Here is a 288,358-nt window from a genome sequence, read left to right as displayed (position 1 = left end):
CTAGAAGTAGCCGAATGTTAATCTGTATTTGTTATAATTCATATACAAAATTAGGAAGTGGATACGCAAACTGATGAGGTAGTTTTCGATCACTTACATAGTACTGCTTATCAGGGAACAAACTTGGCTCGTACCATACTTGGCCCAAGTAAGAATATTAGGTAAGCTATATTGTACTTCGTATGACATTCTTATACGGAGTTTCACTAAAGGGCAGTAAAATCATGCCAGTTCATAGGATGTATTAGTTAACTATGTGTGTAATATTTTCTTCTTGTACTTCTAAGGTCTATAACGCGGGATGACTTGCTCGATTATATTTCTACACATTATACAGCTCCTAGAATTGTTTTGGCTGGTGCCGGAGGTAATTTATAGTTATTGATTATGTATTTGGGTATTTCTTGATACTTCTCGGTAACCTAACTATTTTATTGTTATTGATTCTTGAGGTGTGAAACACGACGATCTACTTAGGTTAGCGGAACAGAATTTTAAGAATATACCGACAGCATCTGATAAATTTTCTGGGCTAACTCATTGTCGGTATACAGGAAGCGAGGTGCTATAGACTTACATTTACCTATAATGTGTGCTTTATTACATAATAGAACGCTACTTTATGTTATCAGCTATCGATTAATAATTGGTGGTTAATATAGATTCTGGTTCGTGACGATAATATGCCTTTGGCTCATATCGCTATTGCAGTGGAGGTATGAAAGAAATGGGATACTACGTATTGTAGGTGGTGCTGTATATAATGGATCTAATTATACCTTCCATTTTATTTCTTTACAGGGCTGTGGATGGACTCATCCTGATTACTTTCCTTTATTAGTAGCTAATGCTGTAAGTTAATTATTTGATCTATGCTTGACAGTTCATCGTTTGATTTGAAAGTTTTGTTGTCTGTTACTATAGATCATCGGAAATTGGGACAGATCTTTTGCGTCGGGGCAGGTAGTATTTCCTTATTGGATATTTAGATGATGGATAAAAATTAATTCTGCTATTTTACTTTGCTGTATTAGAACAGTGGAAGTCGTTTGGCTAGGGTAAGCTGTAATATTCAAGATTGCGGCATTATAAAGTTTATTAGCGTAATTTAGCTTATCATTTTGTTTCTGTACTATAGATCGTACGAGAGAATGATCTAGCCCATAGCTACATGTCATTTAATACTTGCTACACGGACACTGGTTTATGGTAATGAAATAGATGAGTTCAACAGTGTACAATAAATTTATTACTTTTACGAGCGAAAAATACTATTACAATTCTTTACATCTAGATGAAGATTTCATTTTCTTTTCAGGGGGGCTTATTTTGTCACAGATCGCATGAAAATTGACGATATGGTCTTTAGCTTGCAAAAGGAATGGTAATTTACTCTTTTTCCAGCTTCCGGTTTGAGTGTTTATGATATGAAATGTTATTTCCTCACTGTTAGGATGAGAGTTTGTACCGGTATTACTGAAAATGAAGTGAAGAGAGCCAAGAACATGCTCAAGACTACTCTATTTCAGCAGCTAGATGGTATCTTTAATACAATGAAATTGCGTTTAACTCGACTTCTTAGTTAGCTTGTGTTGCATATTAAAGGGTCTACTCAAATCTGTGAAGACATTGGACGACAAATCCTAACTTATGGAAGACGCATTCCACTAGCAGAAGTAGATGCTCGTATTGAGGTATGTTTTCACTAAAATTGAAACTTTTACTGATGATATAGATACCTTTGCAGACAACATATATTTCTATGATATTTTTTTAGCAAGTGACAGCCGGAGTAATCAAGTCAGTTGCTTCAAAGTATATTTATGATCAGTGTCCAGCAGTAGCTGCCGTAGGTAGGTGATAACAATCCAGTGATTTACTCGTATTTCTTTTAGCGCCATGCATAATTAAGGTAGCACTCTAACAATCTAACAAATTATTACATGATAGGTCCTATTGAACAACTTCCTGATTACAATAGAATACGTAGTGGGATGTACTGGCTGCGAATGTAGTTACAGCTAAATAGTGACTTTTACTTTGAGAACGCCGTTAAAATTTGTTTACTTTTTTCAAACTCATTGCATTGCTATTTACGTAAGAGAAAATCGTTGCTATGTTTATGTAAACGTTTTAATCTATAACGCTAAATAAACAAACCGTGGATCAATCTAGTATAATATAAATGCTTACTACCGTCTGAGTTTTATCTCCGAATATCTTAACATCGACAGAATTAGGAATTAAGTGTTGTCATCTAACTGTCTTATTCACTCTAGTAAGTGCAGTAGTTTGCTTGGAATAGTATATTTTTTGTAGTCTGCGCAATGATGAGGTTGATTGGTGTGTTATTATTACTGATAATGCTAATATTAATAGTGTTAACTTAAAGAGATCAATATAAAAGTATTAGTAGTGATTTTAAACGTTAAAGCAATTATTTCGGACTGAATTACTGGTGAGGTTGCTTTAGATTTGAATTTAGCTCCAGTGATCTTCCGTAAATTTTTGGGTAGTGATAGTTGAATGACTTCATAAATTTTCGATGCTTCTAAGTATGGCTTTCTCGTCATCTAGGCTTTTTAATTACTAAACAATAGAAAGTAAACACTACGGATAGAATGGGGGAGATTTGCTGGCGGACGGAGAGGCTTGAATTAGTTTAAATACTTTTTAGAAAGGACCGGACCTGCCAGCATGGCAAATTCATGCATAATTCATCAATTAACATTTCATATCATATAATGCAATTTTAACGAGCTGGCCCATTCACCAGTTTAATGGCTATCGCTACAATAATCCCTTACTATTTCAATTAGTGTAAGTTATAAATATAAATGCTATCTCCAATAATAGTTAAGTAGTTCTCTTTTACTATTACCATAGACCATTAGAAACAAAAGAGATCTACGCGACTTCAATATATTCTCTACGGCTATTTAATGTTATGACAATCATTGGTATACAGTAGACTAAAGTACTGAATGTAAACTTTTCCACAGTATTTTGGCATTATCCATTCTAAACAAAGCAATAATTTACTGTTTCGGGAGATCCGCGTATGTCTATATGTATAGCATCATAGATTATAATTGTAATAGACTAAATATTGCCAAGAATTTAAAGCTTACTATAGCTCTTTACGCTAATCTAAGAAAAGCCGTATATAGGTTGACTGATTTTAATTATATGCTTACTGCTGTTTACAACAAATCTGGTACTAATATCTATAAGCAGTTTCAGATTTTAATCTCAAAAGATTTTTTAGCTGGATTTATTATTACCACTGTTACGTAATTAAGTATGCATTGACAATGTTCGGGCAAAAGTTATGGGAGCATCATTATATTTTACGCACATTAACTATGAATAATCTTTGATTCGGTATTTCGCAGAGTATAGAATGATGCATTCTTACCTAAGTTTAAAACTTAATATGCATCTGGCTCGAGATGTTAATAATACCAGTATTCTACAACACTGGTCAAGACATTGAACCACACTAAGAAATAAGGAATGTGATTTGCGTCAAATTTTAAAGGGAGGCAGATACTCCGGTACAATCTCTATCTTCCCTTTTACAGTTTCACTAAAGAGGATGCCGCATTTTTATACATAGTCTAGGATGGCTTTACGAATAACAGCTAGAGTGCGCTAAGAAGTAGTGTGAAGCTCATCATAAATATTTATTGAATATTTTTGATCGAATAACCATACAGAAAGTTAGATTTACGTTCGATCTGATAAAATCGTTACAAATTCATTCACCCGCGAACTCATCTATATACAGTAGTACAGTCAATCAGCTAGCATTATTAAAAAGGAATCAGATCCGTAAGGTCACTTTTAGGAGGCGTCATTTTCTCCGGAAAAAAGGATACGATTGTATTGAAAAGCTAATGAAGAAACAATGCACTTAAACTAAATTTCATTTTTAAGTTGACCCGTATATTAAATGTACTTACTTTTAGACGGTCATTGAAATAGTGCTTAGTAGGTTCTGCTAATAACGTATTAAAATTAGCTATCTTTCTTACTCGCAATGCGTATCGTCGTCAAATCAAGTTACGCAAAATCAATGTTAAAGATCTTGACATACCTGCGGATTTGGAAGATATACCATCGAAAAGTAAAGACGCTAGGTGTTGGAACTGTAAATCAGGACATTTATTACATAAATTGCAACTAGTTCATGCGGTAAAGGTAATTAACAAAGTAAGCATAGAGTCTACCTCTTCACTTTCGTCTTGGCTATTATGGTCAATAACGTCTCCCAAGTTTGCCTAAAGTAACAAACAATTAAATATCCGAGCAAGTATTGATTACTAAACTAAGACAAACCTGCAAGTATTGAAGTGCTTTTACGGAATCTTGAGTTGTAAGTTCCATGTATCTGATAATTAATTAGTTGTGTGTAAAACTACCAATGTAATCACCAATATGGTACTATAAAATGGATCACTACTTCACAAAAGTTAACCCCTACCTCTGCTTTCTTAGTAGCCAAAAGCACCGTCTTGCTACGGTTTTTCCAGTTGTCCGTATCAACTAGAGAATATATTGATAATAACAACGATTAATGTAATCATTATTCACGTATATTCGCTCGAAGTTGGCAAGAACTACAATAGTTATAATCAGTAAATTACATGTATAAGCTGTATATGAAAGTATACATTTCAGTAACCTGTAACCGCCAAAAGTCATCTAATCGAGGTTGACTGGAGAGCGATTTACCAGGATTTCCTCCAAACATGTAATGAGTCTAATACCAAGAGCGATAGTGTCAATATGAAAAACTTCTCTTTCAGACGAAAAGTAATACACATAATTCCCGTCAGACCTTTTTTATAGGATTATAGACAAGCTGATGTGCGTATCGAGGACGTGGTTCCAAGTACTGCATTTGATTCCAATAATTCTCAGTGTTATTATCATTTTGATAAACGCATGACCTAGATAAGGTCAACAACAAATAGCAGGATCATTTTAATTTTATATACATATTTTAGTATTAAATTCGGATATGAAGCAATAAGCTCAGCCTATGGTATAGCATTACCAATGACATGAGCTCAGATCAAACACCCATACTGAGTTACAAACATTTTCACCTTTCCGGTTATTGTCCTTTTTACATCCCTGTCATGGAATAGCGGAAATACGTCAGCGCATATCTATCGATATAATTACGGTATACTATTACCGAGAAAACATAGATTTCTCCAAGAACCGAGTCAATAGTGGCACGTTGCGTAAATCCCGAAGCGGGAACTAATACAAGTTGACATTAATATTTGCACAATGGCCAATTTATTATGTATACCATCCAATAAAGGCGTATACAAATCAAATTCTCATACCTGCTGCTCTACCAAATTTATCATAAACCATAGAAAACTCTTGCAATTCCGTATCGTAAACATAGAAGTCACTACAAGTTTTAAAAACATATTAGTTCTTGTTGAAATGAAAATACTATTTAGCAAGATTATCATGGTTCGACCTGAATACGTATGCCCCTTTTTGGCCACCAAATATATATAGTTTTCTCTTTAACTAGCTCATTAAAATAGCAATGTGGATTTTGTTATCGAATATATAAAAGAAGCCGGATGCTAATCATCAAATTCTAACTGGCTTACATCATCAAATACCATCACGTGACCTGTCCTGGACGGTATTCCAGACTTACTCGACTTAAAGCCATCGCAATCGTTGCTATTCATGACATTTTAAATAAATTAAAAATTAGATATCCTAGTAAAATCAAGTAAATTTTATCGTTAGAGCGCACCAAATTTTTGTCCAGTGGTTTTTCCGAAGATCGTATAAATAAAAGCCACTAAATCCTCTTTCAAGTGGTGTCTCATCATCGATATTTCGGACCGAAGTTGACCGACTGTAACATTATTGGAAGTTACCTTAGGGAAACCTGAACGTACTAGTGTTTAAGTACAGTACTGAAAGTGATTTACAAACCAGTTTCCTAAGACTTTTAGGAATTGGCCTCCAAAGATATATATGCGCTCGTTTTCATGATCAAGGCACATCTGCACAGAAAGGAAACTGTTAACTAACGTCTAATATCGGAGTTATTCTGTGAATATCCGTAGATTAATAAACATAGAAGCAAATAAACCTGATGGTCATAAATCAATGAAGGTCCTCCATCAGCTTCAGTATCCGCACTTATCAATATCCATTTGTTACTTGCAATGTCAAAATAATAGAAATCGTTCTACGAGTGGTAATGAAACAGTTAGAATTGGCAGTAAATAAAGCAATACAAATATCAATGTTTAAATTGTCACCTTCAAATCAATCTGCATATTAGTTTTTGATTTAACTTCTACGTAACGACCTAATACGTATAAACGTTGCTTGTTACGATCTATGATCATTTTATGGCAGGAACGGTTACATGGGCCTCCCTATCAATTTTTCAAATGAGTAAGTACAATAAATAACAAATGCTTTGTAATCTAATTAGTATTAAAAAATATTACATCTTTATGAACATTAGCTGAGAGCAATTTCCATTTGTTATCATGAATGTTATAGGCCCAAAGATCACCGATATCATGAGTACCGTCCCAACCGCCAAATACATAAATTGTTCCTTGAAACGACAAATACTATATAGTTACTTTAATTGCACTTTCCTCTTTATGATATAAAAGGATTGATTAGATACCCCTCGTAAAATCAAGACACATTTGATGTCCACCTCTCATGCCAGGTCTTTGGTGATGATAGCTGTAACCTTTATATTAAGATACCAACTTTAGTACAATATTACTTTATGGTGTCATACTATAACATTACAATGGTAGCACTACAATTAAATTTCTCGATTCATTGCACATTAATACTGCAATGCTGTCCTCATCACTAATAATAAAGAGGTCATTAAGAGTCAAAATGTCTATTAAAACCTTCACTTGGTGGTGTTAACAATGTCCAGTAGGGTTTCAAGTCTTGATTTTTAACATAACCTTCAAATAAATCTTCTGCGATGGTAGATATGCATTTAGAATTATAACAGCTTGTAAAGCTGGATCGTAAACAAAATGGCAAGCTATACATAACTTGATATTAAAAAGAATGAACGGTATTTCCATACCATGCAAAGCTTCCATTATGATGTTTTCACAGCTTTCGAAGTTGCCCTGTTTCACTAACTCCAGGTATAATTTCGTCAAAAGAGGATCTTCGAGAACAACATTTGTATTCTTTTGTAACGATGAAAATGCTTCCATGAAGTCGTGCTGACGAAAATACTTTAGGCATAGCCTAATCGCTTCAGTCTCCTTAAACTATGAAATAGTTAGCAAAATATATTATTTCCCAGGATACTGTAAAAAAGATAAGATCATTTGGTTTCTTCATTGAGAAATAAGATTGTACCCTTGCAACTTTCTGGATACAGTCGGTCACTTTTTCAGCATCCTTTATCCCTCGTAACTGTATATACCAAATACTGAAGCCAAAGTTTGGACTCCTTGTTTGTATAGGAACTAGAATTGAAATATATTATTGACGTAACTGAAGTCTTAAATAAGAACTGACTATAAAATAGCTACAAAAGAATTACGCATCCTACCTATTTTTATAAATTGACACGGAAACATCACATCATTAATTTTATGCTTAATATTGAAGATTTCAAGATTTCGATCATCATCTCTCAAGCCACTGCGAGATAGAATGTAAAATCTATAAGCATCTGATAGTACTGTGGGTGATACAATACATAATTATTTAACAATCGTAACTACCTATCTAGCAGTTCCATTAAGTTATCTTCATCTATACCACCTAGAACTTTAAATCGTTTTAGGTCAGATACATGAGGCTTTTCGAATTTTCCAACAATTAATTCTTGAACAATAGCGGGTGATGTCAATTTCAATAAAAGAAACTAAAGAAGCCGTTCAAACATAGATTATATGCGTTAATGCCATTATACTTAATATTTGCAGTTACTTGCTGAGTACACATGGAGAATAACGTCAGATATAACCTGGGGTGGATTACATGAGCGCGATAGCCACCGCGAGGATTGGTCATGTGGTCTGTCCTCCAGAATGTTACTATAAAATCGGTGCAGGCGTTAAATATTATTGTAACCGCATAACAAAAAAAATGTTTCGTTAATCAATTACGCAGCAGTGAATGCTTTCTAAACTGTACTCTATTAGTAATGTCTAAGCTTATTCTGTAATATGCAGTAGCATTTATACCAGTCTTCGGGGAGGGCAGTCGAAGTACTGAACTGTATAATCGGCTACAAGTCTAAGACCGCAAATAGGTAACAGTAGTTGAATACTATCATGCAGAAGCAGTAATTAATTATATATTATTCAACCTTTGTTGATATTTTTCTCAGAGATTTATATTCCTTTCTAATTACTAGCCGAACACCCATCGCTAACGATGGTTCATTAAAATATAGTACTGGTTAGAGATACACATATTTAGGTTCATGTCCATTTCATCTGATCGTAATTAATCTCACTAACAGACTCGCATTGTACTCCTGGATCTGTACTCTTAGATCTCTAGGAGTACATTACAGTACAGTTATCTCAGAGAATCGGTGAGTCCAGCAAAGATTCTGGAATCTTTCGCATCCACCTTCTTAAAACGGGATTTAGCGGTAGTATACTGTAAACTGTGTTGTATAGTACAGTACAGTACGGTAAATTTATACAGAGAACATGATCAACAAAATAATGGCCCGTTCCTGTGATCAGTGATACTTACCGCACTACTGTACAGCGATGGACTACTAGACTGACATAATAGTCCATGGACCATCGTACAGCAGGCCCAGTCGTATATTCGATATGATCCAGCCCAGTAATAAATAAATACAATTGATAAAAGGCTTTACTATAATTTACGAAACTCTACAGTACCTAGCTATCGTGATCAAGGCATAAATACCACACTGGTTGATCCTATCACGCTGTAACTTAAAATGGTACAATAACCACAAAAGGAGATCCACAACACTACTTATTAGATCAGCAAGTCACCGATGCTGATGTAGAGTAACTATTGCACTATACTGGACTGTGCAATGAGTGTGCATTCAGCAAAAAATAATGCATTGCCCGCCCGGACACTAACGTTTGCAAACGCACATAAACATAGGAGTTGATAAAAACTTGTGTAAGTATGCATACAAGTTTAGATCAGACATTATTCGTCGTACTTCGGATCCAGTCAATTTCAAGCCAATCGAGAATATAAAAATGTAACTTACTTAGGGTGAAAATCGGATTCATAACTTGACCAGTTATTAATACGATACGCTATAACTTGCTTCTTATTCTTATTGCTCGATGTATTCAGCATATTAAACCTATATATTTGGTGTCTTTTAGAACCTTTACAAGAAGGCGTGCTATTAAAATAGAATTAAATTATCAATTAAAAGTTGTAGTTGTAACTATGTAACTGTTATATGAAATCATACGTTCTACAGTACAGTACAGTACAGTAAATGTAAAATTAAAATGTGTACAGTACTAAGTCCTGTTTACTGTACTGTACTGTACTGTACTGTACTAGGAACTTCAATACAACTTTCTCTTGAATTCCCTTCATTAATTAACACACGTAACAAAACAAAAAGTTAAAAGGTTCTTCTACTGTACAGTACAGTACAGTACTGTACTGTACAGTACAATACAGTACTGTAAATCTGATAAGAGTACAGTACTGTACTGTACTGTACAGTACTGTATAAAACTAAACGCAAATTTCGTACAGTACAGACTGTACTATCTTTATTTACTGTACTGTAGAACCCACGCTTGTCAATCGCCGACTATTCTGTTCAGTACCGTAGTCTCAGTCCATACTCTTTCCTCTATAGTCTCCGTTCGGAGCAAAATAAATTTTTCGGATCAGATGGGTAAGCTACAAACCAGTGTTGAACAGAGATCCAACACTTGTTCGAAAGGACGCCTTGATTCCTATCGAAAATCCCTGATTTTACAGTCGGCAACCAAATCCCTTGAAGAGTGATAGCTGACTTAGTTACTACTACTGATATGAAATATAAACCCGAAGATGTCAGATCAAGAATTATACTGTATATGTAACGGACCCTATCATGATAATGAATTTATGATTCAATGTGACGTCTGTAACGACTGGTTTCATGGACGGTTTGTATTAACGTACTACTATACTTGATCATAGAACTTATCGTATGAATGCATTGTTCATTAATTAATGACACTGGAATGAAATACTGTGATAATTATGACTTTGAATTTTATAAACTTTATGCTTAATTTAAGCGTCACAAATGCGTTTCTATTACCCTATTAGCATTGACTTTGTTAGCTTTCAGAAATGGATACTACATATTGTACTATATATATACTGTAGTGCCGATATCTTTAACTGTGTAACAACCTTAGTAATAATATTGTCCATTATTAAGCGTATGCTGTACTTTTATATCTGAAACTACCGTATTTCCTGGACTAAATGATTTCTAAGAGAACCACAAGAGTGACTACTACTTGGTACTGTATAAACTCTCTGCAGCTTGTAAAGTCATAGGGCAACGAGAAGTTGGCGTTTATGCACACAGACAGATTGATCTCTGTATTGTACTAACAAAAACGGTTAAGTACAAGGCAGTATAGCTTGTTAACTGTTAGGGTTGAATAATAATAAATAGAATCCAATATTTAATTCACGAATAGCTATCCCTTCTATAGCAATGACGATATCTAGAGTTAAGATGCATCTACAGTATGTAACTGTATTATACTGTCTATGATAACAGGTTCACTAACAGCGTATAGCTAGTTAGACGCCTCGGACCTGATTGTGTAATGTATATATATAAATTATATCTATAATGCACAGTTGGGTGTGTGGGCTTGACTACTATTATAATGTGCGTAGGAATAACTAAGCTTACTGTTATATGTATGCCAAATGTACATGTAATATTATACATACCACTGTATTAAAAATTTACAGTATAATAATAATAATACTTATACGCGAAGTATCACTAGCGGGATATTTTACTTTTGCGGTTTTATTAATTATAGTTATTAGTAGTTAATCTTCAGTATGCTTGCTTCGTGATACTAAAAAAGTTGCATAAACCGTTCCACAAACTGGTATTTACCTTAGGTTAAGGTAAACAATTTGTAGTTTTCCCTAGATCCAGAATAGTTACTAGTCTATCATAATATTTGAAAAAAATGAGTAAGGGACGTATGGTGAGATAAGGATCGAGCAAAAAATTACGTGGTATTTCTTTATGTAGATACAAATATGTGTTCGTAGAGTTCGGCTGATTAGTATTTCACATTATATTCGTATATGCTTAAAAATTAAGTGGTATCCTTGTGTTTGTATCTTTCTTTGTAACAGGTTTTGTTCTAAAGGATAGTAATCTCATTAAATTCTATACATACTCAGAAACTGTAAACACTTGTAACAATTGGTTATATTTTCTTACATATTCTTAGATGTATTGGAATTGAAGAGTACGAAGCGTCTCGTATTGACACATACCACTGTCCTAAATGTTCCGATTTGTTCGGACCATTAACGTGTAAGAAGGACTTTAGTTACGAAAATTCGCATAACTTGCTAGTCAACTTTTATTAGTTTCACATTTTTGCAATATATCTCTAATTAAGAAGTATTCCCTTTGCAGCTTTACTGATTAATTAGTTAATAAATCGTCTGCTTTCAGTGTGTAGTACGTGTTTCGAAACATTATCTAAGTTAGAGTGACTTAACTCAACCGTAGAGTATTTAATTATATACATTATATCGATAGTATCATTTAAAATATCTCTAAATGAGTAACATACAGTATAAAAGAAAATTTACTATCGGTACATGTAATTGTACCATCGTAAAACTTGTACTAGATGAAATACTGAATTGTACAGCAAATCTTTTCGTAGTATGTGCTACTAGGCTGGTAATTATGAAATTTATTGCGCCTTATATAAGAAAAATCTTTTTAAAACCTAAACTAAAGATTGTTATATTACCACATTCAACCTAGTACACAACTAAACGTATTGTAGGACTAACAAATGAAGCTAATTTCCTTTTAGTAAAGTCTCGAAGGGTTTGGCATAGGCAGGACTACGCAGAAGTAAACGACGGCAGAAAGGTCTCGTCAATTAGCTGCAATAATTAAATATTCGGGTAATTAATCAGCATTAATTCGAATAGGCCATTCAAAATGGAAACGTGTCCTTCGTAAAACAACTAGACGATCGCAACTTTTCTTGGTAAGATAACTTACTGTAAATACTGTACTTTAGACTTATTGTATTTGGTAAAGTACCGTATTTTAGCTGGGAGTAATGCTACTATTAGAGTATCCGAGCGTAGCAAAATTGTAGAAATTTTCCATTGCAATTTCATAGTCGTTAATGAGGCAAATTCTTGTGTTCAAAGCTTCGTATGTGAAAACTTCGAATGTATGGTACTTTGAAATCATTTATATCAAAATAACTTACATGCAGCCTGAAATTTATAGCGACAGTCGTTAGTTGTGAATTCGACATCTCTAAATAATTCTAACCGTTCCCAATGATAGCTCTTCTTTTCTAGAATACTTTCATTTAATTGCGATAGTGATTTAAAAATGAATCACTATTAAACTACTGTAATAATAATAAAATGATATTTTCATGCTGCAGTGCTTTATGGTTATACTGCATGTTTCTTATTTTATTATAAGTGGGGAAGAAATTATACTGAATTTAACTGGCGCAGACCTGAGTCCTAATTTTCTTGAAAGTGAAGGATTTCGACGACCGATTTTGGTTAAGAACAAATCTGACCTGGACATCACCGTACCCCCAGCGACGTTTACGGTAGCTGACGTCGAAAGATATGTCGGTACTGATCCCTAATTGTCATCTGTATTTATCAGCATAGCATTTATGGCTGTGAGAATGTTAATTAAAACATTTTATCAGACTTCACTAAATATTGAGAAACAGCGTAACTGTTTTGTCGAAAGAACGTTTACATGAAGTATTTTCATTATAGGATCAATGCGAAATCTAGATGTAATCGATGTGGCAAGGCAGGCACGTAATTTTACTTAAGCGAATGCATGATGCACGTTGTCTTTAGTTGATTATTATTTCTTTAACTTTGCGTAAAATAGTTTTTGGTTTGTTTAACTGGTTAACATTAATTGTTATGCAATTAAACAGGAAGATATTAATATGAAGATGCGTGAATGGACGGAATATTATAATAGCAGCGACAGAAAGAGAGTATTAAATGTGATCAGCTTAGAGTTTTCTGATACGAGGTAGATCTGAATTCTCAGTTTTGCGTTGCTTAAAGCTTATCTGCATTCGTTTTACTACATTGTGTATTGTGCGTACAGTTTAATAGCCTTGATTTTGAGTATCAACGTATGCAGTAGTTAAAAAATGTTGATATTCAACCATAAACTATTGAGCTAACTGTTAAAAGATGGTTAATGAATTTCAATATGCCTTAGATTGTCTGACTTAATCGAAGCTCCAGCTATTGTGAGACATATAGATCTACTAAAGCACGTCTGGCCAAAATTTTCATCGGAAACAGGGTAATTTACGCAGTTTTATATTCGTATACAATAGTATGAACGAAAGTAGATGTTAGATTGTAACAAATTTCTTTGTTCATGGTGACGAATTTACATTGCGGTAATTTACTAGGTCAATCTGCGGCATTATCATTGATTTTTGAAAGATTGGATGTTTTCGTAATTTGAGGATAATTAACAATATAATTGTTATTAAATTTTAAATCAAAGTAGCCCTTTTCGTAGGCCTCAAGTTAAGAAATACTGTCTCATGAGTGTAAAAGCTAGCTATACTGATTTCCACATTGATTTTGGTGGTTCCTCGGTTTGGTATCATGTCCTAAAAGTAAGGCTGATCATCACTATTTATCATTTACTGTATCAATTACATTCGAAATAACCTACTAGCCGCAAATATATTTACATTAGAGCAAATGGTTAATTCATTATTTCGTTGTAGTATCTTATTTTATACTTACCATACAATATAATACCTTACGATATCAAATAGGGCGAAAAAGTATTTTATTTAATCGAACCAACGCCTGAAAATTTAATCACATACGAGCAATGGGTTTCCTCAAAGCTACAAAATGAAGTTTTCTTAGGGGATGAAATGCAATGCTATAAATGTCGTATAAGACAAGGCGAAACTCTATTCATACCAACCGGTCTGATCCCTTCAGTGCCATATCTTTTGCATTTTTTTTTCACGGTCGTACGTGCCGATGTCTGCCTATTATTATATCAATTAGATGAGCTCAGGAATTACTGTAAAGAATTGTATAATCATGTTGCCAAAATTTGCTGCAGGGTGGATTCATGCAGTTTATACACCGACGGATTCTTTGGTTTTTGGAGGAAACTTTTTACATTTCTTAAATATGGAATTGCAATTAAAGTACATACAATGTTTGGGTTATGTAAGTATTGGATGATTAATTATCGCTATTTACTTTAATGTAGGGTGTATGACTTGGAAATCAGGTTGAATACTCCAGAGAAATTTCTGTTTCCTTTCTTTGAGACTTGTATCTGGTATTCCGGACGCTATCTAGTGGATCTTAGGGGAGGTGATTCAGAAAGTAATCTAAAATATCATTAGAGTTAATATCGATTTTAGATATTATTAATATCCTTTATAGAGAAAATATTAGTATCTCCTCACTTAAAAGAAGCAGCGGCGGCTGTGTTGGCATACTTGCGAAAATGGTGCCTAAAAGAGAATGTAATGATTGTGCAACACTAGATCAGTTGCTTTCTAACTTTATTCTAAAATTACGTAATTATGATTCGTTCTAAGATTAAGAGACATAAGCGCTATATCCCAACTTGCATCAACTTTAAACAATTAATTATACATCTGGAAGAAGTAGTTTCAGAACAATTGTCGGTGAGTACTACCTATAAAGTAAAAAAGACGCGGAATATTTAAAGTTAAGGGAATTTGTTTGGGTGGGATACCTTTTATGTTTAAATTGCTAAATTACCTTTTGCAGTATAATCTGTCCTAATCAAGGCTACAGTTTGAATCTTAGTTCTTTTACATTAATCGAAATCTTGTGTGCCCTTACTTAAAGACTAAGATTGGAAGTAATTCAACGGAGATGAAAATTTCCGACTGTGTAACAAAGACTTGCGATACCCCTGGGTCTGAATATTCTATGCAGTATGTTCACGTTTTTGCGCATAATCTAGTATTGTACTTGTACTTAGCTTATTGGCGTGTGCTCACGTATGGAACTGCTGTACGCGTATGTTTAAATTTAAAGGTCAAAAAGCTATACTTGCAAGAAGGCAGATTTGAAAGGAATAGGATTGAAACTTTCACGTTCGTTACGTAATTATCTATTGCCATTCTGATTTATTAGCAGTTTGGTTTATAGTTAGTAAAATATAGTTGTATAATATGTAAAAGGAAAGCTATTGATTGCAGGTAATAATCAACAAAGTATTGTTACTGGAAGTAGTGTCCCTCCTTTGACATTAAGCCTAAAAGCTACGCCAAGAATAAAAGAGTATGTTACTAACAGTAAATAAGTCAGAGTAGTTATTGAGTTAGTTCCTGTCTTTAAAAACTATCAATGAATTTCTTTCCGGTAGAAAGAAAGCCTCACTCGAAAATGACTTTACGGGAACTTGTCAAGAGCTATCACATTCAATTGCCGATGCCAAAGATTGCGCAGGTCATCCCGCTTGTGCCCTGCTCTACCTAGATTAAATTTTTTAAATAAATCCACGGTAAGAAAATTCATTCATGACGCAGATTCTACTTCACTTGCAGGTCGAAACAGCCGAAACTCATCAATTAACAACCATAAAAGACAAAATGATGATTCTGACGCTCATGAACAAGGTTGTACAGTATACTCAAAGGATGAAGAATTATTTATGCTTCGATAGATAACGTTACTTGCTTATGCTATTTTTTTAGAAAGTAAGCGAAGAGTTTCCGATTTTAAATCTAATCCCGAATACAAAGATAAAAATGTTAGGAACTTACTGCAACGATTAAATTTTGTTCGAAGTTTATAATACGTTTTGTTCATTTTAGGACGAAAGCTGTAACATGCTTGATGATACGCCGTCAGCTCACTTTCGTGACAATGATTCTAACGTCAAGTCGCCTGATTTGCTTCTCTTGGGTGTTGCTACGTCTGGTAGTGATAGCAATGTAGAGAGATCTTGCTATTTCAATTATTTTATTTTATAAATTTGAATATATTTCATTTAAACTATAGCCATAGAAAATGAAAAATCGAAAACAAAAAGGGTCAATAGTAAAACAACGAAACAGAGACTTGGTAAAATACTAAAGATCGATAAAACTGGTAGATACCTCTGGTAAAACTTACTGAAACTGTGGAACTCTTGGCCAAGTCATACTATACTACTATTTATTACCTTATTCAGCAATTTTTTGTGGTTTGGATTGTACTGTAGTTCTGAAAGCGTTGAATTTTCGGTATTCTTGATTCTCACCGGTTACTGGTATGTGCGTAACTGCATGAAATATACAGTATGTATTACTTACAGTGATCCAAAATTATGATAGTGTGAGAGTACTTGGAACTTGTTAAGTTATAGTACGGGATAAACTGGTCGTAAAATCGCATGTAAATGCGTACTTTTACACTACTGTACAATATAATTATTTTCTACTACGTAATTTATTTTACATTGCCCAAAAATATGAGAATGTTACTTTTATTAATCTACAGCATTAACATTTTTTGACGTCATTCCGAAGAATCATGTCATTATTAGTATATATATAATATACCTTTGGTATTGCAATAACTTCGGTCTTCCTAAAAGCTATATTCATAAGGAATGTATATATGACGTACATACCAGTATATTTTATAGTACTGCTATATATTATTTATTTATGTATGGCATTGATTGTAATCTTTCTTGTATCTAGCTTTTTAAAAAAATATTTTTTGTGATATCTTCCGCAATGATGATGCCAAAGAGGACCAGCTACAATACCACTTCACTCAATAAATATCCTCAACATTAGATAGCTTATCGGCGTTTAATGTTTATACTTAGGAATTCGTTTTCATCGAATTTATTAAGTCATAATTTAATCCATAAGTGAAGAAAGGCAGTAATTGTTGAATGAAATGTGCTTATACCCTTTAGCCACAAGGAAAAGGTTATTATACTGTAGATGCATTCATTGCTTGTCTATGTGTACTGCAGTACTGTACAAGCAATGCGTATTGGATACATTGCTGCATAGATACTGTAGCTGTACAGTACAAGCAATGCATATTGGACGCATTTCTTGCCTATGTGTACGCGTACAGATATAGTCGTATAAGCAATACATCTAATATGCATTGTTTGTCTGCATAGTATTATAAGCACAGAAATTAAAAAAAACGACAGAACTGAAACTGTCATCAACCAAACAACCTAAGAAAAAGAAGAACGCTTTGACTTAAAATAGTTCGACCCCGAAGGCCTTTAAATTTCAACAAGTTCTTCAATAGAATCTTCTTTTGCTCTCTACTCTAAATTTTCTGATTGCACTATCATTTATAGGCTTCGCAGGCCCTCAGTGGTACTTTAAATTAAATATTTATTAATCAATCACTCTTAACCATACAAAGTGTATCGTTACAAACATTGGCCTAGCATGATCATGATGACATGTAATTTAACTATAATAATATCAACATTTTATGTACGTATTTATACAAATTCGTGGCCAGCCGTTAACGGTAATGAGACTACATTATCGTCTTTGGCTGTAACATACCTAACAAGGCGATCTTTCACACATTCCAATGTTAATGTAGTTACATTTCAAAAAGAATTCAGAACTTAAGTTGCCATTTTGCGCAGAAAATCAAAATTTTTTATATGCAGAAATTCTGACAGATGAATACCACTAAATCATCAAATACAACGAAACTAAATTAAAGTTAAGCTATGATTGCATTTACTTCAATATGTTAAATTCACATTTGCTCTTATAACTTGTCATTGCCTCTGCCCTTGGGAACACATGAAAACCCGCTATCCGTAATGTACAGCCATTTTAATCAATTAACTTGGGTACGTACATATTACACGATAAAACCTACCGACCAAAAGGCGTTTATACTAAAGTAAAATCACAACATTGGATTTCTCAGGCTTTCGGTAATTTCGTATCGTAATTATGTACTAGCTACTCACTGTCTATATCGTATGCAGTGCACGGTACGCGATGTACCCGTTGAAAGACAATTCATTAAGGATAGAATCAGCAATAAATTTGCTTATTCAATCTTTTCATATTTAGGAAACTGTTCTGACCTTAATAATTGTATCTCATTCAGAAATCAATTTTACCCAAGGATAGAATCAGCAATAAATTTGCTTATTCAATCTTTGCAAAGTTGTGGAAACTGCTCTGACCTTAATAATAATAATTGAATCTCATTCAGAAATCAATTTTACCACTAGACAATCCTCCGAATTCAATCTGCCTCATACAAATAAATAAGCTAAAACTGGTGAACTAAAATTTTTTTAATGACGAAATTTGTGAACTTAGGGAAACAAGATTAGCAGGGCTTAATCATATTTTTAGATTTGCTGTATTGAAACCGCTATATTTACTCCACCGAAATTAAAATGAATATACTGTATTTATATAATTACCGTTGCATTGGCGAAAAAGATTACAATATCTATGCAGTTACATTAGTTAATACATTACCGATACACAGTACTAAAATATACTGATAAAAATAAAGTCAGTATTGCGAGTGTTTCTGTAAAACTACATAATGGCCGATGGTAGTAGCTAGTCCTCGCCTGAAGTCGTAATTAATTGATCAGTACTTTACGACGATCAGTCTCGCAATGAATCGAGATTCATCGCGAATGGTAATCGTCAACTTGTACTCGTAATTAAAAAATAAATAACGTACGAGTTGTGAGTCATATGAATTTCATATGTATAAAGGACTTACAGTGCAGAGTACAATAAGAGAGAACATTTTCGAATAGAGAAATTACTTCGTTAATTTTTTTATCTTACCAGAAATCGCAGAGTTACATCTTTTATATTTTACATATAAAATTCATATGACTTCCCAAGGATTCGGGCATTCTATAGAATGCCCGACACTCCAGGCAATGTACGAGAAAACTTCTACAGTACATTTCTTCGTAATAAAAAATAAGACAATTGGACCGTGACAAACTGTATACTGTTGATGCGAACTGGTTCACACTGTACTGTACAGTATTTTTACGTTAGTGTAAGGCATATTTTTCTGAGTTTTCCATGTCTGAAAACAAAATGAACAAGTTATGTACTGTAGTGCGCATAAAATTTAGATCTGCAGTATAAGAAATGTTGAAGCCATTTATGGATTGCAAAGCGACAAAGAATTTAAAACTTCGCATAAATTTGAAATAAAGTAGCTAATGGACTATTACCGAACATCAAGTTATTACAGTATCATTATATACCGTACGAAAATCGTAAAATTATATTATTTATCTGAGAATTTATAGTGTCTGTCAACTTAAGACTACTACACGTGTGAAAGCAAGATTGAAAATTTGAATTTAATTTGATTTCATGTATTTATGAAGTTATAATTACAGGCGATCCGTTATGTGTATATACTGTAAAATGCCCAGTCATAGAAATTCTACTTGCACAGTACTGTATACTACGCGGACACTTAACAAGCAAGTTTTGGAAAACTCTGCTTGAGCTGTGTGTTACAATGGTAAAGCAGCGACACGCCGATCATGTAAAGGTAACTTTATCTACACTGTTCTGCAATACCCATACAATCCTATTATTGATTGTTTCATGTTTTCCATCTCAATTACTGCATACAATACAGTATATATATATTTTCACATGGCGGGCAATTTCGTACACTGCCGGTATCATATACACACAATGGATCAATTGTAATTTATAACTTCGTCAATTAATGGAATCGAATTAAAATTTCAATCTTTACGGGACAAGCGCAGAACGCCAAATTGTAAGGCAGTGTAATGAATGATACTACTGTAAAGTAACTTGACGTGCAGTGAGGAGTGCGTACTTTTTATCTCTCTTTTACTGTACTGTAGTAGGCAGAGATGGGCAAATAACACGTTCTTGAAAATACTATGTCAATTATTTTGTTAAGTGTTAAGAACTATATTATTTTTGTGTTACTTCATGTTATTATATATCATTAAAACTCAAAAATGAAGCAATTATATTGTTTTCATTGCTATGCTACATCGAAGATACGTCTAAGGTGCGTTATGTATTGCGCTATTAATTATATAAAAACGAAACGATTTATTTAGTCATATGAACTTCTATTTGTAAAGGTTTTCATTTAATTAATTCTGATTGATACATGAATTATTCTTTTTACGAGTTGTTTCTGACTAATTAGTAATAACTAATTAGTGCATCTATTATCTATTTAATTATCAGATAAAACTAATCTGAACAGGTGCCTATTTAGTGAATTTTAGTGATTCATCAAATTGTCTATATCAATTAACTATTCTTATTCAATTGATATCCAGAGTGGTGAAGACATTGGATACAAATAAATTGCAGAATTTAATTTTCTTCGCACGAATGCCACTTATGGCGTCCTGCTGGAATGCAGCATTTTTATTTTTCGGGAATGGTTCTGTATCTCGTACTTCTTTTCCATCGGAATACTCGTAACGATAGTTAAGCCCCCACTATCAAACTCTATCTAGCCGAAGAACATAGCTATTCTTAATCTGGATCAACATGGACAAACGACTCCTACAGTATTTCTGTACAAAATACCTAGAAAGTGATAGTATCTTAGTTTTACCCTGCCAAATCAAGATGTCGCCATCTTTTCTTCATTAATTTACAAAGTATGAAAAAGATTACTATAGGAATAACATAAGAGCAATCGCCTAATCTAAAGAAAGGGCGTTTGACAGTATACTAAAATTATAGATAAATTTGACTTAGTAATAAAACCCTATCCATAGAGAAAGGGGATTTATAACATGGCAGTAAAGTACTGTAATGTTGGCTATAATCGTACAGTTACCGTTCAACTTTACGCTTAAACATCAACTGTCAAAAAGTAGCCATAGTTGTCATACAAAATTTTATGATCAGCAATTTCTGTGAACTTTATAAAATTCGAATTTTGGGGATTCGGATTTCGGACCCGGTCGGATTTATAATTTTAATTTTTTTATATTTTTTATTTTCGGATTTTAATTTTTGAAAAATTTTGTATGGGTTGACTTTAGAAATTTGAAGTTTTTATTGTGAATTTGAAACTTGTGAATTTTATGAAGTGACATGAAAGTTACATTAGGAAAGTTTAGTTGAGAAAATAGAAAATAACATGGCAAACGGTAGAGGTTGTGTATGATTGTTATGTAGTTAACTAGACTGTTATTTTTACGACTAAATCTTGATGCTTAAAGGTTCTCTTTTAGACTTCTGTAACATATAATGAGTGAATATTAAGTTTGAAGTAAAGTTTGAGGTATTTTACAGTTAGTTTGATGGTTTTATAGTGTCTTGTAAGGGAATCATAAGGTAACTTTTGTCTGAACTTATAATGATTTTCGTTTTCTTAAGTAGTGCAAAGTAGTTTTCTAAAATGAATCTTAAATATTTATATTTTCTCTCTGCAAAAGATTTGTAAGTAGCATTGTAAAGAATAATGATCAGATGCCCAAAATATGTCCGGTCTAATTTGATAAAACTTTTCGTTCTAAGATTCAGATTATCTAGCTACTTACTGTGATTAATTTCTTACATTCGAAAGTTGGTATCATAGGAGTTACGGTTTATATCGAATATATATTACAATATCTGTGACAAGGTAAACTAATAAAATCGAAGATACCAAACTATAAGGCCAACCCTGCAGACTTCTATCGATTGTGAATACCATAATATTGTAGAAAATAACCTCTATCATAACTTTCTACATGTCAGTATGTGTGGCAACTGTTAATATATAAGCAAAAAATTCAACCAAAAAAAGATGTCATAGTTATGAATATTCATTGTAAAAATCTGCATCGAGTTTCTGGAAATATTGTGTTACGAAAGCACTAAAGAAATAAACTTTAATTAGCAACAAATGCGCATTTGCACAAATTGTAATAGTTTTGCTAACGACTGTCTACGATTAAGATCAGTCTTTACCATGAGATTCCTTTTTTAATAGTTTAATGTTTAGTAACGACTGAATAAAGACAGAAGCGAGCTACCTGGCCTGTGCGTGCCCTAAAATTTCTTTACGCATAATTTCAATTCGTTTCAGTTTGGAATGTTATGCGATCACGTAATAACTGACTAAAAATTCTTATTTACACTTAAGAATCGTATTTGGTATTACCGAATAAATAGATAACGATTCAGCCATTAACGTTATCGTATGAATTTTTTTATCAATTGGTAAACTTCTATATTTCTTATATTAGTTGCATCGATGAAACTTGGCAATTCAAAATACTAATAAACTTGTAACGTAAGTAATTTAAATGATGTGCGATCATCACAAGCTTAACTAACCACTGTAGGTGTAAAACTCAAATGCTTGAGTAAAAAAACCCCGCATTTTAAAAATGAGTGACAATTTTGTAGTGTATAATGTGTATCCTCTCACTAAAGATCATTTAAAATATTATGCATCTGCAGTAATACGTTTTTTTATTTTCTTATTAATAGTTAAGCTCCTTTAAAAATTTTCTTAGGGTACCCGAAATCTGTATGACGTTTATTTCTTATCGTTAGACGAAATTTTTGACGATGATGTAGATTTAGCATCAAGACCATAGTCGTTTCTTTACTTAAGGTGATAATATTATTGTAATAATTATAGTTGAAATATTCTGTACTTACGGTACAATATATTAGATCAAAGAGTTAATAATTCCTCAATACTGGTAAAGTAGAAACGTGTTGAGATTGATTAAAAAGGTTTTAACCTATTGTAAGAATTTAACGGGTAGCATTTAAGAAATTTTTATATTGATAATAAATATATAAATTATTAGTAATATTTCTTTTTTTGGAATGTTACAATTTCGAAATTTGGTTTAAAAATGTTTTTGTGTTCTGTTTTATGCACCTCTAATTCCTTTAATTTAGTTAAATCTGATAGTTAATAATGTAGCTTTCAGTAATTTTGGGCACTGTTAAATTAAATGAGTGATTTTACCTGCAATTAATCAGTAACGATGCATGAAGTCAAGATAATAATGTATTTACCTCAATCATTAGATTGGCTAGCCACTCAACTAATCTTTGTATCTTGAAATTTATTAATGTTATAGTTAGCTCGAATAATACGAATATATTTAACAAAAAACTCTAGGCTTAGCATAAAAAATATACAATTCCGTTTACGCTTTCAAAATTAAGCGAACTAGGCGAAAAGTGATCCATATATATTTACAGTACATTTTAATACGATGATTCTATCAAAAACTATTATAAACAATTCTCCTTTTCTGTACTTGAAATCTGTTCTTACTGAAAATAGACATTAATTTCGAATATATATATAAACTTTAAGTAGATAAAACTATTTCTCTAGATATATGGTTTATTTATATACATGATCTAGCGTACTGTTTATCTGATACAAGGCTAAGTTTTCACTTCTTATACTTCAGTTGATGGTATTCCGTCAACGACTTCGGTTATTAGGTTCTGAATAATCTTTAATTTTCCTACGCTGTTGCTTCCGTTTTCGGAACATCTTGCTAGAGCGGATTCAGTCAAAGAGCCAGCGTGCAGTCTACTTTCGGTTAATGATTTCTGACTGAGATCGGTTAGAGACGATTGCATTGAATTTTCTTGACACTCGTCATCACTTTCTTTCAAAGATTCTTTACTCTTTGTAAAGACATGCATATTATCCTTGCTGTTGCCCTGATCTATATCATTCTTGTTATCTGTAGAATGTTCGCTTAACGAAATTTTATCATAAATTGTTACCACCTGCAAAGGTTTAGCTCGTACAATATCCCTAAATTGTGAGTTAGCAGGCATTTGACTATATACGCGATCTTCTACTGACTTTCTAGGCCTACTGGCTATCCATGGCTCTGGTCCGGGCATACTTTGCTCCGGAATAATTATATCTGAACCTGTGGAATTTCTAGTGATATCGTGTAGATTAGATCCTGGAACTCCTTGACTAGCATAGTCGATAATTTCGATGGTGTCATCACTATTTTCGGAAGCGATATGATAACCTGCCGCTGTTATGCAATGTCTTTCGGAGTAATTTGTTTTTCCGGCCGCTGTTTCAAAGTTGTGTTTAGAAATGCTACCGTTACCTATTGTATAGCTGTGTAAGGGCAGAAACGTTGACGATTTACTTGTTTCAATTTCTTTACGGAGCAATCTTACGCGGTAGGATAAAATGAATACCCATAAGAGAGAGGTTCCGAAAACACAGGTGCATGCAGTAATAATGATTGTCAGATATGGGTTTCTCTCACTACCAGGCAAGGAAAAACCTAATGAAATTATTCAGTAAAACGTATTAAATAAATTATATTTTTAATCATTCTGTTATATTATAATATACCATTCGGAAGGAATATTGTCACTCTTGTCGTCCTTTTCACGCTACCGATGGCATTTGTAGCACGACACAAGTATTCGCCATTGTCATCAGGTGTAGCTGATCTTATTATCAGTGTCTGACCCCTGTCGTAATAAGCTGCTCTATCTCTTGTAATAACAGTACCGTTTCTTAACCAAGATATTTTTGGGAATGGACTGCCGGCTACGAAACACTCTAAAATTATAGCTTCATTTACCAGGACATTCGCCATGTATTTTGGTGCTGGTTTAGTGAATATTGGGTTCACTGCAAGTAAAGTGGCAGCTTCACTTTAGATCAAAATTTTCGTAAACGAAATGGTTTCAAATTTCAATGTTTTACTTACTTAGAACTGAGAGACGCAATGATTGAGAAATGGAACCTACAATATTTTCTGCAGTGCAAGTATATTCTCCCATATCAGCTACTGATACATTAACAATTCTTATTCCTTGCACGGTAAACTTCAATCTGTGAGAGAGCGATACTGAAATATTACCATTTTTCGTAAATGTTATGTTAGGATTTGGAAACCCAGATGCTCTACAATTTAAGACTGCATCTTCTCCAATTCGATAAGTGAGATCGGTAAATGTAGATTCGAATTTTGGATATTCTAAGAAATAAAATAATTGAAAGATTTATGATTGGCTCTTTACAAAAACCAAAGCTAACGGGGGTTTACCTGCAAAAATTACCCTTGTTTTTGCAGATGAAATTGATTTTCCAAACTTATTAGTAATAACAAAAAAGTAAAGACCAGTGATATCGTGATTCAATGGCTTTAGTGTTAACTGAGCGGTAAAGTCCTTTAAACTATCTGTATCGGTATCATTTCTACAATGGTTATTGGGCATTTTTGAAAGTATTATCTGGTTGTCGGATGATAAGCGGCTCGAATTTTTCACCCAAAACCATTGGTAAGCGGACAATTGGCCTACTATACGAAAACCAACCATGATTGGAATTTGCTCACCCTTGACAGCTATCGCTTGTGCTGGAGGTTCCGTTAATATTATCGGAATACGTTGTGATTTATCTGGAATGTATATGAAATGTATTGCATTAGATAGGTAGGATAAACACTGAACATTTTTTTTATGTATATTTTTACAAATTTTGGAAAGTAAAAAAATTCGGTCTTAAAGATACGCATTAATTGTAGGAAGTTCCACTAAAGGCTGTAGATTAAGATATTTTTAATTATATTTATCACTGCTATTTTTCCCTAAAGTAGCCTCACCGCATGTAAAGTCTTTGTTACTTAATTTTCCAATATTCCTTCCGCGTAAATTATTTGGATTACGACATACAAGTTGCGAATTTTGTAGGATAATGCGGTCATATGGTCTCAACAGTAGCCATACAATTCTACAATCGCATATTAGCGATGTTGTTGCTATATTACTTGATTTCAATAAGTTTATATTAGTAATTTATGTTAATTTGCGTTCGAGGCACCAGGATAAAGTATGTCATACACTTACATCATCTGCAAACCTAGAGACTCTCCAAAAGAGCCTTTTTCTATAGTTTGGATCGGGTTTCCGTTCAAGTTCCTTTACAAGGAAGTTCAACATGTTAGTATTTTTGTGCAGAATTATTACCATTTTAGAAGCCTGCTTACAGATTGACGAGGGATGAGAGTCCTGAAAATGCTTCATTTCCAATGAATTTAATTTTGTTATCGTTTAATTTTCTGTAGACATTTATATGGAATTGAGTGTCTTTTAGTATCGAAACATTGACTTAAAAAAAATCTTACAAAGTTTCCAATAAGGGCACATGCTCAAATATTCCACCAAGATTATCAGAGTCGAACACTAGATTGTTTTTGCTGATATCCCTTTAATTAAGGTTAGATAATAAAAATTTTGGATTAGTCAGAAACAGTCATCGAATAACAATTAAAATAAAGAATTTATGATTTACGAGCAAACGCGTGACTTACAAATATTTCAGCTTTGACAACTTATTGAAAGCATGTTTATGGATAGTACCAATTGTATTATTTCTTAAATTTCTTTTTCCAAGAAACATTTACAATTAAAAACTTGATAACACATATTCTAAATTAGTCTTATTATTGATGTAACTAAGAAAACTTACAAAATTTTCAGGGATATAAAGCCACTTTTAGCATTTAACATATTTTCATTTATCGCACTTAGATAATTCCCGCTTAAATCACTAAATTTACGAATAAAATTTTTAAGGTCCTTCATTGATTTGATATTAGTCGTTTTTCTAGACCTACATTTGGCTTATCGATTTACAATTTTGAAAGCAGTAGTCATCAATGGAAGCGATTTTGTTTAATTTTAAATCCCTATGTAATAAATAAAATTAGTTCTAGTCCAGCTCAGGGTAAAATATATACGGGTAAATTCGTTTACGTACAGGTTTAATATTGAATTCAAATTAAATAGGTAATTCTTAGAAAACGTTTCCAACCGATTATTACTCAAGGTACTGCAGAAAGTTAAGTAATAGTTAGTTTTACAATTTTAGACAATTTCTTGCAGATAATTTCTAGAACAATAATCGTAGTCTAACAGATTAATCAGCTTTCTTAGTTTGTAAAAGTTTCCGGTCATAAGCTTCTGAATTCGATTATTCCCTATGTTTCTATTAAATGTGTGAATATTTTAACGAAGTAAGTTTTAATTATGGAATCGATCAATAACAAATTAAACTTTTGTTAAGAAGACTCACAAATCTTCTAAAGATGTTACATCATCGAAGACTTGAAAAGGTAAGCTTGTTAATTTGTTCCCTTGCAATTCCCTGTAAGTAAATTATTGATTGTAATGGAAGAGTCTGTCATAAACGAATAGTTAAAAACTTTAACGTACAGTTTCCGTAAGTTTTTTAAGCCTTCGAACGCCAAATTGTCGATATGTGCGATCTTGTTGTTTGCTAAGAGTCTAGCATTAAATATTTTTATCGATTATTTCGCCCTCTTCATTAAGTTACAAATAAGCCAATTATTTTTGAAATATACTGTAACTGATCTAATTAATCTAAACTTACAAAGTTCTTAATGACTTTAAACCGAAGAATGCACTACTTGGCAGGGTGTCTATTTCATTTCCTGATAACATTCTTCAAGAGAAAGTGCAAAATTACTTCGAACATTTTTTTAACAAGAACATTTTAATTTCCGTTTAAACTGCCTGAATTTGGATAGAGAATCTAAGTCTAGCGCCTGGTTTGGGTTTTTTGGTTCAATAGGTAATACATTTGCGTAGAAAAACGAAATTATATGCGAAAATAAATATTCGATTTGGTTTATAAACATATTTGAACTGACATAACTCTTCTATACTATCCGAAATTTCAAAGTTCTGTATTCACAAGGTTCTTGGAAGCGATTTGAATAATATCAGAAGCTCGCATCATCTTACTGTATAGATTAATTCAGACACTTTTTTCTTTAGCTAGTCATCAGTAGTTTTCTTCTCATTTTTGAAAATAGAATTACTATCTCGAATCAAGATTACATCTCTACTTTTTAAAAACATGGTTACTTACAACACAACAGTAGTATTTGGAATGCCATCCGGTATTTTCAATAGTTTAAGATTTCTGCAATCTATTACAGAGATCGTACAAGTGCAGTTACTCACAGGACAAGCCTTAGTTAAGAATACCAAAGTGAAGAGGGCGATGAAGCAAGTAAATGCCAAATTAGTAGATGAAAATGTTTTTAAAGACATTGTTTTTCCTCAGTTGCTGACATACTTTATTAGGAGAAAGCTGTATTTTACATTTATTTTTTGCTTTTTTATTTTAATTTATCACTTTCAGACCTAGAGATCAATATCGTTGATGCTAAACGAACTGTAAAAAAAACAACTGAACAAGTTCTATTAACCAAATTTCACGGTGTAGATAGTTATTTTCAACTTTTTAGTAATTCAAGTATGGATTAGGACTTTGAAATATAATGGAAAGTTTCGGTACGATTTATGATAAAAAAATACATGATCGGTAACTACCGTAAGGATCTTTTAGAATCGCGTCGGAGATTTCTAAAGGATAACGTTAACGCCCACCTCCATTATGGCGTAGAGGACAACGACCAACCAGAATTTACTTATGGCATCATTTATTTTTTCAAATGTGATGATTGGATAATTTAACAAGTAATTACAAATTACAAAGCGATAATGTCAGTGATTGATAGTTTCATTGTTTACGCATAAGGCACTACAAAGTTCTATTATGTTGTACAACATGGACGTAAATGACCGCTATCTTCCGAGGAGTATTATTTAATTAATCCATTAAACTCTCCATATATTTGAGATTATTTGTAAATAAGCTGGATAAATTACATAGATAGGGTAGGGATAATTACAATAAGCGACTTACTCTGTCGCAAAACCAGTTGATCCATGGATATTTAAGTAAATAATAAACTACATCATACATAAAATTATAAGGACTTCCTTATAAGAAAATGAACGATTTTTGTTCAGATTTATTCGTAAACTCATTTTCATAGTTTTAATTTAACAAACGATATATATTAAGAATTTGATTTGCCATTTCCATTTTAATTTTTAGATCGTAATCACTACTATGTCCTCTGATATCACAGGCAGTACTCTAGAGGTACGGTATATATTACAATTATCCTCATTTGTAAATTTGTACAATACGTTCCTGATTGACTTGATCTTACACCTGAAACGGGGTAAAGAATAAATTCTTAACAGCATCAGTTTAACTACTTTCAAATGCTGTACACTTTATTTAAATGGCTTTGTTTTTACGTAACAAAGATGTGCATTTTCTCTTTAAAAATACTTCTCTAAAATACTTGAATAAAAGTTAACGATAGGATAAGAATCCTAAGCCTTAATGTTAGTATGAGACTTTCAAAATATGACTTGATTATAATTATTCAAGGGACCTTTATTCTATGCAACGGGCATTAAACTTTCGAAAAGAGTTAACTTAACGTCTTAATGCGCTGGAGAAGAATTGACTTATTATTCAGATTTGGTTAAAAGCGCGTATTATGTTATTTTGTGTAAATCGAATTTTTAACTAGTCCGTGCCTTAACTGGCCAATCCCATAAGTGAGGGAAAGGAACATTGGTGCATATTTAGTATTGCTCTCAAACGCTTTCCATGACTGTAGACATTACAAAAACATGATTTGTTAAGCTTACGAATTAACTGTTCGCTTGTACAGTATCACAGGTATCACAGCACATCTCTAATGTAATGCGCGAAAATTATGTGGCATAGTAATAATTATAATTATTTAGATTCTGAATTTTCATTAGATTTTGTCAATTCGGAATAGATTGAATTACTATTTTAAAAGGGAGCCATGTGGTCTAAGCCGGATAAAAACCAGAGTAAAGGATTGCCGTAATATTATCAGTGATCTTAGACTAAACTTTGTATACATCGTCGTATGACTATGAATATGAAATCACAACTTACTAGTTTTAATCTTTTATACTTGTAACGTGCGCATCTACTGATAAAAATTATATAAAATTAGATCGACTGGAGATCGATAATTAATCATTATCCCATTCTGATAATATTTAAGTACATTGCCTGAATGAATTAGCAACGCCTTGATAACAAGCGTAATAAAAAGAATTTTAATTATTATACTATACTGTATATATATAAATTTCAACACAGCATTGATATTTAATGTTCAATATTTATCAGCCACTTTTGAAACCTATATCGATTAAAAATTACAATGCTTGTTAAGCGTCGATCTTCATTACTATAAATGGAACTAAGGATTGCTGTAACATGTAATATCTTTATGTAGGTTTATTTATATTAATCTAGGTGATTTATTCGATTGCAAAGGCTATTAAATTTCAACTGTTGATCATTTACTTTCAACGCCAGATAGTAAAATCTATAAATTTTTCAGACCTTATTTACGATTAGTTAACGTCACAAAGTTTTTTTTGGCATTTAAGACTTGAAAAAGCTTCCAATAATAAAGGATTGCGGATATAAAATTTTATCTATATCAGCTGTATTTTATGTGCTATGGATAGAATTTCACTTGTTTTACTGTAGATAGTCTAATATAGTATGGCATATTTTTTTATCCTACTTTTTAATCGCAAATTTATTCGTCGCCTACTAGGAAGCAGACAGGAAGGCAGCGAAAAGATAAAAAGTAAAATTTTGTAGATTAACTTTATTATTGTTTATACATAGTGTATATCTATAATTAGTTGACCTCTTTTGCGTATGTTACTGAAAAAGGGTCAGGTTGTATTGTTTATAAATAACGAGGTTGCAATTACTTTTTATTCTTAATCATTTTAAGTCCGATCCGCGGTGAGAACCCAAATTATAGTACAGTACTGTAAAGCTATGAGCCATAAATGTGCACTAGTGGTTTCTTATGTATGTTATTGACGTACTGTAACTGTACATTACCACTCAGTGTACAGCACTGTACTGTACAGTTTACGTACGTACTACCACTCTATTAGTACCAGGGATGTACAAAGTCAACCCAAAACCCGACTCGAAGGCTGGATTCGGGTTAAAAATTTCTGTGGTGATACAGTGTTTGTGTAGCGATTGCACTTATTTCGGGTTAGAAAATCAACAATTTGCTCGGGTTGTATCGTGTTCGGGTTCATTTTTTACTCCACTGCACAACACTGTACTGTACTGTACTGTACTGTACAGTACTCACTCTGCTCGAAGCGACAAGTCGTTACAGTACTGAACAATGCAGTAGTACATACAGTACAGTACTGTGGTAAGGTAGAGTACACTGTACTGTACAGTACAGTACAATGTAAAGTACACTACTGTACAGTACTGTACACGTTTATGAGATCAGCGCATCTACAGTACTGTATGGTAGACTATACCAGAGACTACTACTCGCTCGAGTAGCCTCTGACTATACAGTACAGTACAGTATACTGTATGTACACTTGTACAGTACTGTACCTTTAACTGCTTTAAGTCATCGTCACAGACTGCCGCACACGGTACAGTACAGCTTCCCGACACTAGTACTGTAGAGTACATACTGTACGTACAATTGCACATACTGTACTGTACAGTACAGTAGTATTAAATTTTATTTTTGGAGTGTTTTATTTATTTATTTTTTTAGATTTTAGGTTTAGACTAATTTCGACGACACGGCAGCAGTAGGCAGAGTTTATGCATGGTTATACTGTATACTGTACATATAAATAAGTGAAGCATTTTCTTCTTCAGTACCGAGCATTCTATAAGCTCCGAATGCTCGTATTGAATCGAGAATCCAATGTAAATCGTCGTACTGGCTCAAGCTCATTACGTTGTCTAGTTATGTGCTTTAAATCCAGGAGCGTGCTAAGCATTTAGTATGGCATCGAACGAAAATACGCACTATTGCACAGTAAACACGATCCGCCGGCAATGTGCACGGTACTGTACTGTACTGTACAGTGTACAGTAGAGACCCTTATTAGAGAGTATTGTCCTGTACTGTACAGTACGGTACAGTACCTCAATGTCAAGAGTGTGACAATCGAGTACAGTACCGTACTGTACATTACAGTACAGTTCGGTATACAGTACTGTACTGTAGTAAACTTTATGAAGTTTTTTCGAAGTCTCTGCCACTGACCGTGCACTCCTTTCTTTTTGGATAGTTGATACAGAGGTGCAGTTGTTGAATTTAGTTATTTTATATTGTATTAAAGAACAAGCTACCGCTCGTATGAAACCAAGATGTCTGAAAGTTTGCGCTCTAGGTCTCTTAAAATAGCCACTGTTGTATCCGCCTACTGGTAAACCTCTACTAACATAGTATAATTAATAAGAATAATAAAATAAGTAATATTGAGAATTTATTCTTGATACTTTTCTAGCGGATTTTTACTGAGCTTCCGATAGCGTACCTTTGAAGTGTTAGTCTGTTGTAGTCTCCAAAATTAACAGATTGATTGCACTAACTTAAGATGAAATTGAAGTTATACAAATGTGTGCAGACTAGATACTACGCATTAAAACCGATTTGGGGGGTATTTTAAGAACGAAAAAGCGTGTACTGTACTGCACTATACGTATATACGCGTATGCTGGTATAATCATTAGTTACATTTCATTAGTATTGCAATAGTATTTATTTATTACTCCTGAGATTTGAAGATTTCTTATTTGAGCTGAGGGCGACGCCGTTCACTGTGTTTGTTGGTACTATATATACATGCGCTGGATACAGTAATAATTTAATTAATTAATGGATATTTGTATTGTGCCATTAGCATTTGCCATTAACTAGATGAATTAAAATTTCAACCTAAATTTTCGTTATGAATTTACAGCCCTGATCCCAAGCATGTCTAATGATTTTAATATTGCTACTTTTTACTGATTTGCAGGTTTATTTCAATTTCTATGGTATTTGTCAACAAATATTTATTAAGCAGCAACGATCTCAAGGTATCTCGTATAATCATATATCTTAAAATTCTACTGACCGTACTTTTCTTGAAGGCGCATTGGCTGATCTTTTTGGTTTTACTCTAGCACCTGATATAATTTATCATGTACAATATGTAGCTAATCGGATTATTGACAGCGGTTGCTGCCATAGAGGTAAAAGAGTACTTTTTCTTGTATTACCTCTGTGGTCGCTGCTTACTCTCAACTGTCGTAGTACATTATTTATTATAACCTCTTGCCAAGATTGCATATATGTTAGCACAGTATATTGCAATATAGTATGTCACGATGTACAGTACTGTACTTAGAAATCTTAACTTAATATACAAGTTGTACAGAAATATTCGTAAGACTTCGCTTATTTGTTTACTGACTTCAGTAAAAAATTTAGAATGTTGTATCAGTTTAGTCGAATATCTCTACCCTGCTCGTGATACTTTGCTTACTTGTTTAGTATGCAGCGATTAAATACTTAACACTAGTTCACGAAACTAAAAGAATATTTACGGTCTAGTCAGTTGATTAGGACTAATTTAGGAGTACAGTTCAGTACAGTATAGCCTCACATCTTATCTAGTGTTGTAAGGATATATGACTTGCTCTATACAGTATGGCCATAGTAGCAGTAAAGTCGAAATTTTGCCCTCTAGTCTTTTATCATAATCGTTTTATTCCTATATTTTCTTATAAAATGCTGCACTTGTTATGAACTCAACCTGTTTGCAACTTACTGCATTCAGGTTGCTCACGTCCCGATGTTGCCGCAACTCTAACAGAGAACACGGCTGTAACTTAAATTGAGTGTATGATGTCCTTGTACAATACCTATGGCTTTCTGATAAATATTGGCCAATCATTTATTCTTTCAATGTTAATTTAACAGTAATACACTGGAAAAGCACTGCATGATAGTAGTAATACTGTGAAGTTCGTATTGCAGCAAATGAGTGCATCAATCTGCATCTGTAGATATATATAGTTGGATGCACATCGTGAATTGCAGTACCGATAACAGTTGTTAGTGAGTATACCGATGACGAAATTATAGATTCATGTAAATGAACTCACAGAATTTAGTATCCGTGATTGGTTAGTGTATTGCACTGTAAATGTAATCATAAAAATAAAGAGTCACGATTTTTTAAAGGCTGTTTTCCTCATATTTCTAATTTGCTGTACTGTACTTCAGAGCTAAATTGTACAGCTTTTGATGCTGACCGGACTTAGCCTTGCTTGATGCAGTCTTTTAATATACGTTGCGTGAAGATTGTTGGTTAATTGATTTAATCCAATTTAACTATCGTACGTTCAATTATGTGAAAGACCTTGGAGTAATAAATAATTAGGCTGTTAGGTTGTATTAGGCCTATCTTTTACTTTCATTCTCTCAAATATTTACTGGCTACTCATATACTGTTAAATTCATAGCATTTAATGAAAATGTGGGTGGTGTATTTTAGAGGATTTCTATACTGCGATGTGATAGTTGTAATCGATAACAAAGGCTGTCAATATTATTCTATTTATACTTTTTTTTTCAAAATCGATGTATTGTTAACTTTGGATTAATCCTACGGTTTCAGTTAAACGCTCCTATTTTTGTAACATGGTTCCAATGTATTGTCGCTGTAATGATTTGCTTTGGTCTTGGCTTGATTGGAAATAAATTTCGCGGAATTGAAGAGTTTCCTGCCTTTGAGATCGATGTCAAAATTGCGAGAGAAGTAAGCGACATAAAAAATAACTGTAGCGTAGTATACAACACGCTATGTGAAGGTTATAATGAAATTAGATGCAATTACGCAATCGGAGAAAAAATCATTTACATATGCATCGTTTCGTTAAGCGTTGGAGATTAGTTAATTGAGATTATACTTGTCTAGTCGGACATGAAGTGTAACTTGTAATAGTTAACTAATTAGTATAACCTTATGGGTACTATTTAGGTTCTTCCCTTATCAACCGTTTTTGTCGGAATGATAATGTTCAATAATTTGTGCCTGAAGTACGTTGGCGTAGCGTTTTATAATGTTGGAAGATCCCTAACAACCGTGTTCAATGTTGTAAGATGTCTAAATCCCTTTATCAGCAGTCATAAAATGGTTTATCGTAGCTCATCACTTTTTCAGACCATACGAAACTTTTAGTATTGCAGTTCATTTTTTAAGATCTAGTCGCCTAAGAATTCCTTTTATACTTATTTCTAGGTATTAACTTACATTATCCTAAAGCAAAAGACGTCTTTATATGCCATTTTGGCTTGCTTGATGATCGTTATTGGCTTTATTGTGGGTGTCGAGCAAGAGGAAGGGTCAAAAACTACTAGTAACCTTTTCTTGGGGGTATTTTTTGGCGTGCTGGCTAGTTTATGTGTATCTCTTAATGCAATATATACCAAGAAAGTCCTTCCACATGTTGACGGAAACTTATGGCGTTTAACTTTGTATAATAATTTAAATGCTTCAGTAATATTTATTCCTCTGCTATTACTTAATAATGAATTGGCCACGCTGTTTAGATTCTCAAAAATAGGATCGGTATACTTCTGGTTTATTCTAATTATCAGTGGTCTTTTTGGAGTCGCTATAGGTTTCATTTCCGGTTTACAAATCAAGATTACGAGCCCTCTAACTCATAATATAAGTGGCACCGCAAAGGCCTGTGTTCAGACAGTTATTGCTGTTTCTGTAACTGGCGATATAAAAACTACGTTGTGGTGGTTTAGTAACATGTTAGTATTAGGTGGTTCAGCTGCATATACTTACGTTAAGCATTCCGAAATGAAATTGGAGATGACAGACGCAGATAGTGCAAGACGAATTGTGAAAAGTGACGTGACCGATGAACATTCTATCAACGCGTAGTAAGATCATGTAAAGAAAACTTGGAATACCACATTGTTCTACTGCATTCCAATAACCATTTACTCGTATATGTTGCGGTATTCTGAAAGTGGTATTACAACCTACAGTATTACTGCGTACTGTAGTATTAATTTAAGTTATTACAGGATAACTTAAGTAGTAACAGGAAACTTTGATGACGTACTATTTTTATGCGGCTAATAATTATTGGATTTTCTCCAACACGATTTTAAGCATAGTTTTCTTATTATGGAAATAAGGTTAACCGTTATAATGTACATGTTTAAATGGACCTCTTCTATTTACCGATATCGTTTGTAGAAAATTATATACATACTAAAAAAGATGATATTAGTTGTCCTTGCTAATATTACGAAAGTTTAGCCAAAAATCTTTTTACAAGTGACTAAATCCTGAAATTTGAGAGGACAGTTTCATATAATAAACAATACATCATAACTGTATAATTCGTTTAATAAGGCAAATTAACATCAAGGCATGAAGCACGTAAACGTTGGATTAATTTCAGATATGCTCTGTTACACAAATATATTCATTGTATAATGTTTATCTCGTAGATTCATTTTCTGATTGTCTTTTAATTGACTGAAGTTGTTCTACGTGCGTATTTACTGTGCTTCTCTGGAGCGCAACTGGCTAGGATGCACTTCAACACTTGCACAAGGTCAAGGCATCCGTAGTACTGTATACTTTGATACCTCAAATGACAAAGACACATTTACGATATGTAAAATACATACTTTTAGCATCTCGGATATCTGCCTTTTTCTAGAAGGGAAATTGATAACATGATGTACACCGTATTACAGCATTATTCGGTTTATCTATATTCTGTGGTATAAAAATTATGATTATCAAGATTGCTTTAGTAGCTTATACTTTCACTTGAGGCAATAGCAGTTTTAAAATATAAAAATTACGATTTAGCATATATGTTAAGGAACTACAGTATCTAATTAAGAAGGTACCGGAGCTCTGTATGTTATGCATTCTTAGTGCTAAAGAATTACTTTATCATATATCCTATCCCTAAATCTGTTACCCAGCTGATCAATTACAGTCAGTAATACTGTATAGTTTGCGATCGCAGTAGTGCGCCGGTTACAACGTACTGATAGACGCAATATACTGTAGAGTACTATGGAGACAATATGCCTATTGCAAACGTGCAGTATTATAACACAACAGTTATGAAAATGCTTCTATTGCAAGCACAGCGGTTAATTTAAGATTAAATACCGTATTGAGCGCAGTTAATAAATTCATTTAGAAGTTAACAATTTGAAAAGATTTATAGCTTTCTTAAACAGAATTTTGTTAATACATATGTACTTATATTCAGGAAAAGTGCCGATTACCGTATCCGCTGTGATGGGAATATTGTACAATAGTAGCTGTATGGTAGTAATAGTAGGCTATTAGACTTTTGGGTTGTGAAAATTTAATATGCATACAATGAATACATGGCTAGCTAAGAAGAGGCTCTTTCATGATGCAACTGACACAGAGAAACTACTAATCATAATTTGAATGCTCAATACCGTGCACAGAATCGTATAGTATATCAAATACTACAATAAATTTTATTATTAATTCTCAGGTTCTACAATTCTATGAGGATATCGGTGGATCATACAGTATAAAACTGATAAGACCATAAATTTTAGCTCTGAGTGTGAGGCGTTATCTAAATGCTTGCTTCTTAGATTTTAACTTCAAAGCTGGACCTTTTTAAATCAAATTAATAAACTGTCATTTATTACTACATTATACTGTAATTTCTCATATAACGTACATGAAGTAAGTTGAAAAAATGTATTATGGTACAGTAATTACGATTTCTGCCTACTGCAATCTAGTTTTGATGTAAATGCTGTGCAGAACCTTATTCGGAGGCATATTCTGATTTGATTATACCATCACTTTAGTATTAACAGCAGTGAGATTTCCGCCGACTTTACTGTAATAGCTATACGATATCTAGTTTCTCTACATTCAAGATCGTAACGAGAAAATTTACAGTAAATAAAAAGCTGTTACATACAGATGTAACAAAGCGATTATTTAACTCAATCATAAAATAAATTATTCATAGTTCTCAACACACTAAAGGCTATTGTAAGAAAGTTTAGTAACACACAAGTGACAGCAAATGCTAAATAATATTCTTTGTGCTGAAATTACTGCAATCTATATAAATCGGCGAGTAACTTTAGTTTAGTAACATTCTCGAATAAGTTCAGCAATTTATATATAGTACTGTACATACTCTAATATCTCGGAAAGATAATCGCCGGCTAGGCTATCATTCTTATTTTGTAAATGCCGCGCTAAGTGAGATATTATTGTATGTTGTAGGGAGGAGCAGTACAATAAATTGATTATATTTAAAAGTGTACAAGCGAATTTAGCAAAGTTTCAGCATGTAAAATATTCAAACAACAGTACACTATACCACTATTAAAAATAGAATCTGTGCATAGACGAAATGTTTCTAGAATATGCTCCTCTGGTGAAGTTGCTCCCAATTTTCTGCAATTAAATGACGTACATGATCCGATGGCTTACGTATTAATTTCTACCTTTGGAATTCAGCCGCTTAACAAATAAGATTATACCAAGATTATATAAAGAGTAACATTTTATGCTACCTTTAGCTCTCTATTTTACGCATACTGGACTATCGATACTATGAGAGCTGTAATTCGTATAATTATTTTACATTATATTATGCGGTATCTTTATTAGCCAGCAAGACATTTCACAACTGTTGTGGCATTACTTAACATCATCATTAGCTTTATTGTGTTCCAAGTTGCTTGAATCTGAAGATTCTATGGTGCATTGGCTAAACAATTTGAACTGTTCAATACAATCTGATCCCTTTGGATCTGCTTCACTGTAGAAGAAACATGTAAAAGCACTCTTGAATGTTTCAGCACATGGACCATCAGCCATTCCATTTAGGCATGGACAATCCCAATTGATGTCACCTTCTGGCGTAATAATTCCATCAATATCTTCAGTATCAGGAGAAACTTTCTCTATTTGGCTGGGTGACGTTAGCTCCTCAGTAGTAGTAAATATTATATAGTCTTTCTCTTAAAGCAAAGTATGTAAATAGAATAAACGATACTTCAATACCGAGGACTTAGTCACAGAACTAAAGTCATATTAATAAATAATACGTTGTTACCATTAAGACAAGCATGCTCCAATACGCGTGTATTTGCTACAATGTACATAATTTCATTCGCTTTTGATTTTTATGACTATCAAATTGGCATAAGCCTTTAGTAAATTCTAAGTAATGCTATTATTAATTAATCATAATTATATATTTATAAGAGGGACACTGTAAGAATTATATCCAATAAGTTGCAAACCGTACTTTTATGCGTACATAAATATAATGTTTAGAATATTATTACTTTTATACTGGTATACACACTGTAAAATACGAGTACCGTATCATTAATATGCGTACTGTACTGCGCCGCATTGATGTGGTCAGCCAAAAATGCATAATTAAGTTATTATACAGGTAAGAAAGGTAATGGTATAATTCTAAGAGTTGAATTATAATTTAATTTAATTTAAAGTAAGAGAACTTAATCACGTAGATGCTATCTAAAGCAAATTGATTCAATGTAACTGCCCTAAATATTGCAGCAGTGGTCTGCACAGACGCTGGACTGAACAGCAGCAGGTGTGCACGCGCTTGCTAACTGCAAATGGTGATTCAGATTACTACTCGTAAAACCGTAAAAGTTTACATTAAAACGCAGTATAAACATAGCCATGATTTAGATTTCATTCATAAAAGCTACTTGTCAAGATAATTTCTAAGAAGAAAAGAAATCAGTGTGAAATACCTTCTTTTCTGCAGTACGACATCGTCCAAAATGAACAAAATAAAGGAACGACTTACATTCAGAATTACTGTAAAATGAATAAAAACTAAACTAAAAACTAAATATGAGTACAGTACTATCAACTGTACAGTACAGTACAGCACAGTACAGTACAGTACCGTACACCGTTAAAATCATTATCGATGCGACAGGACATGGTACAGTACAGTACAGTACATCATTTTTAAAGCGCGGAACACAGTAACTGTACTGTACTGTAGAGTGGTAGTGGACCACTACTGTATCGTGCTGTACTGTACAGTGTACAGTATGCTTCTACGCTGTAGCGTCTACGGTGATGTACAGTACAGTACAGTACATTATAGTAGGGTAGACTGTACAGTACTGTACAGTACAGTACAGTAGAATATTTACCGTAGTACAGTACAGTACTGTACAGTACAGTACAGTACTACAATTTCTGAATCTCCTGACTGATCAAAGATTCACACTGCAGTAATAATAATTTAATAATTTTCCAGTTAATTTTAATTTTACGGTTAATCCATTCTTGATTTTGACACCCATACTGTACAGTATATCCAGGGTAGTTTGATAAACTACAACCTTCTTCAGCTTTACTGTTATTTGAATTCGTTTGGCTTCTGGTACTGCGGATGCGATTAACTTAAAAAGAGTTTCATCTAATGTAATACGTACAAATCGTAATTTATATTTTCAGGGTACCCATCATGCCATTTAATTTCGCCACTCTGGAATAGCCAGTAGGCATCAAGTGCCTTCCTTGTCTGGTTGATACTGTACTATAGCGGATATAGCGGATACCTCGCCTGCTCTTATCGTAACTACTATACGTTAATGATATCAAGAAGATGAATAACGATCTCAACCGAATTATCTATAGAATTTCTATTTCTCTAATCATTTGTACGACATTGGTATTTGAAGCTTACGCCTCTAGTGGTAAGTACTGTACCGTGAATGCACTACATTAGACGGTATACTCGTACACTAGTGCTATACGAGATAGTATTACAAATAAAGAATATAAAAATTATCAAATAAAGTAAAATTAATTAATATCCCCTATCTTATTTGTAACATACAAATCATCGATACAAATTATGACATAGTTTAGTTCTTTTAAAGCAACTCATTTAATAATTGTACTGGATTGTAATTACGGTTACTGTAATAAAAGTGAACACCAGTGAAATGGAATTGGTATTAAAGTACGTATGTTTATTAACAATGTTTATACAAATTGTTTGAAAAATTTCGCAAGTTTGATGCTTGGATCGACGACTGTTCTGTACCATTCTGTGTATCTGCGTGAAATAGTGGGATTGATTAGAGTTATGATCATGGAATATATAACATATACTGTATACTACAAATCTACCATCATGCAGTTAGTACTGCTATCACTTCCAGCAATCTTAATCTTATGAATCTTATGAAAATCCCGAATTTGAAGAGTTACTTTACTGTCATACCACGGTAACAATACGATTGCACACTGTACAGTACTGTATTAAATGGGGCACGACATTTAGCTGGTTCTACCGAGCGCTTCACACGCAAAAATTATATTTGTTGAATTGTTGTATGCGTTTCAACGATTCGTAACAAGCACCAAGAACTACCGTACTAAAGGTAAAGCTCTAATAATACCCTCACTGTTACCCTATCGTAAGGGCAGTATACCGACTCTGACGGTACAGGATTCTGAATATTATTCGATTCTATGCTATGATACCGTAATTACTCTCAGACTAAACAATGGACCTACAGACCTCGAGTATGTAATATAGTGGAGTATAAACTTCGAAAATATTGATACTGAATGATGTAATTCTTGATATAGTACCCTAATCACTCTCAGAGTAATAATACGATTCACAATTGGACTTACAGTACTACCAATATCATGGAGTATGTAATAAAATACAACATAAGCTTTGAAAGTATTGATGCTAAGTGCTGCACTTATTATATGCGTACATCGTAGCTACTGTACAAATGTGCGGGATTTTAACTGTAATTGCAACTTCGGTTATTACTAATATCAATAATTTTAATGTTTATAACATTGTAAAATTGCTAATTTACTAGTTATGAGGCCCTTCATTAGGGGTCCAAGAGAGGTTATCGTGGCTATGTCACCTACTTTCATATGCGAATTCGAAGCCTTCACGAATGTAACTAGGGTTGACTGGTACCAAGGACTCACTAACATAGCATCGGCGTATATTCACGAAGGGAAAACTATATCTGGCGATCGTTATGCTGTTAGACTAGTGCAAAATGGAGTTCATCTAACAATCGAAAGAATTACAGCTAGTGACGAAAATCGCCTAGAATGTTATGTCTCATATGAAGTATATGAAAAAGACGCCTCAAACAGCAATAGAACTATCATTAATGTAAAGCAGTCTCTGCCAGCCAGCTGGACATATCGCTTACAAGGTCTGCTCGGCAAATGCTTAATGCTTAATGCTTAATTTATGATAGTACTATTCAAGCCACACCCTTATACAGTATGCATTAATAGATAAATTTGAGTAAGATTGATGGTCTTGTCAATTGCTTTGTTTTTTAGATAAATCTGATGCACCCGTACGCATTCAAGTGAGGGACATTCAAGAACGTCAAGTCTCGCTTTATTGGGAACTACCTGAAAATAAGGGCAATTCTAGGATTGAAAAATATGAAGTTGCAATATTCAACTCTTCATTATATGAAATTGGCAATGTTATAAATCACTGTGCTTCTGAGCAATATTGCGTCAGAGCTGTGGTCACTGGTCTTTCTCCAAATTTTGCTTACATTTTTAAAGTCAGGATTTTTAACAATATTCTATGGAGTGCCTACAGCAATTCCACCCGGATAGTAACTACAAAATATGACGGTAATAACAAATATATACGTTATGGAGGGTACTAATATACTATCAACGTTAACGTTACTATAATCGTCGATTTAAAATTTCTTTAAGGTCCAAGCAAACCTACACAGCTTCGTGTACTAGTCGTCAACGTGTCAAAGTTAGCTTCTGACAGTATTCCTTACATGCTGAACTTAACGTGGAAGCAACCAAGGGAAACTTATGGTGCATCAATCGGCGGTTATGAAGTCAGTTAAATTTTAAAATTATGTCTAATTTACATAGAAGAAAAACATAGACCTTTCAAATATCTTGTAGGAAATAGCTTATATGCGCTCACAAATTTGTCTCCTTCATCTGATTCAGGTTTTTTATAAGAGCAACTTGGGTGAAAGCAGTAATTGGACTCAACAAAATTATTTCAATTTAAATCAGTACATTGATCCAGGTGAACTTTACATAATTCGAGTAAGGGCCAGATCTTATGCAGACAATAATATGTATAATGGTTTGAATGCTTCGCTGGATTATTATCCCCCTGAGATAGGTTCATTGCTAAATACACGAATGTATACATACAGTATTTTAAGTTCTTGCAATTTTGAATTTCTTTCCTTAATTGTGTATTGTTGCTAAACTCTTAATCTCGCACAGCGCCGTACCCACCGATATCTGTGAAAAGTATAACATTATCGCCCTCGTCGATTCAAGTACTTTGGACGCCTGCCAAGTGGATTGCTAAGCCAAAATTATCTTACTATATTATAAGATATGAAAGCTTTAACAACCATAGTACCGATCAACATAACCACGATGGTTCGAGCGATGAACTAGATGATCATTTTCTTAGTGGCGACGTTAGGGAAGTAAAAACTGAAAATGGTGCACAATCCTCATTTATTATTTCTGGACTACTACCATTTCGAAACTATGGAATTAGTGTCTCTGCGGTAAATAAACTGGATAATAAAACGGAAATGAAGGGACAATTTTCCCGTTATATCGAAAACAGAACATCTAAATTAGGTGAAAAGCTTATATTTGAGGAATTATAACTTGAAGAAGTTGTAAAAATGTAACTATCTTGATTACGTATAATTTAGCACCCGCTTACGTATGTAGGCCTGTTCTCGACCCATATAATTACGAGGCGTTGGTTAAATTTTCTCCTGCTCCGGAAGTTAATGGAACGATTGAGTAAGTTAAATTTATTATGCGGCCCTAATGTAAATACTTGTGTGAGTAAGGCAAATTTTGCAATATTTTTTAGCCGTTATGAGGTAGTACTGATTCAGTTAAAGGATGAGAAGGATGAATATATACAGCAGAATACTCCGGAAGAAGTATACTCGAGCATTAATCATAGAGATAATAGATCATCAATTCGTCAGCAATTACATGTTGCATTTATAGGGCTTAGTATTGGCGAAAAACAAATTAATATGGTTAGAGCAACTCACTCGTCAGAAAACGATTTTGGATGTCAGACAGATAGTCAAAAGTCCTTTCGTGAATTTTTATCTTCTGGAGAAATCGAACAAGGGAAATATTATGCGGCTCTCGTAGTAGCTTATGTAGTTACTGTTATTGATGGTGTAAAGCAGGTAATTCCACAGTAACAAAATCTTATCTAGTAAAAGTTTGTCTTTTTATAGCAATTCGTTCTCTGTTATCGATTGAAAAATTCTCTTTTATTTGCTTTATTTATTCTTCAGAATCGGTATACTATCAGCAATTTTTCTACAGTTTTGCGAATTGCAGATCGAAATGATATTGCTGTTCTGATGTACACCGCAGTTTCAGTTTCAGCTCTCATTGCGATATCGTTGTTGATTTTCAGCTTACACTTATACAGGTTTGTTAGTTATCATGTGATAATTCCATGTTTTGACATAACGTTTGACTCTATGATATTCAGGAAGAAAACATCGAAGGAATTGCTAATAACAAATTCGCGAGAATCTCTCGACATAGGGATCGGAAATGATCTACAATCAATTAGAGCAAAAGGTACGCATTTCACAGTTATTTTTTGCATAGTACTGTATATTATGTTTAACGCAAACTTTTATATAGCTGAATATGAAAAACCCATACCCATTGACCAATTTATACGTCATGTATCGAATTTACATGAGAATACAGATTTGGGTTTCTATAACGAATTTGAGGTTAGGCGTCAACTGTAGTTGATTTCGAAAATTAAGAATAAATATGAGATTCAGTCGTGTTCTATATTCAGTCAATTAGTTACAGTGCGATGTCAAAGAACATTACTTGGACCCATTCGCTAAATCTCCTCAACAAGGCAAAAAATCGCTATGATAATGTAATAGCCTGTAAGTAGGGCATTTCCTAGTAAACTACATACCTACCACAGTTCCAATTAAAAATCTTTTATACGTGTATAGATGATCATACGAGGGTTAAATTAAATCCTATCCCGGATGATTTGGGTTCTACATACATTAATGCAAACTTTATCAAAGTACGTATAATAACCCTACTGACGAAAATATTTGGTAAATCGAGTCATATTCGATATTCATGTCTTGGTTTTTATGTATTCGTTTACTATCTTACATGTAATAGACGAATGGCAAAGTAAAGACTATCATTGCAACACAAGGACCACTGTCAAATACAGTGGGTGATTTTTGGAGAATGATCTGGGAACAACGAGTTAATGTTATCGTAATGATTACTAACATTGTAGAGAAGGGGAGGGTATGATTCAATATTGCTAGTTAGTGTTCAGTTTCAACTTGTGGAGTAAGTAAGTGTTGTTTTCCTTTAATAGCGCAAATGTGAGAGGTATTGGCCCGAAAATGGTAAAAATCAGACGTTTGGTGCCATTTCTGTAACCCTTACGAAAGAAACGACGTATCCTGAGTATACAATTCGACATATGAATGTCAAGAAAGTACATAATTAGAATCTCTCTATATATAATACCTAAGTGAAACCATAGTTTAGTTATTGTCGGGACTACTTAAGTCCTGGTTATCGCGTAGATTACCTGTATTTGTTCGTTAGTTAGAATAGCTGATCCACGACTGTGAAATGCAATTTACAGGTAGAAAGAACAGCAAAGATGTTTAATGCCGTAAAGCAATTTCATTATACGTGCTGGCCTGACCACGGTGTTCCAAACAACACTAATGGCATTATGAAATTTATTAAAAAGTCGGTAGCTGCTAACGTATTAGCCTCCGCCCCAATAGTTGTTCATTGCAGGTACTTTGCTATGCTATCTCATCAAATGAAGTGTAGATATTTTGATTTTTAAACGTTTCTTTATACCTCACACTTACATTCCATTAGTGCTGGTGTCGGTAGAACTGGGACTTACATTGTGCTTGAAACTATGATGAAGCATATTGACGATGGCTGTGATATAAATATATACAAATTCATTTCTGATATTAGAAGCCAACGAAATATGATGGTACAAACTGAGGTACTCTTACGTATATGAGTATACGATTACGCTAAATAATTGAAGCTACAGTTGCTGTTGTGGTAAATAGGTTGTAGATCAAATATCCATGAAACTTTTCTTTTACTGTAGTCCCAGTATATATTTATTCATGATGCCTTGGTGGAGTATATCTTATTTGGTCACACGGACATTTATTATAGAAATTTTAAGGAGAAACTATCTCATAAAGAGATATTCTCTAGCAATCTAAGCAAGGAATTTAAGGTGAGATCTATTAGTATCTTCCAGCTGCCTTTATTGCATTAAAAATCTTTCATTTTCTAGACTTTGATAGACATTGAATTAGATCCTGCTGACTACTATGAGTCAAGAAGGAAATATAATCGCCACAAGAATGTGTCTGAAGAACTAGCCCACTTGCCAAGTATTATCCACTATTTCCATTATTTTCTATTTCACCTATAATTACCAAGAACTATTTACTACGTGTTTCTAGTATTATAAAACCATGTTGTCAATCGAAATACTCATATACAATTAAGCTAGTACAGCATAATTACAGAGAGACCACCTGATTATGTACTACATATTTCCTTAAGTAATTAAAATGCTGCTGATCTAGAATAGTAGGCCTCGTGCTGTAATACAGGCACCTAAGAAAGGACTGTTTATGCTCAATCGTTCAGATTAGGCATTCGTAGTTGAATGAAGATGAATCTACTGATCGCAATTTACTCCAGTCCCACAGTATAATCTCTCTATTGCTAAATACTCTTCAATTATGTGTAGGCGACACAACACGAGTGATACTGCAAAAGAAACCTGGAGTAGATGGTTCTGACTATGTTAATGCTAGCTACCTCGATGTTAGTTAAGTATTTGCTCCTGAGGTCACTACGAATTTTATAATTTGTAAATATAATGACACTGTTTTATAGGGTTATTATAGGCCTAGAACATATATAGTAACAACATGCCCAATGCAAGACACTGTCAACGATTTTTGGAGAATGGTATGGGAAAATGACGTTTCGTTACTGATATCTTTTATAGGAAGTAGCGTCAATTTCGTGAGCAGCGACCAGGTATTGATTCTTGGAGTATTATAAAATAAATAAATCGTTTAAACTTCACTTTAAATCGTCCATTGCATATTTTGGAACATTCTTTGATTTGATGTCACATGAAGGCTGGAACATTTGTTGAATTTATTCCGTCGGTTTGCGGAGATGCAGCTATCTTTGATAATATAGAAGTTGAATTTAGTTCCCTTGAGATTATTTCTGGACTTCATACAGAAATATTGAAGATATCTCTTGTTAATGTATGTGCATCCATTAATTTTCAATCAGAAAAGGGGCCACTCTTTAATTTTGTATATTTTTACCAATAAAAGAATCCGAGAACTGGAAAAACGATACGACACTTAAGATTTTATAGCTTTGCTTCTGGATCCATGACCAACGTAAATGTAAACGAAATTTTACATTTGGTACGATATGTGCGAGAGATGCGGAAGAAGCTCGAAACCAATACTGATAGAGTTACTTTAATTTATGGGTTAGCATTCTAAATTTAGTTCCTTCTAGCGACCATTTTACTATCATGTCGTATTTCTTGCAACTATATGAGTACATTTCACATTTCGATTTTGATTAGTGACGTGTCTGGAAGTATTGGCATATTTTGTGTCTTAATGAACGCCATGGATCAATTGGACGATGACGGTTACCTAGATATATATCACGCCAGTGTTTTAATTCAGCGCCAACGTCCGCTGATCACCACCGTTGTAAGTAAGAATTCATTTTTTAAATTTTGTGCCTGGACATTAAATGAAATTTTTACTCCTTACACCAGGAACAGTACAGATTTTGCTATGATACCATGCTAAGATTAGTTGAGGATAATATCTCTGGTGAAACTGAGGTCTAATCTTGCAAGCAAAATTTTTTATTGATTTGATAACCGATAATTTTATTAAGATCTTTTTAAAGCCATATATTTGATGCACGTTAATAGTTTGATTCGTAGAAGAAGTTTGTGGAAACTTCATTACAGACAATGGGTCTCTAATTTACTAATGATTTTACTAGTGCTTGATTTATAATATTTTTGTATAGGCCGATTCTTTTAAAGTTTATTTTATGCTCTAATTTTAATGCCTTGCATTGTTAAGCCAGCTCCACTGTACCGTTTTAAAGAGTCTTAATCTGAATCTGTTTAAGGTATTAAGATAATAAATTATTGTATTGGTCCAATTTATTAAAGGTAAAGTATATGCATTCAGTGATCTTGATTACAGTTAATGCAAACATAGTCATTATTACCTTTGTTTATGCCACATAAATGCAATACACAAAGAGAAGTTAAGCAGAGTAGCTATAATTATTATAGCGAATCAACTGTTAATGTTGTAATTATCAGCTAGCTCAGCAATTGCTAAAGTCAGTCTGTGGCTTTTAATTTTTAATCATTAACTGCGTAATAATTATAACGCAAATCCGCGAATTTACAAAACTTTTGAGTCAATCCAAAGAGAAAATACTACCATTAAACGTTGTATTCCGAACGATCCTAATAAGTTGTTTCGTTTCTTATATATTAAAGCTGTTAAACATCTTAATTACTAGGCTATATGGTATTAGAATTACGAAATTCTATGTTGTTGGATATTGTTATCACTTAATTACGGTTACTTTAAAGTTTCTGCAAATTAACTAATCAACAGTTGAATCATTCAACAAAAAATTTATAGTATTAAGTACAATGAGAGCTAAGAAAGTGCTCTATAGTAGTGAATAGAACATTTAATTATTAACATACTGACAATTGGTGATCGTCGTTATTTTACATTCAATAAGGCCATCCAACGATCGGGATATCGATCTAGGTTGTATCTAGCAAGCGCTAACTTTAATGAGACAAATTGTATTAGCCTGTATCCATATCCTAAGATAAATAGGCCATGTTAATTAGGTTTTAAATGTTTCTGCCAAGCTGCTTTTATGCGAAATCTTAAACAGAATAGATTATAGTAGATCAACGGGCGCCTTGAGCAGATTCGTGAAGGATTATACTTCATTAATTATAAATTATTAGTGATTAGATATATTGTAAAATATTCATTAGACGGTATGATTGCTTGATTGAGAAATAGCAGCGCATTTAGTGCTTCATAAATTTAATGATATGATTCAAAGCAAAGTACGGTAGTGCGGGTATAGCTAGTACTAAAATGAAATTTTTTAATAAAAACTGCATTGTCATTCTATCATATTCATAAAATAAAAGAGTACCATTTCATTCCTTTGCACTAGATGCATGCTTAACGGTAAGTTATTTATAAATATAGTACTTACAGTCTTCGCCATTTCTCTCAACCATTTACCATTTGCAATTACATAGACTGTTATGATGTGTGTCTTATTTAATTCGACAATCTTATTCTCTGCATGTGTTTGTACATCTTCAAAGCTATAATTATTGCTGATTTCTCCCTTAAATTCGTTAGTTGTAAATTACTTTTAATAGTTCTCATGTTACTGCACCAGTCATGTACCGTTCATCGAAGCACTGCACGTTTATCAGAAGAGATACAATATACAGTACAAAATGTTAATGCTGCTGGTCATTCTAAATTACTATTAGATCCACCGCACTCGTTATACTTCGTGTACTGTACAGTATACAGTCTCAGTACTTGCACTTTTTTACTTTACATTATCGCTGTCACTTCGTACTGAGTATACTTAATATGCATATGACTCAATCTGATTATTACAATTCCGATCACTATAACATAATAGGTTGATTAAATTTTAAATGTTGCTTTTGGGTAGTCTTAACAGACACACAGTAAATTCTCATTCTCGTTATAATATTTTAGTTAATTTAACTATACGATTTTCGCACTGTATATAAATTATGATACTCTTGTGATATATACCAATTACGAAATTCCAAATTTTTAGAAAAATAAGGGCTTTATTGAATCTTATACAAAGATTAACTACACACAGCTCTACTCTAGCCGAATACTACTACTAAAGACTTCTAGAACGAACTAACAGAATAATCTAAGGTTGCATGTTTTTATACTTTTCTTAGCATTCGCAGCTACAATCCGCATGGCAACCTTTTGCCTTATTTTACACATAGTTAAATTATTCTTAGTAACACTATTCTATTGCGGACCAACATTAATCCGATATGGATACGACTATAGTATTTATGTAGACATTATTCACACCAGCCAAAGTACACTGAAATAACCATATACTAATATATGATTTACAGTTCTATTTTTACCTATAACCTTATTAGTAAAGCAACACCTTACTGCATATAGTCATCTATACTCTGGCATAGAATCTATACCACTACAGTCTATAGTTATGGCTACCAAATATCTCTTAGGACAAATATAGAAGTTACGTTACCGTACATTATACTAAACATGGCTAACAGTCTACAATCACAATACTAAGTTACATTACAACTCTATATAGTACTGCACTACAGTATAACATGTACGGCAGTAAAAAACGTGTATGAGTACTGCTGTCACTCTTTTAGTACACAACAGCTTTCAGAGCCCCAACTTGAGAAACTCTGAGAAAGTACATAAAACTTACCGGATTTTATTGAGTGTGTGTATCTGGGGTGAGGTGGGATATTGCGAATGAATAAAATACTTGTATTGTAGACGTACATTTACACTTATCTATAGGTTACGAGGCTGGATCATATCTCTGTGTCGGCTTAAAACTTAACTGTTAACTAATAAACGTTTATCTACTCTCAATCATTTAGCCAATTTAATTTTAGCAGCAAAACGTGAACCTGAAGTTTTGAGCATCTCCCTCCCTTATATAAATTAAGTTAAAGTAACCTAGTCGAATTATCAATCATTCACAACGTCTATGTATTAAAGTATTATAGAATGAAAATAAAGAATACTTCTACTGAATTGATTTAATTTCTGAAATTTAACAGAATTCTTTCCTCAAAATAACGCCTAAGACGGTAAGTGAATATATATTTACATTAAAGTAGATACTAATTCGTGTATACCTTTTTATCAAATAATTTAGAACTGCAAGCATTGAAATTGTGCCATATCAGTTACTACATACGGTAAATCTGCATTCGAACAGCAACGACACAACAATGTTATTTGAATGCATAAAGCTTAATACTGTACTGTGATTACCGTACATACAAGCAAAGTGCGTCAACTTTACCCGCGTTATCACACTCATAAGCAGAAATAATTTTCAAGAATCTTAGATTCAGAACTATTACGTTTACACGGTAAACTGGAGTAACATACTGGAACTCTATCAAATAATTCCCAGGTCTAATACGTGTGTACTGTAATAGACATAATCTTTCTAACGGCCAGTAAATGTAATTTTACATTTCAAATCAACAAAGATTTTGATTTCACTTCTATAAACAAGAAAGCTTTTCGCTTTGAATGTAAAGAAATAGTTGATTTTAAATTAATTATAATGATATAGTAACTTTATTTGGAATAATAACTGTCCAATTTTAAATTCATAAATATATATAAAAACTACAGTATTTAAGGGAATAAGGTAGGTACAAGTCATAGCTTATATTGGAAATTATGAATCGTTAGCTCGGGTTTACGACCAGCAATACCGTTAGTAGTAAGGTAAAATTTTGCTCCGTTAATGTTATCGAGCAATTAACTAATAAACAGTGCTGCCTATTAATTATATCATACAGCAAGATACATAAATTTCGTCATTTGTGCCCACTTCTAGCACTACGTCGTTTCATACTAACTGTACACTGTGGACAATACCATTTTCCTTTAGGAGGCTCAGATATACCAACACATGCATAATGAAACCATTCAATAGGACAGTCGTCGTTATCACATCCAACCATTTCACCGTACGAAATTTGATTGCATATACAATAACGAGGTTCATCCGGGTCAACAACATACTCTGAGATCTCTAATGTTGTAGGCCTTTCTGATACTTCATCATTTACTTCTGTGTTATGCGTTGAATCAACAGCCAGCGGAGTTGATGTTATTGCTGAATTATACCCATTATCGACTGAACTTACGTATTTCTGCTGTACTTTTCTTTTCGCCAATTGCTTCGTGGACTCTTTGTTCAACACTTGAAAACATTCGTGACTTTTCGAGGCAACTGAGCCATCCTCAGCTAATTCTTGACTGCCTTTATGTAGAGTAGATTTTGCCTTTTGATCTAAACTATTGCAACTTTGAATTAACAGGCTGGCTTTAATTCCCAATTTCATACCTTGTTGCATCTGCTTAGTAGTTGAAAGAGCTTGGAATGCTGCTGCTTCTACAGCAGCATTATTGCATCCAGATACGCTATTCAATTTGTATGGTACCGATCCTCTGGGTGAACTCGCTTTAGTATAAACTTTAGATTGCAGAGTAGAAAAATTTGAAATATCGTTTGCTGGCTTCGCTATATTAGATATACTAGGAGAGTTTTTACTACTAATACCTAAAATACCATTATATTTTGAAATCGTTGACTCAGTGTCACGCTTTCTTTTTTGGCCTGCTGTAGATACCTGATGGAAGCGCATATCAGCGATGGTAGAATTAGTATGTGGTGAACAACAATGATCGAATTCGAAAGAGTGTTTCTCTAGTTGATCGGTGATGCCAGGATTATCAGCTTCTAGCTCTATTTTAAATTTTTCCAGTTCATGAACAAGACGTTTTGTATATCGTTGTAGGAGCTCCTGCAATTCTCGTACGATTACGATTTTTTCATCGGCAACCTCAATAGTATTTAGATAGGTCTAAAGAAAAAGGAAAATTTAGATAAAATTGCTCAGTCGAATACAGTACCACAGTGCTAAGGATTTCGCACGAATTCTCGTCCTGACAGAATCATAGGGTAGTGTACGGTATAAGCAATGTCACTTTTTGTGCCCGTATCTACATCTGTTTTCTGTGCAATACCAAATTCTTAATCACTGCAGCATGTTGTAAAAGTACAGCTTAGAGCAGTATAGTGCTATATTGCAGAAAAGCTACAAAAATAGTTAAAAAATATGAACTACCACATATGTGCTAACAGTTCACTGCACTGCATCACGAGCGAACGTACCCCATTGATATCCAGATAATCAGATTGTTTCCGCTCTGATTTGGCTTTACGACCATTTTGAAAGAAGTCTTTCACTTTCGTATCTAGGCTATCTATATCGTTTTGGACCTGCAAATCCATCTCCCTGATTTTAGCAAAGCGACTTTTAAATTCATTTGGAAGCTGTTCTATCAGTTCTAAATAGTCTTCTAAGTATAGCATGCCAAATTAGCCTATGATATACTGCTCTGTGCGCATATACTCGTATGTGATTATCCTGTGCTTTAAAATGTGGTTTCAAATGCCGCACTGTACTGTAGCGGTTTTAATTCCAATTATAATTATAAAACATTCTACAGTAGGTAATAACCGTAAAAGAAATCGAATAAATAAAGTACAGTAGAATGAAATACTGTACGGCAACAGTACAGTAAATAAAATACAGTACAGTATAAATAAAAAAAAAAAATAAAATAAAATGGACGGTGAAGTTGGCACGGTGCTGCACATGAACTAGCGCAATGTACTGTACTGTACACTGTACAGTACAGTACAGTAGGTACAGACTACTAGAAGAAGACCTGGAATGATCACCTCCTGTCTGTCTGATCAGACAGACGGACTTTGCTCACCAAATGAGGTCTTTAGGTCTTAAGGTTAAATATCGAAAAGTGCCTAATTATTATAGATCTTCCGTGTCTGTTTTCTAAATCACTGGTACTAACTTTAATAACATAGATCTTATATAACTGTCTCCAAGCGGAACTTAGCAACAGATAATAAGATTTAGCGTAATACAGTATTACTTAATTTAGAAAATCAGTCAATTTAAGATCGACCATCTGAATATTAAAGTACGTACTGTCATAAGTCATAACAAAGCGTTTGACACAATATTTTAACGAGATGTGGTCTATTGTAAGTGTACTGTACAGTACACTGACAGTACACTGCTGCAAAAAAATCCTATGAAATCCCCATACTGTACATGTATCATACTGCTGTGCTCTACAGTACAAGTTATTACTAAACGAATGGATGTTAGTTTTACGTGCAGAATGGGCCACTAGAAGAAAACCTGTACAGTACTGTATATTATAATCGTACAGTACACTGGTTTGCTATAAGCCTACCACATCATCATACTGTACTGTATTCAGTGTTCTGACTTCTGTTCCTTCCGGTATGATTTTCGAATCATTCTACGCTCTCTGTGTGAAAAAAGTTTCTTCATAGTCAATTGTGTGTATTGACGCATATATTCGGCACAAAACATTAAATAGTGTACTGTACGTACAGTCATTGGACTACAGTACTGTACTGTACTTTTCATCTACTGTACAGTACACGGTATAAAGTTACTGAACCTCTGACAGGTCTACGACAAATGGTAATACTATCTGTTAAATAAGCACATTATCGTAAACCGTCAGCAAAGCGACGGGAGTTTGCACTAGTATTTAGTCAAATGCATGACATTGGTACTGTAGTACTGTACTGACTGTACCGTACTGTACAGTACAGTACGTTACTGTTTATACAGTACGAGTATTTACAGTACAGTACAGTACTTCGTGCTTCGGAGGAATGCAAAGTGCCTATAAGTGCATTACTCTAGTACTGTACAGTAGTTGCTATTCTTCCTTTAATAATTCACTATGAATTTTATGCCTGGTAGTCAGTAAGTATGAAGAGCACGAACAATAATGGTAGAAAAAGGTTTCTTTACGATTCCGATGATATGCTTGCTGAGGAAAAGCCTTACGAAACATTCATTGGGTCTGACAAATATCGTCTAAGAAAAAAAGTCGCCCTAGCAAGTAAGCCTTGCGAAAGTAATTCCCCTTTAGAGGCCCTGTTTGAATTGCCGGATGAACTTTGTTCGCAGGCACTTACTGATGTTGAAAAGCTAAATTACCCGGTACCTTCTGATTGTACGTCAAATGAGGTAAAAGAAGAAGAGAATAGAAATTTCAAAACTTTGTCTACTGGAAATTGTAAGAATGCGATACCTGAGTTGCATAAGAAAACGGACGATTTACAAAACCATATTATCAAACAGTGCGGCGAGATTACGATGCTAAGAAATCGTCTATTGCAATATCAGAGCAAAGAAATTAATTTAAGAGAGCAGTTAGCACAACTGGAAAGTAGCAAACGGAGCGCCGATGCGCAAAGCGAAAAAGTGTTGCAAATAGAAATTACTAACTTAAAAACACAGCTTTCGTTCAGAGATAGAGAGTTGTTACAGCTGCATGAGTATATTGACAAACTACAACTTTTTAAGTTTACTTCCGCTCATCAACACAACCGTTGTAATTTGTGGCATTTACCGAACATTCCAATAGTCAAAGATGATTTACGCAATAATAAGTGTGAATCAAAACTTGTTGGAAGTGTCGTTAAATCTGATACTGTCCAAGATAGAAATTCTAGTGTCGAATTGTTACATTATAAAGTATTAATGATGCATATACGAAAGACACTCGGCAAGAATATAACGATTAATAGCTTATACACAATTCTAGATTCATTTACCGAAATTTTTACCATCAAGAAAAATTTTCATTGGATAGCAATACAAAAAGAGTTTACTAAGCAATTAAAAGCTTTCAATGGAAATAGCATCGACCAAGTGAGAATTTCATCATTTTTGAGAGCAGTTGAAGTAATAATCCAAGAAATTGTCAATGAAGATACTAGTTTCAACTACACGTCACTAGGTGCTAAGAAAGTTATGATTAGGATACCCTATCTTCGTTGCATCTTAGGTATCTTGACCATCCTAGCCCAATGTAAGTCCTCAATGGTGAAATTTATTTTAACAAAATCTGAGGCGGAATCGACTTTGGTTCTCGAGCAACAAAAGGTATATTGGACTTAATTAAAGACATTATGTTTAAAATTTGCTTAAAAGGTGTAAAGAGCATACTTGCCATTATTTTTTATTTTGTGTACTTTTATTAGTCTCTAATCAAACGAAAACTTTGCATTGCCGACTACGATAAGTTTGATGATAAAGAGTGAGTTTATGCGTATAGCTACAAGTGAGCTTTAATCCCTTACTAAAAATAGTACCTTAACGTTCTGAACGTTAAAATCCTTTTATTTCGGTTTATTTTCTATCCCTTTCGTATATTCGTATCTTGCGAATAGACTAATTAAGAAAGATCTTGTCACTGCAAATTCAATAGAAGATGGATTTACTTTCAAAATCTTTCCTAAAGCAGTGTTTCTGGTTGGCTGTAAGGTAAGTAGATCTACAGCGAATACTGTACTTTCGTTATGAGAAATAACCCGAATAATCCCAAGAAATCGCATTATCTGTTTTGTACATTCGTGACGATATCAGTTAATAGTGATAGTCTGATAGGTATCAATTCTCTGGCTCAGGAGACCATAGTGTACATATTCACTACAGTAATAAACGGAAAGATAAGATAAATATAGCTTTTATGTCAAGTTTACTTCGTTATATTTAAACGTTATTCAAAGAGATCTTTACATCGTAGTCATAACATCGAAAGTATTGTAACCGTTACTAGACCGGATACTACTGTATACTTACTATCCTGTTCTTCGTAGGACTCTGAAATAGCAGAATATGCTCTGCAATTTCTGATCGCTTTAGCTCAAAACTGTGAATCCTCTAATTTGGAAAAGTAAGAACTGTTAAATTTTTATAAGAGGTCTAAGATTAATGGCTTTGTCTTGATCTTATACGTTACGAAGTAGTTGAACTACTTAGTGTTTACTAATAATAATGATAATTATGCTACTGAATTCTCTTTCACATACCTCGAATTTTATAGAATGAATTTAGTATTCGCGACTGGAGTCTTAAATCGTTACTTAAACTGTGAAAAATCAAACGTTTACGAACGGGTGATTGGAATAGTGCGTCTGCTGAATTGCTTCTTTCGTCGGTCGGAATTGTTGTTAAAACTTTACGAACCGTCAAGTATGAGTATTATTAGGAAAGATACACAAATAGTCCATAATACTAAAATCATTTTTCATGTGATTTCAGACTGTACTATCCTATATAGATTATGCTCATGCCTTTCCGAAGAGAGATCGATGCTATCTGGCAACGTTGAAAGATGCAAAAAAGCTGTATTATCATTTATTTCTTCTCTAGCAACACATAAGGCTTTTGTGCAAGAGTTACGAACCGAACGCGAAGGATATTTCATTTGTGACGAAGTAATGTTGATATTCTAATTGATTAAAAATATATACCACTAAAGACTTTTTCTGAAATTTGCAATGATAATTGATGTCCATGATATCTAATAGTTTTATAGATATATAATTGATTTTCTTAATTCCGAACTGGGACCCGATGGGAAAAATTTTACCAATCCCTACAAGTAAAGTATTTTATATTCGTGCATGTAATTTAGAAGATCGACAGTTTTATACGATTACTCTTATATTACCAGGGAGATATAAAACAAATATACTGAGACCGTATTTGCACTTTGTTGTCAGGATCAATATTCCTTTAATTAGTAAAGGGCTATGGCTTCTACACTTTCTTAGTTTACAGATTCCTGGCCTTATTAATTGTTTTAGAACCGATAACAACTTTCTGCGCTTAGCATCAACGATACTCAACCTTCAAAAGAATGATCCGAATTGGAAGCAAGCCGACGGTAATAGCTACTGTTGCTACTATAAATTCATTTTAGTATTATAATAGTTCTATGACTTGCACTTATCTAATATTGGATCATCAATTAAAAAATTTCATTTTGCATAACTATATCTAGGTTTGTTACAGGAGTTGTGGGAGTTTGACCTCGAAGATTCTTAGGAGTTAATCCTATTGCTCATAACTCTGAAGTTTAGAGATATTATCGAATTTACTTATTACAGCTTGCATGCATATTTGTAAATTGAAATATAACTTACAACATTATGTGTTAAAATTGTCAAGTAATGTCTTAGTTTTTCGCTCTGAATAATTTGTTGTGGGAGCTTCTCGACCTACTTACAATCTTATGTTGCCATTTGTTAGCAACGTCCAGCTATGTAAGAGAACTGCAGGTGCTAATTAAATAATACCGTGGTTGAATATTCACATTGAACACCAGGAGCTATATACTTACTTTATACCAGGTTAATATAACGATATTGTTCTCCATCAGAGAGATACTAGTTTTAATGATATTTCCTACTCATAAATTATCGCATACATGTAAATGTAGAATGTACCATTATTGCTGTTGTAGGAAGGTTCACAAGATTCAAATATTAAATTTATAGTTAAATAGGATAGTAAATCTATATACATTACAACCATTCGCTGGCAGTAGACAGTTTACAGCTGAATTGCAAATACTCCACACTTGCACGAGCACGCTAAAAACTTGAATTTCAGCAGAGACGTGCTCAGCTCTTTTAGCTTGGCTTCTGTAAAGTATAATTTTATCAATAGTCTGGTTCTCTAGCACGATAGGTATTAAGGTAAAACGAGTGATGGATATGTTCAACTGTCTACAATATAAAGTACAAAAAAAGAAAGTTATTTAAAAATGTTTAATCCTATTTAATGATGCTGACAACATTATAACATAGCTGAGTTGTGCGATTTTAAAATTGAATAACTTCCGGTTTTCGAATCAGTTACGTATGCGTACATGTTAGTACATCAATGGCTAATTCCAAAAATTCAAATACAATATGCGCACAAACAAACTGTATTTTATACACGTCAAATTTAGAACATAAACTTGATCAGATCAAATAAAGAGAATATTTAAATTTCAGTAAGCCTAATCATATTACACTTCGCTACACATGCCACAGGTAACCATTACGCAAACTCAAGTAAAATACAGTACAAAAATTCACATTGTAACTAGTAATACACTTGCTTATGGATGGAGATCATTACAGGAATTCTCAAAAAAAATTTCACGAAAAGCAAAGAGCTGATTTCTAATAGTTTAGCGCAAATATACCTTAAAAGAACTTACGACATGATATATGTCGAGATTAATTTGCAAAAGATTACCGTAACTTTTATTTCTTTTTATGAAAATGACTTGGAGCATCAGCAAATGCGTACTTTAAACTGAATGCCTCAGCTAGAAGAACAGCGATTTCTCTTTCGGTCCAATTATCAGTCGGTGTATTTTGTAACAAAATCATTAAATTCTGGAAAGAGTTAAATTTCACTTGCAGTTATCAATCAAATATGCGTATATTACTAGCTGTAAATATCTCTCAAAAACTATACCAACTTGAAAATCATGTCTTTCCAGTAATTCTTTGGACCAATGATTTAGAAATGCGGCACAAACGTATAAGTGAAAATCTGCGAAACCATTTGGCTCTGCCTGATACGTATCATAAGTAAAACAGTAATAGTTCAATATACTGTACTATTCGCCAGATAGTAGCTTAAGTAACTAACAAAAACTAATTACTTGGTAAGTGTCCCACAGGCGTATAATACATCGTAAAGGAAGTTCACGCATTAAAATATTATTCATCCATCTAAACGCGAACTGTAAGTATTCTATATTGTGCTTTTCTAAATGCAAGTGCAATTTACCTGAAATTAACGATACAAATATTAATAATTATAATATGTGATAAGATTAATAATATAAATTCTTATGAATTATAACTTAGAATCATTATAGCCATAACGATACAATACCATTAACCCGACTAACCAACGTCTTTAATGTTTGCACCTTTTTCTGGATCCCTGGCTGAGCAAACGTGTAATTATCCTTCAAAGGTGAAAGTACGATTAATTATTATAATATACTATACAACCACAGTTCTGTAACAATATCTTTACCTGTATTCCATCTAATATGTTAGTTAAGCACCAGTAACTGTCTGCTTCAATCAGCTCTAGCTGCTTTAATGAAAGCTTAACTATGTCATACGTTTCGACATCCACTTCTGCAAAAAATATTTCCTTCAGTACAGAAATACTTAAGTTTAAGCAGAACGAAGAAAGGATAGACCAAAACAGTTACGAACTAACAGCGCAGAACTACTTTACCTTCATTGATATATTCCGTAAGGAATACAATGAAGAACGGCGTCACTAGATCATTAATTCCCTGTACATAACCACTTGCTGGATGCCGCATTGCCCATATAAATAGTACTCGTTCGAAAACCTAAATATTATACTTACGATTTTAGCGTCATTAATACTTCAAATTTTTTTAATGATGTACCTGTTGTACCAATGGTTGTTGAAATAGCGGTACTAAAGGATTCGTTCTCGGTATATCAATTTGAATCTACAAAAGGTAAATTAATTAAGAACTGATATTTATGTACTGTACAAAGGGAAATTTTCTCACTTGTCTAAATGTCTCTTGAAAGGAAGGATCATTTCTAAGCGGATAGTATTTTACTACATAGCTGCAATATTCATCACGCTTTCTCTCGAGAGTCAATTTTTGTCTTTCGGCATTCACAGGCAAATAACCCTAAGTTTAATAAAATAAGTATACTTCTAACCATAAAACCTGATTTTATGGTGTACTAACAGTAGAACCTCAACTTACAGACAGTAAACGCCAAGCCTTCGGTCTGAAGGATTTCGGTACACCATTCCAACTAAGTTCGCGTAATGTTTCTAATTGATATTTGTGGATAGTATTAGAAATGATCGTGATCATATCGACCCGATTTGTAAGACTTACCAAATTCAACATTCGGTGCGGAAAGGCATCTCAAAAACCTTTCTTTTCTACTGCTTTCTCTATCACCAAACTCTAACAGTGTAGCCTGCATTGTAAGCGAATCACTAGTTGTCTGCTGCTTCGGCTCACTATGTGACGTTGAACCTGTAATATTGAAGTACAGCGTAGCTAACTACATGTTCAATTAACAAAATGTATCGTAAATTAGAAGTAAATGTTCGTTATACCCTTCATACCTTTGTAAGCGGTAGTTGACTGCGTCGATAAATCCTTTAAATTCGCAGACTTTCTTTGAAATTGATTTGAAGCTTCGATCGTATCAGACGCATTGTCAATGTCTGCTATGTAGTAAAGTATGATATTACGGTAATACGTTAAGCTTATAGCCAAGAACAATTAATTATAATACCGTATAACTTACTCTCTGATTGGGAATCAGATCTAATGACATCTAAAATATCATCTTTATCGCTAGCATCCCATACATCTGCTATTTTATCGCTAAATTCTTCAAATGATAATTCAGACTTTATCGTCGGACTTGACGGCCCATTACCAATCGAGCTAAAATTTAATCAATAAATACACTACGTGATTAAAAAGTCAAATATTATCTATCTGCCAACAAGAGAAATAAACTTTTGATTAACCTTGCAAGGGGAGGATGCTGAGCACCATAGGCGGGCTTTCCAGGGTTACTTATAATACGAATTACATCATACACAAAGTTTTCATGATTACTACAATTTTATAAACAGTAATTTAAATATACATGCTTTTCATATAAATTATGCAGCAATATTAAAATTCTGTAAAGCTCAGGTGTGAAGACCGTTAGAGTATCAATACTTTTATATTCATAAGTGGGTATTTACTCTACAGTATGTTGCTAACGTAATATAAAATTTGTAACAAAGTAATACAGTAATATGTATGTACTGTTATTACACAAAGTGTAACGCAGGCTTCAATTCTAAGTAATGTAAAAAATATTGATATATTTCGCATTCGCTAACAATATTTAATTATAGCCGGAATTTACTGGACAGTGACGAATAAATGACGGGGAAGCAATGAAATGAGATTACTACCGTACATTGTGCTGTACAGTACGGTGTACAGCACTGTATCTGTTCTAATCTTATCTTTATAAAAGCTTCTATATCAAATAGCGCGTAAGTATCGAAATGAAGAACCACAGTTAACTTTTTAACAGACCGTAATACGGTAATAACAAAATATATCTTAGCCTAAACGGTGATTTCGCAATGAATTGAAATACAAGCACTAAGTAGAATTGCGACTTTCACAATATAAAAAGTCCTCCACAGTAAATACGCATAAATGTAGTAATTTCTTTTAAGATAAACATTCTCGTATTTGAACAGAGAGAAGAAAGTTGGATTTATTGTACAGTGTTATTCCCTCTGCTTCCCTAATAAGTATACTCTATAGAAAGTTCGATCACCCAATCAGGACTTGAAAGTAATAATATTACTAGTCAGCTAGTGCAACATACACCGTATGTGTACTATATATATTCCGCAATAACAGTCTATATCTAACAGTGAAGTGTACCTACTAGAACTATAAATAACTTCATTTATAAGTATCTATATACACATGGTAGTGCATATATTGAGAATAACGTTAGTTATTAGACTGATTAAAAAGGATAGCATAAGACCCATTTTCCAATAACACAATTGTAAACGGTTTACCTTTGCGTTTGTGGATAGTGACTGCTAGGCATTGGTTTGACACTATGTATAATAATGACAGAGAAATGATCGTTATGAATACTTATATGATATATATATATGACACTTACATAGCTTTAGTATCATTGTGTTAACGAAGGTTTATCAGTAGAAACTCTCAATCGAGCTAACGATAATATTGACATTGATAAACGTTTAATAACGCATACAGTAAGTGCATACAGTATAGAGCAAACTAAATCCACTCGTATCCGAGCGAATTACAGTAAAGCGGTTAAGAATATGCAGAATTACAACCTTTCAGTACTTGTAGATTTGACCGTTATGCTACACACTTCAATATTAGGTGTAGAGTAGGAAAACAATAATTTAATACATTTACTGTCAGTAACGACTCACCAGTTCTCAAATTAAGTCATTATTGATAGGTGATAAATACGATAATATGAGATAAACTCTATTTATAAGCATTGCATTACTGCACTAGTAGTTCCTCGCTTATTTGAGTCTATTAATAGGCAGCCTAGGGCTTTTGTTTGCTATGGTAAATCCTGAAGTTACACAATGGCTGAGTAAAGTCTTACAATCTTATAAATTCAGTAACTTTTTTTATATCATATGCAACGGAAGAACGCTAATTGAATATACTAATTTAAGTTTTATTATAAAAGTAGCTGCTCCAAAATAATATTAAAGATATTCACGATAACGTCTGTTACCTTATGTATATCCTACATTTACGAAAATGAAATCAATGCGTAATTTAAATCACAGAAATTTTTTTTCTGTTACAAGCGATCCTATGAATGTCATTGATTTCGTAATCGCGAAAATATAGAATTTTATTTAATCCTTAGTAACAGCCAAGCAGATTTTAATATTGAAGTTATATAATATGTAATTGAAATATCATTTTCTCTGAATGCGATGATGTAATTAAAGTTAGTAAATTAATAACATTTAAACAACAATTTCAAGCATTGACCTGCTTCGGGCTTGGAAAGTTTTATACTTTATTATTATTTTTATTACAGTATACAATTACAGTACATATGATTATACTGTATATTCGTATATATATAATCCATCAATCCACAATTTAATCTTCGCTGACATTACTAGATCACTGATATATACAGTATGATAATGGATTGCGATGTATAAATCATCACACTTTTAAAGTCTTACAAGAAATTGGTCAAGATTTAAGCTGAATTTGCCTGATGCATATCGAAAATCTTAGCCAATTTCTTTAAAGCTTGGCAAATATGTTGTTGCAGTACGTGTTGACCAGTTTAATGAACGCATTGAACTTTTTCAATTGCATTTCATATATGTTATACCATAGTTATACAGATTACGGGATGCTCGGTGTGGTATTCCGTAAAAGGTCAAGCAATGCTACTGTACAGTAAAATAATGTACAGACCTGGTACAGACTATCTACGTATGTACTACTGTATACTGTATATCCAGAACTACTGTACTCAAACCAAAAAATTGAGTATTACGCTGATAGCTGCAGTATTACTAAACTTACAATGTAGTGTTGCCGCAGTGTTTTCTTACACTTACGCGGGCAGGATTCGATGCTGATAGTTATGTTTACAATAAATAGTAATTGATTACACTGGTAAATAAATATACGGAATTTGAAAAGAGATGAGCTCTCTAGTAACTACTCATACGATATGGAGGCATTACAGTACTGTACTGCATAGGGTTTTTCACCCTCCGTAATTTTAATTGGTATTAGTATTATTATAATTAATTATCAGCAGTACAAACACGCGTATACGTCGTATGCTGATTTCACATATATTTATTTCAAGAAGGAACTTTGATTTAATTATATAGTAGTGCAATACGTAAGGCTAAAGGAAATAACTTACCCTCCTGGCACGCGAATGGCGTTACGCTTCCAGAAGCCAGCTTTTCGGCTTGGACTATAGTTTTCAGCCGACGGCAGCGGCTGCGCGTATCTAGTATGGACGCGTCCGGTAGTGTTTCGTCCACTCATTTGCTGTACAATATGTTATTAGCTGCAGTACAACCAAATGGCATACCATCGGAACTCCGATGGTGTGGAATATAACTGAATAATTAGTTATAATACTACTATACTCTACTGTATCTATAAGCCGTGCTACACATAGGCTTAGCACCTTCGCTGCTGTACGACGCAATTCACTGAGGTCGCAAATTTATATTCAACACAAGCTTTCATCAGAAAAGGGTATGTTAAGATTCAATCTACAGTAGTACAATCTTTAGATGCTTAATTTAGAAGTCGTAAATTCAGTGACCATCACTTTTCCTCGTATGCCGCCGCGTTGCTGCAAATAAAGCCTGTAATAGCACAGTAGTTGCAGTACAAACATATATAAACCCCCACATACAGTAGGCAACATGTACTGTACACTTGTACAGTACTGTACTGAACTGCCACGTACTGTCCAGTATAGTACTGTACACTGTACAGTACGTACACTGTCCAGTACTGTATGCAGGACGGTAATTTACGGTGCAGTGTGCCGCTGTACTGTACTGTACAATATACTGTACGTACGGTACAGTACAGTACAGTACAGTGCATACAGTACACTGTACTGTATCAGTCGTACAAGTACTGAATGTTCCTTCGATTACCGTGTACTGTACTGTACGTACAGTACGATATTACAAGAATCGTATGAGAAATATTTCGAATCAAATTGATGCGTTACTGAGTTTACTGTACAGTACAGTATAATCAAATCTAGGAACAACTTGATTGCTTGACTAAACTGAAAAGCTTCCCCGTTCTTTTACTTAAACTTTGTTTGGTATATCAGATAACTAGTTAGTGATAAGTAGGAAGTATTAACTATACGTAAACATATAGATAAAAATAATAATCTTGTCTTATTAATAATAATAATAATATAAATGTCTTTGCTGTTACATTTGAATTGTACAGAACTGTTACTGAACTGTACATGTACGTGTTCACAATTAATAATTATAGTAGTTTTGATCGATATATAAATTATATCCCAATTAAATTATACTATACTGTTCAAGTGTAGTGAGTAAATTATATATAATGTGTACCATCTTTCATTGCTTACGTCTTATGTCTTCCACTATTCAGTAATATCACTGTTAATTCATTTATTGCAATTTTTTTTATTGTACTGTAGTATTCGAAATCTTCACACGTTTATTTCAAATGCAGACGAAAGTATCGATATGGTGTATATTAATGCAGGTGCTACTATTGGCTCCTTTCTTTAATTACGATGCAGTACAAGGCAAGCTAGCAGAAGGTGACTGCGAAGGTAAATTTTAACTACTTAGAATAAAATATACTACCGTATAACATGTACTGTACTCTATACGCGTATTCATACTTTACAGTACATCCCTCGCTCGTTATACTGTACTGTACTGTACTTCGCGTGGTACCTACAAACCCGCTCGCTTGGATCGAGCATCGACGATTTCACACCTCACCGAAACTAACCCTAACGTAATATACAGTACTATAATTTTATTAGGAATATATACCAGTGTTATTAACACTGATATATACCACGTTTATCTGACAGTTTCTACACGCAGGCAACGATGTTTTAATGTAATGTAAGGATAGGTATAAGAATTACAATATTATTATTTTCTTTATTTATACTCACCGTACACTGTATGTACAGTGTACAGTACACTAGTACAGTATACAGTGTAGTAAGCCAAGGCAAAAACGGTGAACACAATATCATGCAGCGGAGAATGCGCCTACAGTACTGTATGTGCGTACCACTGTAGTTTGCTCAGTATGTTCGCTCATTAGTACCTGTCCTAAGCCCTATTTCGCCTATATTGATTGAGACTGGGTTGTTGTCTCTGGTCTGAGTGGTTGGTTCTTGGCCTTTTAGCCCACGAACTCACATCACATCAGTTCTGAATTGACTGAGTATCAACCATAGCTGATCGCTCATGCTGTAATACAGTACAAATACAGTACAGGTATTTCATATTACTAGCGATATAGATAGATTAAATCCATTACATCGATTCAAATTTAAATCTGAAATTGTGGAGTTTGGAATGTAGTTGAACGCCAACTTAAGGCAGTCACGGCTCTTAAAATTTGCGGTATATCTTGATTCGGTCTTAATTGATTTTAAAACCTAGTAGCTAATTTGGATGTCAATCGTGAACAGTTGCAGATATTTCTTTAATAGTAATTATTATTAGTAGTCCCTTATGCTCCTGCAGCGTTGCACCACTAGTTATTTTTTATCTATTCATAGATAGTGAAAAATTATTGTTTTAACTACACCTAATAGTCGAATAATACTAAATAACTAATTATTAATGTCATTGTGTCGTTCATTTACATAGAAATGTAATATCAGTTTTTGCCTTATATTAATACTGATAATAAAAATGTATCCATTAATTTATTTTATTTTATTTTATTACAGTTTGTATTCAATTTCTTAAAAAATTTACTGAAACTTTAACGCCGTCTGTCAAAGAAAATGTAAGTCTTATTGAGAAAGAGTTCATAAAGACTTGTGGAAAGGCATCTGGCAAAGATAATCGATTCGTAAGCGTTTACTATATTACTCTCTTTAGTTTGCTTACAGCTTATGAATGTTAATTACCGCATATAAAAATCGATAATCCGAATTTATAGTGTTATTATTTGGGCGGTACGAGTGACGCAGCTACAAAGATCTTGAATGAAATAACCAAACCTATTAGCTACAGCATACCTACGGAGAAAATATGTGAAAAGCTTAAGAAAAAAGATACGCAAATTTGTGAATTGAAATACGGTAATTACTTCAACACGCTAGTAATATGAATTACTGTAATATTTGCGTTTCTAATGATTGTAGGAATAGAATGACCTAATTTCATGATAAAATGCGTATAAGCCTATTCCTAAATGTACTATATGATTCGATCGTAAAATCTTTTTATAGCCTTGAACTGTAAATTATTTGCATTCGAAACTTGACTCAGTCACTAGTATATCAATCTATTAGCCTAAGTATACACTAACTGCTCTGTACCGCAGATTACTAAAGTATCAGTTAGTTGATCCATAACTGTACTATAGTTAGCTGGATGTGTTGACAACAAATATCCATTAACTATATAGCATAATTATTAATCAATCTACGTATTGCAGGTTAATTACAGTAATGTTGTGGTATTCATGTTGTTTGGAACCGTAGTATGTGTCTTTATATTCATTAGTATATTATACCTCAAGATAACTTCACTAGCTTCAACCATATTATATTGCTATTCTTTCGCATATCTGAATACAGTATACAGTACTATAGGAAATACACCTAATCATCGTTTAGTGCAGTTGCGCTGCTAACATATTTATTCCTGTATTTGTTTCTCCTGGTAGCAAGTTAATGATACCCAGACTCAAATAATTTCGTTATTATCTGACAGAATTTTTATTTTGATCGGAGTAGATAAAAAGATCGATTTGAAGAATGTTAATTTGAAGAAACTGAGAGTTAAAGATCTAAAGAAAATCTTGAATAACTGGGATGAAGATTGCAAAGGATGTGTAGAAAAGACGGACTTTATCAAGAAAATCGAAGATTTGAAGAGAAAGCATGTAGAATTATGATAGCATAAGAACAATATTATCTAATAAAGTCCCACGGAGACCATTTGATACTAGCAAATGTAGATCATTCGTACCCCTTATATAGCGACGCTATGCTGATCTAATCCCTAGAACCTATCGTTATGCTGTAATCTTTTCTTATATATTGTGTATTAGTAGAGCATAATACCGCAATCTTCAGACGTATTACGGTCTTCGATTAATTTAGGCAAAGTCGATATTCAGTAGCGTAATTGATTCAAGCTTGAAGTCGATGGTAAAATTGAACCATCTACGCTGAAAATGTATTAATCTGTCATAAGATGCATGCATTCTACAGTAGTCTACTGTGACATAAACTTGCGGTGCTATACTTTGCCATAAGCTGTAAAATAGTATTTCACTATCTGTCGCCCTACCCTGATTGTTAAGCACAATATCTTCATATTTTTCAATTCACCTTTAACGATCTTTAAGTTAAAGCACGCCATCGGCATTTGTACTGTGTAACTAAGCTCTTAATTCATGAATATTAAGTCATGCAATTACTACAAGATTTGATAATTGACCTTCTAGTAAAGTCATATTCAAAAGTATCATAAATACGATACGGTTTGCCTCACACGTTACACACTGGTGTACGAGAGTCGACAGAGAACTGTGTTTTCTCCGAATCTGAAGCCAAAGACATATCTACGGATAGATGAACAGGTGTTTACCAGCATCTATATCTTCATTTGGTCGCATTATATATTGGGTGTCGATTCATCATGCGATGTCTTCCTACGCTCAAATTGACCAAACTAGCTTACTCGATACTCGTTTATTTATTACTTCAGCTATATTACTAATGTTCGCTAAAAAGCTAAACTTCTTAGTGTTTGACCTCCAGCAAAGAGAAGCTAATGGATCATTGAGCATATTTTTAAAACGAATCATGCATATTTACACTTATAATTCAGAGCAATTAAGTATTCATCTAAATGATAACACAATTATTTGATTGTGCCCGTACATTTTGGCCGTTGCATATGTCAGTAGAATCAGTTGCGTAGCTACCTCATGTCAGTCGATGTATAGATCATGACTCAACCTTAGTTAAAGGAATACTGCATAAGCAATTACAGGGCAGCATCAATCTTTTCCAATAAATAAGAAATCTTTTCATCTTTGTTATTAAGCGTCATCCATTCGTGATATGCTATCTAAGAATTGAAGGAGACATTATGTATTAAATTATATTAATACTAGTAAACTATTAATTGCATAATTACTTTCATACACTTTTAGCATTGAACATAGTCGGAGTCTTAAATCGAGAGTAAGATAACAAATCGAATGTATACAAATTCTTTATTAGTTTTATAATTCTTTGTTACGTAAAATTTGTTTGATTTCCTTAATTCATTATGCACAATTTATATTAATCAGGGTTTAGGTTTTATTTACCATATTAAAGCAAGTTAGTTTAGTATTTCCTTCAAGATTTGCATGCTTCTATTCAAGACTTTTGAACTAACCTGAGCGAAAGCAAATCCCATTTGTTTAAGGTGCCTTTGCTTCAAGACAGTTTGCCCTAGGTTAACGTAAGGCTGGTTGCACGAAAAATGGCTTGGTCCATCAGCTTCTATTGCAACATATGTATGCCTCTTATCATGGTTATATAGCAGATTACCTGACGAAAAATCCAGTATTATAAATAATATTAATCAGTAAAATAAAAATAATAATATCAAGATATACAGCAATACTGTATAAGTAGTATCTTCTACTGTGCCATAGGTTAATTCCCTTTACGTACTTCAATTTTTAGGCAAATTAAGCTATATTACGAAAGTTATTTTTAAAATAAAATTGGGTAAAATTCTGTTCAATTACTTTTATTATTATGGTGGTCCGAGTCTCTAATTTTTATAATGTAGTCAACGCTGTACCCGAAGTGAAACTTGGTGTTTGTTAGAGCAAAATCTCTAATTTTACTTCCGGAAATCAAGCATGAGAGAATGTCGTTCTCAAATTCGGACGTTGATGTGGGCCTATTTGCAAACGTACCATAGAGGTGATATAAATGATTCGGAATCAAACCGCCTCCAACTTCAATGGCTTTCAACTTTGCAGCCATGTGGATTTGATATAACTGACACTGCTGTAGTTTGTTTGCTCCTATAAATTACATTTAATCAAAAGACATCAAGTTATCAAGACGTGTACAACAGTATGCTAAATATTATCCTTGGCTTTTAGTCGAAGGCCCTGAAACGAATATTCGTGAATATTTGTAGCTACCTTACCTTTCAGGTAATGTTCAACGAAAATAGGATGCAAAACTATTCTTATTAAAATTTGAGAAAAAACGTTCGCTACAATGAGTGACCAAACTAAAAGAAGTAAATGGCCAGGTTGAAATCTACTGAAGCTAGAATTCGTTGATTTTATTCTCTTAATTGTTTCGGCAGCAATAATATCGAATAAATGATAGTTGCTACATCGTAAGATTGCAAAGCCCCAAGTAATTGTAGAAAGGTTGCTCGAATTGATATGATGTATTAATCCTATTACTGTATCTGCAACTTTATTTTGTAGTTTTTCATTTCTGTAACCAGTTAATGCGAAAGCCCAAGTAATATTCGATATATCCTGTTCATTCATTTTATCGGCTTTTCGAAACAGCTTATTACTAATGTTATCATAACAAACTAGATCTAAAAAACCACCAGTAGCAAATGCCCATGCAGTATTAATAAGATGTCGGATTGGAATATCTCTATTATAATTCGAAAGAATTTGTCTAGAAATTAAAGCATATATCTTATGATCAGTAATGCCTAATTTTGCAAATGACCATGCCAATTTGGCGAAATACTTCGAGTTTACAGTTCCGCTACTTAAACCTTTAATAGCATAGCCTAGATAGGCTTCTACAACATCTTTGCGAGGATATTCCAGTTTTGCGAGTGACCACGTTAAGTCTGATAAATCGTGCAGATTGCATTTATCCAATATCGGTATGGAGTGATGGATAAATCTTTCTATGAGACGGTCAGTGTTGTCATTGCAAAAGTCAAGCTTGGCTATAGCCGATAAAATAAATGCAGTTTGATAAATTGTAAATTGAGGTATTAAATATATAAGCCTTTTCTTTAAGTTGTCATTTATGGAGTATGTTTCACTTCTACTACAATAAACTAAATATAGATGCATGATAGGCCATACTTTTGTACATTCCAACACTTGGTTTTGAAGGTGATCCGATACTTTGTTTAGAAAGGTAACGTTCAGGATACTGTTATTCATTCGGTGAAAGCAATAACAAATACACGCTAACTGTGCACACTTAAATTCCTTCATTCTTTCAGTAACAGTGTCGAAAACAATTGTGGATAGGCTTCCGTACACGAGTGGCAACTTTCCTCTGCAGCTAGTTACTAAATTTAAAATCGAATATGTGATCTCTTCGATACTTCTAGTGCTCATAACTTGGAGTCGTGTCTCTGTGAGTTTGCACATATCCTTAAAAATTGGATTATTTATCAGTAAAGCTTCATTAGGCAATTTAGCTAATTTTTTGAAAGATTTGGATAAATGCACATTATCAAAACAACACCGATTTCTCAAGAATACATTCATTACAGCAGCCTGGCTATCAGCTGTTTGTATCGCGTTAGTCAGTGCAATCTTTTTACGAGAAACTTGAACTATCATGCCAATTTTGAATTGCCGTGTGAAAATACGATTACGAATGGTAAGACTGAAGTTAGCGATAGTGTTAAAGAAATTACTTCCATCACGAAACATGCTATAATCAAATAATCATACTATAATTCGCTGCTGTTGCTTCTTTATGCTTAAATTCGCAATCTTTTAGCTGAGAAATTACGCCAAAATGTTTTGAGAGACAGCACAAGACGAAGTTATACAGTACTGTACGGTACATGAGTGTGCTGTACAGTCCATTCCATAGACCATGATGTACTGTACTGTACAGTACTGTACAGTTCAGATCTTAACTTCATATTTAGAATTACCGTACTGTACTGTATGTATGCTGACAGCCTGAAACGTCTCAAACCATGATCAAACGATGCATCGTTTGAGGCGTTTCAGCATATAAAATTCTGAACATCAATTTAAATCTGAAGGGTCTACTGTACAGTACAGTACTGTAGATCTCCATGATCTGATACTGTACTGTATACAGTACAGTACAGTACACTGTACTGTAGACACTGCAGTACTGAACTGTACCACAATCCGCAATGTACTGTACAATGTATTGTACTGTACAGTGTACAGTACAGTACAGTTTAAATACTGTACACTGTACTGTACTGTACAGTATTATTAATTTACGTACAGTACAGTAGGTTACTGTAATTTATTATTAATTTGTTAAGCAGGCCTTTCTGCAAATTGCAGAATAAGAATTAACTGGAAAGCGTGAGAGAACATAGCCTGCAAATATCTGGCAATATCTGATACAGAATGTCTCTGTACGATGGTGTTGGCGGTATTGATACAACGGTTTCTCCTTTTGCTGTAGTAAATTCGGTACCTGATGAAGGAAGTACTGAGAAGCGAAGTAATAATGGTTCCGGACCTGAAATTGGTACGTGCTATAACTGTATTGATAATTAATTATCGCCGCCATATTCACCGTGGACAACGAAAGGTCTTTTTTAGGAGTCCATGCATTCACTCATTGCGATTTCATACTCTTTTATTACGTTATATCAGCTGGTGAACCTAGAATTTCTAGGGTTTCTGGTAAACACTGGATGTTAGAATACTTTGATACAAAATAAACAAGCTCATAGTAATGCAAGTCTTGTCTATCGCAAAATAGAATGGGAATAAATATTACTGAATAATAAACTTGTAGATTTGAACTCTAAACCAGTAATTTTTTAACGTTAGCGAACTGGTCTTCAAATTACAAGCTCTTACAAACGCAAATTCAACGTCGAAAAATTGCGGAATCAAGTAAACAAATGGTATCGCGAACTATTATTTTACTATAATATACCGGTATAATGCCGGGTACATTGCTAGTACTTCATGGTATAGGTGAACAGTTTATAAGATTTTAAAGTGATACTTAATTCCGATGCTATTTATAATTATTATTCTTCAGTATGATTGTTAGCCTCGTTAACTAGGATAATCTTTTAAAAAAACTTTTAATATATTAATTCCTGTAGCAAAAGCCAAAATCAGGAACCACAATGCCGATTATACATTCGAATAAATATCCCCCACAGGTATTATTTATGGCTACAGTGATTTCATTAACCCTTAACGTACAGTGTAGGCAATGTAGAATTTATGGTACTGCAATGTATATTATAAATATTTCTGTTTAATGTCTGTTGGTAAATTAATTCTTATAATATTATCAGGTATTAAATTTGGTTTTAAAGCATTTCATTGTACTACTATCGCAAGAATGCGTAATGGTAAATTAAATTACTTTTCAATTTAACTGAAATAGGCGTTAGATGCAGTGCGTGAGAACGCAACTACTGCAGGATTTAATCCATTATCTCGTGCACCAGCTGAGCACGTAAGCTAGAAATATCAACATTGTTTCTATAAATTTAGCTCTTGATTCACCATCGTGTTTCGAAATATTATGTCATTCTCAATCATGTAATTGAGTGATTAATTCTAAATTGTAATTGATATGAATCACTAAATGTTAGACTATTGATTTCGCTGTAAATCACGGTGATGAACCATTTGAAGAAACTGAAGCATCACTAGCAGATATTCGGCACGAATACGAACCTTTAAGGCCTAATGATTATGATCAAGCCCTGGAGTTAAGAAGAAAACAAGAAAAATTAGAGTATCTAAAATTTTTAATTTACTGTTAATCTATTTCTGAAACAGATTAATTATCATACAAAAATTATAAATGTGTCATAGTTGTAATGACACCAGTCTTGACCTTTTGTTTTTACCGCAGTCAAAACGTTGTATGCTAATGTACACTTTAACTTAACAGAGACAAACATGTTCGAATTGCTGACTCTGTTGAAAAACAGGAAACCTCAAATTCTGGTAGCTTGAGCATATATTTGCTCTCTCATACTATTGACTATACGATATATTAAAGAGTAAGATTGTCAGTACATACAGGTAGCGTTAAAATTCTATGCGTGCATCTGTTTTCAGAAAGACGTGTGGGTGCTGCCATTGCTCCGCCATCTTCTCTTACAGCTTGCATTGAAAAACCTGGTAAGTGACAGCATCTAATAGAGTATAATCCTTAATTGTAGTAAGGTCAAATTTATTAATCTGTTTTCCCGGTAGTGAACCTGCAAGCATCTAGTGAATTTAACTTCGATACGAAAGAATTAAAGCAAAAGCGTGCGCAACTTAATCATAGTCTTCGAAGCAAGGCTCAACATCAAGCGTTGAGTGGAGGATCTTTGTGAGACTATATGAGTTTCTTAATTTAGAGATAAGAATTCAGTAAAAATATCAATTTACTGAATCTCAGTAAGAGATCATACAAAATTTAGCAGAAAAGTGTAATTAAAAATTTACTACCAACTCATTTAATCACTTTCTTTATCAGAATTGCATCTTCGATTATGGCAAAGTACGGTTGGAAAGAAGGCGAAGGTAACTTACTCGTATCATCACATTACGAATTTGTGACGAATACGGTAGCACATATAATCAACACTGTTGTAATATTTCTGTGTTACTGCTATAAATATTGTGGTGATCTAGCTACTAGTTTAGGTTGGCCCTTTTTGCATATACTATACGTGTATGGTGCTATATTTTAAAATTTTATTTGCCAGATTAAGATGCGTTATGTGGAAATTGATAATCTCAATTAATTACATATGATTACACATGATTTGGTCAGAAAAAGTGCAGGTATTATTTCAGCTTTACAGTATATAGCTACAGTCTCCGAGTTATATGATTCAATTTAAATCTGATTAGCTGTAATTATCAAGATGTGGATAAAGTAGATAAAATAAAATTTATGCATTATTTTTGAATAGTAGATAATTTCAGTAGACCAGTCGTATTTATCCAGAACTACACTGAACATTAGTTGCACGTTAAAACCAAAACTTGATCATTATACGTCTTGTCCTGATCCTATCGACGGAATACCGGTCTATTGAATAGCTTTAACTTTAATAGACGTAACGTAGCTTACAAACTACGAATAGTACGGACTAGGAAAGTTGATGACTTGGTGATAAAACAATCGTGAAATTTTTTCGAGCGTATGTAGCAAACATAAAATCTACATATTCATTTTATATATTTAATTAAGTAAATAAGATACATAAATAATAAATACTAAATTTTTTATTTGCAATTGCGCCGTATTTAATAATCTTATATATTACTTACGTCGGGTACTACATTATATCGGAAGGAACGATGGTAACGTACAGTACAGTGCACAGTTATTCAATATGTATACGTCATCGTTTGTGTGGTTTCGTTGCAGAAGGCTAATAGAAGCATAATAGTTTGGAATTTATTTCATAATGATCGAAAGTAACTTTTGAATAGCGTAAATATTTGAGCAATGTGCTAGCTTGTCCTGGCCAGTTGCAGTTCTGCAAGTCACATAAATCTCTTAACAAATTTTGAAATAGATTCATACCGCACTATATATATTACAATTTCTATGGCGGTTGATCGGCCAATTATATAGTTCAGTCACTAAGTAAAGCCTCAACACGCATTCAGCGATTTTTGCTAACAGTTCAAATTTCTATCAGCGTTGATAACGTCGTATTTTATTTGTTACTTATCACATTGCCTAGCTGTGATAACTTCAATCGAGTATAGACTGAATAGTTAGAAGAGATATTGTTACACTTCTAAGTCTTTCACAACATGAAATGGGCTAGAAATCATTGAAACTATGACTATGCATATGCTATGGAAATTAAAGATTTTGCCTAAATTCTGGTCATAAAATGCCTTGTACTGTGGTGATATATCGGAATTTACCATGGTTTTTGTGATGATAGTGTTTAGTTTTGAAATATGCATGTTTGTGGCAGCTAATAAGTGTACAGAACCTATATCTTAGCCTTGTCATATTGACACAGCTTTGATAACATTAATTAGATATGGCAATGGACTTATTGGTTGATGTGTTATTCCAAACAGGATTAGGTAAAGATGGACAAGGTATTAGTAGAGCACTACAAGTAGAAAAACTCGGAAAAAGCGATGGAAAAATATTAGATTGTATGTAAGGCTGTAGGCGTATATCAAATGCAAATTTTAATAGTTCTAAATACTGTTACCGCGCATGAAACCACAATATAACGCTATTATTATCGATACAGCATCAAAGCCGACAGATATCACCACGAGCGCATCGGCTACCGGTCTTGGTAATCCTTCTAAAGTTATCCTTTTAACCGTAAGAACTTGCTTGTAAATCCTTATTATGTCTTGTGCTATAGTAAAGTCGTGTCATTTCACCCCTTACTTGAAAGTAAACATACGTTATTGATTGATCATAGAATATCGTAGGCAAGGGTGAGGTAGATGACGATTTAGAGCCAGAAATCGCTGAAGAATGCAATAGTTACGGAGCCGTTGAACGTGTCTTAATACACGAGGTCAGTATCGAATTACTGAACTAAAGAATTTGTCCTCTGCGTCAGTCATTAAATTGTTCTTAACCATATAGTTGCCCGAAGCTACTGAAGAACTTGCAGTAAGAATATTTGTTGAATTTAAAAGACAAGAATCTGCCGTTAAAGGTACGTTGCTTGTGCTAAAAGTAACACATTATATAGGTTTGGATGTACGCCTTATTTTTTTTTATCTCTCAGCTGCAATTGCCCTTAATGGTCGTTACTTTGGAGGTCGTAATGTGAAGGTGAAATTTTGGGATTACAATAAATTTCGAAGATTCCAGCTGACTTGATTACCTTACCAACGCCATGACAATAATACAGAGATTCTTTACATGTTATCTACAAGACGCATTCTGCGCCTTACTATACATATTTAACTTTAGGACGTTGCGTTTTGTCGATAGTTCCAACTGCTTACCCACTAGAATATCTGATTCGGTTAAAATAGTTTTGAACATAATTGTCGCTTAACAACTTTAAATTAATTACAATATCTCAGACTGAGTTATACGGTAGTTTGAGAATTCTAACGTTGCTTTTGTAATGAAACTTAGAAAGCTGTATAGTAATCTGTAATCTTATCTCTAAGCACAAGCATCGCTCACGATCTTCGATTACTAAAGGAGCAATTATAATTCTAGCATCCTACATCATAATAGATGCCAAAAATATAATACCTTATATGCTTAATTGCATTGTAATGTCCTCCCTTCTGTAAATAACGATAACGGTGCAGAAATAAAATCGGAAAATGGACATTTAAACTAAGATAACTTAAAAATAAGCATTAATAGGCTAAAAACTTTTATTTTAGATTGAAAATCTGAATATCATAGATAACTTAAATTTCGAGTACAGTAAATCATTGACAAAGTGCATTATACAAAGCAACGGTATTAGCTCTGTGCTATGTAACACATTACTAAATAAATCAATCACTTAACGTAACGTAAAAAGTCTTATTTAGTATGGTAAGCCTTCACTCAATAATATGAATCAAGGTTATTGACAATTAATTGTATTATATAATTGCAGTTGGATTATTAAAATAGCTATTTTGTCATATTTTGCAGTCAGGCTATACAACTATTGCTAGTAAAATAGTAAATTTAGTCAATGAGTTCGTAATATTTGTACGTTTTAGGATCAAAGTAGCAATTTAGTTGCGAATCATACAGCAGGTCCAACACCTCGCCAGTTTGTCTTAAATTCTGGGCGGTAGAGCAATTACCATCGTCCCCGGAAGAAAGAATTTGCCATTTACTATTGGAGTCAATAGACACAGCTGATAAATTAACATCGGGACTGAATACAGGCGCGCACTCCCTAACATCACGATAAACATAGAGTTAGACCCAACATACCGCTCTTCACCTGAAGCCATTACTAGACTTGTAAGGCATACTAAATACTAGATATGACTATTAACCACATAGGGTGGTAGCTAACCTACCTTGTATTTGACTGGAAGCTAGCTAGAACATTATTATGCCTTATTTCGCTTACATATCGGCTTATGATTGATTGAGCCTTGAATGAAACAATCAACTTAGTAGCTAATTGGAAAATAACTTTATAATTGCATAAACACGTTAAATTCGCTCACCGGGTATCGTTTCCCAGGAGTACTGTCTTCGTTTTCACTTGATGATGCCGTATCTTCGTCAATAGTGATGCTCTCTCCAAAGTTCTTTGGTAAGCGATGGGAGCTGACAAAATCCGGGATATGATCAGTAGAACAGTCATAAAGAGTTCTGGAATCGCCATATAAATTTAAATCTTTCCAATCATCATCCTGTAGATATTTGATTAAAGAAATAAACAATATTTGCTAAGTTCTTTCTAAATACTATGCATACCAATGCATATTATACTAACTGCAGTTACAAAATTGATTGCTATATAGTACCTGGGAAATAGTTGTCTGCGAAATTTCCCTCAGTAAGCTAGATTTCAGACTAGCCTTAGATAGTATCCTATTGTCACGATTAGTGTTGACCCCGCAAACAGATCTTATTACACTTTCTATTTCCGATTCCTTACAACTATTAACTCCGAGTATCTCCTTTGTTGTTGTGGAACCCTAGTATGTTGTATAAAGCATACAACAAGCCAGATTTATTACGAATACAGTACTTAATCGAAACTTCTTAAATTCTTGCTTGCATTAAATTAGGCCTAATGCTAGCTAAAATATTCTTTTTGCAATACTATAAATACTAAACCCCTAAGATTGTAAGTTTTTCTGTACACCTTGTCACCTATACGATTATCAGTTGTTTCCTCAAATTGTAGGTTGATATTGTTAGCGGTATTTCTGTCATTGCCATCTCCCTTAACATCGATTTCGTCGTATTGGTTGCAGTTTAAGGTATAGTCTGAATGATTAATTCGACTATGACTTTCATGATCTACGAATTGTGGATAGTCTGTGAATGCATATATTGATTGTTAGGCTACATATTGTAGGAATCAAACAAAATAATAGAATTTATAATTTAATCCTGTTCTTGTTTGGCACTTACATTCACCTAAGTTTCCTAAGGCGATGGTATCATAATCGACACCAATGTTCGATTGCTCCGATCGAACAGAAATTGGAAAAGAAAAGAATGTAAATAATTTTTCTCCTGTTCTTATATCTACAGTGATCCATGCATGGTTATCGGTATTGCCGTTGCAATCGTATTCTGCAGAATATCCATTAGCCGGGATCTTTAAAGACCCATATCCAATTTTAGATTGGAGATTTGAACGATACTCAGCCACATAACTAATCGGTATGACATCTTTCCGGCCGACAATTTCAGATCCTACAGTAATAAAAATGCCTTATAATTAATTTAATCAAATAGAGCAGGATAATCACGATATTTGGAAGTACGCAGCACATTGCATTGTTCGATATAGAAAGATGTGGCACCTTCATTGTTTTGCATCTGTTCTGAATTTCGAAATTTGTAAATACTAACACCTCGCTCACTTTTGATTTTTTCACAGTCACTAACCTGGAAATAGTATATTTTAACATTGGATAAGGTGATAAGCTACGTAATTAAGTGTTATATTTCTTAAACTTGGCAAACTAAACATTTTTCGGGTATACCAATGTTTTAATAGTCTTCTCGCCTGAAGTAAACTTTATTTCGATATTACTAATTCTTTCGAAGCTTTTAGATGGTACATTGGTGGAAGAATCTATCATACAAGTGGAATGCTTGACAGTAAGACACTCATACATACATAACATACAAAATATTGCCAATACCCCTTCCTAGAACGGTAAAACTTTTGCTAGTAGGAGTGTTATCTTCCAAATGAGTAACGCTTTCCATGTTAAAGATCTGAATTAAAAAAACGTACGTTTGAGTTACTTTAAAAAAATCTTAAAGTACCATGACCATCCTGCTAACTTGTGTGTAACTGGAACTCTCGGTATTGAGCCGCATTGGCTTTGGTATTGCATTATCTTGAAATTAATTAGAAAAATCATGCAGTTCTAGTGGTTATAGATACTGTACTGGAGATAAAATTATAAAAATCTGAAAATATAACGAATCGCAATCATTTTTAATCTTAATGACTTTCACCATTCTCAGATGCTGAATCAATCGGCTGGTTTTTCATAGTAAAAATCCTCCTGATCTTGCAATTAGCGTGGATTGTTATGGATTCGATGGAACGCAAAATAGAGCCTTTAAATGATCGATTCACCAAGGATTGCATATCCAGACAGAGATTTAACCACTAGAATTTATAGTTGTAAATATCATAAGATACTTTATGATGGCTAAGTACCAAATGGCGCTTCCGTTACTTACCATCCCTCGTTGCGCAATCACAAGCGGAACTTTTGCATGCAATGGAGTAACCGATAATTCCTTATGCATTGTTGACAAGAAAATTCGCCTTCTGTTATTCCTTGTATCAAGTATACTATAGTTGTTAAATTATTAATTATATACGGTTAATTAACTGTAAGCTATTTAACAATTTTTTTTAACACCACACATAAATGGGAACTTATCACCTAAAATCTGCTGAAAATCCCCTTAGGCCAGGCGATATCTTAACTTGTAAGATGCAGAATGGTTGTAAAAGGCATACTAATTAATTACAGACAGAAAAAGGCCATGGCTATTTAGCTACATATTATAAGTGTACTGCATATTTACAACTTGAATAAAACGAATTCGATCACTAAAATAATAATGCCTTGGCGTCTGCATTAAATAGTGCAATATACGTCCGCGCTTATATTGCACTCTCATAATTTCAAAAATTTTATTTACAACATACAGAGTAGAGAAATTAATAGGTACGATTAATTAACCATGATAAAATTACTAGTATTAGCAATAAAAAATTCATACAATTCTCTTTATCATCTTTGGGTAATCGAATTTTAGTCACCACAGCGTCTCCTTCCAGTACCAAAACCCAACTTTTACACTCTCTACTGTACTCCTAATGATAACGGAGCATAATTAGTTTATTGAAAGCAAGTAGTTTATTAGAAACAGTATTTAACTTTTAACTAATTTAGCACAAGTCATTAACTATCCAACCTACTGTACTGTGTTCTCAACACCAATGATATCTACTGTACTATCGTAACTACTCGTAACTAGATTCAGTCATTTCTCATACAGTAATATCACGGGCTAACAATATTATTTTGAATAACACTGGTACGGTGCGCTGCAGCGCTATGGATTACTAAATTATAGTATAATTACAGTATCGGTAATTTACTGTAAGTAATTCATTGTACTAAGTACAGGGCGTACAGGATGTATCATATTGTATACATAATATAATCTATAAATTATTATTTTTGACTAGAGTGATAAATACCATGAAATATATGTTACACATAGGTATACGAACACCTTCAGATGACAAAAATTCTCGCCACGATATTGAAATTCTGCTAAGCATTACAACTACGCAGAGGGTACAAATAATTGGTAATATTTCTGTAGTATTGTCAGTAATGATGATTATACAGTACTGTCATACAGTAAGAACTATCGAAATCAACGATAAAACTAAAAATTCTCATGAATGTACAGTTCAGTACTATATTCTTGACACTTATCCGAGTACCTTTCGTATGGCCGATGAAGGTCCAAATATCTTCCATTTCTTTTGTAAGGAATCGCTCAATTGAGCATTAAATACTTCGAAATAAGGACCACCCTTAAGAAGGTTACACATACGCGTACATGTAGTTTTACTTTACAAGCAATCTTCCAGTGTGATTATTAAATAATAATTATATAACTACAAAAGTAAATCTCGGAGATAACCGTACAGTAATGTAAATAACTTTCGATGTACTGTAATTGAATACTGGGCTTGTACAACGTCATGGCGTCGGATTTATTTCTTCAGCTCTCACTTACTTGATAGGTGTTTTTAAACATTAATCTCGATGGATGGCAAATCCCTCTTTTAAGATGACTCTGCTAGGATCGAAATCTTCTAGCCACAAACCAATGGGATTCGGTTATTGATCTGCTCTAGGGATTTCTGATGTCGCAGAATTTACAATCACTAAGAATTTTAGGAATCTGCAGTACCGTATTTTTAATTTTTATCTTGCTGTACTGTACAGTATTGTAAACTTGTAGAATTTTTACCTACTGTACTGAACTGTACAGTACTGTACAGTTTTGTATTCACTCGACCAAACATTCGCAACCAAAGACAAAATACTAAAACTGCATGATACAGTACTTTACGATTACTTGAATCAAATCATCGACAGGTGTACAGTACAGTACAGTACAGTAAAGTACTGTACAATTACAGTATACAAAAAAGAAAAAAATTCCTTCGAGCCGGATTCGAACCAGCGACCTAAGGATATCTGTTACCATTTACACAGTACTTAGCACATACTGCGGACTGGTACAATTCATCTACAGTCCTCCGCTCTACCAACTGAGCTATCGAAGGATGTTACGTCAGGATATCACGCTTTTATATTATAACTAGTTGAAAAAAATCTGTGGTACAATTCAACGTGTGATTTGGACAATAGATATGTGTACAGTATAAATCCAGTGTACTGTACTGTATAATATGGAAGCTTGCACAAGTACTGTATAGAAAGTAACTACCTAGCCATAATATCAAATACTGTATTCCTGTAAAACTCAAACTACAGTATTAGTAATTATAATTTACTGTTGGAATGTAATAACTTCTGCTCCTAACTTTTTAATACTGAGCTTTCAACTAAAATCACTCAAGAATGATCTCATCTCAAAAGATGAAGAAGAAACGGGAACTTTCAACTCCGTAGAAACAATTTCTGTTGAACCTTCACTTTTTGTGGGAAATTATAGTACCATAGTCTGATGACAGTACTGTACGGTACCGTACCGTACAGTACATTCTACAGTATCATGGTACTGTACTGTACGGTACAGTACGGTACAGTACATGTACTGTACAGTGCTGTACAGTACTGTACTGTACTGTACAGTACCTCCTTGATTGAGCCCTCCTGCTATTTATTTAATTAATTGATAAAAAATGCGATTGGGGTTGTAGTATTGCCATCTACCCTATGCTAATTGTAAATCTACGCAGAAAACCAATGCTTTGCGCAGGAAGTAAAGCCCAACTTCGTTCTTTACGTTTAATTGAATAGAACCATTGGAGTACACTCGTATAGAGTTGATACATACCTTAAAAACAGCAAACAGAAGGAGATGCCGGCTTTAAAACGTGTTAAAGATTCAGCTCAGCGAAGCAGCCCTGTTAGCTCCACTCATGGGAAAGAGACCCGAACCAAAGACCAAAAAATATCTCGCCTTAGCCTAGTGGAGAGAATAAGGATAGTTTTAGGGGGCAGATATAACATTGGTTTAATGTACATCCTCAGTGGATTGTTCATCCTTTCTATTATGTTTGCATTTTATATTTATCAGAGGAGCCGTCTATATACTAAGTTAAATGTTCCTTCAGCTGCTTCTTATTACGATAACAAAATGAATCGTTTCTGGGGTTCTTACAGGCCACAAGTATACTTCGGGATGCGTCACAAAGGCCAGAAATCGTTAATTACAGGACTTATGTGGTTTGCAAATGACAATACCAATGGACAAATTCAAATACGCCACGAATGCAGCATGGCTGATAAATTACCAAAATATGGTTGGTATTCCCACGACGGTTCCTCATATGGTCGACAGCAGATCACTGATTTTGGCTACGAGATTAAAACTGATTTTGTTACGAGATCAATTGGCGATTATGGGGGCGATTGGAGTGTTAGAATTTCTAGCTCTATATTACCTGGTAGCCCGAAAAATAGAGAAATAACCCTGATATTCTACGTAGGCCAAGAAGGTACAGGTGAACTATTTCCAGAACTTGATGATGACTACAACTTTACTGGAATAACAGGAAATTCTAATAGGTTAAAGAATTTCAAAATTGCTTTTCGCACTGCTAGTAGTTCGCAAAATATCAAACTCCGCCGTTATCTATCAACAAATACACCCTACTTTTATTCGATGAAGGAATTCGTTTCGGCTAACATGCGACCTATTAAATCTGAAAGAAATGTCCGTTACTACGGACTATTTGACGGGAGACCCACAAATGATCCTACTAAATCACTTGCTGATAATCTTATACTGTACCAGGTAACTGGTAGAATTCCGATTGAGTTCGAAATTATCTACGAATCACAAGCGGCCGATAACGTCCGAGCTTACCCGGTCTTAGATAATGCATTAACGCATTTAATTAAAACTCGACAAGAAGAATTCAATAAAAAGTTTGAAGAAAAATTTAAACTTGGTGCATCGGGATTTAACAACGACTACATTCAATTTGGAAAGGCCGCGTTAAGCAGTACATTAGGTGGTATAGGATATTTTCATGGAGAATCTAAAGTCATATCTGAATTTTTCAAAGATGCCACAGACTATTTTGAAGCACCATTATTAACTGGTACGCCGTCGAGATCATTTTTTCCTCGTGGATTTCTGTGGGATGAAGGCTTTCATCAGTTGCTAATATGTAAATGGGATTTAGATCTTTCAATGGAAATCATTGCCTACTGGCTAGATTTAATTAATGCCGAAGGGTGGATTCCCCGAGAACAAATACTAGGAGACGAAGCTCGCTCTAGAGTCCCAGCGAAGTTTATCGTACAAAATAATCGAATTGCTAATCCTCCTACACTCATGCTAGCTTTACACTCTATTCAAAGTGAATTAGAAGCAAAGAATAAGAAACTCTCTAAAGAACACCGCCTCTATTTTCAGTTATTATTTCCGAAGTTACATGCATGGTTTAACTGGTTTAACTCAACACAAAGGGGCAATATTCCTGGAACATTCCGTTGGCAAGGTCGAAGTGAAGAAGCTGTTAATGAACTTAACGCTAAGACTTTGGCTTCCGGTTTGGATGATTATCCAAGAGCCTCGCATCCTTCTGTAGCTGAAGCTCATGTCGATCTAAGATGCTGGATGACTGCGTTTGTCGGTTACATGCACCATTTAGCAGTCACGGTAGATAAACGTAAAGAAGCAATCTACTATGCTCGCCAATTTGTGTCCTTGTCTGATGTTTTGGAATTAGATAGATTACATTGGTCGCCCCGGACTGAAACATATTGCGATTATGGAAATCACACAAAATATGTTAAATTAAAAAAGGTCTTGAATGCTCAAGGTCAGGTGCTATATACAAGAAGAGTAGTCTCTTCTAAGAAAGGCCCATCCTTACGATTTGTTCACCATTTCGGATATGTAAATCTATTTCCATTCTTAATGCATTTACTGCCGGCGTCATCTACTAATTTGAAAAAAATTTTGGAGGATTTAAGCAAACCTGAGTTGTTATGGACAGACTACGGGTTGCGATCTTTAGCTAAGACTGATACCTTTTATTTTAAGTGGAATACTGAAAGCGATCCTCCCTACTGGCGTGGACCGATTTGGATTAATATGAACTTTTTAGTTGTTCGCGCCCTTCATTTCTATAGAAGTGTGAAGGGTCCTTACAAAGAAGTGGCTAATGATTTATATATCAAATTGCGCAACAATGTGGTAAATACTGTATTCAAGGAATATCAACGAACTGGTTACTTTTGGGAAAATTATGATCCTCAGACAGGAAAAGGCCAAGGTGCCCACCCGTTTAATGGATGGACGTCACTGGTGCTGTTGATGATGGCTGAAAATTATTAATTGACTTGTTATAAAGTACGCGATACACGATGTATAGTACCTTGAATAGAAAGTGTAACATCTTGGGCTTACTGACAATGCATTTTTGTTTGTATAATATAAAGCGACGAAATTTAAATTTGAATGAGTGATCTAATTCGTGAATCTATACACGTACCACCGAACTCAAGCACTTGTAGTTTGAGTTATTGATTTTATGATTTCTTAATGCCTATGTTGCTCATGTTTCATGCTAATTTTATAAAAAATAAATTCGCTTGCAGCGATTTAACAACGCAACACTTTCAAAATCCTCTCTCGTAATGCTTAGAATTACTAGCAGTTGCAAATCATAATTAAAACATTATGCAACTTATTGTAAATTGCAACTATTTTTTTCGTTTTTAAAATTATCCTGATTCTCATAATTAATTTATAATTAATTATCATAGAGCTAACCAATTAATTAACTGTAAGTAGCTAAACAGTATCCCATATCGGCGTCACAATGCCACATGCCTGTGTTACAGTACTGTGGATTAGTGTACTAGGATCAAAGTTGCCAATTGGAGTTTGGAGTGACTTCTCAGTACGATACAAAATACCACTGTGGATTCGTCAACTTGACTATTGTCGTAGCTATTAGACGGTTACGTTCACATAGTGCACAAGGCAATAGGTACTGGCATTGCCACATTATAGTGCTGCGGATTCGTCAAATCGACAATTTTGTAACTATTAGACGGTTACGTGGCGCATAATGTATAAGATTAGTCAATAAGACTGCCTGAACTCTTAAGAAAACGTCTTAATTGATTAATTGATGCCGCGCGAATAGAGTCGCTGCAAGACATTCTACAGGCACTATTTAGATAGATTCAAAGTACAGTATGATTAATTATTGTACAATTCGGACAGGATTAGGACGCAAATGCCTGTAAAATATCTCCAGATTTTCCGGACATTCCTAAATTTATATTATTATTGTATTTGTTGTACAGTATAATTGCTTTATAATCAATAGTTTTTAACTCCAGGCACTCCGGTATCAATACAGCAGTGCACGATTATTTATGAAAACGATCAAAATTTTGAGAGTAGCTACCAGTGATTATAAATCACTTGACGATTGATCTATAAGGTCGTAAATCGCCTTGTAGAGTTGCAATCAGAAGACAGATAAAATTGAATGAAAATATAATATATTCAATAGTAAACAGCGAATTAACTATAACGTACAACCAAATTTAACATATAATTTAATCGGGTAAAGGTAATCTTATCCATGAACAAAGATATTTCGTATAATTGATATTTGTTAATCTACAGAAATTTACAACGAAATTAAAAACATTAAGATATTAATACTGTGAATACAAGGATTATTCTCTAAACAAACTAAACGATATAACAGTCTCTATGCAGTAACCATTGACTATACGAAACTTTAGTAGCAATTAAAACTGCGCCGTAATGGTAAAGTCTCAATGCAGTGATTGTTCTTATAAAAAGTGTAAGATTAACCTAGCATATCAACCTCACAACTTAGTTAATTGTTCTTTAAACGTAAGAATATAAGGATTCGGTAATACAGCAAAATGTGTTCAAATAGTATACTGTAAAACTTCCTTACCTTCATGTTCATAATTAGTAATTTAGTACTGTTTAACTTTTGATTTCATTGTTTAATTAAACTGTTTTCAAGATGTTACAGAATATCTTCCGTTAATCTGCTAAGTAGTCAAACAAAATTACGATGTTACGTGATGACTGTCATCTTCAGGACTTTGCGTGTCGAATTAGCCATTGCAGTGTAATGTCTGAAATAGAATATCACATATGAAATAATTTTGATGCACTGACATTGAATAAAGTATGAGATTGAAGATTAACTTACCCAAATTAATTCGTTCCTTGCACGAGATCGAATAGCAACAAACTTCTCTATCTTCAATAGCAGCCAGATTCCTATATATAATATATCCCAATATTGTTAGAGCGATAACTCGAACGAAAGTTTATTAATTCCGGTTAAAGCTTACAATCTGTTGATTAAATCTTTTTCATCTAGAGAATTTGGAAGATCTCTTTTATTTCCAAGAACAAGAATCTATCAGTGAAAGCGATATTTTATTAATCATGTCTGGTGTATAACATGTATCGGGTCAATAATCTGCCTTACAGGTGTTCCTGTTAGTTGTGGCTTATCTAGTAGATTGTGTAACTCATTTCTAGCTGCTTCAATCTTATCACTATCTGCCGCGTCAACCATAAAGCTAAGCAGGATACCGAAGTGAAAAAAGTTCGATTAGCTTCTACGTAACTATTCTTGCTTTAAATTAGAAATTAGCAAAGAAAAATCGGAAAACTGTACTATCACACTACTGCTTACACAATTACATGAGTAATTTGGAATGAAATAAACGAAAGTTCATAAGAATTTTAAGAATTATGATGCTAATAAACCATTACTCACACAATGCAATTAACGCCTCTGCAATATCTCTCCCACATACTCCTAAATCGTGGCTGCCCTCCAACGTCCCAAAGCTGTGTTGGGTATATGGATTTACAGTCATGGAAGATAAAAATTTTAGCAGATAACTTCAAGAAAAACGTAAGGAATGATATCAATTCAGACAGTATATAGTATGTAGCATCACTCGTACGCCAAGTACAATATCTAATCTGACGCTAATACTTTTACGTCAGTAATTGTAATTCATAGCGTAAATTACTGTGACTTCTAATTCCTGTAAGATTCTTAAAATTTAAAATCAAACAGGCCCCACTTATTCAGCGATAAAGTTGTCTGCGATTTACCAGAGGAAATTACAAATACGGCTATTCAATTCGTCACTTTACCTTAATGGTGACATTGCCTTTGGTAACTTTCCGCATATTAAAGCCAATGGTGGGTATCATATCTTCGTTAAACTCTCCTGACTATTCAGTTTTAAATAAAGATTAAATGAGATTCAATTATTATTATACGAGAATTTTAAAACGAGGGAATATTGGACAGAGATATGTAATACAATAATACACAAATATCGACGTAACGCACGCTGAAGTTCTTTTAGCAATAACTATAACTACGCATAATTGGTTGAATCTTCACTTGACATGATATTCACTAAGACAAACCCGTGCCTTCGAGCCTAAGCTTCAGTGCTTGTGTGACAATCTACGCTGTATGTCAAAGTTAGATATCCAAATTTATAAAAACTATATACTGCAATAACATAATGCCACCTACGAAGCAATAATGTCATAAAAGGTTGCTCAAGAAATGATGTTGGTACTTCACAGACTACTCCCGTTCTAGGAATTGTTAAAAAAACGATGATATGAATGTATTCCGATTTAAGCCGTAGTACGTCGTACTTCTCTGAAGAAAGTCATACTACATTGCGCCTTCGCCCCGTGGAAAGATCTTTTGGATCAAATTTGCTAATCGCTAAGACCTCTTCAGATCGATAAATTATGATATTTGAAGATCTAGATACAGTATTATTATTCAGTACTATATACTGTAGTGCTCGGTGATTTTTTGGAATTCGATGCAAGCATAATACCGTAATCACAAATAATTCATAATATAATTTAGAGGTGATAGAATAGTAGATGAAAATTTCTGTACATCTTTCAAAGCAATTGAGAATTAGAAAAACTTTAGCGAATACATAAACCGAAGACAACTGCAAATATTTAAAACAATATGACTATATGAGATATTGAAGCAATACAGTACAATATAAAATGTGCACGAGCGCTAAGAATAAAATATGATCTACACGATTACGAGATACTTACTGCAATAACATTAACAAATGTTGTCTTGCCAGAACAATGCAATCCGACTAAAGTGATTTCCATTTCTTCCTTCCAGAAAAGACTCCTGAACCAGTCAAGTAGTCGATTTATCCAATCAAACATCCTGATATATTATTGATATTAAAGAGTTTATCAATTTTTGTAGCTTAAATTTTGATTTGATTTTACAAGTATACAGTACAGTATTTTGCAGGTCTGCAATTCTGAATCTACGGTACAGCACTGTAATACTGTACTGTACTGTACAGTACATTGTACAGTACGATATTTATGTACAGTACTGTACTGTACACTACTGTACTGTACAGTATAAAAAAAGAAGACCTCTTACAGTTAGCACATCATACTGTACAGTGTACAGTACTGTACTGTCATGTCATGCACGGTACAGTATTACGAAACGCGGTTGACGTTTCGCATCGATGAACCAACCATTGGTCATGAGGTTGTCATACTGTACTTTAAATATAGTAACGTCATATCTTTGTGTATGTAGTACTGTACTTTAACTGGGAAAAATATAACTAAAACTAATGGGCGATTGCAGTAGTTTATACCGACATTTACAGTAGTACTACATCAATAATTGGATTGTATGGAGCTCTGATGCCAACTACAGGTTCTCCTGTACTGTACTGTACACTAAACTACCCAAAATCTCGTGACGGATGCTGTAAACACTGAAAAACAGTCTGAAAAATACAGCACAGTACGTAACAACGTAAAGTTAGGAACAGTATGGAAAATCAGTCTCAGCAATACGGGAGGCACGGTGGCGTAGAAGGGCCAGCATCAGAGGCTTTAATAAAGTCAGCCCGAAACCCGACTCGAACCCGGCTCTAGGGAGGGTTCTCAATGTTAGAAAAATACGGTTAGGTTCTTTTTCTTTAGTTTTTCCATTCCTCCTCTACCCGAGCACGTTGTCAGCAATCATAGTTAACTGTTACTAAATACGGTAATGTGTTAATCAAACGTAAATACAGTTATTAAGATGCGTCTTTACTTTATTGTTGATTGTTGCGAGAATAAGGATCCCAACACTCACAGCAGTACTGTAGGTCCTTTCTTCCAGCTTCAACAGTGAATAATGAGAACCCGTTACAATCACTGCTACGCACCGTACTGTACAATACAAGTGTTATAAAAAAACTTCGTTTAAATTGTTTGCACTGTAGCTCCCGTTTTGGGTTTACTTTTTCTGTCGGGAGAATGGCGAGCATTTTTCTAAAATTTGACAACATTTTTTTACTGAAGGTCTTTAACGTGGACGACTTTACCGAAATATCTGATAACAAAATATATTAATTTTATACTATGAATTAAATTACTGCTAAAAAATCTTACTTTAGTCTCCATAATTTTAATTTTGTCATGAAAGTATATCCGAGAAAGAAATCACATAAATTAATTGTCAGTAAAATGTACAATGTATATGTTAACAGCTAACAGTAATAACACGAATAGAAGTAATCAATATAACGTATTTAACAATAATTTTAAAGATTTAAGAGTACTATGCACCGTAAAGAAAATTTCCTACGACATCGGATGCATAAGTAAAAAGTATTAAAAAAGCATTTTTATCCAATATCAAGTCACAGCTTCGATATTATTCATTTAACATTAGCAATAAAAGTACAGTAAAGACTATAAATATGAAAAACACTGCAAACAAATATTGTGCAGTGAAATAATCTCAGTTGTAATCGCAAGATTACAGTCGCGTTTATCAAATGCTTCGATTGTACAGGCTTTAAGTACGTATATGCTGTGTTTTGCTGAACAAACATTTTTGCAGAAGCGGTATTCCTACACTAAGAAAGCTTATTTTTCGTGATACACGGGTATAACTGTAAATTAGATCTGTCAAAATTTAAATCCATATAGTGATAAATGTGCAATAAGTTCTATTTCGAGAATTCTAAAGCAATTTAATGAAAATATCTGTCAACAAACGCTATCGAAATCCTATCTAATAGATTTAGCTGTGTACAATATATCATTCTTTCACCAAGTTCAAGTATTAAATACAATATTAAAGTATATCATCATCGTAATTAAGTTATTATTATGAACAGCGTCCTTCAAATTAATGTTATGTAGTAGTACTACATCGCTGAGAAAATTATATTATTCAAATGTCATATCATAAATGTAGTTTATCAAATTAATTACACAATTTAGCTATCAGTTTCATTGTATATTACATAATGCACTACAGGTAACTTGACCTTTGCTATCTAGAGCAGTTTTGTTATCAATTGGTTTATTCTTCATTCGCGCTATACTTTTCCAGTTTACGTAAGGTGAAACAACTTGAACTAAATTCCTAGATGCGTCTTCCATAGCCCACTTTGCAGACCAAGGATTACTACTAGATAGGCATGCTATAGCGTCTGCAGCCGATCCCATACAAGCATCATTTAAAAAGCCTTGTGCAATGGACATAACTTTTGCGCTCGGGGATCCAGTATCCTCAGGATCAGCAAGATAAGAAATTGTTGCCCTTGCTAAAATTCTCGTGACCGCTTCGGCTGCAGTGAACTTAATTTTTTTCATGTCTATTTCGCTAACACTGACTGGGTCTTCTTCTTGTTCATTGCTAATTTCATTTTTATCTTCACTATCGTCGTCGTCTGAGTTTGGCAAGATGGTAAAGGAAGGTTTATGTTCTCGATTATATCTTCTTTTAGCATCTTAAAATCAAATAATATAATGCATATATTAACACTAAGAATTGTCTATGCTCTTTCAAAACATCTGTAATGAACCTGCCATGCTTCTTAACCATTGACCCAATTTATTCATCCCATCTTTCATAGTCCCTACAAAAATAAAAATTTCATAATTTATATTTTTCAGTCTATTAGTAACAGTGAAGTTTATTTTGATACTACCTTGAGGAGGAAATAGTAGATCAGCGTTGATTTCAGTTTCTGTTACTTTACAACAAACTACTTTGCCAAGGCTCTGGGCTTCATATAATTCGGATATTAGAAATTTGCACCCACATTCAACATTATTCCTTAAGCAAGTCTGACACCTCGCATAATACTAAAATGTAAGTGTAAAAAGATTTACAAAATATTCATTTGTTAAGAAAAAGATACTCGCACACTATGCCATTGAAAACCGTTTTTTTGTATTACCACTCTATAGAAAGTTTCATATTGCGAGAAGCACGTCTCTAATGTCGCGACTACTTCACTGTAGATACTCCACATTCGACGAATATTTTTTATTTCAGACCCATCGCCTCTTGCATAAATATATATTTTACTCTCCACTGAAAAATAAGACACCTGAACTTCTATATCATCGCGCCTTAACTGAATTCCATATAACCAGTGCTGTAGTACTATCACATTCAGCACACAGTTTCGACAACGCGCGATTGTTCTTGTAATCAAGTCTGGAGAAGTAGGAGAATAAAGTTCCAGTGTCCATCCAATCTGGACAGTATTAGAATCAATTTCAGGCAAGGCTTCCGGAGACCATATTTCCTCCTGCCAAAAATAAAAAGTAAAATAACTTTAGTAGTTATTTATGCACTATATCTTAAGCTATAAATAATATGCCAAATATTGGCAATTACGTATCACTTCGGCAAGAAGACAATTCTTAGAATTCGCATGATTTACCTGTGGAGTAGATGGCAGTAATCGAAGTAATGGAATATAATATCTTTTAGTCTTTGATAATCGAGGATAATTTGAAATCGAAAGCCCTAGACCATCACTAGCACCTTCCGCTAGCAATCCTTGATCCAGCATAACTCGCATAAATCGAGAGATTTGAATTTCACCGGCCTCAGTAAATTCCTAATTATAGTAACAAACTAAATGTTATGTAACTTATTCATTTCAGTACCACTATCATTAAAAATGATGAAATTAATCTAACATAGCCAGTATCGAGCTGTCTTACATTGAATAAGTACGGTATTAAAGATTCTAAAATTACTCCTTCTCGGGGTATTGTCATTACTTCGGAGGCAATTTTACTCTTAAGTGAGTTAACGACCTTCTGCTCATCATCTGCAAATAGTTTATCTGGCAGATCTTGTGACAGCAGCCTTTGAGCGCTAAGGTTATCACAATGAATGGATACGACCATTCGCGCGAAAATAGGAGGATTGATACAGATTTGCTGAATTTCGCCATCATCAATCAAACCTGGTAGAGAGACTTTAAGTATTGCCCCCTATTAAAATAAGTGGGATATTTGATAATTTTAGTATACGCGAATACTGTATATGCTATATAATTTAAACATTGTAACTAGCAAAAATTGCTGAAACCATGATACTAACAATAGCTTCAAGGAAGCGTAGGGATTCCTCTATATCTGGAATCTCTTTTCTTAACAACAGATCGCGGAAATGAGATTCTGTCACAAATATCGTTGAGGCTTTCCTAATCGCCAAAACTATGCCATAAACTTCATACAATCGATCCGGAATATTGATTAAAAATCGTGGAAAATATTCATAATCAGAAAACGTTCTTATTATTTCATCAGTCAGTTCATCAAAGCCCTAGTAATATAAATATAATAGATCAGAGCATTTTTAGCTATCAGCGTAATCATCAATGTAGCTCTATCGCTATCACAATGGGGAAGAAAATTTATTTTCACCTGTCCTGTTATACAGCTGACCCTAAAGATTTTATTAGGATTCTGAATGCGTTGAGTAAGTAATTGCCTCAACTCTCGCAGTCGATATCCCGTCATTCCAGCATCAGTTTTTAGTTTTCTATTAATTACATAATAATTTCTTAAGATGCAATTAAGCCATCATGCTTATACACATTTCAGCTGTAGAAATGTCAGACTTACGATAGCGTATCTATTTCAGCTCTAATGCGATCTATATACTCTTCATGACTTTGCTTAATTTGCTCCAAAATAACATTACAATCATTCTCCATGACAGCCTCATCATGGCAATGATCGATATGTGTGCCAATTAAGATTACATTAGCATCAGCACACTAAAAGGAAGGCAACTATTAGAGTTTTATAGTGATGTAGCTACATCATAATTAATATAACCTTAGCTTGAATCGTCTCGTACAATACTTTGACTTCTTTACAATCGTCCTCTTTGCTAACATTGAAAATCAGTAGAAATAGATTTCCTTTAGTCATGAAAACTTCGTGGCAACCTAATAACTCCTACGATAAAATATATGATATATCAAACCAGTGAATAACAATACAGCTTGCATATCGAAAATCTATATATCTCAGCAATATCCCACATTGATAAACTAATAGATAACGTAAATCTAGCAAATGCAGATACCTGGCCACCCGAACAATCCCAAACTTCAAAATCAGGAGACTTTCCGCCAAGATTAAAAATCTTTGCTGCGATATTCAATAAGAATTTATTAGGATCGTTCACAAATCTATTTTAATACGTAGTTGCTTCTACAATAGTCGGATATTCGCATACACTTACTATCAATTTCAGGTTTCCAGCGGGCAATACTTATTCCATATGAACGAGTATCAACTTTGACCGGCTTCATCCTTTTTAGAGAAGCTAACAAACTGCTTTTACCACATTTGCTTGGCCCCAGTAACATTATCTTTCGCCGATTTCCCAGATCGCACTCATCAAAGAATTCAAAAATTTCTTTAAGTCCATTTTCCACAAAGATTGCAGGAGGAAATTCCAAATTACATTGCAGTAAATTTAATTCTATAAGGCCTGTTAAATTTTTGAGGGTGAACGGTACTCTTTGTACACCAGTCTGCCTTAATTTTATCTTCTTTAGCTTCATACAATTTTGACACAAAGCCTCTAGTGAAGCACTGCCAACACTTGAACAAAAATTTAAGTTAATAATCTCCAGTAGTGGAAACGATTTAGATAATGTTATGACTGCCTCATCATTGATATTAATGCAACGGGACAGATCTATGCATCGGAGAGTACTGAATCTGCTTGAAAAGCTATTTACTTCATCAATCGAAATTTCTGTATTCGAAAGAGCAAGAGATTGAATGTTATTAATGAAGTTATATTCGGAAATCTTTTGAATGGAAGAATTTTTAAGCTTCGATCCACCAAAGTCAAAAGAAATTAAAGTTGATGAAAAATGATCGATCAGGCTCAAGTATCCATTCTCTCCTAGGTTTTCAAAACCTACAATAGCTAAATTTTCAATTTTGCTCCGGCCTGCATACATTAAAATTTGAAAAATATTATTTGTAAATGGCCAATGTGCTTGACACTTAGAACCATCGTAAACCAGGACGAACGTGCGTAGCTTACTACAATTCTCTACGATTGCTTGGATGCCTTTCTCACTAACATTAGTACAATTTATCAGCGATATGGCTTCAATATTAACGCACACTTCAACTATTAATTTAATACTTCCATCAGATAGCTTGTTACAATTCTTGAAATTTAAATAACGAATTCTGACAGGATTTATATGGTTCAATACTTTGACTACATTTTCTTCAGAAGCCCACTGAGAGTCGTTTAGTTCTAAACCCTCAACCATGGCGTCGCGTCTTAAGGATTTCTAAGAAAAGTAGGAGAATTTAGCGTAGTCACGAATAGGGGCAGTTCATTTTAATTTACGGCATAATGTACAGAAATACCTAGTAATCTACTGCTGTAGTGTAGAAATATATAGTATCTATTTTCTTACTGTTAAGAAACTAAGAAAAACGAGTTTATAATCTTCGATATTGAATATACAAACAGTTCGCAAAACTTTATAATTACATGATCACAGATAGTAAGAAAAATGTCTACGTATTTTACAGTTAATCTATTTATTCCTGGATACGTACTTCCACCTCAACCGTTTTAATATCATTTTCGAGCATAACTTTCAGTTTTTTCATAACTTAAGCAAGTTATCTGTCAGACGAACTAAAATATCTCATTCTTCTTGATCTGATTCTGAGTGCGAACGTACAGCGTATTTTCACTTTTATATTTTTATTTGTGTACAGTAAATACCGTCTGTAAAATATAGTACATAACTATAATGGTAGAACAGTACGTATTTTACAGTACAGTACTTTTTATACTGTACTGTAGTTTAGTAAATCTTCCACGATTTCTATAGATACACGTATAAAGCAATACCTAAATGCATAGTTTTGTATTCAGAGCGACCGACCGATCGCCGATCGTAATATCATTTTCACGGTATTATATTGATGATGATGGTATCGTACTGTACTGTATCGTGTACAGTATACAGTAGTACAGTAGTTATTGTTGTTTTAATAATAATATTATTATATTATTTTTATTTTATTTTTACCATCTGCGAAGTTTTATTTTTGCCGTTTCCATGGTAGTCCTTTTAACTTTACTGTACTGTACACTGTGTACTGTACAGTACAGTAGGACATGAACGATTTCGCACTGTAGATCGTACGTTCGTAAAGAAAAACCGATGTAACCAAGGTAACCACTTCGTTTTTGCTGCCATTAATAGTATTACATTGGAATTAAACGGAAAATTAACGATATACTGAACCCAAGATTAAAGTCAGTGCTAAGTTAGCCTGCGTGATATTGGTCGCAGTACTTGATATTTGTCGATAGTATCGAGTAGCACTACCTATACTAGAATCAGCCATGTCATATTCTGCTTTACTAATTGCTGTCTACAGATATCGCTTTTTGCTGTCAAAATACTATACACTGACAGTTAGACCAATTTACGTTCAGTACTAAATGTCTCAGTTTCCTTGCTAATTTTCCTCAAATGAAGTATCTACAGTATATCGCAATACTCTAATATCATTTGAGACGTTTCAGTAAGGAATCTGAGACATCCAGTATAAATTTAAGTGATTCGCTGTAGGTACAGTAAAATAAGATTACATACAGCGTGCATACTATTCACATCCTCCATCTCTATTTTCACATGCAAAATTCGTAATTTCAGTACACTGTACATCCTGCACAATTTATTACATATCCTTAGCTGCGCTATTTAATTTGAATAGTTGCAGTGATAAGTACCGCCTTGTAAAAATAAGTAATTATGACTGGAAGGCAATATTACATGATTATTATGTATATGCGTATGTATAATGAGCGAGGGTCTACTACTGTAGTTTTATATTAGGATGTAATCATTCTGTACCCCTTATTATGAATGTATACGGTTTATTTGTGTATAGTCATCTTGTAACTCCAGCTTTGGATATGTAAGATTTTATAGCGTGAAATAGTGTAGCCTAGATGATATCCTTAAGTACACTGCAACTAGTGAAATTCACGAATCTTGATGGTATGTTGTGAATTAAATAAATTGGAGGAAGCATGTAAGCATGAGTGTAGTAATAAAAAGCTTCATTTCACGAGCTACTCTCAGAGTAACTTTTGCGTAAAGAAAACAAAGCAGATACTTAAGATATAGGTGCATTATAGCTTTCCTGAATAGGCATAATAAATTATGATATTTCAGATATAATATGCTTAAGCAAACTTTACATCTAATGGCCATATAAAGCGATAGACTACTCATTAATGCGAACGTATTGTTAGATAACAGTAAAAAAGTACTGTGCTATACACTACTGTAAAAATTTCGTTTTGTAAGCACAGTACTTGAACTCGCATTTTACTCAAATCGCCAAATGCTATCAAGAATGAACATACCAGCTAGCCTGATTTTAACTCTGCAATTTCTAATGAGGCTCTAGATTACTAGAGAAGGGTCTGGGGTGAAATCAATAAAACACTTTCATCCAGGAATAAGGGCCGCCTTCAGAAATGAATAAAGGCAAACTACGCTATTCTTAGTAGTATTTAATAAAAAAGCCTTAAATCCAAAAATGCAGGTTCAGATTAAGACCCAATTTTCGGGACGGGTGTAGGCGGCCATGAAGTAGTAAATACGTACTTTATTAGGGTACGGCCTTTTACAAACTATCTTCAAAGTACTGAATCATTAACCTAATTCCCGTTACGCATTCTATTTCTTTGAAAGGATAAACAGAATACAACAAATTGAATAGAATGCTTAATCGCTAAATAAAGTAGAACAGAAATGTCTTCAGTAATAACTAATTCATTCCGCACAGCATATTGTGTAGATCCATGTGGGTCCAGAAGGGGTTAATCAAAAGATACTTTTCCTTGACTAGCTCATAGTTCATCTAATGTACATACTGTAATTGACACAAAACAAAGTACACCATACTAATATTACTTTTTATCATACAGAGTCACACTTGTTAATGCATAAATGTATTGCAATAATTAATGCGTCTAGAAACGTTATTTTTGCTAGATATCGGTAAGATGCAATGATTCTTATTAAATATTTTTAAGGTAGTATTAGCTGTCACTCCTGTAACATGTGATAAGACGAATTCATCCCATGATAAGTAAGGCAGCCTATCAATACCTGTAATTAATAATAAAGTGCCAGTTAACAATTATACTCTCGGAGTAATCTCTTATTGTGGAATACACAACAATTTTATACACTCGTACAGTGGCCAAATGCATGAAATAACTCTGTAATATTCAATGAAAAATTATTGTGTAAATCTTGCCCATTCTAAACAAGTAAATAACGATATAGTTACAATCGCTTATGCACTGATATTGGCTTAAAACACAAGTACGAGAATTATTAGGCATCGTTCTATAAATTTATAAGTAAACATTACATATTTACGGATACATTCATCCATGAAAAGCAATTAAAAATCAGATATCGAAAAGCCAGATCAAACCTCAGGCTAATGCAACTAAATACTTAAGTATAAACTCCTCAAATACTTTAGGATACGTAGATACGAATTACTAACTTATTATCATATATGCATTCTTTATAAACTAATAATATGCTAATTAAGGATTCACGTAAAGTTCTTTGCGTAAAATTCTTGTTATCTTAAACATCAGCCGAAAAATTATGGCATAAATCATAAGTAAGACTTCGGCGACTCTCCATTCCGAACAGTTAAAATTTATAAGTCATTGTCACCGGTAACCGTAAACCATCTATAACAATGTACTAACAATGGCATAATTATAATATTCGAATTGAAAAGTCAAGAAATCTTAAATCTTAGACGGATACAGCAGCAACGTAGTACGATACGTCTAATATAATATACGTAGTATACATTGAAAACGTCACGCTTAGTTTCCTCTTGTCGAATAAAACTTATAAATAGAGTTGCAGAGAAATTAAAAATTATCTAAGGTATTAGCGATATTATATATATAATATTTATTAGGTATGGATTTAAAATGCCACACTGGGTCTTCTCTTGCCAGTCATAGCTTTGTAAATAATATTTGGATGTAAGTAATAATTAGTAAATGTACCAAATAGATGCTTACATTTAAGCAATGTTTTAGTATAAATATAAGCAAGTACTGGAATTGCCACAATTTAAATATGATCGTAAATTATAATGCTAAGATACTGGTATGGATACAAATTAATTGTAGTTTCGCTATAAATACCTGGCGAATGTTGCATTTTCATACCAATATCCTTTCTTAAATATATGAATGGCAATTCAAAAACTGATTCAGCTAATAACACAATCACTTGAATATTAGTTGCAGGAATTAAAATAATTTCAGGACGAATTAAAGAGAATCTTACTATCTTTCAGTATCTGCACTTCTGGGCCAAAACAATCAAAATATTTATGTTTCATTGCGTCAGCGGAACTTATGCGACTTTTTGCTTTATACTGTGTTGTATAAATAAGTACTTCTATTAAATCAGGCACAATAAGAAACAAATACACAAGCCTCAACATCAACATAATTGCAAACCTGCAGAAACTTTGCTAAAAGATCCAGTCCATCAGCTTCCAACCGCGGGGCGCGATTGCGTAGAGGCTCTCCTTTACAATCGTGAAAGGATAGTGAATTAACTTTAAGATTTCTAGTTAGTCCTGACCACTCTTCTTCAGTTGGCGTGCCAAGAATCTCCCAAATCGTCTGTAGTTGATTCTCTGTCGACGATCCGGGGAACATTGGTAGCCCAGTCGCCATTTCGTAAAATATGCATCCGACACCCCACATATCAATTGATGTTGAATATTCAGTAGATCCCAATAAAACATCTGGTGGTCTATACCTAAATGCGGCAAATTATTTGCTTTATGGTTGTATATTCTTTGCTAATCAATCTTATAAAGCCGCAAACATTTAACATGATGTTATCATTACTGTACCAAAGAGTTACAACTTCGCTTGAATACGTTTTACTCGGAACAGATTTAGCCCTTGCAAGGCCAAAGTCTGCTAATTTTAGCTCTCCCCTCTCATTGATCAGTAAGTTTTGAGGTTTTAAATCCCTATAAATATAATCATGACAAAGGTTGGAATATGAGATCATAATAGTATACTGTACTTGATTTATATTGAGAATATGATATTACCTGTGTAAAACTCTTCTACTATGACAATAAGCTAATCCTCGCAGTAATTGAAATAAAAATATCTACAAGATTAACAAATTTCTCTAAGACGCGGTATTTGATGTACTATGCCAAAACTGCTACAATTATATCACTATATTATATAAAATAACATAGCGCTTAGTGCAGGTAATGCATCACATATAGCTGGTAATAAGTATAAACGTCCACAACCAACCAATAATGATAATGATGGTATAACATAAAAAGAAAGGGTATACAAATTCCAACCTTAACATTGCTCATATCTAGAATAGAACCGCAGGAATCCATATATTGTTTTAAGTCACGATCCAGGTATTCAAAAACTAAAACTAGCGACCGTTCGGTATGTATCGTATCATGTAATGTGACAATATTTGCATGCTTTAGATCTTTCAGTAGGGAAACTTCTCTTATAGCTGTGCAGGGCGCTCCTTCTTCGTGTTCTAGACGAATTTCTTTAAGGGCTACGAAATCATTTGTTAACCTAGCAAACAGTAAATAGTTTATTAATATACTGACCCAATATTTGGAACCAAGCTCGATATCAGTACGAATATTATCCATATTATTGTAAATATAATTCTAACGATTCTATTAACGAAATATTGCATATGTTTACTCAAATTGCTATATTGCTGTGCTATCATTAACTTTCAATTGAGGAAAGACCCACTATACGTACTTGCTTCTGCCTTTAAAAACCGTTGCGTAAGTTCCCTGTAGGGGGGTTATATTAGTAGAGTGCTAAGAGGTAGTACATATCGCTAGTGACAAACATTAACCGTAAGTCATAAAAACCTGTTCTTTACAAGAAGCTATAAATACCTCGCCAAGTTTGTGAAGTTTATCATAAGACTCTAGCTTTCCAAATCCTAGTTCACTCTACATTTCGGAAATCAATATAAAGTTCACAGCGCGCTTAACCCAAGATTTCGTAATAAGGAAAGGCCAACTGCACAAAAAATTGCATGGCAAATGTACGCTATCTTTAGTCTTACTTGGTATTTACTGAACTTACAAATGATTTTCTTCTTTCCTGTCTATTAGATTTTTCACGTAAATTGCTGATAGCTGTCTTTATTTCAACACATGCTTGTGAGGATGATCGCGAACGTCTTCGGAATTTATCCTAATATTAAAGACGTTGGCGGAAACGATTAGAAGTGTTATCAACTCAGTAATAATAGCTAATATTTGCAATGCTCTTAGATCTTGGAGGGAAAATTTTGTTCATAAAGCCATTCTTCTTTATTATACCTCTAGATTTAGCAGTTTATTGTCCAGCGCTTTGCTAGTGTTACTGAATGATCCTCGCCGCGCAGCTGGAGAAAATTGAGCGCTCTTTTTGTAGTGCTGTTTTTCCTTGCTTTCATGGTCCGATGATATTGCTAACGTTTAAGGTAATCAAAATGTCACACCAGTCGCGCTAATTTAATTAGTATTGTAATAAGCTTGTAATATTTTAATGTTGCTAAAATAATACTTGAATACACTCATATTCATTTACAGCGAGTGGATTATCCCATCAAACTTCGATATCTGATAGCATCCTTGAACTCTTTGTGCAGTATCATAAAATGACGTAGTTTGAAGGATACAGACTACAGTCGTATCATTAGCACCAATAAAACTATTCGAAATTGTAGTCAAAATTTGAAATAGGATGACGTCACTTCAAACAGAACGCAATGTGTCAATACTAAATCCCAATACATAACAACTCATATTTACATTTTGACATCAAATATTACTCGAAGATTTCGCGAACGTACAATAAAGATAATATAAGAGTGACGCCTTTAATATTATTCGCAGCATCTCTTGTATAAGCGGAGATCATTCGTAACTACAGTAGTACTACAGCAAAGTAAGAAATGCTGCTGAAGATTATTTTCACTGATTTTAAATATCTCATAAGCAATATAGTTTGTACATGAAAGTTGAAATGGTCAGCAACGGTGGCTGAAGATGTAATATAATTTATGTCATTGAATCTACTTCGTAAATGGCCGATATTATAGTGGCGGAAATGAATTATAGCTAATCGTAAAACTTCGTTGTCAAGTACGTATATCCAATTTGACGCTATATCTTACTCACGGTGTTTCATTTCAGTAGTATCATCACTCTTTTCTTGGTCACTTGTTAATTCCGAATTTTCTCGTATCGTTTTATCAATCACGCTTCTTTTGATTGATAACGAAAGTTTTCGAACCCTGTCCATATTCTATTGATTACACTGCAAATTTTTAAGTTCAGTGCCTAAAATTAAAAAAAGAGGCTACTTACTATTATAATAAGAGTTTGAGCATTAATAGCGAATGCATTTTCGGCAAGGAATTTTTAATTTGCTAATAAGGCTTATTGAGCCGTAGACAAGGGATTCTAGCAGCAGCTTATGAATGAGTGTGCTGAGAGTACGAAAACTTACAAGATTTTAAAGAATACGTGCAACAAAACACTATTCACTTATAATTATCTTACATAACTACCATAGACTCCACAGATGGCTTTACCTGTATAGATATCTTAAAAATTTCGCTGCTTTGCGATTTAATTCATATACCGATGAATCGGTATCTTAGAAGCTATTCAATTTGTAACTAGAGGTTGGATTCCAAAGTACTATACAATGCAAAGGCGCGATCAATCTAGTCCTTTAATAGAAATGAACAATGATTACCGCAGAATATGTGATAAATCACTAAATAGATTAATTAATAAATATCGAAATCTATCCAAAGCGTCGGCTGATCAATTATGCTATAAATCATCCTATCCAAAATTTACGGATTTAAGTAGTACAGTAGTGTAATATTAGTAAACTTAGGTGTTCTGCGCACACAACATACCCAGCACCGCCTAGCCTATTAACTAGGACAGTTATAACTACAAATATACACGAACAGCGTATCATCACAGATAATTTCAGCATAAATATTAAGCAGTAATACTAACGCTTACGTAGTAAATTAATGAGAACACACGAATACCTCAACCGGAATTCCTATTTTACTGTGCGGTAAGGTAACCAAAGAATTTCTTCAAGCTTCTTTACTGTATCAAACTTTGACCTACAGTAAATCAGTACGGTACAAGAGTACATTGTACCGTGCATGCACATGAAAACGATTATACAGTAATTAATTATTTGCATTAGCTTAGTTTTCTAGTAGAATAATTAGCTACTGCTACGTTCAGCAGCACTATTAAATTTTAAACACAGAGACAGGTCTTTCTGAATTCGAGGATCGAAAAATGATTTTAATTACAGTACACAATATCTATGTACTGTATACTCATATTTAAATAGCTTGTACTTTACGATATTTCTTTGAGGAATAGTATGAAAAATAACATACATTATATAAAAATTTTAGTAATATCTTATCAGCTCAGTCACACGCTACTCGACTAAGTCAGCCTACCTTCGCATCACTCAGCTATTGCCGAGGCAAGCGAGAATAATTAATTAAAAAGTAATGAATCATAAGAACTCTATAGACTGAGAATTAGGAAATTTGGAGAACAGAAGTAAAAATCAGATACTAATCAGGGATATAAATTTGTCATAGAGATTAAATCAATGAGGACGAGATTATGGAAGACCATTAGATAACATCGATTTCACACATTGAAGTCTAGTGTACTACTGCACCATACACAGGATACCAACTATCAAATCAGATTGCTCAATTTACATGAAAGAGAATAAGAGTATCTGGTCTCTCACACTGAGAGTATATAACAATCAGGGCGTAAATATCTACTACTGCACTACAAACCAAGATCAAAGCTGAGTAGCGTAAAAACCATAATTTTAATGATGAATGACTAATGTGCATTATACGGTAAATGCACATTTACTGAGTCAACGATCTATCTATCCAATACGATTTAGTTACTAGTTTCACCTCCAATAAATATGATATATTGTACTGTGCTTAAATAGGGTACTTGCCTTGCGTTTTTTTAGATCCAGTTGTGCTTAATACAGTATATTCTTACCCAAAATTAGCTAATTAACTAGAGATGGAATGTTTATCCTTCTCGTATAAAGTTGATTAACAACTCTACTGTAATATAGAGCAGTAGTGCCACAATTACTGTATTTAGCGCTGTGCTGACACGGACTTTCTTTCGAACCTAAAAATTTCGAGTTGCCACTTTAACTTAACTTAATCAGCCCCCCCTACAGGCCTAAACTTCTTACTACTGTACTTCTTAAAAAACTTCAACTATTCGCTGCTGTACTGTACTGTACATACTGTACGTACTGTACTGTACTGTACAATAAAACGTTAGTACTGTACAGCACCATACTGTACTGTACTGTTGACCAGACCAATTTACTGTACGGTATAATGTACTGTACTGTATTGTACTGTACAGTACTATACTGTACTGTACTGTACTGTACTGTACTGTATGATGGCTGATGTTACCGTACTGTACTGTACGGTACCAGTAAATACCTTGTACGTACTGTAGTGTCAGGGACTACTCAATCAAAATTTGCTGTAATAGTAGAAATAGAAGTAAATAATAATTACAATTATAATCCAATAATTGAAATGGAAGGTATCGATTGTATTTTCTTTAGTGAATTTCATCCAATTACTGGACCAAAAATCACCTATCAGGTTTGAAATATGAAGCTCATTGTTACTATATTTTCATTTAGCTAAAGAGCTAGGCCGTTCACAGCATCATGTATTAATTAATTTTAAATTTCAACTTTTAGGATCCAGCCGACTATATATCTAAGGAAACATTCGATGTTATAAGCGTTTACATCATAGCCAAGCCCCAACTTGATCAGCGCCTAATAAGGCTGTATGCTTCGTATAATATTGCATTTTATCTACTGTTATCATGAGATTATCAATTTCTAACGTGTAATTTACTCGTATACACCGTACACTATCCTCATCATACTGTAATTGTGATACTATTTGAGGACCGATATCGAGCGAAATACCCGTATTGTGCAGTGTTCAGAATCTTAAAAATTTTTTGTCTATGCATTACAGTATGAGGTATCGGTATGATGATTAACATTAAGTGAACAATGCAGCTACGTAAACACTAAGTAAATTATTATGGTACTTCTCTTTCGGCTACTATTCAAGAGATATGGAGTCCTTGCAGAAGTTTGTGACTCTCACGGAGGTTTTAGGAATAAAAAAGAGTTAATAAGCTTTGTACTATAAACTAAATTTCCTAGATCACGATTGTAGAACTAAAATTTATTCTAATAATACATGTACTAATCGAAATATCGATTGTGACCCTCGATACATCTGCGATTTATCATTGTCAGTAAATAGAAATATTATGACACTTGTAATTATACGTAAGTAATTACAGTATACCTGTATAATTATAAGTGTTAGAATAAGTGTATAACTGTACTCGTATGCTAAATGCGTTGCTATGACTATTTTCTTGGTAGAAATCTCGATGAAGTAGCTATTATGAGTTTACCGTGCTGCATTCAGAATAAGAAGTATTCTCGAAATGAGCTAAGATTCAATCTCGGGCTAATGCTACCAGCAAAACATCATGGAGGATTGGACAATTATGAGCCTGTAATTAAGAAATTGGCCAATTATATGGTCACATTGGAATTAGAAAGTCAATTTTTATCTGATGAAGTTAAGAAAGAGAAATTATCGGAACTACTACCACGTATACGCCAGGAGTTGAATATGAAAGGAAGTTGTATGATTCGTATTGGTAAATGAAATATACTATTTGTAACGATAATAAATATTTCAACGCACATACAGTAAATAGCTATAGCACTACGTATAACAATTTCTATACAGATAAGTCGTATGCACGCGATGGTGACATCTCTTTGTAAACTTTAAATTTAATGTTAGACAAAGAAATATTTTATTACTAGATTAATTTCCTGCTGCATTAAATTTGGGATTGTGTTGATACTGAAATTTATTATAAAGTGCGTAGTACGGTACAATAGATTCCTTATAGTTTTATTAGACTAGTAAAATTTTTTTGGTTACTCAGCAATTTAACAGTATGAAATATAAAAGGCTTATATATCTTATATTTAATATATTTTATATTTAGACATAGCAAATACTATATTTCTGAATATCAAACCGGCCCTGCAGTTAAAACGTCTAGTTGATGAAATATTACTTCATCATGCTCCTATCATGCTTGATCGAGTTAACTTCGTGAAGGAGAATATAAGCGAAGACTTGATTTTTGGAAAAATGATAGATAACGTTGGTTACTTGCTTTACTTTGTTTTATGTGATATGTGGATAAAAGTATTAAATTGTACCCTTTCCTGCCATCTTAGATACTAAAATAGATTATTGAAATGAAATATGTTCCCGATATTCGCACATTTTAGATTGTTAAACAAATTGATGGTCGAGGGCCTGTGAAATTTATAGCTGACAATATGCGTATGGAATACTGCGTCTTCCGTACCTGTTTAGAGCATCTTCAGTGAGTATACATACACTTTGTAAAATAGTCTTTACGCGGTATTTCTTACATTTTGATATTTATTCTTAGCTGACCTAGCCATCTCTGTTATATGTAGCCCGCTAATGTAGTTTTTTAGTGGCGTAAATGTAGACTTTGAATTTGGTCTAATCTATAAAAGTTAGTAAATGATGATCAATCATCATTTTTCCTGTGGTTACTGATGCCTAGTATTCACGCATTACGCCAATTTTTTTATAATAGCATCTATTGTAAACATATAATTGTGTAGTGTGAATGATATACGTAGAATACCATACGTATTAATATCAACGTGACCTAGCGAAAATTTTAAAGATGTTTGAAATGGAATATAGGAATTATGAAGTAACTACGACGGTTCCTACTGTAAAGGTATTTATTGCAATGTTGTGTTTGAACTCTACAATCTTCCGTATTTTCATTTAATTAATTGACTAAAATAAACGAACTTTTATTAACTTGAAACGTAGTTCGCATTGTTACTATATGAGTGTAAGTAAATTATACTTATAATTAAAATTAATATTATAGCCCCATAGTTGCTACAGAGTTGCTGACGGAATCTACAAGTTGTTAAGTGATAAGAAAATCTATGACGAGCCTATTTATTCTGCAAGTATGCTGACGTCCAGAATTCAAAGTGTAAAAAATTAAGTAGAATGTGTTTAATGCCGCATAATCCACTATGAAAGACCTAGTAAAAAGAGTAAATTACTGAAAAGACTGATACCTTCTGACATCATCTTTGTCTAACAGATGAAATAGACTTTTACGATCTTCTGATCATAATGTGCGAAATGACGGAAGAAGTTAATGTTAGAGATCTGTGTGTTAGACATAATAATGTAACCGTATGTAGGCACATGGGGTATGTAAAATTGCATTTAACTAACTTATAATTAATCTTTTAGGTCATTTAGTAACTAACAATCGATAAATTCTATTTCAACCGGACAGAAAATTTGTACAGTGCGCAGAAATGGGCAGTTACATACGTCATTTAGACGAATTCATTATATCGCCAGTTGATCCCATATCGGTCGGAAAAGAAGCCAAAGCCTCTGATCCTAATCAAAATATTGGATATCAGCTTCATCTTTTACGGTAAATACATGTTTACATAATTTTTAAGAGAAATTGTAGTCATATAGAAATTGCGTGTTGAAAAATGTTTGAAGTAATTTATTTTAATATATTACATCTTAAATTATTTCTGGAGCCTGGAGGCTAAACAACTGAAATGTAAAATTATGAAACTATCGGTCTCTATTACCGAAATAGATATTTCTTATTGATAAATGTTCATGTCGACTAGGCTTCAGTTTTACTGTCAGTGTTACCAAATTTCGACTTGGGTGGAATTGTTTGTCGTAAATAATTAATTAATTATAAGTGATAAGTACCATATACTGTTCGTATATTGCTATGGAAGATTTTCTAGGAGTTAAAATAGCAAAATTCCAAGATGTAGGTAACAAGAATAAATATTGGACTTGAATTGTGAACTTTATCAGTATCATCAGTATTCGAATTAAATTAAAACACTTCGCGTCTAACTTATAAATAAGTATGTAGTTAATCCTAGTTAATTGTATTACTCTAAAGAGTCATTGTGACTCATTGCAATAAACTTAATCTTGCTAGAATAGGTTTAATTTTCACTGTTCCCTAAGCTGCGTTGCTCCAAATAATTTAATGCTCTATTATATTGCTAAAAAGTATGTACTTAGTATCCGTAACTGTCATGGTGTCATACTAAGTATCATGACTGTATCACCCTTCGGTACAATTATTCGCATGTTTGTAATTTCTCAGAGTAAGTGAATAATTAATTGGCGTTGGAATGTAGATAACGTATAGATAAAATTATACTGTGTTGTTCCTATAGGATAGGCCTTACAAGTAAAGGTATATAAGTAAGCGTAACTACCTAGATACTCAGTTGTATTCGCACACACGTACTTGCAATAAGCGTTCAATATAGTAAGGCCTATGCTATAACTTACTACGAGCGCGGTCATACTATTACACATGGTGAGTAATAGTATAATTTAAAAGTACTTTTTACATGGATTGCCATGTCATTGCCATATGACCAACATTAAAACAGGAATCCCTATCATTTGCTTTTGAATTTTGTTACACGTTTCGCTGTAAAAATGTATATTGACTATTATAACCAATTCCTAAATGTTTGTACGCCAAGCAATACATCTTATACTATATCTTAATGATCATCATCAGAAGCATTTTCTGCGTTACAGAGTCTGAAGTAATTCGAACCGGAGGTAAATTATTCTAAGATTCTTTATTTAGCAGTAAATTTCAGTACCGTGAATATGCGTCATTGTCTCACAACAAGCCAGTAGTAAATTAAAGAACAAAATATCTAAATTAGAGACAGGCGAAATTAGGGTAAGCTAGCAAAATTGTCCTGAATTAGATACTTCTACACAAATCCTACGACACAGTGTCATAACTGTAACATTATGATACAAAATCAGCAATAATAAACCGGTATCGCTGATGTCATTTACGATATCCAATATTTTAGCATTCAATGATTTTTACTCTTCGGCAATGTGGTAGCTTTATCCTGGTCTGCAATGAAGGATGCAATTAACGCGAGCAAAAAGTATTACGTATAATGAATACTAATACGTTCGGATCTATTCCAAATTCTGGTTTAATGCAGTACTTTAATAGTTGTAGGTATGATGCATTCTACGTATTTGTTCTGTACCAGTGCTCCATACAATCCCATTGTTTGTGTCAAAGATATACTAGAGAGGCCATACCTACTGAGATTCCCAGTCAATAGTAGCAATTACTGCCTCAGACATCGTATGCCTAAGGTTTAAATGTTTAGATACTAGATAATGCTACTTGAAGGACGTCTTGGAATAAGTTGAGTCACTAAGTGTTCATGCTATTAAGTCTTTATCTGGAAGCACTCCTAACAAGTGATTCTTGACTATTCTCTTAATCTTTTAGACTTCTTAATAATTAATCTATACGCCTATCATTATAAGCAGAGAACATTACAGTGGGAAACTAATCATTTACCAATTTTAAGATCATATGTATTATGAGAGTAAAAATATAATTAAAGCTTCGCTAGAACAATATTTAGGATTAAATTCTATACTACTGCACTGTATTTGCAGAGTACTGATACATATTTTAATGTTACTGAATCTAGTAATCAGTAATAGCCTAATGTTAAGATATCTAGAATAGACTGATATACTGTGTAAATTCACTGCAGTATCATCCTCTGCCTTTTAAATAGCACTTAACCGCAAGCGTAAAAATGCCCCATTCGTATCCAGAAAATGTGATCTTTTTCTAAGCTAGAAAATATTCCGTGCATTGCAAAAATTTTTATTCATTAAAATTCTCCTTATACCAGTAATCAGCGTTCATAATAATAAAGCATCGACCGTAAAATGTACTTATTAATTATAATTATCATTCATTAATTATAATATCATCGGCATATCCATAGAATTCATCTACTCCTTTACCTTACGGCGTCGCCATAGTAACTAATGCTTACGTCAGTTTAAAAACTGATCTTAACCAAGTAAATACGTCAAACACTACTTAACTGTACTTAGTATGAAATGTTTACAATCGTATCTGTATAAAGCATTATCCTATCTTCGTTTATAGAACAGGATATAAGGGTTAATACTGTACCTGTTTATTAGGAGACCTCTCGTATGTGCGATTTAATATTAATAAGTGAGATTTTCCGCCTCAGAGAACGCTTACCGAATGATTGAAAAGTATGAACAAATTCATTTCAGTAATTACTACGATACACTAACAACATCAGTATCCCTTGCTCTGCAATCCTACTTAACTAATTATATACTGTAGTTTGTCACCATCATTTGATCAAGTAACGCGATATCTCGTACAGTACCTTACTTCTTTCCAAATATAGTATATGTTTACACGACACATTTACGTTGTAGGCTCAACAAGTTTTACTATAACCGTGCATATATGCGTACAGTTTGAAGCTACAATAATCACATTACTAGAAAATAGATTTAATATAAGCAGCTTTATAAGAACTACACTGGATTACCCTCAATTTTAGGCGTTTATAGGCAAATCCTTGAAATTTACTAACTAACGTTTTAACATGGTGAAAGGAGTAAATGTCGAAGCAGTTTTGGATGCGCTGGACTCTAATTTCACCGGTCTTATTGACAAAGAGCAGATACAAGTTTTTTACGAAAGTTACTATAACAGTCGAATTGATTTACGCATAATTGAGCTTGCAATTTTAAGTGTATGCAGTGACAATTCCTCTGGAAAATGTACAAGAGAGAAGTTTGTTGATGTCATCGCTGAAATTAATAAAAGGAAAACTTTGGAGGAGCAATTACATTGGGACTTTAAATCTTTAGATAGAGATGGAGACTGGCTGATAACTGTACAAGATGCCTACTTGCTATTACAAAGCTATTGTGGTAAGAAGTTTAGCATGACGCACTGGAAAAACTTTGTTCATGCAAGACGTTTTTCAGAAACTAAGGTCTGTTATGAGGAAATCCGAACATTTATGAATAGCATACCAACCGAAGACCTAAATACAGAGGAAGAAGTTGAAAAAGAGGGCACCTTGCTATCCCAAATGGCTTTGAATAATGAACTCACGTTCTATAGGGAAATAAAAACTTTTGAGGTTTGTTACTTTTATCTGGTTTGTGTACTGCACTGTACACTTAGTGAAAACTATAATTTAATGAAATTGATATTTACTAGGAAAATAAGATCGATAACAGGGCTGAAAAGGCAATCAGGAATCGCAATGAAAGATTAACAAAGACTGCTAAGAGGTACCTGAAAATTTTAAATACCCGCGGCATTGAAGCTATGCTATACGACAAGGGTTATAGTTCGTCTGAGGAAGATGAACTTGTTACAGTTACGGCTCGTAACCGTATCAGCACGAAGGACCTCTTTGATATCCTTAATCGCAAATATGAATGCATAAGAGAGTCTACAATATGCGATATGATTCGAAGACACGTAGGTGAAGGTATGTGGATGTCGCTAAATGTACCAGATAAGAAACGCAGAGTAAAGAATTTGGGGAAATTAGAGCAACAACTAAGAAAAAGTGGCTTTCTAGATGAAATCATTAATTTAGATGGTGCTCAGCAACGTTCTCCGCATGATCTCATTAGTTTAATTGGTGAACCAATCTTCGCTGTAGAAATTCATTTATCAGAGGAACTGCAGAAACGTAATAAGTTGAGAGAATCTGGACTTAGTACCGAAGAAATAGATAGACAATTATTAATAAAAGCCGTGAAAAAATACGACAATACATCTTGCTCTTACTCTCAAATACTGAATGATCTAGCCGCTAGACAGAATGCAGAAACAGATTTTTTATGGTCCGACCTCCGCAGCGTGGAACCACAGTTTCTTAAAACTGCTAATGATCGTCTAAAGCAGTATTTAAAATTTGTCCGCCAGCTCTGTCGTGCAAGGCTAGACCTTCGTTTCCATAGTGTTTCTCTTTCAGTTGGGTTAGCAGAACGCTACCAAAGTTATTCCTCGAAAAAGTAATTATGAACTTTAGATACGTCAATAAGATTTGTTATTTACATAATTATAACAATATAATCTACCACAGACGTGAGTTTCACCAAATCTTGAATAATACCGATAAATACCCGATAGCGTTCCTTTGCTCAACACTCCGTTGTGAGCTATTCTCGTTGAAATTCCTTATTGTAATGTAGACAATTTAAGTAAGATTATGGTATAGTAAGAAATGTCAAAAATTTTACCAATTCTTAAGTTTAATCAGTTACTTTAAGCTCTGAATGGATGTTGTCAGTGTACTATCATACCTCATATTTAATTACGAAACGAAATCATTACAGTTGTTTAGATGATAATATAGATGATATTAAAAGCACAATTTAAAATTTACCAAAAAATAAGATTAGATTTATTTCAGTGACGTAAAATTCTTGTTCGTTAACTACTATTATCTAAGTACTCTGCATATGCCTTCAAAATAAGCTTCATATTGGAAATAGTTGTTTTATCATTGTGTATGAATCCGCTGTACCATACGCCTTATGATAAAAATTGAATCTAAGAGACCTGTATCTTCTGTTTAATGAAATTCTAGGCTAGTTTTGGATCAAATTAGGCAAGAAAAATTAGCACATGAGCGATTATCCGAAAGAAGGAGAGGAGACACTCCTACAATGTCTCAAATTGATGAAGTAGATATGAATCTCTATGATGAATATGGAGTTGTTGACCTTCTAGAAGCAACTGTTCGAACTCTAGAACAAAAGCAAGCACATGAAAGAAACAAATTCATTGAAATGTTACAGGGCTCAGAGAGTCTTTCCGTGAGGTCGAACGTTCGAAAAATGAACATCGAAGAGAGACAAAACCAATACTCTTTACTCAAAATTAAAAGGCGCAAGTGGCGTGAAAGTAGCGAAGAAGAAAGAATTGCCAGGAAAACACAAGTATTTCCATGTTTTGTTACAATTGATAACGCCCTTCGATAATATATAATTATTATGAATATAGTCATACAAGAACTTTATTCACCGCTTGATAAGTATTAATGAAAATGTCCATCTAAGGATTTTTCGCTTTGAATTTGATAGAATCATCAGATCTTACAGGAAGCAACTGCGATTTATTACGAGAACGCTAGAGATATTAAAGCGAATGATAGAGAAGTAGATGTAGCAGTTGCAATGTTAGCCGAATTACAATGCATGCAAGACCAAGAGTGTGAGCGTTTTCTTACCGATGTTGCCGAAAAGGTTACACTCATTTCAAGAAAAGTACTGCATTATCAGAATAACAATGTCTGAATAAGTAACGAATCATCTACATTTATTATTTCGTATTTAGTCAAATCAAGAGCTAATAGACATCAGAAATGAATTTCTATCTGCACGCCAAGAAGATTTGTTAGACAATGTATCATCACTTGTTTTGAAAACTGACGTGGTCAGAACTAAAGAGGAAGTCGAATTGGTAAAGGCTCTAGAAGAAAAATACGATATGCTGAAAGAAAAGTTAATCCTAGATGCTCTTAAAACGGTAATTGCAATCTATGGATTTTTTGGTAATACTTAAGGGGCCCATACATCACTTCCAGTACATGTAACTTTATATTCTTACAACATAAAAGTGATGATTTCTTATTTATACTATATATTATAATAATAACAAAATCAAGTCGGTTGTACATAATTGATCGTATAAGTATTTGTATGCATAATTTTATAATTTTTGACAATAGCAAATGGGTGATGCTGAATGGGCTAAATTATCTGAACGAGAAAGGCAGGCCAGACTAATGAAGTTAAAGCTGGAAGAACGGAAACTTAGAAATGAAGGTAAATTCGACGAAGTAGCAAGACTTTTAGGTGAAAGCATCAAGAATCATGAACAGCTCAACCAACTAATGGGTCATAATCGTGCCATGTATGACCAACAGCTCAAGGATAGGTAGGAATGATTAAGTACTTTCAAGTAATTCACAGGTAAGCAAACGTCCTGTAACATAGAAAATCTTTGTAAATAGACTGGCACGTCGTAAACAACTGATTATAGAAGGAAATGATCTCGATAAGATCGAGATGGAAGAAGGCGAATTGCCGGAGGATAATCAAGTACATAGTAATGTAAACTTACTGGATGACCTGGAAGCCCGCTTTAACGCTGAAAAAGAGGCGCTATTGGCTATGCTGCACGGTGCGGAAGGTCAAGCCATGTCAGAACGAGAAAGGCAAGCTGAGCTCTTACGCTTACGGCTTGAGACACGCAAAGGGCAAATGGAAGATAGATTCGATACTGCCGCGATGATGCTAGGATTGGCTGAACGTAATCAGGCTGCTGCTAATGAAAGGTAGTTCATTAAAAATCATGATGTTAATCCTTCGTTACTAAACATTATTGTATATGCAGACTACAGGGAGATCGTAAGCGACAGGAAAAATTGGCATTGGAACGTCTGGCTGAGAGAAAAGCAAGAAATGGTAAAAAAATTATTATTGATGAAGAATTAGAACCAGAAGAGGGTGATATTGTTGGCTGGCGTGACTCTGTCTTGAAGGAAATGGAGAAAAAACACTGCATGGAGAGGGAATTATTATTGCAACTAATGCAAGATGAAGAAAGTGGAGAGTCTAGTTTAAATACTCTCAAAATTGCAGCCGTCAAGATGGAAGAGAGCAAAAGGCAAGAATGTCTCGTTGAGTTACGTGGGAACTATGATGCGATCGTACGAGCAAATGAGAGTAAGCTTCGAATACGTTTTAGCGAGCTCGTGTATTTCATTACACGTAGGAATAACGAAGATTCGTAAATTCTTTATAGTTGATCGAGAAGAGATTCTCAATATTTTACAAGAAGCTGCTTTAGTGAAGTATGCCAGTAGAAAGATGAAGATGGAATTTGAAAATGGAACCTTGGTTGACGATAATACCGTATATGCTTCAATTATGGCTGATCTACAGATCAACCATTCTAAGGAATCAGAAGAGATGTCTTCACGAATAATGCAATCTGTAAATACCTTTGTTGTATTACGATATTTGATAACCGTATTAATGTACATTTTATTAATGATTAAAATAATTAAGCTGTTAAAATATTAACGAACTAAATACAGAGTATGGAAGAACTAATACAGCAAAGAGCTAAGCAAATAGAAGCTAGACAAGATCGTACGGCTGAGAATGTAGCAAACATAATTACAAAGTATGAAGGGGCAGCTGATGATGATTATATTATCAGCGCATTGGAAAAAAAATATGAATCACTTAAAGATAAGTTATTGGAAGAAGTATTAATACAACAATTCGGAGATGATAGCTGGACCACTCTCTCTGAGAAAGATAGGCAACAACGTCTTGTACAACTGAAATTTGAGGAAAAGAAGCTAGTACGCGAGGGACGCTACGATGATGCCGCTGCGCTCTTAGGTAATGTATATTCTATAGTAGTATATGGTGTCCGTAGAAGAAAATATTATATTAGTTTTCTCATATACTATATGTTCATACACCGTAACTTCATATCAGGCCCACATGCAGCTTTTTTCTCAATGGAACTACATGATCACTGCATGATTTTAACTTGAAGTAATTGTTACTATTGATTTGGATATTCTGTTGCTATGCACTGAAACTTAATTGCTCCACTTTTCTTATAACTGATGCTATTTCATCACTGTACATCGACTAACCTGATGGAAAGTTAGTTACATGATATGCTTTCATGCAAACTAGTATGAAGTTGACAGAAATGTTACTCATTTATGATTGTAGGTGACGGATTTGCGATAGAATCCAACTTAAAAAAACTTATGGGTGAGAGCAGACCTTCTTATGAAAGTCAACTGAAAGAAAGGTTAGAAAAGCGCAGGTTAAGAATGCTGCAAGGACAAGATAAAGAAGACAACTCAGAATCAGAGTTGGAAGAGACTTTTAACGAAGAGAAATCTTGTACAAAAGAACTATTATTGGATCTAGATAACAGACTCAAGGAAGAAAAGGAAGCACTATCGGATAGGTACAGTATTGTTCACTGTACAGCACAGTATATTACGTAACTGCAAGCTACTAGTTATTATTTAAACCTTTAGTAATTTTATTTCATTGATTAATATTATTATAACGAAAACAGGGACAGTAAAAGTTCACTTATACGGTATCACTAGCACAAATGCAATTACTAAGAATGTGATTTTGTATGGAATTCTATTAATTGAAGGTTTAGGTATAGCAATTTTAAGTATTTATGTTCAGTAAGAAATTTCATGTGATCATTACTGTATTGTTAGGTTACGTGGAGCAGACAATTACGTTCTCACCGAAAGGGAACGACAAGTAGAACTAGTTAGACTTCGTCGAGAATCTCGTATGGCACAACAAGAACATGATTTTGACGCTGCAGCGATCCAATTAGGACTTCTTGAACGTAGTCAGGCAACAACCGTTGACAGGTATACTGATACCGTAAAATGACATTCATTGATCATTATTTAGCTATATAATTAGCTTTGCAGTTCGCATAATATCGCTAAAATTCCCTCTAGTTATTAAATTCTTAGTATTGCTCATGTTCATAACTCAGAATCATAACGTTTTTGAGAAATACTATGAAAGCTACGCCGTCAAATGCATGAAATTATGAACTTAAAGCTGTATTAAAGAATGTGAATGATCATGATTCACGATCTTACAAAACTGAATGATTACGAAGTCTATATAAATTTCTTGCATATATGTAGCACTAATTTTAATCCTCAATGCAGTACCTTATTTCGGTACGGTAAATCTTATAATAATATATTTATTGTAGTCAATTTGACTCCTTTAACCACTGAAGTACGAATAGAGACAAATACAAATTATAGTTTGTAAGTTATCCATCATTCTTTGATACATCGCATTTAGGTTTAGATTATAATTACTAAAATTGGTAAGTTGCCAAACTGACCAACTACTTCACCAAACCTGTATTGATGGATCCAAATTGTGTAGATAGAATCTATAGAGCATTTAGCACTCACTATTTACACAGATTTTGGCGTTTAGACATCAGATTGAGTATTATTTTACATCAAAAACTATACTTTCATGTAGCGGCATACGGTGTGCGGTTGACAAACTAAGACTGCATGGTATACGTGCATTAATGATTTATAGGGAACTGCACGTATAATGATAACCTCACGTCAGTGTGATAGCATTTTACTTACATTAATAAATTTGGATATGATGTAATTAGATCGCTACGGTTCCAGTTTGCTTAACTTTGTACTGTTTAAATAGAAATACAAACGCAGTTCATGACATCCGTGCATTGGTCAATGATCATACTACAGTATTTGCGCATACTGCAATTACATTCTCAACTTGATTTTTTATACTATGAATCTTGTTATGCAGACTTAAATATGACAGATATCGGCAAGAAAGACTCGCCGAAAAACGCTTAAAAGGAAAAGTATATACGCGATCAACCTTGCCCGCCCGAAAGATGCAAGAAGTTGAAATTTCTGATCCGAAATACACAGATCTTGTTCAGATGCAAAATACGCTTATTTCAGCGACTGAAATCAAGCATATCGAAGAGCGCAAGTTCTTCGTGGATCTTTTATCGAAAGAGCGTGAAAGCGTTATAATTGAGATGATTGAAATCATGTCTGAAGACGAAAGAGAGTGTAAACTACAAGATTTGCTAATAAGGCTTGATACTATTTCACCGGATGAAGAGGGTATGATAATACAACTTTCTATAGATGTTTGTACAGAAGTTCCATTATGAATTTTACTTACTTAGCGGTGGTTAGCGGACAACATGTTACAAAAGAAGTACAAAATTGGATTGTAACCAGTATCATAATGTATAGCCATGATACTAACGGATATTACAGACAGCAAGGATAAAATGCCTTGTTTTTTGGATAAATCTAATGTCATGGATATGCAGTACTTATTATACGGGTATATTATCATCCTGACACCCATAAGTTTAGTTTCGCTTTATAGTCACCTATGACTATCTTAGAATAATACCGCAATTTACCCTATTTATTGCTACTTTTGCACACACTGCCGCCCTCTACTGTAGGTTTAAATAGACTTGTACAGTAGAAGGCATATCGGTATGGTATCGCAAATTTAAATAGTAAGACAGCTGTATTGCATACGAATTTTTTACAGTTTCAATAACCAACAATACGCTAGACTTATCAAAGTCAGTTTTCAGCATGTAACGGTACAGGTAGTTCATTGTGTTCCTTATTGCCAGTAAACTATTACTTTAATTTATTACAACTAGCTATGCCGAAGATACCGTTAGATCCATTATCGTATAAACTAATCAATTAGTATCTATAATTTATTAAGCTATAATTCTAAATATTATAACGGAACAATAAACCAGCAGACCATATACTGTATTGTGCACTCACTGCTTAAATCGTTCAAGACTATCAATCTATTACATCAATAATAAATATACTTTAATTTTGTTACTCTATTTACCAACGCGCTTCAATCTCATGAGATACGCGTATATTTAATCTAAATATACTTTTATTTTTGATAGATCTTACGATAAATAGTTGCTATTAACTAATTGCTTTAGGAGAGCAAGGTATCTACTGGAATATTTTAGCGGAGGCCGCAGTAATCAAAATTGAATGTAGGAAAAGTACCTTAATTGGTGAAAGGAAGATCGCCAGTATAACCAATGATGACGTCATAGTATCTCTTCTTGCGGATCTGAATGAAATACAACAAACAGAAATCGATAAAATAATATCCCAGTTAGCACGAAAGGTGACACAATTCTTTTTCAGTAATAATAATAACATTTATTAACTAGTTATATTTCAATACCCTTAGAACGAAAGTGAAATTAAAAGCATTCATGAAAAACAGCTGCAGAGATTAAAAGAAATGACGTACCAGAATGTTAACTCAGTGTTATTTAATGCGGAACCTTCCAAGTTCGCCGGTGAATCTCAAATTACGGAAGCCTTAAACGGCAAATATGATGCATTAAGGGATAAGTTATTGGCAGAAGCCTTAGCTAAACAATTAGGTAAAATAAAATTAATTTAATTTTTGACCGCTTATATTGGTATTATTATATAACCACCTAGAACTAGTTTATATTTTGTTATTTTGAATTTATAATCATTAAAGGAGATGCACAATGGAAGAAACTTTCAGAGCAAGAAAGGCAATTAAGGCTTATGAAGTTAAAGCGGCAAGAACGAAAATTACGACAGGAAAATCGTTACGATGAATTGGCTAATATTCTTGAGCTGAATGCCGAAGCAGAATCCAATGTCCAGGGGCTACTAATGGATAGTAAATTGAAACATGAGCAGCGGTTACAAGAGAGATTGAAAAAGAGAAAGCAGGTAGCTAAATTTATGTGTAATTAGCGATGTAAAGTTTTTAATTTAGCCAATTCTTATATTTACCCTAAAAGAGACTATCCGAGGGAATGTCTGAAAGTGAGGTGGACAAACTGGAAAAGAAAGAAGATGAAGAATATAATCGTAAATTAAAACTTCAGAACGAGGATAAATCGATAGTAGGATTGTTACGTAATCTGAAAGATTGCTATGAAGACGATAAGGCCGCTCTGATGGCTGGGCTATCAAATGCCGAAGGTCAAATGCTAAGTGAAAAAGAACGACAGATGCAGCTCGCTAGACTTAAAAGAGAACAAAGAAGAGCGCGCCAAGAAGATCAATTCGATGCTGCTTTATTGGCTCTAACACTCGCACAAAGTCAAAATGAGGCAGCAAATAAAGCGTATGTTTATGATGTTATATTGTTATAAATAAATAGTATACTGTATACAGTACTTAGCAAATATCAGTTAATGTCTTAATGCGAGTTTTACTGCCATGCTTCGACAGAGAACAGTTGAATCGACAGCGTCAGGAACATCTAGCGCGTGAGCGACTAGCTGCAAGAAAAAAAAAATTACGTTCAAATTCCACTAGCACACAGAAAATGACAGTTGATACTGAAAGCTTAGGCTCACTGCAGGAAGCTATTTTGCAAAATATCGACATTAAGCACAACGTTGAAAGAGACGTACTTATTCGAATATTAAATAAAATTGAGTCCCATGGGTTTGAAAACTTACAAGCAAAGGCATTATCAGCTGAGGGACGAAATCAAAGGTTAACTCTTTTGATGCAAATATGGCAAAAGATGTTCATGTCTGCTAGCGATTCTTTAAAGGCTGGAGAAGAGCAAGATTCAATCTTTAATGGTAAAATAATAAATATGACAAAATTACAGTATTTCTTTATATAAAATAACCATCTAATAAATTTACTAAAACAGAGGCTGCTGGCTTGCGATTGGTGAATGATTACCATCGTGCAAGTAGCGAAGGTGGGTCCAAACTAGACTATCGTGACATTTGTGTGAGTATTTTAGCCGATCTACAACAAAGGCAAGATGGTGAAGTACAAAATTTATCTAAAGAAATCGATAGTCAGGTACAGTAATCTTTGCAATACGAGTAGCTTAATAATTGCCGCGACTTTCGTTGTACCTTTGTAATACCTAACCTTAGGAACGAAATTGAATTCGTTTTTCGGTAAAATACTATTCGCACTATTACAGAATCTGCCAAACTTGAAAAAGTTGTACGGTGCTTACTCTATGGCCATAAAAGGAGGTTGGTTCGATGACATCGCTTCGGTTCTGTTCGGTGCAGTAATGAAGGAATCCGCCAAATCAACAGAATTAAATGATGAGGCACTTGTTAATGCTTTGGAGGAGAAATACGATACTTTTCGAGATAAATTGTTAATGGAAGTATTAAAAGCACAAGCTGGAGGAGAAGCCGCTTGGATGAAATTAAGCGAAAAAGAAAGGAATGAACAACTCGTAAAATTAAAGATAGAAGAAAAGAAACTTCGTGAAAGCGGTAGATTAGAAGAAGCCGCTGCGTTATCGATAAAAGGTCGATGATTCTTGCTGCTTTCAAATTATAAATTATCATTGGGATCATTTTGCAGACAATTAGTAGGAAGTAGCTATTGTTAATTAAAGGAAAAATTAAAGTTAACAACTCTTTCAGGTTTATCAAAGGAAACCTTAGCAAGTTTTGGTAGTACTTTTGGCCTTCCTAGAGAACCTTCGAAGAGAAAAGATCACGATCGCTTAAATTCTAATCTAGACACTTTGGAGGAAGAGAATGAAGACCGTTCGTATTTGAAGGATTTTCCTATAGGTTTCTTCATGGTCATAGAATTTTGATTGTGTATTTTATCACTATTAGATGAGACGATAACGAAAAATGCCATTATCAATCTACAAGCCAACTTCGACAACGAAAAAGAAGCGTTGCTGTCTTCTCTTCGTAGCGCTAACAACAAATACCAAAGCGAAAAAGATCGTCAGTTGATGTTAGCTAAGATTCGACGGCAGCAAAAAAAAGTTGCTCGAGAAGATAAGTTTGAATCAGCGGCTCTTGTTTTTAGTATTGCAGCATCACAAGAAGCTGCCAGAGAAGAAAGGTATAATTCAAACATCGTGTCGTATCATAGTTACTTAATTACGAACTATCCTATTCAAGCAAGAGCCTTAAACTATGTTATTATCCGATAAAGCTTTAAGAAATCTCGTGCGCGACAAGAAGAACTTGCAAGAGGAAGACTTGCACAGCGTAGGTTGCTCTTAAAGCAAAAGAAAGGATCAGTTGTTGACGACGTCAAAGTTGTAGAAGCAAACCTTAAACAAGAAGCCGAAAGTGACGAAAGAGGTTCATAAAATGATACTAATAAATAGGCAACTTCTTATATAGTAATGATATTAATACTGCATGTAAAATGTTGATTCCCTTAATAAATCTTTGGCAGATGAAGTTCTTCACCTCAGTAGAATGAAGCAAGGAGGACTGTTAAGCTCCCATGAAGTGGTTCTATCCGAACTAGAAAAGAAACATGCGACTGAACAAGAGCTTTTATTTCAGATTCTTGGCGAAATCGAAAGCGATTTAAGTATGATACTACAGTACAATTATTAGAAATTATTATATAAGCAGATCGAAATCATTATAATCTTTGAACATTTTCTAGTGATATCCGCTATAGTTATTTCAAACTGTTATTTTGCGTCTTTACTGCAGGCATTATGGAACCATACTCACTGATGAGTCAATTAGATCGAGATCAAAGAATGAGCGATTTACGGGTATTAAGGACAGAGTGGAAAGAGCAATCAATGGAAGCTGCTTTCGATGAAGTACCGGAGGTAATCCAAACGGATCACGAGAAGCAAAACCACCTACAGCGTGTAGTTGAATATCGCTCCCAACATATAAAGATCCTAAAGGAAGGGTAGATATGTTGATAAAAATCTCTTATATCGTTTTAAGATATATTAAATCAGGAGTATGTCTACAATAGTATGCTGTTCTTAATATAATCGTTATAGGATTATATTGAATATATGCAACCGAGTTAACGAACTGGTTAAAGTTAGTAGTAAGACTCCAGAAGAAATGCAAGAAGAAATTTCGGTAGCGCTTTTAACCGATCTTCAAGAAAAACAAACTGCCGAAAATTCTGCTGTTGAAAGGCATCTAGTTGATAAGGTAAGAAACTGATAATTTTATAACTAACTAAGAATACGGCATTAAACATCTGCTGACGATTCTTTTAAATAATAGGATGAAGCATTTCTTAATCGCTTTGCTACTGAACAAAAAATTTCAAGACGAGAAGGCTGGTACGATAATTTAGTTAAAGTGGTATTATCACCTAGTGTTATCTCCGCAGATGATGATATAGATGATACAGATGAACAGGAAACCCAGATAGCACAACAAGAAATTCAAAATCACCTACTAAAGCTAAACGAAAACTTTGAGACTGACAAAGACGCTCTTATGAAAGTGCTTGCATCACAAGGTATTTTTAGATCATTTATTGTCTTCATTACTGTCTTCCCAATTCCTAAGATATTCAATGTTTAGAATTACTAGGAGATGCTGAAAAGCAGAATCAACTTGAACAAATTAAAACCAAAATAAATGAAAAACTTTCGCTCTATTGATGATGGTGACCTGGCAATAGCAATGCTTCAAGTGGACACATTGGACGATTCGACACTATTAGGTGAACAGGAACTGATCCATCAGAACCGTATAAAGAGGTCCGTCGCATATTTTAAGCTAAACGCTGATTTATTTTGTATTTGAGCATTTGGATTACTAACACTTAGTATACCGTAGAGTTTTAGAGAAAAGGCGACTTCGTAAGGAACATAAACAAAGGCAACAGAAAGCCAAAGATGCAAATGAAACAGTACCACCGGACATAGATTTGTCAGATGATGATGAAGAGATTGTTGCAGAATTAGATAAAAAGACCGAAGTATGTGAAAGGTCCAGGGCTTTGCAAAGTGAAGAAGACCTAGTAGCAGCTTTATCACTTCTAGAGGCGATGCATCAGGCTCAAAGAACGGTATACAATTTAACAGCATGAATATTATTTGATTGACCATATAAGTAACTTGTCTTTACCGTATTATTTTTTAATTCAAGACATTAAATAGTGAATTGGAGCGCCAAAAGACTTTAGCAAGAAAGAAACTTGAAGAAAAACGCTATAAAAGACAGCTGAAAGACTATGAAGATGAAGTAGCTAATTCTATGATAGCCATGGCTGAAAAAACACAACTTACCTTAATGAATTCGAGTAAAAATGAAAAAAATCGACAAAAGGATATCGTAAGAATCACAAATAGCTGTACTACATTGTACTTACAAGAAATAGAAAACGTGACCAAATGATATATTACATTTTTTCCTAAATTCTTAAGCTGCGAAATCGTTTGGCTGCTAAAAAGGAGAGAAAGAGAACCTTGGAGCAAAAGCAAAAGGAGATTCTTGAAAAATCGAAACAGGATGCTATCCAAGCCAAGAAGAGTAGGAGGCGATCACAACAAATGCAGCTGCCTGTTAGTTATCACTTCTCATCGTATACTCTGACCTAACTTAACTGAAGCTTTCATTTGCGCTGTATTTTCTACCGTACTATGCAACATACAGATTAGTTTCTCTTAACGCTATTCGTATAAGATATATAACAGATTCCAATCTACTAATTTCTCCTGCAATACAGGCGGATATAGGTTTAAGAAGAGAAAGAACAGTTGTTGATGTCGACGTATCAGAAGAGAAGAAAAAGGAACTTTTGGATAAAATTCAGCACAATACTGACAATTTACAGAAGAGAAGGCTATCAGAGAAACTTCGACAGCAAAATCAGGTCTGTATGCTAAATTGCGATATAGATCTTTATAAGTATGACTGATTATAATAATAATCTTCTATTCTTCGAAGCTTAAAGCAAAACTGGAAAGTATGCGAGCGAAAAGAGTTGGGGAAGCGAATGCTCTGCTAGGCATGGGCGAAAGACAAAAAACTATTGTCATGGTTAATAATTAATAATACGTACACTGCCGATATTTAGTGCTATGCTCTTAATATGCGTTATTACGAGAATTGTAACATTGCATTCGTAATGTTTACACGTCTGTTGAATTATTTACAAATGCAGGAAGAAAGAGAGAGACAAAAGACTGTTTTGCAAGAGAGGATAGCCCGTGTACGGTACGAACGAACTCAGACCTCTATGACGATAAGAGAAGACAATCCTGACGCTGAGTCACGAAGCTTCGATCAGCTTCTAGGAAGTGATGAAAATTTAGACCTTAACAATGATGAAAGAATGGAGCGCGCAGCGCAAAGAATGCAAGAATCATTCATTCAAAAGCACACAGAGCAGACAGAGGTACACTAAATTAGCACTCTCATTAAATTAAGTTTAAGCTAATTTTTATTCATAAATTGGATAATTACCAGTAAATGTATCAAGTCGGTATCTGAATTACAGTGCAGCATTGCATTAACTTTTGTGTCTAAATACTAAGAGAGTAAATGACAACGAATTTTATTGTCTCAAAAGGCCGAATCGAAGCCAATCTTCAAAAGAGCTTCTGTGATACTAGAGAAAAGAACGCTGGAACAGAAACTTAAAGACCGTATCGCATCTAGGAAATTACAACGAAAACAAAAGGAAGTGTCCGAAGTAGCAGAAGTAGCCGAATCAGAATAGTACAGGATGTTTCATGTCATAGAGTATAAGACGTTTTTGTAATTATATACCTAAAATTGTTCTCAGGTGTATCAAATGACGGCGAACGAAAGTCTTATTTTATTTTAATTTCTGCTAGATCTAGCGATATCAAATCGTGCAATAATTGCTAAATATTTTAGTACAAGCAATCTCCCTAAATACGAACATATTTTCTTTGGTAATAGCTAAAAATATCATCATAAAGACTACACGACTTATCCTATTAGTCGTGAATCGTAGTTCTCGGTAATTATAATTTAAACTTAAAGTAAGGTCGCAATAAAAGCATCAAAATGGAAATTTACAGTACTTGAATCATCCTGAAGAACTAGCGTAATTACAGTCACAGCAATGCAACTGCCTTTCATTTAAGCTATATTTTTCAATTCTACGATCTTAATAATTATTGACTGCGTCAACGAATCATGAAAATAGATTATTTTGTACTAGGTAAGGTAATAAATCATTGTGCCTCATATATATATATATGCTGTTCCCAACAAATTTATAGTGAGATCCATTCCATATTCACAATCTATTTTAAAGCAGATAAAATTTTAGAAACACAAATTATACAAGCAGATGGAATTTTCTGTTCAGTGACGGCACGCGAATATAATCTGATTAAAGTCTTAGAAAAGGTGGCTTCCTTATCATCTCTGAGTTTTGACCTGTCCAAGTAACCTTTAAGAACATGCGAATCAAAGTAATCTCTGCTATAACTATGACCACAACCGAAGATAACAATATTCCTAGATTCAACATCATCTTCATCCCTACAAAGCAGCATCAAGCATTAGTTCAATAAATATAGGTAGAGGAAAACTGTTTTAATTTTTATGAGAGGAGATTGGAAAATATCAATCGGAGTATAATAATTAAATACATTAAAGTTCCGGTAATAGATATAGGGCAGTTAAATACCTACAATATCAAACGGATTATTAATAGATATGCCATTACCTGCGCAAGATATCGAATGAGCTACCACTGCTGACCCTTTTCAACGCAGGTGATACTGAAAGGCACTGTTCGTATGATATATCCTTGTCGACGTTATTAGCAACTTGCTGCCATCTACGCTTATAAGTATCGAAATTTTTGCCTGTATCACGACAAAAATGCCGTGCGATTAGGCCATCGTTGCTGGAATGGGATCTAAAACGAGCTTGGTAAACTTCTGCATAGGATAACTTATCATTCTCCAGCATTTGTAAAGCAACATTTATAAATTTAACATTGAAACACATGCTAGGAGTGAATATTTTTCGATTCATATAACTATGAATATTGACATTCCCATTATGCGATTGCCTATGTGGATTAAAGAGACGCAATCACTAACAAGAAAACCTCGTAAAAATTTTCAGAATTATTATTGGTCAGTATTTAGGAATCGCACAGACTTACTTATACAACAAGTAAATCAAACATCTCGATAGAACTTCTAAATAGTCCATCAAAATATTTTCAATGGCTTCGTTTGGCATATTGACTACTTTCCAAGCATTAAATATCTGCATATGAAGTATAAACAATCGCTAAGAACATGATAGAAACTTATCGTACAAATTCTTAAATCGAACCCAGATAGCTAATTCATTTAATTCCTCCCTCACCTCTCCTACAAGCCAACTACCTAGTCTTTCAATTTCAGTTTGTTTATTATCACTGACCATACCTGCATAATTCCTTAAGTCAACGGTATTAATTAAAAATAATTAATCACCTAAGAGCTAATCCAATATTCTAATCCATTAATATTTCCTTAACTAACTGGAGACATTCCTTTGTAACGGTAATCATGCGGTCAACGATGCCTTCATTATGGTGCTGGAGAATTGACTTCAGCTGATATCTGTACGTCTGCCGTTCATAATATAGTTCAATGTGGTAAATTCTACTTAAAAAGGCTACTGTCAAGTAATAAAGCTTCTTACCTGAGGAATTAAGTTACAATTGTCGAAAAGTTTTGACACGAATTCCCAATGCATACCATCTATGCAAAACCTATATTTAAGATATCAATGAATATTATACATGCGTGCTATCACAAAATATAAAAATAACAGCAATACAAAATAATAATCATCGACATAATACACACCTTATCAAATTTTCGTTATTATATATTCCTTTTAACATTGAGAGTGCAATTCCTACAGAATCGTAGTTGTATGGTTTAAATGAGATATCACTTTCTAGATTATTATTACTGGAATCGACTTTGGTTATCAACTTATTTCCATCCTAAAGTTCATTTCAATAAAAGAAGTAAACAATTAAAGAAATAAGTGATAACAAAATTTACTTGTACTTTTACCTGCTCAATGTCATTAAGGGATTTTCTCTCATCAATACCAGAAGTGGTAGTTATGTTTTTAACAATGTGACATTTAACATCATCAAAAATCTATAAATTGGTAAGAGACAAAAATGCAATTAGATAAACGTCAAATGGCGCATACTGTAAGTAGTACCATATTAATTCCTGTATATCGGAAGATCACGTCTAAATAACAGCATTACTTGATCTATAACCCACGCTCTGCCTAGGTCATCAGTAAGGACTGAATAGAAGTATCCACCACAGACACTTTGAATATTCTTAGGGCCATTCCAGCTTCTTGACTAGGATAGAAAATAAAAAGCTTTCTAATACCTTCATACAAATACAACGAAGCATTCTTTATGTATTTACGTTGGTAGCTACTTCTTTAATACAGCCACGACGAATGATGAAAACACTCCCTCCTTTCACCAAAACAATTGTATAATCCAAACCACAGCTGACCTAACAAACAAATTCAGATTAGAACCCTTAGCATAATAAATACTATTCATAATGATATTTGCGTAAAATTTATAATCGTAAATACAGACTCCTACTAATACCTGTAGGATTTTTCCCCTAGTTGGTATCAAGACCTGCTTAGGCTCAAACACATGAAATTCTTTGCCATCACCCAAATATAAATTTTTCTGCAGCCTGTCATAGCTTTGAGGATTAAGAGACTTCTAGACGACATTGTATTACTTTTAAGTAAATAACCAAGGTAAAGTAGCAAAAGCAACTTTTCATTAAAAATATGAAACAGTTACTTTTAAATTGTCCTGTTGGCTCCTACCCCAAACAAAAGTAATCTCGTCATAGGTAACTACAGCCTACAGGGAATTAAAGATGCAATAAATTAGAGCAGGTGTAAAAATAATGATACCAACGATTATTTTTATATAATTATTGTTAGTAAGAGGCATTTCCTAAGCTACACTATTTGTATCATTGTGTTCATTAGTTAATCGTTAATATTAATCAAACCATATGAAATGGCCCACAGTTGAGCAACCGCGCAGATTCGAAAGAATTTATTAATCTCGGTTTGACTTGCTTGCGCAGTTCAAAGCTTAGACCACACTGACCATAAATATCTGCCAACGAAATTAAAATTTAATACATAAAATATGAATACCGTCTTGACATCAGAACTTACTTGACCCGAATGTGTAAACTGAACCCTTCACACGAAAAATGAATGATCATGATCAAAGTTAATTACAGGTTCATAAATGGATGTATCGTGAAAGAAAAAATATTAAATACACACTTTTTCTGTTAAAACGGCCGAATGAGCATATCCAGCTGAAATTTTGATGGGACACCAATGTTGACAATCATCCGGTTTAACTAAAGACGGTATATGGCAATTTTCATACCTGCTGTGACCAAGCTGACCATGGATACCCCATCCCCAGCTCCAAAGGGAATGATCGTCAGTGATAGTCAAGGTATGATAAAAGCCACAAGCGACAGTAATGCAAGGATTGTTGAAAAACCCAATCAATGATGGCTGTTGGTAACAACAACCAGCCTCTGATCCCAGCTTTAATTCAGTAATAATAAAGCAGCACTGAGATAATTTAGTAAAATAAATTTAATAAATGAATTAGTTATAGCAATTGTTACCTGACCGAAACTGGAAGATCCCCAACCATAAATCACCTAAATAAAAAGTTATAAAATAAAAAATAAAAGTGAATGACTTAATAGAGAATTTTATTTATTGAGAAATATATCATTAATAAACAGCACAACTAACACCCTGCTTAGTTAATGCCACCGTATGCTCAGCACCACAAGAAACTTCTTTAATAGCGATTCTATACCAAATAAATTTGAACACGATTGATGAATACGATAGCGCATATCACACGTAGAAATTATATATTTCTTGACAGCAATACTTTTCAAAAGGAGATAGCCTTATAACACTCATAAGGAACCCATCTTGTTTATTAAGCTTGCCATCATGATTAAGTCCATAGCTCAATGTGTGGACTTCATTTTCAACGACAATGGCACAATGCGCAGGGCCGCAGGACATCTTTTGTTATATAACATCAGGATAGTGGATACAGTACAAAACAAATAAAATAAAAACAAGTCAATGCATTGAAATATCCCATCTCAAATCGAAGCTATAGATCATATATTACAATATTTGAACAAGCCTCACTTACAGACTTTACTTTTGCTAAATCTTTCTTTCTAATTGCGTAAAAAATAAACAAATAAAATAACAACTCGTTAATACTAATCGTGATTATTAATCTCAAGATAAAAAATTAAACCGCCTACGATCACGGGTCCCATATTCAACTCTTCTATCTCAATATCTGCCATTACGTACGTATAGATGTCACATTTTAAATAAGCAATACCTTAGGAGCGAAGTATGCTTCTTACTGGACAGACCCACTAGAACTATTAAAAATAATTCAACCATCACACCAGAATAGCAAAGGTTCTGAAACATACCGCAAAAGTTTAGCGTTTATATAGTTGTACAGGGAACCTTTTTAATTGCACTTGTAGAGGTGCATGACAGTAACAGCGTACACAGTTGAAGTAACAACCTTAGGTATTAAATGAACATCAATTTTGGAATGCCAGCCTACAGCATTTCTAAAGAGTTTTGAAAAAAATCCTCGTTAATGTTAAGATTTAATTAATGCTTTTACACTTAAACATTGCCTTATAACAGCAACTTCATCTTGCCAGCATTTAAGAGAGGTAGAAAGAGGATCTAATTGTTGAGCTAAAAATGTCAGTATGGCAGGATCTAATGTTGGTAGTAGAAATCTGACATATTCAAAGTATCGGGGAAATAGATCCTCCTATAACGGTTATAAGAGTGTTGTCGTGAATGATTGCGTAGATGTAATAACACAATGCAACTGCAAAGTTACCTCTGATAATAGAAATTTGATAAAGCTACCCATTGACATACTCCGAAGCAGAGCCCCTATTATTAAGTGTTCAATGTTGTTAATTTAGCAAAACTATTTGATCTACAAGTCGTGCAAACATATAAAAATCCTGACAAGAAGTAAATCTCACCCACAGCACCTATTCAATAAGTTAATACAGTATTCACAATTTACGAATCAATCTAATTTCTCTATTCTCACCGTTGCATATTCGGCAGACGTCTGTTATTAAGTGATTAGTAAAGAGGAAGTCTTGAGCTGCTATATTTATATGCATATGTCCCCGGTCAACTATAGATCCCATCACAAAAACAATTTCGCCACGAGTCTAGAAAGTAAATCCCTTGTTAGTATATACAATGTAGTATCACAGTAATAAATAAAGGCCACATCGATAAGAAGTACAAAGTACAATGGCGTAGCACGTTTCTATGCGTCTCAAACCTTCGCTACTTCGAAAATGAAGTCAGTCAAACCAGTCAGAATTAATTTTTTTAATACAAATTCGGTAGTAAAGCTCTCGTTTCTCTTTAAAAATTGGCTAGAGGCAGACGATACAGTGAGGAGGAAAGAATTTTCAAATACAAATTCAAAATAGAAAATAACATGTTATTAGCTGTTCTATAAAAGGAGTAGACAATGCAATCGATCAGTTAACGTAAATAACCTGAAAGATTCCCTTAGCGCGTGACCACTTTTACCATTTGCAGCTTGAATTAGTAACTGCGTTAAAATTCAATTACGATCATATTTTAATTACTTCGAAGAACCAAATTGCAACCAAAATTATTTACCTGCATTATATAACAGAAAGCTGTAGTATTTGAGATTTTGATTACACTTCTGGTACCTCGATCCTTCAGATTTGCTGAAACCTAACCGTAAAATTTAGTCATAAGTAAAGTACGGTAAAATGCGTCAGCACTACATCGCGCAAACCTGTTTCAAATATATAACGGAATCGCTAATTCGATCTCGTCGATAGAACGCTCGAACAACATTTACGGGTTCAGCCTAGTACAATCATATCAGAGTTATAATCATATTCATCGTCGTTTCATGTAGCCATGCAATTATACGACAGTGATTAAGATTATAAACTAGTCACAAAAGATATAAACTACTCATACGCATCCTATATCAACACATATAGATAATTATATAATTAACCCTAGAACGCTTGAGTAATTTCTGGCATTGTGTATAACACTTAGATTCTAATTTCTCTTCAGCTGCTATCTTTATAAAAGTATAAAAGCCCTTCATTATCGCCTTTACGCCACAAATTATAGTTTATTAAATAATTAATTTATAGCAATTACTTGATAAATCCTGTCGATATCTAGATGCAAGGCAAATCCGAATTTTTCAGCTCTTTGATAGTCTTTATAAGCTGATGAAAGGATTAACTCTAGCAAAATATCTTCAGCATGTAAACTAAAAGTAGTTATAACATTTAATTAGTAAAAAATTTAATACGGACGTCTTTTATTAACAAACTAACCGTTGCCTGCATTCGTAAATTCCACAGGATGTTACTATTACGCACGTCGGTAAAGCTACATTTTCCGATTGAAAACCTGCTGTATAAGCAAAAGGGATAGCTTCTTCCTTGATAAATATCTGTATTATATCCTCACGAGGCATTTGAAAAGATTGAATGATGCTATCGTAGTTGAAGTCCTGAAATAATGAATGATTTCATTAGCATAGAATACGTAATCTAGTACAATTAAAGCAAGTATGCAAGCTACATTGTTCTGCTTATTAACTTCCGCCAGTCGACTTGATAAAATATAAAGTTTTCGGTTCCATTCTTCTGATGTCACTGTAAACATGAGTTTGTCGTTCCAGCAAAGATGTGAGGCACCAGTGAAAATTTTAAACTCAAACAAGGGCTGCTTGTCAATTTCAGGATCATAAATCTAATTCAGTATAGTAGATCGTATTTTAAATATTAACACTCTATATTCTAAGGAAGCTATTATAATTTTAACTGAAATAATGTCGTCCTTATGAAGATCTTGATTACATTACATAGTTATCTATAGTAGAGTGTGAGTGTTATGTGATCGAAAGAGATTTATACCTGCACTTGATTAGTCTTGTAATTATGAGATACAAGGTAATGCCTTCCTTTTCCACTTTGCAAAGTGATAACCGTATCACGTCTAGAATACTAGTTTTACAATCACGCTGTTAGATTTGCTGCATTCGAGATAAAGCTTGCTATTATTCAATTAACTTACCTTGATTTCCGAAAGGAGTGCACGATATTGTAACTCGTCTAAATGAAGCATACTTTTCAACGAATTTAAATCGAAGCGCTTTTCGATTAATTCTAGCATCATTCTCAGAGAGTAATCAACAGTGTGTATCTAATGTCATAATTAAGTAGGACCTACTTTTAATGTCAATTATGGAATTTATATTTTAATTCCATATAATCCTACCATCAAAATATAAACATCATCGCAACAGCACAACTTTACATGTCATCGTTACAAATCTGCAGTATTTTTTATTGACATTTACAGTAAACTAGCATTATTCAAACTTACTAATAGATAGCTGGCAGTTTCGGAAAAATCTCGAACAATATCCATTGACTTAATTGTAGTATTATCAAGTTTGAATCCTGTTACTTTACGTCTTAGTACTAGATCGATAAAGACAACCTCACCATCCTTCGACGTATTATTGTCCAAACATAAAATAAGAATTAGAGGCCGCGTATGAAATATATCGCTTGTATAACATTTAGGAAGGCTAAAATGTTAAAAACGTTCTTACAAGCTTGATCATTCGCAATCTAATAGACTAATGGTGCATATGCAAGAATACAGCAAAGTACTGTACAGTCTCTCACCTCGCATCCAACAATAGCCAGGTGCTTATTATCCATGGAATACCACCAGACCACACATGTTGCATTTCCTGAATAAACAGTTAACCACATTCGATGTAAAGCAGTATAGTTTACATTAGAGTTAACACTGCATTGCAATATCGTATTAGAAATCAATACAACTATAACTAGCATATTTCTAATTGTAAAAGATCGAGTGCATATGCGGTAAAAATATAATTGCTACAGTAACTTTAAATCTCGTAAAAGATTCTGGAATGGAATATTATAATTCATGTAACATAGAAACTTTTAATAAATTAAATTTAATTATTGCATTCTTCCAATATAAACAAAGATCAGTAAAGTTGGTTATATACTGTAACCTTCGAATAAGAGCTGTTTCCGTTTAACTATCAATAATACCTCTACGGTTAAATCCTCGAATATAAAAGAATCTTAACGATAACGTAATATGAATTGATTAGGCACAATATGACTTACCGCTGATTTCAGTATCTGTGATTTCTGTTAGATCGTAAATTGACCATAAAGGATGACCGGAGAGACTTTTAGGCTGTCAAGAAAACAAAAGAAAATAAGCAATCTATAATTATAATCATATAAAAGCTAACTTAAGAATAGTATAGTAGTATTATATTTATACTTAAGCTATCATAAAATGATTTTTATCTAATACCAGTATCACACACTACTTGCAGAAGATTTTATGTACTATTATTCTTGTACATAGATACCATAAATGTCTGTCTTACAAATAAAAGGTAATATCACTGATAACTATCAATGAATATTTAACAATAATGAAGTAGATACGAGAATTGTGGTGCCTTCGCTAATTTAGCTTGAAGTAATCGACTAATAAGACAGATATAAAAGTTAAATCGTTATCTGGCAAATTTATTTTGGTCCATATCAAATCGATTGCTTACCTTCACTAAGGTTAAAGCAGGTACGATGAATAGTACCGAGTTTATACACACACAAACCAACCATTTACCATCTGGACTGAACGTCATCGCCCTTATAGCATATTGAGGATTCTTTTGTTTCAGAAGGATTTGAGGTAAATGTAGTAATGAAAATTGAAATATACCATAATGAGTGCTAATATGACTGGCTCGACTTGTACTTAAAGTATATCCTACAGGAAATTAAAAACGCTTACTCTAAGCCATGGTAAGATCCTAGTGTTGGTTTTAGCATTTTCTTCAAAGCGTAAAATTAAATTCCCTGATAAAAAATGACATTAGAATTATTACATTATATAAAGTAACCAAATTACTGTAGGTAATTGTTATGATGTCCAAAATGATCTGTGGTATTGTGGGGGTAACTGGATCTAATACGCGTATTTATAATATGAGGCAAAATATCATTATAACTTCATCATTATTCTAATGTTTACTAGTTAGTACAGAATACAGCATTAATTAATCAATTATATTTATATATATATGTGTGATAAAAGCAATGCGATACTTAACAAACCATTTGCTGTAGCCAACGCTAACGCCACGCATTTCCTAGATAATTTATAACTCACAGTTTGGATTCTCTCCTGATTATTTTTACCTATTTTATGTAATAAAAATTGAATTAACAATCCATGTTATAATAGTAGTAGAAGGCCATAACTACTGTGCATTGGGCAAGTTTCGCCGAGGTCATTTGTTATTGCTTATACGCATATATACTCGTATATCAACAGCGTCCATGACATGGCTATTCATATTTACAGCGTGGAATAATTAATTACACAAATATGAAGTTCGAGCACGTTACATAATTGCAATCGTTCAATAATTAATTCATTCATTATGTAAAGTTCACACAGTACCAAAGTGATCATATCTAACCGCAGTTGTAAAATGAACGTGATATATCTCTACAATATCTTTAATAGCATATCCCATTGTTTAGGCTTTTCACTGCAACTGAGCAGATCCAAGTATAGTAATAATGTCAAATACTTTTCAAATTGAAATTACTAAGCGAGATTTCAGATTTCACTATTTCATCGACTTCAGTACACTACGATATAGTACTTACGAATACAATAATATTCATTTACTATAATATACTATTTATGAAATTAAGCATAGTACGCAAGAATACTAACAATTAGGAGCTGATAAAATCTATTTTAATAGTTAGCTACAATTTCTGATCTGACTGATCCTAATTAAACAGGTGTTTTCGTCGTCAATGTATCACTGTATACTCATGTACTGTACAGTATGGCAGCATTCCTGTTATGGTGTCATGAAATGTTACTTTGCTTATATATTATTCGTATCTCTACACTGAGGTAGAGATGCACAACTCGGTAGTCAGTGCAGAACAGTTTACTGTCAAGAAATAATGATGATAGTTTGAATACTACTATAAAGAAGAAAAAGCCTATAACTACCTGTGATCCCAAGAACATGGTCCAACCTGTACAGAAAGACTTCAGCCATAACCACTGATGCGGTACGCTATCTAATATCCCAAGTTTCAGCCTTTAAAGCTCTTCATGTAGCTTCGACATTGGGCATTGAATTAACTTATAATTTTAAAGTACTTCTATTATGCAGTACTGTACAGTACAGTATATATATATACGAGTATATATTAATTTATTAATATTGAACTAGTGGAGCCCTTCCTTGTGAATTATACTGTACTGCAGTGACAATACAACATTTGATACTGTCTATTTGTACCGAGTATGACTAAATTAAATTGAATTTTTGCATGTTACTTTGTAGAATATTTGTGAATGCTGCATATTTTGCAGTAGCTCGACTAGAAGTAGCGATGGTGATCAAGAAGCTCTAACGCAAAACCCTTTCGTATACAGTACTGTACACTGTACAGTTTACTGTTCCAGATGCACTACAGTGCATAGTACTGTGGAGGTTATTGTATTGTACACTGTACACTGTACAGTACAGCCAGTTTGGGACGCAGTATGGTACGTCTCTGCCCATAGAAACTCTACTGTCAATGTACTGTCTAGTACCGACAACTTCTTATAAAACGACACTAGTTGCTGGTGGCTTACTGACAACGTTATTTAATGAATTTGCTGTTGTCAGCACAACCTCAACTATAACTCGGAAAGACCTACTGCACTTGTAAAATGGAAGCAAGCGTTGAATTATTTACAAGCGTCGGTCTAAGCAAACTAAAGGCTGAAGAAACGTTAAAAAATAAAGCTATTGCAGCGCGACTAGCTATTATAATACACGAGGTAGCGTAAAACATTGAATACCTTACCTTGTACGGTATGTTTTTCTTTGAAGCAAAACATTTTGCACAGATACAAATGCCCATTCCACTGACCTACACTTTACACCAATGTGCTGGTAATATCAGTGTTTATGTTATCAACGTAGGAAATAGAGATTACAGCATTTTCGAAAATGATATTTTATTTATCTGCTCAGTATAGTCAGTATCAGTTGTGGGATTGTACACTACAGTACTGTAAAGGGGAGTGGATAGTCACGGTCTTCCAGAAGAAATACCAACAGCCTAGGTCATCGATTATCATTCATGGTTAACCTTTCAGTAGCAGTACGAGTATACTGTACTATGCTATCTACTAGTGAAGTGAGTTCTGTTTGTCTACTTTAATTAAGGAACTCTAGTGGCAAATTACTGGTAATCCTGGTATCCTGTCAACTATTTTCTTAACCTGGAGACCTTCCGATTTTAACAAACGTCATTTATAATTGACAAACGCCTATACCCTTGACTCGGTACTGCACTACTTACTATAGCGCACGTTACTGTACCGGCATCGAATACTTAGTGTTAGCAGACCATGCCGTAGTGCTTAGCAGTGCTGTATTGATGTGGTAGATGATGCAATACTTTTCACTATTTCTGCAACCCTGTAACCTCTTATTCGTTAATTTTTGGTCTTAACATCTTAATATGTGTATCAAGTACTATAGCTTTTGATTCAGTATCGCACTACAATTATTATACAATATTCTCCATCTATAGTGTTTAAAATACCATTTAATTATAATGAATATTTGTCTCCAACGGATGAACGTTGGAGCTACTTGTGATATTATAATATACTTTTGTATAGAAGATACGCCATCATGCTCAAATTAATGGTACACCATACAACAAATGACTTAGCTAGGTGCACTGGGAGCTATAGTCAAATGAGAGTGATCAACCTCGCTTGCATTATAATTATTATGATACTTGCACAGTCTAATTATTTTTTTCAACAGTCCTACTACGAGCTTATGTGGCTGCTACTGTACAAACAGCTTTTAAAAATGCCCTACATGCGGTTATGCATTTATTAATGCGTATACAACTTAATATATAAACATCAGATTCTTCCTTTGCCGTAGCATTGGTAGCAGTAAATACGCTGCAAGTAATTCACTCTGTAGTTTTTGTTAGATCAATGTGAACTCGAAAGAGACACTCCAACGGAATGCATCGCCAACGAAACAGCAGCACAAATACGAGTAGTAATGTACTGGACTGCAGACCTGTAACGTTTAGCCATCAAAATTATCTAGACCTAATTCTCCATAAATAAATATTGCGCACTTATTACTGTATTAATTATATACACTGCGTAGAATTCTTTTACGGCTGTGCTATAAATAAAGCTACTTCATCATTTTCAGTAAGGATACAGGAATCATTCACATTCCTATATCGACATGATTGATATGATTTTTAGTATCATATCGACATTAGCTGCACTACCTAGAACTTTAATCATAATTTTTGAGTAGTCCCTACTGATTAATTATAATAATTATAATTACTAGCGAAACCCGTGGAAATTTCATGGAATACATTACTATTTTAAGTTAATAATTATAATAGTATACTAGCAGCGTGACACACCTACAATCGCATTAATATGATTTGATAATCCGTGAATTTACAATATACGGAATGTCAAAATTCGACTTTGGGGCTTAAGTATTCCATTCCAAGTGATTCTAACTAATTTTATTTCACCTCTATTCATTCAATTCAATTTTGTGAAATTTTGAGTCCTAGCAAATCAATTCTTTTAACTCAGAATCACTTAAACTTACAGTTAATCAATTCAAATCATGTCAATTTCTCCCCCCCCCCAAAAAAATAGTGGTCCCTACTACAGCCTGTCACTGTGCAAGTAAACATATATATATTTTAACACAACTCAGATTTGAATTAGTCATTGAATTGAGTGATTTAATTCAAGAAACTGAAAATTTTAGCACACGATTCTATTCAAATCAGCTCCTTTCATTTTAGCAAAACTCAAACCAATTTCAATCCTGATTTGAATTAGTCATTGAATTGATGATTTCAGCGATTCAGTTCAATATCTTAATTAAAGGTACCGTAAATTTTGATAGAGTAGGTGTATCTGCTTATTCACATCATATATATTTTGACCGCTTACAAACAACGGTAATGCACAGTCTTAAAATCGATCTTACCTGTCAATACTTTTATAGGCGAGAAGTCTATCTGATGTTGAAATTGATAGTGGTGTTGGAAACCTTCTGTATCAAATCGCTACCGAACTTCGTAATCAATCGAAGACCTCTTACTTACTGCAATATGTCTGCCGCAAAGAAATAAATAATAAATCACAACTGTCAGGTAGAATCGAGTTAATAGAAATCAGAAAAGTTTTATCAAATTATAACCTCATACGTATGCTAATTATCGTATGTATGAACAGCTGCTATGGCATACTTCGTCGATAATCCTACTAGCCCGATTGATGACGTAAAATTTAAAGCAGCTTGTGGAATTGGAATCACCGTTACCCCTGAGGAAACCAAAGCTGTGGTATGTTGAGCTATAAAATATTCTTGCTCTTATTATAGTTATAACTAAGATATTGGTGAACTATTGTTATCTTATGGTACTGTTCAAGTAGCCCTTGATCTATTTCTAGTACAACCATTTCATGTCTGTTTTAGGTAGCACAAATTATAAATAAACATAAGAATGATATATTAAGCTGCCGATACAAATTTAATTTTGGTACTCTTATTTGTGAGTATTGATTTCTTTCATAGCTATCATATATACTCTTATCTATAAAGTGCGTTCACACTATGGTTTATACGAGTGATTCAGCTAGTATACCATTATACCATATACGGTGTGTGCAAATCTTATTTTTGAGCATGCATCACCTGACTTTACGACTGATATAGTTGAAGCCAGGGACAAGCTTAAGTGGGCAGACGGAAGGAGTGTTAAATCGGAAATCGACTCTCAGGTAATTTATGATTTAGTGTATAGAATTAATACCGACTGATAGATCTGAAAAGACCCCTAAATTTCAGTTATTACTAAAAACTAATTCATATCTAAATTTAAACAACTATGGCCATTTATTAAAAGGTACATGCACTCCTTGGTCCTAAAACTGCTGAAGATAAATCAAGTGTTAAGGTAATTATGACGCTTTCTTGTAAAATTCTTAAGTTAACTTTCAGTAACAGCTTGAGTTGTGAATATTTAATGTTATATTAATTTAGAATGCAAAAAAAAAAAAGAAATCAACGAATACTGAAAAATTACCGGATGAATGTACGTACGGAAGCCGATATTGATTCCTTACAACATTTCTTTATGCAACTTATTGTTAATACTAAACTTGGTGCACTTAAAACTGCAGCCTCACACATTGGATCATTTAGGGATATCATCAAAAGTCTTAATTTTCATAAGCCAGGTTTATCATTGTTGAATTTTTTAATTTTATCTAATGTAGATAACAATAAAATATTGATTTCGTAATATCTATATAATATATTGCCAGGTGAAAATTATAAAACCGATGGTTACGTAGTAACGAATAAAACGATGGATATCTTACAGCATCACCTTAATTATACAGGTGGCCAGGTAATATTATGTAGGCTTTAATTTAATTTCACTAAATTAGACAAATTTATCGAACTGTTGTCTCGTATATGTACGTTATACAGTATAGATCTATATTATTGGATAGGTACGGACCAGATTTCCTCCCGAACCCAATGGCATATTGCATATAGGACATGCAAAAGCGATCAATTTTAATTTCTGTTATGCAAAGGTTTGACTTATGATTAGGTATCACTAAGGCAAAGCAGGATGTTATATAGTAATTACTTAAACTTGTGATATTTACTGCCAGGCAAACAATGGTATTTGCTTCTTAAGATATGATGATACTAATCCGGAAGTTGAAGAAGAAGAGTACTTTGTTGGAATACTGGAAGCCGTGCGTTGGCTCGGTAAGACTATACTGTACAAATGACGGGTATGAATGAATTCTAAATTAAAATGGAAACTAAAATTTGCTTCGTAACTCAATTTTATTATAGGTTACGAACCTTACAAAGTTACACACTCCTCCGACTACTTCGAAGAGTTATATCATTATGCTATCGAATTGATAAATAGGTACATAAGTGGAGGATCATTGCTATACTACAGTTCTGATAATCTTACAGGTCTTTATGTTAATTTAGGGACTTGGCTTATGTATGTCATCAATCAGTAGACGATATAAAAGGATATAGCCCATTGCCTAGTCCTTGGAGGGATCGTCCAATTGAGGAATCACTAATACTGTTTGAGGACATGAAAAATGGAAAAATTGATGAGGGAAAGGTGGGTCTATCAAGGTCTAAAGTAATTTTCTGATAATGAGTTTTTAGGTAAAAGTGCTACCTTTGACGTTCTTTAGCGAAATTTCTAGTTGATTAGATATTAAAGATCAGCATCTCATTCAAAATGATGATAATGACTGCATACGTCGCTAGGTCATTTAGACAAATAATATTTTACAACACGCAGAATTATCTTCAACTCGGGCATCTTTTTAATTTTATGTTAAGGCTACTCTAAGAATGAAAATGACTCTAGAAGATGGTAAAGCAGATCCTGTTGCTTATCGAATTAAATTCACTCATCATGCTAGATCAGGAAATAAATGGTATTAAAACTTATTTCAATTTAATATTCCTGATTTTTGTCAAGTGGATCTAAAGCTTTTACATGCCTAACCTATGACTGCCAACTAAAAATAGGTGCATTTATCCTACATACGACTATACGCATTGCCTTTGTGACTCATTGGAACATATCACTCATTCTTTGTGCACTAAAGAATTTCAATCTAGGTAATTGATCTTTACCAGTGCTAAGCAAGCGCATTCATGCTCACTAATTATACGACGCTTATAGGATTAAATTAGTATTCAATATTTAGCAGATATAGTAGTGATATTAATCACACTCATCATGTGTTATCGTAGGAGATCTTCCTACTATTGGTTATGCAATGCAGTAGATGTTTATTGTCCGGTCCAGTGGGAATACGGAAGGTTAAACTTACCGTATACAGTCGTATCAAAACGCAAGATTGTACAACTGATTAAACATGGAATTGTAAAGTAAAGGCAATTACATGAAACTTTTATTATCAATTCAATAGATAAATCGATACTGCGGCATTGAGAACATTTCTTCTTGTAGGAGCTGGGATGATCCACGCCTATTTACCCTTTCGGCTCTCAGAAGACGCGGATTTCCTCCAGCAGCCATCAATCGATTTTGTGCTAAAGTAAGCGATCCAAGATGTGTGACTATCTTTCAAAAAAACTATATTGATTTAGATTTGACAATACGGGAGAGTAATGTTCTAAAATAATTTGACTAAATTAGGTAGGAGTAACTATGGCTCAGGTAACGATCGATACTCAGTTGCTAGAATCATGTGTCCGAGAGGAATTAAATTTAACAGCTCCAAGGTAATTATCTAAAGAATTTTATAACAAGTCCATTCGATTATTAATTATGCGAATAATCAGCAGACCTCTGTTTTTGTTAATGCATCCATTTGTAAGGTTGATGTTTACTGCAATGGATACATTACATTTCGGTAACTTCATTTACATCAAATTAACTTAAAAATAAGAATTATAAATCTATTACTATAATAATAATGATTATCTTCATATAAAATGGGGCACTTAGACTGGTCTTTTAATCTTAAAACTTTTGGTCAACTGACGTGTTATATATCCTGAATACTTTGATTACAACAAACATCTGGTGTTACAGTAGCAGGAGTCATAACTCATATATCTGTATATCTATTTCTACTTCGTTACACTTTGTGAACTTAACTGTTAAATTTTATATTCGTTATTGTTGTAAATTGTACTGCTACCGCTTTTAAATTACGCTATTATGCTCATTAGAATTATGGCTGTATTGGACCCACTCAAGGTTTCAATAGTTAACTTTCCCGAACCTAAGGTATCAAGTGATCTATTTAGCGCTTACATTAAAACAGCTTAAGCATCATATTACCTCAATGAAATGTCTGAATTATATTTTAGAACTTGATATTATCAGTTCCGGACTTTCCTCAAGATTCCAGTAAGGGCAACCATAATATTGTGTTTAGTAATGTGATATACATTGAGCGGGGTGACTTCAAAAAGGTTAGACAGCCACAGTTTATTTCCATTTTACCTCGAATGGTTTTGTTTAGCTCAAACATTAATACTTTAGACGGCTGGAGAGAACTTCCATCGTTTAACTGAAAATCAGTACGTAGGCTTAAGACACACCGGCTACGCAATTATGGTTCAAGATATTGTTATGGTAACGTTAATTATTAGAGTCGGTAATCAATATGTCTATTGTAATAGCTTTAATCAACTTTCTACTTCAAAATAATCTAGAACGATAAAAATAATATTGAAGAGTTACTGGTCGTTGCAAAACCGATATCTGACATTCGTAAACCGAAAGCGTTCATTCATTGGGTATCAGAACCGCTCACATGCGAAGTTAGAATCTATGAGCGACTGTACGTTACCTTCAAATTAATGAAGAATCTGACCGAATTCTAGATTTTTTAATATAAACCTATTTATCGACATTAGGTTCAAACATGCGAACCCAGCAGAGGTGCCTGGTGGCTTCTTGAACGATATTAACGAGGTATTTATCTATATCGAGTCACATATGCGATTAGCATTAGCAAGTTGTTTTTGGTCTGCTGGATGATCAACGATAACTTATTATAGTGCGGCGAATACTTTCAAACCTGGCTGATATTTCATTTTGTACATTTTTGAAGAATTCCCTGCATGTTTTCGGGAACGCGTTAATAGACAGTACCACTGCTAATGCTGCAGTAGGATCTCAGTTTCAATTCGAACGTATGGGGTATTTTTGCGTAGATAGAGATTCCACCAGAGATAAGGTAGGTATTTAAATACTCAATGCAGTAAATCATAATGAATCTCGTTGATTATAATCACTAAAGATAGTAATAAAAAAGAATAATGATCATCTATTACTTTACAGTTGGTATTTAACCAGATCATAAAACTTCGCGAAGATTTTACAAAGGAATAGCTCTTAGCTCGTAAAACTCTCACAATAGCTATAGCACAAGTTTCTGTTCCCTATTGGTCAGCTATGAGAACGGGATTTACGTTCTTTCCAGTTGCTTATCATGTGGATACTTGATGGTCCGTCAACGAATAACAGTGCAATAAAACCATATATATACGTAATTAATATATAACCAATTTTATGGTACATATATATATATATTATATGATATAATGCTGTACCTTGATTTGGTAGTATGTAGAAAAACATGTTACACGCAATGTACTATGTGCTAAAAAGTGTACTTATCGGACAGCAACAGAGTTGATTAGTAGTTATTTCTCTGCTTTGCTGGCATTTAGAAGCTAGTCAATAAAGCCTCTGTAAGTGGAGTGTTTATCTTTTTCCTATGAGAATATGCACATATTGCGGTCTTTAATTGTAAAAATACCCTTATTTTATGAAAAATTTGTGTACTCTCTCCTTTTTGCTATAAAGGCTCTATAATTCTATAACAATACCTGTACGGGCAACCTATGCAAGATGTCACTACGTGTATAAATGCAGTGATACTTAGACAGTATCCTTCGCCTTTGGCTTAATTCAGCAGTTGCGCATAAACTATAAATTATGTCGCCTAGTACCTATCACGGTTTAATATTATCGGAGATTGCAGTCGTAGTTACAGTACTACAGTATACACGAAAGACGGGTTGTTTTAGGATATGGATACCCATGGACATATCATTATAAGCTATGTTTTATCAGTAACGACACTATTGTAGAATCTATGATGGATTTACAGTTGGTTACAGTATTCATTAGTTAACCCCTAAACTTCTAATCTATACATGGCCATGAATGGCATTTACTAAACTAAAGCAATATCAATCACTGCGTACCCTCCTATTTAAATATTTCATAAAGCGAATTATAAATAATTAACAACGAAAAAATTTGAAGAGGATTATGCCGTCCCAACCCCGATCTCAATTATCTCGATCAACTGCAAACAGAGTTCGCTTTCAGGTCTAGAGGAGCTAATGTAAAACTTCAACTACAGTACTGTACTTCAAGGTTTGAGCGAAAATGCCAAGCTACGGGGGCTGTGCATATAGAAATTTTTTGTGTTCAGTAATAGATAGATACTAAATGTTTGTGGCTAGTATAATACGCAGTATAATAGATCTTATTCAACTATTACCATAACTAGAGCTTGTTAGTGATAGAAAGGTAAGTTATCAAAAAGGCTGAATTCCCATCTGAACTGTACAAGTTATGATCAATACTACATGTACTGCATATAAACAATGCTTCATTTCTAAAATAACAGGTTACACGTAAATTTTGCGTATCAACAGAGTCTGAGTGAGTTGCCAATCATTCGAATAGTGTTTATATAATTACAATTATTGTCCTTTTACCAAACACCATGCTATACTCAGTATCTCCATCAAGAGCCCAGTTAAGCTACCGGATCGGTATTGCTTTTACAGCTATAATAGTACCAGCTGCACTATGCAGAAAGCGGCTGAATGATAAAATAGGGAACATACTTTATACAGTAAACGGACATTGCGTGCCTATAGTACCGTGAGTCAAGTCTACTACTTGCAGAAAATCAGTATAAGTGATGGTTTAATTAAAGCACGTGCTTCATTGAAATTGCCCAACCCGACATACAAACCAACAACATGAGGGTTGCCAATAATTAACTTAGGATTAGCAAATAATAATCCAGTCATGCAGTGTACAGCTATTAAAACAAATTACTATTAAGATCAATCTAAGATTTATAAAATTTACGGTTCACTTTCTTACAAATATTGCAACCTTGTTCAATATCACTTCTGAAGATATACGTTAACGATACATAAGCGCTGCTGATATCTAAAGAATCTTGGATGTTAAAGCAATCAATACCGTATTACCTACAAGGACTTCTAAGGTTATGGTATGTTCATGCCAACGATGAATCATATATACAAGAATGAAAATGGTCCGTTGTCTCAATATTCGTAAGTACTTAACAAAGCAAGGTGAAATAAACGCAATAAAACGATCTCGGTCATACAACATACAGAATAGGCTTCAGTGTTTAAAAATTAACTATTCTCGTGTAAGAAATCTATGGCAAACGAATTCAAATGCCACACTAGAACTTAAAAATTAAAGCCGTAAATTCGCATTATAAAGTACTTACTCGAATACCTACATGGATTAAAAAACTGTACGTTTATAGTTATAAATTAACAAACGTTCGAATATAAAAATAATCGACCTTGACCTAGACAACAGTTCCACAAATCGTTAGAAGGTTTACTAATTATAACTTGAAAGACTCATAATCTAGGATATTCAAAATACGCGTTATAATAAATTAGGTATAGAACTACGATACTGCCTAATCTAAAACTACCAGAAGGATCATCTCCAATTCTAAGCCAAAGTCTAGAGTAGTGTGCTGTAGTGATAATCAGTTTATAGGCTCATTTTGTATCATCGAAGTTTCTTTGAAATAGTTGCTTATGAATTAATGCTTTCGACCGATTTCCAGAATATGAACACCAGTATATATCGCTAAGGCCAATACTAAAATGATTATGAAATACCACAGATTTGTTTCTTGTAAATCCTGACTTTGCGGAGATTCTACGTTCGATTGCGATGGTTTCACAGAATGAGAGGTGTTTAATATGGCGATGTCATCTTTTCGATCGCTTGAGTCGGTTGAATCTTTGACCTCAGATTTTACGAATTCTTTTCTTGAAACTGATCTACGACTTTTGGTGCGCCCTCGACGAGGCGTAGGTGTATCCTTCACCACTTTTTTACTTGTACTATCTTCAGCTACTCCTAAGTATATGATACGGTATAATGTGAATATCATTACGAGGTCCTAACGGCGTAATATACTGCTCATTGCGTAATGTTGATACTTTTACACTACGTATCTATTTTCTACATATATAAATAATAGGCATATTGCTGTACACTCCGAAGTCGTCAAAAATACAGTACAATAGCAACCCAGCAAGTGATAGCAAGGACATCCTGTAATCTGTAGTAGGACTAATTGATAGTGCAATGTAATGCATCATTTCACACATTTAACGATCATAACGAAGTGTTGATTAGCAATAACACATTTATACATTAGTACCAACTGTTAGTTGAAAAATAACATAATGTACACATTATTCGAGGTACTGTAATGGCCATAAGGGTATTATCACGATAAGAATATGGTATGATTTATTACCAGTATCCATTAACAAATCGTTAATTAAACAATATACCGGAGATGAAATTCATTAACTGCAACTACTATGCTGCATAACACTGTACTAATTCACAAAGTAAACTTAGTAAAAATCAAAGTTGTTGTCTAGCCAAGATGTAAGAACTACTGCACTGAAAGCAACTATATAATCATAAGCTATTATAAAGTGGAAGTACTGTATAACTTCTTAAAAATCTTACCGTCTGGATCGGAAAATTCTCCATCTTTTACAGTTGCCTCAGAGCGTTGAATAAAAGCTTTCAATTTTCGCTTATACACGTTACGTGTCGAGTCGATAATTGGTCCAGCTGCACTATCGTATTTCTTCAAATTTGCCAACAGCTCTTCGTCCGATAGTGAATCTATATTAAAAACATTATTTGTATCGGTGGATTTTCTCTTCTTGGCTGGCTTTCGCTGATTAATATAAGTAAATTTTAAATTGTAATTACTCAATACAATCATACAAAAATTAGAATATCCAGACCTACTACAAGACATCCATTATGATTATGATTACACTACAGTAACTCTCTAACAGTATTTAAATCTTTCATTCATAATCCTAGCCATTTAATTAATTTACTTATTTACATGAGTGCGAGTGCGAGTGCGAGTGCGTAGTTTGTCTGCTACAACAGAAATTGGTAGGATTGCAGTCTACTGTAGTAGTCTACTAATATGATGGCAAAGAGCTGCTTAATCCAGCAATGAAGTAGAAATTATTAAGAACAAACAGACAAAACAACAATTTTTAATTTTTGTTCAAGCAAAATATTAGCTTGCTGTTCTCAAATTGCCTCTTCTTCCTTATTCAAAAAAAACAATAAAGGGGATTCGATAATAGGGATTTTGAGTTTGAATAGTCAATATAGTAAAACGCGACAAGTTACAAAGACGACAAAAGAGTCGTCAGGACAACTAACGGTGGAGGCTACCAAGAGAAGTAACTAGTATCGTGCACGCATACTGATATAGAATTTAAAATTTAGAAATGAGATACAGTAATCAGTCATACACAAGATCTGGGCTAAACTCAGCTAGGTGGTGAGTGGTGAGCTAAAACATAGGTTTTCACTATACAACAGAAGAACAGCAGCGAGCTAAAAACTTGCAATAAAGCGGTAGAGTCTAGTCATGACTACTCGATCCATTGACATATAGTATAATATAATATATTGGCCAAAATTCATGTGGTTTTACCTTTTTTGCTGACTTAGACACAGACTGTGTGTCATCATCTGATGAAAATTCCGACCTTACATTCGGTTCTGTATTACGGGTGTCAATGTTCTTGTTTTGAATGTGCTGCATATATAATTTAACGTATACATCTTTCCGTTGATCACCTTCAGGTAAAGGGACACCGTTGGTACTCAACAAGGCCTTTAGGCGGTCTTTCGTTAAAACACTCGGATCTTTGGCCAAGTCGCTTTTCATAGTAAGATATTTTGTTTAGCTGTATGCGATTTTAATTAGATTGAGTCTAAGCAAAATAAATTATCTATTTTAATATGCCAAACAACTAAAATTTATCCATAAGAAAAGGAATTCTAATTCTAACTAATAATAAGCTTTCATTTATCACTTACACTCAATGATGTCCGACGCGGGAAATATTGACAAATTGTCCAGTTGAACGTTAAAATTTTTGATCTCAATGTGACCACGGACCACAGTACAGTAGTACACTACAGTACTGTACTGTACTGGACTGACTGTTACCATGCCGTTGCTGTGGTCGCCAGCTGGGCATGCGCAGTTATCTGACGCGACAGACAGATCGAGTTCATACTCAACTCTGAAAGATGCACAGTACAGTACAGTACTTAAAAAAGAAGTGCAGTACACTACTGCAGTTGTGGTCGTCTGCTGGGCAGGCGCAGTTGTCTGACGCGATAGACAGATCGAGTTCATACTCAACTCTGAAAGATGCACAGTACTGTACAGTACAGTACTTAAAAAAGAAGTGCAGTACTGTACACTAATGCAGTTGTGGTCGTCTGCTGGGCAGGCGCAGTTGTCTGACGCGACAGACAGATCGAGTTCATACTCAACTCTGAAAGATGCACAGTACAGTACAGTACTTGAAAAAAGAAGTGCAGTACTGTACAGTACACTACTGCAGTTGTGGTCGTCTGCTGGGCAGGCGCAGTTGCCTGACGCGACAGATAGATCGAGTTCATACTCAACTCTGAAAGATGCACAGTAAACAACTTGAAAAAAGAAGTACAGACTGTACACTGTACAGTACACTACTGTAGTTGTGGTCGTATGCTGGGCACGAGTGGGCACTGGGCAGGCGCAGTTGTCTGACACGACAGACAGATAGAGTTCATACTCAACTCTGAAAGATGCACAATTGCACAGTACAGTACAGTACTGTACAGTGTACAGTACTTGAAAAAAGAAGTACTGTACTGAGTGTACTGTAGTCCCTGAGAGTACTGTACAGTACAGTACTGTCCAACCGTGAACATCCACTAACTACAGTACTGTTGTACTGTACAGTGCAATAGTGCACAGTGTAAAGCAGAGCTATGCAATACATGACGTCAACCTTTTACCAGCCTGTGTCGAACACTATGGTCTTGATTGATTTCATTAGTGACTTTCGAAAGAACACATACTGTACAATGTACATACAGTACTGTATTCTCGTAGAAGTCCCTGCCTCCCTGGTACCTCTATTAATTAATTATTGACCTTTAGTTTAAAAATGGCTGCAAACTCCGCGAGGATAGAGTGTGACGACACAATCCCTTTAACTTGCTCGATAGAGAAGGCTAATATTATCGACTCTCACGTTGTATGTTCAATCTGAAATGTTAATTAGGAATATCTCTCGAAAATGAGATATACTGTACACTTAATCTACGTACTGTAGTTTATGATACCCTCGATTATTATAATTATTATTTATCATGAATACTCGTCTAGTACCTGTTAAAGCCGATGTTGTATGTTCAATCTGAAATGTTAATTAGGAATAAATGAGATAGACACGTAATCTACGTACTGTAGTTTATGATACCCTCGATTATTATAATTATTATTATCATTAATACTCGTCTAGTACCTGTTTAAATCGATAACCAAAGAAATATTTTGTTATGAATACTTCATAGGAATATGTGTTAATAGTGCAACGTGGATCTAATCCGGAAAATTTCTGGAAGGTACTGTACACCCCAGTATTATTATTATTATTTACACTTAGTAAAAATGTTATCGCCATTAAACATCAAGAATGTATACTGTATGTGTGTGATAGCCCATGATCCTCAAGTTAATAAATGCCTATCATCTCGGACTGGTTACAATTTACTGTTTATGGAAAAATACAGTATGCGTGCATCGATTTCAATTACACTTCCTGACTTCAATTAACAATATACAGTATGTAAAATAGCAAAACTATTCAGTGCGTATTTCCCCGATCAAGTTATCTACATCCATTCATTTAATATCCAGAAGCTAGAATATACTCGTATACTTACAGTATGGCGCCTCAAATAAACTGTTGCTACTATGAAACATGAGAATCGTTCATTATGCAATCCGCCGAGTCCAGCACTCTACTGCAAATTGAAAAGACCTGGAAACATTGACTTCGCGTTGCTGGCAGTACAGTAATCAATACTGAATTTACGTAGAGTCAAGGACCTTTCAGCGGCAAAATCGATTCCAAGCTGAAGCGATCATCATGGTGCAGCAGCTAATGTTCCTCACACCTCGCCAACCGTCTAGAAACTAATTAGTATAAGATCATTCTTACTCTACTGTATCTACTGTACCTCGTATAAATAGTAATTTTAAAAAATGACATTGCTGTTACTGATAACATACAAATTGCTTGTCTAGATCATGCGTACTAAACTTGCTATGAAATTACTGTAGTTTTATTTTTAAAGTATACGCTACCTTATACTGTAACTTCAAAAATTCTTTACAGTTTCACCTCTGTGGTACCAAAAATTATTATGATATTGATTTACTAATTATAATTTGCATAAAAATCCATATTTCAGGTTCAGCGTCGCTATAATGACTTCGTAACACTTCATGCAGCATTACAAGTAAGTTCAATACTTAATGTTCATAACATTCGAGGTAAATACGTTCTATAAGCTAAATCGCTTACAAACGACGTATAACCTTAGTTTACTAGTTTATAATGTAGCAATCTTTTTATTAAGAAAATAGATAAATGAAATAAAATCAAATACGGTAACGATAAATATTACTGAAATTATATCGTCCCATATCCTCAGATCAATAAGCCTATATCTGCTCACTAAAATCTAATTTTGTGTCTGTACACCTTGCAGCTAATTAAATTACTCATTGAAAACTTGTGATACAGTACAGTAAATACATCAACCCGTAATATCTACTCTGCAATCTTCGTAACTGCTAAATCTCACGATAGGTAATACTAAGTAAACCCTCATTAATTGCATGCAGTATCATTGTTTATTAACATACCTACCAATATCCATAGTAATCAATAGCTTTGAATTTACAGTACTATTTCAATCCCGTAATGTAGTGACTGATTTTAAGTAGTTAGTTATTCTTAAAGAAATGATTTCTATATAACATTCCTTTGCAAATTGTTAATGTGTAATCATGCATATACTAGTAATGTATCATTTGAGAAAATTTAATCGGAGAATATTTTACGCGATCAGTCGATTACACTGGATATTGGTAGCATACGATTATATTTTATGAAGTATTTGATTAGATAAAGCACCGTACCATGTTACTTACTTATTAAATAAGAATCGAAATAGCCTTGAAAAGATTGTTCATTTGCTAAATTATGGAACTGATAAGTAGAGTACTAGGACAATATCTCGCACATGTTCAACCACCAATGCACATTCAAAGAACGAAAACAATGTAAAAGTGAAATACCTATTCTATATGAAAAACTCTATCACAACAGTAGCTGAAAATAATTAGCCATATAATGGCTATCTTTGCAAATATATTCTCAAGTAATTGAACAAGTAACCTTGCTACGTTTTAGATTAAAAGCCATAATTGAACCGTATCCCTTAACAATAGCAATTCTGCATTTCGTATACTCACCAGTCCCTAAATGGATTAATATGTAGGAACTCTAGTGATCACTACTTGTCTTACCAGTTTCTACTTTCAATAACTTACGGAAGCTGCTTAATGTATTTCGCTTACGGTATATTTATTAAAGCCACTTGATCAAAGAATTAATACTAACTTTAGAAATAACAATGGTTGTAAATTCCATAAAAGGTACAATTTATCTATGGCAGAACACGAAAGAATTCCATACTACTGGAATCTCAAACAAAAAATTCATGGTTAAATCTAATGTGGCCTATTAGTAATATGACTTCTAATAGACTAGATTTAAATGAGATAGATAGAAAGCTTCCAGTATAGCAAATAATTAGCTTATTCCATACCCGGGTCCTATTGTAACCCTAACTTAACCCTAATACAAGCTTTACATTCAACCTAATGACCACGTTTTATCTGCCTGTATTACCTTGCGTTCATCATTTTGTTGCATAGCATGAAAATCTACATTTTTTGAATATAAATGAACTTTACCGTATCAAATGACCTAATTAGAGCAATTTGAAGTATGATATAATTTAACATACTATATTTGATATCGTTTTGAGATATATGAGTATTTCTGTATCCTATTGCCAATGAGATATTCTTATAGATTTATGTTCTACAATTATTTCTCTACGTAAATTATACCTAACTCCAATGGATATATGATTTCATACCAGATCTCTGGCAGGGATTTACCTTTACCTCCTAAAAAGCTTTTTGGAAATCTAGACAAAGACTTTGTAGCAAAGAGAAAGCAACAGTTGCAGGTACATCGGCATAATCACTTTAAAGTTGTAATTCATGACTAACTTGTAGAATGGCTATAAATATATTATGAGGTCAGCACGATTCTTGAAGCTAACAAATTTGTGAACATTGTTAGCTGCAATCATGCATCTCAACATTACTGCAATTTAAAAATTACTAGGCAAAGTAAGGCATAATGTATCATTTCAGCCGCCTTTTACTATATTACTCTTACAGTAGAATACATCGCTACATGGTATATTTAGAACGCTACATATGATCGGTATAATTAGAGTTTTCTTTTAATTTTTTATCTCAAACAGCCTCAGAATTATATATCATTGTCGTGTGTACGATCTCCCTTATTAATTAAACTTGTAATTAATATTAATGTTACTTATTTATTACATTAGGTATACGTCAATGTAATCCTGGAAGACCCTTTCCTATCACATTGTCTTACGGTCAAGAAATTCTTCGACCCTACTCGCTATACTATAGACTTCTACGGTAATAATGCTTCAAAGAAACATTTAATGCATTATCCGTAATTATATCATATACGACTTCGTATCCTTTTACAAAATCAATATTTTGAGACTGCCATACAAATATATTTCAAGTTTACCTGTAGAATATTTGACATAATATGATATACAGTATATTGCTGGCGTTACATTACTCTGACCCATCTGTGCAGCCTCGAATATACCGTGCAGTATTATAACAATTGATTTTGGTATCTTTTTACCATTACTTAAAATCATTTTATCAAAGGAAGATGGATTTTCGCTATAGATATAGATTTAGACTAATCCGGTTAGTATGAGGTTACGGAAGCGACAGTGAGCTGATTACGTAACTGAAACGCTTCTCTTATTATTCATAGTTACAAATTTATATCTGCTAATATTCATAGGTTTTTCTCTTATTCTTGGTAATTCTACATAATTTCTACAAGTAACCCCATAAATACCTTAGTCTTTTGATATCATACCTATCTCGTACTTTAAATCTTACATTAATATAAAATCGCAATAACTAAGAGCTCCTGAAATTCATTATTGACAACGTTTCCTGATAAATTATTTGCAATATTAATAAGCCATCTAAGGTTTGCAATAATGTTTGTGCATTTAAAAACTCACTAATTGCGAATAATTGTATAGACTAAAATGTGTGATTGTGATGCAATAACATAGTAGCTTATGGTAGTTTGCCACATACTGTATAATCCTATAATTATATGAAGCTAAACAAGTTGAGGCAGTAGCTACAGGCCTACAGCATATTAAATTATAGGCAAGTCGACACTAATAAACAGTATGATTAGATGCTTAACTCTTGAGTTTATGGTAACTACAGTAATCGTAATCAAATGTTATGCCGATGAATGACATTTAATTTATATTGATCCCAGTAGTACTAAGTATCTTTGATCTTACAGACATTGCGTTACGGAACGTTTCTATGTTCTTCCGATCGGATCAAACTTGGGACATTGTTGAATCGCTGAGGAGCATTGGTATGTTTTCCGCTCTTGTAATTTAAATCATGAAATACAGCAGCTTAATACACTGCATTTAATGTTAGGCTGGAGACTGCGTAAGAATTATTTCTTAGTAAAGTCAAAACAGGATATTAAAGCATCGAAAATGTTATCTTGGGTAAGATCATGGGTTAGATTTTTCGCGCTATTGCTAGTATGCAATTATTAATAAGTAACGCTCCTATTCTTAGGCAGATATTGGCCACTTATCAAAGATATCTAATAAAGATCGCCAATCTGTCCTAAAACTACTACCAACTATGCAGGTAAATTCTATCATGGTAACGTAGTACAGCATCTCCCTTAAACAAACTAATGTTCGTCATTTACCTCAATTTAGCATCCATACATTCAGTCCGTACTGCTAGCTGACAGTAACGACTTAGGAGGTGTTATTATCAGAAACTTCAGCATGCAAGGATCTCTTCGTGATTATATTTGTAAGGTATACAACATATTTCAGAGTTATTTTGTATTTGTACATGTAATGTATGTAATCTATACCAATTAAATAAAATCTGTATCTGCCTCAAATTTTAAAAGACTAAGATAAAGCAACACTACATAAAGAAATATGCGAATCCAAAATTATATCACGCATTACCTCTTCCTGAAATTAAAACGTTTGGTCGTCAGATATTAGAGGTTAATATTTTCAATGCGACATCTTCTACAACTAAATACCATTACTTCATTAAAACGGACACAACAATTCTCAAAATTTATGTACTTTTACATGAATAGGCTTTAAAATTTCTTCAGAGCCGAGGATGGCCTTACGGTATCAAGACGTCAAATGTTGTATGAGAATTTAGAGGCTTATTTATGACGGTAATGTCTTTCATTTTGACATGTCCCTTAGGCCATCTACATACCGGAAATGTACTTCTTGAAGGAAATGTTTGCAAGTTTGTAATTTAAATTTTGGTTATATAGATGATACCTTAAGTACATGTACTTGTTGTAAATCTGGTTGTTATTTTATCAGATTATCAGATATGGAAAATACACCCCTAGGATTGCCATCGTACTATCGAAATTATATCGTTATGATAAAGAAAATACAGGCAAGGTTTCATCAGATTTTGCAACTTAGGATATGTGATTATTTTATCATATGGTAAATTTTTAGACTAAGGAAAACGAAGACTCATACTGTTTCGGACGCGTTCTATATGAAATGGCGTTCGGAGAGCAGTTAACGACAGCAGCTCTAGAAGCAGTTCCAGCTAGGTGCATCCCGGCAGTAGGTAAATCGATTCCATAATTAAGTTAAGATTTACAGATTTTTAGCTTTAATTTTAAAATTTTCCTTGTGTACAGCTCCTATTCTAGAGTCTCTTATTTCTACAAACGCACTCAAATCTGCTTTGCCGTCTATTAATGATATCCTTAAGATGACGTAATGTTACTTAGTAAAAACTAATTAAATTGGTTAAAAATTAAAAGTCTGGATTAATAGTTTATAATTTTAAAATTTTGATATTACATAGGCTATTCTGTGACGTTATTTTAACCGCCGGAATCGAAAAACCAACGCTGAAGGTAACCAATTTTCAATATAATGAACTTTATGAAAAATTCTAATCTTACGAATAGATACCTAGCAAATTAAAAGAAGTTTTACGAACCATCCATGAGCACAGCGAACTTAAACTACGAGAAGAGCAGAAAATAGTTAGTTACGCTATATCAGTACATAAGCTGATCTTATGTGCTAAATCTTTATTGGAATACTGTACAAATTTGGCTATGCAATGAATAATGCTATTAATATTATACTCTGCCATGAAACTTTCATTTTAATAGTTGAGCCAATTTAAGCGATTTTCGAAGGTACAAGCTCAACAGCCGTCAATAGAAGAACGAAAGAAAAAGCGTAAGAATGGGAAAGCGAAGGTTAAAAGATTTAAACTGTGTATTAAGATCTTTCTCTATTGTTAATCACATACGATATACTTTATTTTATCATAAAGAAACCGCAGTCTGATGCAAGCGACAATCAGCGCGATCAACCGAATACTTCATACGTAGAAGGTGCAATGAACTTTATTAAATGCTCTAATCTTATGCCTTGCTACGGTAATAATATAACAATGTCATATTACAAAAACTGATCGAAAAACCTTTTATATCTTAAATTAGAAGTCAAAGCAAAGCCATCTGAAGCGATTGACGACGCAAATTTGATCCGTAAGTCCTACTTTACTAACTTTTTCGTGATCCTTACATTCATATCAGGATCATGCGCCATGCACAATGCACATACTTGCAATAAGGATCTTCTGCATTATCAATTCAGACTCGCGTACTATACTATAGTGTCACATAGCATATATCAGGTGTGTTACTTGTCACTATGCACCGCAATACGTTCGAAATTACTATATGTGAACTTTCAAATCCAAAAATTCATTTAGGGCTATTTTATGATCATTGAGGTTAACAACTAAAATTTTATTAAAACACATAATACAAAAAGCTTGGAAAGTTGTTAATAAGAAACTATTTGATCTTTGTTCTGTAGCTACATCTGAAAGTCAAGACTCAGAACAGATATCGTCTCCATCAGCAAATGTAGTTCCTGCACAAAGCGCCATACAATCAAACGCTGGATTACTTAGCTCAATTACTTCGTTTAAAAAATCCATATTGAATCCAACAAATACTAATGATCGTAGTGCACCCAAGCTGTAGATAAATATAAATCCAGCATATCTTGCCGTACTTAACAGCCAACGAACAAAATCAAAGGTTAACATTAGATTATGTGATTATCTACAGATGGAATCCTACTTGGCACATAAATACAATCAAATTAGAATATGCTGTTTTATGTGCCTTTGAATGATTTACCAGCTGGATTTAAAATCTAATCCTGCATTAACTTATATATGAATTGCAGGTGTGTTGATAGGATCAATACGGAACCCACTTTAGTTGCTAAACTACGGTATACCCAAAATTAAACGTTTATAATACGACTTAGTTTCTGCATCCTATTCAATAGTGCATCTCCATGTTTAACAATAGCCTAAGAAAAAAATTTCATCATGCGTAAATATTTTAATAAACGTGTTTTTTTTAAGGTATATCGGTATTAATTAAAATGTCAGGCTGTGTTCACATTATAATCAACAGTTCTACTTCGTAAATAGACGTTCACATTACCTGATATTGGCGATTCTTACTGTCAGGTCTGTATTACATCAAAATAAGTAGAATTTACAGATGAATAAACGTAGTTCTACTTTTAATCTTAGATTCAATAAAAGTCTACAAATTGCGTACACCATTGATATTCACGTACTAACAACTAACTTATTCTAAAATAAATTTCATCACTACAGTACCTGTTCGTTTCAACGAAACCCATAACTTTATTAATCTTGCAATTAAGGCGCTCAGCTGCAATTAAGCGAGATAATTCCCTAAAAATTTTGCCAAAACGTTAACAAAATATCTATAATTTCACAACCGCCTTTTTATAGACAATTCGAAATCTTACTTATCGATATATTCGGTTGAAACTCCAAACGCATTAGCCATATACTGCAGTGTTAGGCTCTTATATGATTGTAGTAACTGCTTGTAAACTCTGATTTTCATTTCATTCACGTAATAGCGATAATGCAGATACGTATATCTATCGAATTTCATTATCTGCTCAATGTCACCTTGAAATATATGGTATACAAAGAAGATAGATTTACCTGTACCATTACCAACTGCGAATAAATTAATTATTACGCTAGACTCACCAAGAGCTACAAAAAACTGGTCATAGTTGCAGTAATACAATGAATTAAGAAAACTTTTAATCTTGGGTAGTTCATGTAACACTTCTAAAATCTCGGAACCATTTACGACCTATATCGTTAACAGATATTTATTAAGATTGTAGCTTATATAACGAAGTAGTTGTTAAGAATCAGACTCAATCTAATCGAAACCGTAGTGAGATACGAAATCTAAGTCCGATTATAATATATTTATAACCTTATCTTTCAAGTCCACACGTTCCAATGAAATCATTGATGCAACGACAGTATATATTACAAATTGCTTGTAGTCCATTAACTCATAAGAAGTAAACGTTGAAATCGTGTCCAAAAACGATGTGGCAGTCGTTTTGAAATCTCTAATTGCCAGTGCGTAAAGACCCCGATAAACTTTCAAACGATTCCGACGATCCCAATCGCCTCCTTCATCAAGTAAACTGTAAATATAAACGATGCTGTTATTAAGTAAAATTTTAAGCATGCACAGTAGTATTTATTTACTAGCACTAGGTATAGTACAGTACTACGTAACTATGCTCGCATCTTCTAAGAAAGCATGCTTACACAGTGGCATCGATATAGAATTTGATTAATCTATCTTTGTATATTGCAGCATCCAACAATACAGAACGCATACCGTAATCGTCTCCTTTTAATAATTGGGGTGATTATTTACGTAAATGGTAATTATAATACCGTATAGACGAATTTTAACTTGAAAATAAGAATGCAGATTGAATTCCGGAATAAATAGGCGTATTTGGTTATATTACACGCATAACTATTATTGCGAATAGTATGATTGCTATGGACAACATTAATATCCCAATCACTCTACTTTGCATGCGAATAGTGCTCTCATAGCACTGTCTGTATCTCCATAGTCTATACTGCCATAGATCGCAGCTACTCCACAGTAGCATCTTTATCTATATCATACGAGACATACAAAGCCATACAACGCTCTTATACAACGCTAATCAACAGACAAATTGTACTGTATCACAAGTGGTATGCATCAAATAGAGTATTACTAGACTAACTATGCTATGCTTTAGACCATATTGGGAACTTTCAAGCCCTAATCCACTAATTTAACACTCGATAGCCACTGTATTACGATATTTTAATAATCTTCCATAAGATAATAAGGCCCCTAATGCTAAACAGCAAGACTAACGTCCGTACATTACCAACCCTTATTCGACTGAGTCAAAAGGCAAATCAAATATATCTCATTAACAGTTTTACTATATACTTTCATACGCTCACTTGTAATAAAATTACTCCGTATTGAATGCTAGTTAGTAATAGTATGTAGTACCTTTCAGCTTTCTGAATATTACGTTTAATCAGATCATGATCCGTGTAAAAAAAACCAATTCGAATTAAATGAAAAATGATGTCCATTTTTTGACCGAGGGCCATGGTTTTATCGTAAGTTTGCCTAAGCGCAATCAAGCTACCATCCTGTATACGATTAAAAGATACGCCATACAAGTATTAGATGACATAGATACAATTACTGATTCTGATACCATTTAACACTGGAAACAAATTGGTTTCCGTCAACGCGTACAGGCTCACTACACACCTTATCACCAATTTTAGATAAGTATTCCGCTTTTTCCAGCATGATATCGCGTACTTCAGACTCCCCACGATTTTTTTCCGCATCTTCAAGGGCATCACTAAGTCTCTTCAATTCTGCTTGGTTAGTGAGTTTCATTTTGTTAAGGAGCTTATCATCAACTTCCCATTTCATTTCTCTGCAAATCTCCTGATAGAAAGGGGCCATATCTAGTGTTGTAAAGTAAGTTCAAGAACATTCTGCTATACTGTATTTGAAGATTAAAGCTACTAACAAGATTTTTAACATAAAATGCAGTATTTATATTCTTACAGTTAGTGTAATACTTAGCTGCTAATATTCATGAAGATTACAGTATAACTGTGTAGACAGATAAGTAATTCGAATTGACAGCTAGAGTACTGTACGGTATATTGCAGTACAAACAAAGCAAGTACCCACTACAGTAATTTAATTTCAATATTACGCATACGAATTATCTGTGATTCACATTATAAAGATTATATTTTATTAGGAATATATTTTAATATTGTGGTTCAGTAAATAAGTGTAGGTTAAGGTATGTGACTAACTGGCAGCTTCTATGTTCTTCATTAATTGTTCTTTAGCTTGGCCCTTCTGATTCATATCATATTCCGGCATTGTGCATAAAAACTTCAGTCTGGCGATTTGCAGATTTGGTATATTAGATAATCCTTCTTCTTCCATGGCTTAAAGTAAATAGTTTATAATAATTATAATCCAAGTCGAATCGTTAATATTCAGTCGCTTGCTTGATTTTGTGCTTTCCTTTAGTCTCTTTGTTCCAACGCTGATCAAATCTCCAACAGGTACAAATGTCCTCTTTACTCACTGTGTGTTCAGACTGAACTTCATAGGATCTACGCACAATACGTTCTATGGTTCCACGTCATGATGCAGCACTTGTACAGTACGGCACTGTACAGTGTACAGTACTGTAACCAGGGTCAGAGAGCGACATTTGGACTTGGCACAGTAGAGTACAGTACATTTAGACTTGGCACAGTACTGTAGAGTACAGTAGAGTACTGTACTGTACTGTACTGTACAGTGCAGTACTTGTAACAAGTTGTACTGTACACTGTACAGTACAGTACAGTACTCTACTGTAGAGTACAGTAGAGTACAGTACTGTACTGTACTGTACTGTACTGTACTGTACAGTGCAGTACTTGTAACAAGTTGTACTGTACACTGTACAGTACAGTACAGTATAAAAACTTTTGAGTACAGTACTGTACTGTACACTACGCAGATTTTTAGAGTTCACTGTGACATGATAGTACGGTATGGTACGGTACGGTACGGCACGGTACTTTACAGCAGAGTCCCAGAGGTCATTTTTACAGTACCACAATGGTGTGATCACTAGTAGATTCCATACAGTATAGCACAGTTCCATACTCTACATTCCCTGTTAAATACTATCTTTTTGCTTCCTTCTTCTTACATTCAACTGCACTCTGTATTAAGAGTAAGCTTTCGAAGCCATGACGTTTCGTTTGAGAAGACATTCAAAGTAAAAATCAAATTACTTTATACTGTACTTCCAACACTCTTGTCAAAAAGTGACTATCAACAAGTTATTATCGTCTACCTTGATCTGGTATTGACAACGAAAAAATTATTCATTGATACTATTTAAATTTCTTACCACAAGTCTTTTCATGCAATTTTGTTGCGAAATCAAAATCTATTGATGTTTATGCTGTCTTCTGAAATTCTGTTACGTATCAATTTCAATAGGTCAACACATACTATACGCTATATCGATAGAAATGTTCATCTTAGACTGGTTCACCAATGTATTATCGTATCTAGGTAAGAAAATTCCTTTAGTTTTCATCGACTTTGCCGTAAAGCGTCTAACTTTTGCATTTTGTACCTTTTGTAATGGAATTTTTCGTGTTGCAGGATTGTGGAGAAAGAGCGGAAAACTAGTTTTTCTCGGTTTGGATAATGCCGGAAAAACGACACTTTTGCATATGCTAAAGGACGACAGAATGGCTCAACATGTTCCTACCCTTCACCCTAGTAAGTTATTTTATAACAATAGACTGTACGACAACGAAACTCTCCAATACATCATGAAGATCTTGTTGTATTTGCATTAGCTATTACAAATACAACAAAATCTGAAACTGACTGATTTTGTAAAGAAACAAGATATTTTAGACTTAGCTAGGCACATAACAATCTATTGAGCTCATTGCTGAAGATATGGCATTTTTCTTGATTAGCTTCCGAAGAATTAAGTATGGGAGGAATGAAATTCACAACTTTTGATCTAGGTGGTCATCAGCAAGGTCAGTAAAGTACAATTACTATCTAAGTTCACCTCACCCGATATTAAGTCTCCTATATTTTCAAATTACTGCGGTAGCTCGCCGTGTTTGGAAGGACTACTTCCCCGCAGTCGACGGAATAGTTTTCATGGTTGATGCTTGCGATAGAGAACGATTTTATGAATCAAAAGTGGAATTAGACGTAAGATCGATTAAATTAAATTCGTTTGATTATTCATTTATTGGACTAAATAATTGCTTGAGTAATCATATTAAACCGTTTAAAATAGGATATCGCTCTTAATAATTTAAAATTGATTTGTTAAAACTAGAGTTTATTAACGGATGAACAAATTGCTGATACACCCATTTTAATTCTTGGTAATAAAATTGATCATCCGAACGCCGCTGGAGAAGATGAGATTCGTAGTGTATTTGGACTACATAATCAAACCACTGGAAAGGTATCAAAGGGCGTATTATGATCATCTTTCCCCATCACCTAATAAATAAAATATAACTATATGAGATACATTCTCGTCTGCAACTAATTAGATTTGAAGTTAGCTTACCTTTATTGACACAGTAACAGTAGTTGTAATAAAATATAACAAAATTTAATATACGGACAATAGCTAAACCAACAGCTGAAAACTTTATATAAATATATGTATATGTTTATACAAAATATAGGGCACATTGTCTGCTAATGAAATTCAGGGTAGACCAATGGAATTATTCATGTGTAGTGTGCTTAGACGGCAAGGATACGGCGAAGGTTAGATCCAATTTATGTAACCTTTAGGCAACGGTATTATATCAGTACTTATATATATCTCTCATTTGTCAGGATTTCGTTGGCTTGCTCAATTTATCGATTAAAGCGGTTTTGTGGACAAGTCTTTAGTTTCTCATATATTGCAACACAATTGCAACCCTTAATCCTATTATCACTGATAATAGAATCAAAGATTGCAATCGTATCATATTTACATTGGTACAGCATTACCTGTATCACATTATTTTGAAATCAAGACGCAATGTTACAGAATAAACAGTTTTTGTGTCATTTCTCCTGTGCATTTAATTCTAATGTTGTCCTTTAACTGGATACTCGTATCCATCGCAAATGATACGGAAAAATAAACTTGACCGATCCAATGAGTCAATAATAGAATAACTAATTTGAAGCTATACCTTTAGCGTTAATAGCTATTTCATCTTGACTTTCATATTACTATGTTATGTTGGTAATGTTAATGACTATAATACCTAGTTTTATAAATCCCTGTTTCACACTTACATGACTTTTACCTTAATAGATTACAATTGTGTCTGTATAAAGACATACGTGTATTTTATAGATGGTAGATCCTATTGTTGATTGTGCTCGGAAAGCCTAGTAGAATGGACAGTATTATATAGTCATAATTAATTAACCGATGATACCTCCGTTACTGTGAATAGGCGAGTAGCTAGTTTCCTATATTTCCATTACAAATGACAATTTTAACTGACGTACCGTACCGTATATAACGTGAGATATATGATACGAAAACTGAAGCTGACAATGTGGCAAACCGATCCAATGCTCTATTTTTTAAGAAAATACAAGATACTATAACATAACTGTTTCATTAAGCTCAAAGTTATCCCCAATCGAAATTTATAAGAATTTCGAACATGCTCGTACTTGTAAAACTTTATTAGCACTAGATTATCTGATACAACCAGTCTGAATAATAAAACGATAAAACTAGTTACTGTACGAGTATAGAAAGTGCCGTCAATCTTTCACTCTTAAATCTATAATTATTTTATTCAGTAACTACACAGCATACTGACTGCACTGGTATCAATGTTGGATAACGCCCGCAACATGAATTAACTAACTTACAGTACATGAGTGCCTATAAACAATAAACTAGTAACCGAAGTTAATCAAAATTCTTAACAGTAATTAAAAACGAAATTTGGTTATAAAATGATACTCTAAAGCTAATTAGGAAGATTCTAATAATTAATTCATTCAATATGGCAGTCAAGGGACATCGATCTGTGTGCAGAACACTTTTTATTTGGTTGAAATATGAGTACAACGGGTTGATTTATACGATGTTCTACTGTACACTTTTATTACAGTTCCGTACAAATAAATAAATAAATACCAACTACAGGATACCGTGCAGTATGCAATATACTGTACAGTGTACAGTACAGGATACTGTAGTTGGTATTTATTTATTGTAGTACAGTACAATAGTACTGATAAATGTTAAATGTTGCTACAGTACTGTACTGTGTATAGTCATGGACTATACAGTATACAGTACTGTACAGTATAGTACAGTACAGTACATACTGATAATGTTATCCATACTGGATTTAAGCCGCGGTTATGCGCTTTCTGCATCTGTAGTGTACAGTACAGTACTGTACAGTACAGTACAGTACTATATACAGTGTACTGTACATTGTACGGTACAGTACTAGTACGAACCAGTCTTGCGTGGTGTGTCCGTTCGTCATTTTGTTCCGTATATAGCTAAGAATCAACTTCTCTCTCGGCCTTTTCGATTTTTCTGTCCAGAAGTTGGTTAGAGTCAATGGGTACGTACGACATTTGAGCTTTCTCTTTCAACATTTTTCGACTGAATGTAATTTTATCACGTAGCTAATCCCGGTGAAGTACACTCGGGCTATGTTAGAATCCTTAGATCTTTGATGGGCAATGACGAGAAAACTGTTAGAAAAAATCTTTAGTAACCACTCAAACAGCTACATTCCATATTGTATAGTACCGTACCGTAAGAATTGCGGAATAGTTGTAAAAGTTTCACGCATGGCATAGATACGACTGTTTGTGAATATGCACACATAATAAGAAATGCTATATAATTTCCTGTAATTTGTGGTTATGTACTATTAGATTAGTGCTCGTCCTGAAGTTTAAACCTTTAATTTATTATCGTGTCAGTCCGTATTAGTGACAAAAATAAAGCAGCGAGGCACTGTACAGCATTATATGTCTATACATATCTAAAAGAGCCATTGGTGATACTAAACTTGTAGCGATTCTAAAAGTAAATTAACTAACACGCCTTTACATGATCCGTCAATTTTTGCAGGAAAACCTCACGGATTACGTACTGCACGCAAATTACGTTCACATAGACGTGATCAGCGCTGGCATGATAAGGATTACAAGAAACGCCATCTAGGAACTGCTTTGAAAGCTAACCCTTTTGGTGGAGCTTCCCATGCAAAAGGCATTGTTTTGGAAAAAGTGTAAGTTCACTAGATATGTTACATTTGTACAATACATTACACGTATTTCCAGCTAAGGTTATGCCCATCATTTACTGATGAAACGTCTTCTCCAGGGGTGTTGAGGCCAAGCAGCCTAATTCTGCTATAAGAAAATGTGTTCGTGTACAACTGATTAAGAACGGTAAAAAAATAACTGCCTTTGTTCCAAGAGATGGATGCCTTAACTATATTGAAGAAAATGACGAGGTACCCGAATTTGTGAATTAATAACATGAGTAAAATGACGTAGTTTTCTCATATATAAAGTAAAATCCTCTGAATCTTTCGCTGTCCAAATTTCGTGATAAATTTACCACGATCATCTGCTATTTTACTTCATACTTTAGGTATTAGTTGCTGGATTTGGCCGTAAAGGACATGCAGTTGGTGATATTCCTGGTGTTAGATTTAAAATTGTTAAAGTCGCAAATGTATCATTGCTTGCTTTATACAAAGAAAAGAAAGAGAGACCACGTTCTTAAACTCTAAAATGTTTTGTCTGGTAGAGATCTCATGATTATGAAATTATAATAAACTGTTCGACCATTATTCATAGGATCATATTCAGCGTAAATCCTGAAATGCAATAAACTATAATTGTATAATTGATGCTTATACTGTATACAAGTAGTGCAGTATTTACTACATTTGTCCATAGTTTAATTGGACACGGAGCACTTTCTTTCTTGTGGTAGGTGTCCCTGAACACTGTACATTATAGTAGTAAAGGGAAACAACAAACAGAGATATTAACCAGTGCCAAGTTATTAATTTTTGTACAGTAGACCACAGTCCACGCTAACTAAGTAACTACTTGTATCTACGCAGTTATTTCCCATCTCAATTCGCCTGCCTTTAACTATGGACCATTGCAAGAAGACATAATGGTCCATGATTTGAACCATTTTTCCTTTACCTCTAGTTTTATCTACAGTAGATCGAAGTCCTTAACTACTCCCATTTACTACTCAATTTTACTAGTTTATACTACTTCGCTTTACCGTAATGACTGTCAGCAACAACTATGCGGGAGAGCACGTGCAAGGCTTGCAGTCAGAGAGAGTGAGGCCGCGTCCTTCTCGGCGTCTGTATGTCCGTATAGTACAGTAAGGTAACGGTAGAGTAAAAGTACTGTGGGTAAATTTGGATTGAAGCTGATTGAAAACTGTACTGTTAACTTATAACTTTGAATGAGCGAGACATCAAAATGTGTTCGATTAAGATCGTAAATTGCTATCATAGCCGATGGCAAAGAAGGTTACAAATTGATAACTTTCGTCAAGTTGCTAAGTACAGTACATTATACTGTACTGTATAGTAGAAGTAAAAGAAAATTATATCCTCTATGTCTTGCAGTCTTTCTGTCCGTCTGAGATCTTACAGTATAAATGTCACAACTATACACTGTACAGTACAGTACTGTACACCTTAACCCCTGCAAATGCTGACGTACTGTACTGTTCTGTATAGTGGACTATAGTACAGGTCTACCGAAAATGGTACCTTTTGTTAGGTCTAGACTGTTGTTATACTGTACTATACAGTGCTATATATTCCAATTAATAAAACCAACCAATCTGGCAGCTGGATGACCATCAGCACGGATTTACGTCAAGGTTCTCAATAAGTATCGAAGAACAACGGTCAAATTGTGAAGCTGTTATACCGTATTTGAGCCGGTTCAGTTGCTAATAGCCCAATAAGTAAGGATATGCCGCAGATTCTCCATCATCTTATGAATAGAACTGCCTACAGGAAGCTGGCATTAAGGGTATAGTGAAAAATATTGGATATGTAGTGTCTAATTTTCCAACATTGCTCTGTTCTTCATACGTGATCACAAATAGCCTAACTTAGAGTACCATTTCAGTTTAAGCCTCGGATATGGCCTGCTCGCAATCTATCCGTCTCCCCCTTAAATGCTGCAGCCCATATGGTATCACCTTCTAATATATTGTAGCGAAATAAGATTTATAGTAGATGATAAAATATTTTCTTAGCAAAAAAATCATTTAAATAAATAATGAACATGTCTAAAGATTTAATAATACCTGTGAACGTCGTGCACGATATATATACAGTATACAGCACTGTAGGATAGCTATTAAAATGGACAACTGTACTCTACATGAAGTTACATATATGCGTTAGTTCAACCCAATTTCGTAAAACTACGTATGTTATGTAGACTGTTCGAGATGCTCTGAATGCAGCTATGAGTGAAGAAATTGAGCGGGATGAGAAGGTGTTCATGTTGGGCGAAGAAGTAGGACAATATGACGGAGCTTACAAGGTACTGTATAAATGATTCAACATAAGGTAAATTTGTCGTTTACGGTTAATTTTACTCAATATTTTTGACAAAAAATAGGTTAGCAAGGATATGTTACGTCGATTTGGTGAAGATCGGATTATTGATACTCCTATTACTGAGGTAGCTATAACCTAACCATCTAACTGGTATAAGAGAACATCTGTACTCTATCTGTAACTTGAAGCTTCAATCTCCAGAGTTTTACATAGGCTAGATATTTTCATGATACTCTATTACCGACTTCATACGTAGCTAAACCTAACGACAAACCTGGAAATAAGCATCGTATAATAATCTTATATGCGACATAATAAGCAACTTGTGAGGAAATAGACATACGAAAAGTCTGCACACATATTTTGTACTAGATGATTAATCCAACAATTTCTATTTAGTCATCCATGCTATGCTAAGCCTAATACTAAATCTATAACTGCTGCCTATTTATTGATCACTTGGGAAAAGTCTAACGGACACAATTGTTATACAAATTATTAATCTTAATGAACAGGCTGGATTTGCGGGAATCGCCGTAGGTGCAGCAATGGTATGACTCTAGAATTTTTATAAATATCGTTAGTGTTTGACGTAGCATCCCAGTTTTAACATCTTGCTAAGTAAAAAGTTATCTTGGAAATTAGGCAGGACTGAAGCCAATCTGTGAATTCATGACTTTTAACTTTTCTATGCAAGCAATCGATCATGTATGTATTCTGTTTATTGATGTCGAGATTGTTTACGTTAAACCTAAACGATTTCAGAATTCTTACAGAGTATACCGTATATCGTAAGTGCGTACTGCAGATATATTCGTATACGCATAACAACATACATAGTCCTGTTTCGTACAGGAAGGAAAATAAGATTCCTATATATATTGATAAGCTATAATATTTGCTAAAGTTCTTTGTGAAAGTAACAAATTTAAATTTTTCCTTTACTATAGCACTCTACAACACCATGCTATAAATAAATTAAGGACTTTGTTATACTGTAACAAGTATAAATTTAATGTACTAAGCCGTCATAAATCTGCTATAGGTAATTAATTCCGCCGCGAAGACATTCTATATGTCAGCTGGGAAGGTATACAAGATTTTTAAACTGAGATTTCCTTTTATATTCTTAATTGCCTGAAGCAGTAAGCTGCGATGGTCTATCTCATTTAGTTCTTAGTATTGGGCTATACTATCATCAATTAGTATCTTGCGTCCTTCAGTAATTTTCATAATTTTATCGACTAAGGAATACTTTTATTCACTATTCAATGTTACGAAAGAAGACATAAAAGCATATAACATTGTCATTAATACAATGGGAAACCTAAATTTTGAGTATTAGGTTAACGTTCCAATCGTATTTCGTGGCCCTAATGGAGCAGCAGCCGGGGTTGCAGCACAGCATTCACAATGCTTTGCTGCATGGTATGGACACGTCCCAGGCCTCAAGGTTACCCTTTACAACGAAATAATTCTCTACTGAACAGCTCCCTGCTGACTATTAAAAGTTTTCAACGCTTTATTAATCGTGCCTGTTATTTCTAATCCCAGGTACTGTCCCCATACTCCTCTGAAGACGCAAAGGGCTTACTAAAATCTGCAATAAGAGATCCCAACCCCGGTGAGTCAACCAATTCTGTGTAGTACTTATACGCGTATTCTCAAATCTGACCGTCTTTTACTACTTACATACAAAAGTCGTAGTACTAGAAAATGAAATTCTTTATGGTTCATCATTTGAAATGACCGAAGAAGCAATGTCTACTGACTTTCTTGTTCCGATTGGCAAAGCGAAAATTGAGCGACAAGGAAATGATGTCACTCTTGTTGCTCACTCTAGAATGGTCCAAATCTGTCTGGAAGCTGCTCAAGAACTGGAATCAAAATTTAACGTCAGCGCTGAAGTAAAATACCTATTTGTTACGCAGAAATACCATCAAAATTAAATTTTTTTTTTAACACCGGAGTCCTAGATTAAGAGAATTTTAATTTATTTTTTCACAGGTAATTAACTTACGTTCAATAAGACCCCTTGATATTGATACAATAGCGTCATCGGTAATGAAGACTAATCACTTAATACCAGTTGAATCTGGCTGGCCGATGTTCGGCGTCGGATCTGAAATTGCAGCTCAAGTAATGGAAAGTAAGTGGAATGTTTTTTTCACCTAACTGAGTTGAAAAACTAATACGAACTTAAAATTCAATTTAGGTCAAGCATTTAACTTTCTTGACTCACCGATTCTTCGCGTAACTGGAGCAGACGTCCCAATGCCTTATGCTAAAACTTTAGAGCTACATGCTACACCTCAATCTAATAACATTATAAATGCGGTTAAAAAATCACTCAATATCCGCTAAGCCTTTAGTGTTATGTGGTAATGATAACAATTCAATAAGTTTAATTGCTTAAATAGTAAATTTTAGACTATATAATAATAACTAAACGGTCTGACTTGAAACGCCAACATTGTACACCTGATTTTATACTCCTTAATGCAAGTATTTTAACAATCGATTATAATTTTAATGTATAACATTGAACAGCTATAACCGTAGATAATTCATATCTATTTCAAATTTAATGCGCGAGCGATTGAACTAGCTATTACGTAAGTGGATGAATAAGTTGACACTGCTAAAGCCTACAGGTATTAGTAAAATGAAAAATAACATCAAACTATTCCTTAACAAAAATGAATTTAAACGACTTCGTTAATGAATCCTGAAAATATGTGATGTCATGATAATACCGCTATCTCTCCAATTACTGTATCTTAATTTGTAGAGTGTTATGTATTGCAGTCACATAATGTACAGAAGTCAATGGCCTGTATGCCATAACAAAAAAATACACGTATTCCACCAAAAGTTTACGTAATTCTATCAAGGTAATTCATTTAATAAATTTTTGGTTACAGATAACCATAATTTTGCTTCACGCTGAAATTTAAGAATTTTTATAAATCAGTATACTGTAGTTTGAATAGATACATTCGCTACAAAAGGAGTGCTATATCAAATTAAAATTTTGCACAGTTTTACTTTATTACTTTATATAAAGAAATTGACTTTATGGAACTACTGTACTTGGCTTGGTCTTACAAAAAATGCCAATAAATCGATTAACGTATTCTAAATCCATTCTATCAATTCACTATCACAGACTTCTCGTATATTATATGTATTTATTACATTTTGTGTAGCAAATCCCAGCTAACTTCAGTTCAAAGAATAAGAACTAGTAGCATCACCTAGCACAGTAGTGTAATTATAACGTATACTTAAACTACAACAACGTGTACTCGTAAGAATACTTGTGCTCAATTGAAAAGATATTGTGCTACTGAACAATTCGCTACAGAAATACAGAATATAAGTAATTTTCTATTAATCTTCAACCATGTTCATAAATAGAATGAAGCATAATTCAGCCTCATACTTTACGTAACAGAAAATTTGCAATGAAATAATAATCTGTCTTGGACACTGTGTACTCATTATTTAATATTTGATACAGCGCATTAACAAATTTTCTGATTGATTGACCATCATAAACGACAACAAACTTATTCCATATAAATCCTCATATTGCGAAGTTCCCTTCACCATTTTGAATTAAACCTTTAACATATATGTCAGCGATCGCGAAACTGACAACAAGTAAACGTAAAATAAATATACAGAACGTTATCCTACATTTACATTCCTGCATCTCCATGCAATACAATAATATACAATACAGAGTAGTTAATCAAAGAATTGTATTAATCGCTACATTATGGATGTAAGTCTACATGCAACTCTACATACAGAATGATGGAAAAGATAAATGCAATTGGATAGCATCAGTCCAATCTATTCTTGTAGATTGCCGTTCTCTATATACAGTATAGCTATTTACTAAATTTAAAGCTGGAATAAAATACTTTGACTAAGAATTTATACGTCATTATAGTTTGTTCCAAATAAGATTCCTTTGACGTTTTAATCTCTCTGTTTCTAATTCCAGACGCTTCTTAGCAGCATTAACATGTTTATCTCTCCTTTCTTCCTTTAACTGGCGCAATCTGAGCGTTATAAAATAAGAAAAACAATATTCATACGTCATAATTATATAGAATATCAAAATTAAAATGACGGTGGTCCAATACTTGTCCACAAAAACAATGACATAAAATATAATCATTGATAAAGACTACATTTTCTATTCTTTTTATTACAGTATCATCATATGGTATCTCGGATTATGTTAAATTCATAGGACTACACCGTAGATAACTTCAGTATAAAAGAAGTCTATTTTTACGCAAAAGGTGTACTTTTACACCAAATACTTTGATCCTTAATACTCGTATTTAAAGTCCTAGAGTAAAGACCTGCAATTTCCCTTTTATATTATATAATCGTTGCTACTAGTAAGACCTATAGATATTTCACGGTACACAACTTTAGTCAACATACCGGTACTCGCAAAAACCTTTACAAATTAATAGAGACGATTTCTAATGAAATTAGATAAATTTCGTATATTGTCCATCTTTTAATTTAATAAATGTAGTCATATCGTATTAAAAAAGACATTTGTAATACTAATAAACATGCACATGCTTTTAGTATACCATCTCTGTAAAGTCTGGATAGTAAGTTGATGGCTGTAACTATTATGTATTCGTTGAGCTCTTAAGGATATAATTTAATAGTAAAATAATTGAAAGTATCAATTTATTGTATAAAGTATATCATCACCTTTGAATGTATTTTATATACCAATCGGGTGGATAGTGAATCGGGACTTGAGAATTAAACGGGTTCACGTCCACTGTTGATGGCTTTTGCCTAATAGAGATTATTGTTCATTATATGTATTTAGATAATACTCAATAGCCGAAGATTTAACTTAGGAAATCAAATATAAAATAATCCATAGCATGCTTAGGATACAAATAAATCGTACTTATCTCTAATTTCGTGACTTTTCTTATTATCGTTAATAGACGAGACTTTATCCAACTGTAAAAATAAAAATTGAGTTCAAGTTACCAAAAATATAAACTAGCGTATCAACAGGGAATTGAATTTATTTGACTGATGCATTAAAGACATTATATCAAAAAATATATTAATTACCCTTCTATTTTTTATTTTCGATCTATTCATCTGAGTTAAGGAAACAGGTGCGTGAATGCCTGAAGCATTTTGGGATTCTTGATTGATGACAACTGTGATATTCAGTGAAATTCTCAGTTAGAACCCGAAAAAATTGCAAATATAATCCCAACATTATTAAGAAATAAAAATTGATTTGTCTTACTTTTTTTATTGTAGTCTTGATGAACATCTTGAATTTCAATATCAGTACTACTAGCTAACAATTCACATTCATCTTCAATGATAAAATCAAAGTGATTTTCAGAGGAAGTTGTAAGAGGAGCATCTACAGCAAGAGGAGAATGCCCATGATCGATTCTATAGCTATCATCAAAATGATTCTTTTGAACCTTCCCGGTTTGAATATGAATTTCTGGTCGAGAGAATTCTTTTTCTTTTTGATTAGTTTTTATTTCTTGATGTTTACGCAGTTTTTCTTTACGATTAACATGCGATACCGATTTATAAACTAATTCTGATCTAGTTCTAACGATTGCTCGATTGCTCTTTCCAGTATAACTACAGGGTGAATTGGTTCCATTTAAGGCATTAGTTTTTTCCTGAATTCTAATATTATCTAATGCCGTATTACTACGCTGTAAAATATTCCTAGGTCTGTAATTCCGTTGAACGCCGCTAGTAGTAGTTTTATAAGACCCTGATACACTGTCGTTTTCTCTAATACCTCTCGACTCATCACTTACGACATCATCTATGACAGGGTTGAACTCTTTTTCATTGATTGTATCAGTTTTAGCATGATCTTTTACGTCAAACCTTTGTGCGTTATTATTTCGGTAATACTTGTCATCTTGCCTATAGCCTTTTAAAATTTCAATGAAGAATTGTCATACCTATCGCAATTACTGCTTAAAGACAATATAAGCACATTTTATTTTAAAAATCAAACCAAAAACTTTAAAATTAATACAATACCTGACTGACTTTTTGCTTCGCGATTACTTTCAACAGCAGATAAAACTTTAGCAGCTTCAGTGACTTTAAAATTTTGTCGATCAGTTTTTTTGGCATCTTTTAAATTTTTAATTTCTTTTCCACGATTCTTAGTTGTTTCTGACGACTTTATTCTATCTTTACGGCTACGTCTAACTACTTTCCTTTTAGTTGGTCTTTGACCATTTTCTACCTGGATTCGATATAACAAACGGTAAGCTCGTAAGTATAAATTCTCAAAGGGTACCAATAGCAATATCGATAATAATAATATTGGATAATGTTATTACAAATTCAGACTGTAAGAATCGATAGGGTAGAAATAAAATAATTAATCGCACAAAATAGCTGACCTAGCCGCAATTACCTTTTGATAGCAATCGTTAACTCGTACTATTATAATTATGTGTAAGACTACCTGAAGAGGAGCAATTCCTTCGGAACAGTACCTTAGTATTTTTCTTATTTTGCGACGATGCTAATAAGTATTCCAGTTGGATAACATCTGGTGATTTGTCTATAATGAATAATTTAAATACTGTTCAAATGTAACCTTTTGATTTTGTTATAATCATTGAAATCTAATGCAACAATATTATTTAAATCAGAAGGAGATCAGATCTTAAACTGACTGAAGCTAATATCTAATCTGCAGCCTAGTTATTCAACTAACTCAGTTCCGTTGTACCATCCCATTGAGGAAAATTATCGCTTTTCTATAATGAATATTTAAATAAGGATTTTAAGGAATAATTTAAGCAGGATTTAATTAACTTATAATGTTATAACAATATAAGATCTCATAACTAACAATTAACAAATGAAGATGCATAACTAATAATTATAGAAAAATCTAAACTTTGTCGCCATAATCAATATTGTACATATGCACGCACTGCTAAATATAATTAATAAACAAGGTTCCGAGTCAGTTACATGTACACTTCATATCTAATACTTTTTTGCACCTTCATATCGGTAAGTTCTTCACTTCCACTAGCTTCTGAAGAAAAGGGAGTGCTCATTGGGGACTTCCCGAGAGATATCTCTTCAAAGTTGATTGAAATATCAGATTCTTCTTCCATCGAAGATTCATATACTTCGATAGGAACCCGATAATCGGTTTCAGATTCCGCAGAAACTACCTTTTTCTATAATATTTAGTAGGTGAATTTTGTGTTAGGCAGAATTTATCTACATTAGTATCATTAATAGTTCCATAACTTGCGATACATATCAGTATTTTACATCTTGATGGAATCTTAAGATCTCTTTACAACAATTACAGTTTTAAAGTGTAAATAACATGTACAATATGTTATATGGCACAGAATCTTACGGGAATTTCTGATATTTTTTTAAGTGCTCGCTTTCCTTCTGTTTGATCATCCTTTTCGATAAACCATGAATTTTCTAAGGATAGCTTGTAGGGCATCTAATCATTATAAAAGAACAATGTAATACTGTAAGGTTATATAACATTGTAAACGTGCTAATGTAGTGCAGTTAATAGTATTCTATGTTAAAGTTTTTCTTCCAATAATTATAATTGAAGAACCGCATAGTATAGTGGAATGACTAATGTACCAAGTAATCCTCCATTGTCACTTGTTCTGGCGTGTTAACACTGTCAATAAAGTTATCTGTCACTGCCACTTCTGAATCTATAAGGTTAGTTACGTATCAATAAAAAATTACGATTAATCGACTTCATTTTCATTAGCAGTTAGCATTATAAAAGTTTTAACCAGTTATCAAGATAAACTGCGTGGGAATTAAAAGAATTTCATATGACAGACCTGAATAATGATCAGATTGATTAGCATCTTCAATTTCACGCTGAAAAACTAAGTTCAGATCGGGCAAATATTAGATGTTCTTATAAGAGCACTATCTTACATATTTAAAAATTTATGCAACAGAAGACTTGATAATTTTGACTTCAGACATAATAATTAATGATTCATAGTATTCCTTGTAGAAATTTTAAATCAGCTATAAATTTTTAATAAAGTCATTTAAAATTTACGTTATCCTTGCCCTCTTACTTTTAGTTGCAGGTATTAAAAATAAATGTCCTTTAAATCCTAATAGCATATCTCCTTGCTTTGGTAAGAAGTTTACCGACAATAAAGTATGATCTAAGGTGATTTCGCTAATAAGACAGGCATTTATATCCCAAACTTTGATAATACCATCTTTGCTATAACAGAAATTGCAATAAACGCGAAGATATTAGATTGTTAGTAACATTAAGCCAGATAAATTTACTCGTCACTATTAGATGCTTCGTATTGATATACACGCGTATGTATTATACGTTGCTCACCAAGAGGTTAAAAAAACCTTCCGACTTATGCATTTATCAATACACAAGACCGAATTAAAATGAGACGGAGCAACTTCTACCATTTCATTCTTGGAAATATTGGCTATTACAAAAGTTCGAAGAATTTTACTACACATGTGAATCATGCAATATTATCACAATTACTATTAGGTATTAATTAATTGCTATTATCGCTTTTACTTATATTTTATGTGCTACATGCACTAATCATCGTTTATTAGTATCATTATAACAGCAGATCTGAACAATAAATAAATTATAAATTTTTAAAACTATAATCCGAATCTATCTCGTACTTAAAGCAGATGATTGGCAAATGCGATAAATTTACATTATGAAAAGAATAATAAAGCTAGATAAAATCTACCGCTATGTAAATGGCATTTTCTTAACTTTCCATCTGAATGACCGCATAGTAAAACTGGAGACTAAAACGTATAAAATTATACAAAACTCAGGCATTTTACCAAATAATTTAAGTTTATATAAAATTTCGACAGATATAGTAACATAAATAATAATAAATAACTAAATAAATTACCATAAGGCAATATTTTGACAGAGTGATCGCGCAATGTACTTCATGCTTGAGTTCGAGATTAGGCAATGAAAAAAACTGAATGATCTTATGGTCACGCCGGATTGATAGAATGATTAGTTTCTTCTCTTCTACATCATGATTTATCTGTGACACCTAGTGAAGCAATAGTGTTCTCTATTACGTAACTAGCTGAACGTTAGGTATTTAGGGCATATATCAAGGGTGATATCTGAGTATTACCACAAAAATAATACTTTACCGGATCTCTGGAAGTAAGACGTTTATAAATTCGTTCCTTGTGAGCGGGATGAATAAATACTATCCTTCCATTCTATAATAAAGTAGTAGATGTACTTTAGTCTCACTATTTGATTGAGCAGTGTCTTCGATTATATTATTAAGAGTAAACACTAAAATTGCATTAATCACAATGTAATCTTCATATGCATCACTAATTAATCTTTTAAAAATTCCTATATGCAATTACTTCACTAACTTTTGTTCCAATAGCTAAAAATGAGGGCAAATTTGTAGCATTTGGTCTCCCTTCAGAATCGTTACTGTCTATTCTAAGCGAATGATCAATATTCTCGGAATCGTAAGTAGTACTATTAATTTCAATGAAACTATTCACAATTGCCAGACTTGTCACTTCCTGCTTTTCTTGTCTACCTTTACTGATACTACGATCATATAAAATACTTTCGATGATTTCTTTATTCCATACCGTGATTCGACATGCAGGGTCGGTCCTACCAATTTAACGTACAAAAAATTTTTAAATTAAAAACATAAATGAAACTTATATTAGGATCGAGCTTCAATGATACGATAATAAATTATGTCAAGCAAAATTGGACATGATTTCAGGTGATTGTTAAATATTACATTACCGAGTTGTATAGATCCATATCTCTGTAGGATTGAGTAGAACGTAGAATAAACTATGGTAGCGACTGTATGCCATGTCGATAACGCGACTTAATGCCGAAAGTGTTGGTGGAGGTAAGATTGTGGTTATTCTTTTCTTTTTTTTCACGGAAAGTATTCTAATGCTGAAAAATATTATAAACGATATAATAATCTTATAGGTGAAATTTAAGTAGAGTTATAAACCAGCAAACCGACAATATAATCTCATCTCGAGTGCATTATAACCCACACAATTTCGTTTAATACAGTAAATAACACTGACTCTTTACAAAGTTTACAACATTGGTTATATTATTATAAAAGACTAACCTATTATCATCACTAAGTGCGATAACATGAGTAAATTTTTTTGTGAACGATGCTAGAGAAATTGAAATCACAGGAGAGTAAGTATTAGCCCAAAAATCGACGAGATGGTTTAATGACCACATTTCACATTGCCGATTAGAAGCAACATAAATATTGTTGTTATGTGCTATGCCTATCCATGGTATACCGGACGGCATAATTGATATCCTAGTAATTTAAAAATAATTGTTACGTTCCGATACTTACACTAACATCTATGACTGATATGAAAATTAGGTTTTATATCTTTACGGTGACTCACGAATAGATCTGCGCCATGATATGTAAAGACCAAATTTTTATTGTGCCGTCAGAGGAAGAAGTTAGCACTAGCATCTCACTATTTGGATGCTGAATCATATTAGTAATTGCCTATAAATTTTATTAATATATGATTAGGTCAACTTATCATTTGAGAGCGTTACTTATGTATTGTATTTCGAAAGAAATATCGTTGCTTTTCTTACTGCATGTAAGTAGGAATTATTAAAATTTAGAACAATTATTTAAGTGACGTTACATAAAATTAACTGTACTTCCCACTATTTTTAATTTTACTCCAAACTGTTTAAAAAAAAATTAAAAATAACGGCGGCATCTTACGTACCTTAGAGTGCCCTTTCATTGTTGCTAAATGATTTCCATTATCAGTCCATACCTTCACTGATGTAAGAAGTTAATTAGGATTTCATTATATAAAAACTTAATGATTCCTACATGATTAAGGTGTTTTATTTCTATCTGAATACATAGTACTGTATGGTTAACCGATAATTAATTATACAGTTGCAGGGGAACATACCGTATGTATCCTTAGAACAGGTTACAACTAGTCTTGATACTAAGGAATGTACACATCCTGTTATCATAGCTTTGTGAGCACTAAAAATATTTATACATGCTAATATGAATTTCATGGATATTAAGAAGTATTAGAAGTTGTTCTATTTCTCTATTTGTACCTCGTGATTTTAAAAATTTTGTGGCCATCGACGCAGTCGTATACAAAGACATCCGTATCAGACATGCAGTACACGTGCTAGAGTTAGATTTCGGATCAACTTTAAATCAGTTTTTCACGCAAAATTGTTTCACCCTTTAGTCTTATTAAGAATTTTAAAATTAATTATATCAGAAATATTACCTGCATTTTATGATTAAGCTGCATTTTCTTCACCCAACTTCCGCCGACATCGGGGTAGAATTGTCTACAAATTTAATTAACCAAAGGATCAGTTAATAGATTCACTAAAGTTTATGAAGACCATTATTCCAATTTCTCTCCTACTTTACGTTTAGCTTATAATCTGACATCAGAATCGACTCTCTTTGTTCAAATGGTTTCTTTTTCCGTTGCTTATACTCATAAATCTAAATTATAATACAATTCCATATCATAACAGTCAGTTTTAAGCATAAGAATCTTGGACATTTGTTCTTAAAAATTCATATGCTTACTCTCATGCCTCCTGCACCGCCAGTAATAAGATCATTTGTTCTCGGATTAAAGAGTAAAAACAATACGGCCCTCAACTCGGAGGCAGTTTGAAATACCTCAATGAAGTCCTTGTTCAGTACCTATATAACAGTACATTTTTAGTCGGATACTAACTAACATCAGCATATTTGTGAAATCTGTATCGATAATATATAATGTAATTGATTTTTACGCCGAAGGGGATCACTTACTCTAATAGTATGATCCTTGGCAACTGCGAAATACACATCAAAGTTCTTAGCATAAATAATATGATGAAGTACGTTAAATTGATAAGCCGCAAATGTTAAAGGTCTGGTAACTGGAAATGAAGAAGAATAGTGAATTTGTTAGCATGAGTTCATGTGATGAGAGTACAATAATTATTGGATTAGTCGTTACTAGGATTGGTAACGCTTTCGTTATTCCAGCAGGTAATTCCACGCGAATCTAACATTGCAACCTGTCTAGTTTTTTCATTGTAGGTTACTAAGCAAAAGATTAAGTATTCTTAGATCAGTTTTTACCCAGTAATTATTCAGATTATGAACTTTGAGAATTCTAGCAGATAATATCTATTCTTTGTCCTTCGTTTATAATTATCTAGAAATCTTCTTTTAATTGGTTGTAACGTTAATTTACAAGTACCGGATACGTATTGTACTGTTTGAAGTCCACTTAAGCTGCTGATTTAATTATTGTTAATTTACATGATATCTTACGAAATACGGACCTCCCACGATATCGCAGTTCTTGTATGCATGTTCATAGACTCCTTTCCATTGGATGCCATAAGAAACTGATCGATATGGAAATGTATCTTTACTACTATTACCGTTATTCATATTAAAAGCTTTTATTTCGGGCTATTCATGATTTTAGCTCTGCTCTAAAAGTGATTTTCTTTAATCATAGTGAGTGTTTTCGTCACAGGTAGGGGGTCAATTATCTTGAGTAGGCCAGTTATCGCTAGTATCGTTGTGTTTGTTTTTGGAAGATGAGTTAAAAAAATTTCAGCTTTATCACACCAACTCTGTAGTCCAATTTGATACAACTGATACTGAACTTAATTACTGGGAATAGCATCAACAGATGAACTTGATCAGGTTTTTAACACCTGTTGCGTCTAATTACTTTGAAATACAGTATTTATCTTTACTCATTCAGATATAGCGAGGATACAAGAATTCGTATATTCGTATTACACTTGTAAGACAATATATTAATTAAGTATTATAATTATTAGCGATGAACAGGTAGGTGTGCTTGATTGGCTAGTAAACTTTAAAAAAGTACTGTGTTCTATGGTATGGCAAGTATACAAAAAAAGTTAAAAAGTTATACACAGGTCTCCATGGTAATGCTTTTAGAACCCCACCCTTTCGTTGGATACCTTCCATATTTTAAGGTAAATCATGGACTAGTACCACAAGTGCTTCTATTGCTTCTAGTAGTCCATGTTTATACCTACTGTAGTTGTAGCTTGTACATACGAATACATTCGGTATCTTACGTTTTATAATACTTAAGCTGTGCTTTCCATAACAGTGTCTGGAATTTAACACAGTATGCCCCTTTCTTACATAAAAATCTATTCATGTTCACGATCTCGTTTCAATTCAAATCGATTTCGGTTCGGTTCTGAAATTGAAATTAAGCCCTAACCATAAGATATTATCAAAATACGAGTATACAATAAAGCGTAAATTTGTAGAGTGCATGTGCAATTCTGCATGATATGGGTATAATAAAGCGTGTAAATTGACCCGTTTGGGAGACTCTATACTGTACGCTGCACTGACACCAATTTAAAATGTCTCATATGCAATATGATAGTTATTATATATCATTATTGGCGGAAAAGCGATACATAAAAATCTCATGCGAATCGATAGAAAAAAAGAATAGAGTACTAAGATCGTATGCCATAAGCTAGATATTTTTTAAGAGACTAAGACGTGAGGAGTCATGATTGCAATGCAGAATTACGGCCTTGTATTTTTGAAATAAGACTTAATCATTTTAAATTTGGATATAGAGTGCTCGTTACATGATTCTGCGATTGCTTTTGGAAGCAGATCATACTAGCCCAATCATACCATTAAGTTTCTATAGCAGTATGCTGTGTCGTAAGGTGTAACAAGTACTTATATTAACATACTGTATTTCAAAATTTCGATTGCAATCAAAGAATAAGTTATACCGGCTCGTTATCCATACTTTAAGAACTGCAGAATATTACACTGTATTACAGAATAATGTCCGCGAAAGCGACATATTATATCATTGGTTAGTTAAGAATTCCATAGTTTCAGAAATATGATTTTGTGCTAGATCGCTTTTTTATCCAGAGATCTAAGGCTGAGTATACTTTCATTTACTATAATAATTAATACCGTAATATAGTGACGAAGGTTCATCTAAAACTCAATTCTGTTTATTAATGTACGATATGGTTTGTATTTTATTATGTGGCTAGTAGGTATAAGATTCTATTTTACATAGAGTATCTCAATCGCTAATGTTTGGTACACTTCTAATTGAAATTTTTAATGATTTTAAAATTACTAACACTGCATCAATAATCTTAGACTTCATTTTGTCATTTCGTATAGAAGGGTTTCTTAAGAATCTAGGTAGCGTTATAATAATTATAATTCAAGAATACACACGAATTTAGTAGCAGATCTCATTTTATTTACTACAAATTCTTGCAAGGCTTTACTTGCAATCCAGCAACTAATCAACTAGTCTACGATCTTCTTGAATTGACAATCCTTAAAAACAAGGCTGAAATGCGTATTACTAAATATTTCTAGCGTGTACTAATATCAGAATGTTGCAAGATGCGACATCAACGTTTTTCCGATTCAGGATTATGCTTGAGGAACGCAGGTGTAAACGAATTGTTAATTAAATGAATACTAATGACTTTCATTGGCCTCTAATTTACGTTTCAGGCTTTCGGGCATTTCGGGCGGTGGTGGGCGTGGTAAACGGAAAATAACCTTTACAGTATCATAGATAAACCACTGCAGTCCTGTTAACGTACCAATCATGATAATACGAGCAAATAATCCCTTCCATAAGCCTACGGATGTATTAAGCAAGGGAGCAGTCATCGTTAGAACATTTGCATACTCGCTTAAAAAATGAATTTTGATAAGTTATTATAGATGATATAAGTAATCCAGTTACCATTCCATCCTAAAGACTTAGCAGCTTGTACAGCAGTACTTCCTTTATCATTATTCAATTTTGAAACTACAGAGTCGGCAGGATGGGAAACAATTGCACAGAAAACTCCAGCTACATTGAGAAATAATAGGGTAAGGATTAATAAGAATTAAGAGGTACAGAGTTAATTCGGTATAGTAAAAAAATGCGTAATCACTGACCAATGTAACCAGCAGCAAAAGTAATTACCAATTGTTCAGGTTTCGAACACTGGTTCCTATGTGTGTATTAAATTATTAGTAGCAAGTCACGCGATGTTTGAAGTAAAAAGACTGTTACGTTTGTTAAAAATTTTTACCTGGGCTTAGGTACAACGTGTTTGTATAAAAATTCTACTGTGCGTTCAAAAGCAGCGAACTTCATCATAGTGTAAGGTATTTGCCTCATCCAAAGTGGAGGAAGACCTTTGTAAAGTCTACCAATTTCGGTTAATACTGTGTTAATATCAAATCGTCAGTTTAAACTAACACAAGTATCAAATAAATTCTTACCCTCGCAAACCTTCCTCGTTCATTATTTTAGGTAAGCCTTGGCGTAGTGTAGTTGCCCAGCCAGGTTGGGTTTGAATACGTACTTTAACAGCTTCCATTGGACACAAGGCGATGTCAGCAAAAAATTCGGCACTGGCCGAAGCTGCCAGGTATAGCGATGTTCTATACAAGTATGTTTTTTCCTTTACGTAAAACAATTGCATAATATAGAAGTTAAAATGATCTCTCTAAACTGATGATTTTATTAGTTGGAAAATATACAGTGGTAATAATGATGATGGATAAATTTTTTAAATACCTCTCCTAAAAGTTCACTATATAAAGTTTTGAAAACTTCATAGAAACCAAATTTGAAAAGACCTTGCATAGAATAGCCAATGAAGGTTGGAGCCCAACCTTTGCCTAATCCTCGAACTCCATCTTCAGCTAAGGTTACTTTAAAACCATTTATGATATTCTTATACTTTGCTGGATCCACCTGAAAGGGCAACGTTACTGATGATTACAGGAATATACTGTAATATTTCTATACGGTTAACAAAATTTTGATCTCGTTACCTGCATTCGACATTTAACCAAATCAAGCGGTACAACAGCCGTATGTGTTATACCACAGCTTAAAATACCACCTAAACCACAAAAGGCATAGTATTTCATGGAGCCAAACTCACAGCTGTTTTGTTCAGCTATTACAAATACAAGTAGTAGATTAATTAAAAAGCTAAAAGACTGCCCATGCTAGAGTTATTGGTATGAGAAAATGGAAATATTGAAAATTTACAAGGGATTACCTATCGGTGCAGCTGATGCAGCATGTAGAATCCTGTTTGTTTTCGGGCATGCTGTGTTCCTTTCAGCAAAAGGACTGCAGAAAAGATTTTTTTGGGAAGTTTCCAAATATTTCTTAGTTAACATAGCTCTAAGAAAAAAAAAAGAAAAGACATTAATTAGATAATCAGTCAATGATATGTTTGGGAAAACTTGCGTTTTCTTTTATCAGGCAAGAAACTGATGCTTTCGCCATCTTAATTTAGACTTATGGGCAGTAGCTTAGCAATTGTCTACCGAAGTACAGTACAAGACAGCCCATGTAGCGGAATACAACATAGTTGTCAAAAGTGATTAGATTACTGATATATGATATCTTTTGTTGCATGCAGATCCTAAATGTACGATATCTATCAATACGCTCTTCTACGTCTAGTACAATATTAAGCACTAGCTGCAGCCGGAGTTCAATTTCGTTACGAGGTAAGGGGTCAGATGGAAAAATGAACTTCATAGTAACGTATTTTTTTTAGTTTTGGAATTAACCTTGAATGCTGATAGGTTCAAAAGCTAGGAAAAAAAGTAGGATTAAAAATATATTGATTTATTTATTATTGTACGCTGTACTAGACTGTGTCAGTAAAAGCACCCTGAAAGTTTGAAGAGTCGACTGTCTAGCTCATCATTTTTATGTCCTGTACTGTATAACAGAAAGGAACATCTCTTAGGTCTAGGGCATAGAAACTATTTTATAATACGTAATACTCTTAATACGATAAAGACATCGTAGTCTATGGTTGTAAGACATGCAAGACAATATTTGTATTCTGCGATGATGTTAAGTCCTGTCTTGAACTAGGGCTAGGGCACGTTTTTACAAAATGATGAAACGCCTACATTCAAGGTAAATGCTGACATGTGGTGTGCAAAAAATGATCGATCAGATACACAACTGGATATACGCTTCTACTATGACATTTTGATTGACTTCTTCACTTTTGATTTTACGATCCGTTCCATTTAGGTTGGTAAACACCTGTACTAGTGGGAGACTGCCGGAAGTATTAGAAAAGTATGCCATTGAAGAGGCAAGACACAGTACTGTACGTAACACTTCCTCAATTTGCATGATGTCGGTAGTGGTGACGACTTACCCGGTATAAGGGCAAGATTTACGTAAAGAAGGGTCAAGCATCACTCAACTACTTGTAGGCTTTTCATAGTTTAACATAGGCAAAGTATCAATAAATGCGAGTATAGAGAGAGAGAGACCATCGATATTGAGAGCATATACACACATATATCGACATCATACTTACGATTAGTATACAACAATTCCTTGCAAGGTAGGAGGACAATCGAAGTGCACTGCAAGATTGATGAGTCTTGCCTTAAATAGTATCGGCGAGGCTTTCAGAATTTGACCGGTAAAAAGGCATACGCTAAAAAAGGACTTGTTAATAGGAAGAGAACTCTCGTTCTGACAGTATTCGTATGGGTCCGCGACTGTGTACCGTATAGTATCCTGTCCATCTTACAGTGTACAGTACGTACTGTACAGTCATTCCAACTGCATCTGATGCAAAAGAGCTTGTAGAAGACGTCAGAAAAAATTTGACAATTTTTGAGTGTACAGTACAGTACCGTACAGTGCACTAGTACTGTACAGTACTGTACTGTGCAGCACAATACCGTACAGTACAGTACTGTCCAGTACTACAGTATACTGTACTGTACAGTACAGTACTGTACAGTGACTATGAATACGGTGGCCGAGGACTGTACACTGTACAGTAAGTACTGTACCAGCAAAACCCATAACCAAACCATGAGGTGCGGTCACAGTTCATTTTTGGGATCATACAACAGTCAACTCTCTGATCATGCGTACACATACAGTGCACTATACTGTATGACAGTACTGTACAGTACTGTACGGTACAGTACACTGCAACTTTGCTACAGTACGGGTACTGTACTGTGCTGTACTGTACTGTACTGTATATCTTGCGCAAGATTTCTTCACATTGCGATGAACTCATTCATTGCGGTACTACTGTACTGTACTGTACTGTATACCGATACTCTACAGCACGTCGCAGAAAATCCAGCAGACGGCGAACGACCGAACGTAGGAGAGTCCAATAGCCAGCCAGGAGCCAACTAATGCATAATCAAATATCACCAATAATCTCTAACTACTGTTAACAGTTTATAGAATTCCTAGTACAGTACGAGATTGCAATTCAAAATCAATAAATTAGCCCATGATAGTACCGTATGTCTTCCCATTGCAAACCCATTCATGTTTTACGAGCATTGTTCAGTTAACTTCAGTACCTCTGATACTGTTTATATTACTCTTCACCGTTTGAACGACTACGTATTATCAACCGACAACGACAATATAGCAACTATTTGACTATGAGACTATTGTCATGCAGACGATACTCAACTTCTTTTAGTTGAGTAGTCCCTGAAAATACCTACGATCTCCCATCGTCAGGTCACAAACCAAGTTATGAATTCAAACTTTATTGCAAAATCAGCCAATTTTCACTGAATCTATATCAACTATTAGTACTTCGATAATAATATAAAAAGTGCGCAATTGCGATTTATCGAATGGGTATGTTCCTCTATAATTGTGAGGACATGATTCAAGTACAGCACGTACACGTATTGACTGTGTAAGAGTAGAAAAGCAAATGCTATGCTATGCGAAGATGTAATAAAACAAAAAAGTTGCCGTAATACATTGGCATAACACATGGATTTTGATGCATAAACCTGGTTTATAGGGAAATAAAATAGTACAGATGCATGATAACAAATCTTGTTTGTTTATTGTCATTTTCTTTTCCTTTATCCGACGCTATCACAATTCAAATAGATCAAATGTTGTAGATCATCACACTCGCAACAATGAAATATAACAACTAAATTCATGAACGACTTTGGTCAGCATGGTGATAGGCTGTGAAATAAAGGGCTACAGTTAGTTATACTATCACATCATGAACCGAGAATTTACAGCACGACATTTTAATTGAATTAGATAAAGCTAGATTTATTACGAAAGAAACGCATTTATCCATATAATCGGTAATACTTTGTTCTACTTTATTCGACGTTGACCAGTTTGATATACTTTAAAACAAACTATTTCGTGGCTTTTAGTATCATAAGGTGAACTGTTAAAGTATAATCAATGAATTCGGTACTGTATCAATATGCTCTAGCTTGCTTTCATGAAACGATATCGCCTTCAGTAAATTCTACTGTATCTTATGGCTATTTTCAATATCTTACACTTAGCAGCAAGCAGAAATATGGACATTATATGCTTAAGCATGAACAGACGTAGAGGAAGGCGGAGGTGTTGTGTTCAATTTCGCAGGTGGTATCAATGCAGCTGCTACTTGGCGTCCTTCTTCTAAAAGAAAGTTAAATGTCGCACAGGCGTTGGGCTGCAGCAATATTTGACGAGAAAATTAACGTTAAATTTTGAATAACTTTATTATTTAAATCAAATCTAAATTGTTTATAATTGTAATAGATGGCACTGACATGAACCAAACTTCACTTATCTCATAATTATACTTATATATATATATATATAATTAGAAACAGATTTATAACTGTATCCTTTAAAATACTTAGGGTAGCAATATAGCTGTCTTACAAAGAGTAATGTATATGCAATGATGATATAAACAGTCACTATTACTATTACACCACCAAATTGTCGTTAAATCACACCGTAAAACGCGTACAGTATATCAATATCGTTCGCTAGTTTTTATTTAATATCAGTTTTTGATTCAAGCAAGAGAGATAATGAAACATTTCTGAAATGTGATTTCAAAGATACTGAGTACGCGTATTTCAAATCTATCTTATACAGGCAACAAAAATAGCCGAACTTTGGAACAATTTATTACTGCGTGATGTAGTAATTGATACGGTACACTGTTTACGTACGTAGGTATACTCTTGCTGAAAGTACGATCGCTACTTGTTAGTTTATGTAAGATTATATTTGTTTGTTTTGCCAGCACTTCTTTCAAGCAGCCTTTCATTATAACTAAATAACTTATATAAGTATATAAGTTACTAGATTAATCTTTATCCCGTTCGCATGCTTCCTAGGGTTACATTACCCACTGCATAAAAGAATTAAACATTGTAATACTGAAATAGTCGATGATAAGTGGTTAAACATAAAGTGACGTAAAGCTACGGTTCTACATTGTTCTACATTATCTAATCAATTTTAAAGGCTTCAAATACGATTTCAGTAGATTGTACTATTCACTAAGGTAGCTATAGAGATTAATTGGCTCCATAACATCTGCAGTAAAGTTGTACCATAAAGAATGAAATAATAAGAAGTTGTACGAAAAAATCGAATGTTTAATGTACCAACAGGATAAGATTGACGCAACTACTTTAATCCTAGAGCGGTGAAAATTTAGATTGCCCCACATATTTTGGTTGCATATGGTAGTATGAATATAAAATGCATTTATCTTTGCCTTTTATGACATATCGGTATGCATTTATATAGGATGGGTAAAAAGTATTTTACTTTGAGTAAAGTGGTTATTATGGACATCTTGAAAGCTGGGTTATTACTGATTACAGTGTCAACTTCGTTTAGAGTAGCATAGTATGCACGTTATATCAATATTTAAATACTTACTAGAACTACAAGACGCGTCTAGCTAACAAAGACCATAGCTGGTAGACAAAACAGAATCATTTTATGAATGCTAATGAAACATAGTCATCTTACCGTGTCCTGCACTTCAACGGCGATAGCATTTGACCTTAAATATTTTAATACGTCGGGATGAAGAACGGCAAGATTATTTCCGGTACCGATTACTAGTATATCTACAGCAATCGTAACAAAATTATTAAAAAGTACAATAATACGAGACTCGTAGATCTAAATGTCAACTATAAGTATTTAACTAACAGTAAATACTGTTTCAATTCTGCGTGAATAGCTCCCGGTGATACAACATTCAATATGTACCAATATTGCTTCACTATGGTCGTATATACTGAAAGAATTATTCTTTTATATAGTTTTTTATCACTACAATTATGATTTTACACGGCTGTTTTCTCTTCATACTGTAATGTAAGCAGTTAAATACCAGCAAATTGAAAGTAAGTCTTACTACTGACGTAGTTCACAATAGACGTTGGCTGTTATAGTCATAGTAACTGATTAGCATTCTATTGCGACTTTCTTACCAATTCTTGGAACAAGTACGGGAAAAAGGGAGAGATTCCTAGCTGTAATATTTTCATTCCTTTTCACCTATATTCGAAGAATTTAATAACATCACGAATATAACAATTATAAAAGTAACTAAAAGAAAGTTTATCAATATCGTTATAACTGGCTCATTCAAGATACAGAATTGTTCGTGTTTCGTATTAACATTAGTAATCTTTCAATGGAATTTGGAGGCAAATGTTAACATCTTACAGTATACTCTCGAAGTATAAATACTGTTATACGAACTTTCCACAAGAAGAATCCCTTGGGCAGAATCGCAGCCGGGCCAATTATTTTAATATTACCAATGGAGAAACCTTGAGAACTGTAACTTTTAATAATTGGCATTTGATCGCTGCCAGCTATAACTTCTAATGATGTTCGCAGGATGTCATGTTCGCCGCTTACGCTATAAAATCGGCTTAGTGGGCTTGTCCATCTTCTGCAGGAATTGTAATTAATTTACATTTAGAGCAGGAATAACAGTACTTTAGCATTTCGTAATTACTGAACAGTATTCGTACGTACGTGATATACATGTAATATCACTTTATGGTTAGCAATTTAAAGTTAAAAGATACCGAAATAATAGCTGACATGCAACTGTAAGTAGATGATACTTCAAGGACAGCTTTTTGGTGGATAATTGTTTATGCAACCGGTGTTCAGAACTAAAAGTAGAATTTTACCATAGAGTGCTTGACTATGCTAGCTCGCAAGAGCAGTGTTATTGCACCATATCGAACGTGGGACTACAGTAGTACGCGCGTAGGGCTTTATTACGATCCAAATGATTTCTCGATGGTTATAGTGATCTAACAAGGGCACTTTCGTGAATCTCCATTATCTCGTGCGGTCACAAATTTAGCAAAAGTCACTTGTCGTTGTAATTTATGATCGTTAGCAAATAATAATAATAAAGCACCTTTCATCGTACATTTAAACTTGATCGAATGGATAATTGAAATTATTATTTGGTAATTATATAATTACTGCACCGAGTAACATATCACTAATCGAAATGCCACCATCAAATGGCGAGATAAAATTTTATCCTAACCTTGCGTAGACTTTTAGGTTTCGACCAGTCCGAGAAAGTAGCATTCTTTTGCTGAGATGATCACTGCAGTTGCAAAGTTCCAACAATCAAACAATTACATCAGTCATTTACTAACTGCTAATAAATTAATTTATGATATTGCATGAAGGGGAGAGACCCTTGGATAAAACTTACGTGATCGTAGAGATCCTGAAGAACACTAATTATATAACTAATTAAATTTTGTTTTACTCTTTAATAATTTTACTGGAGATTTTAAAATAAATAAATAATACTAAACTGTTCCAGAAAGAGATTAAGAAACCACTTGCTGGTACGTATACGTCCAGTCATACACTTCGTATTGAATTATAGTACAGTACAAACATTACTGAGTGCTGACTACTGACGCATGAGCAGTATGACTATGACTGAAGGCACATGTTGCATGTTACCCAATAATTTACTACAGGATTACACTAAAACATTGCAGTAGTACTGGTAACATATTGATGTCGATATTGATGTCTTATTTACAGTATACAGTGTACAGTAAGCGACTTACAACTATACTGTACTCAGTGTACTGTACAGTACAGTACAGTACAGTACAGTGCAGTACAGTACAGTCAAATGCAAGAAAGAAGTGTACCCATACTGTACTGCATAGTACAACACATTTTTACAGTACTACAGACTGTACAGTAGAGTACTTTAGTACGGCATCTTGTTACCACGTTACCAGTCCTGTTTCATAGCAACAAGAAACAATACAATTCAGCCGATGGATGCTCTCAGAAACCTATCGGTAAAATATTTATTTATACGAAAGGTGGTCAAATCACGTACAGTAATAGTAAATTATATTTTCATGCAGCAACACAGGAAACTTAATGACTTTAGTTTACACTAATTTTTGCATTACTGTACTACATACTGTATTCATTAAAGCTGTACTATAAATCATCAAGTTTTAAATAAACACGGCATTCAGAGCATATACTACCGTGTTTTGCAACTTTCTTCTTCTTATTCACTCCCAAATCCGAAGCCAATTCAGCGACCAACATTTCAGAGAGAGTTGAAATAGATCTTTCTGATAGTATTATTATTATTTCTAAAGTTTCAGCTTCAGAATATGTTGTGATATGCAACTTCATTAACACGCATCCATTGGTGAAGGATCAGTGCAGAATTTTATTTATTTTATTTTATAATTGTGCAAAAACATTATAAAATTCGACGATGTCACATATTGGTATTCAAGATGATAAGACTACGTCTTCAGATGCATCTAATACATATTTCGAAGATAGAAAAGGTACTTCGATAAATGGTATTGCTTTAAAATCTCGCTTGTATTCAAAGCCTGATATCCAGACACGTCAAGGAATATCACACTACAAACGCAAGACGCCTGTTCAAGTTAAGAAGGTACTGTAATATATTAACAATGATTAGTTCATATTTTATCCCTTACGTGTGCTGGCAGAATGCCTGCTTTATGTATATTCGATATATCAATCTCGATCGACTCCCTTTGTATACTGACTGCAATACGGATATCGGAATTATATAAATAAGAATTTGTTATGTAGGATTGAGTAGATATCGTGCAAGCTATCTCATAAAGAAATTACTGTAGAAAGTTAGTATATCAATCTGACGCATTTTAGATATGGAATATCAGAGGAAAACTGCTTACTATAAAGTAATTTATCTGAAAGTTTCTTGATGCAATCCATATCTTCTTATCATTATAGATAGGAGACTTAAACTCTTGTTAGGTTAACTGAAATATACATCAACAATTCTCTTACATATTGTTTATGGGCATTTATTTATCCACTAATTATTCTGTATTTTACCCTTCAGGCAGTACCAGCTGGGCCTAAATTGGAACCTTTGGTATGTCTTAATTTGAATATCAGTTATGAACACCTAATGACTAAATTTATATCAATATTTTATAACCTAGAAGCTTATGATATGCGTCCTAATTTTTAGGTCAACTTGGCTGACTATCAACTTAAAAATCAAAATAAAATTGAAGAAGGACCTATAAATTTTCATCACAAAAAGGATATTTTATCAAGTGTACAATCAACACAAATTTTCTCTCAGTCAAAAAATGAAGATTACAAAAGCGATACATCTCCGAATTTTAATCGAAGTCTGAGGCCGATGAAACCAAATTTAGCTAGTAATTTCGGGAATGAAGCACAACCTGCGGACATTTCAATTTCAAGTAAAAGGCTACGAAGCTCTTATATTAAAGGAACATCAGCTGAAAATTTGTCCGATACTTTAAAAGATCCGATAGAAATCGTTCAGCTCATCCGCAAAAATCCAAATCTAGGATTTCTCTATCTAGCACCTGCTGTTGATCGCTCATCTATTGAATACAACCCTTATAACTTAAAGTAAGATAATATGCGGGTATTAGGCGTATTGTGATGCTTTATCAAGACTTACTTTTTAATCTTATAGAGTTGTAACACATTCTGGTATCAATGCGAACGATTATCATACCATTAGCCATAAAGGAGTAACACACATTCGAGAGCGAGAGGAAACTGAATTTACGGAGCTAGACTGTTGGGAGAAAGACTACATACATTACAAACAGTTAATAAAGATTAAAACTTTCTCCAGTTTCAGACTATGGAAGGCCTTTGCAGTTTGGCGAATGAATGTTAGAAAAAGGTATATATATATTAATGACAAATGTAACTACTATTGAGCTAACGCACGATCATTTATTGCATGAAATTTTAGAAAAATAAATAACTGCAGGAACAAACTAGGAACAAATCTTTTCATATTAAATTCGGTAAGATACAAGGCTTAAAATATGCAGTGATTAATCTTAGTAAAAGCTAATGATAAGAATTGTTCTAAAGTTCTTACGACCAGCTTTGCTGCGCATAAGAACGTTATGCTACAAACTAGGTGATCTGAGCTTACATCGAATAAAGAAGGAACACACATATACATTAGAGGAATTTAAGGAAACTCAGTTCTCTCAGCTGAGAGAGGTTAATAACTCTTCCGTATAGAATAAAATCTGATATATGTTTGTAAATTAACGAAAATTGTATCCATAAATCAGATCGCGGAAAGTCTGAGACAATTTCATCAGTTAACAAAAGAAGTTGTTAAGGATGCATGCTGCACGGCCTTAGAAGAAGCTGGATTTTCTATCGATGAATATTATGATATGGGTTAAAATTATTTATTTATTTTTACAATGATGTGTAATTTTTTTCTGATTTTTAGCATTTAATAATCTATCGAATTGCTTGGGCTTATAGATCCAGATAAAGAGCAATCTATTTCACTTAATTCACCTTCGTTTGCTGGACAAACCGGATTCGATATTGACCCGTATGGAGATGCACCAGAGAAGATGACTTATACCGAACAGGCAAATAAAAGAGCTCATTGTCGAAGATTGACTAGGTTAGACTTGATGCAAAGAGTAAGGGTAGTACAATTGATAAATAGTGTAACTGATAAATTTATATCAATTTACAGCTTCATCCGGTTAGCAGATTATTTGGTTATAAATACGATGCACTTACTTTGTGTTCGCTCGATATCAAAGCTGTTGCACGCACTAAAAGAACAACTGCAGCGAACGCCAACAATGGAAGAAATACAGCATTTACATAACGCTAATGTTCAGGAAAAGAAGCTTTCAGTCAGTCGCAGCTTATTTTATACTAAGCAAAATCACTCAATACCACACTTCGAATTGGTGTAGCTAAAATTTAATAAACTTTTTAATTTGCAGAATTCAAAAACTATTATTGGACAACATGACCAAAGCGAAAACGAATCATTTTCAACGCCTTTATTCCAAGTTGAGCTACTACTTGATCCGAATTTTCTTTTTTTTAACCCAAGCCTTGACGATTATCACGAAGGCATGGGAGATCTCATCAGAAATTTTGAAGATACAGTCCTTAGCGTCCCAAATCTAGTATCTGATGAATATTTCGATCCATTTACAAGGTAACGATTGATTAAACGTACGCACATGTACTATCACTAATGTTAAAGAAAGTTAAAGTTATAATGTACTTACATTACTATATTTTGAATCGCCTATTTAAGACCACTTATTAATGGAAAATTAGAAGAAAAAACGTGTGGAGAGGGTCCAAATTTATCGACCATCTTCGAAGATGACAGACATCTCCAAGGTCTAATAGTTAACGTAAAGGTACGATTTCAATATAACTATGCATATGGTAACCAAATTAGCCATCAGTTTATAACCTCATAAATTAACTAAAAAATTGATCTACTTTCAGGATACTATGTCGGAGGCTTTCCATTACACTACTCTGTATTCGAATACGTTCGAATCTTATCGTGACTTTTACAGAGAGAATGAGGGCTTAAACCTTGAGCACATGCGAACCGTAGATCACGGTAGAGAATTAATGTTTTTCTGCATATTTAATTCCTTAAATTAGGCATATCCGTTGTATTTACAATATGCATACACTCAATGTTGTAGACGTGGACTTTTTCGCGATATCCCTAGCAAAGTATCACAGAGAACAGAAGGAAGCCGAAAGTATAACTGAAAAACAGCCTGTAGGGATGATGCTAGTTGATGCCTCTCAGCTTAAAACAAAACTATTGCCATCGCCAAGGAAGTGTTTGGAGGTCATAATTAGTAAATTTATTATTATTGGGGATGCAACAAATTTTAACAAGTACATACTCGTATTTTCAGGTGGTTCACGACATTTTGCCAGTACTTGCGAAATCAAGAGTAGACCGGTTAATATCGGTAGCTCAAGATGCGCAATATAGACTTGAATTAGCTCCATCAACAACTGCAGAATTTGTGGAAAGTCTGACATTTTTAGAACAGATTCAAGTATCCATTGACAGCAACGAAAAAGAATCAGAAACAATAAAGGAGTTATATAATTTGATCGATTCCTATCAGGTACCAACACCACCGGAAGATTTTGCCGTTTATCAAACATTAGCGCCATCCATTACAGCAGTAAGAAATGCCATCGATAAAGCTGTTAGCGACAGAGACGCAAATCTTGAGAAATTTTGCGATCACCTAGACAAAGATATTTCCGAATTGAGGCTTGAAGTCAATCAAATTAAGAGTAAAGCCCAAGATCCTATGATTCTTGATCCGTTATCGGACGTGGAAAAAGTAAATGTATTCCTTATCGAATTGCATGATAGAATGGAGGCTCTTCAAAAGCGAGCGTATCAGTATAGAACATATCAGAAAAATTTCAAAGTTGAGGTAACAAAATTTACTGATCTTGAAGAAACTCATGCTGAGCTACGTTTGAAGCAAATGTTATGGGATTCCCTTCATGAATGGGAACAAATGACACGTGAATGGAAAGTAGCAGATTTTAAGGAATTATCTCCGGAAATAATTACCAATCAAGTCGGCAAATACACAAAACGCGTACATCAGCTAGAGAAAGGTCTTCCCCGAAATAACGCAGTACCTTTATTAAAAGAAAAGGTTGATCAAATAAGGTTTAAATTACCAGTTATTACCAATTTGCACAATCCTTCCTTAAAGCCGAGGCACTGGGATATGATTGAAAGTACCTTAAATTATCGATTTACCAGCGAAAATCCTTTAAGTTTAGGATTGCTCGATGAAATTGGAGCTTTTGACCATACCGATGAAATTATAGAAATTTCTAGTCAAGCCTCTAGCGAAGCCTCATTAGAAACACTGTTAAAAAAAGTTGAAGATGGATGGAAGGCGACTGAATTTATAGTACTGCCATATCGTGACTCGAAGGATGTTTTTATTTTAGGAGGAACAGATGATATCCAAGGTATTCTCGATGATAGTTTAGTCAATATCAATTTAATTGCTAGTTCAAGGCACGTTGGTCCAATAAAGATCAGGGTTGATGATTGGGTAAAGCAGCTTACGCTTTTTAATCAAACGCTGGATGAATGGTTGATTTGTCAAAAGAGTTGGCTATATCTAGAGAGTATTTTCAGTGCTCCTGATATTCAACGACAGTTGCCAGCTGAAGCGAAAATGTTTATGGCTGTAGATAAATCATGGAAGGAAATCATGAGAAAGACATCTCGCCTTCCAAATGCATTAAGGGCTTGCACCCAACCCGGACTACTGGAAACGTTTCAAAATAATAATTCTATGCTTGATCAGATCCAGAAGTGCTTAGAAGCGTATTTAGAATCAAAGAGAGTTGTATTTCCAAGATTTTATTTCTTATCTAACGATGAATTGTTGGAAATCTTAGCGCAAACTAAAAATCCTCACGCCGTGCAACCTCATCTCCGTAAGTGCTTTGATGGTATTTTCGAGCTTGAATTTGGTACTATCCAAAACATTCATCAAGAATCCATTCCAAGCCACGATCGAGGTGTGTCTCCAACGGGTACAAAAGTAGAGACTAAGACAAACGACATAATTAATATGATTTCACCTGAGAATGAAAGTATAAGTCTTGGCCGTGGCCTTAAAGCTCGAGGTAATGTAGAAGATTGGTTAGGTAAAGTAGAGGAGCATATGGTAACCTCGCTACGAAGGGTTATGAAGTCCGCCATCGCTGAATATACACAGCAAGACCGGAATGAGTGGATCATGTCGTATCCAAGTCAGGTAGTTCTTGCAGTATCTCAAATAATGTGGTGTCGCGATATCTCTCTAGCATTTAACGATGAAGAAGCTCACGAAGTTTTAAAGAAATACGAACAATCGTGTTATCAAAGCTTAAATAATCTTGCAATTCTCGTCAGGGGAGAATTAACAGCTCTGTCACGAAGAATTCTGTGTGCGTTAATTACCATTGATGTCCATGCTAGGGATATAGTAAGTGATTTGGTAAATTCAGGTATTGTTGAAGAGACAAATTTTGAGTGGGTAAAACAGTTACGATATTATTGGGATATCGATATTGATAACTGTGTCGTACGAATGGCCAATTCGAAATATGTCTACGGTTACGAGTACCTTGGTGCTTCTTCTCGCTTAGTTATTACCCCCTTAACGGACCGCTGTTATCTTTGCTTGATGGGAGCGCTGCAACTTGATCTCGGAGGCTCGCCAGCTGGACCAGCTGGAACAGGCAAAACCGAAACTACCAAGGATTTAGCTAAATCTCTTGCTAAGCAGTGTGTGGTTTTCAACTGTTCCGAAGGTCTAGATTACAAGATGATGGGAAGATTTTTTTCCGGACTAGCGCAGTCGGGTGCATGGTGCTGTTTTGATGAATTTAATCGTATAGACATTGAAGTATTATCGGTGATTGCCCAGCAGTTACTGACGATCAGAAATGCGAAAATTTCAAAGCTAGCTAGATTTATCTTTGAAGGTCGTGAAATAAAATTAAATTTAACATGTGCAACTTTCATAACTATGAATCCTGGATATGCAGGCCGCACTGAACTGCCTGAAAACTTGAAAACACTTTTCCGACCATTTGCTATGATGGTGCCCGATTATGCCTTGATTGCTGAAGTAATCCTATATTCAGAAGGATTTGAGTCCTCAAAATCTCTTGCCCGCAAAATGATTCAAATGTATAAGCTATGCAGTGAACAGTTGTCGCAACAAGATCATTATGATTTTGGTCTTCGGGCTGTCAAATCTGTTTTAGTTATGGCTGGCTCCTTGAAACGAAGTAATCCTGATGTGAAAGAAGACATCGTATTAATTCGCGCTCTTCGAGATAGTAATCTGCCCAAATTTTTGGCTCAGGATGCAGTTCTATTTCAGGCTATACTATCGGATCTCTTTCCTGGTTCGACAATACCACAGCATAATTATGGCCCATTACAAGAAGCCATCGAAAGTATCTTAAAAGAAAATGAGCTACAGGTACATTCACATTCAGTTAAGAAGATTATTCAGTTCTATGAAACTATCACTGTACGCCATGGTGTAATGTTGGTTGGCCCCACTGGTGGCGGAAAGACGACATGCTATAAAACACTTGGTTCGGCTCTTGGTAAGCTGTATAACGATGGACTTACTAATGATTACTATTTGCCTGTAAATCTGCACGTATTGAATCCGAAATCTGTCACCATGGGAGAATTATACGGTGAGATCGACAAAGTTACACTTGAGTGGCGAGATGGAATTTTAGCAACTACTGTTCGCCACGCAGTTCAGGATGACACTAAAGAGAGTCATTGGATTATTTGCGATGGTCCTGTCGACGCTTTGTGGATTGAAAACATGAACACAGTGCTTGATGACAACAAAATGCTCTGTCTTGCCAATAGTGAAAGAATAAAATTAACCGATTCTATCCGTATGTTGTTCGAGGTACAGGATTTAGCTATGGCATCTCCAGCAACTGTTAGTCGTTGTGGTATGGTATATATTGATGCACAGGGACTTGGATGGAGACCTTATGTTTTAACATGGTTAGAGAAAGTACCCAAGCTACGCGAAGAGACCAAAGAATACATCTTAGACCTTTTTAATCAATTTGTAGAACCAGGATTAAAATTCGTAGCGAAGCATTGCATCGAGACCATTCCGCAAGTTGCTATTAGCAAAATATGTACGTTATGTAGTCTTTTGGAGTCTTTATTACAAACTGATGGGCTCGACCTATCCGTGGAACCGCATAAAATTCATCCCTTGATATGTACAGTGTTTGTTTTCTGCTACATGTGGTCAATTGGTGGAAACTTATTAGAGGAATACTTGGACAAATTCGATTCCTTTGCTCGTGATTTGTTCTCGGAAACGAACGATGTCAAATTACCAAGTAGTGGCGATCTGTATGGCTATTATGTTGATTTCGAATTGACTCGACGGCTAGATTCGTGGGAAAGAATCATTCCACCTTTCAAATTTAAACCTGAAGATACCTTTAGTGACGTCTTAGTTCCAACACTAGACACGATGCGGTATGGATATTTATTCCGTAAACTGATTACAGTTAATAATTCAGTGCTTTTCACTGGATCCGCTGGTGTGGGAAAATCTGTTATTGCCAAGCATTTTTTACAGATTATGTGCGAGAAAGAAAACTATGTTTCGGTATTTCTGAACTTTTCTGCACAAACTAGCAGCAAAAGGATTCAGGAAACGATCGAAAGCAAATTAGAGAGAAAACGCAAAACTATCCTTAGTGCTCCTGCTGGAAAGCATATGATTTTATTTGTCGATGATCTAAATATGCCAAAGTTAGACAGATATGGATCGCAGCCACCTATTGAACTATTACGACAATATCAGGATTTCGGTGGATTTTATGATCGTGACAAACTATTCTGGAAAGAATTAAAGGAAGTTACTATTTGTGGAGCGTGTGGGCCTCCTGGGGGAGGTAGAAACCCCGTTACCCCTCGATTTTTACGTCATTTTACGATTTTGGCGGTACCTCAACCAGCTGATTTTACCTTAAAACATATTTTTAAATCGGTTCTGCGAGGGTTTCTGAGTGAATTTCCGGTACCTGTTAAAAGTTGTGCTGATGCAATTGTTGATGCGGGTGCTGACCTTTACCAGCGTATGCGTACAGAATTTCTCCCAACACCTGCTAAGTCACATTACATATTTAACCTCCGTGATCTATCGAAATGTATGCAAGGAATTCTACAAGCAAATTCTGGCAATATTCGAGAAAAAGATCAAATAATGCGCATGTTTTTCCATGAGGCTCATCGCGTTTTTCATGATCGCCTTATAGATATATCGGATAAACAGCATTTTTATTCTGTTCTCTCGGAAATATCACAGAAGCACTTCTCGCATGATTTGAAAGCTGAAACTTTCGAAAAAGATATTCTCCTATTCGGTGATTTCTTGAATACTGCTGCTGAGCCAGAAGATAGAATTTATGAAGAATTAAATGATCTAAAGAAAGTTGAAAGTGTTCTAAGCGATTATCTTGATGAATATAATTTAAATTCATCGAAAGAGATGAAATTGGTTTTCTTTGTTGACGCTATACAACACTTGTCTAGAATTGTGCGTATAGCACGTCAATCTCAGGGAAATGCGCTTCTCGTTGGTGTTGGCGGCACCGGAAAGCAAAGTTTAACTAGATTAGCGTGCTGGATTTGCGGTTATTCCTGTTTTCAGATTGAGCTAACGCGTGGCTACAGTTATGATTCATTTCATGAGGACATTAGAAAACTATTTACTATCGCTGGGGTTCAAGGCGAAAAGACTGTATTCCTATTTACTGATAGTCAAATTATCACTGAAGAGTTTTTAGAAGATATCAATAATATTTTAAACTCTGGAGAGGTGCCCAATTTGTACAATATGGAAGAGTACGAGAAGGTTATTGCGGCAATGCGTCCCATATGCAAAGATGCTGGCATTAATGAGGGCGATCGTGACAGTATTTATCAATATTTTATTAACCGAGTGAAGAGTAACCTTCACATAGTTTTATGTATGAGCCCTGTTGGTGAGGCTTTCAGATCGCGTACTCGTATGTTCCCATCACTGGTTAACTGTTGCACAATTGATTGGTTTACTGAATGGCCTGGAGAAGCTCTACTGTCAGTTGCAGCAAGCTTTTTGGGAGGTACCGCTATCGGAAATGATGGATTAAAGAAAAACTTAGCAACTATGTGTGTTAACGTTCACTCACAGGTGTCAGAAATTTCGAATCGGTACTACGAAGAGCTGCGAAGGCATTATTATACCACACCAACTTCATACTTGGAGTTGATTAATTCATACTTATCAATGCTCGAAAAAAAAAGTAAACAACTAACTAACGCTCGGAAAAGAGTAAAAAATGGTTTAAGTAAGTTGCTGGAAACGAATGAGCTGGTAGCTAAAATGGAATCTGAGTTAACAGCATTGGAACCAGAATTGAAACAAAAATCCGAGCATACTGAAAAACTCATGGAACAGCTGCAAGAAGATCAGAAAAAAGCTGATACTGTTCGCAGGGTAGTTTTGGAGGACGAGGCAATTGCAAAACAAAAAGCTGAACATACATCTGCTATTAAAGAGGACGCTCAAAGGGACTTAGATGAAGCTTTACCGGCATTAGAAGCTGCTAAAGAAGCTTTGAAAGCTTTAGACAAATCAGATATTGCTGAAATAAGAGTTTTTCAAAGTCCTCCTGAAATGGTCCTAACGGTCATGGAGGCAGTATGTGTTTTATTACAGGTAAAACCTGACTGGATATCTGCGAAACAAATCCTTAATGATGCCGGTTTCCTAAAAAGACTAATAGACTTCGACAAGAATAATATACCAGAAGTTGTTCTCAAGAAATTAAAGAAATACGTAGAAAATCCTAGATTCATTCCCGAAGTAGTCGAAAGAACTTCGAAAGCATGTAAATCAATGTGTATGTGGGTTCGGGCATGTGATTTATATGCTAAGGTTTATCGTGAAGTAGAGCCAAAAAGAATAAGATTAGCTGCTGCTGAAGCAGAATTAGATGAAACTAATAAAGCTCTGGCTGAAAAGCAGGCTAGATTGGCGGAAGTTGAGAATGAGATTGCATTTCTGCACGCAAAATATGAACAGAGCGTCAATGAAAAAGATAAATTAACTAAAAATATCGCACAAACGGCGGCAAGACTTAAAAGAGCATCAAAATTGACGTCGGCATTAGCTGATGAGCAGATCAGATGGAAGGAGAATATTAAAATTTATAATAACGAGTTGTCCAATGTAACTGGTAATGTTTTCGTTTCAGCTGCATGCGTAGCTTACTTCGGTGCATTTGTACATTCCTACAGGGAAGAACTAATGCTTAAATGGATTGAACAATGCAAAGATCTTAATATTCCAATTTCGGAGAATTATAGTCTCATTAATGTAATGGCAGATCCTTTCGAAATACGTCAATGGAATGCCGATGGACTCCCGCGTGACCTTACTTCGATTGAAAATGCAATTCTCGTTGCGCACACAAAAAGGTGGCCGTTAATGATAGATCCCCAGGATCAAGCAAGCCGTTGGATAAAGAATAAAGAATTAAAAAATGGTTTAAAAATAATTAAGCAGACTGACTCTAACTTTCTACGTACCCTTGAAAATTGTATGAGAATTGGAAAGCCGGTTTTACTAGAAGAAGTTGAAGAGACATTAGATCCGTCACTAGAACCAATTTTGTTACAGCAAATATTTGTACAACAAGGGCGATCGCTGATAAGAATAGGCGATAGTGACATTGAATATGACAAGAATTTCAGGTTGTACATTACAACAAAACTGGCTAACCCACACTATCTACCTGACGTTTGTATCAAAGTTACAATAATTAATTTTACCGTAAACAAATCCGGATTGGAAGACCAACTGTTAAGTGATGTTGTACGTTTAGAGAAGCCTGAACTTGAAGATCAAAGAAATCAACTTATTGTTCGAATAAATACTGATAAAAATCAATTAAAAGTAATCGAAGAAAGAATCTTAAAATTACTGTTTAACTCTGAAGGCAATATACTGGATGATGAAGACTTAATTAATACCTTAAATGAGTCAAAAGTAACGTCAAGTGTCATTTCTACTAGGCTTAAAGAAGCGGAACAAACTGAAGCAAAAATTTCTGTAGCTCGCGAAAAGTATCGCAGTGTAGCTACTAGAGGTTCAGTACTTTATTTTGTTGTTGCATCATTGGCAGAAATTGATCCAATGTATCAATATTCACTAAAATATTTTAAACAACTTTTTAATAAATGTATCGAAAAAAGCGAGAAAGCTGACGATTTGGGCCAACGGTTAAATACTTTAGTTACAAACTGTACTCAAACTATTTATGTTAACGTCTCCAGAGGATTATTCGAACGTCACAAAGTGGTAGCTTCATTTATGGTTTGTTGCGATATATTAAAACAACGAGGAGAAATTGATGATGGTGAATGGAATTACTTTTTACGTGGTAATTCTTCCATGAATAGACAACGCGGTAAGAAACCAGATGTATCATGGATTACACCAGAAACCTGGGCTGCTTGCTGCAACTTGCAAGAAAATCTACCTGCCTTCAAAAATTTGTGTTCAGATATTACGAAAACTTCAGTAAGCATCACTCTTGGAAGAACGAAACTAGATTTAAATCCTGCTGAATGGGAAGGATATCATCCTTTACCGTCTATGCCTGCGACTAGCTCTCTGGGAACCTTTGAGGATGATGACAACGAGCAGGATAAAGTTAGAGGTCATTGGAATGTCAGACTAACAAATTTTCAGAAACTCATTATGATAAAGGAATTTAAAGAAGAAGAGATGATTTTCGCGATATTCGATTTTATAATTATGAATCTAGGTAAAGAATTTGTTGAGAGTCCATCCACGGATTTATCGATACTATATCAGGATATGAATCAATATACACCTTTAATTTTTATACTATCTACTGGATCTGATCCGATGAGTGGATTTCAACGATTTGCGAAAGATCAAGGATTTATGTCAAAGGTACAATCAATTTCTTTAGGTCAAGGCCAAGGCCCAATAGCAGAAAAAATGATTTTAAGCGCAATGAGAAGTGGAAATTGGGTCTTTCTTCAAAACTGTCATTTAGCTGAATCTTGGATGCCTTCTTTAGAAAATATAATAAAGACATTTACTCTACCAGATACTCATATCCACGAAGAATTTCGCTTCTTTCTAAGTTCAATGCCAACAAAAGCGTTTCCAGTGACTATCTTACAGAATAGTATCAAAGTAACGAACGAACTACCGAAAGGACTACGGTCAAATTTGCGAAGATCGTTCGCAGAAATTGATCCAGTATCATTTAATGAGCACCTATTAGGGACAGTATGGCGCAAACTAGTATTTGGTCTATGCTTTTTTCATGCTGTAATTTTAGAACGAAAAAAGTTTGGACCGCTTGGATGGAATATTAGGTACCAATTTAACGATTCTGATCGTGAGTGCGCTTTAGAAAATTTAAAAATATTCATTGATGAAGGACATCAGCAGATTGCGTGGCCAGCCTTAACTTTTATAATCGGAGAGGTATCAACAGTTGAAGCAAATGATAAATCATTATAATAGGCGTATTTTGCTTACTAAAAGATCACTTAAAATATATTCTATAGATTACCTACGGTGGTCGAGTCACGGATAATTTTGATCAGAGATGTCTTAGGACCCTTTTAAAGCGATTCTTTTCACCACTTATTTTAGATGCAAATCATACGCTGTCTTCATCAGGTTACTGAAACATCATATTCGTATATATATTATGGTTTAATGTGTATACAGTATATTGTATGTTACAGGGAGTTTGCATATGCATATGATCAAATACTGTATCTGTCACTAACTAGTAGTAACCTAGATTCTATATTTTGATATTTCAGGAATTTATTACGCTCCGGAATGTAAAGACTTAACTTTGTATCGGGATTATATCGAACAGTTACCATTTACGGACGAACCGGAAGTCTTTGGCATGCATAATAACGCCAATATTTCGTATCAGGTATGAAATTATTAGAATCTGTAGAGATTACTGTAGTGGATAATGTTATTACGAGTATGTAAACTATATGTGATTGTTATCAGGACTACCACAGTAGCCCCTGTTCTCATGTACTGGTCATGATATAACTGTGATATATCTATATATATTTATGTATAATTAAAATTAAAAGGTAGTGCTACCGCCATATTAAGATTTAGCACTGTAGCCTAACATAATATTATATGGATTATAATACGTGATTATAGATACCTTATATAAGACGTGTATTCAACGTACAGCTATGAGTTGGACTGTGATGCTAACTAGCTCAATACAGTTGTGACTATACATAACAATTACTATAACTAAAAATAATCTGGTATTTCCCGCATTTAGATTCAGGAAGGAAATCACTTAATTCGGACAGTATTGGATGTTCAGCCTCGCATCATGACATCTGCTAGTGGCCAGACAAGCGATGAAATTATTCTAGAACTTGCAGACAATATTTTAAAGAAGCTACCTGATAAATTAGATATTACTCAAGGCGAGAAGTCATTGTTTGAGGTAATTCATTATAATTAGAAATAAATCTTCGGTAATGAATGATCGGTGATGTACCAATTTTTAACTTAATAATTTGGTTTAAAATGCACAGCTTGACGACCTTGGAAGATCAAATTCATTGACAGTTGTTCTCTCACAAGAATTCGACCGATTTCACAACTTAGTGAACGTAATAAAGGTTAATATACCGAATCTCCAATGAAATACGAATAATTATATACGCCATAGTCATTTTCCTTGCTATATCAATTATTTTTTGTATAGACCTCACTTGACTCTCTTACGAAAGCCATAATGGGTGTTGTAGTTATGTCCGAAGAATTAGAAAAAGTTTACGGAAGTTTCTTAAATAATCAGGTGCGCTAAAATTTAATTGACATTGTAAATTTTATTACTTATTCATATGTAACGTTTGTTAAAGTACTGCTTTCAATAAGTCGTATATACTCGTATGTATTTACGTATGTCATTTTGTGACGTCGCTACATGTTAGTGCGAGTAGTGATGCACTTTGTTGATAAGATTTTTGTTATAATGTGCCGTATATGCAATGAATATCATCACGCAGATCTTTGCCCTTTTAATTTTGAATACGTATTTTACTTGTTCTTTAGATTCCTGAATTATGGGCGACTGCTGCATATCCATCCTTAAAACCTTTAGGATCGTGGATTAAAGATTTAATATTGAGAATTCAATTCATTAATGTATGTATGAAACAACTGCGATCTAAAATTGACCCATCATCTCGTAATTTCTATAAATTTATCTTCAGACTTGGATCAGTAATGGAAATCCCAAAGCCTTCTGGATATCAGGCTTTTTCTTTCCGCAAGGTAATGAATGTTTTTAATCTCTCTAGCAATTAATTATTCATGCTTTCTACTAAAGAATTATTGACGCCAATCGTAAATTTTGAAATTATTACCAGGTTTCTTAACAGGGGTTTTGCAAAACTACGCTAGAAAATATAATTATCCCATCGACCAGTTAAGCTTTCATTTTTCGGTTTACCCACAATACATCAATCAGGGCGAGACTTCAAAAACTGATTTTACTAGTACTTCTCAAGATACTGTAAGTACTAGTAACATTTTACTTGACGAATGATATTTATGTTTTAAAAATGAATGGTTGTTTCTTGTTTAGATAACTTATTATTCATAACTATCTTAATAATGTCATTTGTGTAGATTGATATTGAAGTACCTGAGAACGGAGTATTAATTCACGGATTATTTATGGACGCATGTCGCTGGAATGATGATAGCATGATGGTATCAGACTCCTTACCTGGTGAAATCACTAGTGTTAGTATAACTTATCTGTTATTGTTGGCTTGTGAACTATTATATAGGACGTACATTAATTATTTAAATGTTGATTTATACAGATTTTACCAGTGTTACATCTGGAACCTAGAAAAGAATGTATCCCTGATGATAATTGTAGTAAATTTCCACTCTATAAAACCTCTGCCAGAGCGGGAGTGCTATCAACAACAGGTTTTTAATATTTGCGATAAACTGATCAGATTAAATACTAGCATAATCGTAAATTATTAATGATGATTTTTGCTCTTATTCCAGGACATTCTACTAACTTCGTTGTGATGGTCAGTTTACCAACAGACTTAGATGATGATCACTGGATTGCTAGGGGTTCGGCCTTGCTATGTCAATTAAACGATTAGACTTTTAAAGGCGGAGAAAATTAACTATACATTTCATTAGCATTGTGTGAATTATTTCGACCGTTATGCCGAAAATAGCTCAAATATTTCGGCAGTAGCAATCCAACTTACGGTACTCTTTATGGGAGTATGTTGCAATACAATTGATATTTAATTAAAGAAAATTTTGTAAGTAACTTATAAGAGACAGCTTTGTTAATTCTTTTAACCTTAAAGCATAAGGCCGTCATATATCCTTGTAAGTAAAAAGACGGAAGAGCGATGGTTAGTCATGTTAATGCAGTATTAGGATTTTGTGTATTACAATGATACACATTAAATATCGGAATATTTTATATACCATACTTAGCTTGTTACGTCGTTAAGGATATTCTTATCTATGCAATATACGTACAATTATGTTCAAAGGCATGTCCATATTATTTGTGGCTTTTAAATTTTGTACAACTTGTAATTTTTAACTAACGAAAGGTTGCAGGTAGCAAGAATGTAACCTGAATTAATGTGTAAATGTCAATCTTAACATCTATGTCTCTACCGGCACTACCGGCAGGCGATATTAAAGTTGTTAAAGAAATAATTCCTAGAGACTTTTTTCTCTCAGAATTAGTATGGTGGGGTTCAGTGACGTATTACACGTTCACAGTCAGTTTTAGCTTTATAAATAAGCTTTGGGTTTAGGGCACAGAATTGCTTTCGATTATTTAGCGGATATCTATAGTACAGCGTGCATAGCCAAATGAACTGAATTCAATTCTATTATATTACGTTCATTTTTTACCAATTAAAAGCTAGCTTAATTTGTCTATCGAATTATTTAAGTTTGTATTGATACGGAAAACTGGTGCTGATCTTGTAATAGCAAATCAAATATATTTTACTGTAATTTAATTCTAGCCATGAGCGAGAACAATAATATATAGTCTACAAGTTGCAATTGTTAACACTGCCTATAACGTCCGGTTTACCGATAGTAATTTGTTGCTTACTGGTAAACTCTCCGCTTGAATGAGCAGGCATAAAATAAAATTATAGCCTACGGTAAAGGTTAAATTATCATTAAATTTACATATACTGTTAGAATAGAATATATAATATATATATATAGTATATAGCAATAACAGTGCGCAATATTGGTATTACTATGTTACAATATTGTTAAGATACTTCGTGAATGATTGAGCCCTGGAGGCAGACAAAAGTGATATACTACATACTGTATATATTCGGATGTCCCCAAGCTATTCAGTACCGTAGCACTTGTTACAAACATACGGTACTGTAGTACGATTGACCGTCTTAATTAATTACCTACCGTGTAGTACTAAAGTACTATCACTATTTATAGTCCTGTACTGTACTCACTACAATATAGGGACCAACAATTATATAACTATAACTATAATTAGTCATTCAATTCGTCTTTCTGACCTTGTAACATACTGTACAATATAGTATATTGTATCATGATGCCTTCAAGTTGATATACGAGTATCATAGTATATATATATGTACATCATTACAGTTGTAAATTTACTTCATCGAGGTTTGGATGTTATAGCCTCGATATAGCGTAATGAACAGTTGTAGTATACGGCATCAAATTGAAAACAAAATTTCGACTGGCCTCTTATGTGTTAACTATCTGGCATCAGTTGGCGTTGTTGTGATTAACAAACTCTTATTTACTATTTTCGATTTCCATCCTATAACACTAACTGCAATTCATCTTTTGGTTATTGTTCTATTACTACAACTATGTCGCGCAAAAAATGTTTATGTAGTAAAGAGGATCGAATTTATCCAGCATTTACCTTTATCAATGCTATTTGGTGCTTATGTTCTCTTCAACAACTTATCTATTTATTGCAATAGCCTTGTAACTTATCAGTTAGCTAAGACTTTGGCTAACCTAATTATCTTCGCAATTGAAGATTTCTATCGTGATAAGTTTTGGACAAGGTCATTGATTCTTGGCCATGTAAGTTCTGAATAGAAACGTTTTTTTAAGTAACGAACTTAGAAGAAGTGTAATTAACGTATAACACTAAATAAAGTAGCTGATATATCGATTTTTTATTGAGTATGATTACGTAATATAGTATACTCCTGTTTAGATAGATTCTGCTAGAAAACAATGCTGCACCACACTGTTCTAATACTATTCTGTACCATTACAATATAAGCGATATGCCTTTGACGATTTATAACAACTAATAGGTATTAACTACATCGGGATTCATTATTTATGCGAGATTTAATGTTCGAATATCTACAGTGGGTTATGTAACATGCATTATTGGTTCCATGCTGGCAGCTGGCTACCGTATTGTAAGTTAGTTTATTCATCGTTCAGAAGTGCCTATTTTAATTTGAAACTTACATTTATAGATATTCACTTGCAAATTACAGTAGTACTATTTAATACTCGTATACTGTATTCTGCAATGAAGATTCTTGAACATGTTTGATACTGTCATTACTGCTGCTAGATATCTCTCTATAAAGTATAAATACGTAAAAATTAAGACTTTATTAAAGTTGTTACCCTGCAAATTATATCATTCTCAAGTAGTGTACGTTAGGTCTTGCTACTGTACGTATACTTAGTAGACCTGATTACTTAGTATAGATCTGCAAACGAAGGTATACGCGATTTTATCAGGGAACTTTCGTGTATAATACTGCAGAAAATACGTTTGACTCTTTTCACATATACGTATGCAGTACAATGTTTACCATTAGGATCTAATACTGTAACGTCTATGATTTTTACTTCGTGTATACTGTACGCATGTAAGTGTATACCTTCGCAGAGTGATAGAATATTGTATTTATTAAAAGGTAGTAAAGTAATTAAGTCTAATATAACTTGTAAACAAAATTTGTGCCTCCTTCTCAAGTCATCCAAAAAATCAGGGTCTCTTACGATATTTTTTTATTTATTTCTATTTTAACCGGCAATCAAAATTGGCAGAAAGTGATCTCGTATAAGCATCGGATGTGCGTTAATTCTTTGCAGCTATTGCATTATGAGGTCGGTCAATTTATTCACGTTCTTAATTTTTTAAATAGTTTTTAGCATTCTATACCTCTGACTATTCTGACTAATATTCTCGTACAGTACTGTAATGTACCAGCGGATAAATTTTCTTACGCCAAAATTTTAGCAACGCCGCATTCAACAAGCAAAGTTTATACTGAAACTAAATAGTCGTTTCGGTCATATCCTTTAAGACATAATTTCGATTTATTTTATCAACTGTGTACGTATAGGCTATTGTTTCCCTGCTGGTTTTATGTCCATTAATCCTCTTTTCTGAATTAACAAGACAATCTCGTGTAATAGTATCTTGGCAATCCATTTTGCTCGTAAGTATCGCGTATGATTTCGTTTCAATTATACTTAAGAATTGAAATATCTGCGTTTATGATGTTGAATAACAGATACTAAATGAAATATTTAATAGTATCCTGAATTACAATATCCAGAGCATATTGCTGGCTATGTTATTTATTTATCTATTATCTGTACTCATTGTCAGCGACAAACATAATACGTGCTCTATAGCCGCTGCAGACTTACATCGTTATCCCATTATTCCTAGGTATTACTATCCGGTTTTTGCGCGTTTGGAATTAACTTCTCAAGCTACATTATTACCGCTCGGATGAAACCGATTTCGTATCCATCCAAATAGCTACTTTCGAGTAATAAATATATTTTATATGTGTCATACGAAAGCAGTGCAATGAAGGCCTGTTATAACTATCTTATAAATATTGGCTTTGCCGTAAGTTAGATACCTGTCATATCAATAGGCTTAAATAGAAGTTATAGCCTTAACTTGGTATCAATAGATATATTTTGCTTTCCACTTTCAAGTTTATTACCGTAATCGTTATAGGCATTATTCTCTCTGATTACCTCTTTTGGTCTCCTATGCTGATTGGCATTGCGATATCTATCGTAGGAGTACTATGTTATATTCCTAACTACATTTATCTGACATCACCTACACTCAAGTGAATAACTTCGCCTTTATGGAATAGACGCTTTACATTGTATGTTCTTAATGGCGCACGCAAATTTGCATCTTTTACCCAAGGTTTGGGTTTTCTTAAAATAAGAGATAGATTTAATTCTTTGAGGGTATCTGAGTTGAACTTTATTAGGTAAATCAAACGTATTTCCAGTAGTGTATCTTTGAAGCTATTATCATTGTAATATATGCTATTCGGTTAGGGTTACCGTTGTTCAGTTCTAACGGTCTACTGACTGAAATGCTAGGAAATTACTGTATATACGTAATGGTTTAATTTTATACAGTGATATATACATTTCGTAAGATTAATCATGATAAATGCTGTAGTTGGTTTTACAGCTAGCAAACAGAACATTTTTAGTCAAGCTATCAACTGCTACAAGATTATTATATTACGTTGCTTCCTACTGTATATTCATACTTATAAAACGTTTCTAGTATATCATCTAATATGGTAGGTATACCTGGAATAAACAAAGTAACCAAAAAGTTATCAACTACAGCATAGCGATCATTGTGTATCCGACTTGTTTTGATATTATACAATAATGAAATAGCAATAAGCTAAAACATAGCGTACTACGTTATACGTAAATATACAGTGAATCATTCTCTTAACGAACACATGTGTACACAGTGTTAATTATTCAGAAAATACATTAATGTAACAGCGTATTGCGACCTTCAGCAATTCTGCATTGAGCTTTGCTAGTTCAGATCGAATCTGATTCAGAAATTTATCATTTTCTTATCGGATTTTCTTCTAAATCCTTGAACCCGATTAAAAATATGTAAAGATTTTCAAGAATTCACTCATAAGACGATCTCTTTGTTTGTTGAAACGTTATCGACCTCATGATCTACCATGACTTCAGCCCAAACTTTCATTTCATCATTAAATTGCTCAATGACGGAGTTCCTTTTGTTATCCTTTGGTTCTGATTGATATAGCTTGAACTGAGCTTGATGCTTTCCATTATCAGTGAGGCTGCTAATGGATTTTGTATTATCTGCTATATGTTTGGATCCATTAATTTCAACATCAGATACAGTCTCTGGTGCTGACATTGGTCTTTTATGGCTATATTCTGAGTATACCGATGAATCATCGCTTTCTAGTTGTAATGGAGCCGATTGAGGCTTAAAGCCCATTTGCTTCATTTTTTCATAAGCTATGCTATAATCTCCTCTCGTTCCCGGTCTAGGAGCTTCTTGCTCTTCTATCGCCTGACCATCCTGTGTGTCCTCAAAATGAAATTTAGTAGGTTCAAAATATGAGATTGGCGTCGAATTCGTTCCCGTAGATTCTGAAATTGTTCTATGGCTGAAGTAATGTGTTGAAACCCCATTAGTTGTGACATCGTGCCGACTTATCCTTGAGTGTGCTATCGGTGAATTATTCTTAGTCCCGATCATTTTTTTAGCTATAGAGCGCAATGGTTTATACGCCATTGTATTACAATCATCATCTAAAATTCAAATGCGAATAGACATTAAATTATATCCCACTGTTTGCTAAATATCCATTTCATAATACAAAGAAATGTACGAATATTTACTGCGAGAGAATATTATGCCTGCGTACATATAGTAGTGTATTAATGCATACCGGTATTAATTACGCAATCGAAAAAGCCTGGTGTTTCGGTATTAAAGTTAATATACTCCTCACGCGACGCAAGAATCTGAGTAATTTGTCCGTCTGAAAATCTAGCTGTCTTTCTTAGTCTATTTTCGTGTTTCTTAACAAATTAAATATTCTTATTTAATAATGTCATAATATCGACATTATACCATATAAAATACCGAAAATTTACCAATTACCTTGTGAGAAAACGGGATCAACAACAAAAAACGTGGTTTAAAGTGGCTGCAACGGAGTGTTAATGCACCCTATATAGTGCGAGATAAGGAAAGTCTAACATTTCGTTTATATAAATATAATCAAGTGACTTCAGTTAATACCTGTAAATTTGTATGAATTAAGCAAATTAACTTCCTTCTAGCAATTTTTTCAATTGAGTTCCTTGTTATACCATATTTCTGTCCAAATATCTCACATGTCTGTAGAAATCGACCCTATCAATTATAAAATAAATTTAAATTTTATAGAGAAATCAATCCAACGACAAATCATTAGAATGATTTGAATCTAGTACTGGAGTTACCAATTTAATCTGCATTTCAAATTTATCTTCGCTAACAAATAGGTAGTGTTTTAAGTCTTTTTCCTTCGTACTTGCAGCTCTAGTAGTTAGCGGTTGGCTAATAGAAAAAAATAGGATATGGGTAGAAAATCAGTAAATTTGATCTTCAGCTAGGCTATTTTCAGTAATGTGGCTCTTTACCAGTAACCGATGTTTGATGGAAATTCATCAATTAATTTGAACATTAGATTTTTCTTTTCCGAGCCACTTGGTCCCACAAACACAATTATAGGATACGATTTATGCAGTTGCGATTCGGTGCTATTTATAAATTGAATAAATTAGTATGACCAGCTATCGAAGAGTTACCACATTCATTAAATATTATTTTATTACCTATCATACAACTTTCTCGATTGGGCAAATGAATGCATGTGATGGTTAACAAAATTTAAACAGGCTACACTTTCAGTTTTTGGCGCAAAAATATTTTTTGCAGCAACCTGTTAGGCATGAAATAAGCATAAGTGAATTTACGGTTTTTAGCACTTTTTTCAAAATTCCATTTAATATTTCAACTACCTTTTCAGTCTCAAGCGCTTTCTTATGATCTAGTGAAATTAGCCATGGAATTCGGTATAACATCGACAGACGATAATCCGGTAAAGACTAATAGAATCGAGTAGCATTATGATTATTAAAGATGTTAGCTACTACCTAGCTAGATATGGACTAAAAACTGTTTAGTATAGTCTAACCTGGACAGGATTCCCTTTAAGGTTCAATTCACGTAGAGAATCCAGATCTTTTAAATACTTTATTTCTGTGTAATCGATAATCTAGAGGGAATAGTACACGGTTTCAAATAGTTAACAGTATATGTAAAAATGAACATTTTGTTACCTGATTATCTTCAAGATCGATAGTTTCAAGCATTTCGTGATTTTGCAGTCCTTTAAGGCTCCGAACAAAATTATTCGCTAGATAAAAATGCTATATAATACAGACTGAAATTGAGAAACGATAGTTATTTTAATTTTACAATATTTTATTCAATATGCGCCTAATTTCACCTGTAACCACTTTAAAGTCTCGATATTTTCAATCTTCTTAATCTTATTATTTCCCTATCAAATTCAAATGCAGGCAAAGTAAGTGGGAAATAAAAGGCTACATATAAATAGTGTTAAAGTTATAAGACAAACACCGGGCTTACTAAATCGAGAATTCTTATATGCAAGTTGTCCAAATTCTGGATCTTTGTGATGTTATTGTGAGCTATCCTTAATTCCATTAAACGATGTGCTTTCTCCAAACCTTGGATTTCTGATATTTGATTATCTTTGCATTTAGGCAGTAAAGGAACGTAAATAGTAGGAAGGCTTTGCTTAAGTTAAAGCTAGTATTTAGTTTTAGATTAGGATACAATCTAGGTTCAGGGTAGCTAACGTATTAAATTCGGATAGATCTCCTAACTCCTTGAGTTTATTGTGTGAGAAATTGGCATACTAAAAGATAAATGTTATTTATTGTAAGTTATTAAGCTAGATTCAGAGTACAGCGACAACACTCAAGACATAAAATTACAAGTAATAAGTGATACGTCTCACTTATTAAGAAATCAATATCACTGCCTAACTTTAAGATTCGTTGGAGGTTTGAAGTCAAGTAATTTCGTTAATTCATTATGCGACACATCCACATAGACGAGGTGAGGCAAGTAACTCAGCGAAGTTAAATCTATGTTATTGGTAATTATAAGAAAGTAATCAAATCAGTTGACCTTAATGTTGTGGCCATTCGACCGACAGAAGTAAGGTTCTTTTTTGAATTAAAATTTTCAATACTGAACAGGCATTTTACCAGTGATTTTGTTATATGATAGTGTTGCTTTCTGAAGGTAATTGAACTTGGCAATATCTGTTATATCGATGAGATTTCTACCAATCAGCTCAACATCTAGAAAAACACGTTGTAGTCCATCCGGGGACCGACCATAGTTTGATAGAGCTTCAGCTATCATTTCGACGCTTATTGCAGCATTCTGGTAAGGAAGGGTAAGGTTATAACTTATTTTACAGAAATTATAGTAGTGTTTTAAATTATAATTTTAAGATCAACCTCTTCATTAAGAGTAGAATCGTCATCATCACTATCGCTTTTTTGGACATCGTGCTCACTGGCTTCTTTCTGATAAGTAAATGTTTCTAATTGTAAGATGTTAGTTTCACTTGCACTATCTTCCTCATGAGCTATAAACACAGATCCAGGTGTTTTTAAGTCTAAGTTCTGTGTGGATGAAGGTAGGAGTACGCGTAACTTCGCAGACATTTTGATACTTCCCCGTAGATTGCCGTTGAATAAGCAACAAGAATTTAAAATTATTATTATTATTATTTTTACTAATTAATTATATGCCGTGTAGAACATATCCACTATGTATGTTGCGATGGTATAATTGCGGCTGTTACCATGCTGTTACTATGCATTTCTGCTTAGCAACCATTCCTGCTTGACAACCGTACAGTACAACATCTCTGTATCTACAGTACATTACTATTGCTACAGTACAGTAGTCCAAGACTTCACTTACTGTACTGTACTGTACTGTACAGTACTGTATACTGTACTTAACTGTACGCTGCTTTCGGGAAATGATCCTTCACTAAAAATGGCGTGGCTGATTATAATTAGATATTAATTATTTTACCCGTCATTTCAATTGCATCGCATGTTTGCAGCATAGATTGACCTCTAAATTAGCTGCTTGGTTGATTTTTAAGATTTCATGGATTGGTATTAAGCTCTTGTTGTTTGGTTTTGGGTATACATTTGTCATGACTCAGAGTCTCCGATATTACCATAGAGGTTTTTCTGAACTCTATGGATACTACAGTTACTGTAGTAATGATTGTTCCGCTAAGTGGTACTACTTTAATTAATCGAAACTCTGTATAATGTTAAAATGGCCTATTTACTCCAGTATTCACATTGTTTATCCTCATACTATAATATATTTAGCTTATTTAGGTACACTGAGCTGGACATTATACAGTATGTAGTAATACGTTTGTCTTCAGGATTATAGTCGCTCTCCATGTTCTTGACTCTCATTAGTCTCTGACTTGCAAGTATCAGACTGCAAATCTTCCCTATCTTTATGATAATTTCCTCTTTATCCTTGTACACAGTGCACTGAGTCAATCAGTGAAAAATCGTCGTCATTGTAGATTTCTGCCTTACTGTTGATTCAGCAATCAAATATACTGCACTATACCATGAACTAATGGAGCGAGAGATATCCTGCAAGACTCCGATCTACAAATAATCTACTATACTATACCATAGTGATACACAGTAACAAGCGAAACAAGTATCATTATCATTTACACACGTTTAAGAATCGCTTAGCTTCGGAACTAAATTTTCTTGCGTAAATGTCATGCTATTAACTCACCGTTAGTATAGTCATGGACTACTAGGTATTTTCTAGTAGTCCATGGTATTGTACAATATTGTTGTAATAGTACACTTGCTTTCGTACAGGTCGTGATATGATATTATAACAGGTGTAGCTGTATACAGTACTGTTAGTTACGAATTCGATATAGCTGAAATGATCAACCCTTCAGACTTGTAGATAAGTGAGCTACCTGTAACCTATTACTTATGAGTTAAATTAAAAAAAATACTACTGTTTTAGAGACTAAATAAATGGATCGTACAGTATTTGCCAGTACCTGAGTTAGTGAGTTGCTTATTACTACCAACATGTAATCCGATTATTTCGTTGTTACCGAAGTGCAATAGGACAATTTACACGTTTTATTATTCCATGCTTAGGGTGATCACATTTACGCAAGATGTATAAAGGTAAATCTTTATCGCTCTCGAACAGCAATGTATAACTTTGTACATAGCACATGGTTTACCAAACTGTAATAAGAACCATACTAGTATAAGATAAAAACTTTATGAGATAAATTAATTACATTAAGATTTATACAATCGTTGTTTTATCAGTTACATCAATCAGCGTAACTTCAAACAAATAGAGCAGTGAGGATATATCAGTATCTAAACATCAAATAGAAATTTAGAGCTTCTTTTAAGTCGTGCCGATTTAATTAGCCCACTGGAAAAAATTACACCTTGCATTAGGGTTACCACGACGTCCTTCGGGTAATGTACAGACGTAAAACCTTCGACCTTGATTTGGGCCAGACTTTTTGACAGTTCGCATCACACTCGGCACTTTATGACCTGAACATAGGGGAATAGGTGGAGGTCCACTTAATATCGATTTCCATGCCTTGGTTGTCTCTGATTTATCATTTGCGACCATTGCAGCTTCGTCCTCTTTCTTGTTTTCTTTATTATTCTGCTGAGAATTATTAAGCTCACGGGAATCGTTGTTATTATCTTTCTTATCTTTTATAGCTTCGAGTGGCTCTTTTTCTACAGTAGGCTGAATTATTGATGTGTTTGACTTGTGCGTGTTACTTGGTTTAGTAAAAAAATAATTTAAAAGATTGCATGATTTATTCGAAGACGATTTAGAACGTTTAACATCGATATTAACAGGACAGGTTGAATCTCGCTTCTGATTGGATCCCTTGGTATCTACAGTTACATTAGTATCTTTCATTTTGTTAATTCTTGTGGTGTTCGTAGGCTCTGATCTTTCAGTAGATTCTTTCCCTAATTTCAAAAACTCAGTAAGTTTCGACTGTTTCTTACTAAATTCAGACATGTATTTAGTGCAGAGCCATGGTAATTTATCAGAAGGATTAATCGTAAATTTTAAATCAGCATATATTGGACAGTGATCAGATCCTTCAATTTCAGGTTGAATTTGCGATTCAGCAAAGTATGAAACTACTAAATCTTTATCTGCAATGATATAGTCAATTCTGGTGCCATAATTAGTTTTACGAGCGCTCGTTACAGTTGACCAACACGTAAACGCTTCTTTTCTACGCGGATAGAAATATCTGAAACTATCAATAAACTTTTTTCCAGCTGAGATACTACTGTCAACTTTTCCCTCACTATCGAGAGGTATCAAAAGGTTATCGAGCCAGTGGCAACTTGGACTATTTTGCATCGCCTGTATTGAATTATATTTCAAAATTAATCGCCTTAATTATGAAAATCTATCGCAACTTTGCCAACCTTAATATCCGGTTCACAATGATCGATAGGTTTGTGAGAAGTGTTTACATCTCCAACAATGACAACATGCCTATTAAAAGTTAAAACACATTACCGACAAAGTACTTTAAGTACGCTACTGACAGAAATTCCTTACTTTCCCGCTATCAGCAGTGCTTCCGCTCGCTCTTGGAGTAATTCGTAGAATTTTAATTTAAAATTCAGCCGTTCAGGCTTTTCGGGATCAGCTCTCGGACAATATACATTAATGACAACAACGTTGCGACCAAAGTCAGTTTTATGTTCTGTTAAAATTGCTCTCCCTTCAGCATCCAGTAATGATAATTCTTCGCTATTGAATTTTGAAATATTGCCATAATGTCCAATCCTATCGGCGTTTTTCGCAGCCCACACATTCGATAGTCCTTCCTCTACCCTAATTGGAGCACAATCAGTCTTGCAATACGTTGCAACACCTATATCAAATACCACAAGAATTGATAGACACTTATGAATCTAAGCAATGATTAAAATTATTGGGCAGATATACTATAGACTATTACATTATAGATAGAACTATTCATTTCAAAACTTAGGGAGTAGTAGATTAAGATATCATAAACAGACAAGACTATATACTACGCATACGTGTATACCGTACTTGTTTGTATGTTAGTTAAAAAATGTATGTATTTCGTATCAAGAACCTGAGTAAGCGACTTTGCCACGACTGAAAGAAAAGTATGAATTGTATCCTTCCACAAATGCTATGCTTTCATCAAGCTGGTCTCCTAGAAAAGATTTTATGGTTAAGTTCTAGTTTGTACCATATAAATCATTACTATAATTAGTCTTATCATTCAAGTGTAGTATCGTAGTGAGAAAATGAAGACAAGGTAATTCGAATTTAATCATGTACGAGAGATGTAATTCTGCGCTTATAAAGTATTTTCGCGCAATCACAGTATTAGCCCACGCTCTACCTTGATGGACCGAATACTCTTCTACTTGTATTGTCCACTAACTTGATTGAGTAACTAGCAATGCACGATTTCGAGTTGTAAGCTCTGTACACCTAATGTTGCATACAGCCATACAGCTCAAGTTTCGATCATTTTGCAAGCCCACATTACTTGGTTTCGATGTAAGATACATCGCGCAATAGTTAAAACAGTAACTAGTAGCTTTCAATAATTGTACATAAAGCTTACTCAATAGTTTCGTTTCTTGGAAGCATAAAATATCGGCATTCAAAAATTCCAACAGATCTTTAATAGAACCTTTGCCATAAGCCGTGGTTCGGATTCCATTTACATTCCAACATAAAATTTTCATGGTCATGAAATTAAATCATCAGTTGATAGTGATAGCCAATTGACCACTTGTCCCTGACTTTTTGCATACGATGTGACGCTTTCGTGATTGCAAAATCACTAAAATCTCAATGATTTTAGCCAGGATCTCTCGTCTAATAGATGCCTTGTGCTTTGGCAAGCTTTTTTTACCTCTTTGATGTATCTAGCCTTTATTTACAAGGTTTGTGTATTGGCGCGGAATCTGGATCCACTTACAGTACATTGTATTGTAGGCCACTACAGGTCTTTTACACTATTTTACAGTGTGTAGTGTCCTGTGCTACAGTATATGTGGACACTCGTACGGTACAACCACTGTAAGTGCCGCAGCTTGACCTTTTGCAACTTTGTGCATGCTGGCTGAATCAGCCTAGCAGCAGTACTGGACTTTTGGAGCAGCTATATTTTATTCATTTTATGTTACTAGTGAAGTTGATTGCTAGTGCATAATATTTGGCAGGCTTTTACTTGGAGACTACAGTAATTCGTTTATGATTGATCTACTGCATCTAATCGTAGATTCGCGTTCTCACTTCCGTACAGTATAGCAACGTAGAAGAACGACGAAATGCTGAGGACGTTAGTAAGCAATAACAGCAAATTTAGGGTAACTGGTACATCTATGATTAGTCGATTTTTCGGTACCCGAAATGGATTAGCTACCTATTCTGGTTAGTACACATTAGTGAATTGCATCAGAGTGATATATCACTCCGAACTCCAACTGACGTATTATAATATACGTAATTAAATGCTGTTACATATATATTTTTAGCATGATTCTCTAGCAGAATAGACCACGACGTATAATGATATTTACATCATCGTGCAAAATGTTTAGTGCTATATTTCACTCTCAGATATCCAGATGGATATTGGTATTGTAAGGGTGCACCCTTTCATGAAATAGACAAATAGAAATATTGATCCTAGAGGTGATATTCATTTTTAACTCTGCTATAGTAGTAAATGCAATGAATTCTTATCATAACGTACACTGTATAGCATACGGTATAATTAATACACATGGACGAGTATACAGTATGTTATGTAATTACATAATCAATCAAATCATGAATTAGATAGTTCGTGTATCACCAGTTTTCTCAAGTTATTAGTGAATACAGCAATGGACTTGATACTGTAGATTATATATATATTACTGTTAGAGAAGCCTAGTGTATAGCTCAGTCAGTATACGCATACTGCACGCGTTTGAATTATCACATTTCGTCAAGTCTACAGGACTTGGGTCGTTAACTGACTTATATTCAATTTATTGTCCTCGTATCGAGATTTTACTAACTAATTAATTAACATATATATCCGCTTGTAGGGATCAGAAATACGTTAATAGATATTAACCCAGAAATAAATCGAGCCCTGCAGGGCAATTATCCGGTCGTAGCTTTAGAATCAACTATAATCACACATGGAATGCCTTATCCTACGAATTTGCAGTAAGTTAGTATAAAAGTTTCGCTAATTAGCTCGCGATACTTGAGCATAATTGTTTAAGGCTGAAAACGTTCTCAAGAATAGCGATAATATATATTTATGTATACAAGTATGTATATACTGTATATTGTAATTATAACTTTAAGCTACCGGTGATTGACATAAGTGGAATCAGTAGGATGTTAAGAGCAAAATGAATATTAAATGGTAGATTAACGCGATATAAATACGAGTGAGGGCCTGATCGATAACAACTTGGAGAACAACCTAACGTTTAATTAATCTTATATACAGTTTTAGGTCTCAATTTAATTATATTCTTATCTCTATTATACAGTTCTTATGCAAGTTTAAAATTTTATTCATATGCCGTATTCATGTCGTTAGGGTGACTGATACAAATCAAAGATCTTTAGATTATTATTTTAATACATCAATCCCGAATTAATAGTAGTAACTAAATCCTCCTACCGATTTGCTGACTTGACTAGATACTGAAGCAATGTATACCACTTCTTATGTGTCTATCAGATATCCTTAGTTTTTATTGTAGTTAAAAGTTGAAGACATCGTAAAGTATATCATTCCAGTCCTTAAGTAAGATATAATCTCTGGATCAATTCCAATTTGCTCTTAATTTATGGCATTAATAAAGTTAAATAACAGTACCTTATAGTGAAAAGGCGGTAGTCTCAGCTATTGTAGCTCTTGATCTTTAATAAGATTACAAGGATGTCGTTGTATATGCAGAATAACAAAGCAGGACTCACTTTATTTCTATGTGGAGTGAGCCTAAGTACGAGTTAGCTCGAGCTCGAGGGATACTTTTATAAGTGTCGTTGCGGACACATAGATTGCAGTGGCATACACATCACGGTATATTATAATACAGTTTATTATATGAGTAAAGAGAATATCCTCGACGTAATCCGCACACGTAAAACTGGTATAAAGCACAGTGAATCATCAATGATATCACGAATTAACACATGATCAGAATACAGTATCACGATCTTACTTCGCATAATTAGTCACATAACAAAAAATACTAAAATAGGTAGAGTAATATTGTAGTGGTAACGTAGTATTCTACAGGTAGATCTACTTTTTCCTGATCGTGGGTGTGTTCTTATTCTTATTTACTTTTATTATACAGTAGTTCAACTGTGTAAGCTAAAGACCTTCAATGTACTCTTCACTGTATCAGTATATTGAGATTATTCGGTTGCAACTATAACTTATTCAAGTTATATTTTAGCATATAACATCAATAAATGTCATCGTATGATCCTTATCTGGTAATGATATAGGCTTAAAATTGAAATGTCTTTGAATGGTTATCATTTATCTGAATTTCAACTTTTCATTAATCAAATAATTTAGAGTAGCGAAAGAAGTCGAGAAAATTATTCGAGATAATAAAGTCCAACCAGCTACAATTGGAGTTATTGATGGTAGAATTAAAATAGGTAACTGCTAGAACATTGAGTGTGCACAATAAATTATATTCTAGAATGTTTATTCCAATCAATGATGAATACCCCTTATGTATTGACTAAACCATTTAAGAAATTATTGCTTTATCCATACTAGGGCTGACTGAAGGTGAAATTGAACATTTAGCTAAATCGTCTAACACTATCAAAATTGCTCGCCGTGATCTTTCCATTGCAACAGCTAAGGTTTTAGCCTTATCTGATACATTATACTAGCCTAAATTTAGATTTGGTCAATTGCATTACAGTATGACATAACATTCGAAAGTTTTGAAGTTCACTTACTACGACCTAGTTTAGCGATAGCGTACCACTATTGTATTTTGGGGGTTATTCTAATACTGTCGTTTGTTAGTTTATGGCTAATGTTCCTTCTCTTCACACTTATTTAATGTGTAGCAACTATCTGGTGGAACCACAGTTTCAGCTACAATGTTATTAGCTCATTATGCTGGTATTAAAGTCTTCGTTACTGGCGGAATTGGTGGTGTTCACCGTGGAGGAGAATTGAGTATTAACATATGTTGATTTTTAGATTCATTGTATTATCTCTTATAAAATGTATAGCAGTATTTTACATCTAAGCAAGGATGGGGTTTTGAGAGTAAACCTTTTCAATTTACTAGGTATGGATATTAGTGCAGATCTTCTAGAATTAGGAAAAATCCCTGTGATGGTTGTTTGTGCTGGGGTTAAATCTATTCTTGATATTGGACTCACTCTTGAATATCTAGTAAGTGTAGAATTACTGTGGTCACTGATGAGTAATCTCCAACGGCTATTAATTAATATTTAAAGCTGTGGCATACGAGTACGGTACCATACAGTCTGGCAGTCACAATGACAAATATCTAGGTGAAATTCTTAAGATCAGATTATTTTACGTAGGAGACGAACGGGGTTACAGTAATGACGTTGGGCAATGACTCTAATTTTCCTGGATTTTTTACTGCAGAAAGCGGTTATAAAGTTGGAGTATACGTATACTAGGATATCACCACTCTCTAGAAAGTATTCTTATTCGTATTTTTTGTTTTGAAATTTATTTAATATAGTCTCCTCATACAGTTTCGTCGCCTAAGGAAGCAGCACTGGTTTTTGGTTCGTAATATTAAGCAGTTTTATATCCAAATGTAGTATTTATTCAAAATCATACCTATACATAACTATTAATTCTGAATATTTAGATGCCAGTAAAAGATTAGGTATAAGTAGTGGTATGATCGTAGCTGTACCTATTCCGAAGAATGCATCCGCATCGGGCGAGTTGGTTAATAGTACTATACATACTGTTTTAGCAAATTCTAAGTGAGTATAGAGAATTTTTGCCGCTAATGTGTGCTCCGATTATTTTCATTACCATATATTACTAAATATGCATAATTATAAAAGTACAAAAATTTTATGGTACCATTACTATTAATCAGATCAGAAGGCATTACCGGTAAATCTGTAACTCCCTACATCCTTCAGAACGTAAACCTGTTGACAAAAGGGGAATCATTGAAGGCCAGTATGTTCGTAATTATGTATTTTGTTCATTTCTGCATGCATTTCACTCACAATGTAGGTTCTGTCATACTGTACTTGCACGTATTTTAGTAAAAATTATGCGATCTTGTGAGGATTAATACATCACTAATATGTTGATTTTATTATATAATTATATATAATTACTAAAACTTAGAAAGAAGTTGTGTAATCATAAAAGAAGTCTGCATAATAATTTCTTGGTCTGCTTAGATATTGAATTGATAAAGAATAACGCGAAAGTAGGAAGTCACATTGCTAGTGAATATACTTCTCTCCAATCGGAAAAATCGCAGGTAAACAAATCTAAAATTAATATAAATAAATATATAATATATATATACTACAGTATAATGTATATATACAAATCTATATCCTGTGCTTTTGGGTGGATTATTTCGAGTCAAATTAGTTAGCTAATATCTGTTTCACTATTATCTTACCTAGCCTTATCCTATCGGTAAAAATTGCCGGATTACAGATAGAAATACTGATATCAGCTGCGCAAGGCCTGTAAGGCACAAATTTTGTTTATTAACTCAGAGCGAACGGTAGAACGTCGTTGTGCACGGTGTTATGAAGTAATTGACATCCGATATAGAAATTTCTATAAAGGAACTCTGCATCGTCACAAGATTAGTGTACCCAATAGAAATAAAATAGACACCAATAATTGTTTTCTACATTTCTATCAGATCGTCATTGGTGCCTCAATTGTTGATAACTTTGCTTGTGCAAACTTTGATGATAAGGTGATTTTGAGCTATAATCATATCTTTTACTATTTCTTATCCACTCCACTATGTACAGTCAATCGAATTTAAAGTACAGCAGTACTTTATTACACAATCAACAATAGTTCTAATGATATTTTGAAATAATCAGCAAAGTGAGGATACACACCAAGGTAAAATAAGACAGTCCTATGGGGGTGTTGGTCGCAATGTAGCAGGTTACAGCATTTTTGATAATTGCATTAAGAATTGCTATGATTTCCCGGAAATATAGCCAGTGTACTGTTTATAATATTATTTAAATAATTTTATAATTCACAGAATGCTTAACGCGGCTAGGATGCGATCCACTGTTTATTTCTGTTATTGGAAATGATTTGCAAGGAAAACTTTTACTCGATCATTGCAAGCAGGCCGGAATGGTAATTTCGTGCTTTGTTTTTGTTGCTTACGAGATTGTCTTTATATCGTATCGCTCAATTGCTACAGGACGTTACTGGAATTGAAACGTTATGCAATGGGCATCGTACCTCCACATATTCTGCTGTATCCAACACAACTGAAGAGGTCTTACTGGCAGTGGGCGATATGAACATTAATGAAGAAATCTCCTGTGATCTAGTTAGTCCTGTATATACGCGTAGTAGTATGATTTTACTGCAAGGGGTAGACTTGTTCTTTTAATTGCAAATTGTTTAACTTGATTGCAGCTTAAAAAATATGAAAATCACCTAATTTCAGCTCCGATTATTTGCATGGATGGTAACATATCTGAGGAAGCTATAAACTACGTACTTAGCATAGCTACTAAACACAGCATTCCAGGCAAGTAATGAGCGAGCGTATTTGAGTATTTCGGAGCTCATCAACTTAGCTAATTTATTTTACAGTATGGTTTGAACCTACAACGGTATCCAAAGCTCCAAAAATTCTGACGTCGAAATACTGGAGAACATGTACCTATGTATCACCAAACCTATCCGAGCTGACGAGCCTTTGTGAATATTATTATAATTATAAGGACTCTACTAAAACACTACCAAGTAAGTACTATAGCAATTTATAATAGCTTAATTAAGTTTTTGCTAGGAAATATTTCGCGAATTAAAAACGATATGGTAAAAAGTAACGTCAGCTTTTACATAACCGTTCAAAGAAGGTGCTGAGAAACTTTCATCAATCGATGACAAAATTAGCTATGTCTCTGAAAGTATGCGCTGTCTGCAATTTCCATGGCACCTTATTGTTACGCTTGGTGCCGATGGTGTACTACTAATTCAAAACAATGCTGAATACTCTTCTGTGACAGAAAAAGCGCTTGCGGATAGCACGACACGATTGTCTCCAATCGTCACACATTTCCCTGCGATTTCTTCGGTTCAAGATCCAATTACAATTGCAAACGTTACCGGCTCCGGAGATAGGTTTCTAAAAAATTTGTTGCTGTATACTGCTGCAGCACTTTAAGCTTGATACTTATTTGTACATACATTGTTCTGTTCCTTAGCTTTGCTGGTGGTATGATTGCAGCGATACTGAAAGGACACGACATAAACGTATCCGTAGAAATCGGATTACGGTGTGCATTTCTAACAGTTCAATCTTTTAATGCTGTTAGTGAATATATTAATCCCAATCATTTAAGTAAAAATTATTACCCAAAGACGAAAGGGTTGTAAACACCAGTTTGTAATTTTTTAAGTACCAATAATCAATTGGTTAATGTGGTTTAATGTTTCATCACCATGTAGTAATTTACTACAACACTAAAAGTATTAACTTTCAATTTTAGTGGTTTGCTGTTTCAATAAATTTTAGAATATCGTCTAAAATTATGCCTCCTTATCACTAGATATGTTTTTTCGCTTAAAGCGAAGGAAGCGTTTGATCTTCTTTCGCTTTCGTTTCGTATTGCTATCGTAGTTTTCAAGTAAGCTTCTATGAAAAGAAGCTTTCCTTTTAAAGAAAGTATTTAATTTTGTTTGCCGATCGGTTATTCTTGAAAATAAAGCCACAAAAAATCCCGTAGTGGATGTTTTTGGGGATGATCTAAACATGAACTTCCAATGAGCGTAACCAGACATCCCACGATATGGCCAATCTTCTAGTACCGGTATCAGTTTGTATTTATTACCGAATACTTTCAATGCTGCTTCGACGACTTCTTCATTTTCCTGATAAAAGAAATTCACTAATTACTTGGTATGCAGTTACACGTATGTAGCCGTTCATTTCTGACATTAACGCAAACTGTGGTTTGTATGGTATTGGACACAATGCTTGTAAGTCTAATACACGTTTATCCACAAATTATATTATGGAATTGAAATTTATATCGATACTGACATTATAAATTAGTAATGCATAGCATGCTGAAATAAAGAAATTAAAATTTGTAAAAATTTCCTATGTTTTCTCAGATTATCTGCAATACGTCATACTGTATACGAATGCAGTAATTGCCTTACCTCAACGTTCATAGAACATGTAGAATACACGACCTTCTTAACAGAAGGAAAGGATAGTGCCTGCTTTAAGGCCTTTAGCTGAAAGTCGGCCAAAGATTGAAGTCGATTCTTATTTGCATTACAAAGTTTTTTACTCTCGGCATTAATATCACCTCTATCGACAATCCCGGAGCCTGAACAAGATGGGTCTAGGAGAATGTACTCTACGTCTTCATATTCCATTACGTTAACCTGTAAGAAGCCGTAACACTTGCAAATTAAAAACACGCAGTACCATGCTATTTACTATTCGATAATATCGTTGAACCAACATTTAAGAAATTTCGTCTTTTGAGGTCTACACAGGTAACCCCAGCTTTATCTAGTAATTCTCGCATAGTTTTGATCCTATTCGGACTAATGTCAAAAGCATATATTTTTCCCACATTGCCTATTATACTTGCCAGATGACTAGTCTTATTGCCTGGTGCTGCACAAGCATCAATAATACATGATTGGGGAGGTGGATTGAGAGTAAAAGCGGGAATGCAACTAGCCTAGGTTATAACGATTTATTCACTTTGATGTTAGTAATCATTGTGATCATTTTCAGCGAGACTTACAAGGAGATCAGATGTAATCGCAGTTTACCTTGTCCTGGAGTACAACTTCTCCATTTAAATACATCTCGTTATCATGCAAATCACTTTTAGGGGGTAAAACCAGTAAATTTTCGATATGTATATCTGATGTAAATATCTTCTCCCTTAGTTTTGTAATGTCAACAGTGCCAGCATTGTATACTAAATCACTTGGAATATATTGAAATCCGTTTGCGATAAAACGCTCGATAGCTTTTACTTTAGTCATTTTTAAGGTATTAACGCGTACATATCGAGGAATTCCACCTGAAAGAGTATAAAAATAATTTTGTATGTATCACATATCACACATAAGTCTACTTATTATAATTTGCTTCAAGTAATAAAAATTGGTATTACTTGCCATGATCGAACTTGAGGATGCAAGGTCTTCCTTTCGTACAGCTTGTCTACAAGACATGATACGATCCAACGCAGAGCGAAGTCTATCTCGTTGCCTGATAATTATAAATTTTAGTTTTCCACCGCATCTAATCCCGCGTCCAAAACATAAATCATACACTAGAACTTGTGCTAAGTGCCACTCTATCTAATGGTGATAAAGAACGAAGAGTATAATTGTTTGTGAAGAAGATTTTGTTATGAGCTTCTATCAGCCGTAGCATACTACGGAATACAAATAATTTTAGAAGCTTTCATTCTCCAGCTGTAATTGACTCGGGCAAAACCAGAAAATTAATCGCGTATCATAAAGTTAAAGGTCAAGTTGATGCGGATGTATTCAACTTGGATGCAATTAGATTCGATTGCGTTGATGGAAGTTGTCAATATTTTGGGACTAGTTTATAATACCAGCACAGCATAATTTACACTGTACTGTACATATATACTACTGTACGTATAACGTAATTTAGGTATTACACTAGACTAAAGTTCCGCATCCTACCGTATTCTAATCAGTTTGGTATACTGTACACAGTAAATTGAGATCAACGCGTAAAAGCATGAAGGGTATCACAGTCCTTGCTCGATTTTTCCAATTAATTATGGAATGAATATTAGTTGTGTCGTATCGGATATATGCAATATCATAATACCAAAACTAAACAGCACTTGTAATCAAGATGTAATATACCTATTGTATTTCCATTTCACAGTAGCATATATAGTTGTAATGTTGGTCAAAATTAAGAGAACTACAATACGTAGCTTAGTTATTCCGTTATTACTCATCTTAGCAGCAACAATATAAAATAGAATTATAATACCTTTTCGTACGCCATCAACCGAGATTGGACGATAATTTCATTTATAACTTCCCGATCTGGAATTCGTTAAGCATGGTAGTATTAGGTGACGTTGTGTAAAATTATCTTAATAAATTGATTATGATACTTAGCATTAATTACATTCACATATAACTAATACGCTATAGCAGATCTGCAAAATTAGCTACAGTATAGTACTTTGTAACCAAACTGCAGTCAATCGTACTGTATGCATTATATTGATTTTGCATCAACTATAGCTATATTAAGCCAATCCATATCATTCTTGCAACCATAAATTAAAATGTACTAAATTATTACGATAATTTTATGCCTACATTTAAGTACTTCATAAATGATAGCATATAATTTCCTCTTATCGCCAAATTTGCTGCCATAAATAAGTCCCTTAGCGCAACCCAATTTTTTTTCAATCCTCTTTAGTATCCTAGCTGATTCTAGGTAAAGTGCTCCAGCAGACTGCTTAACACTGTGTTTCTCCATTTAGCTTAGCTGTCTGGATGGAAGCTTACTTAACCTAAGCGCTACTTTGTTAAGTGATCTCTCATTCTTATAAATTCTTCTAATTGAACAATTTTAGAATTAATTTACAGTTACGTTAATGACTGGTTCATCTTTTCCTTTGCACACAAAAGAGAACCTCGACGCATATGCTGCTCTATAGCTGGTACAACGCTGTATCAGACTCACGATGATAGTAAAGTAGACTTGACTCATATGCATATTGTGCCAGTGTTCACACTTGTTGAATAAATAAAACCATCGACAGGTGGAACTAACTGTACTGGAAAGTGGTTTGGAGCTTTGGACTTTGGAGTCCACCGTGGACTGACTGATCACTCTTGGATGGACAGATATTTTCGGTCTCATCGACTAGATACTTCGTTATGGCACTACTTTACTGTAGTATGAAGACGGTCGATTTTGAATTGACTGATGTTTTCTCAATTAAGTAATATTACATTGAACCTTTTAGTCTATTACAAAGTTCTGCTTCAAAATAGTTCTATAAGATCATAGACGCTATTTAAATTAGTACCAGTGATTTCGCAGACATGGAAGATCCATACTACAGTACAGTAACTAATTTATTTCTCCATATTTTCCGGTCATATAAGTCCGTCTGTCCGACCCGGTATGCAGCATAGACAGATAGAATACGAATGTACAGTGTACAGTACATTCTATAGCCTACAGTACTGTAGTAATCTTCGTAATCTTCAGTACTTGATACTCAAATATACTGTAGAAAAGTGTACTGTACATTGTACTGTACTGAGGGTGTTTCATAACATTTTGTCACTTTCGGGCAAATATTTTTCTTTAAAAATACAGTAAAGCTATAATAGAATGATATATTAGATTGATGGAGAGATTCTGAAAAATCTGAATCTGGTAAAGTTAGAAAGTTAAACTTGCTCTTAAGTCCATAAATAATGAAAGTATCACTGACCGTTATATCCCCATTTATGAATGATCTACAGTACAGTACAGTAGCCCTAACCCTAACCCTAAAGAGAGAGAGCGACTGTCAACGATTTTCATTGAAAAAACGTAGAAGCTGACTATTTTACTGTGCAAGCAACTTGGTAGCTACCTCAAGGCGTAGCCATAAATAGTACAATGTACGGTTTTATATGTACGGAATACTTTGAAATGAGTTCAGAAATAGTCAGCCTGCACATTTTCTAGCGACCAAAGTCGTTGACAGTCTCTCCCTCTTTCGGGATCGACTAAAATTCGGAACAGTTCGGAGTTTTAGTCTATCCCCTCTTTCTTCCAGAACTATAGTTTGCATCATAAAATCAATGTGAGAAAAATAGCTAAAAATTCGTATATTCGCATATTAATACACACCTGCTCTGCAGTCGTCGAGATGTACAGAACACAAGTATAGGCATAAGCACATTTAACTTAAAATATTTTGGGCAAAAAAAATACAAGATCCTTCCTAAATATTATATAGTATGCACTTGATATCTCAGATTACATGCTGAAACTGTGGAGCACCTTCCATGATATCACTATAAGATATTGGAATGGCGTTAGTAACATCGCTGCTTTGTAATTTTGCATTAAATTCGTTGTATACTTCACCGAAACAGTCCTACAGATGCATTAATACATAATGCACTTACTGAAATGGAATAGTACCCATCGACATTTTAATGTATACTATTCTGCGTAATAATTATAACCATAATACACCTGTAAGAGATAGTAAGACTGCTTCAGGCAGGTGTAAAACGAGTTCTATGCAAAACGACAGAGGCTATTAGCGCACAATACACTTTATGTATAGCAAAATCAGTAAATTATAACGGGTGTCCAATTGGAGAAAAGAATATCACAGATGTTTGTGATCTAAAAATTCATATACGCAGAGATCTCTAGATGTCTACTGTAGACATTCTGGAGTGTACTAACACATAGATCTATGGAGATAAACTGAACTGGATCAATTCCATTAACATAAATCAAAGTTACACTTTAAATTCGAAAGCAATGAAACATCCCCTTTCGTGACATAATTTCACTTTTTATATGTGGTGGAGTACACTAGCCAACTCGCGATGACATTATGTCAATACTGTACAGTATACAGTAAATGACATATATATCCATAAATACTCATTCCAGGATAACAAATAGATGATTAAAGGGAACGAGATATCACAGGTAGCGCACTATGAGCTTAGTATACAATAGATCAATGATACGATGTGTCAAATGGCAATTTCTGACATCTATAAACTTGTTCTGTACTAAGCTTCTAAGGAGGTACCGATGGTATCTTGTTGCTCGTTTGAATTATCTGTTTCAGTAATTAGTCAACATATTCATGTGTTTGCTTTAAAGTTTAATTCCTCTCCTTTGAACGGGTAGTCTGCTAGTCATAAATCCGATTAATAATAAAATAAACTACTAGCAAAACTCGTAATTAGTAAATTCCACGGGTTTTGCTAGTTCATGATATGCTAGGTAGCCCTAACCATTTTGCATCAATTACTTTGTATACTTTGTTTAACCTGTCCTACTGATACATTTGACATGTATTGACCTATCTAAAAAAAAAAATCAAGAAATTTGATTTGCGTCGCGTGAGATTGGACGATTTCTTAACTTTTATTTTTTAGATAGGTCAGTACATGCCAAATGTATCAGCAGCTGAAACGAAGTTTACAAAGTACTTGATGCAAAAAAGTTAGGGCTAAATTGCTGGGTTTAATAGTCGACTACTAGAAATACATTCTTCAGCCTTTCTAAACGTTGACAACTATAGTATACATGGAACTATACATACAGTACTGGACCATATTTTGAGGTCTCTACGTCATATGAAAACATTGCTGCACTACGGTGCTGTACAATATGCAACATGTAGGGAAAACGCTGCTGCCCGCCTGCTGGCTACATACTGTAGAGGACGCGGGATTGCCAATACCGCATTTTTGACCATTTTGAAAATCTGCCTTTCCGTCAATTTCCAATAGTGGAAAATGTGGATCATCTCGATACCAAGTGAAGATGTATCTCGCAATGGCGACAACATTTTCTATCGTATTAAATCAATAGTGAGTATGGTATCGTAATCCTACAAGGGGAATATTCCCTACATAACATGGATGTATTTTAATATGCAGTATGCTCGAGACGTACATCATCATCATTGTCGTAGTGCACTGTGGCGATAGACGATAACCCTGTAACTAGCTAAAGTACTATCGTCATTAGAGAGCAATAGTAGTCGCTGGCTTGCTATGTTATTTCTCCTAATTGATTAAGAATCAATGAATACAAAATCGATGCATTTAGTGAATAAATAACAGTAATGCAATCTATCTATAGTTATCATTAGATAATGTGCCTGATAAATGAATCCAATAACAATCACAGATCGAGAAAAACATGCCTCTAATGCGATCTTGAAGGAGTACTGCTCGTACTTGTAAAATAGTCTTCTCGCTCTACTATCTAGACTCCTAAAATACAGTAGTATCATTTATATTATACTCAAAGTCGAAGGAGCAACGTAGTGGCGTCGCACTGATCGATAATTGGTTACAGTAATGTACAGTAACTATCAACTTGCAACGTTATTTTTGCCTAAATTAACGGCGTAAAATAACGGTAAATTGTTTCGTTAAAGCTATTCGTTTTTCGAGAAGACGAAATATAAACTATTAATACCTTCGAGTTCCTCCATTCCTCGATTGGTGTTGATATCATGCAAAATTATCGACCGTAAATTAGTTGGTACTGTGCTATAAAATTGAATTAAAAATCAAGTACTATCTTGTCCATTTATCTACTTGAACCGTGTACAAATCAAGTTTACGTTCACTTTTTCATTATACGCGTATGTATGACATATACACGTAAATTATGTGTGCCATCCTTTTAGATTACATTTCAATTACACTGACGACTATGATACTCGCATCTACGGACCAAATACTCAATTTTGCTACTCAATTTTGCTTTTTGCATTGGATTCAATGAATTATTAGAAAATGCCAAGTAAATCTGATAGCAATGAACCTAATAGCGATCATAGCATAGAAGCTTGTGTAACTAGACAGTATAAAGACTTCCAATGGCTTTACCATCATTTATCCACAGGGAATGATATAGGTGGAATCATTGTAAGTATTGATACACGTATAATATACTCTGTAATTTCTATGGACACTATTATGAATTATTACTACTAGCAAACTGCCCTGATCAAATGAAAGGGTAAAATGTTATAGCTTGTATTAGAACCACTGTGTAATTTCGATTCATTGCTATTGCAATTTCAAGATGCCCCCGGTACCAGATAAAGTAGGCAACAGTGAATTAGAGGCAAGAAGGATAATGGCGGGTATTTATCACAGCGATAACTCATAAAAACATTTTTATCTTGTATGATAATTTAGCATTATGTAATCATTCAGCTTGATTGCCGTATAAAGTTCTGAAAACATTGCTTCATATTCTTATAGGACTTCGCCAAAGGACTGATGTAGGAGAAGCGGAAGCTACGACTTTAGATTGTAGAAAGTTACAATTGTTAGTATTAGCCTTGATAAATTTTTATTCATACAATATAATATTTTCGTGTTTGGGAAATATATTTTCTCCATTTTAGATCTTTGATGGCATATTTTAAGTTAGAAGCCTTGGTTTTTTTGTACAGCAATTATAAACCTTCTGATAAAGTGATAATATTGTTATATTATAGATTTCTTAATAAGGTAGCTTGTCATCCTTATTTAGCGCAGGACAGCCATGTTGAATATTTTCTCACTGAGCAAGAGGTACAACATTGAATAAGTTAACGTTCTGAGAACGTCATACAATAACTATCCTGACGTTTTGTATAGTTTGGAATATCATTACTTATCCACCAAATATGAATTCATGTTAGACACCGGAAAGATTTCCCTTTAAAAAGCGGTTTATTGGTAATATGGTAAAGTTGATTACTGATCTACGGCATCAAAGCCATAAAGTAAGTAGCAACTACTATATGCAATATTGTTTATATTGTTGCATGACTGTATAAATGTATATATGCGACGAAAGAAGCACCTTTCCGAAGGTTTCTCGTATTATTATTACTCCTTACCCTTTGATTATTAATAAGGCTGTACATTCTAAATTTCTGATGAGTTTCATTTGGTTTAGGACAGAGAACCTGACTTTCGTCAATATCGCAATGCTATAAATAATGCATGCATTTATTGGAAAAATGCCAACCAAGTATCGTAATGTTGGAGAACTTTATATTCACTGTTAATTCCATTTATTTTAATTAGTTCATTTTTATTTCTGATGCAGTCATTTTCCCAGCTTATCCGAACACAGAGAAGTAAGAGTTTCTTTTCGTAAAGACAAATTAATAATAAGCGACGTGCATGTGTGATTTATCTAACTGGAGTTTGTAATATAGAAACAGCTGTTGCTGTGATAACTTTAGCAAGTAGGGTGGTTCGTGCAGGAACTAAACTAGTTGGAAATGAAAACTCAGGATGGTACGTAATTGGCTATGCTTTCTTGATCTGTTATGATTTCCTAAAATGATTACAGGTTATTTTTAATGAGCACTTTCTGACATACAGGAAATTAATCCAGTCTTTCGGCGAATGTTTAAATTTTTGTAAGGTAAACGTATGTTAATTTTGAATTGATAGTAAGGAAATAGCTTCAATCGCTCTTTTATCGATACAGGAAGCAATCGATGTGGGATGCCACAGCAGTGAAATGAATCTCGGAGTAATTTTGAATTATTACGCTGACTATTGTGAAGAAGCAAAAGTAACTACAGTTTGCAACTTATATAAATTGTAATAATAGATTTACTGGAGGAATGTACATGTAATACGGCTTCCTTTTGAATATTTTGTGACATTTAGTACGTACTGCATTGCAATTCCTATTAGCTATAAATTTTTTATTGTTGTAATGGTAAATTAAACAGAACATGCTATACAGAAGAACGATCAGAATGATTGATTACGATTCTGCATTAAGAATCCATGAGAAAGCAAAGCCCAAATATCAGGAATCAGTGAGTCGGGAATATTACGTAACTTATTGGAAGGTAGGCCGGCAGTGTCGCTACAGTTGAAACAGCTCATGCAAGACTATACCATTTCTTGAAACTGCTAATATTTATATGATAGCCATTTATGAATATTGCAGGCGCCTCGCTAGCGAAATGAAATGCTTAAGACTCAGTTCCTTGTTAAGTTGCTTGCCGCTAGTATAAGTACAAGACTATTAACGCTTATGCTCTAAGATTGGGCCATTCAAACCATTACTGTACTTATTCATACACTGAGGATAAGAAAAATTTTCGTAATTACATAGTCCAACGGTATTAGTGACATATATGATACTCAACTATGTCAATCTTCGATCTAAGATTATAAAATCTAAATTAAAATTAAATCCTATGTGATTATCAGAATATTTTTCATACTTCATGAATGCCAGACCAAATTTGATCAGTTCTTTTATTTAAAGTTAATTTTGATATTACTTAGTAGTATTATTACTAGTATAGCTGGTAGAATTTACAAGCGCAAATATGCGTTTCAAGTAGCGTTATTAAGCGAGTTTGAAATATTGAGCTGATTGCTGTAGTCGATTTCTAGCCTGGTTGTAAGATTCAGAACTTAAACTAATACTTATAAACTGTGCTGCGCTTGTAAAGGTTATACCTTATCGTAAAATTAATACTCTGATACTGTATTTCAAGGCGGAAGCGAAGCGAAAGGAAACAAAGGATGCCTATGAACAAACCACAGAAACTGCAAAGAATGAGGTGCATATTTTGATAACTATACAATTACAAGCAAAATTTCTATTAATATTTTGCTATATAACAAAATTCTTTGATTTACATGCAGTTGAAACGCTTCAGTCATGCACGGTCCCGAGATGTCAAAGATGAATTATTAAAATTTGCAGAATTTCAGTTAGCAGCAGCTCATGATTGTGCTGCTATTATATCCTCTGTATTAGTATCATTAAGAGAATTATCGCCGAAGCAGTAAGTATACGGCAAATGAACAGTTAATACTGTACTAAATGCTGTAATTTGCATTCTAACAAATCGATACTTATGTAACTGGTTTAGAATAAAGTTTAATATTCGAATGAAATATTTCGTATGTCTATTTTTTCTCAACAGCTTATTCTTATTTCAGCTAGTAGCTTATAATAATTTGCTCTTAGCATGACATAAGAACGAGAATGTTATTGTATCCATACTTGTGTAGATCGATGACAATAATTTGTTTTTAAATTATCTATATACTGAACGTATGTAGGTATAGTATACCACACTTGTCAATTATGATCGTCTGTGAGATCTTATGCATTTTAAGTTGGGGCGTTCAGAAAATGCAAAGATGGCATTAATTAAACGGGTCTTGAATTTCAGATAATATATTTGAAAATGTTAGTATGTAAAAGCCACGTAATACATTTCGACGTAATGTTAATAAATGATGAAATGCATGATTCGTAGTTAATAATATGCTTGGTATGTAACCATATGACATGGAAACGTTTTCTCGCTGTTTTGCACTTGGTATTCATCTTCATATGTAAGTCAATTGCAAGCAATACCACGTGGGAAGAAATTTATTCTGAATATAGATATGATGTAGAAGAGGTAGACAATTATACAGTGTACATGACCAGTCTTTTTGCGGTAATTATGACGCAGCAATGGATAAATGGAATCAACATGAAAATATTACTATCAATATAGAATGATCAATTCTTAAGGATTGGTTAATAATTATGCTGCTGTTAAGATGGTTATTCTAATTGACAGTTAATGCTGTACTCGGTGGAGTTGCAACCTGACGCAAGTACTTTTGTGTTCGATTGAGTGTAATCTTAAATACTCTATTAACAGTAAACCCTATTTACCATGTTTACGATAAATACCGTGGAATCTATTCTAGGCTCCAGTTGTGTACGCTGAATTACTATACAATTATCTGGATGATTCGATTATAATTACCATATTTACGATAAATACCGCGGAATCTATTCTAGGCTCTAGGTGTGCATGCTGAATTGCATGCAGTAGTTATGGAAATTTTGACATCAAGTATGCGTTTAAATTTCAGTCAGATTCTTGTATTTTACAATGCTATACAACTATCTGGATGATTCGATTATAATTACCATGTTTACGATAAATACCTCGGAATCTATTCTAGGCTCTAGGTGTGCATGCTGAATTGCATGCAGTAGTTACAGAAATTTTGACATCAAGTATGTGTTTAAATTTCAGTCAGATTCTTGTACTTTACAATGCTATACAACTATCTGGATGATTCGATTATAATTACCATGTTTACGATAAATACCTCGGAATCTATTCTAGGCTCTAGGTGTGCATGCTGAATTGCATGCAGTAGTTTCAGAAATTTTGATATCAAGCACGCGTTTAAATTTCAGTCAAATTCCTGTATTTTACAATACTATATATACAACTATCTGGATGGTTTAATTACAACCACTGTATTTGCATTACATTTCACATTATGATTATGATTTATTTCTTATATAAATATAACCGAGAGCGATTATGTGTAAAGTAAAAGGACGAGTATAGTCATGTACTATAGTGTACAGCATGCGAAGTATCACAAGGCGAGTATAATGCGCAATGCTCTCTACTCTATACTGTACAGTATAGTGCAGTACTGGGTGTACGGTACAGTACCTTACTGCAGCAGAAACTTTTACTATGCTAGTATATACCATGCTTTCATTTTGCAAGGTACCTGATCTTGCCAGAGAACCTCAAGAGAGCTGATCACTTCAGGATGGTAGATTCGTTGTTAGATTGCAAAAGTGTCGTTATTTCGTTAACTTCTCGGCCAGTTCTGAGATCAGTAGAACCTATTGGTAAATGGTTTGAAAGTTATTGGCGTGGATCAGATAAAAATCAAACGTATAATGCCATTGGAGACCCTTACAGAGTTCCAGCGGAGGAAAGTAGCGCGGAATCAACTAGCCTATGTATTGAAGATGAAATTAGCGAAGATTACTTAGCTAGTTTAGATCCAAGGGAGTGGAAATCCCAAGATCATTACTCTATATTGGGATTAAAATCTCTGCGATTCCGTGCAAGTGAAGAACAAATTAAACGCTGTTACAAGCAAACGGTATTAAAGTATCATCCTGATAAATCTACTAGGGAAGTAGGACGTAATAATATTGAAATTACAGAGGCAATATTTACATGTATAACCAAAGCATATGAGATTCTAGGTCATTCACAGAAAAGGAAGGCTTATGACAGCATTGATCCGACCTTTGATGATAGTATTCCACCACCTTGTGTGAACTCTAAAGAAAATTTTTTTAAATCCTTTACTCCCTGCTTTGAATCGAATGCAAGATTTTCTATCATTCAACCGGTTCCGTCACTTGGAGACGAAAATACAAGCTTCAAGGACGTTGAGACTTTTTATAACTTTTGGTATAATTTCGAGTCCTGGCGAGAATTTTCCTATCAGGATGAAGAAGATCTCAGTAAAGCTGAGAACCGTGAAGAACGCAGATGGATGGAGAAACAGAACAAAGTAGCAAGACAGAAGAAGAAAAAAGAAGACAGCGGAAGAATTAGACAGTTGGTTGATAATGCATATTCTTGTGATCCACGCATTAAGAAATTTAAGGAGGAACAAAAAGAGAGAAAAGCCGCGTTAAAAAAGGCAAAGATTGAAGCTGCGAGAGCTTTACAAGAAGAAAATGAGAGGATTCGACGGATGAAACTAGACGAAGAACGAAAAAGAAATGAAATATTACAAAAAGAGGAGAAAGAGAAGGCCGATAAAATTAAGCGAGAACGAGAAGAATTAAAAAAAATGCTTAAGAAAGAGCGGAAAACTCTTCGGACGATATGCAAACGACACAACTATTTTGCTAATAGCGACGAGGAACGCCTAAAAGGAATGGAGGAAGTAGAATCTTTATGTAATAATTTAACATTAGATCAACTCAAATCTTTGAATAGCGATATGTCTGCTGGTAATGCTGAGACCATTGGTGTAATTTTTCGAAATCATATCGAAGAAGTACTCAAAAAGTTACGTGAGATCCAATTACGTGATGAGCTTCCAGTCAGTCAAGATCAAACAACTAAAGGTGAGAATAGTAGCAACCGTTCTTCCAGATCCTGGAATGATGAAGAAGAGCAACTGCTAGTCAAGGCTGTTAAAGTTTTTCCTCCTGGAACGGTAGATAGGTGGGATTGTATAGCTTCGTTTTTAAAAGTTCACGGGTCAGACCATATTAATCGAACTTCGAAAGAAGTAATTGCTAAAGTTAAAGCAATGCAAAATGAAGGATTTGAGACTCGAAAGCAAAAAGCGAATGAAGATGCCTTTTCCTCATTTAGTAAATCGCAATTTAAAGATGTTGATGCAAACAGTGATAGTAGCTCAGTAAGCCATGAGAAAAATAACGTCGAAGAACCATGGACAGCTAATGAGCAAAAGCTATTGGAAAAGGCTTTGAAAACCTATCCTTCGTCAGTTCCCGAACGTTGGGACAGGATCGCTGCGGCTATACCCGGGCGCACGAAAAAAGAATGTTTAAAAAGATATAAGGAACTTGCTGCACTAGTCAAAGCTAAAAGAGCAGTCGCTTCTGCTATTCACTCCAAAGATTGAAATCATTGGACGCCACTTTTGTGTGTGCTTGCAATTTGCAAATTCTGCCCTCAAGAAAATGTAAATATGAATGTAATTACTACTGTTGCAACGATGTGTGCAGTTAAGTATCAAATGGCGACGTCATGTAAAAATCGAAAATACAGTAATAGAAAAGCGATATCTTTTGTACGATAACGCATGTTGATGAGTGTCATATTGGCATCAGAAGAAAAACTATAAATCTTAAATCTTCATTTGCAACATATTCTGTTATTCTTCAATAATTATAATTGTTGTTGTCACTAACGTATACTGTACTCTGTAAACTCGTATATCTAACATAGTATTACTACATTTTTTATACGTCTATTTAATAGTTTATGACTTTCTTTTTAAGATAACTTTGTACATCAAAATTTTAAATGCAGCTTAACGAATTCTTCATTATGTGCAAAATATCAATAAAATCTTACATAATCTAGCTTTTTCAAATTTATTGAAAGATTAACACGATTCATAAAATTATCTCCAGGTTGACTCGTGAGGTATGGGACTCCTTTAGTTGTTAACACATGAATGTACTCTTTATACTGTATGATTATATAACAAACAGGTAACGACATAAATGATCCATGATTTTCTTCTTGCTATCGGATACTTTCTTGATCTAGCTGATACTCAGGCTGTCAATTTACTAACTGTCCTCATCTCGCCTCTGATATCTGAATAAACATACGATATTCGACATCTCTAAATATCCTTAGCATCCTTCAGTGTTATGTAACAACTATCATTATTACAAAGAAGACTTGGAATTTTCGTTTCGTTTTACTACTGGGCAGAAAGATGCAAAACGCCTCAAAGTACCAATTTATACTGCTCTAGACGTACATATACACTAAAAAATTACTAGTCGATTACTAGTCGTATAATACGAGTATTGCGTATATTTTTTGTTCATGCATTTAATCCAGTTAACCAGATTTATATGCGTTAATACGAATCGCATACATTTATCTGGCAATCAACTGTTAATAATTATAATACATACAGTACAGTCAGACCGGGGATAAAATTTAAATCCAGTGAAACGTCAGCGGATAGCAATACATTTCATTACAATTTATCGGGAGTTTAATGTTAACGGAATATCAGAATCAACAACTCCAGGAAGATCGCACTTTATATCCAACTGGCATAAACATCTTCTACCACCTTATACGAGTACTAATGTTAATAGCTATAAATTAGTTAATCTTGCTAATGTTACATGAATAAAGTTACTAAAATCTATACTGTGCTAGCTGTGCTATAACTAATTTTGATATCCATATATATATAGACTTCGGGTTTTGGCCGTAACATATATATATATATACAAGTACACTGTTAGATAGATAAGGTCTTATCTATCTACTTTTATGGTAAGATGGAAAACTGTAGTCTAATATGGTATTATATAGATTTGGAATTAATATATGCTTACATATAATATATAAAACATGTGTATTCATCATATACTGTAGATATATGTTGGGTAATACTTTCATGCTTAACTTGTTCAATAAGAAATCAAATCTATAATATATTATATCCAATTATGCACCCTATTATAACACCTAAGTGGCTTTATTGATATAGCCTTAGAACCTTCTTATTAACTCTTCCTTTTAGTGTTAACATTCCATCGTAAAATTCTACAATAAAAGGCAAATGTACAAGGAATATTTGAGTAAGCTTGAGTCATTTATGTAATTAGCTTGACTGAGGTCAGTATTCCTCTTTCGTTAACTTCTGTAATTTATTTTCCTCGAATAATACGAACAATCGTGGGTTGGAATACTGTAAGTATGAGTTTTAATATGCGGTATCAGAGAGAAATAATTATTATACGATATACGCTTGAGATGCTACGTAACAGCTACATCTTTTAAGGGCAACTTGCATCATATTCCATAGAACGTAAACTGTATCAGTTTACTCGATTGCAAAGATTTTTAAAATCTGGATCTATTTGATTAGACGATTACCTTTACCCTATAAACTTTCAAGAATTCTAATTCAAGCCCATTAAACTTTACAATCCATCAGCAAATTTTTTGTTTTCGTTTTATTCTTTTGCAAAGAAATAAAAAGCAGTTTTTTTTTCTACGAATCTTAATCACCGTTGTTTCATAATACTGTATATAAAAATCCCTATATTAAAGGTATTACGTATTATACGCGTATCTACGTTAGGACGGCTATAATAAATAGACTACCAACTTCATAGCGAGATAACTTTCATGAGATGCAATAAAGCAGTCATATCAAGCTAAGAAGTTCAAGATACACCTGTTCTATAAATTGGCATGATAAGACAGTGTAAGGGTATCGTTGTTTATACAAAAGTAATAGCAATAATACTCAGCACGCCAACTAGGATCTTGCAGGTATTATAGTAAACATTAACCGTGTAAGTTTAGGTTTTCGGCATTTTCACGAGAATTTTTTAGCAAAGATGACTTAAATTTTCTTGATCAGTACTTCTCATTGATATCATGTCTTATCAATACCGGAAGCGAAAAGGCTGTTTTACCATCATATTCAACAGATTCACCATTAACCCATGACTTAAATAAGATAACATGAAATAGATATTTAACACTGAGACACTTCTAGCATGCTATAATCATACTCAATAGGAGCATATGTTATATGAGACTTCTTACTTCTAAAACATCATCAACCTCGGAATATCTTAGTGTTCCCTTGCCGATTTTTTTATCCATATTCCAATAACCTTCGTAATAAATCCCCTCACATTGTTCTATGCCTTCTCCATGACGCTATATTGTTAAATCCAAATATGTATATCAGTATCTTAGTTTGATTTATAAAGCTGCGCCAACAGCTATCATAGATTGATGGTTACTCTTATGATAGGCTGCTATACTTGAAGTCAGTGAATTAAGTCTAATAGCTATGATATACCCTAATGCTTGTCCATACTAATATAAATTTCATTTCTATACTTTACCAGATTCTCTTTCCAATATCCACTGTATGTCCCATTAACTGAAATTTCAGTTCCTTCACCACAGCGTTTGCCGTCTACCCAGTTTCCTATTCCAAATTTTTATCAGTAAATATAGGATCAAATTCATTTCGTATAAGATGTCCGATAACCGTAACTTTTTATTATTTTAAGTACGTAAATAACGATAATAAGATTTAGGTGTGAGAAAGCTAATAAATCAATAGTAAAATTTACAAAAGAAGATTTCTAGTCAATAATAACCTTCGTAACTATATTCACAAAGTGGCATGGACAAGGTACCTAAGCCGTGAAACTAAAATTCCGGGATTTTACAATAATCAAATCATTGAAAAGTACTATATCATAAGTTTCATTAGATTTTGATCTTTATAGTCATGTTTAGTTACTGGCATTACCTTATCATTCTTCCATCCACCATCGTATAGGTTATCATTACTCATCGTTAACTTACCATCGCCACACCGACAGCCGTTTTGCCATGAACCGGAATATACAGAACCATCTAGATATTTATAGGTTCCCATACCATGAAACTATGATATATTCAAATTTGTATTACAAGTTACATTTTTGACTTAATTAGCTAAATATTGTTAGGTTGTATGAGTATAGGTGGTCAAAAACCGATATATACTTCGGTTTCATTATGACTATTTTCTACACAGTTTGGTGATATACGTTGGCTGAATACTTAGCTATAAAAAATAAGAAATATGTTGTACTGCATTACTTGTTCGTAGACCCATTCTCCATCATAGCTTTCACCAGAAGCATATACCATTTTGCCTAATCCATAGATATGGTTTTGTTGGTACTCACCATCGTATTTGTTACCGTTACTGAATGTTGTAATACCGTGCCCCCATTTCTAAATAATTTACATTACCAGCATGAACACATTTACAAAGTATGGAGATCCACAGAAACTAAACTAAGGTAGAAATACCTTATCGCACTTCCAATCGCCATCATAACACTCTCCATTACTGTATCTGATTTTTCCTTTGCCTTGCTTTTGTCCTATATGCCAGCTGCCTTCATAACTATACTCTGCCGTTTCAAAAGTGCCCTGACCATGAAACTACCAGATGTGATCCAATAAAGAAAATTAGAGATCTAATTTATGTTTTACCATAAAACGCCTATAAGTACAGTCTATTAAATATAGCCAAATATGAAAAAGTGAATAACTAATACCAAGTTATTCTTCCATTCACCAGTGTACTTTGATCCATTGCAATAATTCATTTCCCCAAAACCACTGATTGTATTATCTACGAAGTCGCCACTTAAAAGTACTTACAAGTTAATATAAAGTAACTTCAATTTAAAAAATACGTCCAACGATACGGGTTAAGGCTAACCTGTAATGATCTCCCGATTTTCTAAGTAATTTTCCTCTACCATTCCACTAAAATATGTAAAGTGATCAGTATTATGATAGGGAATTATGGATAAACGTAGAAAAACTTGTAAACTAAACGGTAGAGAAGAGTAAGCTTATATCGATGGTAGCTTTCATAATTCACATACTTTCGAGTTCTTCCATTCACCGTTATATACGAAGGCTTTACAAACCAATTTACCATGACCTTCAAATTCGTTTTTGATAAACATTCCTTCGAACACATCGCCATTACCAAATTTGACTGTTGCCTAAATTTATAGCAAGTAAAGACCTTATTTAATAACCCATTAATAACTTAAATATTTTAATTAATACCAAACGTAATATTGTACTAATAGGAGTTATTACTCTTCCAAACTTGCGTCCATCTATCCACGTCGTAGATACCACTGTGCCTGATGGAAAATATAACGCCCCTTCTCCGTCTACATGCAAAACAATCCAAAAATTGGATAAGAAACGGTATATCAAAATTCTACCACGAATTCTGATCCGTAAATCTAAAGATTGCATCACACTTTAGAATGCAGTCGTGCTATTGATATTTTACATAAATATGACGTTAAACGATTACTACGGCTCCTAATATGCCTTAGCACCTGGTTGATCATCCTTCCAGTGACCTTTGTATATTTCTAGTGTATTAAAACTCATTTCACCATGACCTGCTCTTTGATCATCAACCCAGTATCCCTGTAACAAACGATAAAAAACATGGCATCTAAGAAAAATTTGCTAGCAATGCCGTCAACTCTAATAATTTATTAAAGAGCTTATTACGTGTGTTACTTAGAACATAACTTAGATATTAGCAATTGTATCACTAAGTTTATAATTTTTAAGCTACATGCTATCCAAACACATGTATAGTACAATTTTATACAACTACCCATCAGTCGAGCAAATACATCAATTTTACAACTTATTACATAAATTAAATGTTTCTAGCCGGATATTTTCAGTTTGCTATAAACGGTTAGGATGTAAGACAGCCTTACAATGTAATTCGAATTATTTGCCCATGTCATTTCCCCGTAACCGTGACGCCTTCCTTCGCAATACTCGCCATCATAAGTACTGCCATCTTTATACGTGAATAACACTTTTCTCTTTTCTGATAAAAATAACGTATGTTACAGAAAGGGGTATATCATAAATACCGTATATATGGCTATTGGATATACGTATCTAAATCAGGGAAAGCGACGACTATTTTCAAGAAAGTCTATCAAAAATATGTTGATAATGTGGTTATAGATAAGATCGACAGTTCTTACTAATATCAGGCCTCATGCGAGGCATTCCACTAAGCTGAAATACGGCAGGCTTAGAAAATCGGGCAATTAGAGCTTCATTCAAAGCTTGTAACCATAACTTTTTTTCATCTTTACTTTTAGTATACATTGTAAAACTTCGCTCTGGGTTATAAATTTCGATGGCGTCCTCAATAGCTAGTTACAATTATAGAACATGACATCCAGAGTAAGTTAGAACGAAAGTAGCAGTTAAACATCTATTAAGTAAAATAGAGTAAATGTATTATTAAACAAATTACAGAAAATTATATTTTTCTAGTGATTACTTGTTTGAGGGTCTAAATCACAGAGATCTTCAAACCATATAACATCAAGATCGAATACTAATTCAACCGCACTTAATTTCTTTGATCCATGAATGGCAAAAATAAGCAAGTCGTTGAATAACAGGCACTGTTAAGAGTACATTGCAGCGTCAGTAACTATTTCGGTATGGACAAACTCGGTTTTCAAAAATTATTGCTATACGCGTATTTCGGATTACTCTATAAGGCTTCTTATTTGATATCAAATATACTTCTCCATCTTTAATTAAAGTACGATTTTCAATATTAAAGGCCTTTTAGGAAATATAAGAAAATATTAATAAATTTCTTTACACATACAACAAAGATCAAATAACAATATCTTGTATAGTATTTTACATTTCAGTACTTAACCTGCAGGCCGATTACAGATGACTGAATTCCGGCCATAGCCTTCTTTCCTTGTACTTCCATTAAACTAGTATTGATCATCCCGGCAAGTTCCTCCTACCGTAAGACCAAAAATATGAGCATATCTTTAAATCTTACGGACCTTATCATATAGAATTGTCAAAATCCAGTTACTATCCAAGCGTTTACTGTACTGCAGATAATACGCTTGTAACAGCCAATCATGAAATCTGCGATAATTCCATACGCAAATTAATTAATTCTGTAAAGTCTAACCATTTCTAATAAAACTTGACTAAGATCTTCGTAATCGGCATGACTTTCATCAGTTTTATCGATCAAATCCTAAAAATTAAAAAATACTCTTAGACACTAAACAGCACTTCTAATTTATATTCGTTAGTAGCGTCAGTAATTTTGCAAAATAGGGTGTGAAACATTGTGGACGGCTAATTAACCTTAAATAACAACAAATATCTTGGAATACGTTGCACCGGTGTTATAAGGTAAGAAGGAAGTTGTAAGCTTTTTTGACATCGAGAGTGATTATAGCATACCTATTGCGGGAAAATATTATAAGATATTAATCTAAAGCAACACTAAGATCCAAAGCTAATGCTCATTTTTTTTTTAATGCATCAGCTAGTTAATTTTAATTCTTACGAACATTAAGAAGTTCTTCAAAGTCCTTTTTCTTTCTTAGATTTTGCTTAAATGCGGCCTCCGCATTATCGTAGTTATTACAATAGTCGATATAAATTATAAATCTGGGCATCTAAAATAAATCAATTTCCTTCAGAGTCATCTTAAAATTAAGATTTGTTTTTCAAATGTTGGATTGTTACGAGTTTACTTTAAGCACATTTACAAACTTTATACCATATCAAACAATTAGCATGTTTATGCGATTGTATTTTTACAAATCTAAATCTAATCTGCATTTAATTAGTAATGAAGAAAGAGGATACCAGCACAATTTGTAATTATATTTATACCGCGAATATGTGCATACCCTCTTCAAGAAGCATAGTCCAATCTGTTGATCTTCTGACCAACATAGTAAATATTTTTGTAATTCGGTTAATAATTCAATATTCAAGTCGAAGATACTACGCAAGATATATAGGTGGTATCAGAATATAGTGTACGGGTATAAAGAAATTTAAATCAAATAATATACTAGGTATAAATCACCGCATGAACTAACACCTATCCTAACTTACCTTTCGATATTGCCGAAAATCATACTAATCTCTTTAGGCTCTAAAATACCTAGTAATGGTTTCTTAAATACCTATATGGATATAGGTTTGAGAATATTACAGTTTTATAGTTGCAGATAATAATATTTATTTATTGAAGGCATGACAATATCTAGCTTTCATTTCAGGAGTAGGCAGTTTGCAATACCGAAAGAATATTACGAGACCAATGATTTTCTTCATCGAACGATATAAACGCATAAATTATCAAAGAAAACTATAAACTATAAAAAGCTAAATTTAACAAATGGCAGATACTCCTTTGGTAAAAATACCCTATGAATTCAAGATATATGAAGTAATGTATCATATCATTTAATGCGGTGGCATTCACTACCTGTTGTCGTAGGTGCTATCGAATCAAGTGACATAAACGAGTTATGATTCCTGATGTACGAGTACTATTAATCCAACATCAGGTGTAACAATGTATAATTAACATTTGAACTATTTAATATCCCATCGTAAGCTTAAATGCACGTAAATTAAAATTATTTTACATTAATGCTTAAGATTTATAGCACAGTTAAAAGTAAAATCAATACTTATAATTATCGACTATTAAATTTATTAGTTAGCATAATATTGTGTAGAGAAACGTTACTGACTCATGTTACAACAGATCGATGTTTACCACAGTGCTCTATATCTTTCACGATCTACTGACTGTAAATAATATAATAGGTTAGTCAGAAACTATTTTTTTAAAGCAGTTATGCAATAAAAAAGTCACTATATCAGCGTAGGCGAATATCGTTCTCGAATCGAATCTGTTACTAGATATATAAAATCAATGCTTACAGCGTACCGAAAAATAATATTTCTCACTTTACGTCGTACACATACCTCGATTAATGTTTCTAATATAGCTACATATTTATATTCAGTTTCATAGAGTTCCAACACAATCCGAGTTCTTTTATCTTGTGCAAACCCAGGGAAAGTACTAGGTAACGAGTCACATAGGAAAGGAAATTCGTCAAATTCCGAAATTATTTCCTATTAAAAAATATATATTTACAAGAAATTTGACCAATTTTGATCTCAAAGACTCATAACTGAATGCCATTAGTAAATCTTTGTTAGAAGATATCAACCAAATCCATGTGACATGCGTATGAAAGGAAATTAATATAATATCACGTTGGACTAAACCGTCGCTGGGTTTTAGTTTTAAGCTTGTAAATTACTATTAACTTTAATTAATTTATATAACGAAATACAGCTAACCTTGGTGTTGTGACCGTTACTGATCTCGTCCGAGCTACTCATCTTTAAATTTGCCTTATTCATAAAATAAAAAGGCAATAGAACCACTTGAATTTTTTCAACAACAAAATGATAGTTATAGGAAATTTATGGATTTATATATTGAAAGCGAAACACTAACAAATCTGGAAGGCGGAGACCAAGTATATGATATTTTATCAATTTTTTACACTATAGCATTTTAAATTTGATGATCTTCAGTTACCTTTATTCCTTCAAATAATCCAGTATTAGTGCGTCCTCGTTTAGGCCTAACTTTCAACCTATTATTTACATTATCTTCATCATCTTCAATTGAAGTTCTAGACCATTCATTTTCCTGTCGTTTTTTGATATTAACATCGGAATCACTATCGATACTTGACATAGAATTACTATCTAAATACTGAGACGGCAATTCACTTTCAGTAGCTTGAATTGGTTCATTGAAGTAAGCTAAGGGTGGAAATCCGACAGCAGACATAATAGTTGTTGCCATGGTTAAACCGATTCCAACTGCTAATCCACATTTCTTATAATTTGTTTTTAATTCGTAAAAAGAATTCTTCAATTCATCTCTTTTCTTTTCGTAGTCATTCTCATGCTGTTTAACGTCCTGCAGAACGGATAGTAACTTAAGAGTATGTTTATCCGTCACTTCATCATTAGGGCCAATGCTAACTTCTGAAGAATAATTATTATCATCCGAGTTATCAACTAAGTCTTGGCTGGTCGATATTCTATCATTTTCATTGGAAATTTTCTGTCCATTATTTTTAAGTGATTTGAAGCGGGCAGATGCTTGTCGAAATTTACTATGAATAGTGTTATCGGAAGCTATAGATGTTTTATTTTCGATTGGAGATTGAAAGATTTGAGGATTGACCTTATCGATGTTTGCAACATTCGATCCTCTGTTATTTCTACCTAATGGATAAGCGGTTTTAACTTCTAGGCCTAGGCCGGGGAGAGTTCCGGAATTGATTCGATCTTGATTGATCTCTCTAGAACGATCGTCATTGTTATCCAGTAATAAATTAGTTTCTGTTGCAGTCCTTGACAACCTGTTGCGGATTTCATTATGCATCCGAGAATTAATTTTCTCTTGCATACTATAGACACGGCGAGGAGAGCGAGATGACTGTTTACTAAATGGCTTCGATGTCGCCGTACTGATTTGAACGTTATCCCTAACTGTTGCGCTGCTGCCAGCTGTTCCTAAATTTAACTTTGTCGAGGCTGTAGGGTTGTTATCATATGAAGAATGAGGCTCAATTTCGTCGGAAATTCGTCTTGCATGCGATGTTTGATCACTATCTTCCTCACTCTGTTCGTTGGAGAAAGCGATATAAGAATGAGGCTTAGCAGTGTTGTCAGAAATGCTTGTATCCAATTCCGTAACAATTTTCTCAGAGTTTTTAATATTACCAGGTGATAACGAAGTTGTAGTCACCTCTATATGATCACTGTCACATATTTGAAAATTGGTGGTTACAGCGTTTGCATCCTTTAAATTCACATGATGCAACTGATGCCGTTTAAGATCTTTAATAGGTACTTCAGATTTCGCTGATGCTAAATTACTAGGCACTGTAGTTTCATCATTTGAAATGGTGTCATCATCACCTGTAATCATGCTCTGGGAATCATTTTTTGTATCACTTAATACAACTTCATCTTCTGTATTCTCTAAACCTACAGAAAGACTTTGCGCTATTCTCTTACTTGCGATACTTGCATAAGTTGCGTTGGACATGTCAAGCTTTTAAATTTTAATTTTAATCATCATCTTTTAGAGTAACCAATAGTAAATAAATTTGATTCGGAGCAGGTCTAATTACTGCTGCGCTGTTTTAGTACTGTAATTCTGTAAACAGTACGGTACCGTGTGCGCTTGTGCAGTACAATACACTACAGTTCGAAAATTTGAGACATTGTGCGGTACCATACAGTACTGTACACTGCTATTTACAATACATTGTACAGTAGAGTAGAGTACGTTATGATTATTTTCGATGCCAACAGTACGGTACCGTGTGCGCTTGTGCAGTACACTACAGTTCGGAAATTTGAGACATTGTACTGTACACTGTTATTTACAGTACATTGTACAGTAGAGTACTGTGTACAGTACTGTAGGTCATGATTATTTTCGATGCCACCCCTTCGTTCAAAAATCAAAGTTATGTTCCGTTGAAATTCCTGTTCATAAATATATTTATATATGTATATGTAGTGATGCACCCTATATTCGCTTGTAGCGATAGCTATATTTGATTGTGTTGTGTACTATATTTAGAATAGTTAAGTTTCTAAAAATAGATATTCTTGTGCTGCTAGATTTAGGTGACTGGTAACTACTATATTAGAAAGTGTTATTCACTAATATAGCTGTTAACTAATTATGGTACAGGACGTTATACGACTTGAAATACTAAGATTGTAAAGATGCCCAATACCTTACGGTGTTGGACATTAATGGTAAAGTAATAATATTGTAAGCAGTTTGATTAATACTGTAAAATGTAGTGATGATTCATGTCTGATTGTAGACGATGTTATTGCCTTAAATAGATTCAGAGAAAAGTATATAAGGTGTACAAATCTGAGCGTAAAGGGAGAAAAGATTTGATATCTAATTGAGCTCAGATTACTTTAGACTAGATTCTTGTGAGTAATTAATTATTGCTGTACTATTCTTTAGAACCTTGTAATAAAAAGCTTTTATAGTACTGGATTCCTCTGTGGACTAAAATTACTGTGGAAACGATATTACAGTATATTATATACCCGTAGAATTAGGCTACAACTAGATAGAGAATTGATCTAGTTTGGGCCTGATTCAACTTACACAATTATATCTTTTCAGGGTGCCATCGAAAATAATCAGATGTACAACGGGCATTTCCCGGATGTACTGTGCTCCGATTAGTCGTATACAAGTTGCTGTACTGTACAGTACAGTACAATGTCATCACTACTGTACCAATACAAATCCAAGCTTCGTCAACAATAACTTACGAACATGTAGTAATTATTCATTGCGCATACTGTGCACGTATTTCCTTCGTGATGATAGAATGTGTAGCAAAAGGGAAAGGCCACGGTCGGTCCGACTCGACTCGACAGACTTGCATTTAATGTTCCTTCGTTTTGCGAACAGTGTACGCTAACTTTCTTGACTTGTGAACAGAGAAATCTCTTTTCATCTCATGATTTTCACATGTTGTACTGTATATTGGAATGCTTCCCTAATATATAATTTATAATTTTTTCATTCATTTGAAGTATACTGTAGGAGTGGATGTAGGCGAACCCCTTCCGTAGCCCTCCCTGATTTTATACCGGCTCGGCGCCGCAGTCATTCATACTGGATCGGTGATTTTAAGATAGTAAAATATTAATGATGAGATTAATAGCTATTCTGTGTCAAACTACACTAATCTTAGCACTTTCCAATTATCAGTTATGCACGTACAGTACAATCAGTGGTACTGTATGGTGTTCCTTTTTTACCTGTATGTAGAAGACTGATGTCCAAAAAAATGCCGGCAATATTCACTAACTGCTCAGATAGTACTTTACTAATAACAGCTCAATTCGTTCATACGATCCAAAGTATTTATTGGCGTTTTTGTAAATTACTGTACAAGTGTATATCAGTAATATCACTATCATAGAGTCAGTCCTTCCTAAAGTATACGCGTACGTATACTACTGTATATTAGACAGTGCTTACTGTAAACACCTATATAAAAACGTAAATTCTTTTATCAAGTTCCAACCAAAGTAAATATTTTACTGTACAGTACACAGTCACAAAAATACTATATTTGCACCGTTCGTGCTACAGAATACGCGCAGATTGTAGAATTTAACAAAATCCATGAAAGATACTACACAACACAATTAACAATTTACAAATACTTATTAAACCTGACGACTAAATGATTGTATCAAATACAGCAGTTGTGTTATGGTCTTTGCGCCGCTGTGATCCAATGCAGTTTGAGGATCAATGTTGATCTTAGTTTGAATATGAACTGCATTTTATTCCTGCTACATTGTTATATTGTAGTACAGCGAGTCGTACAGTTGACTAAAATAGCTACCTAATCAATTCAATAAGTCATTTTAATTTTGAGTTGCCAACATTTTTCGAGCATCTGGTGGTATTATATTCGCATCCAATGATTGTGCAAGTTGAGCTCAATAGGAAAATCAACTATTACTTTTTCTTCTTCTCTCGTTTATCCATTTTTCGCTGTCGTTTTTCTTCTTTTATTTTTTTCTTATTGCTTAGCGTAGTAATTAATCTGTATACAACAATCGCTGAAGAAGAGAAATGCAAAATCGTTAGTTTGTCATAAGTGGGATAAATACTGTAATATCGTATAGCAGGAATGGTATGGCAACCATCGAAACAGTATCTTGAAATATGTATGTATACAGATACAGCTACTTCAAGCAACCGTAGTCGTTTCATTTCAACCATTTTAGGTAGCATCAATTGAGAAAGCGTAAAAACTGTTGGCAACAGTGCTCTGATTTCAAACTTAATTGAAGGATGCTTTCGTGATTGAGTATTGCATATTTATTGTTGAATACAGTCCTAGGCAAGAGTAAGATTAAACTAGTTCGTTGTCCACTACATACAGTACAGTATACCAGTGTTGTGATGAATTGAAGAAAAATGTCTATCGACCATACACACCCAATAGAGTTTAGTTTATTCAATTACTTTTACTTTTTAATCTATTGTACATACAATACGCGTAATTCCTATCGTTAACTATCCGCCACCTACCGATAATCGCTAGTACTAGGATTGCTGGAACTATGAATATCCAGTTTTCGAACGCCACACTAGCGATTGACTTGGAATCTTTTAGTTCCACCATATTTAGACGTCACGATCAAGAAATTCAGAATGACTTGTAAAGTGAATTCAATCGAAAGGGGATCGATCTACCCTTCTGTACACTGTACAGTACTGTATATCAATCTGACCGGATTTAATGACGAGATTGGTTCCTCAAATTTCAGGCTTTGCACGCGCCTGGCTGCATTGTACTGTACACTGTACAGTGTACACTAGACAGTACTGTACACTGTGTACTGTACAGTACGGACAAATCTACAGTACTTTACTGTCGGAACACGTGTGCACTGTAATGTAGAGTACTGTACAGTACTGTACTGAGTTCAAAATCGTAAAATTACAGTATTGTACAGTACTGTGCACTCAGTGTACCGTAATGTACAGTACCAGTACTGTAAAAAGATATTCCACGCATTTCGGCCTCCATAATCCGGACCAGACCGGACCTTCCAATTACTGTACAGTGTACAGTATACAGTACAGTACTGTACTGTACTGTACTGAACAGTACTGTAAAAAGATGTTCCACGCACTTCGGCCTCCACAGTCCGGACCAGTCCCGGACCTTCCAACTTCAATATCCAGTACACAGTACAGTACTGTACTGTACTGTGCACTCAGTGTAATGTACTGTACAATAACAGCACAGTACTGTACTGTACTGTCAAAAGATGTTCCACACACTTCGGCCTCCACAGTCCGGACCAGTCCCGGACCTTCCAACTTCAATATACGTACTGTACTGTACAGTACACAATATGTACAGTACTGTACTGTAGAGACGCCAAAGACACTGTACACTGTACAGTATCGTAAGGTCGAGTTGTGGTTGTGGACTACCTACACGATTAGAATAGAAACGTCAGCAGAGCGACGGGTAGTAATAGTGGAAGATGGAAACACTGCTACTACCTGATGGTCGAGAGATAGCTACGTTGAAAGTTGTTGATTTACGAGCGGAATTAAAAAGGAGAGGGTTAACAACCAGCGGAGCAAAGAAAGTCCTAGCTGATAGATTAAAACAGGTACGATGTGTACTCTCGTATATTGAAATAATTGAAATTCTTCTTCTACTGTTTACTATACGCGCCTGTGGTACAATATGCAATAGAAGCGCAATCAAGACGACAAGTTTATCAACCACACAACTACACTATGCTGCAAGACGTAGATACTAGTGAGAATAAAGTGAATAGAATAACAAACTTGACTGAGCTGAATAATGACAGGTTTTACGACGTTTTTCTGCTACGATAAATTGATTATATTTCTTGTTTGGTAGCTGTAATCGTGGTATTAATATTCAGTGTCATGTGCAATCGCGTGAGACGAAAGTAATTCTTGTCAGCACAGCCAACGCTAAAAATAAGTCCTGTATGGTAGTAAAGTATAGTAAATTCCATCGCAGTTGCTGTTTGTTACACTACCTACCGACCTACATGACATAACGACTCGCCTTTTTGGGAAATTTATTAACTGAAAAAGATACGTCAAGAAAATGTCTAGAATTAGAATCAATATGATGTCAGAAAAGCACGATAATACTTTTACCACTCGTCCGCGTGATAGGAAAGTTCTACTGATTGAACATAGTGCATCTAAGGATTAATTTAGATTTACTTTACAATTTAATAATTTTCTCAAAAATGGATCATGCTTTCTTGGCCAGTGGTACGCCTTGCAATCATTTGGACATCAGCACACACATATAGGATGGCTTCATTTTTGGCATGACGTACTGTGACTGTACTTGAGTGACTTGGAACACTCCAGTCTAACACTACCAAGTCTGCTATGGCGTACCGGTAAAATCACGCGTTTGACAAGAGCTTAGCCTGCCTAATCGAGAATACGACAGCAAACTATTCGATGCTGTACACTGAATGAGTCCATGGCGCTTTCCCTGTCTTGCTAACGACAATTTCTCCCTTTATTTCATAATTTTAGTCTATACTGTACCTGTATCGGAATATTATTTTGATAATTTGCAATTTTTTGGTTTATTTAAAATATTGAGCTGGAATATTTAGTATTCTTTCACTTGTAACGTCTAAGTTATCATGAACTTACTATTTCTGTCATGGAGCATATCGTATTTATTCCAATATGATGTGATGATTATCAGTATCATAAAATGACGATTTGGGCGTTAATCCCGGACCTACTTCGAAGTGAAAATGTTACATGGTAAAACAATAAATTGCTAATAGCCTAGACTTCACAGGAAGAGCAATGTTAGATATTATGGCTACCTACCTTAAATGAACGAAAAAAATGCAAATGATCAAAACATTCAAATAGACGTGTATTGAAACTTCGAATTACGCGTACTGTAAAACCAAATTTCGTTATTTATAACTCATGAATGGTATCGTACTGCTTGATACCATATCCTCGAGTAGAGAGGGTTTATACTGTACACACCGCAATTATGATTTTGGCAGCACTGTACTTATCCTAAAAATGGAGGTTTAAATGTTACGATGACCGATTTCGTACCTTGGCCGTAACATATTGTTATTACAACTAGTACGTTCTATTTTATCGGCAAACAAGAAACTCTTCGATTTGTGTACTGTAGTTTAGGTTGTACAAAGTAATCACAGGGTAATGGTTATTTTTTGCTTATTTCACTTTTAAACAAGTGATTAGTCACTGATCAACGCACTTTTTAAAATAAAGTAATCATTAATTTTGCTTTATATTTAATGTAGTTTCTATTAAAAGAAGTAAAATCAACTTCCTCCTGTCAAAGTCAATTTGAAAGCCTCCCTAGCCAAGGTATAGATTAGTATGGATGGCTAAGCTTCAATCCACTCTATGAATTAAAATATAAGCTTTGAAATGTGATATAACGGAAGAACTGAATACTGTGTTTTATTTTTGATTTACTTTTAGACGTGACCGATGTGAGAAATCAAGAAAATGTAAAAATAATATCTAATAAAGCTAGTTTAAGATAGCTCATCGCCAGTGGAAAAATACTTTGAATTGACTCATGCTTACAGCGATCGTTATTATAAGTTTACGTATTTCCCTCGAAACTAGTTAAGCCCATTACAAGCACAAGAATCTGAAAAATTAAAAGCAAAGGAAGAAAGATCATGCGACAACAACGAACTCAGTACAAGCGTTATATCTGATGATATTTCACCTTCAAGCGAATTGGATACAAATAGAAGAGATACCGAAAACAGTGATGATTTAGTAAGCATCACTTAACGTGAATATTACGTTTAGTTAGATTCAATGATAACTACATAGACAAAGAATTAATTTTTAACTCATTTTAATTTATAAATCACTGCAGACAGTAGTAGCCATGCCTAGTGTAATGGATGAGCTCTACGATGACATCAACAATCGCTTGCAGCAATATGATTCCAATGTTAGTTGATATTAGCGTTTCCTATACTTTTCTTGCCACAAGAGTTTAAGTTTTTAAATAAATGTATTAATGTAATCATTTCCTACATATGCTTTGTTTCATTAGGAGTATCAAAGAGATACCCAAGTAATACATGAAGGTGAGTTATAATTTACTTGTAATTACAATATCTATAAACAACTTAGTTTAACATTCAGTGATGAATACTATATCTCTAGAATACAATGCATTTTTATCTCTAGCATACCATTAAATTTATTGGAATGCATGCAACGATTAAGCCTATTCACTCGTCGGCGAACCTTAGGATCATTGAATATTCCTAGTTTAAGAACTGTCGATTAGATTCTTAGCATTTAATTTGACGCGGTTATTTTATAAAAGTTTCTCCTTCGCGTTATAATATTCGGGCGTAGTATTCGAATTATGCTACCTGGAATGAGTAATCAAACGCAAAATAACATTTCTATGAATTCGAAGTGATTCCTACTATTTTAGTTCTATGCAAATCCGTACAGATATCCTTCTGCCAATTCCTCCTAGCGATGATACTTTTCTTCATTCTTCACATTGATAATGAAATTAGATGAACATAACAAACTACATGCCGATGATGATCGTGGATCTGGTAATGAAAGTTGCGATAAGCAACATCACAGAGAAAATAGCAAAATCGATTTGCAAGAACAAATATCCGTAGAAAAAGAGACTGAAAATTCTCCATCCACACTATTAGCTGAGGGTGGGAATGATCTCGATCATAAGTTTGGTCATGGACGTGAGCGAACTGATAGAAACGTATCTGTGATCCCAAAACCATTGAGTAAAAGGTATGTTATGTTTCGTTCATTTAATTGCTGCTATCATCAGAGAACGTTCATCAATATCATCAGTCATAGTTTGCAAGATTTGTCCTTTGGCGTACATGGCGGTATCTCATGAACGTTTAGCTTCAATATTTTCACTATTTAATTATACCGAATGATCTTATTGATTGGCAACTTACGTCGAGCTTATAATGGTTAGAAATGTCCACGAATTGAATTGGCAATCTAAAATAATATAATAAGGATAATGTTCGTCGCCCCTTTTAAGCTTATCTGACTTACTTATAAAACCACATCTATTGCATGATATTGTAGTATCATTTGATAAACATTTGATCATACAAAGCAAATCTGAATTCAGTAATCCTATCTCTCTCGAAAGTGCCATATTTCTTGCGACTATGTATGAAAAAATTGTACTTAATATCGATATTGTCACTTAATAAGTAATTTCACTGAGATATTTTTGATTATCCAATGTCTGAATATCGAGAATTATCAAGCTAAGCTTTCTTTGCTACCTCTGCTATATAAGGTGTTCTGTTCGTCCTAAAGTTATCATTTTCGACATCACAACTGTATCTTGACATTTAGGGTACCGGAAGGAAAGAATAATTCTCAAAGTGATGTTAAAAAAGGTAGGCTGGCAACCTATTCAAACTTATCGTAAGGTACCTAAATTTTTTCTATCAATATTTAACATTTTGCTGGTGTAGAGTCTGATAGCACTCTAAAGACTGAAGATAATTGTAGCCTGTGGATTGGAGGTCTGCAGCACAAAGTTCGAGCAGCAGATTTGAAGGATAAGTTATCGGAATATGGCAAGGTACGTTTTGGCTACTATCTAAATGTTGAGAGTTGGATAATCTATTATTACAAATTTCATTACTGACTCATGATCACTCATTCAGGTAATAAGTGCGACAATTATTATAAGTATGAAATCACTTGAATCAAAGTATTATGGGCATGTACAAATGGCAAGACATAAAGAAGCTGCTGAATGTATCGCTTGTCTGAATAATACCAATATAAGTGGAAGCGTTGTCACGATTGAATGGGTATGTCATAAATATTAGATATCTGTCCGTTTGGGTTGACTTTAAATACAGTAGCTGTTATCTTATTGATCTTGCTATTACCCAACATGCCAGGCCACGAGTGATCACACATCTAAAGCTCAGGTCGTTAGAGGCGATCAAGAAGCAAGTAAATCCAAATTTAGGTTTAATAAAGAACTTTCTGAAGATGAGACACTTTCGAATTCCAATCGCTCCAGTGAGCTATATTGTTCACATTTAGAATATAAATTTGATAGCAAAATCTTTGATTTTAATTTTCGTCTCCTTACGATGATTGTGACTTAGATATCATATCTAAATCTAATGATGGCATTAGAAAAGGGTCGAACGAAGAAGCACTTGACGTTAAACAAGGCACGAGTCCTCGAAGTCAGAGCAGGTGAGAAAATAATTATTGACTATTTTGATCTTCTATCTAATCTAATTTTTTCGAAAATATACGTAGAAATGGTAAAGTACTTACTTTAGAAGAAATCAGAAGTAGTAAGTTGCGCAGACAAAATAAGGAGGAGCATCTGCATGTTAGAGATCGTTTTCAATCGGATAAAGCTCGAGTAATGCGAGACGAGGATCGTTACAGAAATAGACCTAGAGACTATCAAAATCGTAGAAGGGATGTTCATCACAGTCGACCTAATCCTGAATCAGCTTCCCGTTATGAACAGCATGGTTTGAAAAGATCAGCAGAATCGCCTGATTATCGCAGTAGTGGTGTATCTGGTGCTAAAAGACTAGCAAGAGAAAGGACGTACGAGCACTCTAAAGATACAGCTCGAAGCATTAACGCTGGCTATCGCCGAAATAACCTAGGATCTGGTCTGATAAAATATATTGCATGCGTATCTCATGTCGCTTCTATCTGACTAATTACGTATATCTGATAGAATTGCAACAAAGAAGAAGTAAAGATAGTACCCATCGCGATGGACACTCTGTTGTTCGATATCATGTACATCATAGAAACGATTGGGGAAAGCCATCATCATCAGAAGAAAAATTGGGTAGCTATTATAATTATCTACAAAGTAACTGTTATGTTTCTCTGAATAATTCTAGCTATTTAACATTCGCTACTGTCCCTTTTAAGCTCGACGACAGATACATACACCAATTCGATTGGAATCACGGCATGATAGTAACCATCATGGTAGAATGTCTCGGTCAAAGCATAGCTATAATCCAACTGATACACATCCAATAACAGAGCGTTCAAGTGATCGCGACAGTACGCGTTTTTCAAGTCTGTTACAGACGGATACGTCTGCGACTCATAATAGGAATAAGGAAGGTGACTAGTATTCTTTATCCTTACTTACAGTCAAATTGTTATAAAACATTTCGTCTACCCTCAGCGGATGAATTTTCTAATGATTTAAATTTGACCAAATTCAGGGTCCAGAAACTCTGCTCGTGTAGTACGAAGTTCTGGTATCCGGGACCGTGAGCCTAACAAGGATCATTCTTTTAGATCGACTAGTGACGAAAGAAGTAGATATAAGATCCAGCGAGAAGCCATACATAGAGATGAAGGACGTGCCAATTGGCCCGGAAGCAGCGGCCGTATTGCCTCAAATTCTAATTCTTTTATGTCACACTCTGAGCGCACAAACAAGCATGCCGCCCACAATCGTAGTGGTTTTAACCAGTTCCCCAACAGAGATCGGAGTGTGCGTAATCCTAGAGATGACCGGCATAGGACATCTAGAATTTCTAGCGCTGGCATTAGGCGAAGTAGCGCCTTCGCTACGCGAAATTAACCATGATTACATAACCTAGAAGTCTTGTGAATATTTTTATTTTTAAGTAATCTAAAGCTGAGCCTAACTTCACTGAATGGTATTTAATATACCTTATTTTTCATCTATTCATTATTACTGAAAGGTAATTGTATTATTATAATGGTGAGCAAAATTAACTGTTGCTATACTACGAGTATTATAAAATTTTAGTATTGAGGTACTACTATGATAAAATTATTATTAAAAATACGAGAGTAATTAATATAATCTTGAAAGAATAGATTTCAGGCTTTAGAGCTGCTACTCTATAGCACTACAAATAATCTGTAGATTTGAGAAAGCGATTACCGTTCTTTTTGAAAGTTAGCATAAGGGATTGCTAATAAACGAAAGAATTTTATATCTACTCTGCAGAACCGTAGTGATAATGTTTAATCTGAAATCAATTATACAATATAGTGTTCTATTTGAAGCAAAACATTGTATAAAGTTTTAGCTACTTTTATTATCAATATAAAACTTTTTATGTATATTTGTAAAACACGCGTAGTGGCATAAAAAACTAAATTAATTAAATGTACTTAAAAGTCTTCACGAAATTTCTCTTCGTGTAAGCTGGATTCTCTAAAAAGGGAAAAAATCTCCGTGTAAGTATGCAAATTTAAAGTTTGTATGAAACTATCATCAAAGACTTTTTATCAAAATATTTTGCAACACTTGTAAACTGCGATCAAACAGAATTACATACAACAACCATCACTGCGTTAGTAAATCTATTCTGTCTTATTTTCTGTATCAGATCAGGCAAACAGCTGACCTATCGTAATTTAGCACTTCGAACGGTAAATACTACCGTTGTGTTTCCACTCTTAGTCGTGAACGTTAGCACGAGGGACTTTGATACGCTCCTCCTAGTAAGCTTACTAACAGTCTCCCTTATTTAGGATTTACTGCATTTAAATAGTATAGCCGTAATAACGTATTACACCTTTATCTTATGCTAACACGTTAGGTGCAGTACAACAAGTTACTGTAGTCTTCCATACATAACAATTGTATTAGCACAATACCAACTCGATTGCTGCAACTACATTAGTAATATAGCTGATTCTGAATATTTCCTGAATGTGTGGATAGCAATGATTGAAGAACAAAAATTTTCGAGATAATTCAAATAGTCGACTGATAATTAATTAATGTTTGGGACATCCAAAAGACCGTTAACACCTTAAATCCTATTGGTATTCTTTGAACTGCATCACTGCAGTAATTAAATGAAAGGCCACATTGACTTAGGCAAGCACAAGACTATCTTACGAATGTGGAGTTGTATGTGATCTGCGCAGATTTAATTTCGAGTTATACTGCACATTACAGTATACTAAAATAGAAGTGGATTTCATCGTAGTGATGGAAATAGAGGGTTAAGTCTACGTAACTCTCTCTGTCAGTAATAAGTTTTGATTACAGCGGACTTTGTATGCTGCGCAATGTGGACTGGTAAATCCTACCTACAGTTAGGTAAGATTTAGTTCGTATGATTGCCCAGGATTTACACACATAGCAGCAGGTAACCCTCTTGGGCCATCGGAAGTTAGTAGTTCGTGGACCATTACCGTACAGTGTACAGTGTACAGTGCAAACACATAGACTACAGTACAGTACTACTGTACTGTACTGTAGTAGAGAGAGGAATCCTTGACAGACAATACTGTACTGTACACTGTACAGTAAGTAGGCTTTCCAGCCTAAAACTGTAACACCTGAGACAATAAAAGGACCTTGAAAGAGGTAAACCTGCTGCATACAGTAATTGCGTGATTTGCTTTAGCGGTCAAAAAGGTAAATTACCTTATCGTATTTCTATCATTATTGATGACCGCGGTATAGCAGCTAACCCTTTGCTCTAATTAACGGAATTTTTATACTACTTAGAGTATTGCATGATGTCTGATATTGGAAAATTAACCATGGACGACACTTATTTCTTTTGCTGTGACATGCAAGAAAAATTTCGTGGAGTCATTTCACAGTTTAAAGAAATTGTTGTCGTTGTTGATAGATTGGTAAGTAGGTTATCGGATTAATACTATTGCATGATGATTGTAACTGTACTCAATCTTAGACGATAGGACGATAGCGTTTTTACGCGTATGCTGATTAGTACAAGCAACATAAACTTACTCGAGACTAGTAGTTACGTTCTCTTCTCGCTTGCCATGGTGACATCTCAGATTTCAACGTCAATTAAGCTCGAGCGAACTGAATGATAATAAATGTATAATAACTGCAGTACTGTATACAGCATAGGCATGGGCATTAACCGGATAATCGCTTATGTAAATAAAATTAAAATTAAAAGCCTATAAACGCTCAGCATAGTTTGCATAGACTTAGTCAATGTTAAAATGCTAAATTTCACCATTTCATTATCATACTGATCTAGCTTAAAGCAGCCAAAATTCTTAATATTCCTGTGGTCGTAACGGAACAGGTATATTCAAATTCAAATTTTATCCATAACCTATCTTATAACCTTAAATATATATATACATCAAGCAGTAAATTAAAACAACCTCTAGCCGTACAGTAATATGAATTTATCCATTACAATTTCTGCTGCCCACTATTTCGTAATAGATATCAATACTTGTTGGTAGTACTAAAAAGATGCAGCATACGTCCGAAGCATTTAGTAGTGTGATTAAAAGTATGATTTGAACGATTTTAATAATTGTTACTCTTTGCAGTATCCCAAAGGTATGATTACTAAATTGGTCATGGTAAAAGGGTAAAATATCTTATTTGAATGATTTACCAAAGTCAAATTTGAAATCGGATAGCGAAAAATATCAATGGGCAGGCTTTTAGGTTCATTTCCGTTACATTTACCAATCGGCAATGAAGTTAATTTTACTTTTCTATGAAATCAAACGAAGGATTAGGTAATACAATCACTGAGTTGAATATAACTGAATGCCTTCAACATGACCATTCTTTGCCTATCGTACAAAAGACTAAGTTCTCTATGGTCGTGCCGGAAGTGTACGAGAAGATCAGCACGACTAATAGGAAATCAATTGTTTTATTTGGCATTGAGGTTTGCTTTGAAACACTAATAATCATGTCCTTATTAGGAAAGAACTAGATGTTCTTTCACTTCTTCGTCATTGTAGTCTTTTCAATAGCTGCGAGATACGGCTTAAGATGAAGGATTGAAGCCAAATCAAAACTGAAAATAAAATGTTAATACCATTCGATGCTGTTGATTCAGCCCTAGCAAGATTGTCCTTGTAGTTACGCTTGTTTCTTTACACTGCAGACTTATTTCCATGATCGTATTAATGATCTTATTTATTTACCCATATTCTTAAATTAGGCGCACGTCTGTGTACTACAAACTGCTTTGGATTTACGTCAGAAAGGGTATAATGTTTATGTCATAGCTGACGCTATATCTTCACGTAGCAGGGTGGACAGATTATTTGCAATTGAGGTAATCATAAACTAATGTACCTGCATTAACTTATTGATTGTATAATATTCAGCTCTTTGAATATTGATTTAATAACTAAATTTTACTATTAATGAAATAAATAATTTAATCAATAGCGCATGCGGCAATCCGGCATTTTCATCACGACTTACGAATCGGTGTTGCTCGGTTTAATTGGAGATTCAAAGAATGCAAAATTTAAAGATATTCAGAAACTAATTTTGGAACTTCCTCCTGATTCCAAATTGCTTTAAATATTAGAATTAGTATACTCAATTTATCAGAATAGTTAAAATGCTTGTATACTTTCATTTGCCTTAAAGATAGCAATAATACTCATAGTTGTTAGACGCGATAACAGTCTCAATACGTTGAACTCTATGTTGATGATATGCTCATTGAATGCGTAACTATAATTATAATTGGATGTTGTACACCATGACAGAACCAATTACTGGTGTACTGAACAAGATTTTTAATAAAATAGCTGGCCATTAATGTTAATATTCGTTTATGTGTGAAACATTGACTATACTTATTATACGTGGATTGTTAAGTTATTACACAACATTTGATAAGTATGTTACTTATTTAATTAAGTAACCTTACTGTATTTCTATAACTTAAATGAACAAAATGTCTGATTGTTGATACATTGTAACTTAACACATTAATGATGGCAACAGTTGTATTAAGTTTCAGTTCATTCTGTAACGTGGCACTATTCGTCAAATTGTTGACTTAGCAACGAATGCACCCCGTTTTAGTTCCTCTGGTAGACATGAAAAGTGTACTTTAAACCATTTTCTTCTTGTACCTCTTGTGACACATCTGGATCACTACAATTGAAAAATTTTAGCTTAGTTAATGTCTTCGTGAATTAAAATCCTGTCCTAAAAATCAATAGCTGATTAATAACAAGTACAGTGACTGAGTTAATTGTAACTTTTTGTTAGTCTTAATGCACTAACGTTCATTATACGGTACTTCAACGAACCTAATAGGGTTGATTAGTTGATCTCACTATATTCAAACCTCTCAATTAAATAGCTAGAATATAAACTGTATCGAATTGGTAGTACAGTAATTAGAGATTTAACAGACGATGAGCTTACTTGATGTAGCTCTTTCGCTAACAATGCAAATTAGCAATATTTATCATTAAAATACGCTATACTAGCTAGGCTATCATAAAATGTTTATCTAAATTACCTAATTTCTTTGAAATCGTCGGACATTTCGGGAAAAAATACATCGCATTCGTAGTTTGCATCTAATTTTGTTAAATAAATACGATCACATTGTGGATGTGACATAAAACCCTAAAAAAAATTAGGGAAGAATTATTGTTTAATTAACAATTAATGTTAAAATATAAGCCGCACTCTTCTACAAAAAAGCTTTTAGTATCATATACGACATACAGTATATCAAGCGTAAATATGAAGTATTTAATTTTACTGTACCACGATACTTTACCTTGTACACAGGTGCTCCACCAACAATCCATACAGTCTCCACGATATCCTTCAATAAAGGACTCTGAACGAGTTCTATCACTTCTGGTATAGATGCTACTACATGTACACCTTCCGGGACCTCTTCAGCTCTATCATTAGCCCGCGTTACGTATTGGAATATCAAATTAAATAATAGTCATATGATATTACAGTTCTAGTGCCGCACTCAACGATTAAAAATATTTTAGTAATTGCTATTTTCTAGTTCCTTATAAAGCTAGTAACCATAATACTATCAGATCCGTATAACTTATTCTGTTACCATATCATAATAGCTTACCGAAGTTGCGAGCTAATAACTATATTAATTCTATTCCGTAGAGGTCGATTTTTCTCTGGAATGCTAACCCATGTATTACGTCCCATCAAAACAGCATTTTTCTTGGCTGCGGTGGACAAAAAATTTATCGCTGATATTTAATTGATCGATATATCTTCAAAATGAGATAAGTGAAAATATTTGAGATAATGATGATTTACTGTACAGTACACATCAAATACGCAGCTATGTTCTTGTACGATGCATAACTGAACACAGTAAGTAATCTCGCCATTATCTAGTGAGTTATCTAATTAGAAATGAAATTTCGAACATTTTAAATCTAATTTCAGCCTGTTATTCCAAACTATAAAATTTAATTACATCTACAATGCCATTAACATTTCAAATTATTTAATATTGTAGTTTCCACATACATACAGTAAGCTTGAATACCCAGAGCATTGCAAATGTATGACATTTTTCTTTAGAGCAAGAATAATATGCATCATTGTATTATATCTTTATGTAACGATTAGCGCAAATTATAACTAAAATATTAAACCAAAATCGTACTCCGGAGCTTTTAGCATGACTATAGCAACGATTCTCCTAACCTGAATCTTTGGTCGACGTTGTTAAGCGAGCGAAGTATTTATATTCGTTTCTAAAATAAAAGGAGATACCATAATAAGTAAGATGAAGATGAGATACTGTTGGTCGGTCTTATAAGACTAGCCATTAACCTTAAGGGATATTTAAAGCTGCATGCACATACGTGTACCAATTCAGGAAGAGGGTAATAACTTATAAATCTATATAACTATTCAATAGCAATCTAATCGCTAGTACAATAGTCAAATAGTTCTTAAAATTATAAGTAAATTAATGACTAGTAATCATTGAATCTACGGTAGAAAATAGCATACATTATAAATTATTGGGACTTAATGAGAATAGATTCCTAGTACAAGTTAAAGAATAAGTTACTAGGGAAGATTTCGTCCCAGTATTTGATGATTAACATATATAATTTGTAAGAATAATTCTTCCTAACCTAGCTTTATCATATGCTATATTTTATACCGACGTATCTACTGTAAAGAATCAAATCTATTGACCTTTTTGTAAACTTAATCCTTCATCTCGCTTTTAATAATACTGCAGTAAAATCTTTCAGGGAAAGTAACCACTGCAACTACTAACTACATATTCTCTTTCAATTCTTCATATACCGAACTTCATTTAAATACCGAGTGAATCACATCAAACTAATGCATCTAGGTATCCACCTCTGTACTTTATTCATAATACCATAGATATAAAAAATACTTGGGAGTCATCCTCTGTGAATAATATAATTTAAGGATATACCGCATCGTAGTAATGAATTTGATTACCTGCAAAGCTATATCTTGAAGCGTTAGATTAATATATGCAATCAGTATATTATTTTACATTATGCTCGCTAAAATTTAAGCTAGTGCGAGTACTACTTAGATGGATCATCAAGGACTAACAGGTGACTGTCATCCGTACGAAGTTGGATGTTCTAATCTGGTAGCACCAAAATTCACGCATAGATCTTTACTAGCAAATTATGCTTTGAATTAATTATAGTATGATCGTTATTGTCATGGCGAATAGCCCAGAGACGAAAATACCAATATTAAATGCCATAAATTCTGTGAACAAACTATGTAGCATAAATCAATCTTTACCACAGTACAGTATAAGCCATACGGCATATTGATTCTAATTATTAATTAATTATACGCGTACGGTTCACTTTCGCTGCATGCTGTATATTTATACGAGTATATAAATATACTGTACAATGTGTTTATTTTCGTTTCCAATTTTTGGATGGCAAAGTACATAGTAATTATTATTACTATGTGCTTCGACTGTTCTTGCATGGACAGTTATATCAGTGTTCAGTGATATCGATTTCTTGGTGAATAGCGATATCTCAAGGCCACAAAGTGGTTACAAAGACTAACGTCCAATTTTTAATTAAAGCACGTACAAATTCGAGAATTTATACTCGCATAGCTGGAATATATTTTGTTTTATGAGCAATGAGTCGTATCTTTAAAGCTAAAGGTCAACACTCTACTGTACAGTGCAGTTATATTTATATTTATTTCTACTTTAAGACCTAGTCAATTATCTAAATGTTGAGAATTATTTGGGATTATCTATTTTATTATTTACGATGTACTTGGACGTTTAAATTGCAACATTAAAATTAAAACTAATTTGCACTGCACTGTAGAGTAGAATATGTAGTTTGTCTGATATGTGCATAGAGTGTAGACGACAAGTCGATAACATGTTATCAATCTGTAAATTATATTACGTGTCTGACAGTCACTTAGTAACACATCATTCCCTTTTCTATCTCTTGTGTTGTATGCTTTCGTTATAAGATAATTTATGAACGATTACATACTCGTATAAAGCAGTGTGCAGATTGGCCTGAAGTCTTAACACCATTTTAAATTAAATTAAAGGTCATACGAACCGAAGTTTCCATGGCAAATCATTCTTATATCCGATACCACGGTCACGGGTCATTGCAGCAATCATTCTAAAGTTTTTTTGCATCTTTAACTTAATTTAACGATGATGAAGAGGACCGGATGATGAAAGTCGTCGTAAAAGCATAAATGCCTTTTTTCGATGTGGCTGAATAATAATTGTCTGCGCTAATATAAAAATCCGTTGCAGATAGATTAGTAAATAAACCCTCATCAAAACCTATCGCTGAACCGAGTCCTCATCGAGTCACTACGGTAGTCCGTCTGTCTCACTGCTCTGCAGTGCGTGCGTGTGGGTGCACTCGTGCTGCTTTCATTCCTCTCAAATTAGTCGGTGATGTTAGGGTCAGCGCATGATTCAGCCCATACAGTACAGTACACTATATGTCATAGCAACAGTATACGGTAGTATAAAGCTTTTTTTTTTTCTTTTATCTTACAGTGTACAGTATAGTGCTGTACAGTCCTGTCAACTTGGCCATGGACTGTACACTGTACACTGTACAGGACAGGACTGTACCGTTACTGTACTGTACAGTACACTACAAGAAAAGTTCATGCCCCCTACAGTACAGTACTGTACTGTACTGTAAAGTAGAGTACTAGTACTGTATGTTAAGGTACTGTAAATAAATAAAATCGATACGCCCGTCATCCTTCCGTCACAATTTTTTTCTGTTGTCATACCCTTAAAGGAGATCTTTTAATTAAACTGAAAAGCAAAGTTATCTCGCGGATATTCGCTGGCGATCATTAGTAATGATCAGCGTAGTTTACCACCACACAACAAATTCTGTATCATTTGAGAGAGAACTTCAGAATTGTTACTGATTCCTACCGACCCAGTTCAATATACAAGTAAAGACTTCATCCAGACACTTTACCTGCAAAACAATCAACTGAATACCGTCGAGGGTAAGAGCAGATCAAATAGATAGATCCATAAAAATTGGAACCACGATGTCGAGATTCATGGATATGATCACCATGCCATCAGTTGTCAAGGAACTGTTAGGTTGGATCAAGGCTGATAAAGAGGATAAATGGTCGGAAAAAGCTATAAAGTCGTTAGTCAAGAAATTAAAACGTAACGGCGGCCTCAATGAATTACTCAATGCTATATCGACGCAATCTTCTGCTACGAAGTGTATTCGTATAAGGCGTAGTTTAGATGGACGATTGCAAGTATGTCAGAAGAAGGGTCTACCCCATGTTATCTACTGTCGATTATGGCGTTGGCCCGATCTGCAGAGCTGCTATGAGTTAAGAGCTATTGAGACATGCGAATATGCTTTCACTTTGAAAAAGGATGAAGTCTGCGTCAATCCATATCATTACCAAAGGGTGGAAACACCCGGTAAGTACCCATAGACAATAACAACAAGATAACATACTGCGTTATAGACATGCCCTCGTCTTTTTTCTCACCACTACAGACAGTATCTTGCGCTATTTTACTGTATTCTTGTTTTATCTTTATCTAAATTGTCGCTCCTTTCCAAACTTTCGACTGTAAAGAAGCTTCTCTCTACCAGTATACCATACTGTGATAGATTATCAAGTATATTATATAATATAATATACTGTACGACTGGCAGCCATTTAGCAATCACGCTTCGGCGTTTTCTTTTTATTTTATTTCACTGTATTTTTATTCTATTATTTTTATTTTTGTAATTATTATCTACTGTATGGACTGTGTCCTGTACACATACTGTATAGGATCTGTTATGATGATGCGCACTGAAGCCAGTGCTTCCAATTCCCAATGCAGTACAGTATACAGTACTGTACATTACAGTGCATTGTACTGTAGTGTATTGTGCAGTAGACCAAAGCATACTGAGTAACAGGTAAGTTAGCACTCTATGGACCAGACTGAACAAATAAGGGAATTTCGGCATCTGTACCGCAGTTTTAGTGCTGCAATACGTGACTGAAATATCGTTAAGGATGATCATTTCTACAAAGTAAAGAATGATTAACCACAGTCATTAACTTCTTTCTGTAGCAATAGGACAGTACAGTTAAGTACAGTAGTATACATCAAGTGAACTATTTTATTCAATTTTAATGCAAAGTACGTATCATGAGTTGGATGTCTTGTATTGGCAAACTGACTGTTTATAATCTACCACTTTGTTATTAGAACACTCTCATTCGCACGCTATAGAACGTGCCTGGTTCGACTCGTCTTACTGTTGTGTATAATTGTCATTTTTGATAATTTCAAATAAACTGGAATCTGCAATTTTGAACATGATACAGTAATAGGCACAAATAAAAAGGATCCAATTTCGAATTGCAGAGGGAATTGAATGTATTCACACTACAGTTCATACCAATTTATAGAAATGATATATTAATCAATTATTGATAATGTAAATTTAGAGAGAAATAATAAAGCAACAGAAAGAAGGATTTTAAAAGTAACATTAAAATTAGAATTTCATAGGATATGTTTTGTTTTCAATTTAGCATTACGCCCTGTCCTTGTACCAAAGGTAACACCTGCTGCTATGCAAGATAATACCGTAGCTCCTTTCAGTGTTAACTTGGATGTTGTACCGAATAACGAAACATATACACCCGATTTAGATAGATTTCATGCCGAAGGTAAATATATTTGATTTCATGATTATTATCCTTCAATCATTACATAGAAGTAGCGAATGTTAGGGTTATTATAATATTTTATCTACCAGTCGATTATTAACTGATAGTAATCTTTTCTACGCCATCAACTACTGTACCCATTTAGTAAGATTACAACTAAATCTACTCCAGATACATCATAGCAGTTGCATTGCGGTGCAACGATGCCTTCTCTTTCGGTACATTTCATAATTTTTCCTTCCATGTTTTATAATCAATTATAGACAGCCCACCTCCAAGTTACCCAGCTTCACAAGATAGTTCAAGCTCTTATATGGACCATAGCTTTATAGGTAACATACAAAGATTATACAGAATTATACCCTTTACATTCTGGTTAATGGTTATTGCTTACAATACTAGTACAGTATTACCTGTTTCGCTCAAAGTACTTTTATTGTTAAGAACATAGTATCGAAGTAAAGAAATTAAACTGAATCAAAATCGATCAGTTATCTTATTAAGATACTTGATATTGTTATAGATGACTGCTCGGAGTTGTCCGCTGATTTAGCCTTAACGGGTAAGATTAATGTCAAATTGTGTAGTATACCGCACTTATCGATAGAATGGTAACATTTTACAATTATGCAGAAATTTTTACAAAGGTTCTATTGTAGGTTTGTTATGACGTTAATTCCAAATTGAGATTCTTTATTCTGATTGATTTATAAAAGATGCTCAGTTAGTAACTTACACAGAGCCTGAAAACTGGTGTTCAATTGCATACTATGAACTAAATACGCGAATTGGTGAATATTGGAATGCCTTCCAGCCAACGCTTATAATAGATGGATTTACAGATCCTTCAAATTCTGAGCGATTCTGTTTAGGGCTGCTGTCGAATGTAAATCGCGATCCTACCGTCGAAATGACTAGACGAGAAATTGGTAATTAAATACACTAAAATATTAATTTACAAGATTTCACCAAATAGTTGCTTTTACCTTATTTTAGCTGTAATTATTATATTTTACGTATTTAAAAGGCTATATTACACTGATTGTTTGGTACAAATCTTGCTCAGCTTTATATTTGAATGATTATGTATGTACTATAGGTAAAGGTGTCCGTTTATGTTACGTTCATGGTGAAGTCTTCGCAGAGTGCTGTAGTAAGCATGCAGTTTTCGTTCAAAGCCCGAATTCAAATAGACGCTACGGTTGGCATCCGGCAGCTGTTTGTAAAATACCTCCTGGAAGCTCTTTAAGAATATTTAATAGCCAAGAATTTGCTAATCTTCTTTCTCAGTCGGTGACACAAGGTTATGAAGCCGTTTACCACCTTTCTCATATGTGTATTATCCGTATGAGCTTTGTTAAGGGTTGGGGCGCTCAGTATAAACGTCAAACTGTTACCAGCACTCCTTGTTGGATAGAAATTAGATTAAACGGTCCTTTACATTGGTTGGATAAAGTTCTTTCTCAGATGGATTCTCCAGATAGGCCAATTTCTTCACAATCTTAGTAAGTAGTTATTGTTGGCAGTGATCGAAACGATAGCAGATTGTAAGCCCTCTTTGAATGATTTAAATGAATCTATTACTTACAGTAACTGTTTTAACCGAATGGAAATAATTCTCTTTCAGAATCAATGAGTAAATTTAAGAATCTAATACGGAAGACGTAAATAATTTCAATACGAAAGCAGTTAATTTTGCGTTCAGGCTCAACTGCGTATGAATTTGTCAACATCTATTATTTGGCACATGCAAATATCGTAAATTAACGATATGGAAATATTTGCATGCATGGATGTACCGGAATCTTTATATATTCATTACTATGAAAGTGTACTATACATTTCCGTCTATCGCCTATTACAACGTTACAAAATTTTAACATCGTACTTACTGTCAATATAGCAATATTGCTGCTAATTCGTCATCCTCTGATAGCATACTAACGTTAAATAAATGATGTCACGGTTGTTGCATCCAAATAATTAATTATAGTAAATATCAGAATTTTACAATCACCATTTCCTTAGGACTATTGTTATATTGTCTTAAATTCATTAGAAATATCCATTCCAACGGTGTCTAATTTTATTGAGTCTAAAGTCACTTCTAAAGATTGGATATCATTCAATCTTTGTCTAGATAATATGTGAAATAATTGCGTAAACTGTATACTTTCTCCTCACAAATTTGAATTTTGTAAAATAATTAACTTAAATGGCTTTGCGAATGGAGAAATTCAAGAAACTGTGTAAAATGTCTACATTGCCAATTGAGCTACCGGGTGAATTATGATGGGATAACGATCCCAAGATTTCTATAACATTACTTATTTCACTCTACGGTTTGACTATATGTCATTAACACAAGAATCTGTACTTTACGTCGTACATTGTACTTTTATCATAATGTATTTGGTCACCATTGCATTAAATACAATCGAGTCTCAAGTCATAACTCTTCTTCTGTTGATAATAAAAGAATTTCAGAACTTTGTCGCGCTAATAGTCCACACATATTGCAATGTTCAGCGGATTAATTACTAATGCTAAATGAAACGAATGTATGTCTTTACAAATTATAAAACAACACTTGAAAAGATATGCGCAATAGCGTAACAACCATTCAAGAATAAAAGGTAATGATATCAACAAAAATAGCGTAGTATAATAACGTATTGTAAGCAGTCCAAATAACTGTTACAAACTGGTTATTTTAATTAATGTAAACATGAGTAGAGAATAATTTGTAAAAATGCTAATAAATATTATTTAAACAGAAAAGTTTACACTACTAGCTTTAATGACTTAAAAGGAGTTATTATCGTGATAAAAGATGAACTACCCTTCTTCATTGCTCTCCGTTATCCAAATAGCCTGTACAAATTATAAATTAAAGATTTATAGCTGCTAAATTGTTAAAAGTAATTCAGTATATAGGAATGCTATTTTAGTTGATTGATAGTTTAAGTCGGCTAAGTTTTTAGAGTTAATCAATCCTTGCACGCACCGTATTAGTACATGCGCTTATCATCATCATATACTTCGGATTAAACTTAATGCACTGTACAGCACTAGGATGATGTCCCTGTAAAACAGCAACTTTATCGCCAGTATCTGTATTCCATATATGAACTTGACCATCAGCTGAGCCTATACAAAATAAGAATATCTAACATTTAACTATATCTATCACTTAAAGCACAGTCTACTCGAATTAATACTCTCCCATGTATAAAACCTAATGAAAACTATCGTAATTTTAAAATAACTTCGCGAAGCTACCGAACATGAAATAAACTGTATGACCCGTATAGGTTTTTATGTCTCTGTGGTACGACATTTGTCATGAATCTCAAACAACAAACCGAATACGAAAATTAGGATCTTAATGATTCATCCAGTAGATAATGATGCATAAATAACAATATTTTACATCGAATGTTTGAAACCTTAAGTTCAGCTAACCTGATAAGATAAATTGTGAATCCGGGGTAAAAGAAGCTTCTAAGGAAACAGCTCTAGGATTACCTGGTATCTACATAAGTCGAATGTAATAAATTTAGCGATGTACATACATTCACCACAAGTACGGTTACAATCCCATCATAAATCCTTAACAACATAAGAGTAAAAATATTATTGTAAAAATAGTTTAATCACATATAAAAAATATGTACACTAAAATTTCGTAGCTCGTCTCCATTGAAAGAATCGAGTAGTTGAATAAAATTTCCGTTACTATAAATTAAGATCATTTTGCCGTCGCCACTGAACTTTAGCCCGGTCCAATCACGAAGATGTTCCTCTGACAGTTGAAATGTAGAAAATGGTCCCTATATGTGATGCAAATAAGCAAGTACTATAATTAATTAATATGATCTCATACTACTACTAATGAGTTCGCTCTAAGGCGTATACGTAAAATTTTATCGTTACTAAACACTATGACATTCTGCCGTATACCTTATCAAATGATCGGACATCGTATAGCTTTACTTGCTGAGAATTGATACCTACGGCGAATATTAGTCCATCTGGATCAAAAGACGCTATGGCTCTTCCATTAGCATGCATTAGCCCTTGACAATTAGGCGATCTTAAATCCCATAGTCGTACAGTATGATCTAGCGACGTCGAAATGAATTTATCTTCTGTAGGTGACATATTAAGTGATACAACTCTAGCAGAAGGAGAACAAGTCATTTGTGAACAAAACTGTGAGACGATCTAGCTTACTAGTACATTAATCTTAAAATATCACTACCAAAACAACGTTGATTATAACACTATAACTATCACTCCTTTACACCGCAGTTGAGAAACAGTTTGGCTATAATTATCTTTCACCATTGCTTTTAGTAGTTTTGTTTATCATTACTCCGTAGAATTCATTGAGAAACTAAGCAGTATAATTTATTCAATTAAGATAAAATATTATGTTTTTGAAAAATATTATATGAACGTTATAATAATTCGCAGGTAAGAAAATTAAGCGATCTAGATTTTCTGGTTAATTATCCAAAGAACGATGCTGCATTATTAAACACGCGTAAATGTTCGAGATTAAATATCTAATCTTTGGGTAGGTGATTCATTTTAAAGTCAGTTATATACACAATTAATGCGAACACTTTTAACATTACCTCTTTGTGTGACCATTAAAATAGCGTAAATATTTATTGTCATGCAATGACAAATATCGAATAGTATCTGAAATATAAATACAATATGAAGTCATTTTAGAACATAATTCTATTTGATCTAGGATAAATAATATAAAACTACTAGTATACGAACGTAAGTAAGTAAGTAGATTAAGTAGATTTTTATGTAAAAAAGGAATATTAGTCTTATAATTTTAATATAAATACTAGTATACTACTGTAAGTTTACTGATTTGGAAGTTTTCTAATCTACAGTGTAGAAATTAAAAGCATATGTAATTTCATTTTATTATTGTATGGAATTGTTACTCATCATATTCGTATTACGCGTACAAGTACACTGTATAGATCCAGTCCACTGTATAGCATCAGTTATAGAATGGACTACAATAAAAAGTAGTCCATCAGGACTGTCCATGGTAACAGCCCGAATTCTAGTTTAGTTTAGATGTTGCATTGCATTCCATGCTATACTGTCAATTGAGTTTATGTACTGTATCATTAATAGATTAAATGGTATCTCATCCTATAGCTGTGCCATAACTCAGATCGTTAGATAATCAATTTACTGTATTCTCGTCCGTGTCCATATACGTATACAGAACTTAAAACTTGGTCGTATGAACGAAGGGTTAGCTTTTTCTGCTGTATAATTATGCGCAGCACTATATTCGAGATATAAATCATATTGTTCATTTCCTTACCATCAACCTTTGATGAGGAGTGGATTACGGTATTCGGCGCGTGAGTGAACTGTATATGATCCACACCATACTTTTTGCTATAGATAGTTCTTTTAGTTCTTTGTACGATTATAAAATATCCAAAGACAGAATTTCACTCACAGTTAGTTATTGTATTTAATGAATACGACGAAGAGTACTGCAGTAAATCAGTTAGTAATGCTATGTTCGTCATACACTACTTGTATTTATGGTAAAGTGATGTAAATTTGGCTATTATCACTGCATCTACTTGCCTTTAAAGTACTGTACAATCTATGGATAATTCATTAATTACTCTAATTCAGCTGACTACTCCATTATCGATAGTTGTAGTAACTAGATAGCATTTAATGCTGTAGTGTTAATTCAATCGACAGTAATTACTATAGCTCACACCAGTGCATAATTTGGCCTTAATGCTACACATTACTTGACTATTTTTTTTAAAGTCGAGTATATAGTACTTACGTTCCCTTCAAACAATCATAAATTACAATAGAATCATCTTGACTGCTACATATAAGTAACTCTCCATTCTTCGAAAAATCAGCTGCATTTATTTTATCATTATTTTCTCGGAAAATTTTAGCTACTCGGAGTGAACGAATGGTATCTTCGTTTAATAACATCTTTTTCATTTTTCTCTCTAAATCCTTATTAGAAGGCGAAAGCTATAAAACACAACTTGCTCAATTAAAGTACGAATATATATATAAATATTGCAGATGTCAACGGGATAGGGACTACTATAACTCTGTAAGCTCGGCGAATTTTGCAGAGGACCTCTTGTATTGTACACTGTAGTACTCGTACAGTCCATAGGGTACAGTGTACACACTCATCATACGACTGCTACAAGGTTACTGATTTTCTTCTCGTAGTCAGCCTTGAGGTTCACTGCAGTAGAGGCGCTACGGATGGACGGACTTTGCTACAATAGACAGAATGAGGCCTAAAAGAAAAACGACTTACTTTGTATGGATCTTCTGCGTCGATTTTTCTTTACTCATTTCTATTAATTCAAAAACATGAATATTAAGCTGCATAACTACTTTCAAGTAGAACTTAGCAAAAATACAATAGCATTCAATGTGTAATATGACTTAATTGAGAAAAATAAATGAATTCCAGAATCGAGCTTTGCTTTCATATAATAATAACATTATAACCAAGTACGTGGATACAGTAACCAAGTATTGGACCGCAATGTCCGGCTGTCCGAGCCAAGTGTCTAATTCTGGAAGCTGGAAGTGGGCGCTAAGCAGGGAAAGAAGATTTCCATCAACGCTGAAAAGGGCAATGGTTTGCAGCGAATTGCAGTATGGGCAACTACTTCTTCAGAAAAGAGCTCACTGAAGATTCCAATTATGATCACAGTGTGCAGTTTAAGCGCCCCCAAAACAAACGAAAACGCACGATAAACCAAAATGAAGATACTGAAGACGCTACAGATAGTTTGCAAGCCTGTACTAAAAGGTGACATGTAATCGTGGAAGTTTTTCACCTCTATCGGGTTAGACTAGCGGTATCATCGATTGCTGAATATTCCTCGCAGTAGCTTCTACCAATATTTGTATATCTACTCTACTGCTTTAAAATCATAGACGTTAGAAAAGCTCTTATACTGTAGGTACAAGGCTATAGTTGTCATCTATGAAGTAATAACGATTTATAGTATATTTCCATATTAACCTTATTTACCAACGTCCTATTAGGCAAAGAAACGATGAAGCAATATATCATCAGTATACTCTTAGTAAATTATTTTTCAATGATGAAAATGGCGATACTACCATTGAAGCACTAGGTACGGTAGTCATGAATATAAAAATCTGATAGAATCAGGTATCTGCCATCAGTGTTTATAAAGTTACTAAAGTTTCTAATTTGTGATGATTTTTTCATACAACATCTATCGTTAATCTGTAAGAATTTGTAAAATAGGTAAACAGAGCGTGATCTTGCATAATACAGTACTGCAGTAGTAATTAACATAAAAATTTGATACAAGCCGGCTAGCATCAACCATCAGTATTTATGAAGCAATTTAAATTTCAAATTTGTGATGATTTTTTATACATTATCTATCATTAATCTCGAAGAATACAAGTGTAAACACAACTTGATCTTCTATTATATTTACCGATTGAAAGGGAATTTTTTTTTACCTCCTTAGTCCTTACGTTGTATTGAATGTTTTGCATTACGTAATATCGAAAAATTTGGAATCTATGCAGATTTTGAAATTTCACTAGAAGTGATATACCCCAACCTTTACCATACTGTTCTATAGAGTAAAATACCATGGTTGATCATACAGTACATTGGTCTAACTATGACTTTACGTATAAGCCAAAAAATTCCAATAATAATTATATTCTTTTTCATCATAGGTTACAAGTGGAAGATGCATAAAATCTGCTTAATACGAGTACGTTAACCGACTATCGTGCTCTTGGTATTGATTTAATAATAATAAGTGATCTACTTTGCAAATTTGTGCACATCTTTAGATTCAATCGAATACAAAATTTTAATTAATTTATAATTATACCGTCGCAGAAGTAGATGGCGATGGATACGATGAAGCAGTTACTTAGGGGTTCCATGGATTAGTTTTAAAATACCTTTAGCTGGACATTAAAATTTATGATTATAATAATACGAGTATTATTGAAAAGGGGATCTTTTGGATCTCTAGGTACTATATACATAGAGTACGCGCTGTCTTGTGAGAAACGATAACTCAACTTGATATAATTGCTATGGTAGTATGTATTAATAGTAATATTATCTAGATCTCAAAACTAAATTCGTCAATAGTATAGATTTGAGCCCATCAAAACTGTTAGAGCAATCGATTTAGAATTATTCTTTCCTTACCGTAATGAACTACAGTAGTAGTATTACAGTATCATTAATACTATAGCAATTTGCTTGCTGATGATATAGCATCTTTTTTAGTGCATAAACTAGCGATATTACTATTACACATCATACGTAACTGATTGTGGATAATACGATACTGCAGGCTGGCTATTTTAAGTCTATGTTCAGCGGATTTTGGCAGGAGTCAAAGGCTACGTACGTAAAGATTGAAATGATCGATAAGAACATTACTGTCAATGGTAAGCTACTTCATGTAATAATCTACACTTTTCAAAGATACAATAATAGTGATACGTAAACAAACAGCATCGCCAACCATATTACCATCTAATTCTATAACTTACCTTCTACCTGATCGTAAAGTATTTACGAATTTTTATTATTCTATTCCCATAGCTATTAATACGGCTTTTGCTAGTCTGTATGATGACGACACCGAAATTAAATCTTCGGAAGCTATTTCCATTGTAGCTGTAGCAACAATGCTTCAGATAGTGAGATATTCTTACAGTATCAGCTTTAACACATTTCCAATGGTGAAATAGTAAAATTACCATATCATAACCTGCTTATTCCCCTTTTTCTGTTTCAATCTTAGGATAATTTAATTAAACGTTGCACCGACGTGATGATCGCTACTATAAGGTTAACATGACAGTCGAAGAGAATTTATGCAACTTCTCACTTTATTAACAAGAGATGTTCTTCGATTTGTTTAGCGAAGAAAATGAACGCACTTTCAGAGAAGCTGCTTCTGCATATGGTTTACTAGAAGTATCCAATCGGTAGTGCAATTATCATTGTAACTTTAAGATTGAACATAGAGATCGCCTTGTATGTCCAAAAATATACTGTAATGGCCATTGGTATTTAATGATATTTAAATTTAGGTGCATGGACTGGCTTGCACTGCGACTGCTGACTATCAAACGATACGACTTGATGCTGCTGCAGTCTATAGAGTATGAATTTCAAGTTCAACTTATTACTGTATCAGCTCTGCAAACAATTTCACAACAAATACTTATTATTCTCTATATATGACCTTTATTAGTGTAAATCTAATGGAAAAAATTGTAAGCTCTCCATCTTTGCTTGTGCTGCAGGTGGAAATGGATGTATATGCGATGTTAAAGAGGGTAAAGTTAAAAATGTCCAAATTATAGTACTTACGAGCGTATATTCTGTGACCTGATTATAAAGTTATTAGTCTTCACTGATTCTTCTTACTAGTGGATGTACTTGAGATTACACCCTACATGGTGCAAGAATCACGAACACGTTTCTCTTTGCGAAGCTTTTAAATATGTCTTGAACGATATGCAATCTTACTATGAAGATCATACTGGTAATATCTCTATTCCTATAAAAACTATATACTAGTATATTTAGTATTTTCCTCAATTTTAGATTTAATTTAAAAATTATAATATACATTTTATGAGCGTACAGGTTCCACAAATTTCTTAGTAACAGAGGAAGGAAAAGTATTTTCGTTAGCTTTTCGCCAATTAAAGTTTAACCATATTATAACCGATACTAAGATTGCTAGACAAATCGAGAAAGATCGTATTATTTCTCAAGGTAACACTTATTCCTAAAAAGTCGCAAAACGTAGCTTTGATGTGCATGAATAATAAATGATAGATTTTTTTGCACATTTAGATAGTCCGTTTATTTACAACACAGATAAGTGAAATAGTCTTAATATTTATAGATTGGCTATTACCTATTTATCGTCAGGAATGGAGAACCCTGCTAGCTGTTGAGGAAGGTGATGATTTCGGGTAAGATTGCATATTCTCGTATTATAATTATCTTATAGTACCGAGCTAATTGTAGTTCGTGAAGACAGAGTGCTTACTCGGTACTTCATAGTATATCATAACTATTGTATCCTAGACTGGCGTTATGCTAAATATTTTTCTTTACGTATTAACTTTTTCAGTCCAACATCTTGCTGTGAAAAACAATTTTACAATAATTGCATTAGGCTGGGTCGCATGATAGAAGTGGATTGCAACGTTAGAATCCACCATAAATAACAGTCCAGCGCCCTTTTTACTATTAGCCAGTTAAATTCCCTAGCTTAATTGATCCGCCCAGTTTTAGTTCTACTAAAGTGTAATCTTTACATTTGTTTAGCACCACTGGCGGTGGATTGGCTTTCGATTTGGAATAGACATCATTATAAATTACTATAAGTATGCCAATGAATTTTTGCATGTTTCATGTAAATTGTAACCATTAATTCTTGATTTAAATATGCGTACTTACATTCACTCCTTATATACCATTATAAAACTTTAGATCGCCGAAGAGAATATCTTTGAAGAGAAACATATCAGAACATGATGTTGCTATGTCATTAAGTCTCGAAAACTCTCGATGTATAATGACAAAGTAAACTTTCAACGTATTATAAATTCATTTGAGATATTTCTAACCGCTTAAAGTCATGCTGATTCCCTTAACGGGGCTCAATTTTATAGATTTATAATAATAAATTACGGCAAGGACTGCCAGATAAATCATGAAACCTCTACGGACATTTTGTACATTACTTTGCATCCCGATGAGGTATATTTTTTTCTATATTCTGTATATCTATATTTATTCCAAAAAGATGACATTACATTTTTACTTTATATCACAATTTTAGGAAATAACAGTCGCACATATAAATCAAGAGTTTGGATATCCGCTATATATAGGGGTACAGATGCTGGTAACATCCCCCTAGTATAGCATCATAATCTTCAGAAACGCCTCCAAAATCTTAATCTGAGATAAATTTAAGTTATATAAATTCCTTCTCCATGACTAGTAGCCTGTGAAAAGCGATGCTACATCTTAATGATTTAATAAAAATGAATCTACAAGACTAAATTATTAATGCTATTTTTATTCAGCGTAATGAAGCGCCTAAACTGTGAAAAATACTAAGTTATTACGGTAGATAGTCACAAATATATATATGTAATAGTATGCCGTACAAAGCAAGTTTGCGAGGTGCGAATCGATAATGAGAGATTTTGAAATGACTAATTTACCTAAAAATAATAGTAAATGCATATACGCTTAAAAAATTGTACATTACAAGAGTTTAACTACGTATTTCAATCAAAGTCACTGATATTGACTTTCAGGTTACTATTAGTATCACAGGTCACGCGCATTTTACAGCCAAAAATTCACCGCTTAGGAAATCGGACATGCAATCTCTATCAGCATATACAGCGCTATGTAGTAGCAACGGATAATCCACTTACGAGCAAAAACGAGTAAGGATTAATAGATTGGTATTGATACTGACAGATCTAGATTAGCGACTTTTCAATACAATTGACCGGTAGCGCGTTACGTCGCCGTTATTTATGTATGTTTACTGTAGTCCTTAAGATATTCTTAATTTTCATATCTACGGAAGGATAACAACCACTGAAATGTGGTTTAATTCAATTCTAATGTTAAATATCGCAACAATGAAGCAATATTTGCACCTTCTATTACTGTGAAATTCAGATTAGTTGTTAAAACTATATTTATAGCAATTTACCGACTTGGTCGTCAAATTTGAAATTGGCTATTTTATTATATATTTACATTTTAACCATAAAAATAATCAGTTCTTTCTTTTCATTGCCTTATAATTAAGTGATAATCAAAGGTCAATAAGACTTCCTTTGTAAAAATTTTTAATATCGCCTTTAACTGCGTCCTTAACTGTATGCCCTTAGGCTTAGCTATTCATAAATTGATTTGGGTTACTAAATCAATCTCAATTTTATGCCACTGAATTAAATAGCTTCCACTGTACCAGTTATCCCATCACTATACGATATAGGCCATTTCGTATCATAAAATTATTCATTTGTTGCTTACCTTATCGTAAAATCGTTCACACTAAATTTGGAGCTAACTTTAGTAGTCATCTTCAACCTTTGCATTGAATGATAATACTAGAATAACTATTCTTACTCTATTAAATGATTTACATTTGTCTTAAAAATAGTAGTTTAAAGGAAGCTGCTTTGTACAATTATAGTAGCTGGATATCGAGACTGTAGTTGGCCGTTTTATTCTGTAATTATATGATATAACAGTTTACTGTTGATATACTCCACGTTTTGTTAATCATTCAATACAAATCGGTCAGCCAGATCTGCTTTACCAGTTTAAATATAATAATATCAAGATAAAATTCAGTAGTATTTACGAAAATTATTAACTTAAAGTGATAATTCCTCATACGGCTTTCTTTTTAACAAAGTATTGCTTTTTTATATAGAGCATTAGCTTTTCTTCTTTCACGTAGATTATCAGTATAACAAGAATAAAGTTTACACCTCCAATTCCAAGATGAAGAATGTCATTTAGGTTATTCGTACCACCAAAGGTAACCTAGTCGATAATGTAGTAAGGTAATATAGCAATAGATTATTTCATCATAAAATGAGGCAAGTGTGATAGTTTAAATCATTTTAACTAAATCTATTAACAAAAAGTGTAATAAAAAATACAAATATTCACCTCTGAATACCACGTAAGTGATAGAGCTATAGCATACATGATCACCACGAATGGAGAAAGTAACAAGCCCGTTAGAGGCTTGTATGGTGTTGACCGAAAATATTTCCAAATAAACCAAATACTGTAAAATAGATGATACTGTATCAAATTCAATTTATCTTAATCCTCATATAAATACCAGTAGTCACTGATCACCTATGACAAATCCTTAGAAACATATTTAGACAATTAGCCCAAATAAAACCGACGCTACCATATCTGGGTATTATAACCCATGAAAAGCTTAAAAAAGCGCCGGAAAAAAGGAACATAAACCAGTTATACCTAAATTAATTAAAAAGTAACACAATAAGTTTTAGTGATACGGAATCATGATCATCATGGGATACTACACTACCTCTGCAGATGATGCTTAGCCATAACTGCAAATACAAAACATTCAGTAGTACCATTTACAGCCAAAGCAACAGTGTAAACGCAGAACCAACGTAAAAGTATTGGACCTATTTTAATCATGACTTCGATTAGTTCGACCAATAGACAAAGCAAACTAGTCGTAAACTGCATTCAAAAGAAGTTTTGCTTATCCTAATAACGTGCCTGATCCAGCAGCAAATAGTCGCCCACCATAAATTTGCAATAATAAGCGTGAATAGGACTGACCGAATACCAGGATTGTTACAGAAATTAGGAAAACTAATTTTAAGAGCATTTCTAGGGTTTCGCTTGCTGACTTTATAGATTTCTAAAATTAATAGAAATGGTAAAATTAAAGACCTGCTGCACAATTTTTTAGGAAAAAAAATCAATAGAAACCAGATATCATATAGAGAATTTAATTACTGACTTGTTGTTCAGCTGGAAGATCTCTTTGCATTGTTTGAGCAAAGAAAAGGTAATAGCTTTCCTCAATTGGTAAGAAAATGAAACGAGCTGCCAAGGAGCCCAGATTATTGACAATATCATATATGCCTACAAGTATGATATTAATTCATATTATGAGTATTAATTAATATCTTAGTCCTAGTATTCTATCTATCACTTTTCATACGTTAAAAGAGAAAGAATATACTGTCTCAGCAGAAGGCTGTACCTTGTTCACCAAAGTCTAGTAGGTTAAAAATTGTCATTACGAATCTTTCTCCTATAAATCAATGAATGTTAAACGGACAATTTTATATAGCTCCTATTTATAAGCCGTTCAGCAGATTCTTCTAATTGCAAAAGATGGATTTATAAATAAGCGTTACTTTTCACCTTCAGTTAAACACAGCTTTAGCAAACACTGAATTAAAAAGTTCCAAGTTTGAGTTATTAAAAACCAGTTTGTCCAACTCTATAAAATTAGCAAATTATCTTAGTTTACCACGTAGCATGTGATTTATTTGAATATTGATAAATATAATTAGGTGCATAAATAGATACATGCTGATTACAAGCAATGATATGTCATAAAGTTACTAGAGTACCATATTATCATTTGATGACGGAAAGAAATCGGAAATATTCTTAATTGGAAAGTCTTTAGCTTCCTGAGTATTTTTTCTTACGGTAACCAGTACAAAGAAATAGCCATAATATATTGAAACATAAACGATGCTGTAACATATCTGTTAACATGAAGAAATGCGTTAGCTCCTTACCATTAAAGATTAATCAAGACATATTACATTATTTTATATATACTTTTAATACTGTATATCATATTATTACGTTTCATGTGCTTACAAAAGCTATAGAAAAAGGAATTAGGCCTAGATCGGAAAAATATGTCACTAGGACTGTTGTTAATATGCACCGAACAGTCAGAGCTATTCCTTCACTTAAGATCTAAATCAGATAGGCAGATTTATGTTAGTATATAATAAAGCATTATCCTCCATAGTAAAATTCTAACCTTTAGTTTAATGTACATGTGAATTTGAGATAGAATCCAAATTGGCTCAACAAGCAATTCAATGAGACCGCATACAGTAAACATCAATACAGCAAGAGGGTAATTATTTCCTATAGTTCCAGAAGGTGACTCTAACACGTTAATCCAAACGTATACCAATATAGCACTAATAATGATGCCAAGGCCAAATCTAGACATCAGTTTACATCAACATGATTTTATCAGTACGAAATCAAGTTGTTTTACATCTTTATCATCAATAGAAAATAAAAGAACGATGCACCATGCAGTAAGTAGTTATCTAGGGAGATATACATACGTGCACCATGTCCAATTACGAATCTGCTTCCAATGGATCTGATCATTCTTACTTAAACAAGACTTTCGAAAAGCTTCACGAGATATAAACAGCAAAGTAGTG

At 33.8% G+C, this 288,358-nt stretch overlaps 49 protein-coding genes across 49 annotated transcripts in view; 24 read left to right on the top strand and 25 right to left on the bottom strand.

The window, feature by feature from the left end:
- TRIADDRAFT_63547 (uncharacterized protein) overlaps positions 1-2,074 on the top strand; it is a gene marked incomplete at its 5' end in the record, with an annotated part of 3,328 nt that extends 1,254 nt beyond the window's left edge. Inside the window, 13 exons of the mRNA XM_002108893.1 lie at positions 55-161; positions 288-367; positions 453-562; positions 663-716; positions 802-852; positions 925-963; positions 1,035-1,058; positions 1,139-1,209; positions 1,319-1,384; positions 1,454-1,539; positions 1,606-1,694; positions 1,778-1,853; positions 1,951-2,074. Of these exons, the coding sequence (XP_002108929.1) occupies positions 55-161; positions 288-367; positions 453-562; positions 663-716; positions 802-852; positions 925-963; positions 1,035-1,058; positions 1,139-1,209; positions 1,319-1,384; positions 1,454-1,539; positions 1,606-1,694; positions 1,778-1,853; positions 1,951-2,015 (918 nt within the window). The 3' untranslated portion in view covers positions 2,016-2,074. The remainder of the gene's footprint in view (positions 1-54; positions 162-287; positions 368-452; positions 563-662; positions 717-801; positions 853-924; positions 964-1,034; positions 1,059-1,138; positions 1,210-1,318; positions 1,385-1,453; positions 1,540-1,605; positions 1,695-1,777; positions 1,854-1,950) is intronic.
- Positions 2,075-3,743: 1,669 nt separating this feature from the next.
- TRIADDRAFT_37030 (uncharacterized protein) lies at positions 3,744-9,366 on the bottom strand (the record flags this gene model as incomplete). Its single annotated transcript, XM_002108160.1, has 26 exons — positions 3,744-3,896; positions 3,966-4,000; positions 4,100-4,151; positions 4,233-4,283; positions 4,342-4,393; positions 4,487-4,548; positions 4,688-4,765; positions 4,844-4,955; positions 5,063-5,142; positions 5,207-5,274; positions 5,364-5,434; positions 5,507-5,559; positions 5,646-5,721; positions 5,798-5,902; positions 5,983-6,053; positions 6,143-6,241; positions 6,315-6,434; positions 6,510-6,622; positions 6,698-6,766; positions 6,939-7,013; positions 7,127-7,319; positions 7,411-7,520; positions 7,607-7,698; positions 7,782-7,924; positions 8,027-8,096; positions 9,275-9,366. The coding sequence occupies 26 exons, from the start codon at positions 9,364-9,366 to the stop codon at positions 3,816-3,818; spliced, it is 2,223 nt and encodes a 740-aa protein (XP_002108196.1). The 3' UTR covers positions 3,744-3,815.
- A 720-nt stretch (positions 9,367-10,086) lies between these two features.
- On the top strand, positions 10,087-14,705 carry TRIADDRAFT_19587 (uncharacterized protein; the record flags this gene model as incomplete). The annotated part of the gene is made up of 11 exons (XM_002108892.1): positions 10,087-10,184; positions 11,517-11,643; positions 12,241-12,299; positions 12,755-12,915; positions 13,069-13,113; positions 13,243-13,339; positions 13,535-13,621; positions 13,835-13,946; positions 14,112-14,271; positions 14,414-14,501; positions 14,567-14,705. 11 exons carry the CDS (start codon positions 10,087-10,089, stop codon positions 14,703-14,705), a joined length of 1,173 nt encoding a protein of 390 aa, XP_002108928.1.
- Positions 14,706-23,552: 8,847 nt separating this feature from the next.
- On the bottom strand, positions 23,553-28,427 carry TRIADDRAFT_63545 (uncharacterized protein; the record flags this gene model as incomplete). Its single annotated transcript, XM_002108159.1, has 10 exons — positions 23,553-24,619; positions 24,691-24,975; positions 25,055-25,324; positions 25,394-25,747; positions 25,952-26,079; positions 26,196-26,267; positions 26,474-26,554; positions 26,818-26,898; positions 27,424-27,495; positions 28,243-28,427. 10 exons carry the CDS (start codon positions 28,425-28,427, stop codon positions 23,757-23,759), a joined length of 2,391 nt encoding a protein of 796 aa, XP_002108195.1. The 3' UTR covers positions 23,553-23,756.
- A 4,024-nt stretch (positions 28,428-32,451) lies between these two features.
- TRIADDRAFT_20354 (uncharacterized protein) lies at positions 32,452-36,032 on the top strand (the record flags this gene model as incomplete). The annotated part of the gene is made up of 5 exons (XM_002108891.1): positions 32,452-32,510; positions 33,105-33,165; positions 34,752-34,892; positions 35,115-35,231; positions 35,376-36,032. The coding sequence occupies 5 exons, from the start codon at positions 32,452-32,454 to the stop codon at positions 36,030-36,032; spliced, it is 1,035 nt and encodes a 344-aa protein (XP_002108927.1).
- Positions 36,033-38,831: 2,799 nt separating this feature from the next.
- On the bottom strand, positions 38,832-39,950 carry TRIADDRAFT_52419 (uncharacterized protein; the record flags this gene model as incomplete). Its single annotated transcript, XM_002108158.1, has 2 exons — positions 38,832-39,154; positions 39,929-39,950. The coding sequence occupies 2 exons, from the start codon at positions 39,948-39,950 to the stop codon at positions 38,832-38,834; spliced, it is 345 nt and encodes a 114-aa protein (XP_002108194.1).
- A 5,176-nt stretch (positions 39,951-45,126) lies between these two features.
- On the top strand, positions 45,127-46,002 carry TRIADDRAFT_7563 (uncharacterized protein; the record flags this gene model as incomplete). Its single annotated transcript, XM_002108890.1, has 5 exons — positions 45,127-45,154; positions 45,227-45,303; positions 45,408-45,542; positions 45,616-45,738; positions 45,892-46,002. Coding segments are annotated over 5 exons (474 nt in total), but the record flags the coding sequence as incomplete, so codon positions are not given.
- Positions 46,003-52,032: 6,030 nt separating this feature from the next.
- Positions 52,033-53,597, bottom strand: TRIADDRAFT_49753 (uncharacterized protein; the record flags this gene model as incomplete). Its single annotated transcript, XM_002108157.1, has 4 exons — positions 52,033-52,481; positions 52,527-52,613; positions 52,758-53,085; positions 53,397-53,597. The coding sequence occupies 4 exons, from the start codon at positions 53,595-53,597 to the stop codon at positions 52,033-52,035; spliced, it is 1,065 nt and encodes a 354-aa protein (XP_002108193.1).
- A 1,465-nt stretch (positions 53,598-55,062) lies between these two features.
- On the top strand, positions 55,063-57,599 carry TRIADDRAFT_52416 (uncharacterized protein; the record flags this gene model as incomplete). Its single annotated transcript, XM_002108889.1, has 5 exons — positions 55,063-56,244; positions 56,343-56,398; positions 56,532-56,625; positions 56,961-57,037; positions 57,425-57,599. The coding sequence occupies 5 exons, from the start codon at positions 55,063-55,065 to the stop codon at positions 57,597-57,599; spliced, it is 1,584 nt and encodes a 527-aa protein (XP_002108925.1).
- Positions 57,600-59,405: 1,806 nt separating this feature from the next.
- Positions 59,406-61,036, bottom strand: TRIADDRAFT_19492 (uncharacterized protein; the record flags this gene model as incomplete). Its single annotated transcript, XM_002108156.1, has 9 exons — positions 59,406-59,540; positions 59,627-59,722; positions 59,813-59,940; positions 60,049-60,124; positions 60,196-60,299; positions 60,406-60,526; positions 60,587-60,652; positions 60,716-60,844; positions 60,923-61,036. 9 exons carry the CDS (start codon positions 61,034-61,036, stop codon positions 59,406-59,408), a joined length of 969 nt encoding a protein of 322 aa, XP_002108192.1.
- A 6,213-nt stretch (positions 61,037-67,249) lies between these two features.
- TRIADDRAFT_37028 (expressed hypothetical protein) lies at positions 67,250-68,477 on the top strand (the record flags this gene model as incomplete). Its single annotated transcript, XM_002108888.1, has 3 exons — positions 67,250-67,375; positions 67,466-67,607; positions 68,268-68,477. Coding segments are annotated over 3 exons (429 nt in total), but the record flags the coding sequence as incomplete, so codon positions are not given.
- Positions 68,478-69,528: 1,051 nt separating this feature from the next.
- Positions 69,529-72,202, bottom strand: TRIADDRAFT_52413 (uncharacterized protein; the record flags this gene model as incomplete). Its single annotated transcript, XM_002108155.1, has 4 exons — positions 69,529-69,612; positions 69,928-70,082; positions 70,460-70,570; positions 70,699-72,202. The coding sequence occupies 4 exons, from the start codon at positions 72,200-72,202 to the stop codon at positions 69,529-69,531; spliced, it is 1,854 nt and encodes a 617-aa protein (XP_002108191.1).
- Positions 72,203-72,889: 687 nt separating this feature from the next.
- On the top strand, positions 72,890-75,258 carry TRIADDRAFT_52412 (uncharacterized protein; the record flags this gene model as incomplete). The annotated part of the gene is made up of 10 exons (XM_002108887.1): positions 72,890-73,013; positions 73,322-73,398; positions 73,606-73,665; positions 73,804-73,860; positions 73,896-73,967; positions 74,107-74,252; positions 74,412-74,467; positions 74,582-74,644; positions 74,988-75,034; positions 75,220-75,258. 10 exons carry the CDS (start codon positions 72,890-72,892, stop codon positions 75,256-75,258), a joined length of 741 nt encoding a protein of 246 aa, XP_002108923.1.
- A 1,668-nt stretch (positions 75,259-76,926) lies between these two features.
- Positions 76,927-77,336, top strand: TRIADDRAFT_19511 (uncharacterized protein; the record flags this gene model as incomplete). Its single annotated transcript, XM_002108886.1, has 3 exons — positions 76,927-77,025; positions 77,097-77,169; positions 77,242-77,336. Coding segments are annotated over 3 exons (267 nt in total), but the record flags the coding sequence as incomplete, so codon positions are not given.
- An 819-nt stretch (positions 77,337-78,155) lies between these two features.
- TRIADDRAFT_52410 (uncharacterized protein) lies at positions 78,156-80,936 on the bottom strand (the record flags this gene model as incomplete). Its single annotated transcript, XM_002108154.1, has 9 exons — positions 78,156-78,372; positions 78,500-78,576; positions 78,653-78,841; positions 78,956-79,129; positions 79,300-79,475; positions 79,572-79,859; positions 79,970-80,054; positions 80,286-80,390; positions 80,868-80,936. The coding sequence occupies 9 exons, from the start codon at positions 80,934-80,936 to the stop codon at positions 78,156-78,158; spliced, it is 1,380 nt and encodes a 459-aa protein (XP_002108190.1).
- Positions 80,937-84,050: 3,114 nt separating this feature from the next.
- TRIADDRAFT_19077 (uncharacterized protein) lies at positions 84,051-86,264 on the top strand (the record flags this gene model as incomplete). Its single annotated transcript, XM_002108885.1, has 1 exon — positions 84,051-86,264. One exon carries the CDS (start codon positions 84,051-84,053, stop codon positions 86,262-86,264), a length of 2,214 nt encoding a protein of 737 aa, XP_002108921.1.
- Positions 86,265-88,022: 1,758 nt separating this feature from the next.
- On the bottom strand, positions 88,023-90,182 carry TRIADDRAFT_19675 (uncharacterized protein; the record flags this gene model as incomplete). Its single annotated transcript, XM_002108153.1, has 7 exons — positions 88,023-88,063; positions 88,141-88,211; positions 88,286-88,353; positions 88,426-88,519; positions 88,720-88,793; positions 89,109-89,189; positions 90,060-90,182. The coding sequence occupies 7 exons, from the start codon at positions 90,180-90,182 to the stop codon at positions 88,023-88,025; spliced, it is 552 nt and encodes a 183-aa protein (XP_002108189.1).
- A 2,091-nt stretch (positions 90,183-92,273) lies between these two features.
- TRIADDRAFT_52407 (uncharacterized protein) lies at positions 92,274-96,604 on the bottom strand (the record flags this gene model as incomplete). The annotated part of the gene is made up of 12 exons (XM_002108152.1): positions 92,274-92,776; positions 92,852-92,905; positions 92,978-93,134; positions 93,383-93,586; positions 93,722-93,901; positions 94,008-94,283; positions 94,393-94,617; positions 94,719-94,836; positions 94,920-95,074; positions 95,136-95,258; positions 95,389-95,453; positions 95,548-96,604. The coding sequence occupies 12 exons, from the start codon at positions 96,602-96,604 to the stop codon at positions 92,274-92,276; spliced, it is 3,117 nt and encodes a 1,038-aa protein (XP_002108188.1).
- Positions 96,605-100,679: 4,075 nt separating this feature from the next.
- TRIADDRAFT_20204 (uncharacterized protein) lies at positions 100,680-102,398 on the bottom strand (the record flags this gene model as incomplete). The annotated part of the gene is made up of 7 exons (XM_002108151.1): positions 100,680-100,796; positions 100,882-101,188; positions 101,286-101,408; positions 101,493-101,554; positions 101,763-102,000; positions 102,199-102,233; positions 102,342-102,398. Coding segments are annotated over 7 exons (939 nt in total), but the record flags the coding sequence as incomplete, so codon positions are not given.
- Positions 102,399-106,090: 3,692 nt separating this feature from the next.
- TRIADDRAFT_52405 (uncharacterized protein) lies at positions 106,091-107,263 on the top strand (the record flags this gene model as incomplete). Its single annotated transcript, XM_002108884.1, has 3 exons — positions 106,091-106,159; positions 106,261-106,352; positions 106,972-107,263. 3 exons carry the CDS (start codon positions 106,091-106,093, stop codon positions 107,261-107,263), a joined length of 453 nt encoding a protein of 150 aa, XP_002108920.1.
- A 4,919-nt stretch (positions 107,264-112,182) lies between these two features.
- On the top strand, positions 112,183-126,717 carry TRIADDRAFT_52404 (uncharacterized protein; the record flags this gene model as incomplete). The annotated part of the gene is made up of 35 exons (XM_002108883.1): positions 112,183-112,728; positions 112,809-113,581; positions 114,196-114,547; positions 114,692-114,853; positions 114,945-115,136; positions 115,339-115,547; positions 115,624-115,947; positions 116,007-116,338; positions 116,388-116,608; positions 116,713-117,025; positions 117,371-117,614; positions 117,886-118,047; positions 118,997-119,325; positions 120,201-120,394; positions 120,461-120,659; positions 120,764-120,984; positions 121,056-121,384; positions 121,492-121,853; positions 121,928-122,085; positions 122,213-122,555; positions 122,673-122,825; positions 122,874-123,111; positions 123,205-123,356; positions 123,454-123,594; positions 123,723-123,847; positions 123,986-123,987; positions 124,031-124,190; positions 124,266-124,506; positions 124,820-125,061; positions 125,142-125,327; positions 125,420-125,557; positions 125,722-125,868; positions 125,943-126,035; positions 126,160-126,393; positions 126,568-126,717. The coding sequence occupies 35 exons, from the start codon at positions 112,183-112,185 to the stop codon at positions 126,715-126,717; spliced, it is 8,367 nt and encodes a 2,788-aa protein (XP_002108919.1).
- A 556-nt stretch (positions 126,718-127,273) lies between these two features.
- On the bottom strand, positions 127,274-131,120 carry TRIADDRAFT_52403 (uncharacterized protein; the record flags this gene model as incomplete). Its single annotated transcript, XM_002108150.1, has 15 exons — positions 127,274-127,514; positions 127,702-128,052; positions 128,149-128,255; positions 128,679-128,748; positions 128,846-128,988; positions 129,062-129,151; positions 129,268-129,369; positions 129,440-129,532; positions 129,634-129,756; positions 129,841-129,903; positions 130,230-130,254; positions 130,453-130,646; positions 130,703-130,738; positions 130,836-130,896; positions 130,981-131,120. The coding sequence occupies 15 exons, from the start codon at positions 131,118-131,120 to the stop codon at positions 127,274-127,276; spliced, it is 1,839 nt and encodes a 612-aa protein (XP_002108186.1).
- A 613-nt stretch (positions 131,121-131,733) lies between these two features.
- Positions 131,734-137,337, bottom strand: TRIADDRAFT_52402 (uncharacterized protein; the record flags this gene model as incomplete). The annotated part of the gene is made up of 18 exons (XM_002108149.1): positions 131,734-131,913; positions 131,986-132,041; positions 132,208-132,334; positions 132,451-132,547; positions 132,674-132,729; positions 132,801-132,881; positions 132,946-133,020; positions 133,177-133,278; positions 133,329-133,443; positions 133,511-133,689; positions 134,256-134,384; positions 134,568-134,693; positions 134,876-134,943; positions 135,359-135,431; positions 135,808-135,918; positions 136,044-136,108; positions 136,367-136,450; positions 137,289-137,337. 18 exons carry the CDS (start codon positions 137,335-137,337, stop codon positions 131,734-131,736), a joined length of 1,773 nt encoding a protein of 590 aa, XP_002108185.1.
- A 665-nt stretch (positions 137,338-138,002) lies between these two features.
- TRIADDRAFT_37025 (uncharacterized protein) lies at positions 138,003-145,288 on the top strand (the record flags this gene model as incomplete). The annotated part of the gene is made up of 24 exons (XM_002108882.1): positions 138,003-138,113; positions 140,359-140,506; positions 140,589-140,702; positions 140,837-140,908; positions 141,073-141,137; positions 141,263-141,384; positions 141,577-141,596; positions 141,684-141,769; positions 141,876-141,962; positions 142,044-142,143; positions 142,234-142,312; positions 142,381-142,522; positions 142,750-142,847; positions 142,942-143,034; positions 143,170-143,307; positions 143,390-143,477; positions 143,579-143,664; positions 144,118-144,175; positions 144,259-144,363; positions 144,434-144,526; positions 144,607-144,734; positions 144,811-144,868; positions 145,008-145,133; positions 145,238-145,288. The coding sequence occupies 24 exons, from the start codon at positions 138,003-138,005 to the stop codon at positions 145,286-145,288; spliced, it is 2,268 nt and encodes a 755-aa protein (XP_002108918.1).
- Positions 145,289-147,800: 2,512 nt separating this feature from the next.
- TRIADDRAFT_52400 (uncharacterized protein) lies at positions 147,801-149,990 on the bottom strand (the record flags this gene model as incomplete). The annotated part of the gene is made up of 3 exons (XM_002108148.1): positions 147,801-148,123; positions 148,751-148,967; positions 149,754-149,990. The coding sequence occupies 3 exons, from the start codon at positions 149,988-149,990 to the stop codon at positions 147,801-147,803; spliced, it is 777 nt and encodes a 258-aa protein (XP_002108184.1).
- Positions 149,991-151,269: 1,279 nt separating this feature from the next.
- TRIADDRAFT_52399 (uncharacterized protein) lies at positions 151,270-158,417 on the top strand (the record flags this gene model as incomplete). The annotated part of the gene is made up of 18 exons (XM_002108881.1): positions 151,270-151,359; positions 151,679-151,729; positions 152,582-152,629; positions 154,346-154,435; positions 154,829-154,925; positions 155,863-155,940; positions 156,009-156,082; positions 156,156-156,230; positions 156,305-156,409; positions 156,508-156,609; positions 157,097-157,197; positions 157,458-157,509; positions 157,564-157,641; positions 157,774-157,863; positions 157,941-158,046; positions 158,110-158,157; positions 158,206-158,306; positions 158,385-158,417. The coding sequence occupies 18 exons, from the start codon at positions 151,270-151,272 to the stop codon at positions 158,415-158,417; spliced, it is 1,419 nt and encodes a 472-aa protein (XP_002108917.1).
- A 512-nt stretch (positions 158,418-158,929) lies between these two features.
- Positions 158,930-162,045, bottom strand: TRIADDRAFT_18564 (uncharacterized protein; the record flags this gene model as incomplete). Its single annotated transcript, XM_002108147.1, has 9 exons — positions 158,930-158,998; positions 159,136-159,163; positions 159,318-159,395; positions 159,473-159,641; positions 159,726-159,834; positions 159,964-160,183; positions 161,071-161,216; positions 161,341-161,546; positions 161,910-162,045. 9 exons carry the CDS (start codon positions 162,043-162,045, stop codon positions 158,930-158,932), a joined length of 1,161 nt encoding a protein of 386 aa, XP_002108183.1.
- A 1,091-nt stretch (positions 162,046-163,136) lies between these two features.
- TRIADDRAFT_63191 (expressed hypothetical protein) lies at positions 163,137-164,810 on the top strand (the record flags this gene model as incomplete). Its single annotated transcript, XM_002108880.1, has 7 exons — positions 163,137-163,179; positions 163,273-163,392; positions 163,599-163,664; positions 163,742-163,845; positions 163,976-164,107; positions 164,337-164,421; positions 164,494-164,810. The coding sequence occupies 7 exons, from the start codon at positions 163,137-163,139 to the stop codon at positions 164,523-164,525; spliced, it is 582 nt and encodes a 193-aa protein (XP_002108916.1). The 3' UTR covers positions 164,526-164,810.
- A 1,402-nt stretch (positions 164,811-166,212) lies between these two features.
- On the top strand, positions 166,213-167,544 carry TRIADDRAFT_63082 (40S ribosomal protein S23). The gene is made up of 4 exons (XM_002108879.1): positions 166,213-166,253; positions 166,772-166,931; positions 167,027-167,159; positions 167,300-167,544. Exons 1-4 carry the CDS (start codon positions 166,250-166,252, stop codon positions 167,432-167,434), a joined length of 432 nt encoding a protein of 143 aa, XP_002108915.1. The 5' UTR covers positions 166,213-166,249; the 3' UTR covers positions 167,435-167,544.
- A 1,623-nt stretch (positions 167,545-169,167) lies between these two features.
- Positions 169,168-171,980, top strand: TRIADDRAFT_37016 (expressed hypothetical protein; the record flags this gene model as incomplete). The annotated part of the gene is made up of 10 exons (XM_002108878.1): positions 169,168-169,245; positions 169,324-169,386; positions 169,778-169,813; positions 169,908-169,970; positions 170,308-170,352; positions 170,608-170,715; positions 170,817-170,886; positions 170,964-171,169; positions 171,270-171,411; positions 171,478-171,980. The coding sequence occupies 10 exons, from the start codon at positions 169,168-169,170 to the stop codon at positions 171,624-171,626; spliced, it is 960 nt and encodes a 319-aa protein (XP_002108914.1). The 3' UTR covers positions 171,627-171,980.
- Positions 171,981-173,217: 1,237 nt separating this feature from the next.
- TRIADDRAFT_52395 (uncharacterized protein) lies at positions 173,218-181,864 on the bottom strand (the record flags this gene model as incomplete). Its single annotated transcript, XM_002108146.1, has 29 exons — positions 173,218-173,335; positions 174,015-174,104; positions 174,223-174,278; positions 174,396-174,487; positions 174,580-175,239; positions 175,353-175,563; positions 175,820-175,887; positions 176,044-176,086; positions 176,339-176,521; positions 176,710-176,805; positions 176,958-177,034; positions 177,170-177,217; positions 177,419-177,573; positions 177,700-177,802; positions 178,088-178,148; positions 178,262-178,414; positions 178,521-178,592; positions 178,758-179,013; positions 179,155-179,316; positions 179,504-179,710; positions 179,805-179,914; positions 180,150-180,205; positions 180,345-180,424; positions 180,505-180,581; positions 180,687-180,750; positions 180,831-180,913; positions 181,001-181,120; positions 181,232-181,341; positions 181,753-181,864. 29 exons carry the CDS (start codon positions 181,862-181,864, stop codon positions 173,218-173,220), a joined length of 3,723 nt encoding a protein of 1,240 aa, XP_002108182.1.
- Positions 181,865-183,943: 2,079 nt separating this feature from the next.
- Positions 183,944-185,771, bottom strand: TRIADDRAFT_63189 (uncharacterized protein; the record flags this gene model as incomplete). Its single annotated transcript, XM_002108145.1, has 8 exons — positions 183,944-184,110; positions 184,218-184,328; positions 184,418-184,473; positions 184,555-184,671; positions 184,748-184,929; positions 185,046-185,225; positions 185,306-185,433; positions 185,729-185,771. 8 exons carry the CDS (start codon positions 185,769-185,771, stop codon positions 183,944-183,946), a joined length of 984 nt encoding a protein of 327 aa, XP_002108181.1.
- Positions 185,772-188,862: 3,091 nt separating this feature from the next.
- TRIADDRAFT_52393 (uncharacterized protein) lies at positions 188,863-191,915 on the bottom strand (the record flags this gene model as incomplete). The annotated part of the gene is made up of 5 exons (XM_002108144.1): positions 188,863-188,985; positions 190,314-190,414; positions 190,784-190,850; positions 191,022-191,253; positions 191,872-191,915. 5 exons carry the CDS (start codon positions 191,913-191,915, stop codon positions 188,863-188,865), a joined length of 567 nt encoding a protein of 188 aa, XP_002108180.1.
- Positions 191,916-194,034: 2,119 nt separating this feature from the next.
- Positions 194,035-208,512, top strand: TRIADDRAFT_18356 (uncharacterized protein; the record flags this gene model as incomplete). The annotated part of the gene is made up of 22 exons (XM_002108877.1): positions 194,035-194,273; positions 194,341-194,556; positions 194,629-194,683; positions 194,963-195,074; positions 195,171-195,312; positions 195,388-195,553; positions 195,647-195,867; positions 195,970-196,078; positions 196,170-196,290; positions 196,379-196,530; positions 196,601-205,801; positions 205,885-205,999; positions 206,149-206,270; positions 206,649-206,819; positions 206,911-206,997; positions 207,084-207,176; positions 207,434-207,526; positions 207,595-207,655; positions 207,751-207,896; positions 208,013-208,129; positions 208,213-208,324; positions 208,409-208,512. 22 exons carry the CDS (start codon positions 194,035-194,037, stop codon positions 208,510-208,512), a joined length of 11,955 nt encoding a protein of 3,984 aa, XP_002108913.1.
- Positions 208,513-213,371: 4,859 nt separating this feature from the next.
- Positions 213,372-217,036, bottom strand: TRIADDRAFT_52391 (uncharacterized protein; the record flags this gene model as incomplete). The annotated part of the gene is made up of 14 exons (XM_002108143.1): positions 213,372-214,027; positions 214,168-214,300; positions 214,383-214,451; positions 214,524-214,637; positions 214,727-214,823; positions 214,907-215,026; positions 215,102-215,208; positions 215,288-215,374; positions 215,464-215,544; positions 215,609-215,698; positions 215,779-215,832; positions 216,345-216,445; positions 216,569-216,749; positions 216,827-217,036. 14 exons carry the CDS (start codon positions 217,034-217,036, stop codon positions 213,372-213,374), a joined length of 2,100 nt encoding a protein of 699 aa, XP_002108179.1.
- Positions 217,037-218,828: 1,792 nt separating this feature from the next.
- On the bottom strand, positions 218,829-221,194 carry TRIADDRAFT_19413 (uncharacterized protein; the record flags this gene model as incomplete). The annotated part of the gene is made up of 5 exons (XM_002108142.1): positions 218,829-219,815; positions 219,881-219,950; positions 220,017-220,335; positions 220,567-220,650; positions 221,071-221,194. 5 exons carry the CDS (start codon positions 221,192-221,194, stop codon positions 218,829-218,831), a joined length of 1,584 nt encoding a protein of 527 aa, XP_002108178.1.
- A 1,367-nt stretch (positions 221,195-222,561) lies between these two features.
- On the top strand, positions 222,562-226,114 carry TRIADDRAFT_19938 (uncharacterized protein; the record flags this gene model as incomplete). Its single annotated transcript, XM_002108876.1, has 10 exons — positions 222,562-222,674; positions 224,056-224,141; positions 224,266-224,354; positions 224,568-224,679; positions 224,795-224,901; positions 225,057-225,137; positions 225,224-225,269; positions 225,356-225,476; positions 225,596-225,681; positions 225,912-226,114. Coding segments are annotated over 10 exons (1,044 nt in total), but the record flags the coding sequence as incomplete, so codon positions are not given.
- Positions 226,115-228,264: 2,150 nt separating this feature from the next.
- Positions 228,265-229,941, bottom strand: TRIADDRAFT_52388 (uncharacterized protein; the record flags this gene model as incomplete). The annotated part of the gene is made up of 5 exons (XM_002108141.1): positions 228,265-228,606; positions 228,901-229,131; positions 229,251-229,436; positions 229,531-229,787; positions 229,881-229,941. 5 exons carry the CDS (start codon positions 229,939-229,941, stop codon positions 228,265-228,267), a joined length of 1,077 nt encoding a protein of 358 aa, XP_002108177.1.
- Positions 229,942-235,576: 5,635 nt separating this feature from the next.
- TRIADDRAFT_63540 (uncharacterized protein) lies at positions 235,577-238,684 on the top strand (the record flags this gene model as incomplete). Its single annotated transcript, XM_002108875.1, has 10 exons — positions 235,577-235,637; positions 235,759-235,825; positions 235,998-236,073; positions 236,184-236,267; positions 236,846-236,920; positions 236,987-237,073; positions 237,237-237,359; positions 238,020-238,085; positions 238,171-238,313; positions 238,594-238,684. The coding sequence occupies 10 exons, from the start codon at positions 235,577-235,579 to the stop codon at positions 238,682-238,684; spliced, it is 873 nt and encodes a 290-aa protein (XP_002108911.1).
- Positions 238,685-240,150: 1,466 nt separating this feature from the next.
- TRIADDRAFT_12520 (uncharacterized protein) lies at positions 240,151-241,935 on the top strand (the record flags this gene model as incomplete). Its single annotated transcript, XM_002108874.1, has 1 exon — positions 240,151-241,935. A coding segment is annotated over one exon (1,785 nt), but the record flags the coding sequence as incomplete, so codon positions are not given.
- Positions 241,936-243,717: 1,782 nt separating this feature from the next.
- TRIADDRAFT_52385 (uncharacterized protein) lies at positions 243,718-252,633 on the bottom strand (the record flags this gene model as incomplete). The annotated part of the gene is made up of 23 exons (XM_002108140.1): positions 243,718-243,789; positions 244,503-244,559; positions 244,659-244,775; positions 244,967-245,052; positions 245,439-245,520; positions 245,718-245,855; positions 245,934-246,068; positions 246,521-246,643; positions 246,783-246,820; positions 246,995-247,088; positions 247,394-247,509; positions 247,673-247,846; positions 247,978-248,104; positions 248,229-248,270; positions 248,371-248,463; positions 248,644-248,712; positions 248,826-248,924; positions 249,035-249,142; positions 249,380-249,476; positions 249,591-249,661; positions 250,476-250,628; positions 250,860-250,913; positions 251,104-252,633. The coding sequence occupies 23 exons, from the start codon at positions 252,631-252,633 to the stop codon at positions 243,718-243,720; spliced, it is 3,675 nt and encodes a 1,224-aa protein (XP_002108176.1).
- A 4,019-nt stretch (positions 252,634-256,652) lies between these two features.
- Positions 256,653-262,813, top strand: TRIADDRAFT_52384 (uncharacterized protein; the record flags this gene model as incomplete). Its single annotated transcript, XM_002108873.1, has 16 exons — positions 256,653-256,784; positions 258,474-258,540; positions 258,658-258,686; positions 258,808-258,966; positions 259,070-259,147; positions 259,253-259,286; positions 259,734-259,977; positions 260,569-260,612; positions 260,691-260,800; positions 260,886-261,035; positions 261,129-261,252; positions 261,342-261,435; positions 261,502-261,872; positions 261,941-262,081; positions 262,144-262,281; positions 262,449-262,813. 16 exons carry the CDS (start codon positions 256,653-256,655, stop codon positions 262,811-262,813), a joined length of 2,280 nt encoding a protein of 759 aa, XP_002108909.1.
- Positions 262,814-264,741: 1,928 nt separating this feature from the next.
- On the top strand, positions 264,742-266,545 carry TRIADDRAFT_52383 (uncharacterized protein; the record flags this gene model as incomplete). Its single annotated transcript, XM_002108872.1, has 5 exons — positions 264,742-264,861; positions 265,242-265,289; positions 265,812-265,895; positions 266,175-266,291; positions 266,408-266,545. The coding sequence occupies 5 exons, from the start codon at positions 264,742-264,744 to the stop codon at positions 266,543-266,545; spliced, it is 507 nt and encodes a 168-aa protein (XP_002108908.1).
- Positions 266,546-267,054: 509 nt separating this feature from the next.
- Positions 267,055-270,650, bottom strand: TRIADDRAFT_52382 (uncharacterized protein; the record flags this gene model as incomplete). Its single annotated transcript, XM_002108139.1, has 6 exons — positions 267,055-267,130; positions 267,504-267,613; positions 267,771-267,900; positions 268,092-268,197; positions 268,688-268,737; positions 270,598-270,650. The coding sequence occupies 6 exons, from the start codon at positions 270,648-270,650 to the stop codon at positions 267,055-267,057; spliced, it is 525 nt and encodes a 174-aa protein (XP_002108175.1).
- A 950-nt stretch (positions 270,651-271,600) lies between these two features.
- TRIADDRAFT_49742 (uncharacterized protein) lies at positions 271,601-274,735 on the top strand (the record flags this gene model as incomplete). The annotated part of the gene is made up of 7 exons (XM_002108871.1): positions 271,601-271,970; positions 273,092-273,147; positions 273,277-273,278; positions 273,497-273,611; positions 273,837-273,840; positions 273,946-274,158; positions 274,329-274,735. The coding sequence occupies 7 exons, from the start codon at positions 271,601-271,603 to the stop codon at positions 274,733-274,735; spliced, it is 1,167 nt and encodes a 388-aa protein (XP_002108907.1).
- A 1,332-nt stretch (positions 274,736-276,067) lies between these two features.
- Positions 276,068-279,256, bottom strand: TRIADDRAFT_49741 (uncharacterized protein; the record flags this gene model as incomplete). Its single annotated transcript, XM_002108138.1, has 8 exons — positions 276,068-276,103; positions 276,237-276,379; positions 276,695-276,747; positions 276,890-277,062; positions 277,193-277,409; positions 277,873-277,939; positions 278,598-278,695; positions 279,087-279,256. The coding sequence occupies 8 exons, from the start codon at positions 279,254-279,256 to the stop codon at positions 276,068-276,070; spliced, it is 957 nt and encodes a 318-aa protein (XP_002108174.1).
- A 683-nt stretch (positions 279,257-279,939) lies between these two features.
- TRIADDRAFT_52379 (uncharacterized protein) lies at positions 279,940-283,914 on the top strand (the record flags this gene model as incomplete). Its single annotated transcript, XM_002108870.1, has 12 exons — positions 279,940-280,094; positions 280,334-280,425; positions 281,012-281,049; positions 281,650-281,746; positions 281,904-282,001; positions 282,106-282,152; positions 282,227-282,281; positions 282,398-282,469; positions 282,562-282,646; positions 282,960-283,091; positions 283,225-283,294; positions 283,818-283,914. The coding sequence occupies 12 exons, from the start codon at positions 279,940-279,942 to the stop codon at positions 283,912-283,914; spliced, it is 1,038 nt and encodes a 345-aa protein (XP_002108906.1).
- Positions 283,915-285,755: 1,841 nt separating this feature from the next.
- On the bottom strand, positions 285,756-287,170 carry TRIADDRAFT_52378 (uncharacterized protein; the record flags this gene model as incomplete). The annotated part of the gene is made up of 4 exons (XM_002108137.1): positions 285,756-285,911; positions 286,711-286,785; positions 286,888-287,012; positions 287,134-287,170. 4 exons carry the CDS (start codon positions 287,168-287,170, stop codon positions 285,756-285,758), a joined length of 393 nt encoding a protein of 130 aa, XP_002108173.1.
- Positions 287,171-287,500: 330 nt separating this feature from the next.
- Positions 287,501-288,358, bottom strand: part of TRIADDRAFT_52377 (uncharacterized protein) — a gene marked incomplete at both ends in the record, with an annotated part of 1,572 nt that continues 714 nt past the window's right edge. The window contains 3 exons of the mRNA XM_002108136.1: positions 287,501-287,650; positions 287,938-288,127; positions 288,257-288,358. The exon at positions 288,257-288,358 is cut by the window's right edge and continues 15 nt beyond it. Coding sequence (XP_002108172.1) covers positions 287,501-287,650; positions 287,938-288,127; positions 288,257-288,358 — 442 coding nt within the window. The remainder of the gene's footprint in view (positions 287,651-287,937; positions 288,128-288,256) is intronic.

Source organism: Trichoplax adhaerens, genomic scaffold, assembly GCF_000150275.1.
Source record: "Trichoplax adhaerens TRIADscaffold_1 genomic scaffold, whole genome shotgun sequence".
Classification (NCBI taxonomy): Eukaryota; Metazoa; Placozoa; class Uniplacotomia; order Trichoplacea; family Trichoplacidae; genus Trichoplax; species Trichoplax adhaerens.
This window is presented reverse-complemented; position numbering and strand designations above follow the sequence as displayed.

Coding starts and splice junctions, on each gene's coding strand:
- TRIADDRAFT_63082 (XM_002108879.1), top strand. Junction 166,932..167,026: donor GGCATTGTTTTGGAAAAAGT/GTAAGTTCACTA, acceptor CGTCTTCTCCAG/GGGTGTTGAGGCCAAGCAGC. Junction 167,160..167,299: donor ATATTGAAGAAAATGACGAG/GTACCCGAATTT, acceptor TTCATACTTTAG/GTATTAGTTGCTGGATTTGG.